Source organism: Capricornis sumatraensis, chromosome 1 (genome assembly GCF_032405125.1).
Source record: "Capricornis sumatraensis isolate serow.1 chromosome 1, serow.2, whole genome shotgun sequence".
Taxonomy (NCBI): Eukaryota; Metazoa; Chordata; class Mammalia; order Artiodactyla; family Bovidae; genus Capricornis; species Capricornis sumatraensis.
Genome location: NC_091069.1, coordinates 107,312,007 through 107,600,364, shown reverse-complemented (window position 1 = coordinate 107,600,364; position 288,358 = coordinate 107,312,007). Strand labels below are relative to the sequence as shown.

The 288,358-nt window shown below is 46.4% G+C and overlaps 7 protein-coding genes across 10 annotated transcripts; 4 read left to right on the top strand and 3 right to left on the bottom strand.

The window, feature by feature from the left end:
• Nucleotides 1-33,218: 33,218 nt before the first annotated feature.
• KCNE2 (potassium voltage-gated channel subfamily E regulatory subunit 2) lies at nucleotides 33,219-33,590 on the top strand. The gene has a single exon (XM_068988925.1). It carries the CDS (start codon nucleotides 33,219-33,221, stop codon nucleotides 33,588-33,590), a length of 372 nt encoding a protein of 123 aa, XP_068845026.1.
• Nucleotides 33,591-39,682: 6,092 nt separating this feature from the next.
• SMIM11 (small integral membrane protein 11) lies at nucleotides 39,683-54,115 on the top strand. The gene is made up of 4 exons (XM_068986956.1): nucleotides 39,683-39,750; nucleotides 45,471-45,569; nucleotides 51,372-51,549; nucleotides 53,987-54,115. Exons 2-3 carry the CDS (start codon nucleotides 45,558-45,560, stop codon nucleotides 51,534-51,536), a joined length of 177 nt encoding a protein of 58 aa, XP_068843057.1. The 5' UTR covers nucleotides 39,683-39,750; nucleotides 45,471-45,557; the 3' UTR covers nucleotides 51,537-51,549; nucleotides 53,987-54,115.
• Nucleotides 54,116-56,882: 2,767 nt separating this feature from the next.
• C1H21orf140 (chromosome 1 C21orf140 homolog) lies at nucleotides 56,883-57,638 on the top strand. The gene has a single exon (XM_068973524.1). The coding sequence runs from the start codon at nucleotides 56,883-56,885 to the stop codon at nucleotides 57,636-57,638; it is 756 nt and encodes a 251-aa protein (XP_068829625.1).
• A 21,939-nt stretch (nucleotides 57,639-79,577) lies between these two features.
• SMIM34 (small integral membrane protein 34) lies at nucleotides 79,578-95,525 on the bottom strand. The gene is made up of 2 exons (XM_068967561.1): nucleotides 95,465-95,525; nucleotides 79,578-79,978 (listed from the first exon to the last, which is right to left on the bottom strand). Exons 1-2 carry the CDS (start codon nucleotides 95,523-95,525, stop codon nucleotides 79,578-79,580), a joined length of 462 nt encoding a protein of 153 aa, XP_068823662.1.
• An 11,169-nt stretch (nucleotides 95,526-106,694) lies between these two features.
• On the bottom strand, nucleotides 106,695-111,877 carry KCNE1 (potassium voltage-gated channel subfamily E regulatory subunit 1). The gene is made up of 2 exons (XM_068982888.1): nucleotides 111,837-111,877; nucleotides 106,695-107,135 (listed from the first exon to the last, which is right to left on the bottom strand). The coding sequence occupies exon 2, from the start codon at nucleotides 107,082-107,084 to the stop codon at nucleotides 106,695-106,697; it is 390 nt and encodes a 129-aa protein (XP_068838989.1). The 5' UTR covers nucleotides 107,085-107,135; nucleotides 111,837-111,877.
• A 40,128-nt stretch (nucleotides 111,878-152,005) lies between these two features.
• Nucleotides 152,006-273,849, bottom strand: RCAN1 (regulator of calcineurin 1). 3 transcript variants are annotated; one of them, XM_068971466.1, is made up of 5 exons: nucleotides 162,979-163,117; nucleotides 159,585-159,764; nucleotides 158,041-158,060; nucleotides 156,849-156,991; nucleotides 152,006-153,770 (listed from the first exon to the last, which is right to left on the bottom strand). In XM_068971466.1, exons 1-5 carry the CDS (start codon nucleotides 163,063-163,065, stop codon nucleotides 153,598-153,600), a joined length of 603 nt encoding a protein of 200 aa, XP_068827567.1. In that variant the 5' UTR covers nucleotides 163,066-163,117; the 3' UTR covers nucleotides 152,006-153,597. The 3 variants fall into 3 exon arrangements, with proteins under 3 accessions (XP_068827567.1, XP_068827487.1, XP_068827530.1); XM_068971386.1 differs by lacking the exons at nucleotides 158,041-158,060; nucleotides 162,979-163,117 and adding an exon at nucleotides 273,595-273,849 and having other exon boundaries at nucleotides 156,849-157,008; nucleotides 159,591-159,764; XM_068971429.1 differs by lacking the exon at nucleotides 158,041-158,060 and having other exon boundaries at nucleotides 156,849-157,008; nucleotides 159,591-159,764.
• Nucleotides 251,626-252,174, top strand: LOC138078753 (chromobox protein homolog 3-like). Of its 2 annotated transcripts, XM_068971601.1 has the most exons (2): nucleotides 251,626-251,791; nucleotides 251,862-251,965. In XM_068971601.1, the coding sequence occupies exons 1-2, from the start codon at nucleotides 251,626-251,628 to the stop codon at nucleotides 251,963-251,965; spliced, it is 270 nt and encodes an 89-aa protein (XP_068827702.1). The 2 variants fall into 2 exon arrangements, with proteins under 2 accessions (XP_068827702.1, XP_068827631.1); XM_068971530.1 differs by having other exon boundaries at nucleotides 251,626-252,174.
• Nucleotides 273,850-288,358: the final 14,509 nt, after the last annotated feature.

Sequence of the window (288,358 nt, the reverse complement as noted above, 5' to 3'; positions counted from 1 at the left end):
TTCTAGAGAGGAGGAACAGAAAGGGACCACTTCATGGGTACGGGGATGATGAAAAGTTCTGGTGATGGTTGCACAACACTGTGTAGATACTTAACGCCACTGAATCACACACTTCAAAATAGGACATTTTATTTTATGTGTTGTTTGTTGTTTCAGTTGCTAAGTCATATCCAACTCTTTTGCGACCCCATGGACTGTAGCCTGCCAGGCTCCTCTGTTCACAGGATTTCCCAGGCAAGAATGCTAGAGTGGGTTGCCGTTTCCTTCTCCAGGGGATTGTCTTAACCCAGGGATCGAATCAGTGTCTCCTGCATTGGTAGGCAGATGCTTTACATCTGAACCACCAGGGAAGCCCTTATGCTATGTATATTTTACCATAATTTAAAAGAATTCATAGGAGTGATGCTATGGCTGAAATATCTACCCCCTGCTGATAACAGCCTGTATCCATGGGGTGCTTACTGCATGCTGGGCTACATAGATCATCTCATTTTGTACTCAGAGCAATCCTAGAAGGTGGTGTCATTATTCCCATTTTGCAGGTGAGAAAGCAGATTTAGAGAGCTGAAGTAGTCACCCAAGACCCCGAGCAGTTAGCCCTCTCACCATGCAGCGAGGTGAGAGAGTGAGGAGCTGCCAGGATCTCCCCCAACCCCTGTTCTTAGAGTAGTAGGTAAGCGTTCAGGACATACCATCCAACCTGCGAGGGCAGAAGAGGGTCCTCCTCAGACTCTGGCTGAGAAAGGGAAGGCATCATTGCAACTGCTTCCAACTTTGCTCTCTCATGTAGTGAACCCCGGAGAGGGAAAGGGATTTAGGAGGCGCATCCCAAAGGCCATTGGAAGGAAACCCAAGGACCATCATCCAGGAAGGAATAGCTGATGTTACCTGGATCCTGAACTAAGGCCCTTCTCTTCTGGGAAGACTGTGGACCTGACACCAGGGGAAACCAACTTCTAAAGCATTTCCCAGCCCGGATAGCCAGAGTGACCCCACACCAATGCTACATACTAGTTTCTTATGAAAAAGCGGGCAAGCGGGGCTGCTGAGAAAGAGTGAGGGAGAAACCCACAGCCAGAATCACTGTGGACAGGGGGCAGTGTGAGAGCCTTTTGGGGTGGTGGCCGCTCTGTCCCTGCTGTAGCAGACTGGACGCAAAATCTGCAGTTGAGGAAGTCTCTGGTGGTCCAGTGGTGGAGAATCCACCTGCCGACACAAGGGGCGCGGGTTTGATCCCTGGTCGGGGAAGATTCCACTTAGTTGCTGCGGGGCCCTGTACCCTACAGCCGGTGCTCCAAAACAAAGGGGGCCACCACAGTGGGAAGCCTGTGCCTCACCACTAAAGAGTAACTCTCGACTTGCAGCAGTTAGAGAAAGCCCACACGCAGCAACGAGCACCCTGCACAGTCAAAAATAAATGAGCAATTAAAACCTGAAAAGCTAAATTGAAATAATACATTTTTTTAATCCCCAGTTGAAGGACAAGCTTCATGTACAAACACAGTGAACAGAAAAGACATGCCCTTGGCATCGGCTGACCCAGCCCTGGGCCACTGCGCCCGGGTCTTCGGTGAAATCCCGTCCTGTGTCATCTTCTCTGACGAGGATCATCACCAGAGCCCACTCTCTGGAGAGCAGCGATAAGCATTCTCTGTTTGGTCGGTAATTGGCATGAAAGGCCACAGTCCTGAAGCAGGACATCACTGGATTCCTGTCGACGCAGAAACTTTGGTGAGATTGTAGCTCTGGCCTCTTCTGAGTTACCAAAATAGAAGTGGCAAATATTTGTCTGCTCTCCTGCCAATTCCTGTTCATTTCTAGTGACTTCCTGGGGTACATTGTCGAGAAAGATTCTGAGCCCATGTCTGAGGCTCAGTGGAAAAGATAACCACTGTTGATTAGTGAGGTCTACAGTGGACGAATAGCAGAAACACGGCAGTGGAGGCTGGTTCCTGTCCCATGGGCATTAGATGCTGTCAAAGGGTGGCTCAGGGGTCTTCCCTGGTGGTCCAGTGGCTAAGACTCTGAACTCCCAACACAAGAGGCCTGGGTTCAGTTGCTGGTCAGGGAACTAGATCCCACATGCCGCAAACTAAGTTCTCGTGCCACAGCTAGGACTTGGTGCAGCCAGATAAATGAATACATGATAAATGGTGGCTCAGCTGTGGGCTGGGATGACAACCCCCATTATTACAGATATTCTTATAAAGAGTGACCAGGGCATGCTCTCCAGTATTCTTGCCTGGGAAATCCTACGGACAGAGGAGCCTGGCGGGCTATGGTCCATGGGGTCATAAAGAGTCAAACACGACTGAGCACACAGCATACACACAGGGCATTCGTGCTGTGGGAAAATCTTTGGAGGTGATGATCTCTCCCTTCCATTTGAGGAAAAAAAGCTTCCAGAAAGACACCTTTCTTCTCCATTATCTGAGCTCCTGAGAAGGGCAGCAGGTCAAGGGCCATTTCCTCCTCTTTCCCCCGAGGAGTGAACTGATGGTTGCCAGCAAGGGCCTTTTTCTCCAAGGCTGTTCTGGAGCTCTTGTTTGCCCAGGGCAGCTGCAGTCACACAGTTTGTTTCTTGTCATGGAAAGCTGAAACTTCTCAGAGCCCAAACTAAATACTGGCTACGGCAGAACATCCAGTTTTTTTTTTTTCCATGAGCCCCTGCTGAATTGAAACCCAGAAGCCAGCGGCCCACCTGCCAATTATTACAGTTAATTCTGTGCAGGCTTGACTCAGGAACCGAGACAGAGAGTTCTGTTTGCTGCTGGGGGCACACAGGGCGGGCGGGAGGGGCCGTGAATGCCTGTGTGTATGTGTGTGCCCGGGCTGGTCCTGGCAGCCACAGCGCCCTCCCCTGCACCGGGAGTCTGGCATCCAAGTGTGACTTCAGTGGGGCCTCCTTCTCCTCGAGTCGGCCTCTGAGATCAGAGATGTTGACAGTCAAGAGCTTCTCTTCCTCCTGCTCCTCACCATGGCCACCCGCTTCCTCTTCAGAACTCGGTGAAGAACACTTGTGTTTATTATTATTTTTTTCCCAAAGCAAAAGAGAGAAAGACATTCAGGTTAAAACTCTGGGAGTTTTCTGTTGCCTTTTCTCCTCTGACCCCACTGCCTTGTAAGATCCCATTAACTCAGGCAGAGAACAGTCGCTCTTTGTTCCCCGGAAGCGAGGAGTGAGTTTTGTGGTGGACCACGGGGCAAGTTCCAGTTTGGTCTCGCCTGAAGGTGACCTCAGTCCTGGTTGCTCAGAGCGCTCTGTCCTAAGTTCCTTCAGGCCTCCTTCAGTTGATTCATGAGTTTATCCATTCATCCGTTCATACGTTCGTTTGCTCCTAGTGAGCCAGACAACTAGGTGGGACATCTGGTTGACTGTGAAGGGGAGGAGGATTTCCCGCCCTCTGGGAGTGAAGCGGGAAAGTGGAGAGAAAGCAAATAATTACAGGAACAACCAAGGATCGCATGGCCAGCGCTAGGTAGGGGATACTCAGGGGTAAGATCTAGCTCTGCCCTGCAACAGGGAAGTGAGTGCACAGAAGATGCCAGAGCAACCACTTGGGATGTGGTACAAACCTGTTAGGAGGAGACATAATCTAGAAAGTTCAGTTCATAGTCTAGAATGTTCAGAAAGGAAGTGGTCCCTAGCTTTCTTGTCATTTTAAATAGAGAGCTGAAGGGGGAGTTGGATGAAGCAGAGAATGGATCTGGGTGGTGGGACAGCAGGTCTCAGGAGAGGAAATACAAAGTACAAAGGCCCCCCAAGACGCACGGATCCTTCCAAGTGCTGAAGTCTACGGAGACCGGAGCCTCGAGGGTGGCAGTTGGGGGGAAGTCCAGAAGGAGGTGAGATGCAGCAGGCAGTAGGGCAGCCACGCCCAGCCTCATGAGTCTGGAGAGCCAGGGCCTCCTTCTTCAGGATGCAGGGAGCCATGGGGTGAACTGAAGCTCAGTTCATAGCATCGCTGTTCCTGCTTCCGTCCTGTGGTCCCTGGGTATTTGTAGGGGTGGTTTCATTGCTAAGTCGTGTCCAACTTTTGCGACCCCGTGGACTGTAGCCTGCTAGGCTCCTCTGTCCATGGGATTCTCCAGGCAAGAATACTGGATATTGTCTCCCCCTAACTCAGCAAGACAAGCCTTTGGCCAAAAGTGACTGCCCACGGTGGACACTGTGCCAGGGCCAAGGCTGGCATAAAGATGACAAGACCCAGGCCTGACTCCAAGGACCTCACCCATGAGGGGTTGGATGGACCTGGAGGTGGGTGCCCTCGTCACCCCGAGGAGGGAGCCATGACTTGTTCCAGGCAGGGAGGGGTGGGAGGATGTCTGGGGGAGGAAAGGAGACTTGAATGAGTCTCGTGGAGGAAGCCATTCGCGCCTGGAGGCTGGAGATTCAGAGGTAGGATGGCCATGGAGAGTTTGAGACCAGGGGTCGCAGGGTATGTTTAACTGGGCTGTCCGGCCCCTTAGCCTAGAACATTCGAGCCTCCTGACTGACCCAGAAAGTGGGTGGCTGATTGGAACCACATGTTGGCACCAGCCTTCTCCTGTTGATGCAGGAGGGGGGCTTCATGCCAAACACGGTGCTGAGAGAGGAGCGGCTGGTGGAGGGGGGCAGTGCTGGGCTGGTCCCTCTTCTATGAAGAGCGCTCCATCCTCCGTGATGGATGGCAGGCCAAGGATGTCAGTTTCTGACTCCTGCCCTGCATTTCAAGTGTGACAACCCTGGGAGATTTCTAGACCAGAAAACTCATCTTAAAAAAAAAGAAAAACCCACACCTGCCCAGGGTCCCAGGGGACACTGTGCCCTGTGCTCCCCTCTGGTCTCAGCTGCAGCAAATGTCTCCAGACCGTGGCCACCTAATCACACGGTATAAGCATCTATTTTAGTTACATAAACAGAGTTGTCTACATTTGGACTCCGGGGCTGGCTGCAGGAATTTGTAAACAGCGTGGCGTACGCGTCTCACAGAAAGTTGCCAGGACATGCTCCTTTCCCACTGCCTGTTGTCCAGTTTTCCCTTTTATAGGGAGTCTGGCTGGGAAAGGGAGACGGAACTTATTTGGGAACAGGAGACAATCTCTCAGGCAAATTCCTCTCTCCCGTTTCTGCAACCACCAGCTCTCCTTCTGAAATGTTGAGGTCTGGTATGGAATGAAGGCTGCTCCTGAGTTATGAGTCCCTCGTAAATACTAGCTTCTCACAAATATAAATATCAACCTCACGCAAAACAAATTTGGGGAGTTGTTATTCTCGGAAGGATAACAAGGGATTATGAAGCTTGAGACAGGTTCTAAAAGCTGTTGGACGCCGCTGTCTCTATCAGGGCCAAGACCCCATGTGACATCACAACGTCCCCTTTGCTACCCCCGCCTAAGAAGTTTCTTCAGCTTCAAGCAGGGGCTGGGAAGGTTCAAGAATGAAGATAGGCTTGGGGCCACGGAGAAGTGGTAGCCTCAAGGGGGAGAGGGGCGTTCTTCCTTTTCCTTCATTGAACAACCATTAAGGAAGCATCTATTCAGATGAGATGCTGCTTTCAGTACTGTGAGCCTTAGAAGACATCTAACACACACCGTCGGCATCAGAAAACATCAACGAAAGGTGGGAACATGAAGAGTCACGTAGATGGATTTGGACTGGTGAAGGGAGTTGAGTTTTACTTAACACGTACATATCTGCTGAATGAATAAGTGAAGAGATGAGTGAGCCACAGGTCTGTGACTGAGAATGAAGCCTGCTACAGTGGCTGGAATCGAATCCTAATCTTAATTTCATTGCAAGTTCACTTTTACTCAGACTTAAAGCTAGAGTCACAAGCTGTCCCTTTCAGCCTCAAACTCAGGGGGCAGGATGGAAAGCAATTCCCAGGCAAACCAGCACAAATTGCTCCTCCTGCTCAATACTTGGAAGGAAAGAGAAATAGGAAGAAGAAAAGCTCCCGTTGATGAAATACCTGAACTGGGGGGAAACAGGAGGAAAAATCAGAGGTCATTGAGACATACAGCGTATATACAGCAGTCCTGTCTCTCCTTTCGTGTTTTAGAAGAACAAAGAAGCAGAAAACAATTTACCCACGTAGAAAGGCACAGGGGAATTAGTAGGTTATGGGGAATTGGGCATTGACAAGCAAAACAAGAGGGCTTCAGTTCTTAAAATATTCCCAAACAAGCTCCACAGTAAACAAAGCTGCTGCTGCTACTGCTGAGTCGCTTCAGTCGTGTCCGACCCTGTGTGACCCCATAGACGGCAGCCCACCAGGCTCCCCCGTCCCTGGGATTCTCCAGGCAAGAACACTGGAGTGGGTTGCCATTGCCTTCTCCAATGCATGAAAGTGAAAAGTGAGAGTGAAGTTGCTCAGTCGTGTCCGACTCTTCTCGACTCCTTGGACTGTTATCTACCAGGCTCCTCCGTCCATGGGATTTTCCAGGCAAGAGTACTGGAGTGGGTTGCCATTGCCTTTTCCGAAACAAAGCTACAGGTAGCCTTTTATTTCATCTCCGCAGAGAATGGCAGAGAAATCAGGACTTTGAGTCACTGAAAATGTTGTATGTGTCTGGAACAGTTACCTATGTTTCAGGAGCATTTATACAAGGAAAAACTGAAGCTACAATAAGCAGGAATTTAAAGCAACTAATGTTTAGTGTAAAGGTTCTATCTTCTACCTAGACTTTTTATTTCTTTAGCTTTTTCTGTAAAGTGTAACCCTTTTAGAAAGGTGGGTGGGTGTTAATGTTTAGTGATTTGATTTTTAAGGAAGCAACGGTGTCTGCTCTTTTAATAAAAGAGTTTAATGTGTTAGAGATGCTGTCACTGAGCGGGAAGCAGCAGGATGTCAGAATCAGTGACTATGCAGGGAGACAAGTCCGGCTGGTCCACGGGATGAAAAAGCTCGGCTTTGGTGCCACCTGGTGGCACTTACCTAAATAAGAGCGAGGCATATTGCTCATTTAACCTCAGAAAGTGACAGAAAAGGTCCCTAAGGTCATCGAAAACATTATTTCATGAGTTTTTGCACTGTGAGCAGTTGTGAAAAAGAATGACATGGACCTGGTTCTTTCATTATAAAACTTGAGTCCGATGGAAAATAGTCTGAAGCCTTCATGCCTCAATTTTTTATCTTTTATATTGTTTTTTTTTTAAGTTTTTTAAAAAATGAAGTGCAGTTGATCTACAACATTGTGTTGGTTTCTGGTGTGCAACAAGGTGATTCAGTTACACATACATGTGAGTCCTGTTTCATATTCTCTTTCATTATGATTTATCACAGGACTTCCTAGGTGGCGCAGTGCTGAAGAACCCACCTGCCAATGCAGGAGACACAAGAGATGTGGGTGTGATATCTGGGCTGGGAAGATCCCTGGGTTAGGCAATGGCAACCCACTCCAGTGTTCTTGCCTGGAGAACCTCATGGACAGAGGAGCCTGGAGGGCTACAGTCCATGGGGTCACAGAGTCAGACACGACTGAACACACACACATGTGACTAATCACAGGATACTGAATATAGTTCCCTGCGCTCTACAGGAAGACCTCATCCTTCCTTTATGATGCAAGCGACTTGAGCGTGTGAATTCAATGCCTTGTGCCTGGGGTTTCTTATCTGTATAGTTGGGGTAACGCTGAAACCCATTTCATGGGATTATTGTGAACCTCAAATGAGCTAATATATGTGAAGAATTAAACTTTTTGAATATAGATTATGACTTCTGGTCATCATTTATTTCCTCATCTCTCAAGTCTCAGATGGGGCTTGCAGGTCGGGGTAAAGAACAGAAGTGCCTCAAACATTGCCTGGCATATAGCAGGTGCTCAATAACTAGGACCAGCTGAGCTAGTGGCAATGGCTTTGACATTACTGCTGGGCAGGGGTAGGGTGAACCTGGGAAAGCTGGCGGTGGGCTGAAACTTTCGACAGTATTTGAACTTTGATGTTAGTGATTTCTTGGGAGAAGGGGATGCAATGGCCCATTAGGTCTGTGCAGGGAACCACAAGAGCAGCCAGAGCCTAGTTTCTTCAATGACAGCCAAGTGTGAGGTTGAACTTCCTGAGCAAGACTTTGCCCCAAGGCTTGAACACCACTCTTAGGCCCTGGTGGCTCAGATGGTAAAGTGTCTGCCTGCAATACGGGAGACCCAGGTTTGATCCCTGAGTTGGGAAGATCTCCTGGAGAAGGAAATGGCAACTCACTCCAGTATTCCTGCCTGGAGAATCCCAGGGACGGAGGAGGCTGGTAGACTACAGTCCATGGGGTCGCAAAGAGTCGGACAAGGCTGAGCGACTTCACTTCACTTCAAACTTTGACAAGTTCACAGAACCATCAGAGAGGAGACAGCTCTGCCTGAGACTGTCGTCGGGGCAAACAGGGAAGACGGTGACAAGGGGAGAATTGGAGAAAGTGGAAATGATGGTTGGACCCTTCTCTGTGTCTTGGTTCCTCTCTGTGCTGGACTGGAAGACCTTTAAGACCCCATATGGTCCTAACATTCTACCCAGGGTTCATAACCATGGATACAAAACACAAAGCTGTGCTGGTGAGGATATGGAGAAACTGGAATTTTTCACTCCTTCCTGGCTGGAATGTAAACTGGTATCGCAACTCTGGAAACTAATTCAGCAGTTTCTTAGAAAATTAAATAAGCATCTGCCCCATGACCCAGCTTGGAAAGAAAGCTATGGCAAACCTAGACAGTGTATTAAAAAGCAAAGACATCACTTTGCCAACAAAGGTCTGTAGAGTCAAAGCTATGGGTTTTCTAGTAGTCAAGTACAGATGTGAGAGTTGGACCATTAAGAAAGCTGAGCCGGAAGAATTGATGCTTTTTGTATTGTGGTGTTGGAGAAGACTCTTGAGAGTCCCTTGTACAGCAAGGAGATCCAACCAGTCCATCTTAAAGGAGACCAGTCCTGAATATTCATTGGAAGGACTGATGCTGAAGGTGAAACTCCAATAGTTTGACCACCTGATGTGAACAGCTGACTCATGGAAAAGACTCTGATGCTTGGAAAGACTGAAGTTAAAAGGAGAAAGGGGCAGCAGAGGATGAGATGGTGAGATAGCATCAACTCAATGTACATGAATGTGAGCAAACTCTGGGAGATAGTGAAGGACAGGGAAGCCTGGCATTCTGCAGTCCCTGGGGGCCCATGGCTTAGGGACTGAATAGTAACTGTATGACCCAGCAGTTGAGCTCTTGAACATTAATATTGGAGAAATGAAGAACTTACGTTCACATCCAAACCTGTGCATGAATGTTCGTAGTAACTCTGTTTGCCATAGCAGAAAACTGAAAACAATTCAAATGTCCTTCAGCAAGTGAAAGGTGAGACATCGCTAGAGTGGAGTACTACTCAGAAACACAAAGAAACCAGCTATAGACATACACAGCAACTTGGATGGATCACAGGGACATTATGCCAAGTGGGAAAAATCCATTCTCAGAAGGTTGTTTACGTATGATCCTATTTACAAAACATTCTCAAAATGACACGTTTATAGAGGGTGGAAATAGAAGACAGAGGGTGGGAGAGAGGGGTGCAAGTGTAAAGGGGATTGTTAGGGGGTTTCTTGATCTTCCCAGATGGCACTAGTAGTAAAGACTCTGCCCGCCAATGCGGGAACCACAGGAAACACAGGTTCGATCCCTGGGTCAGGAAAGTCCCCTGGAGGTGGAAATGGCAACCCGCTCCAGTGTTCTTGCTTAGGAAATCCCATAGGCAGAGGAGCTTAGCGGGCTGCAGTCCAAACGGTCACAAAGAGTGGACTCGACTGAGCACACAGAGGCTTTCTTGGAGGTGAGATTGAGGGTGGAGCAGTTCTGTACCTTGGTGGTGGTAGTTTCATGAATCTACACATTAGAGGAAAATTGCACCAAACTACACATGCACATCGATTCGGTGGACATGAACTTGGGTGAATTCCAGGAGATGGTGAGGGATCAGGGAGGCCTGGTGTGCTGCAGTCCGTGGGATTGCAGAGAGTCAGACACGACTTGGTGACTGAACAACAGCGACAAGCGCACAGAGATGAATGTCAGTAAAAACAGTGAAATCTGAATAAGACCTGTGGTCTAGTTAGCAGCATTGTATTGGTATAGACTCCCTGGTTTCGATATTTCACATAGGTTTATAAGATGTCATTTACTGAGGAAAGCTGAGCAAAGGGTACATGGGACTCAACATGTTTGCAACGTCTTCTGACTCTACAGTGATTTCAAAATAAAAATGATAAAAAAAGCAATGTATACAACAGTTGTATCCATCACTGTCTAATATAAAAATTAATAAATAAATAAGCCCAGACCTTGTTCAGGGCTATTGGCTGTGAGATCCAGCAGGGAGGGAAGCCCAGCGCCCAGAGCACAGCGCATCTCTGATGCCCAGTGCTGACCACAGCTGGACCACGCGGCTCTGTGAGCCAGGCATGCCTGACAGTGCTGTGGGGACACAGTGTGGTCGTTATGAGCACCACAGCCTCTGGTTTAGATTTGCTTTCCCTAGCCTGAGCCGAGGAGAACCTATAATAAACACCGTGCCTAGTCAGGTCTGAAAGACCATCAGCAAGAAAGAGGTGGTCAGGAATTCTGCAGACAGCAGGAATCATCCCTCTGGGCCATCTCTCTTCTGGATACCCATAAAGCTGTTCTGCCTCCTTGAGGTGGCTAATCTGAAGCAAATTCTTTTGCTTTTAATTTAATTTAATTGTTGTAAGAACATTTAACAGATTTACCCTTAAAAAAAAATTTTAAGTGTACACTACCGTTGACTAGGTGCAATGTCGTACAGCAGATCTCTAGAGCTTATTCATCTTAGTTGACTGAAAGCTTATGCCTAGTGATTAGTAATTTCCCATTTACAAGCCCCCCCCCCAACCACAACCCCTGAAACCACCATTCCACTTTTTGATTCTATGAATTCGACTATTTCAGTGTCTCACATAAGTGGAAGCATGCAGTATTTGCCTTTCTGTGACTGGTGAGTTTCCATCAGCATGATGCCCCCAAGGTTCCTTTGTGTTTTGACATACCGCAGAATTTCCTTCTTTGTAAAGGCTGTATAGTATTCCATTATAGGTGCCTACCACATGGTCTTCATCCATTCATCCACTGAAGGGCACTTAGGTTGTTTCCATGTCCTGGCTCTTGTAAACAGTGCTGACATGAACATTGGGGGTGCAGATATCTCTTCAAGATCTTGATTTGGATGCGTCTGGATAAATACCCAGGGCTGGGGTCACTAGATCACATGGTAATTCTAGATTTAATATTTGAGGGGCCTCTGTACTATTGTCTATAGGGACATGGCCGTTCTGCATTTCCACCAACAGTGCGCAGGGCTTCCAATCTCTCCACATCCTCTCCAACATTTGTTGTCTTAAACAATAATAATAATAATAATAGCCATCCTGACATGTGGGAAGTGAAGCAGATGCTTTAAGCTACCACACTTTGGAATCTAGGGGAGTCCTAAAGACAGTTTTCTCCCAGACAAGGCAAGGACTTGTTCTAAATGTTCAAGGAGATGAAATTCTTACAAATCACTTAAGGGAGTGGGTACTTGAGTCTGGTGGATGTGCCTCGTTGAGATCCAATCTGAGTGCATCAGAAGGGCAGACGGGCTGGGTGTCCACAGTAATGGGGCCTAGGTAGGGTTGCTGGGACATCTGGGGGTCTCTTCCAGCCCTGGACACTCCCCATCCCAAGCTTCTGTCTTTGAATCAGACACAAAAGTTCCAAAGAAAACCCACTCAACAACCTGCCTAAATGAATCAGTCAGGACTACGGAGAGATGTTGTCATGGACACATCTGGGAAGCATTTCACTGGAGGCATTCACAGGAAGCTGGGTTCTAAGTAGAGACCAAAAGGCAGGTCTGATTCCTGGCAAAACTGGAAAGCAAGACAAAGTTTGCTCTTGAGAATCCTCTTCTCTGTTCCCCTTTGGGGTTGATCTACTTTTCCCTACAAGGGTCCAAGGCCTCCCACTACTTCTAGGGGAGACAAGGCCCCCATGGTTCTCCCTTCTCCACTTTCCATCCAGTTTCATTTGCCCCCACACCTGTGGCCCACATGTTGAGGATTCTTTTTCTTTTTTTGATTCTCTTCCTCTTTGAAAATCATCTTTGTAAAATAACCCTGGTATCACAGTAAGGCAATCGTTCATTCCAGATTAGCACAGGGGAGGAAATGATGCCAAAAGCTCAGTTTCTAGGTACACGGGTGCTGAATGGAATCTCAGAGACAGAGCTTTGGGTGAAGTGGGAAAGGAAAGCTTTATTACCTTGCAGGAACTGCAGGAGATGCAGCTTTGATCCCTGGGTCAGGAAGATCCCCTGGAGGAGGAAGTGGCAACCCACTCCAGTGTTCTTGCCTGGAGAATTCCCATGGACAGAGGAGCTTGGTGGACTACAGTCCATGGGATCACAACGAGTTGGGCATGACTGAGGGGCGTAGCACACCCGTGAATCTGGAAAGCACTGAGAGCTTTTGTTCAACCAGACTCAGAATGAGAAATTACAGACAAGATTCCTGCTGTTGTGGAACTCAAGTTCTAGTTAGAGACAGGGCATGGGGATCAATAAAACAGGGTCACTTCAAAATTCAGAGATGCCATCGTGCAAGGTGGTACAGTCTGTGCACAAATTCCTCTAACACTCTAAGTGAAGGGTGTCCCCCAGTTGTGCACTGACAATATATGGAACCGGATGGGGCAGCCCTAAACAATTCAGACAATTTAAAATTGTTTCAGAAAAAAATAAATTAATTAATTAAATAAAATAAAATAGAATTGTTCCGAGTGACTGATGACTGGGCTTGGCATCCATGTTACAGATCTGGTGAGCAAGGGAAAAACTTCTCTGAGAATATGTCATTTGAAGTGAACAAGAAGCAAACCGTACTAAGATCTGCAGGAATATTGTTCCAGGCAGAGAGAACAGCTGATGCAGAGATGCTGTGGCAGGCCAAATGATGGCCCCTCAAAGATGCTCAGCTCCTGATCCTTGGACCCTATGAATAAAGTTAACTTCCATGGCAGAAGGGATGTTGCAGCTGTGAGTAAGTGAAATGCCTTGAGGTGAGATTATTCTGGATTATTTGCACAGGCTAGGTGCAATCACAAAGGTCCTTATAAGAGACAGGCAAGAAGGTCAGGGTGAGTGGTAAGAAATGTGAGGATGAAGCAGAGGTCGGAGTCACATGAAGAAGGGGCCATGAGCCAAGGAATGTAGGCAATCTCTAGAAGCTGGAAGAAAACAAGGAAACAGGTCCAAACCCTCAGAATCTCCAGAAGGAATCAGCCCTACTGACACCTTGATTTTAATCCAGCGAGACCCATTTTGGACTCCTGACCTCCAGAACTTTGAGATAATAAATATGTGTTGCTTTAAGCCACTAAGTTTGTGACAGTTTATTGCAGCAACAATGAGAAACTAATACAGACGCTAAGGCACAAACCAGAAGAACAGGGAAGCACGATCAGGTTACAAGGGGCAGATGAGATCAGAGAGGGGACCAGGGGTCCTATACTGGCTTGCAGGCTGCACTAAGGAGTCTGAATTTTACTCCAAAGGTGATGGGAAACCAGTGGAGAGTTTTACACAGGGCAATAGCATGTTCTGATCTATGTTTCTAAAAGGTCATGCTGGTTGCTCTTAGGCCTGGAAGAATGAGGACAAAGAGCAGAAGAAGGCTGAAGGCAGAGAGCAAGCCATGACAAAACCACAAGGCGGTGGTTCAAAGTAGACGGAGTTGGGATGTGCTCTGAAGTGTCAGACTAAAACGTGAAACCACAAAAGCCGTAAAAACTAAAGCTGAAGCCATTGCTTGCCAGACAAAAAGACACGGTCAGAAGGTCTGCCTGCACAGAAATAGGAAGAACAAAGCTCAGGGTAACAATAGAAAAAGAATTACAGCAGAATAGGACAGGTTTCTGAGAACAGGTGTCCAGTTGGTGTATGAGATGGACTGCAACTCTTCTTTGCAGTTGGCCATCACACCAGTTACAACACAAAAGCCCAGACGCAGTTTCCAATGAAGTTGAGTTGGGTTGCCACAATTCCGGTGGGTTCAGTGTTGCCCAGAGGTCATACTTACACATCCAAGCTCAAGACTTGGAGAGATTCTTCTTGACGGGAGTGAATCTACAGTATCTGCTGATGGATTGGATATGGGAGGTGAGGAAAAGAAAGGAGTAAGAGAGAAAGAAACAGGAAAAGAAAGACTGAGAAAGCTTATTCTCGGGGTTTTGGCTTAAGGAACTGAGAGGATGGTGAGTGCACCTTTACTGTGGTGGTGGAGGAGCAGATCTGGTGGAGAATTAAGCGTGCTGTTTGGACCTTCAAGGCAAGATGTCATCAGACAAGCAAGCAGAAATGTCAAGAAAGCATCTGGACATTTGAGACTGAACGTCACAGGAGAGAATTGGGCTGGAGACATAAATTTATAAATATGGATTTTTAAGATAGCAACTTAATCGTGGTATAGTTTACGTCAAGTTACACATACCCATTTCAAGTGTACAGTTGTGTGACAAATGTGTACGCTCGGGTAACCACCACTGCAATCAAGATACAGAACAATTCAGTCACCCGCAAAAGTTCTCTCTTCATCCTTTGCATTCATGCTGCTCCTCACTTGGCCCCAGGAAACAACTGATCTGCTTTCTATCACTATAGATTACTTTTGCCCTTTCTGGAATTTCTAGAAATGGACTTACACAGTAACACCCCTCTTTTGTCTGACATGTTTTTCTCAGATAATGGTTTTGAGATTCATCCATGTGGTTGCATGTATCATCGGTTTGTTCCTTTTTATTTTTGAGCAATAGTCTATTGGATAGATGGACCACAATTTGTTTACTTGTTTGTCTGTGGAAGGATATGTGGGTTATTCCCAGTGTTTATATTTTGAATATAATTGTTATGAACATTCATATGTAAGTCTTTGTGTGGACATAATTTTTCATTTATCTTGGGTAAATGCATAGAAGTGGAAATTGTTGAGGCCCTTTTTAAAAATTAATTGATTTGGCTGTGCCAGTCTTAGTTGTGGCATGTCTGATCTTTTTTGATTGCAGTGTATGGCATCTAGTTCCTTGACCACAGATTGAACTTGGGCCCCCTGCACTGTGTGGAGTCTTAGCCACTGGACCACCAGGGAAGTTCCCACTGGGACGGTTTTGCTAAGTTATTCAGAAACTACCAAACTGTTTCCAAGTGGTTGTATCATTTTCCATTCCCACCAGCGAAGAGGAAAGTTCCACTCACTCCTCAGCCTCACCAACAATCGGTATTGTCAGTCTTATTTAAAGCTTAGCCACTCTAGTATATGAGTGGTGGCATCTCACTGTGCTCGTAAGTTCATTTCCCGGGTGACTAATGATGTTGAGCCACTGAAGGGTACAGGAAGGAGTTCAAGTGTAGCTAAAAAAGAAAAGAAAAGAAAAGAAATAATGATCAACTCCAAGGGAAGGGGGAAAAACTTGTACAGGAAAGATGTAATTACTGCTCACAATGTGAGTCATCAAGGGACAAGGTTTCTATTACCATAGAAATGCAAACTCTAAGATTGGATTTAACCCTAAATTGTGATGTAACTAACTTCCCAGGTGGCGCTAGTGGTAAAGAACCCACCTGCCAATGCAGGAGATGTAAGACACACGGGTTTGATCCCTAGCTTGGGAGGTCCCCTGGAAGAGAAAATGGCAACCCACTCCAGTATTCTTACCTGGAGAATCCCATGGACAGAGAAGCTTGGTGGGCTACAGTCCATAGGGTCGCAGAGAGTTGGACTCTACTGAAGTGACTTAGCACGCACGTGACGTAGCTGCATTTGGAGGGTGTGGAGGCAGGCAGGTGCGGGGGTACAGCCACCAGCCATCACAGGAAAACAACAGAGGCAGACTGCGCAGAGGATCTCTCCTCGAAGGACTGAGGCAGAGACTGACTGATCTGCAAAGACAATTAGCAGCCCTCTACCTTCTCCATCATCTGTCATCAGAACTATGTTCTTCTTAAGAAGTGGTGGTAGCCTCTTGGTTTGTATCCATAGTGGTGCCTGAAGAACACTGCAGGGAGCTTGAAAGGCAGACAATTATTCTTTAATTTTTTTAAAATTTTATCAATACATTTGGGGCTTCCCTAGTGGCTCAGTAGAAAAGAATATGCCTGTCAATGCAGAAGACAAATCAGAGTTCGATCAAATCAGGGTTTGGTCCCTGGTCTGAGAAGATACCACGTGCCATGGAGCAACGAAGCCCCACACACCGCCAAAAAGAGGGCTTCCCTGGTGGCTCAGCCGGTAGAGAATCTGCCTGCAGTGCAGGAGATCCAGGTTCAGTTCCCAGGTTGGAAAGATCCCCCTGGAGGAGGAAATGGCAACCCACTCCAGTATTCTTGCCTGGAAAATCCCATGGACAGAGGAGCCTGGCAGGCTACAGTTCAGGGGGTTATGAGAGTCGGACACAACTGAGTGACTGAACCACCACCACGTGCCCCAGAGCCTGTGTTCCACAACAAGAGAAGCCACCACAGTGAGAAGCCACTGCAACTCTTTTTCCGCAACCAGAAAAAAGCCTGAGCAGCAATAAAGACCCAGCACAGCCAAAAAATGAAATAAAAAAATAAAATTTTTTAAAAATTAGGCAATACATTTAATGCAAACTAATATATACAAAATATTATCATTTTTATAACACAATAATATAAAAATTATTAATAAGATGTTCTGTATTATTTGTCATAAGTCTTCAAAATCTGGTTTGTATGATACACTTACAGCACATTTTGATTCAGATCAGCCATAGTCTTAGTTCAGTAACTGTCTTATGGGACAACATATATTTAAATGCTGAGAAGGAAAACTGAGTCAGCTATCCAGTTCAAGCTGAACAAACAAGCCAACGTGCTTTTCTTTGCATAAGTTATTTAGATATTTCAAGATAAAATGGCTTTAAGCCTATGCGTTTACTCCAGGTATTAAATTTGTTTCATCTCATTGATATTTTGGATAAAAATCAAATCCAATAGACTTGAAAGAAAGGTCAGTGTTAAGTTCTTATAAGTATTTAAGCTAGCATAGTGCTATTTTATAGGGTTTCCCTGGTGGCTCAGTGGTAAAGAATTAACCTGCAATGCAGGAGACACGGCAAGAGCTGCGGGTTCAATCCCTGGGTTGGGAAGATCCTCTGGAAAAGGAAATGGCAACTCATTTCATTATTCTTGCCTGGGAAATCCGATGGACAGAGGAGCCTGGCAGGCTATAGTCCATGGGGTCACAAAGAGTCGGATACAATTTAGGAACTAAACACACACACACACTGCTATTTTGCATGTATGAAATTCACTAGATTTGATGTGCAAGTTTTCCAAATATTCCATAACTCTGTTTTAACCAATTTATTATCTGAGTTTGTATAGTTGAAAGGCAGACTCCGTTCTAAACAGTCTTCTATGCTCTTCTCTTTCAAAGGAATTTTGGGTTTTGTTAGTGCTGGATGCCAGACTGAATTTTAAATCCAAAAGCGGATTCAGCTCTCTAGATTTTAAAAAACATGCCCTGTGTAGGCAGAGGTAAGTAAAGCTGTATGTGAAAATGTGGACTGCAATGTAGTTTTGAAGGAGAATATTTACTTTCATGTCCCTTGCTTTCTGGGCAGGTAGCATTTTATTGTTGGGGACAAGGCAGAGTAAGTCTATGGAGAGCCTTCTGCAGAGGTCAAGAAGGCTGATCTCCATCAAGGGAAACAGGAGACAGCTCTGTCCCCCTTCCACTTTCTTCTCCAGCTTGTAACAGATACTTCAAAGAAAGTGAAAAGTGCGAGTCGCTCAGTCATGTCCAACTCTTTATGACCCCACGGACTGTAGCCTGCCGGGCTCTTCTGTCCATGGAATTTTCCAGGCTAGAATACCGGAGTGGGTTGTCATTTCCTTCTCCAGGGGATCTTCCGAAATCAGGGATCGAACCCGGGTTTCCTGCACTGGAGGCAGATTCTTTACCATCTGAGCCACTGGGGAAGACCCTTACTTACGAAACAGAATCACAGACATAGAGAATGAATTTAAGGTTGCCCAGGGGACGGATGGGAGGAAGGGACAGTTAGGGAGTTGGGGATAAGCATATACACACTACTATATTTAAAATGGATGACCAACAATGATGTACTGTACAGCACAGGGAAGTCTGCTCCACGTTGTGTGGCAGCCTGGAAGGGAAGGGAGCCTGGGGGAGAATGGATACATGCATATGGGCGGCAGAGTCCCTTTGCTGTCCACCTGAAACTATCGCAACATTGTTAATTGGCTATTCCTCAATTAACAAAAAAAGAGCTGCCCTTCTCATAATAAGGCTGGCCAAGTTGTGCTTCTCACTGCCACGTCCTCCTTTTATTTCTCTGAAAAATAATAGCAAAAGTTAACATGTGTAAGGCACTTACTGTCTTATTACGTGCCAGGTCTATACTAAGTGCTTTATGTTCTTCATCTCGTCTCATTTTTTGACAACCCAATGAGACAGAAACTCCTTTCCATCTTGCAGCTGAAGAATCCACAGATCAGGAACACGATGTAATTTGCTCTCCAGGTTTGTCAGCCTCCAAAGCCAAGCTCTCAGCCTCCAGGATATATCACCTTCCAGTCTTGCTCTAATTACCAAAGAGTAGTCTCACTCACTCTTTTGATTCTTCTTAGCTCTGCACCAGGAAAACTCAAGTTATAAGGTTAAACTGATGCTGAAGATGAAGCTCCAATCCTTTGGCCACCTGATGCGAAAAGCTGACTCATTTGAAAAGACCCTGATGCTGGGAAAGATTGAAGGCGGGAAGAGAAGGGATGACAGAGGATGAGATGGTTGGATGGCATCACTGACTCAATGGACACTAGTTTGAGTAAGCTCTGAGAGTTGGTGATGGACAAGAAGGCCTGGTGTGCTGCAGTCCATGGGGTCGCAAAGAGTTGAGGCTGAACTGAGCCAAGCTGAACGGAAGGTTAAACCACCAGGGCTGCCTGAGGAGGGAGATCAGCATCTGTTTCTTGCTTTACCAGCAGGGGGCATAGTCCTCTCAGTGGAATTTACCAGGGAGACATTTAAATATCCTGCTTCTGTTTCTATGAAGGAACTCTCAGTCCAAGGGGGCCATCAGATCCATCCTTTCCGGTGGAGTTTGTCTTGTCTTGTTCAGAGAAGGCAACTTTAGAGAACTAATGGAGTCATAAGAAGCTGGTGCAGAGTTTTAGAAATCCTTGTATTTCTTCAGCTCAGTTCAGTTCAGTCGCTTAGTCGTGTCCGACTCTTTGGAACCCATGGACTGCAGCACGCCAGGCCTCCCTGTCCATCACCAACTCCTGGAGCTCTCTCAAACTCATGTCCATTGAGTCGGTGATGCCATCCAACCATCTCACCCTCTGTCGTCCCCTTCTCCTCCTGCCCTCAATCTTTCTCAGCATCAGGGTCTTTTCCAATGAGTCAGCTCTTTGCATCAGGTATTGGAGTTTCAGCTTCAGCATCAGTCCTTCCAATGAACACCCAGGACTGATCTCCTTTAGGATGGACTGGTTGGATCTCCTTGCAGTCCAAAGGACTCTCAAGAGCCTTCTCCAACACCACAGTTCAAAAATACCAATTCTTCTGCCCCCAGGTTTCTTTATGGTCCAACTCTCACATCCAGGCATGACTACTGGGAAAAAAAAATAGCCTTGATAGATGGACCTTTGTTGGCAAAGTAATGTCTCTGCTTTTCAATATGCTGTCTAGGTTGGTCATAACTTCCCTTCCAAGGAGTAAGCGTCTTTTAATTTCATGGCTGCAAGCACCATCTGCAGTGATTTTGGAGCCCCCCAAAATAAAGTCTGTCACTGTTTCCACTGTTTCCCCATCTATTTCCCATGTAGTGATGGGACCGGATGGGCCATGATCTTAGTTTTCTGAATGTTGAGCTTTAAGCCAACTTTTTCACTCTCCTCTTTCACTTTCATCAAGAGGCTCTTTAGTTCTTCTTCACTTTCTGCCATAAGGGTGGTGTCATCTGCATATCTGAGGTTATTGATATTTCTCCTGGCAATCTTGATTCCAGCTTGTGCTCCCTCCAGCCCACCGTTTCTCATGATGTACTCTGCATATAAGTTAAATAAGCAGGGTGACAATATACAGCCTTGATGTACTCCTTTTCCTATTTGGAACCAGTCTGTTGTTCCATGCCCAGTTCTAACTTTTGCTTCCTGACCTGTATACAGATTTCTCAGAAGGCAGGTCAGGTGGTCTGGTATTCCCATCTCTTTCAGAATTTTCCACAGTTTGTTGTGATCCACACAGTCAAAGGCTTTGGTGTGTAGTCAATAAAGCAGAAATAGATGTTTTTCTGGAAATGTCTTGCTTTTTTGATGTTCCAACAGACGTTGGCAATTTGATCTCTGGTTCCTCTGCTTTTTCTAAAACCAGCTTGAACATCTGGAAGTTCAGGGTTCACATATTGCTGAAGCCTGGCTTGGAGAATTTTAAGCATTATTTTACTAGCAGGTGAGATGAGTGCAATTGTACAGTAGTTTGAGCATTCTTTGGCATTGCCTTTCTTTGGGTTTGGAATAAAAACTGTCCTTTTCCAGTCCTGTGGCCACTGCTGAGTTTTCCAAATTTGCTGACATATTGAGTGCAGCACTTTCACAGCATCATCTTCCAGGATTTGAAATAGCTCAACTGGAATTCCATCACCTCCACTAGCTTTGTTCACAGTGATGCTTTCTAAGGCCCACTTGACTTCACATTCCAGGATGTCTGGCTCTAGGTGAGTGATCACACCATCGTGATTATCTTGGTCATGAAGATCTTTTTTGTACAGTTCTTCTGTGTATTCTTGCCACCTCTTCTTAATATCTTCTGCTTCTGTGAGGTCCATACCATTTCTGTCCTTTATTGAGCCCATCTTTGCATGAAATGTTCCCTTGGTATCTCTAATTTTCTTGAAGAGATCTCTAGTCTTTCCCATTCTGTTGTTTTCCTCTATTTCTTCGCATTGATCGCTGAAGAAGGCTTTCTTATCTCTCCTTGCTATTCTTTGGAACTCTTCATTCAGATGGGTATATCTTTCATTTTCCCCTTGCTTTTCACTTCCCTTCTTTTCACAGCTATTTGTAAGGCCTCCACAGACAGCCATTTTGCTTTTTTGCATTTATTTTTCTTGAGGATGGTCTTGATTCCTGTCTCCTGTACAATATCATGAACCTCCTTCCATAGTTCATCAGGCACTCTGTCTATCAGACTTAGTCCCTTAAATCTATCTCTACTTCCACTGTATAATCATAAGGGATTTGATTTAGGTCATACCTGAATGGTCTAGTGCTTTTCTCCACTTTCTTCAACTTCAGTCTGGATTTGAATTTCTTCAGATCACATCTAATACATTGTATTTCTTCAGATCACATCTAATACATTGGCTACAGTACTGGGTTGTTGCTGTGGTTCAGTCTCCAACTCTTTGTGACCCCATGGACTGCAGCACGCCAGGTTGTTCTGTCCTCCACCATCTCCTGGAGTTTGCTCAAACTCATGTCTGTTGAGTCAATGATGCCATCCAACCATCTCATCCTCTGTGGTCCCCGTCTCCTCCTGCCTTCTATCTTTCCCAGCATCAGGGTATTTTCCAATGAGTCAGCTCTTCACATCAAGTGGCCATGGTACTTTGTAGGTCATTTTAAACCCCAGTCCTCTTCTGCTTGCCAACCAGAGTACTGCAAAACTTATTGTTCAGAGCACCGCTTAATGAGAAAATCCAAGATGAAACAAAGTTAACGTTCCTTTACACCGGAACATTACTGCATAATGACCAGTCCTGTTGACTCTCAAGTGACTTTGGTGGAGTGTAACTTCTGCAGCCGCCATTCAGGAACCAGACTCAAACCCTGACTCTACTTCTTTAAAAAACAAACAAACAAAAACTTACTTTTAAAATTTATTCATTTGGTTGTGTCGGGCCTCAGTTTGGGGATGAAGAATCTTCCTGTGTCTTGGGAGATATTTTTTTTTTGCCCCACAGAGTTTCCCAGGTGACTCAGTGGTAAAGAATCTGCCTGCCAATGCAGGAGACTCAGGAGATGTGAGTTTGATTTCTGAGTTGGAAATATCCCCTGGAGAAGGAAATAGTAACTCAATCCGGTATTCTTGCCTGGAAAATCCCATGGAGAGAGGAGCCTGGCGGGCTACAGTCCATGGGGTCACCAAAGAGTTGGACATGACCTAGCAACTAAACAACAACAACATGGACTCTCTAGTTGTGACTTGAGGGCTTAGTTGCTTTGTGGCACATGGAATCAATTTACACCATCGGGAATCGAGCTCATGTCCCCTCCATGACAAGGTGGATTCTTAACCCCTGGACCACCAGGGGGATGTCCCTGGCCCTACTTCTATTTCATTCCAACCTGTTGACTTTACTGTGCCTGGATTCCCTAGTCGTCAAGTTCACAGTACTTTTCACACTGGGTTGTGGAAACAATCACATGATACTGATACAATAAAAGCATTTGAGAAGAACCTGGCAGGTGGTAAGTACTCACGTGTGTCAGCTTCTGTTAAGTCCCACTCTGCTCAGTTCCAGTGTCTCCAACTACCATAGAAAGGATCATTCAGTAAGTAGAATTTGTTCAGTTTTTTGTATTCTTTGCAGACTTGCTTCCATTTCCTCCATATAACACCTTTTGTGACCAGTTTCTATTTTACCAGACAACAGTGTTGTTATAATTCATTTGGAAATTGTTCCCAGAGAGAGGTGAAAAGAAGTGAAGTGAGAGTCGCTCAGTTGTCTCCAACTCTTTGCAACCCCGTGGACAATATAGTCCATGGAATTTTGCAGGCCAGAATACTGGAGTGAGTAGCCTTTCCCTTCTCCAGGAGATCTTCCCAACCCAGGGATCGAACCCAGGTCTCCCTCATTGCAGGCAGGTTCTTTACCAGCTGAGCAACCAGGGAAGCCCACAGTATTTAAACAAAATTTGGCTTATGAGGAGGTGGCCAGAATAGGAAGTCCTGCCTTGAAATATACTGACCGTCTTCTCAGTTCAGTTCAGTTCAGTTGCTCAGTTGTGTCCGACTCTTTGTGACCCCATGGACTGCAGCATACCAGGCCTCCCTGTCCATCACCAACTCATGGAGCTTGTTCAAACTCATGTCCATCAAGTTGGTGATGCCATCCAACTGTCTCATCCTCTGTCGTTCCCTTCTCCTCCCCCCTTCAATCTTTCCCAGCACCAGGGTCTTTTCCAAGGAGTCAGATCTTTGCACTAGGTGGCCAGAGTAGTGGGGTTTCAGCTTCAGCATCAGTCCTTCTGTTGAATATTCAGGACTCAACCCACACCAACCACCCACGGCCATATTCATGTCAGCTCTCTGGGACACATTCCCTCCTCATGAGGTCTGCAGGGAAGGGTGCTGTCCACTGACATTTGCCCTGGAGAGGGAGACTCCCGGTACCCCGACTGGAGCTGGCATCACAGGGCTGGAAGGGGGGAACTTGTGCCCAAGGCCAGACTCCACCCAGGCACACCCACTCCAGACACCAAGGTGAATTCCCAACTGCTGGTCAGTATTTGACTTTCCACATAAGATTAGATTAAATATTTGGGTTCATAAACATCTAGGACTGCAGACGGCGGTCAGCGAGGGCTTGGCTGGCTACAGGCTGAAGCTGCACACAGGCCAGATTTATGCAGCACCCTGGAAGCTCCCCAAGCCAGCAAGAAGGTGCAGCGAAGGATTCCCTGCCGCTCACACACCACACAGGTAAGTTTCCATCAAAAATTCTTTATTGTTTGAGGAATTAAGTAACAAAGCTATTTTTTTTTTCACCAGAAAATGATAAAAGGAATGATTTTCCTGGTACAAGACCTGGCCTTTCCTTCCTTTCTGCTTTCCTTCCTTGCTTTCTTCCTCTCTTCCTTTTCTGCACGCTTTTGCTCTCTCTCTCTTCTGTCTCTCTTCCTCCCCTCCCTCCTCTATTTTCTTCTTCTCCTTTCCCTCTTTTTCCTCCTTCTTTTTGTAGGGCTTTCTGTACTTGCTTTTTCTGTAGTTGCCTTTGCCCGGGCACTTTGAATGTGTATTTCTTTATTGTTTTAAATATTTTATTTAACTAATTGCACCAGGTCTTAGTTGCCGTATGTAGGATCTAGTTCCCTGATCAGGAAATGAATGTGGGCCCTCTGCACTAAGAGGGTGGAGTCTTAGCCACTGGACCACCAGGGAAGTCCCTGAATATTTAATTTTCTAAATGGAAGTTTCATGGTAAATGCAGATACTCGTCTTTTTCTATTCCTGTTACAAAAGGGAAAGACTGCTGCCTTTTGTAGCTCCGGATGATACTAGTGAGCCACAGTCTTTGTAGGAAAGAGAGCTTTGGGTTTGAGAATCAAGGGCATGTTGCTTTCCTCATAGTGTCCCTTTGTCCTTGTCATGAGTTATGCACATTTATGACAGGGGCTCCCCTGGTGACTCAGACAGTACAGAATCTGCCTGACGTATGAGACCCGGGCTCAATCCCTGGGTCGGGAAGATCCCCTGGAGAAGGGAATGGCAACCCACTCCAGTATTCTTGCCTGGAAAATCCCATGGACAGAGGAGCCTAGTGGGCTACAGCCTATGGGGTCACAAAGAGTCATACACCACTAAGCCATTGACACTTTCATTGTGTGACAGTTTTAGGAGTTATTATGTATCCTGAAGATAGGGCTCAACCCACTGATGTGTGTGGAGTCAAGCTTGGATCTTGGTCTCATTTCTTTTTGCCCAGTGAGCTGACCGGTTGCAGGCGATGGAAACAGAGAGTTTCTGGACTTCGTGACCTCTGCTAGGGCAAAGTAGGGGCTGGGTGCCAGCCTGGGTGAGTTGGGTTTTGAGACTCAGCACTGTGACCTTGGATGGGGGATTCAAGCCTGTCTCAGGCTATAGTTACTCTACTCCCCAAAGCAGCAGGCAAGCCCCAATAATCTCTAGGGACCCATCCTTTTATTTGACTGAGAACCATCTATTAAGAATGCCTGAGAGTGTAGACCCATTTGTATTAAATTATATGACCTTGCCAATATTTGACCATTTTTAACCTCTATAAACGGCAACTTCAAATGGTTCAACAGGACGTAAATAATAGTGGCCTCTCCATTCCTTCCTAAGGTGAATGCCTATTATGGTATTCTACTTAGAGGAGGAAAAACTGTTCATACTAAATGTGGTCAGTGTCTATCAGTTAAATAGTTATTCTGGGTATCAGAGATGTTAATCTGTTTGTTTCAGCAGAATGTCCATCAGTGAAACAGCTTTCACACACCATGATTTGGTTTTTGCCTGTGGGTATGGGAAAGATGATGAGCTGCCCAGCCATGTCTTATGCAACAGCTTCTGAATAGTGAATACTCCTTGGCCTTAAATTTGTCAGTCTGGCCAGGGGTCAGCACTGAGGCATTTTTTTCCCAGAGGCCCTTTTCAGCTCTGTGCTTAAAAAGCACTTCCTGATCTGCTTGTCAATGGCCTCTGTCCATATAAAAGAGCTGAACAAATAATCAGTAGTATTAGCTCTAAGAGGCAGTCAATGCAGCTTCATCCACACCCAGAAACAAAGCCAACTCCAGGGGATTTCTGAACTCCTTCATTTCAAAGATACTTTGTGGCAGAGATTATTTGTTGGGTTTTGGGGGCCCAGGAGTCCCCCAAAAGTGAATGTAGAGCTTCGTATCTGCATACATATACTTTTCTGGGGGAAAATAGTCATATTTTTCAATTGTTTTTCAAGGAATCTGGGGACCTTCCCTATCCCTCCCTTCCCACAAATAAGTTAAGAATAACTGTTGTAGTTTCCAGTTGAAATCTGCAGAACACAGGGTAGGAATGTTCATTCATTCAACAAACCAGTAATAAAAGTCAGCTCCCCACCAAACCCGGGCTTCCCTGGGGGCTCACATGATAAAGAATCTTCCTGCAATGCAGGAAACCTGCATTCATCCCTGGTTGGGAAGATTCCTTGGAGAAGGGCATAGCAACCCACTGCAGTATTCTTGTCTGGAGAATGCCACGGGCAGTGGAGCCTGGCGGGCTACAGTCCACGGAGTCGCCAAGAGTTGGACATGATTGACTTTCACTTCACCCAACAACCCCTGTGTAGGTCCCGGGATTCAGAGATGCATATAACGATCCCTGCCCTCCAGCAGCTCTGCTCTCCTGTCTTTTGGAATCAAAGGATTCATTCTCTAAACATCAGTTTCCTCATTTGTAAAACAGGTTCAATTCAGTTCAGTTGCTTAGCCATGTCTGACTCTTTGCAGCCCCATGGACTGCAGCACGCCAGGCGTCCCTGTCCATCACCAACTCCCGGAGTTTACCCAAACTCATCTCCATCGAGGTGGTGATGCCATCCAACCAGCTCATCCTCTGTCATTCCCTTCTCCTCCTGCCCTCAATCTTTCCCAGCATCAGGGTCTTTTCCAATGAGTCAGCCCTTCGCATCAGGTGGCTAAAGTATTGGAGTTTCAGCTTCAACATCAGTCCTTCCAATGAATATTCAGGACTGATTTCCTTTAGGATGGACTGGTTGGATCTCTTTGCAGTCCAAGAGACTCTCAAGATGTCTTCTCCAACACCACAGTTCAAAAGTATCAATTCTTTGGCACTCAGCTTTCTTTATAGTTCAACTCTTACATCCATACATGACCACAGGAAAAACCATAGCCTTGACTAGACAGACCTTTGTTGGCCAAGTAATGTGTCTGCTTTATAATATGCTGTCTAGGTTGGTCATAGCTTTTCTTCCAAGGAGCATCTTTTAATTTCATGGCTGCAGTCACCATCTGCAGTGATTTTGGAGCCCCCCAAAATAAAGTCTGTCACTGTTTCCACTGTTTCCCCATCTATTTCCCATGAAGTGATGGGACTGGATGACATGATCTTAGTTTTCTGAATGTTGAGCTTTAAGCCAACTTTTTCACTCTCTTCTTTCACTTTCATCAAGATGCTCTTTAGTTCTACTTCACTTTCTGCCATAAGGGTGGTGTCATATGTGTATCTGAGGTTATTGATATTTTTCCTGGCAATCTTGATTCCAGCTTGTGCTTCATCCAGTCCAGCATTTCTCCTGATGTACTCTTCATATAAGTTAAATAAGCAAGGTGACAATATACAGCCTTGACGTACTCCTTTCCTGATTTGGAACCAGTCTGTTGTTCCATGTCCAGTTCTAACTGTTGCTTCTTGACCTGTATACAGATTTATCAGGAGGCAGGTCAGGTGGTCTAGTATTCCCACTCTTTCAGAATTTTCCACAGTTTATTGTGATCCACACCGTCAAAGGCTTTGGCATAGTCAATAAAGCAGAAATAGATGTTTTTCTGGAACTCTCTTGCTTTTTCGATGTTCCAACAAATGCTGGCAATTTGATCTCTGGTTCTTCTGCCTTTTCTAAATACAGCTTAAACATCTGGAAGTTCTCAGTTCATGTACTGTGAAAGCCTGGCTTGGAGAATTCTGAGGATTACTTTGCTAATGTGTGAGATGAGTGCAATTGTGCAGTAGTTTGAGCATTCTTTGGCATTGCCTTTCTTTGGGATTGGAATGAAAACTGACTTTTCCAGTCCTGTGGCCACTGATGAGTTTTCCAAATTTGCAGACATATTGAGTGCAGCACTTTCACAGCAGCATCTTTCAGCATTTGAAATAGCTCCACTGGAATTCCATCACCTCCACTAGCTTTGTTCGTAGTGATGCATCCTAAGGCCCACTTTTGACTTTGAATTTCAGGATGTCTGGCTCTAGGTGAGTGATTGCACCATCATGATTATCTGGGTCGTGAAGATCTTTTTTGTACAGTTCTTCTGTGTCTTCTTGCCACCTCTTCTTAATATCTTCTGCTTCTGTTAGGTCCATACCATTTCTGTCCTTTATTGAGCCCATCTTTGCATGCAATGTTCCCTTGATATCTCTAATTCTCTTGATGAGATCTCTAGTCTTACCCATTGTATTGTTTTCCTCTGTTTCTTTGCATTGATCACTGAAGAAGGCTTTCTTATCTCTCCTTGCTGTTCTTTGGAACTCTGCATTTAAATGTGTATATCTTTCCTTTGCTCCTTTGCCTTTCACTTCTCTTCTTTTCACAGCTATTTGTAAGGCCTCCTCAGACAACCATTTTGCCTTTTTGCATTTCTTTTATTGGGGATGGTCTTGATCACTGCCCGCTGGAGAAGGAGGTAACTGTCTACATTTTAGAGAGGTTTTGATCATCCTGTGAATAGCACACAATAAACAGGAAATTGAAACTAAGCAAGCAAGTAAACATGACCAGGAGCTTAGGGAAACGCTTGTGTTGGGGTGACCCACTGACCTAGGTTCCTGAAACGACAAGAACAAACCACCTTTCACCATGTGTGAATCTTGGCCTTTCCTGGTGGTCCAGTGGTTAAGAATCCATCTTGCAATGCAAGGGACACCGGTTTGATCCCTGGTCCAAGAAGATCCCACATGCTGTGGAGCAACTAAAGCCCATCGGCCACAACTTACTGAGCCAGCGCTCTAGAGCCCACAAGGTGAAACCACTGAGCCCACACGCTGCAACGACTGCAGCGCATTCGCCTTGAGCCCATGCTCTGCAACAAGAGAAGCCCCTGCAGTAGCAGCCTGAGCATCGCACCGAAGGGCAGCCCCCACTCATCGCAGCTAGGGAAAGTCATGTGCAGCTGCAAAGACCCACCACAGCCCCAGACTAAATACGTCTTAGAAAAACAAAACAAAATAAAATGTGTGAATCTGGAGACACTCAGCTCCCTCCTCTGTGGCTGCTGCTGCTGCTAAGTCGCATCAGTCATGTCCGAATCTGTGTGACCCCATAGACGGCAGCCCACCAGGCTCCCCCGTCCCTGGGACTCTCCAGGCAAGAACACTGGAGTGGGTTGCCATTTCCTTCTCCAATGCATGAAAGTGAAAAGTGAAGTCCCTCAGTCGTGTCCGACTCAGCGACCCCATGGACTGTAGCCTATGAGGCTCCTCCGTCCATGGGATTTTCCAGGCAAGAGTACTGGAGTGGGGTGCCATTGCCTTCTCTGGCTCCCTCCTCTAGTGGAGCTGTATTTCTTCCTTCCTCTGCAGTGACCCTCCCCTCAAGATTCAAAGCGCCCTATTCTCATTCCAACATGAACAACTGGGGCTTCCCTTGAGGCACCCCATCCTGGATGGCCTTGCTAAACATCAAAACACGCCTCTCCTGTGACCACTATGTTCCCTCGGAGCCCTGAAGGAACAGGGGGCTAATGACTGAACTCTTCTTATGAGTCAGGCTCTGGCCCGGAGTGTTCATAGGTAGGGAAGAGCTTAGGAGTTGCTTTGATGAAAACATTCACAGAACAGTGTTGGCAGTGACCATGACCAACTCCACCATCCCTTCCATGTGACACTGGGACTCTACTGCCTCCACCTGGAGGAGACAGGAATTACAGGCACAGAGACAGCCCACAAAGGAGACTCATGGAAGGTGGGTAGGCCAAAGAGCTCAGTGCACGGAGGAGCTTGTAATGTGACCACCTCTCTGGGGGAACCCAGATCCTACGTGGGCCTCCAAGGTGGGCCTCAGGTGGCCCAGGGCATGCTGGAGCCACATCACAGAACAGCACTTCAGTGAGTAGAAACAACTAGAATAGTTCATCTCGACAGAAAACACACACACACACAGAAAAACAACCAAACATGAAGGGGATCCAGTTCTCTGTCTAGAAGAGGTCCCATCTTCCCCTTCACAGTTGTGTCCTACTCCACAGTTGCTCAGGGTCTTCTCCCAGACTAAACATCTCTCATCATCCACCAACCAGCCTTTTTATTTCGTAAACTTAGCTCTTCTGGGATTTTTGTTTGTTTTGCTGATTTTTCCCCCCCAGTGTCTCTATGTTCCAACCATTTTTCTATTTGACTTAACTGAAGGAAACTGAATTCTCTCTAGAGGGTGTGGCAGGGGATGTATACACTGGGAAATCAGTTTTCTTTATTGGCTGAAGCTGTGGGAAAGGGTTGGAAGGACCAGAGGGTGAGAACACCGGTGGGTGGAGCAGTTGGGCTCCATCACGTTTGTGAGGTGAGCCCTGGAGAACACGGGAAGGGCTGGTGGTCTGTTGATGCATGAGACACACGTGAGGTCCCCCAGATGAGCAGACCTGGGCTCTTCAAGGCTGATGATGTCTTGAGTCTGGTTAAAGTCAATCCAGCTATGCTCTTAAACAGTGAACTGCTATTTTAAGGGGGACAAGCATGCCTCTGTCACATTGCTTGGAAAATGTGCTTGGCGAGTTGCTGTTCAGTCGCTCAGCCAAGTCCAACTCTTTGGGACCCCACAGACTGTGCATGATGAGTACCTCAGGGCCGTCTTGTGTCTTTGTTAAATTTCTCTTTGACCCGCTCTGTTCACACCTGTTACAACGCTTTGCACCTTGCATGCTCCTTTGTTTCCATCTCTCCCACAACATTCAGGATCCACAGGTAGAATTCTCATATTTGCTCTTGCTGCATTTCCAGTGCCGGCACATACCTGGCACATTCATTTATTCATCAAATATCCACTGTGCGCCCAGTGTGTGCCAGGCTCTGTGCCAATGTTCGCTAAACCAGGATAAACAGAGGCGATGTGAGCCCTGCCCTCAGAGGCATGGTGACTGATGAGACCACAAGCCAATAATCACACACATACACAGAGTGACATATACACATAATTACCACATACTGGAGAGAGCGCTTTGAAGAAAAGTACAAAGACACTGGCTTACCTGGTGGCTCAGTGGTAAAGAACTTGTCTGCTAATGCAGGAGATGCGGGTTCGATACCTGGGTTGGGAAGATCCCCTGGAGAAGGAAGTGGTAACCCACTCCAGTATTCTTCCCTGGAGAATTCAAAGGACAGAGGAGCCGGGCAGGCTCCATGGAGTCACAAAAGAGTTGGACCTGACTTAGCAACTAAAACAACAACAACAAAAGACACCATTGGAGAGAACTGGGGGAGGGGAGAATGGCTGAGAGCGGGACCAGGGATATTTTCTCAGAAGCAGCAGCTAAGCTGGGCCCCAGAGGTTGAGGAGGTAGCAGAGGGAAGAGATGGGGAAAAGTATTCCAGGCTGAGGGAAGAGAATGTGCAAGTGTCCTGATGCAGAACAAGGTATACTGACCTGGAAGAAGCAGGCCAGGCCAGTCAGACCAGTTGCCATAAGGGAGGAATAATTGGGGATGTGGTTAGGGGCTGGCCTGGCCAGGCCAGGAAGGAGGATTTTACTTTGAGAACAACAGCAAGGTATTGCATGTTTTCAAAACAAGGGAACAATATGCTCCCATTTTCCTCTTAAAAAGAGCACATTGACTGGGCAGAGATAGGCAGATGTGACCCCGGGGAGGCGGTTTTAGGGAGGGTTGTATCGCATTGCACTGTGTCCGCCAGGTGAGAGACGCTGGTGGCCGGGCAGTGGGGACAAGGATGGAGTTGCGAAATATGAGTGATCTCTCAAGTTGTTCCTTTGTATCACTTAACAAAAGTGCTTCTTTCAAATATGGAAGGACATACTCATACCTTAGGGATACCTGGACTAAATCACAGCCTGCACATAGGAAGCGGAGGGCATCACAAAGTCTGTCCATGGCCCTTGCAAACTTCTGCCCCATAATTCTCTAAGAACACAGAACATACATCAGTCATTGCTTCCTTCAGCTAATGTCTGTGGAATATCTATTATGAATAAGGCATTGTGCTAGCTATTGTGAGGTGACCCAACTATTTAGAAACAAAGTAATGGATCAAAGGCAATCGATGAAAAATTTGAAGATAATAAAAATATAAGGAAGAAAAAAAAATCTGAGTATACCATCCATGTTAACACTTTAACCTTATTTATTTCCAGGCTTTTTTCATTTTCTTCTACATATATTATTTACATATGCAAATGTAAATAATATGCAAACATAATACATATAGTTTTATGTGCTCTGTAACTATTATGTGCTTATGATACTTTTATTGTAAGATCAGTCAGTTCAGTTCAGTTCAGTCCAGTTCAGTCGCTCAGTCGTGTCCGACTCTTTGGGACCCCATGAATCGCAGCATGCCAGGCCTCCCTGTCCATCACCAACTCCCAGAGTTCACTCAGACTCACGTCCATTGAGTCAGTAATGCCATCCAGCCATCTCATGCTCTGTCGTCCCCTTCTCCTCTTGCCCCCAATCCCTCCCAGCATCAGAGTCTTTTCCAATGAGTCAACTCTTCATATGAGGTGGCCAAAGTACTGGAGTTTCAGCTTTAGCATCATTCCCTCCAAAGAAATCCCAGGGCTGATCTCCTTGCAGTCCAAGGGACTCTCAAGAGTCTTCTCCAACACCACAGTTCAAAAGCATCATTTCTTCGGTGCTCAGCTTTCTTCACAGTCCAACTCTCACATCCATACATGACCACTGGAAAAACCATAGCCTTGACTAGACTATGCTGGCAAAGTAATGTCTCTGCTTTTGAATATGCTAACTAGGTTGCTCATAACTTTTCTTCCAAGCAGTAAGCGTTTTTTTATTTCATGGCTGCAATCACCATCTGCAGGGATTTTGGAGCCCCCAAAAATAAAATCTGACACTGTTTCCACTGTTTCCCCATCTATTTCCCATGAAGTGATGGGACCAGATGCCGTGATCTTCATTTTCTGAATGTTGAGCTTTAAGCCAACTTTTTCACTCTCCTCTTTCACTTTCATCAAGAGGCTTTTTAGTTCCTCTTCACTTTCTGCCATAAGGGTGGTGTCATCTGCATATCTGAGGTTATTGATATTTCTCCCGGCAATCTTGATTCCAGCTTGTGTTTCTTCCAGTCCAGCGTTTCTCCTGGTGTACTCTGCATAGAAGTTAAATAAGCAGGGTGACAATCTACAGCCTTGACGTACTCCTTTTCCTATATGGAACCAGTCTGTTGTTCCATGTCCAGTTTTAACTGTTGCTTCCTGACCTGCATACAGATTTCTCAAGAGGCAGGTCAGGTAGTCTGATACTGTACATGAAAAACTGCTGCATAAAACATGCAAAATTTAAAGAATAATAAAATATGCACTTAATCACCAGCCATGTAAAGAAGAAATAATATTACTACCCCCCCCAACCTTGTCTGCCCCTCCCTCCATTCCTTAAGGCAGCCAAATAGAGAAAGAATTCATTTTCTTAAACTTGTTCACCTATTTTATTTAAATTGCAGCAGGACGGAAATATGCCAACTCTATCCAATCTGACACAGACACTGGAATATGTCTTCAAAAGGGTTTTTATCACTTACATGGAAAACTGGCGCAGGAACACAACGGTTGAGCAAGAGGCCCTGCAAGCCAAGGTTGATGCTGAGAACTTCTACTATGTCATCTTGTACCTTATGGTGATGATTGGAATGTTCTCTTTCATCATTGTAGCCATCCTGGTGAGCACAGTGAAATCCAAGAGACGAGAGCACTCCAATGACCCATACCATCAGTACATCGTGGAGGACTGGCAAGGGAAGTACAGAAGTCAAATTGTGAACCTAGAAGAATCAAGGGCCACCATCCATGAGAACACAGGTGCAGCGGCGCTCACGATGTCTCCTTGATCAGAGGTGGAGGCATGGAGTCAACGTCTGATACGCAAATAGGAAGAGATGCTGGTTCTATGGAGTCAACCCAAGTTGTCATGCTTCGAAGACACTAAGTTCCTCACTCTCTGTTGATAATTTTCATTGAGATCCCGTAGTTGATCAGCTAAGAGGACATTTCAAGCTCATGCTTCACATTTGCTCTGTGGAACAATAATTTATGTCAAAGACCTCTTTTGCTTTCTGTGCAATGTCAGTGTCATTTTAATCAATGTCAATAGTGAAAATAAAACCAAATTTGAAGTAATGTGCCTGGGCAGTGGCAGTGGGGATAGAAAGGAGAAATTAACAAATCATTGAATTGTCTCCCTTGTGAAATATTATTCTGTATGTTTGACTGATTCAATTTATAAGTAGCCAAGGTGTATTATTCAGAAATGGAGGTTCAAAAATCTATCACTTGCTCACTAGATTGAAGTAGGAGCATTTATTTATTAATGCATGAATATAGAGTCTGAAGTGACAAATGAACAGAACCACAGGTTTCCTTTATGTGTATTGCTTCCTTGGCATTGAGCTTATTTGGAAGTCGGAAGACAGAACCAACATTTCATAAGGCAGAGTCCACACCAGATAAATAGAATCTTTAGGAACTACCTAGTATAACAAAAAGTTATTTTTAATTAACATTTTAAATTTTACAGAAGACTAACCTAAAAGTTCTTGTTATTATAGAAAAAAATAATATGTGAAAATGCTGCCTAATAAACCACTCATTCTTTTCACTCAATTTATTTTTTTGGTTACAGTTACTTATTTTATGTTTCAAGAAATCTATTTTCATGAATGTATGGAAAGTGACTGAATTGCTGAGGTCTATTGAAGAGCTAGACGGTAACTACTTAATATTTTGACCATGGGGGTCATGATATTATAGAATGTCAGGGCCAAAGTGCACCTTGGAGATCACAGAATCCTTGTCAGACCATATCATTTATGGATAGGCAACTCCAGTTCACAGATTAGGTGACTTCATTCCTTAATTCAATCAAGTACCATTTATTATCTGTCTACTTGGGTCAATGGCTTCCCTTGCGGCTCAGCTGGTAAAGAATCTGCCTGCCATGCAGGAGAACTGCGTTCAATCCCTGGGTTGGAAAGATCCCCTGGAGAAGGGAAAGGCTACCCACTCCAGTATTCTTGCCTGGAGAATTCCATGGGTTGTATAGTACATGCGGTCACAAAGAGTCGGATATGACTGAGCGACTTTCACTTTCACTTTCTGGGTCAATGGCCCAGACCAGGAGTATACAGATGAATGTGATTCCCTGAGCTGGAGGAACTCACTCAGCAGAGAGGGAGGCAGACACAGAGAGGCAGTCAGAACATCCTGATGATATAACGTGACAGGGTTATAATGGAGACCAACACAAAGTGGGAGGAGCCAGGACAGAGGGCCTGCCTAACTCAGGTTAAGGTCCAGAGAGCAGCTGAGAGGGGAAAGTCAACAGCAAGACAGATACATGGGGTGTAGCCTCATGAAGCTCATGCCCCCTTGCTTATACTCTGCTCCTTCCCCAGCTCCCCGTCTACTCAGCAGAGACAGGGCATTGTGAACAAAGCCTCAAGTCTCAGAGCACTGAGACAAAATTGAAAAGAGGAGTCCTTCTTCAGCATCTTATATGGATTACAAGATTTGTCTCTTTAGAGTGAAGCACAGTATGTCTGTTTCCTAATAACAAGCATGCGATTGTGCTAACAGAAGCATTAAATACACTGTTGAGGAAAGCCACCCATATTCCAAGAGCATTTATGGCAAGAGTAGTTTCTCTCCTTAGATGAGAAACCCAGAAATGCTGAACCACACAGAAATTTTTTTAATTAATTAATTTGCTTATTTATTTTGGTTGCATTCAGTCTTAGTTGTGGCATGCAAGCTTAGTTGCCCTGCGGCATGTGGGATCTTAGTTCCCTGACCAGTTCCCCGATCAAATCCATGTCCCCTCATTGGAAGGGAGATTCTTTTTCTTTTTTAGTTTTATTATGAAAAATTGTTAAACATTTACAAAAGAAGAGAGTAGTTTGGAAGGCATATTCTTAACCACTGGACTGTCAGGGAAGTTTCCAGAACATTTTAATCAACATGCCCAGAGCAGCAGATGGATAGCATCACTGATTCAATGGACATGAGTTTGAGCAAACTCCAGGAAGTAGTGAAGGACAGGGAAGCCTGGCGTGCTGCAGTCCATGGGGTCACAGAGAGATGGACATGCCTGAGCAACTGAACAACCAGAGCAGCAACTCGGGCAACAAAATCTCAGCTTTGGATCTGAATCCAGACAGGAATCCAAGGTTTCTACTGACTGACCAAATTTACCTCCTTGACCAAATCCTGGTCAGGCTCCTTTGAACCCTCTTCTTGAAATGACCTCAATCTTGGCCTAAAAACCTTGCAGATTCTTGGCACAAAAGATACAATCTACCTCCTCACACTAAGAGACTTGAGCAAACACTACCTGCATCCCTAAGGAGATCCTGGCCCACTTTAAGGTGCCTGCCTAGGAAAACTTAAGGAGGAGCCAGGAGAATGTACTGTTTGTTCAGGCCAAAACCTGGTGGTAGACACATCAGCCCTGAATCCCTGCTAGAGCATTTACTTTAGAAACCTTTCGATTATAAATCCTTTTTCTCCTGCTTTGAGGTATAAATCATTTACCACCCAGAACTGCCTTGTCTCTTTGATGCGCTAGCATTCAAGGAGGTGACAGCTTTAACTTGCACCACTGGCTCCAGTCATTAAGGCTGAACTTTGTTTCTCCTCCAGGTAAGTGTCTATTGACAGACTCAGACGTGGTTGACCCAGTCCCCTTCACTTTTTATCAATTTCCACCAGACTCTGCTCAAGTAGCTGCTGTCCAACCCCTTCTTATCTTTTTTTTTTTTTTTTTTTTTAATTTTGGCTGCGCTGGGTCTTTGTTGAGGCACACAGACTCCGCTTTCTGCAGCACGTGGGCTCAGTTCCCCGAAGGCAAGTGAGATCCTAGTTTCTGGTCTATCAGATCAGGGAAGTCCCCCTCCTTCTCCTTTTAAAATGTTCAGTTACCTCTGTACAAACCGAGCTTGGTTTATGCTGGGTTCTCTTCCCTATTGTGATAGTTACTGAATAAAGTCCATCCTTTACACTTCAACTGATGTCAAGCTTTGTTTATCTTTGACACAGAAAAACAAATTAAGGGAGAAAATATCTAGGTTCCCCTAATTAAGTACATTTTATTATCATCACCTAAAGTATGGAGCCAACACAGATGGTTAGCAGCCAACTTCACTTTGGGGGAATAGGAGGAATGCCCAATATTTACCAGCATTTCAGGTCTACAGCCGCTGGTACCTGCTCCACTTTGTCACTCCAGCATCAATTCCCACTGAACCCAGCCTTGCCACATTCAACCTGGCAACTAAAAAAAATGCCAGTTTCAACAAGTTACTGGTTTTCTTTCCCATCTGTCTGCTTTTAGAGTTCTTTCCGGTTGATCCATATAAACTGAGTCCCATTCACTTTTTACAGCAGAGCTCAGAAGCCGTTTGAAAAGGAACCCATGGCAGTGGCTGCCCTGATAGTCGAGGTTCAGATTACCCAGATTCAGGTCCCAGCTCTGGCACTTGCTGGCTTTAAAACCCTGAACAGTTTAATCAGTTTGTGTCTCCGTTTCTCCATCTGTGAAATGGTTATAGTCACATCATGTCTTTTATAGGCTTGTAAGACTTTTATTAGACAATAGCTGCAAAGTGCTTAGAGCAAAGCTATTTTTGTTACTCTCTCCAGGAAAACTTGGCAGAACTTGTTGACAGAACTAACCCCCTACTCCCCAGTCCCTCAGTTTGTCCTTTCCTCTGCACTCCCAACAGGATTCCATGAGACTGCCTGGGTTCAAATATCAATTTTGCCACTCCAATTCACACATTTCCTTGAATCAACCACTTAATCTCTCCCTGCCTCAGTTTCCTCAACCAAAAAAGGGTGAACTTCCCTGTTGTTACCCTGGAATTTTGGGTGTCCACTTTGCACCCTCGCTTGGGAGTGGGTTCAAATTCCACTCCGGTTTACTAAGCACTTGTTGAATGAAGGAATCTGGGAACCTAGTAACGGTCACCCTACCACTATCCCAAAGGAAAAGGAATGCATTTTTGGCAGAGAATATAAAGGCTAAATTTGGAAACTTCTGAGGACCCACATCAGACTGGTTCCAACAACAGACTGGTTCCAAATCAGGAAAGTATGTCAAGGCTGTACATTGTCACCCTGCTTATTTAACTTACATGCAGAGTATATCATGAGAAATACTGGACTGGATGAAGCAAAAGCTGTAGTCAAGATTGCTAGGAAAAATATCAATAACCTCAGATATGTAGATGACACCACACTTAAAGCAGAAAGTGAAGAAGAACTAAAGAGCCTCTTATAAAAGTGAAAGAGGAGAGTGAAAAAGTTAGCTTAAAGCTCAACATTCCCTGGTGGCTCAGATGGTAAAATGTCTGCCTACAATGAGGGAGACCTGCGTTCAATCCCTGGGTTGGAAAGATCTCCTGGAGAAGGAAATGGCAACCCACTCCAGTATTCTTGGCTGGGAAATCCCATGGACAGAGGATACTGGCAGGCTACAGTCCACAGGGTTGCAAAGAGTTGGACACAACTGAGCGACTTCACTTTCACTTTCAGAAAACTAAGATCATGGCATCCAGTCCCATCACTTCATGGCAAATAGATGGGGAAGCAGTGGAAACAGTAACAGACTTTATTTTGGGGGGCTCCACAATCACTGCAGATAGGGACTGCAGCCATGAAATTTAAAGATGTTTGCTCCTTGGAAGAAAAGCTATGACAAACCTAGACAGCATACATACTTGGCCAACAAAGGTCTGTCTAGTCAAGGCTATGGTTTTTCCAGTAGTCATGTACCGATGTGAGAGTTGGACTATAAAGAAAACTGAGGGCTAAAGAATTGATGCTTTTGAACTGGTGTTGGAGAAGACACCTTGAGAGTCACTTGGACTGCAAGGAGATCCAACCAGTCCATCCTAGAGGAAATCAGTGCTGAATATTCATTGGAAGGACTGATGGTGAAGCTGAAACTCCAATACTTTGGCCACCTGATGCAAACAGCTGACTCATTGGAAAAGACCCTGATGCTGGGAAAGATTGAGGGCAGGAGGAGAAAGGGACGACAGAGGATGAGATGGTTGGATGGCATCACCGACTCAATGGACATGAGTTTGAGTGAACTCCGGGAGTTGGTGATGGACAGGGAAGCCTGGCATGCTGCAGTCCATGTGGTCACTAAGAGTCGGACACGACTGAGCGACTGAACTGGGGACCCTCTTGCCCTCGGCCGCACACAGCGAGGAACACACAGGGATGAGAGACAGCTGAGGGGGATGGGCCCCGCGACGCCCCGCTCTCCCGCCGCCATCCTCCTCCTCGAGCTCCGGTCAGTGGAGAACAAGAATGTGGCCCCGCCCTCCCCCGGCGTGGACGAAAACACCTGGCCCACGCCCCGGAAGTTCGCCCCTGGCCCAGCCAAGTCTGTCCAGTGACCCATGTTGCGGCCGCACGAAGGCCGCCCGGGCCCATAGCGCGGATTCCAGAAGCAGGAAACTGTCTCCGCGGCCCGGGCCCACTGCGCCGCGGAGCCGCTTATCCGCCATAGCGGCGCAGGCTCCCTGCACCGGCGCGCGGAGCGGTGCATTTCGGGACGTGTAGTTTCCCCGTGAACTTCCCTGGTGGCTCAGATGGTATAGCGTCTGCCTACAGTGTGGGAGACCTGGGTTCGATCCTTGGGTCAGGAAGACCCACTCCAGTACTCTTGCCTGGAAAATCTCATGGACGGAGGAGCGTAGTATGCTACAGTTCATAGGGTCGCCAAGGGTCGGACACGACTCAGCGACTTCACTTCAGTTTCCCCGCGGCATGGTGGGAATCGTGGCTTGTGTGCGCCCCCCCCCCCGCCTACCCACCATGGCGCGGAGCCGCCTACCAACTATGGCGGCGCAGGCTCCCTGCGCAGGCTCATTGCGCCGGCGCGCGGAGCGGTGCATTTCGGGACGTGTAGTTTCCCCGCGGCATTGTGGGAGTGGTGGTTTGCGCGCGGTCCGGGAGCTGGATCCTCCGCGGCCTTGAGCTGTAAGTGGGCGGCGTCGGTGTCCGCAGGTTCCGGACCCGAAATCCGGCTGCTCTTTTGGGGGCGCCCAGGCATCGCGTTCGCGCTTTCTCTCCTTGACGCTCTCCAGCGGGACCGCGGGGGTGCCAGCCACCACGGCCCACCCCCGCGGAGCGTCCGGCCTGGCTGGCTTGTCCAGGCACCCCAAAATGCACGGATCCAGTGGCAGGGGGTAGGAGGGGGGAGGCATGTGGAGGCTGGCACGCAGGCCGAAGAGGGGGACCCAGATGTGGTTCCTAGCGAGAGAGGTTTGGGGGCGAGCGAAAGTCCCAGACGCCCTGTTGTGTAGGTGGGGTAGCGGTGGTCGCTCTTGGCCCTCATCCTCGGGTCTGAGCGGGGCAAGTTTTGCCCCCAACCCCAGTGCGGAGGCTGGAGAGGACCTTTACCTGGCCCTCCAAGTCACGGAGGGGCAGAGGCCCAGTTCCTCGCCCTGGGAACCCCAGCAGACCCCGGCGTGGGGCTCAGAAGTCAGCCCAACTGATAAAACCAACTTCATCTGGAAGTACACCGGCCCGCCGCCCCTCCACGCACTCATCGCTACTTCAAATGATGGGGTGATGGGTTGGGATAGAAAGAGGCTGGGAATGAGAGCAATTTCGGGAAATTCAGATTAAGGACACAGCGTAATGAATGGCTGGAGTGAAACACCAAGAGACGGACCGACCCTTGGGTCTGTTAGGTGGAGCAAGAATGAAATTGTGGACTATACCTTGTTCATATTGCTGTAATTAGCCTAATCAAGATAAGCCAGTAGCTTTTCTGTTTTCTTTAGGAGAAATCTAGCAAAGGAAAAATCAGGATATTTTTGCAGTAATGGAAATAGAGCCATCTCTTTCTAAGCCATTGTTATCTTTGAGTTTAAAGCTAAGACTGGATAGTTCCAGGGGAAGTTTAAAACTTCCTGCACTTCGTAGATTTTATGTCTTTCAAAACGGTCCCCATTGGTTGGCTTTTGTAGTTCAGCCCTCAGACACCAGCTGCCTCCTGGTTCTAAGATTGCATCGGGTGTACATACGGCAGCAGAGCACTAGCCTGCTGATATTTTTAGCTTTCTCAGTTGTTCTCACTTGCTGGAGTCCTGCAGGGAGCTGCAAAAATGGCTGAGTTGCAACCTGTAATTTAGCTAGTGGAGGTGATGGAATTCCAGTTGAGCTATTTCAAATCCTTAAAGATAATGCTGTGAAAGTGCTGCACTCAATATGCCAGCAAATTTGGAAAACTCAGCAGTGGCCACAGGACTGGAAAAGGTCAGTTTTCATTCCAATCCCAAAGAAAGGCAATGCCAAAGAATGCTGAAACTACTGCACTATTGCACTCATCTCACATGCTAGCAGAGTAATGCTCAAAATTCTCCAAGCCAGGCTTCAGCAATACGTGAACCGTGAACTTCCTGATGTTCAAACTGGTTTTAGAAAAGGCAGAGGAACCAGAGATCAAATTGCCAACATCTGCTGGATCATGGGAAAAGCAAGAGAGTTCCAGAAAAACATCTATTTCTGCTTTATTGACTATGCCAAAGCCTTTGACTGTGTGGATCACAAGAAACTGTGGAAAATTCTGAAAGAGATGGGAATACCAGACCACCTGACCTGCCTCTTGAGAAACCTATATGCAGGTCAGGAAGCAACAGTTAGAACTGGACATGGAACAACAGACTAGTTCCAAATAGGAAAAGGAGTACACCAAGGCTGTAGATTGTCACCCTGCTTATTTAACTTCTATGCAGAGTACATCATGAGAAACGCTGGGCTGGATGAAGCACAAGCTGAAATCAAGATTGCCGGGAGAAATATCAATAACCTCAGATATGCAGATGACACCACCCTTATGGCAGAAAGTGAAGAGGAACTAAAAAGCCTCTTGATGAAAGTGAAGTGGAGAGTGAAAAAGTTGGCTTAAAGCTCAACATTCAGAAAACGAAGATCATGGCATCTGGTCCCATCACTTCATGGCAAATCAATGGGGAAACAGTGTCAGATTTTATTTTTGGGGCTCCAAAATCCCTACAGATGGTGATTGCAGCCATGAAATTAAAAGACGCTTACTCCTTGGAAGGAAAGTTATGACCAACCTAGATAGCATATTCAAAAGCAGAGACATTATCAAGAAAGGTCCATCTAGTCAAGGCTGTGGTTTTTCCAGTGGTCATGTATGGATGTGAGAGTTGGACTGTGAAGAAAGCTGAGTGCCGAAGAATTGATGCTTTTGAACTGTGGTATTGGAGAAGACTCTTGAGAGTCCCTTGGACTGCAAGGATATCCAACCAGTCTATTCTAAAGGAGATCAGTCCTGGATGTTCTTTGGAAGGACTGATGCTGAAGCTGAAACTCCAATACTTTGGCCACCTCATGCGGAGAGTTTACTTATTGGAAAAGACTCTGATGCTGGGAGGGATTGGGGTCAGGAGGAGAAGGGGACGACAGAGGATGAGATGGCTGGATGGCATCACCAACTTGATGGACGCGAGTCTGAGTGAACTCCGGGAGTTGGTGATGGACAAGGAGGCCTGGCGTGCTGCGATTCATGGGGTTGCAAAGAGTCGGACACGACTGAGCGACTGAACTGAACTAACTGGGGAAGAGTTTATCATTTGGAGGTAGTGGGTGGGAACGAGTTTGATTAATTTGCCCTCTCCTCCACCCTCAACACACTCCTTCCACTGCTTTGCAGATGGACTTTTAAACGTTTTTCTTTCCTGAAGAGATGGAATTTTGTCACTCTAGATACGACGATGAGGCAGCTGCCAGTAATTTTTTACAGTTAGATGTTGTTATGTCAGAGAGAATGTGACTTAGGAATTTCACAGTTGCAGCGCTGTTCTTTGGATTTTTAAAATGGTAACACTTTGGCTTGGAGAGGCTAATGGACTGCCCCCAGGTCAGATTCCTTGTCATTGGTGCCACCAAGCGTAGAGTACAGAGCTCCAGTTCTGGTCATCTGGTGAGGTTCTTTATCCCATGCCCTGCTGTCTCATTTGCCCTGGCCACCACTTGCTTATGTTCTTCAGCTTACCATGTCCGTTACTGGAAAGACATTTATCAGAACAGTCATGGTTGGTATTTGTTTAGTGTTTTTCATATGCTGAGCCTGGTGCTTAATGTTTTTATAATCTAGTCTTTGAAGGAGAATTTACAGAGTAGGGAGCTGAGGTTTAGAGAGGCCCAGTGACTCACCCAAGATCATACTACTAGTAAACTTAGCACATGATTGCCAGCGAGCCAGACCACCAGGCATTCTTTTTACTTCCTCCTATAAGTTTTTTTTGCACCTTTTTGTGGTCCTTGACCTTGCTAATTAATATCTAACTGACTTCACTAAGTGAGTCATTTGGTCTCAGAAAATGTGTGGGAAACAGCCAAACCTGTCTACTTATATATGTAGACAACTCAATAAAAATAGAGGTGAGAAAAATAAAGTTGATACAACCTTCAGTTCAGTCGCTCATTCATGTCCGACTCCTTGCGACCCCATGGACTGCAGCACGCAGGCCTCCCTGTCCATCACCAACTCCTGGAGTTTACTCAAACTCATGTCCATTGAGTCGGTGATGCCATCCAGCCATCTCATCCTCTGTCGTCCCCTTCTCCTCCCGCCTTCAATCTTTTCCAGCATAGACATTTTAATTTACAACATGGATCATTCCTGAGATTATCAGAGATTGTTCAAAGTGAAAATTCCAGCAACAGGTTGTAACCTGTTGGGAACATATTTTTCCAGGGTGGGTCAGAATCTACTGCTCCTTATAGACAAATCTTTTATACACGAAGGTAATGAGCACCTTCAGGCTTCCCTGGTGGCTTAGATGGTAAAGAATCCACCTGCAATGTGGGAGACCTGGGTTTGAACCTTGGGTTGGGAAAATCTCCTGGAGGAGGGCATGACAACCCACTATAGTGTTCTTGCCTGGAGAATCCCATGGACAGAGGAGACTGGTGGGCTACAGTCCATGGGGTCGCAAAGAGTCGGACACTGAGTGCCTTAGCACATGAGTGCCTTCAATCATGGTCATCTCATTTAAACAGATATATGGTGTAAATTCCTGTCGTGAGCTTATCTGACTTTGAAAAAGTCCTGGGGAAATCTTGGCTATCTTGTGCCAGCTGCTTGCTTGTATTCGAGATACTATGACCTTGGATGTGAAGTTTAGATGCTTTTGTAAGTGAAAGTTTTCAAAAAAACATGTCTGAAGTTTATCTCATTTTCCCCATTCTAAAGGCCTGTGAATTTTTCTTAATCCTAATTGTAAGTCCATTTAAAGAAAGGTATCCCCGTGATTTTTTAATGCAGAGCTCCCTGTCTCCATTAAGATCAGACTCTGGGGCCAGACTGGATGAGTTACAATCCCAGTCCCTACTGTGAGTGTGGATGTGCTGCTGCCATGTGAACTGGCACTAGTGAGAACCCGCCTGCCAGTTCAGGAGACCTAAGAGGTGCAGGTTCAGTCCCTGGGTCGGGAAGGGCCCCTGGAGGAGGATGTGGCGACCCACTCCAGTGTTCTTGCCTGGAGAGTCCTGTGGACAGAGGAGTCCGTGGGGCTGCACAGAGTTGGACACGACAGTGCACATGCGCACGCACACACACGTACTCCAAAGTATAGACGATAAACTACACCTCTTGGGGCAGGTGTGAAGACGAGCTGAGTTATTGGCACGCAGTGCATTTTAGCGTGGCCGGGTACAGTAAAGTGAAGCTGTGATTCCTAACGCTGAAAGTCTCTGAATGGTAGAAGTACAGGCCCGCAGAGCCCATGTAGTTGACACTCCCTGTCTACATTTACAGATGGGATGGAGGCCCCAGAGGGCAGTCACTTCCCAGAGTGTAGGCCCTCCATCTAGATCTCAAGTCTTCTGACTTGTGGGATATGTGTCCTGGTCTAAAACAGTGACGTGGGAGGCCTCAGAGCAAATCCTGTGTCCTGGCCATATCCCTGCCTTGTCTCTTCTGTTTCACCTTCCCCTCCAGCTCCCTGACGTTTTAGAGGGAATTTTAAGATCGGAATGGCTTTCTTAATACCATTTTCCCCCATCCTTGATTCTCTTCCCACCAGATATTTTTGAAAACCAATTTTAGCTTGAGGCTTTCCTGGTGTTCCAGCAGTTAAGAATTCATCTTTCAATGCAGGGTTCAGTCCCCGTCAGGGAACTGAGATTGCACACGCTATGTGGCAGCTAAGCCCACATACCTCTACTGCTGAGCCTGAGAGCCACAATAAAAGATCCCATATGCCACATCTAAAACCTGATGCAGCCAAATTTATAAATAAATCAATAAATAACACTAAAGCAAAACAGTATTCCTTTAATTAATACTCACAGGACCCGAGACATAAAATGATACCCACATCCACAGACCAGCTCTTGTTCAGGGCAGGAGGTGGGGAGAGGGTCAGATGAGGGCCTGAGCACCTTTGTCCACAGATGAATGGAGTGGGAGCATGCTTTCCCTTAGGAGCGGGCCAACACCTTTGCTTGGCTGTGCTCCCTTCCTGGGTCAAGAGCAGCCAAGGAGATTGTTCTGCTCAGCAAGAGCCAAGGCTGTCTCGCTCGTTGGGGAGGACTAACCCTCCTCTTTGCAGAGCTTGCTGTCTTGGCTCGTGGGCCCTCTCTCCCCATCAGAGAAAAGTCTTCCTAAGGCAGTCTGTCTAGAAAACTCAAATTGACATGTTTCTTCTCTTCCCCATCAGAACAGTGGGACCTGCCCCAACCGGGTTCCCTCTCCTCCTTGTCTGCGTGGCCCACACGACCAGGAGTGGAGCCCCAGTTGGTCCAGCATGAACTGGAAGGTAAGAATATCATCAAACATTTATGGCTTGTGGGTTTTCTTTCTCCTGATTGTAAAAATTCAGAATAGTTCTGTAGAGATAAGTGGACTAAGAAAAAAAAGAAGAAAATGCAGGAATCATGATATATAATACTTTAAGTGAACACATAAATGTACATTTTTTTTCACCAGACTTTCGGAGGAAGGCCTTTTCTTTGGGGGGCTTCCCTGGTGGCTCAGAGGTTAAAGCGTCTGCCCTCAATACAGGAGACCTGGGTTCAATCCCTTGGTCAGGAAGATCCCCTGGAGAAGGAAATGGCAACCCACTCCAGTATTCTTGCCTGGAGAATCCCATGGATGGAGGAGCCTGGTGGGCTACAATCCATGGGGTCGCAAAGAGTCAGACACAACTGAGCGACTTCACTTTCACTTTTCTTTGGGAGGACGTTGACTGCCCTCAGATGTGTCTCACCTTGCTCGCAAAAACCATCCTTTCGAAGTTTCACCTATAGTCTCACATTTTGGTTTCTTCAAAGTGGATGAAAAAGATTTTAAGAAGCAGTCAACATACAAAATCCTTCCTGATTTTTACACTATTCCTTAATCTTTCCCATTTGTGTTGCCAACAGTATTTTTTTTTTCCAATTCAAATTGAGTCTTTCAAAACAGACACCTTTGTTTTCATGGAAATAGCCTTTCTTTTCTGTGGTCATATTTCATGAGCGCCATGTTTAAATAGATTATCCATTATGACATCAAGTGCTACTTAAATATACTGACTGGCATAAACACAGCTGACCCCTGTAAAACCTTCAGTACAGCTGGTGGAAGCAGAAGTTCAAGGGCAACCAAAGAGTGTCCTGTGAGCTGCAAGCCTGCAGAAGCCTGTGGGCCACAGTCAGCGGGTCTTATAGGGGCAGGGGGGTGTCACGTTATGTCCTTTAAGGAAGTGGTGTGGGGTAGGTGCAGGGTGGCTACTAGGGCAGTCATGAAAGTAGATGGTTTGAAAAGAATCAGATCAAGTCAAAATCATATGTCTTTTCACTATCCAGAGATGGCTACTATTAATATTAACAATTTTGGTGTATTTTCTCCCCACGTTTTTCATATATATGTGTGTAATGTGTATATCTCCAAACTTAGGATCTCATCATATGTATTTTTTCAGTTATCATAAGCATTTTATGATTCAGAACAGCCACTGGCTTTCATCACAGGAAATGGAAAGATCTGGAAGCAGGATCAGGGAGTCAGGAGACTACAGTTCAGTTCAGTCACTCAGTCGTGTCCGACTCTTTGTGAGCCCATGAACTGCAGCACGCCAGGCCTCCCTGTCCATCACCAACTCCCAGAGTTACTCAAACTCATGTCCATTGAGTCAGTGATGCCATCCAACGTCTCACCCTCTGTCATCCCCTTCTCCTCTCTTCAATCTTTCCCAGCATCAGGGTCTTTTCCAATGAGTCAGTTCTTCACATCAGGTAGCCAAAGTATTGGAGTTTCAGCTTCAGCACCAGTCCTTCCAATGAATATTCAGGACTGATTTCCTTTAGGATGGACTGGTTGGATCTCCTTGCAGTCCAAGGGACTCTCAAGAGTCTTCTCCAACACCACAGTTCAAAAGCATCAATTCTTCGGTGCTCAGCTTCGGACCCCCTTCTTCCCCAGCCCCATGGGGCCTAGAGGCCGCACAGTGGGGCTCTGGGGACTCTTCTCTAGGAGGACCCTGGCCAAGGCTCAGGAGGTGGAGTGAAGACACTCTGAGGGCTTAGAGATGTAGGAACGCGCGTGTCACACGTGTGGGGTGTTCCAGAGCTGCCCATAGAAAGGCCAGGAAGGAAAGACAGGGGGATGAGAGTACGTGGGGTGATGGGGGCGAGGCGCGGCATGGGCTGAGACGTAGTGAAGGGTTTGTAGCATGGGCAGAGGCTGAAGCAAGCAGTTGGTGATGGGGCGGCAGCTGGTACAGAGGCTGCATCAGCAAGGGCCAGCATGTGTGCTTGGTGCTCCGAGGCCAGAGCGTGTCTCACAACCACCTCAACGAGTTAAAAAAATATGAATTGCAGTCCCACCCACTGGAGTTTGATCATGTTGGCCTGGGGGTGAACGAGTTCCTGGGTGGCGCTGATGTATCCCGGTGAGCCATTGCACAGAGAAGGCTTTCTTTTTAGTTGTTCAGGGACAGCAACCCACTTGACTACCCAGGCCAACCTGACTTGTCACCGAAGGAGTCCTTTCCTGTGTCAGGAACACAGTTTTGTACAGAAAACTGTAAGAAAACCGCCTGTACCTTCGTGACTTTCAGGCAGACACACAGCTCCAGGGCTACCAGGGAGCCCTTCCAGGTAGTGTCTGAAAGGAATGGCCTTCTGCCCAAACTGCAGTGACCCCCCCTACCCCCTGCAGGAGATTAAAGGACTGTGGGACCCCCAAGACATCCTGTGCTTCCCTGTCTACCTCCATCAGCCTGTGGCCGTGAGCAGCGGTCAGCAACAGCAAGCACCCAGTGCCTTAGTACCTCAGCATCTGGGGGTATTGAAAATGGCAGTCATCGCGGGACTTCCCTGGCGGTCTGGTGGTTAAGACTCTGAGCTCCCAACACAGGGGCAGGGGTTTGATTGCTGGTCAGGGACCTAAGATTCCATATGCCGCAGGGCGTGGCCAAGAATAAATTTTAAAAGGCAGTCATTCTCATTACACGAGTATCGGCGTTTATTTAAAAAACTGATACAGAGCTAGACCACCCAACTATGTTTTCTTGATTCACTTCCCTGAAGGTTTGGGAGTTAATCTGAGGGTTTTGTTAGAAGGGAAATCAAAGGAAGAGATTTCATACGACTAAAAACTAAGACCATGGCATCCGGTCCCATCACTTTATGGCAAACAGATGGGGAAACAGTGGCTGACTTTATTTTTCTGGGCTCCAAAATCACGGCAGATGGTGCTTGCAGCTATGAAATTAAAAGACGCTTACTCCTTGGAAGGAAAGTTATGACCAACCTAGACAACATATTAAAAAGGTTTGTCAACAAAGGTCCATCTAGTCAAGGCTATGGTTTTTCCAGTGGTCATGTATGGATGTGAGAGTTGAACTATAAAGAAAGCTGAGAGCTGAAGAATTGATGCTTTTGAATTGTGATGTTGGAGAAGACTCTTGAGAGTCCCTTGGACTGCAAGCAGAAGGGAATCAGTCAATCCTAAAGGGAATCAGTCCTGAATATTCATTGGAAGGACTGATGCTGAAGCTGAAACTCCAATACAATACTCTGGCCACCTGATGTGAAGAGTTGACTCATTGGAAAAGACCCTGATGCTGGGAAAGATTGAGGGCAGGGGGAGAAGGGGATGACAAAGGATTAGATGGTTGGATGGCATCACTGACTTGATGGACATGAGTGGGTGAACTCCGGGAGTTGATGATGGACAGGGAGGCCTGGTGTGCTGCAGTTCATGGGGTTGCAAAGAATCAGACATGGCTGAGCAACTGAACTGAACTGAACTGAACTGAACTGAGAGATCTTGCACACCTGCCTGAAAGAGTCGCAGGAACAGTGGCCCTGAAAGTTTTCGCTTTAGCCCGTGTGGTGTCCTTGACTCCCACTGCACCGCCCGCTCTCAGTCCCAAACTTCTCCTCCTCCCCACAGCCTTTAAAAAGAAAGTAAATACCAAAACCACTTCCCTGGGTTTGTTTGTTGACATGCTTCTATTTCAGTGGGTTTCTAGCTTCTGATTTCCATGTACATCCTGTCGCTGCTAGAGCTTAGTTTTGGGTGTAGATCTTGGAGAACAGTGAGCTGGGCTTTCCCGGGTGGCGCTAGTGGTCAAGAACCTGCCTGCCAGTGCAGGAGACCCAAGAGATGCAGGTTCGATGCATGGCAGCCCACTCCAGGATTCTTGCCTAGAGAATCCCATGACCAGAGGAGCCTGGCAGGCTACAGTCCATGGGGTCGCAAAGAGTTAGACACGACTGAAGCGACTCAGCACTCAGGCATGAACTGTGGGCTGTGATAGGGGTCTGATTATGACAGGACTCCAGGGGCTCATCCATAGGGATGGAGAGAATTGGGAGGGAGTGACTTGCCAGCGTCTAGGGCTAACTAGGGCTCAGCCTGGAACAGTCCCAGCGAACATAAAATGAAGTTTATATCTCCAAACTGGTGATTTTTGTCTCCAAGGAGGTAAAAGTTAGCATCTTTTCTTTCTTAGCTGGCTTATGAATGTAGAGCCAAGCCTCACCTCTAAGATGTGACCCTTCAAGAAAGTAGATGAATTAGATGAGTTGGAGGATTGTTGGGGGAAGTCAGGGAGATTAGCCATAGGTCTGAGGCAGGAAGGGCCTGGACACCAAGTCAGTGTTCTAAACAGGTTGCATTCGTCAGGGTAAAAGGTTTTTCCTTTTGTAACCTTTTTAGTCTTTCATACTGTTCGCCAGAGTGAGCTTTCTGAAGCGTATAGATTATGCTTATTCTTTACTGATTAACCCAATTCTGTGGTTGAAAACTATTATCTAGTTACTCAGAGTGTTCTTGGGGCATAATTTATTGATGTCAGTTAATTCCACTTCATTGAAATCAAGAGTCAGTGGGAAGACGGCTGGCATAGGTGTCAGAGTGTTTGGTTCCAACTCTCGCTCCTCCTGAATTAGCCATGTGATGCGGGGGCTTGCCACCGGCCCTGAGCTTTACTCTCCTCCTTTGTAGAACGAGGTGTAGACCCAGTCCTTGTTCAGATCCTTTCGCAGCCCTCCACATCTGGAGCGGACTGTTCTCAGCTGAAGTTTTCTTTAACCCGTTTCAGATCAGCTTTAGTTAAACCATCAGAGGGAGGGACACATGCAGTCTCCCTGGAAGGGTCTCCTTGTCCCAGTGCAGCATAGAGTTAAGTGATGCCTGGCATTTCACTTAAGGGTTCACTGAGCTAAATCCTACTTGGTCCTCCGGAATAATGATCTCTCAATGAAGGCATAGCTTTTCACTTTATCTGGGAAGGAATTTTCAATCACACACAAAAAACTCATAATTATTACTCAGGCCCTACTAATCGTGTTTCCCAAACTAGTATACTTTTTGCCTTGAGATACTTGTGATATATAGAATTTCATAATAAACCCTGCTCATGCACAAAGTGAGTAATTCCAATCCCCTAGTTATTCCCCAGTTCTCATTTTAGCCAGTGGGTTAAAACTTCCCTCCAACAAAAGAATTACAGGAACAGTGAATTAAGTAGCTAAGCTTTAACATCTTAAGTTTCACTTTATTTTGCAGTCAAGTTTTACTGTATTTTACTTGTATATTTATTTTACCTTCAAATACCAGTGCTAACGCATAGCTGGAACCAAGAGCCAATCATAGCATCCCATAAGGGTGGAGATTCGGAAGGAAGATTTGGTCCAGCCTCCCTTTGCAGGTGAAGCGGAAGAAGCTGGGGAAAGTCAAGTGACCAGTGCGGGTCGCACGTGCTGTGCGTGGGTCAGTGAGTGGCCCGAGCGGGGCTGTGCCCAGTCCCCTGGCTCCAGCTGCTCACTGCAGACCGTGCCGCTGCCTCAGGCCAGGGGCTGAGGGGTCAAGTGCATGGTCAGGTTGTGAGAGAGCACAGCCATGGCATCTGTGAAGCCCGCAGCCAGGGGGTGGTGGAGGGCACCTGAAACCAGGCTGCCTGCAACCTGGAACTGGGCCCTCATCTCTCCTGCGTCCTGGAGGCCCCCCACCCAGCCTAGTGCCCAGTGCTTAACAAGGTGCACAGGAGATGTGTGCTGAGTGAAGGGACGTGAAAGAAAATTCCTTATCCATGATCGAATGTCTCCACGAGTTTTTTATCTTCAAGGTGCTTGAACACTTCCCCCTGCTGCTGTATATCTTGGCGGCGAAAACACTCATCCTCTGCCTGGCGTTTGCCGGAGTCAAAGTCTACCAGAGAAAACGACTGGAAGCAAAGCAGCCAAAGGTGGAAGCTGAGAAGAGGAAGCAGGCGGAGAAGAAGGAGAGCTAAAGGGGAGTGAAAGGTATGGGTCTGCAGACTACACAGTGGGTTAGGGCGGGCCTGCCCCTGGATGTGACTCTGGGAGGGCGCAGGGCCCCACCTGCCCCGGGAGGTTGAGCAGCCCTGTGTCAGGCCCAAGTGCAGGTCCTGACCTTTGAGCCCCATCTGCTCGGGAGCCCCGGGGGATGGACAGGTCCTCGTCTCTGCTCCGAGCCTGCAACAGTTCTCCCTTCACAGGGGCAGGGATGTTTGACAGGATTTGGGTCACAGAACTCTTGATACTTTCAGGAAAGTTGTGGACCTCCCTGGAGAAGCTCACGTACTAGAAACACCTAAATTGGACCTAACATTGCAGACAGGGATGGGGAGGACGTGGGATCGCAGGTCACGTAAAACCCCTACCTGTACCTAAGATTAAGAAACCCTGCTGACCTCAAAATGAAGTCCCACTCCTAGATTCGGCATGAAGTCCTTCTCCACGCGTCCTCACCCAGGTCACATGTCCCCCGCTGCTGCCCCTCCCCACGCTCCTGCAGCCTTGACCACGGTAGATTCTCTTGGCCTTTGCTGGTTAGTCCCCTGGCCCAGAACGCCTTCCTTATGACCACTCCACCAGCACAAAATCTTCCTCGTTGCTATAGTCTGGTGCCTGTCTCAGAGCTCATCTGTGTATGTGTGTGCACGTGCGCACTCAGTGTCCAACTCTGTGACCCCCACCATGCTTCTCTGTCTCTGGGATTCTTTAGACAAGAATCCTGGAGTGGGTTGCTATTTCCAGACCCAAGGATGAAACCCAGGTCTCCTGCATTGGCAGGCAGATTCTTTACCACTGAGCCATCTGGGAGCTGTCCCGTAGCACAGGGGCTGCCCAGAACGTGTTTGTTTTTAAGGCACCAGGAGGAAGTTATTCACCCCTCCAGCTTACACGTTGGACTAATGACGGTCAACAGGTTCCTTCATTCTCCTGTGCTCACCCAGTTTCATCGCTTCTCAAGTTGAGGTCTGTGCTTTTCTCTAAGAAATGAGAGGACTCACATGTGGCAGCAGGGAATCCTAGATCAGTGGTTTCCAAAGTTGATTAATGATCAGGACTTGCCTGGGTTCTTTGTTACAAGGCAGATTCCCAGGGTCCGGCCTCAGAGCCACTCCGTTACATCTGTGGCTGGATCTGGGCACCCGTTCTTTAGAAAACCTCTCAGGTGATTCTTCCACTGTCTTCTCAGCAGCTGGGTTTGGTGACCTCCAGAAGCCCTGTTAACGCTGAGATGGGCTTCTGTAGAGATGATTTCTTTTACAGGACTCACAGCTTTTTCGTTAATAATAATTGCAGTATGTCTCGAATGATTGTTCTGTGCTGAGCATTTTCCTGAGCATTTCACAGCCAGCCATGTTACTGACCGCTCCTGGCAGCCCTGTGTGGTCCGTTCAGACTGAACACGGTCAAGGACAGATAAGCAGAATTGAACCCAGGTCAGACATCCAACTGCAGGGCCTCACCCCTGGCTGCACTGTGTGCTAATCTCAGGATGGAGCCGTGGGAAACACTGGGCTCCTGGTCCTCCCCCCAGGATAGGGGACAGTCCTCTCATCGCCCGCTGCCCCCTGGGCCTTGGCGAGCTGTACACGCTACAGGCAAAGGAAGTTACTGTTATTAAACCTTGCCTTCTGGAAAAAAAAAAAACATTTTTATTGACTGAAATTTAGGAGCAGGCACTAGAGTGGGGGTGGGGGCTGGGGTGGGGCGGCGGGGTGCTTCCCAGGTGGTGCAAGTGATAAAGAACCCACCTGCCAGTGCAGGAGACATCAGAATCATGGGTTCGATCCCTGGGTCAGGAAGATCCCGTGGAGGAGAGCATGGCAACTCACTCCAGTGTTCTTGCCTGGAGAATCCCCCTGAACAGAGGAGCTTGGTGGGCTACAGTCCATGGGGTCGCAAAGAGTCGAGCACCACTGAAGCAACCTAGCACGCACTGGAGCAGGGAAACGGGGAGTACTTGGAAATTAAAAAAGGTGAGGGAAGGCAGTTTCCATTGAAGTGTTGCCTGGATTTCTAATCCAGACAGAGTCATCATTTTGTGCGTTAACTGCAGAGAGGAAGCAGAGATTAGATGTGAGATCACAGATACTTCTTCCCTTCCCCAAATGTCCATGGCAGTCCAGTGTGAAGGAGAGATGCCTGGCTTGCCCACCCAGCCCTGAACTGACCAGGGGGTTACCCTCCGGTTACCCTCCCAGGCTGGGGGCTTATCGATGCTTAGCCCAGAGCCTTGTTTTCCACCAAAGGGATTTTTAGATGAAAAGAAATTGTGATGCTAAAAATACAGTCATCGATAGACAAGCTTCTGCGGTTTCTGTTTCAGTTTAAGTAGCTGAGCATAAACGTAGATGCTGAGCAAGTAAAACATTCACAGTTATTCTGCCAGACAGTTCATCGTCATCCCTTTGGTCTTCCTTTCTAGATTTTGCGGTGTAAATGTCAGCTCGAGTGGACTCCAGCTGAGAAGAAAGTCTTAATCATTGAACGATATGTTAGGAGACAAACGCGCAGCCTCTAGCCTAACTGAAAATGATGTGAATTTTTATATGCTTTTAGAAGAACCAGTATTTTGTTTGCTAAAATAAAATAACCTTTGTAGAATAAGCCAGAGTACATGTGTGCCTGTCTCTCTCCCTCCCCCAGCTCTCCTCTGTGTAGTCAGAAGAGGAGGGAGTTTTGCGTTTCCAGCATTTCCTCGCCGTGGGGCCAGATCAGAGGTGCCCCTCTGTAGAGGCCTGGGCTGCAGGCGGCCCTGTCCCCCAGGCCCCCGTCCTTCTCGTCTGCTCCCTGGCGCGTCCGCTCCTGTCTCTTCTTTGGCTCCTCCTGCCAGCACTGGCCCTTTCTCGTGTTTGCATCCTTGGGGTGGAGGGAGGCCGTTCACCCCTCCAGCAGCATTGGCACCTCTGCTGAGCCTATGAGGTCCTTGCAGGGAGGAGCTGGGGTGAGACCCGCCTGCCAGGGTGGGTACCAAGTCTAGGAAGAAGTCAGGCTGCCAAATCCCTTTGCGAAGAAGAAAGGGGGGCCCAGGTGTGCTTTGTCCTTTTCCCACCAGTTTGCTTGTTGGGATTTGGTGGCATGAGATGAAGGACAGGATGCCAAGAAGACTTTCAGATTTGAGATAGCGGGGCCCATAAGTATTTTTCTCTGCATCTAACAGATTGAGGTCTCTACTAAAAAGTTCCTGTTTCTTCACTTCTCTCAAGATAACGGAGAGGATGGGGAATGAGGAAACAGTAAACAAAGCCACAGATACGGTGGAATATTTGATCTCATTGCTGGCAGCCACGTGGGCAATTTGCAAGAGTGCCTATTAGTAGACACTCACCCCGACCCCCATGCCACCCTGGCCCAGATTGGTGGAACTTGGACTTTTAAGCATGAGGGATAAAAGGAATTACATTTTTCTTACATTTTGCTGTGAGTGCTGGATGCTCCTTATCACAACTTAGAAACAAAATTTATAGAGAATCAAAGTTTTAAATGGCTTCCCAGGTGGCTCAGTGGTAAAGAATTCACCTGCCTATGCAAGAGACACGAGTTTGATCCCTGGGTTTGGAGAAGGAAATGACAACCCACTCCAGTATTCTTGCCATGGACAGCGGAGCCCGGCAGGCAACATTCCATGGGGTCACAAAGAGTCAGACATGGCTGAGCGACTGAACACACAACACAAGGTTTTAAATATGGGAGATTTTTGACTCTATAAGCTACAAATGCCAAAATAATCAGAGCGGGGCTTTCCCCCGACATTTCATGGGGAATCTATGCCTACCTAGTTCAGGTTTATTTTAAACACAGATGATTGCCTAGACTTTGGGATTTAAACCTCAGTTTTGGAAATTGTGGAACATCTTGCCATCTTGAAAAATTGGGTAGCAGATGACCTAAGAATGGGAATAAACCACTGACCATGCCCATGGGTTTTCTGTAAACCGTTGGGGGTTTAACTTCTGTCTGATACTCTCTTCTGCCACTGCTGCTGCTAAGTCACTTCAGTCGTGTCCGTCTCTGTGTGACCCCATAGATGGCAGCTCACCAGGAGAAGATAATTAATCACTGTTCTGTCGCTAAGTCGTGTCTGACTCTGCAGCCCCATGGATTGCAGCCCTCCAAGCCTCCCTGTCCTTCACTGTTTCCTGGAGATTGCTCACATTCATGTCCATTGAGTCAGTGATGCCATCTAACCATCTCATCCTCTATTGTCTCCTCCTGTCCTCAATCTTTCACAGCATCAGGGTCTTTTCCAATGAGTTGACTCTTTGCATCAGGGGCCAGAGTATTGGAGTTTCAGCTTTAGCATCAGTCCTTCCAATGAATATTCAGGGTTGATTTCCTTTAGGATTGACTGGTTTGATCTCCTTGCAATCCAAGGGACTCTCAAGAGTCTTCTCCAACACCACAGTTCAAAAGCATCAATGCTTCGGCGCTCAGCTTTCTTTTTGGTTCGACTCTCACATCCATGCGTGACTACTGGAAAAGCCATAGCTTTGACTATAGGGACCTTTGTGGGCAAAGTAATGTCTCTGCTGTTTACATGGACAGAAACCATATGCGTGTTCAGGCCTTACTAGACGTGTAATGACTGTGCCACTGGGAGCTGGCACAGTGCCTGCTACATAGTAGGTGCTCAGAATGGATGAACGAATAAATAAAAATATGACCCTCATGACCCACGTGGAAATGAGTCAGGAACTTGGCTCATCACTGTTAACAGGTTGCTGTCAGGGACTGAACTGTGTCTCCCCCAAATCTCTTGTTGAAGCCCTGACTCCCAGCACCTCAGAATGTGACTATATTTGGAGATAGGGTCTTTAAAGAGGTGATTAAGGTAAAATGATGTTCAAGGGATGGACCCTAATCCCAAAGAACTGGTGACCTTATAAGGAGAGGAGATTAGGACAGAGACAGGTGGAAAGTCCAAATAAGAACACAACAAGAAGGTGGCCATGTGCAAGCCAAGGAGAAAGGTCTCAGGTGAAACCAGACCTGCTGATACCTTGATCTTGAACTTCCAGCCTTCAGAACTGCAAAAAATTAATTTCAGCTATTTTGTTATGCAACCTCAGCAAACTAACACAACCGTGAGTCTCTCTCCAGACCTACTGTAGATGTGATGTAGCATCGTGGATGGCTAGCAGTTCCCATTCCCGTATCACAGAAGCCAGACAGGAATTATTCTCATTGTGTTCCATGATGCTTTAAAATCCCAAGTGTATCCATGGGACCAGCTCAGCTGTAAGAAAGCCCTTTATGAGGTCATCATCCTACTCTGGCCAGAAGGAGACAGGCAAGTTTTGAAAAACACTTGAAGACCTCCCATGCCTCACTTTGCAAAACCTCTTTTGAGAAACATCATTACCAGAAATCTATTCAATAGCATCAAGAAGAAGCAATGTCTCCAGTATTTGCAAACACTGAGAACACTGCAATACGATGGGTTTACAACAGTATATTTTGGGGAAACTGATATCCCTGAGAGTCTTGTAACTGCGGAAGATTTTAGTGATGGTTATTACATGGCAACTCCAACCTGGTGTGTTGTGCACGCTGGTGGTAGTCAAGGATGGGTGCCGTGGAAATATCGAATGTTCCTAAGGGATGAGTTATGCATCAAACAGGAAGACAACCTCTTCTTTGAGTTCTGTGATGTGGTGAAGAAAGCCTATGGCAAGTGCGCTGTTGTGGTCAACGAGAGAAGGCGGCAGGACGAGACGAGGCCGAAGGAGGGCAAAGAGACTGAGGCCCAGGCCCATGTCCCCTCGGTGGTTAACTTAACAAGTGTCACATGTTGTCCTGAGGTAGCCAAGTCCTATGGCCATAAACTACTCACTCTGCCTTCTCCTTACAATTACCTGAACCCTTTAGACTCAGCCTGGTCTTCTCTGAAATGGTTCATCATCAATAACAGGAAGGAGTTTTGTCTGCAGTCTGTGGATGGTGCCTATTCTTACCAGTATCTACTCTTCAGTGATTTAATCAGCAAAGGAGTTGAAAGGATAAACCTTAGCAAATGGAGGACAATAACTAACAAAGTACGGAGATGGGAAAATTACTATCTTGGTAAATTTTCTTAAGGGTGGTGATCCCTCCAACCCGTGGTAGGACGGTGCTGTGGGCATGACCTTTACCGCTTCTGTTGGCCTTGATTCTGGGCCACTGTGGCCAAAGACACTCTAATAATGACCTCACAGGGATCCTGTGAGACCTGAGGTTCCTACGGGCTTTGGTAAAGTGCTTATGGGTTGCTGAGGGGTTTCATTAAACCCTGTTGGTAAATTAGTAATCTTGACTCTCATTCTTGTCAAGGCCGCTTTGAGGGCTATTATGTCCATGGGGGGATTCAGGGTAACCCAGTCCAAAGGAGCCTGGTGGTGAGTTGAGGTGAACAGAGCTAAAGGTTGTATGGTCAAAATTTAGGTCTGGGAGAAAAAGAGAACTGAGTGTGTGGTCACAGAAAGTTGAAATTAACTAGTGTGCCTACCGGTTTCAGTGCACCAGAGTAATCCATGGAGAGGCAGGTTGCCATCGACAGCTGTGGTCTGGGTGGGGCTGAACTGGTTTTTTCCTTCCATTGCTTGAAAGCAAGGAGGCAGAGGGCTGAGCAAGAGACACCCAAGGAAGTGAAATCCCATGCAGATCCTCCAAGGCAGCTTGGTGGTCCCCATAAGACACCTGGGAAGCTGTGGCAGTAGTTGGTTCAAGTAGGACTTGGTGGGCAACCAGGTGACATAAACAAGAGTGTCTACGGCACCTACTTATCCGATTCATCTCATATTCCAACTGCAAGAGTCCCAACAGTTCAGTTCAGTTCAGTCGCTCAGCCATGTCCAACTCTTCGCCACCCCACGGACTGCATGAATTTACTCAAACTCATGTCCATTGAGTTGGTGATGCCATCCAACCATCTCATCCTCTGTCATCCCCTTGTCTTCCCACCTTCAATCTTTCCCAGCATCAGGGTCTTTTCCAGTGAGTCAGTTCTTTGCATCAGGTGGCCAAAGGATTGGAGTTTCAACTTCAGATCAGTCCTTCCAATGAATATTCAGCACTGATTTCCTCTAGGATGGACTGGTTGGATCTCCTTGCAGTCCAAGGGTCTCTCGAGTCTTCTCCAACACCACAGTGCAAAAGCATCAATTCTTTGGCGCTAAGCTTTCCTTATAGTCTTAACTCTCACATCCATACATGACTACTAGAAAAACCATAGCCTTGACTAGATGGACATTTGTTGGCAAAGTAATGTCTCTGCTTTTTGATATGCTGTCTAAGTTGGTCATAACTTTCCTTCCAAGGAGTAGTTCAGTCACTCAGTTGTGTCTGACTCTTTGCGACCCCATGAATCGCAGCACGCCAGGCCACCCTGTCCATCACCATCTCCCGGAGTTCACTCAGACTCACGTTCATCGAGTCCGTGATGCCATCCAGCCATCTCATCCTCGGTTGTCCCCTTCTCCTCCTGCTCCCAATCTCTCCCAGCATCAGAGTCTTTTCCAATGAGTCAACTCTTCGCATGAGGTGGCCAAAGTACTGGAGCTTCAGCTTTAGCATCATTCCTTCCAAAGAAATCCCAGGGCTGATCTCCTTTAGGATGGACTGGTTGGATCTCCTCGTAGTCCAAGGGACTCTCAAGAGTCTTCTCCAACACCACAGTTCAAAAGCATCAATTCTTTGGTGCTCAGCCTTCTTCACAGTCCAACTCTCACATCCATACATGACCACAGGAAAGCGTCTTTTAATTTCATGGCTGCAGTCACCATCTGCAGAATCCCAAAAGGAGGTCATTAGAGCATCATACATTTGCATCTTCAGACCCTGGTTGCTGAGCCACCTGTGGTTGATACAACAGCATCCTATTCAAGTTTGGAGCTGCTGTTGATGGTAGTTGTATTAGTAGTGGCATTTTTCATTTTTATAGAAAAACACCTGCCTCCTATTAAATATATCACAAAACTCACTCTTGTTTATGTATGTTCAAGCATTAATTTTACAATTGAAGTGATTATGCTAGGGTATGTTGAAAATAACATCTGAAAATTGCTACCCAACTCCCAACAGAGTTGCCTATATGTCAGATGGTAAGACTAGCTTTCTGCTAGCCAATATAAAAGTGAAAAATGTCACCACTAATCCTTACAACTACCATCAACAGCAGCCCCAAACTTGAATATTTGCTTGTTGCCCTGCCCTACTCACTTCCTAAAAGTCTTTGGATTATGCAGAAACATTCTGTCAGAAAAGAGATGTTCAGTGATTTTCAGCAACTAAGTGGTGGACACCCACAGCATTTTGTTTTCATGCAGTTTATCTGGGGATGAATTTCACCCAGCACTGCCAGTCACTTGGAACCAGACAGTCTCAGCTGCACCTCCAACTTTACAGCCTACTGTGCTGTATGAGTTTCTTGTGACAGCTGTAACAAATGACTACACACTTGTTAGATTAAACAAACAAAAACTTATTCTCTCCCCGTTCTAGAGGCCTGCTGTCTGAAATCAGTCCCACTGAGTCAACATCGAGTTGTCAGCAAGGCCACCACCCCTCCACAGGCTCTAGGGGAGAATACATTTCTTGCCTTTTTCAGCTGCTGATGGCTGCCAGCGTTCCTTGACTTGTGGCCACATCACTCCAAACTCGGCTTTGGTGGTCACATGACTTTCTCCTCTTCTGTGTCAAATCTTCCTTTGTTTCCCTCTTTTTTTTTTTTTTTCTTGAGGACAAGTAGTAGGACTCAGACTTGCTTGGTGACTTCAGTGTCAGGGGCCTGAGTGTGGGGATGTTGAATGCCCCCACATCACATTTTCACACACCTGTCCAGAGTTCTGTATTGACAAGCACTAAGAGCTACACAGACTTACCTCCTTTCATCCTCACAACAGCTGGTGATGTAGGAATTGCCATTGTCTCCATTTCTCAGAAGGGTAAACCGAAGCACAGAAATATACATAACTCGTTCCAGTGTGGAGGAGCTGAGTTTCAAATCCAGAGTTCCCGGCTAAGAGTCGTTATTCACACAGCCCCTCCACCAATGAGCATTCATTCATTCTCATAACAATCCCTCCCTTTTACAGATGGGGAAACAGACCTTGAGCAGACACTTGGATCAGTCAGATTCTAAAGCCTATGTGTCCAGCTGCATGCTTGGCTTGGTTAATGAAGCCTACCTTTTCTTTCTCACTGCACAATTCACAAGGCATAAGGCTCACCTCTGACATCAGACAGGCATCAACCAACAAAAGAACTGCCTCCAACTGGACACCACAGTGAAATGTATTTCAGCACACAATTGAGCCAGAGGAGATGCCTTTTCAAGACACATGATTTTGCAGTGAGAAAAAAAAAGAGGAGGTTTTGAGTTATCAAATGAACGAGATAGACCAACAGGAGTTATTTTTCTTTGAAAGCCAAAATGATCGAATAAAGTCAGATTAGGACTGTATTCCTTTGAGGATTTGTTCAGTCATTAGGAAAACAAGAAGGGGAAAGAGAACGTTGGTGTAACTGGAGATCAAAGGGCCACTGTCAATGTGCTGTTGGGGTATGTAACATCATACTCGTCAGTAAGAAATGCTGCTTTATGCCCAGCGTGGGAACTCCAAGCAGAAGAGAACGGGAAGCACACTGGGCTTCAGGAATCAGATGGACCTCGGTAGAAGCTCAAGTTTCCAGCTTGTCCAGATTTTGGACAAGCTACTTTACTTCCCTGAGGCTCAGTTAACTCATTTGTAAACTAGAGTTAAGGGCTTTAAATGCTTAGCACAAGCCATGCCACTACCTCAAGAATCCCCATTATTACAGTAGAGGCTGGGGTTCCAGAAACACATCCACAGTTAGACCTACTGTCACTGACCTCATTTGCTTTTCACTCTTTTAGGAAAACTCTTGCTGCTTTTTATCATTTGGTTGTAATAAGGGTAGACACAGCCATCTTAAGATACTTTGATCAAAGGAAATGATGCTCACTGGCATTTCTTTTCAGACCGTCTGTGATAGGTTAGGGAAATAAGGATGATAAAGTTTCTCCTGGTGGGGTGGACCAGAAGGGATGGTGAGGATAGCCTGGAATCTTTTGTGGCGGGGCAGTGCTTGTATGAAATAAACAGTGGGTGTGAAGACACAGCGGCTCTGGGTGCGTGGACACGTTCCCTGGAGGAGACTGTGATGTTGGTGGCACTGATTCCTTCCGAGAGCTTGGCTGATGGACCCTCTTGTCCTGTTTGCTCCTCACCAGCACTAACAACCACGTCACCACTCCCTTTCCACAGGCCACAGTGCTTACCCCCACAGGCCCCCCACTCTAGGAGGTGAGATGTTGGGAAATGGCCCTGCCCTGGGATGAGCCAGAAGTAAATAGGAACACAGAGCCAGACGCCTCCTGGCTCTGGCTTTGACCACTCAAGGAAGGTCCAGGCTCAGCTGGGTTGATGGAGCCCACACCTGGCCAATCAAGGGACCAAGCTGCACCCCCACCCCAGGCAGTACAAACTCCTTCCATCTGTGACTGTTTAACAGAACATTTTTACATACTTGACCTCTTTCAGTTTAGACAGCCACCCTGTATATAGGCAGGGCAGTGATCTTGAAGCTCATTTTACAAATGAAGATGAGGCCAGGTGGTAACTGACTCACCTAGGGGCATGCACACACCCCTGTAGGGACAGGAGGGTCAAAGCTAGAATCCACGTCTTCCTGTTAGGAAGCCCTCACATCCCTCTCTAGCCGGCTGTATGGGTCAGCCAGGATCAGGCCAGGCTACGAGTAGTGGAGCCCTAACCACAGAGGTTTAAACAAAGTGGGAGATAACCCCCTAACCCCGCAACCAACACAAGAAGTCCTAAGGTGCTAAGGTGGCAGTTCACGGTTAATAGGATGGATCCATCATCATAAAGAGCTCAGCGTCCTATCTTTTTCTTCCACTGTCCTAGACTTGGTTGCATCCTTGAACTCCTAGTCCAAAACGGCTGCTGACCAAGTCATTGCATTAGCATTCCTAGTAGAAGGAGCAAAAGTGGAAAGAAGGACCCATCCTTTTTCTTTTAAGGGACTTTCCAGGAAGTTTCACCAACCAGACTTGGGCTCAAGGGAAGCTGGGAAAGGTAGTCTTTACTTTGGGTGGTGAGGCGGCCAGCTGAGCATCCCTGCTTTCCTTCCTTTGGGTGTGACCACTCGTCCACTCAGCAAAAATGCGAGCAACTTCTATGTGCCTATAGTCTGTGCCCTGGACAAGGGTCCAAAGAGAGCAGGCTCGGGCCCTGGAGGCAGTCAGGCTGGTGGTAAGGAGCACCTCTTGGTCAGTGAAACACTGGAGGTGAGGGAAGTGAGGGGTCAGAGTCCAGGGCTGGTCTGGGCAGAGTGTCAGGAAGAAATGAAGCTGGAGCCGAGCCCAGACGAAGAGGTGCGGCTTATCACGGAGAGAGGGAAGGACCACCCACCCAGGCAGAAAGTCAAGTGTGCCCAGGCTACCAGCTTCCTTAGTCGTGGGTTCTGTGAGCATGAAGCTGTGTGTGTGTGTGTGTGTGTGTGTGTAAGGGGGCATATGAAGAGTGGGGAGCAGTGTGAGTGGAATGAAAGGAAGAATGCAAGTGTGGAAAGGACAGGGTGGAAACAGGAAACAACGCATTGCGTGAGAAGGAGTCTGGGCTCTTCTACAAGGAAAGGGAAGACACCGCAGGGTGCGGAGCAGGGCGGGGTCTACGGTTTCCAGGTTAGGGTGGGGAAGCATAACTTTGCCCAGTGAGGAGTCCAGCTACTGGTTAAACACCCTTGTGTGGCTTTCCAGGCCCAACGGCGGCAGTTACAGAGGCGTCAGCCAGCAGGGCTCGTGGGGACACAGGCTGCCCTCCCCCAGCAGAACTGGAGACCAGCCGTGCCCTGCAGTCTCTGCAGGGAGCTGTAGTCGAGGACTCAGGGCCCCCTGGCCTGCAGAGAGAGGGGACGGCAGACCTCAGGCCCCCAGCCTCTGCCCACTGGGGCCGTGGGCACCCCTCCTATGCTTGGAGCCAAAGGTGTTGCCTCAAGCAAAGCGGAAACTGAGGCTGTCAGCACAGCTCCCCTGGACACCCCCTTGGCCCACATTTAGCAAGGCCTTGAGTGTCCAGGCACTTGGATGCCACCCACCCCCACCCAGCCAGCTTCCCTCCCCCTATTCCTTTTGCGTCTCCCTCACCCTGTGACCCAACGCAAGCTTACTCCTTCTGGAAAATCCTGTCCCTGCCCCCTGCCTTCCCCGCCGGCTCCCATTGGCTCTGTCCCCTCCCATGAGGTGTGCAGCAGGCAGCAAAGCTGGGAGAACTTCTTTACAATTTTCAAATAACCAGCTTGCTGTGTTTTCAGGTGAAGTCCCTCCAAATTTAATTCAGTGGGGCTAATTGCGAATCTGAAAAGAAAAAAGTACAGTACCAAAAAAATCAATATATTAGTGTTCAACACATCTGGAAAGGATTGGGCCAAGGAAAGTGAAAAGTGAAAGAGAAAGTCGCTCTGTTGTGTCCGACTCTTTGGGATTCTCCAGGCCAGAATACTGGAGTGGGGTAGCCTTTCCTTTCTCCAGGGGATCTTCCCAGCCCAGGGATTGAACCCAGGTCTCCTACACTGCAAACAGATTCTTAACCAACTGAGCTAGCAGGGCCAAGGAAAACATTGGACCAATATTTGAAAACTAGCTAGTTATTTGTAATGAACATTGCTCAGTGGACAGAGGAGCCTGGCTGGCTACAATCCATGGAGTCACTGAAGAGTTGGACACGACTTAGCCACCAAACGACAACGAACCTATTGCTCAGGCATAATTGGTTTCCGGACTTTGCAGACCACACACACACACACACACCCCTTCACACACACACACACACCCCTTCACACACACACACACACCTTCACATATACACACACACCTTCGCACACACACACACCTTCACATACACACACACACACCCCTTCACACACACACATACCCCTTCACACACACACACACACCTTCACATATATACACACACCTTCACACACACACACACACACCTTCACACACACACACACACCTTCACATACACACACACACCTTCACATATACACACACCCCTTCACATACACACACACCCCTTCACACACACACACCCCTTCACACACACACACACCCCCTTCACATACACACACACCCCTTCACACACACCCCTTCACACACACACACACCCCTTCACACACACCCCTTCACACACACACACACCCCTTCACATACACACACACACACCCCTTCACATACACACACACACACACCCCTTCACATACACACACCCCTTCACACACACACACACACACCCCTTCACATACACACACCCCTTCACACACACACACACACACCCCTTCACATACACACACACACCCCTTCACACACACACCCCTTCACACACACACACTCCTTCACACACACACACACACCCCTACACACACACACACACCCCTTCACATACACACACCCCTTCACACACACACACACACACCCCTTCACATACACACACCCCTTCACACACACACACACACACCCCTTCACATACACACACACACCCCTTCACACACACACCCCTTCACACACACACACTCCTTCACACACACACACACACCCCTACACACACACACACACACACCCCTTCACATACACACACACCCCTTCACACACACACACCCCTTCACACACACACACTCCTTCACACACACACACACCCCTTCACACCCACACACACACACCCCTTCACATACACACACACACCCCTTCACACACACACACTCCTTCACACACACACACCCCCCTTCACACACACACACCCTTTCACATACACACACACCCCTTCACACACACACCCCTTCACACACACACACACACCCCTTCACATATACACACCCCTTCACACACACACACACCCCTTCACATATACCTACACACTTTCACACACACACACCACTTTACACACACACACCCCTTCACATACACACACACCCCTTCACACACACACACACCACACACACACACCCCTTCACATACACACACACACACCCCTTCATATACACACACACACCCCTTCACACACACACACACACACACCCCTTCACATACACACACACACCCCTTCACACACACACACACCCCTTCACATACACACACACACCCCTTCACATACACACACACACCCCTTCACACACACACACACACCTTCACATATACACACACACCTTCACACACACACACACCCCTTCACACACACACACACCTTCACATACATACACACACACTCCTTCACATATATACGCACCTCTTCACACACACACACACACACACCTTCACATACACACACCCCTTCACACACACACACACCCCTTCACACACACACACACCACACACACACACCCCTTCACATACAAACACACACACCTTCACACACACACACACACACACCCCTTCACATATACACACACACCTTCACATACACACACACACTGCCCTTCACATACACACACACACACACACACACACGATATAAGAATGCAAATGGCACTGTTTCTTTTTTTTTAATTGTTCATTTTATTTTTGTCTGTGTTGGGATCTTGTCTTCTGCCCTAGGCTTAGTTGTCCCACAGCATGTGGGATCTAAGCTCCCTGCTTGGAGAAGGGACCCACGTCCCCTGCCTTGGAAGGTGGGTTCTTAACTGCTGGACCACCAGGGAAGCCCCCAAATGGGCGGTTTCTGTTTCCTCGCGCCCTCCCCGCTCCTCACAGCCTGGCCTCTGTTCTCAGCGTGTCCTCTTAGAGACCCGATGGCCCACGACTTCCAAGACCAAGAACTGCCTGCCCGGTCCTTGCTCGGGGGTGGCAAGGGCAGCCCCAGAGCTGATCTAGAGGTCCGCATCCTCTCTGCCTTTGACAGAGAGGTCAGCCTTTCTGTGCCTTTGCTTCCTTATTTGTGAGACGGGGAAGATGACAACTGTTGGGGGTCATCGATGTCAAGCGGGTGTTCGAGTGAAGGGCTGAACGAGGATTCGCGGCTCCCGTCTCTCACCCCCTCCTCATTCTACCTCTCCAGATGATCTTTCCCAGCCTGGCTTCTGCTTCACCTCCCATTCCCCATATTTAAACTCCCAGAGGAAGTTCAAGAACCATCTCCTCGGAATCCCCTGAGGGGGGCGTTTCAAATTTGTACCAGATTACCAGTCTCCCCCAAAAGGGTTCTGACACGTTGGATATGGAGCCCAATCCAGGAACCTGCGTTTTAAACAGCCTCTTGTGTGCAAGAACTCAGCCTCAATCCTCTTTTCCCTGCAGATGCCCCGTCACCCCTGACTTCCCTCCGGGGCAGAGGAGACCCGCAGAATCTCAGCACATCCCGGGCCCCTGCAGGTGGTTGGGAAGACGTCCTCAGGCAGGTGCGCTTCCCTGAGATGAGAATTTCGGAGATAGACTGGTGAGAGGTGACCTTTTAATAAGCACCCCAGACCTTTTGTTTGAAATATTTAGCTGCTGAAATACATTATGGATGTCTCTGCCTTGTTAAGCAAACTTTCACCTTTTCTTAACCACTAGATTCATCCCGAGCAGGTTAACAACAAGGGGTGTTCACGATGTGGGCTCAGTGATCGTACAGACAAGGTCTCAAGCCTGGTGTGCTGCTCACAGACTGTCTCTCTTGCTCTGAGGTACGTCTGCTGCTAACAGCCTTTCTTCATTTCTGCTTCTAGTAAGACCTAAGCTTGAAACCCAACCCCCCCTTCCAAATGTGTTAGGAACTCGTCTAATAAGATTACATAGGATCCTACGCTCTCCTGTGTGTGGAGGACCCAGATTTCAGTTCACGCTCTTTGAAACATCTTCCAGTTGCCCAGGGATGGTGTTCTTCTTACAGATTCATTCTCCATTATGGTCCAGAGAAGGGCTGGATAGATGCAGTCAGATGGGATCCTGAGTGTGAGCTTCACCAGTCACTCCATCCACTGACATCTCTGTGCATTCACGTCCAACTAATTATTTAAAGTCAAACTAAAAATCTACTGACTTCATGTATACGGATTGGAATAGTATCAATAACGCCAACAAGTGATTAATTGTATAAACTACGATACAATTGCACTCATTTCGCATGCTTATAAGGTTATGCTCAAAATCCTTCAAGCTGGACTTCAGCAGTACATGAACTGAAAGTTTCCAGATATACACGGTGGGTTTAGAAAAGGCAGAGGAACCAGAGATCAAATTGCCAATATTTGTTGGATCATAGAGAAAGCAAGGGAATTTCAGAAAAACATCTACTTCTGCTTCATTGACTACACTAAAGCCTTCGACTGTGTGGGCCATGACAAACTGGAAAATTCTTCAAGAGATGGGAATACCAGACCACCTTACCTGTCTCCTGAAAAACCTGTATGTGTGTCAATAAGCAACAGTTAGGACCTTGCATGGAACAACTAAGGAGTACAAAAAGGCTATATATTGTCACCCAGCTTATTTAATTTCTATGCAAAGTACATCTTGAAAAATGCTGGGCTGGATGAACCACAAGCTGGAATCAAGATTGCCAGGAGAAATATGAACCACCTCAGATATGCAAATGATACTACTCTAATGGCAGAAAGTGAAGAGGAACTAAAGAGCTTCTTGATAAGGGTGAAAGAGGAGAGTGAAAAAGCTGGCTGAAAACTCAACATTCAAAAAATGAAGGTCATGGCATCTGATCCCATCATTTCATGGCAAATAGGGGAAAAAATGGAAGCAGTGACAGATTTTATTTTCTTGGGCTCCAAAATCACTATCGACAGTGACTGCAGCCATGAAATTAAAAGACACTTGCTCCTTGGAAGGAAAGCTATGACAAACCTAGACAGCATATTAAAAAGCAAAGATATCACTTTGCTGACAGAGGTCTGTATAGTCAAATCTATGGTTTTTCCAGTAGTCATATATGGGTATGAAATGAAGATCATGAAGAAGGCTGAGCACTGAAGAATTTATGCTTTTGAATTGTGGCATTGGAGAAGACTCTTTAAAGTCTTTGGACTGCAAGGAGATCAAATCAGTCAATCCTAAAGGAAATCAGTCCTGAATATTCATTGGAAGAACCGAGGAGAAGAACTGACTCATTGGAAAAGACCCTGATTCTGGGAAATATTCCCTGGTGCATCAGACGGTAAAGCGTCTGCCTACAATGCGGGAGACCTGGGTTCAATCCCTGGGTCGGGAAGATCTCCTGGAGAAGGAAATGGCAACCCACTCCAGTATTCTTGCCTGGAAAATTCCTTGAACATAGAAGCCTGGTAGTCTACAGTCCATGGGGTCGCAAAGAGTCAGACATGACTGAGCAACTTCACTTTCACTGGGAAAGTTGAAGGTGGGAGGAGAAGGGGACGACAGAGGATGAGATGGTTGGATGTCATCACTGATTCAATGGACATGATGTTTGAGCGAGCTCTGGGAGTTGGTGATGGGCAGGGAGGCCTGGCGTGCTGCAGTCCATGGGGTCGCAAATAGTCAGACACGACTGAGCGACTGAACTGAACTGAACATATGGACTTTGTGCCCACTGCCTGCCCACTTTAACAACCAAGAGTATTTTTTCCACGTGGCAGAAAGGGTATGGTGAATAGCAAAAGAAATTCAGCCTGTGTGCCTGTCTTTCGCTGGGGCTGCAGTTCTTGAGCTAATTCAATGCCCTGCCTGCACAGACTTGAATTTTGTACACTCGAGGTAAAATGACAGTTCACTTCAAACTCCAGCCGCCTCTTGCATTTCCTTTGTATTTTCTTATCTCCTTAGAGCTAAAGATGTTTCATAAATGTGCACAATGGACTCCGTCAAATGAAAATATGGACAAAATGATTTAGCAGGTCCTTCCCTGGTGGCTCAGAGGTTAAAGCTTCTGCCTGGAATGTGGGAGACCCAGATTCGATCCCTGGGTTGGGAAGATCCCCTGGAGTAGCAAATGGCAACCCACTCCAGTACTCTTGCCTGGAGAATCCCATGGAGGGAGGAGCCTGGTAGGCTACAGTCCATGGGGTGGCAAAGAGTCAGACATGACTGAGCGACTTTACTTAACTTTTACTTTACTTGACTGTTGAATGGATGGGGATTTTCTTCCCAAGAAGGTTTTCTTGGGACTCAAGTTTAGGCAACACCAGACAATAAGATTGAATCCTGTGCTCTCCAAGCACCTTTCTCAGAGGACAGAATCAGTGGATTTGGGTTGACAATTGTGGCCATTTTCTCCTCGAATTTTTCTTTTAGTAACAGGAACCATTTTCAGATCAAAATTGATATGGTTGCTTAATATGGAGAAGAGAAGTCTGTTTGCTTGGGTGAAGCGGTCATGGTAATCCTAGAGCCTCTCCCCTGTTCAACCACCCCTTTCTCCCCACTATCCAACAGGGCCCTGTAGCCTGGAGGAATATGAAAACATTGTTTAATACAATGAAGTGAATTCTAAGACAGTAATTATTTTCTTCTCTCTCATCCAATCTTCAGTTATGTATGGATATGAGAAACATGCTCAGAAATATAGAAGAGACTGTATAATGTGACCTTTGTGTAAATACATGTGTGTAAATGAAAAATAATATGCATATTTGCTTGCATCTTCAAATATAAACAACAGAAGAATAAACCTAACACTAAATAAAAATGCTTACCTATAGGGGAAGGGATATAACAGGAGGGAGGAAAAAAGTAAGAAATCTTTTCTGAATATACCTTGTTTTACAGCTTTGACCAGAAAATGTAAACATTTTACATTAAAAAAAAAGAAAACTAAAACACAGTGATCTCTACAATATGCTAGAAAAATGAAACTAATGAACCTAATTGTTTCTCCTGTCAGTAAACAAAAGAAACAAATCCAGTAGCAATGTATACTCCTACCCTCCAGATTACAGTCTGCTGCTGCTCCTGCTAAGTCACTTCAGTCGTGTCCGACTCTGTGCGACCCCATAGATGGCAGCCCACCAGGCTCCCCCGTCCCTGGGATTCTCCAGGCAAGAAGACTGGAGTGGGTTGCCATTTCCTTCTCCAATGTGTGAAAGTGAAACGTGAAAGTGAAGACGCTCAGTCTATTTATAGTATTTCCTGGGCTTCCCTCTGGCTCAGCTGGTAAAGAATCCGCCTGCAATACGGGAGACCTGGGTTCGATCCCTGGGTTGGGAAGATCCCCTGGAGAAGGGAATGGCTACCCACTCCAGTATTCTGGCCTGGAGAATCCCATGGACTGTATAATCCGTAGGGTCGCAAAGAGTCAGACATGCCTGAGTGACTTTCACATTGTATTTCCTACTGGAAGATTCAGGGACCCTTTGATTCTAGGTCTGGGGAAGGAAATGTACAAGATGAGCTTGGGACATCTTGTTCAGCCTGACAACAAGGAAGCCAACAAAGACCACCAGTATCCACCCTCACTGGCCCAGGGAGGGGCCAAGCCTGCATCCAGGCAGGACCAAGAAGTAGCCTGCCAGGCAGCAATGTGGGGCTTCAGTTCAGTTCAGTTCACTAGCTCAGTCATGTCTGACTCTTTGCAACCCCATGGACTGCAGCACACCAGGCTTCCCTGTCCATCACCAACTCCTGGAGTTTACTCAAACTCATGTTCATAGAGTCGATGATGCCATCCAACCATCTCATCCTCTGTCGTCCCCTTCTCCTCCTGCCGTCAATAATTCCCAGCATTAGGGTCTTCTCAAATGAGTCAGTTCTTCACATCAGATGGCCAAAGTATTGTGGCTTCAGCTTCAGCATCAGTCCTTCCAATGAATATTCAGGACTGATTTCCTTTAGGTTGGACTGGTTGGATCTCCTTGCAGTCCAAGCTTGGACTGAAGCAAAATATTGCATCATGGATGGCTAGAGAAACTCACAGAACTCTTCCCTTCACTCCTTCTCCTGATGGGAGCCTTATGGATGTCCTCTTTTTTACTTCAAGTTCCACTGGGGGATACTAAGGGCTTGGGAGAAAGAACAAAGGCTTTGCTAGAGTTAGTGATCCTTTGAAGATTTTTGCAGGGTGGCAGAAGGACCACCAGGGGGCAGTATGTGTATGTCTCCATGATGACTTACTAGGCCACACCCTGTCAGTATCTCCCAGAACTGAAGATAGAACCTTGCTTTCTCAGGAGCCTCTCAGTCCTACCCAATCTCAGCCTGCTCCCTGGGCCCTAAGAGTTACCACTATCTGCTTTTCTAGAAAATACTTCTGTACTTTTATTTTTGGCTGTCCCGTTAAACTCACTGAAACTAATTTTGTATAATTGGGAGATCAAGCTTGTCAGTTCAAAGATGGATAGTAGCAGAAACCTGAATTCAGTTCGTAAGTATTAGTGTGGTTCAGACCTGCCACAAATTGTGCTTGTCATCAAAAAAAGGGGAAACCTTTGGTAACTGGTTTTACCAACCACAACACTCCCCCTCCAGAAAGAGCCCCCAAACTAAAACAGTCACCACATATATATATAAATAGATGTGTGCTTACATGCACTATCTTGAGTCTTATTCCACAAAGTTGGTTGTGCAGGAAACATTAAACTTATTGCTTTAAATCAATCACACTGGACTCCGCCATTGTTTGGGGCTCCTTACCCCACCTCCAAGGCCAGAGTGTTGGTGAGACGCTGAGGCCACCACTCTCCTATGCTAACTGTGTGGACCTATGGGTGTGCCCACATCTGACCCTGTGGCCCCAGCTCTTGGGCACTGGAGTCCTGCTGGGGCTAGCAACCTCAAGGCCAGGATCCAGCCCACAGAGGTCTGTGCCCCAAGGCCACTACCCCAGGAGGCCCCAGCCACCTCAAGGGGTCCAAGAGTGAATTGGCCAAGGACCCTCTGTTCCCCCAACAAAAGAGGGCCTTTCTGGGCCCAGGCATGGGAACACCTCTGCCCACACACTCTCCTCTAGTAGGCCCTGTCCTCTGCCTCCCTCTGCAGGAAAGTAGCTCAGCCTGGGCTTCACAGGAACAGGGCCTGCCCTCAGGTTTATGGTTTGGCATCTTTATTCTCCTCCAGGGCAATGAGTCAAGCACCCCCTACAAATGGCAGGAAGGAAATGCTGTTAGGAAGAAACCTAACTTCACTGCCCAGCAGCTGATCCACCACTCTGTGTGTGTGTGTGTGTGTGTGTGTGTGTGTGTGCCCGCACATGCATGCACACACATGCATGTGTCTCACTTTTCACCCTCCTCCAGCCTGCTGTTGGGGGGTCACCCCCAATGAGACACATCTCTCATATGAGGTCATGAAGCCCCTGGTCTGTTGGCCACTGGGGATGATGGTAATGTTTCTGAGCACTCAGCACCAGGAACTATTGTTCAGTTGCTAAGCCATGTTCGACTCTGCGACCTTGTGGACTGCAGCACGCCAGGCCTCCCTGTCCATCACCATCTCCCAGAGTTTACTCAAACTCATATCCATTGAGTTGGTGATGCTATCCATCTCATCCTCTGTCGTCCCCTTCTCCTCCTGCCTTTAATCTTTTCATGCCCTCTGACCATTTTACCATGGACCAGCTGTATGGGCTAAAGATTAATGATCAGTTCAGTTCAGTTCAGTTGGTCGGTCATGTCCTACTCTTTGTGACCCCACGGACTGCAGCATGCCAGCCTTCCCTGTCCATCACCAACTCCCGGAGGGCACTTGCCCTCCCCCTTGCGGTTGGGAGGACCAAGGGCTTCTTTAGCTTGTGAGTGGTGGGCTCATGTGATGTGTGTCTCTCCTGGGCTGGAGCATTTAGTCATCAAGAGAGACAGTGACTGCTTCAGAAACCCACGTCTCAGAACGAGGCCAGGCAGGATGCAGAGCAGAGCCCCAGCCAACCCGCTGTGTGCACAGGACCCGAGAGAGAAATGAACCTAGCCTGAAGCAGTAGTCTTCCCGTTCCTCACCTTGGATGAAAATTAAGGCATGTTTTGGACAAATAATTTGGGAAAACATTGCATGAACTTAGCTTTGAGTCTCTTGCCTGCTGTTTGACAATATACAAGGTTTCTTAGCCTCTTTGCGCCTCAGCTCCCTAATAGCACCCACCTCATGCTGTTTGTGAAAGGACCACCTGGGCTAGTGTGCATCAAAGTGCCCAGTGTTTGGTAGTGATCATTAAATGGTTCATTTTCTTCTCTTTAATGGACTCGTGGTCACCTCCCACTTTCCATCTTTCCAAACCCCCTCCACTGAGTGCCCTGAGTTCAGTTGAAGTGTTCACCTGTCTCCCATGAAGTGCAGGCTCTTTCGGAAGAGGCTGTGTCAACTCCTGCTCCAGATGGAAGCCAGTCAGCACATCGCACGCCCCCGGCCACCGTGTGGTTCAGGGAGTGCTTGTGATGTTAGTGGTGGTGGGGGGCGGGTGGTGGTGGTGGTGGTTTAGTACCTAAGTTGTGTCCAACTCTTGTGACCCCATGGACTAAAGCCCGCCAGGCTCCTCTATCCATGGAATTCTCCAGGCGAGAATACTGGAGTGGGTTGCCATTTTATTCTCCAGGTGTGATGTTAGTAGCCCCCAGTAAATCTCAGGGTTCTTGCTAGGGCTTCTGGGCCCTCAGGACCCAAGAGAGTCCTACACTTACTTCCCTGCATCTCTCTTTCCCCAGGAGGAGATCTGTTCTCTGTCCTTTGCGCAAAGATCCTCGCCAACACTTGCTCAGACACATCCAACCCAGCAGGGGACACAGCCTGGGATCTAGCTGGGACCCCCCCCCCCGACACACACACACTTACTTGTTTTCTGCTAATTAAAATTTTTAATACAACTCGTGCTAAGTGGGTTTGCAAGGCAGGGGGTGTGTGATAAAGGACTCTGCCTGGCCTAGAGGGGCTCCCCTCTGCACTTCCTGCTAATGAAGACACGCATGCATGAAAGTGCTTGTCTGGGCTCTGGGTTAGCTTGAGCGCAGAAGGCACAAGGCAGTCAGGGTTTCAAAAACCCAGGAGGAACATGACTTGGGGGCAGATAGCTCAGCACCTCCCTGGCAAATAATAATTACAATACTCTCTGAAGAACTTCAGGATTTGTGCACACACGAGAGCAGAAAATCCATGTCATGGAAATGATGTGGCTTAATTTGACATTTGTGACTTTTATTGGAGGCTCATCAATATCAGCCTGCTGGTTGGTTTCATTTCATTAAATTTGCCAGTGTGTTGAATTATACTGCTAATGCTGATGGTGAATGACATAAATTCCCTTTTCTGCTCTGACCTGAGGTTCATTTAGCCGCTTTTCAGTTCTGTTGCAGCACATTGTCCCAAATCACTGGCACTTTATACATGCCTCCCTTACAAAGAGTGCATAGCCTCTGTCTCTCTTCCTCTGAGGACAAAATCCCATGGTAGCGGGTCCCTCCCTCACGACCTCATCTAAACCTTGTGTGTGTGCATGCTCAGTCGTGTCCAAATCTTTGCTATCCCAAGGACTGTAGCCTTCCAGGATCCTTTGTCCTTGGGATTACCCAGGCAAGAACATTAGACTGGGTTGCCACTTCCTTCCTCAGGGGCTCTTCCCAACCCAGGGATTGAACCAGTATCTCCTGCATTGACCGGTGGGGCCCTTCAGCTGGGGCCACTGAGTGAGGGCTTTGGGCGGACTGACCTCTCTTCTTCCTGGGGAAGCTGCTGCCCTCTGGATTCTGTGAGCTCGCTCAGCTGCCTTCTCACAGATCCACGCCCCCCTGCCCCCTCACCTTTTTTTTCATGAGTGAGCTAAAATTGGTTTCAATTTCACCAAGAGAAGAACTCTAACTTTAATTGAAGGGCGAGTTGACATTTCTGCTCTGGTTGAGGTCTAGACACTCAGAATCATTTCTGAGAATCAGAGCCACCTGCCATTATATGAAGAGTCAGGTGACTATTAACAAACGTTTCCCCTCTACATTATTTTTTTTAGTACTTAAATCTTGTGATAATTCTGTCACATCAGGCGAGTCATAATGCAGCAGAGCTGATTAGACCTTTCTTTAGAATAGATGTGTTCTGGACTTCCCTGCTGGTCCAGCGTTAAGATTCTGCACTTCCAACGTGGGGGCACAGGTTCAACCCCTGACTGGGGAGCTAGCTCCCACATCCCACAAGACACAGTGGGGAAAAAAATGAATCAATGTGTTTCAATCAACCAGGGAAGCTCTGGCAACCTCGATTTTTGATTTGGTACAAATCAGGGCTTCCGTGGCTCAGACTATAAAGAATCTGTGTGCAATGCTGGAGGCCCAGGTTCAATCTCTGGTTTGGGAAGATCCCCTGGAGGAGGGCATGGCTACCCACCCCAGTATTCTTGGCTGGAGAATTCCATGGACAAAGGAGCCTCGAGGGCTACAGTCCATGGGGTCACAAAGAGTCAGACAGGACTCTTTCACTTCACTAGGACCATAAGCCACAAATCTAAGAGGAAGCCATTCCTGGAGACAGTGAACCAGATTCATTCTACATCAGTTTTAAATAATTTCCATTTCAGAGGAAGACATTCATCTGACCTGATTTGCTAATCTTGGGGGAAATTTACCATAGGACAATGAAAGCAAAAGTATCTAGAATGTTGTGACTCAGTTTGCTGTTCTCCCATCTCCACCAAGGTTGGTGAAACATGCATATCTCTTCCCCGCTCGCTGACTTGAACATAGGCTATGGTGCTGGTCCCTTCCCTCCTGGTTCAGCTACATAGGCTTTGCACAGAAAGTGATTAACTGCTATAAGCCTGAACAGTTTAGATTTAAGGGACTGGGCACAAAATATCTTTAATACCTGAGGTTCTTTCCCACTAGACTAGCTTAAAATGGAGCCTACACAATTCCCATCCAAGAACACGTCTCCCTGGCAAACACTCAGACCAGCTCCCCAGAGAGTGATGAAGTTGGATCAGGCAGGAGTTAGTTAAGTGGCCAGGGAAGATGTCCTTGGAGCCCATGTGCCTGTGTCTGGGTGTCAACAGGAAGACAGCAGTTTTGGTCCTTAGGAAATACCCTTGGAGCCAGTCCTGACCTCACGTCTAACATGATAGGCCCTCTTAGGAGCTTCCATGACAAGAGTCAGGGATGGGGATTAAATGGAATGAAATCTCACTGAATGCCCTTTGAGAGGTTAAGTTATAAGAACTTACAAGTAACTAATGAGCTGACATAAGCACAGTGTGTTTTCCCCTTAAACACAAAATCATATACATATAAAAAATTTTGGTGAAAGAGGTGATCCCACTTTACCACATCACATTGCTTTTATCTAATCCCACTCCAAGGTCCACTTCCTTCAGGAGATTATCTCTCCAGTGGTATCATTACGGACATTTTTGGTTGAGGGGGACAGGAAGCTTATCTCTAAAGGACTTAATAAGGGAAATTTATTGGCTCATTAACTAAAACAATCCGGGGGAAATGAAGGCTTTGGGCACAGTCTGATTAGAAGTCTAGCCTCTGTAATTTTCTCATGTCTCCACTTTATGTTGACCTTTGCCCTCACATTGGCTTTGCCCATGGTGACAGAATGGCTCCAGCGATTTCAAACTCAGCTCTGGATTTAACACCATTCAGCACAAGAGAGGGCGTCTGTGTTCCATAATTCCCTATGAAAGTCCTTCCCATCATTCTAATGGGGTGGGCTTACTTGGGTCATGGGTCCAGCTTGGTCCCTATTAGCGAAGCTGGAGATGAGATGCACTAATGAATCAGGTCCTGAACTGGGAGTAGTTTCATCTTTCCTAGAGCCATATGCATTCCCAAATGCAAATTAAGGAGATGTTGGATTGAGGAAGAGGAAGATCCATTAGAAGGAAGCAACCGACAAGACAGAGTATGTATTTTACCTTCAAATTCACTTCAGTTCTGACCTTGTGCCCCCGTTTTAGTGCATTCTGCATTCCTGTTCGAGCTTCCCGGGCAGCTCAGTGCTAAAGAGTCTACCTGTGATGCAGAAGACACAGGAGATGCCACGGATCCGACCCCTGGGTTGGGAAGATCCCCTGGAGGAGGACAGGGCAACCCACTCCAGTATTCTTGACTTGGAGAATCCCATGGACAGAGGGGCCCGGCAGGCTACAGGCCATGGGTTCACACAGAGTCAGACACGATGGAAACGACTGAGCACGCGTGCATTTCTGTTCACTGTGGGTGACATTTTTGTCTGTCTTTGTGCCTACTGTTTTATCCTGCCCCGTAAGCGTCTCAAACGTGGATGATGCCCAGCCCTAACTATATAAACAAACCAACAAACACTTTTGCTGGAGAGCCTGTAAGATGATCATGTGGAAAATATGAAAAAAAGAAAAATAGTTGGAAGTCTATCTCATCCTTTCAACAAAAAGCATGGCATTTAATTTAACCTTTATGAAATCATGCAGTTGGTTATAGACCACTGTGCATAGACAGGGGAAAAATTTTTTTTATTTATTGTTCAGGGGACCCCTCCAAAAGCCAAACCAGATAAACTTCAGAGAGGTTGGTACAAAACATACTTTTACTCTGTGCCTACTGAAAGCCACTTGTAGAAATTCAGCTAATCACAATCTCTCTAAATGAATCAATCATGTAGACAAGATCTTATTTCTTTTTGAAGCAGAGACAAGAATATAAGTAACAGATGTTTGTGAAACATTTGAATGAATAATATGATATCTACAGTAATGAAAACTAAAAGTGACTATTTTGTCTACGTGTACAACTGAATCTCATGGACTTGACTCAGAGCACACATCATCAACTTTGATGCAGATAGGTTCTCTTCTAGAATCAAGTAATGCAGCCATTACTTATAGCTATTACCAGTAAGCTCGTCATTTCCTGGACTACAGTAGCATCACCACTACCACCAGCACCATCAACAACAGCACCAACCCTCACCAACAACATCAACAACCACCACCACCACCACCATCATTAACATCAACCACCAAGACCACCATCAACACTGACTATCAACCACCAACAACACCAACTACCAACACCAACACCATCAACAACCCCCACGACCACCATCATCAACATCAACAACCAAGACCACCATCAACACTGACCATCAACCACCACCAACACCATCAATAACAACACCAATCACCACCACCATCACCATCATCAACCCAGCTATCAACCACCAAGACCACAATCAACACTGACCATCAACCACCACCAACCCCACTATCATTAACACCAACCATCAACTACCCCCATTCACCACCACTACTACCATCACCATAATTTAACATCAGCCACCATCATCACCACCACCACAATGAGGTTTATATTTGCATATTTATTTTACTTTTAAAAATACGTTCATATACATGATTTCATTAGCTCTCATCTGCTTTGCAAGATTGGCAGAAAACTGGCATCATTATCCTCATTATCTGTAAGGAAACTAAGGTTGGGAGAGGTGAGTGGTGTGTGCAAGGACATCAAAGTGGTCAAAAGTCTAACTCAGAGTAGAGTCTGATTCTTCTGACTCTAAAACTAATACATTTTTTTGAATGGACCCTGCACTGTCAATGAAAATGAAGAACTTCTGAAAATTAGGATGTTGATATTGACTATTCTGGTTCAATATTTTAGACAGAGTCTTAGAATAAATGGCCCTCTGAGACCATATATCCCAATCCTCACATGTTCCACGTGAGCCACCAGCCAGTCAAGGTTCATGTGACCATCTAGAAGTTGAATTTCATCCAAGGCATTTGACTCCAAATTCAGCCTTCTTTCCATGACAAGAGGCTACCTTCACACATGGCCCAGGAGCCTACCAGATTCCTTTGAGAACAGTGGATGTCCCATGTCCTTGCCTGGAGCATAAAATTTTCCAGTGAAGGGTGAGTAGGGCTGAAAGCCGCTGCTCCTGCTCATCTCAGAGCATCGGGAAGCCCGAGAAGGAAACAGGAGGCTGGCTTTTGGGCGCACCCACATGCACCTGTGGCTCAGTGACGCTCTTTCAGCCCCGCTCAAGGGTTCGACTCGCCTCTCAAGGTTCCAGTTAAGCCCAAAGCTGCTCCCTCAAGCAAGAAGTTTGAACCTCAGCTGTGGAGGCCTCCTTGCCTCGACTTTCAAGGGATCTCTTGGATTTCAGTGTGGGGGCTGCTGTTCCTACCCTTTGTCTCTGGGCTGGCCTGCTTGGGCTGCAGGACCGCTCTGTTGCTAATGGTCAGTGAAGAGCATCTGGCTGCCTTGCTCTGGAGCCTTTTCTTTTCAAATTCAAATGTCAGATTGGAGTAATAAATGTCTTCCAAGGACTTTTCATTCTTTCTGAGGATGTTGCTGGCCAATCGGAAGAGGAAAATCACTCCGTAGATGCCAAAGATGGTGAGGATATACCAGGCGGCACTGGTCCCATCCAGAAGCTTCAGGGCCCTGGTGGAGTTGCTGCTGTTTCTTCCCTCCACGTGGTCCCCCAGCAGGTCCCCCAGGACAGGACCGGCTTGGGTCTGGTTGGGAACTCCCCAATCCCCTAAGAAACAGAGATGTCCATGTGAGACCCACATTCTGGGCTGAAGGCTGCCTGGCCAACCCAGTGGCAGTGTGCTCATGTCAGTGGAGAAATGGGACTGCTGGAAGAGACTTTTTATGCTCCATAGGTAGAAGCCTCACAACATACATGTCAATATTAAAAAAAATTTACATGCCAATAAAAAAAATTTTAATTGGAGTATTATTGCTTTACAATGTTGTGTTCATTTCTGCTGTACAATGAAGTGAATCAGCTGTATGCATAGCTACATCCCCTTCCTCTTGAGCCTCCCTCCCATCCTTGCCATCCATCTCTCTAGGTCATCACAGAGGCTGAGCTAAGCTCCCTGTGATATAAGTGTCTTCTCACTCAGTTCAGTTCAGTTCAGTTGCCCAGTCGTGTCTGACTCTGCGACCCCATGGACCGCAGCACTATTTTACTATATTTATTTTTATTTTATTTTATTTTACTTATTTTATATTTATACTTACTATTTCACACATAGTAGTGTGTATATATGTCAATCCAAATCTCCCCGTTCTCCCCACCTTCTCCTTCGTCCACTGTGTCTGCATGTCTCTTCTCTATGTCTGCGTCTCTGTTCCTGCCCTGCAAATAGGCTGATCTGTATCATTGTTTAGAGTTCAGAACATCAAGTTCTTGAAGAGGAGATGCAACATCATAATGATATCCATTTTCCCTAAGATAATCTATACAAATTAACATGATTGCAATAAAAACATCAATAGGATTTCTTTGTGAAATAAACAAGCTATGCATACTGAAAAAGCAACTGTCAAGACTAATTAGGAGACCTCTGAAAGGAAGAGTTGAAATGAATGGAAATTAGTCTAGCAAGAAATTTAAAACTAGCCAGACAGAAACATAAGTTTACTGTTTTTTTGAATGAACGAGTGCTTTATTTGCCCACAGTCCAGCTGGGGTTTACTGGGCTTTGCAAATGGCATGAGGGGCTCTTCCAAACCAGGTGCAACTTTTCCCTGAAAAGTCTTCCCTGTAAAACTACAATAACTAAAACATTGCGACGAGATACATAGAGTGGCAGACCAAACAGGGGAAAACATCAATAGAGTAGGAATTGGAATTTGGTAGATAAAGGGGCATTTGTGATCAGGAGAGAAAAGATGGAACTTTCAATAAGCAGCATTAAAACAAGATAATAATAAATCTACATCTCTCACCTCATCTCTCTCACCCAAAACAGCCCAGATAAATGAAAGATTTTAATATTTTAAAATTTTAACATTAAAAATAGTTTAAAAGTTTTAATATTAAAAACAATTTAAATACTAGAAAATAACATGGTAGATTTTCCCCCCTTATCATCTCTTAGGGGCTTCCTGTGTAGCTCAGTTGGTAAAGCAACTGCCCACAGTGTGGGAGATCTGGGTTCAATTGCTAGGTAGGGAAGTCCCCCTGGAGAGGGATATGGCAGCCCAGTCCAGTACTCTCGCGTGCAGAATCCCATGGACAGAGGAGCCTGGTGGGCTACAGCTCATGGGGTCACAAGAGTTGGACACGACTGAGCACTAAGCTTACCATCTCAGAGTGGGGCATCCCTTTCTAAGCATAACACAAAAATTCAGAGGTGGAAAAAAAGGAGAAAGAAAATGTTAAATCCAATTACACAAAAAAATTTTAAGTGATGGCATACAATAGACAAATGACAAACTAGAAAAAATAGATATTTATGCCAGTGAACTCCTTAAGAAGCTTCAGTTCTATAAGAAAAAGTGCAAAACCTCAGTACAAAACTATGCAAAGGGTATGGACAATTAGTTCAGGAGAAGAAATGGACCTTAAACATAAGAAAAGCTTCTCAGTAACACTCATAATAGGAGAAATGCAAAGTGAAACTACAGCAAGGTAATATTTTGTTATTTATCAGGTTGGCAAATTCATGATGTCTCAGAAGACATGTCCACGGGGCTGTCAGGCTTTTGCTTAATGACTGGTGAGGGTGTAAATTTACACAGCCAATATGGAGGGCACATTGACAAGATCTATTGACATTAGTAACACGTTTACCTTTGACCCGGTGATTCTACCTGTAGAAATTTATCCTAAAAATATGCCAGAAGAATTCCAAAACCATCTGTATTTATGATTAGTCCTTGTAGCACTCTTGTGATGACTAATGTTTAAGAACAGCCTGAATAGAGTCAACTGGGAGATGGTTTAGTCCATTTTGGAAATTCCATGCAGTGGGATACAATGCAGCAAAACAAAAAAAAAGCAACAAAGAGCTTTCTTGGTGCTAAATCCTAAAAAATGAAAAAGATCCTACATATAAAGTGGGGTGTGCTATTTGCTTGAAACTTGAGCATATTTAAAATACCTCTGGGAGAATACAGAAGGAATTGGTGTCTAGGGTTGCCCATGGGGAGGAGAACTGGGGGAAGGAGGTGGACATTTCACTGATGCCCGTTTGTACATTTTGTACCATGTGTATTTATTTTCAAAAAGAAATAAATTTAAAAAATGGAAGCGTGCAAGTGGGTGCTTTTCTGGTCTCCTTGGTGAAGTGCCCCTGGGTGAGGACACTGTGTGCCCTTCTAAGGCCAGAAGATTAAGATCTTTATTGCTGTTTACCTCAAAACTGTTTTCTCTACTGGGAGAGCTGGTGAAAATGCAATGACAAAAAGTCAGAGAAGTAGTGTCTAATCCTGTGAGACATTTTCCAGCTGAGTTTTATAGGCTCACATTCTCATTTCTTGCTCTATGTGCATATAGATGTGTTCAGACATGTCACAGGATAAATCCCATCACCTGCGGAGGAGCCCAAAGGCACTGCACTAAGTGTTTTCTATTTCATATCTGCTTGTTAATTCATTTTGCTAATGCAAAGCTCAGGGAGACCAGTATTCTTTTTTTTATTATAATTAACTGTTGAATGAATGAATGATCTTATTACTTTGAGATTAAGGGAGAAACCATTTAAAAATAACTGTGCAAACCACATGTGACAAAGTCCACATTAACAGATTTCATTATATAAAATTGGTCAGTCATAAGAAACAGTACAGTGATCAGGAATTTTCCTGCCGCTGTTGATAACATGGTTTGAGAACTTAAATAAGGAAGAGAAAAATGTTCCCATCATTATTAAAAACAAATTAACTCAACAAGAACATCATAAACTTTAATCAGAGTAAGAGAACTTGCTTAAACTTGGAATACATGGATAAACTCATAGACCTTTCTGTGAATTGTTGCAGAATGATGTGCTATGTTCAAATATATATAAAACAAAGCCAAGAACAATAGAGCATAAAAGTATTTGAAAACCAGTCCATTTGTCACATGGAAGATTGTCACTATTTTAATTAAGGCAGTACATTGTTCTTTACCTTTTTTAAAAAACAGAGAAGAATAAATTAGATGGTACCTTCTATATCCTGTAGAAGAGACCAAGCTTTTCATCTGTGTGGCTTTGAACACCTAAATCAATAATGTGAAATATGTAAGAAATTCTAGAACTGCTCATCCTTGTGTCGGAGCAGAATACTCACATTCCATGAGGTGGTGTTTTTCTTGACCCTTAGGGAGGCATGTTTAAACATCTGCCATGGAAAGAGGGCAACTTCTTTTTGCAAGTGATCACGGTCTTTCTGAAGTCAACACTGAGGTTTCAAGAGCAGAGAGTAACTTGATTTCCGAAGACTCTTAGGGCAGCACCTAATAGAAGTTTAGCAGAGAGAAACTGGACTCATTTTGTCTCATTCGATGAATCAGAGAATCAAAAGTAGATCTGTCTTCTATTGGCACGGAATAAAAAGCACCTCCTGCTGTTGGCTTGTTGAGAAGATCTGTTTAAACACACGCTAGTACCAAGGACACGGCGGCTTCTGCAGGTCCCATCTGGGTGGCAGGGGCAGGAAGCTCTCTGAGGCTGGCTTATAGCCTGGATGGTTCCTGAAATTCCCTGTTCTGCACCTGTAGCAGGTGTGCTCATGGTCAGGGGTGGCAGAGACCTGTTGTCAAGGGCCAGAGGAAGTCACCAGCTTCCTCTTGGACTGTCCTGGATGCAGAAACCCAGACAGGAAGGAGTCTGTGCAAGAGGACACAGCTGAGGGCCCGGGGCCCCCGCAGGATCAGTGGGTGATGGACTCATGAGCCAGGCCATGAGGAATGGGGCTGCTCTTTCCCACACCCCTGAGTCATGGACCACATTGAAATTAAAGTTAACTTAACTGGAAAAGAGAAGTGTCTAGGAGAAATGGCAACACCAGGAGGAAAGGTCAGAAGACTTGGGCAGGTTCTCTGATGCAGCCACTGTTCCTGAATCCTCACTAACGTGGCCCTGACCTGCCTAACTCATGAGGCTCACTGGCTTTTAAGATGTAACTTGACTATATTTTTATCAGTAGGGGATTAAATAAGTCAGTTTTAAAATAAGCCATAGAACCCAGCAATTCCACTTACAGGTGTATATTCAGGATAAAAATACACCTACATCCAGACAAAAAAACCTTGCATATGGATGTACACAGCAACATGAGTCAAAATAGCTAAAAAGTGGAAACTGTCCAAATGCCCAACTGGTGAACAGGAAAATAAAAGTGATCTATCTGTACCGTGGAGTATTATTTGGCGATAAAAAGGAGAGAAGTACTGACACGTGCTACAGCGCCAGCGGACAGTGAGAGCACTATGCCGAGTGAAGGACAACAGCTGCAAGGGAAAGGCCACACCGTTCTGCGCATCCGAAATGTCAAGAACAGGCAGATCCTTAAAGGAGGAAAGTAGGTTAGCGGCTGCGTGGGTTGATGTAGGGAACTGGGGCATGATAATTACGGGATAGCTTCTTTAGGGGTGATGAAAGTGTTTTATAATTGATTGTAGTGATACTGGTGAAAATCTGTAGACATACTAAAATCCACTGAACCATGGACTTTCAGTGGGTGAACTTTGTGGGACGTGAGTTGCATTTTGATAATCTAATAGAGGTAAACAATGGAACACCATGCATCTGTGAAACAAGGTGAGGACGCTCTTTGTGCTGTTGTTCAGTCACTAAGCCATATCTGACTCTTTGCGATCCCCGTGAACTGTAGCCCGCCAGGCTCCTCTGTCCATGGGACTCTCCAGGCAAAAATACTGGAGTGGGTTGCCATTTCCTTCTCCCGGGATCTTCCTGGCCCAGGAATCAAACCTGCATCTCCTGCATTTGCAGGCAGATTTTTTTTTTAACCACTGAGTCACCTGGGAAGCTGAAGCACTTCAAGATGTTTTGCTGAATGAAAACAGCCAAGAAGAGAGTATGTTACCATCTATGTAAAAAAGTAGGAGGAAAACTCATGCAGATTTTTTTTTGTTCCTATGGCTATTGAAGAGCCCCTTTAAGGATGCCTGAGAAAGTAAGAGCAGGAGGAACTTGCGGAGCTGAGAACTGGCTAGAGGGAGGGCAGGTTGCGAAGAATTCTTACTATATAGTCCTTATGAATATAAAGAAGTTCAGGGGGCACAAGTGGTAAATAATCCTGCCAATGCAGGAGACTTGGGGTCAATCCCTGGGCCAGGAAGAGCCCCTGGCAACCTACTTCAGTGTTTCTTGCCTGGAGAATTCCATGGACAGAGGAGCCTGGCAGGCTTACAGTCCATGGGGTCACAAAGAGTCAGGCATGACTGAATGACTAAGCAAATACTTTCCTACTGTGTTAAACACACCCATTCATGTAAATCTGAGGCTTCCCTCATAACTCAGTTGGTAAAAGAATCCACCTGCAACGAGGGAAACTCCGGTTCAATTCCTGGGCCAGGAAGATCCGCTGGAGAAGGGATAGGCTACCCACTCCAGTATTCTTGGGCTTCCCTGGTGGCTCAGCTGGTAAAGAATCCACCTGCGATGCAGGAGACCCTGGGTTTGATCCCTGGGTTGGGAAGATCCCCTGGAGAAGGGAAAGGCTACCCACTCCAGGATTCTGGTCTGGAGAATCCCATGGATAGTCCATGGGGTCACAAAGAGTCAGACATGACTGAGAAACTTTCACTTCACTTCATGTAAATCTTAGTCAAAGTTCTGCTCTTGCTGTCCTGGCTGTGGGATGCCTGGACCCTGGCACTTCCAACTTTGCCCCAGAGTTAGGGGTTTTCAACACCGACCGTGAGAGGTGAGAAGGGGCTGGAGAGCCTTCATGATCAAGGGCTAATGGCAGTGACGAGGGATGTAAGTCAGCGCTCTGGTCCCCGATGCACCCTTGTGTAACCCTGGGCAAGTCCCCACCCACCCTGTAGATTCCTCACCTGCAAGGTGGAGAGTCAGCAGGATCGATACCCTCTGATCCCAAGGAGACAGGGAAGAAGCCCGGGGTGTAGGGAAGAGCTACTCCTCCTGAAGGTGTCTGAACAGGAAGGCTGCTAGCACTGGCTGCCCCAGGACAGGGAGGACACATCCAGGCCGCTGGAGCCCAAGAGGTGGAGGCTTGGGAGCGTGCGTCAGCTGGGAAATCAGAAGTTTTGGCAGGATGTCGGCATGGGATGTGGGGAGAAATGAGCTCTGGAAAAATAGGGGAGGTGCAAGGAAAGGGGGGCTTTGGTCTCATCCACGCCATCAAGGGGCACTGACATTAGGAAAGAGCTCTGTGCCAGGTGACTCACTGGAAAATACCCTGATGCTGGGAAAGATTGAAGGCAAGAGGAGAAGGGGACGACAGAGGCTGAGATGGTTGGATGGCATCACCGACTCGATGGACATGAGTTTGAACAAACTCTGAGAGATAGTGAAGGACAGGGAGGCCTGGCGTGCTGCAGTGCATGGGGTTGCAAAGAACTGGACAGGACTGAGCGACTGAACAACAAGGCACTTTCCTCCTGAGTCCCCCTCTTAGAACCCATGAGAGGCAGGAGTACCATCCTCATTTAAAGAGGCTCAGAGAAGAGACTTGCCTGATGTTACACAGTTCCTGGGTGCCAGAGGTGGGTAGTCTGGCACCAAAGGAGTCTCCTTCCACACCCTGAATCTCACCTTCAAGCTGGACCTAGAGTCCCAAGAATTCTCCTGCTTGCTTGCTATATAGGTTGAATTGTAGATGGTCCCTTCTGAGATATAACCATGACCTTGAAGCCCTCCCATAGTTAGCTGAAATTAAACTATGATGTTAAAAGTCAAGGTAATGTATATCCTTCAGGAAAGGTGACTAGAGGGGGCAAAACGGGAGCTCTACAGTGCTGGCCATGTCCTGGTTTCAGGGTTTATTCGATTTGGGACACTTCCTAGGCTTGGGTTCACTTTTCAGTATGTATGTTATGTTGTTCAATCACTCAGTCGTGTCCACCTCTTTGCAACCCCATGGACTGCAGCACGCCAGGCTCCCCTGTCCGTCATCATCTCCCAGAGTTTGCTCAAATTCATGTCCATGTTTGTCATATATACTTCATTGCAAACCTCACCTTGCTGTTTAACACAGAAGCCCTGAGAGGCAATGGGGAAATAAAGTTGAAAGTTTCGAAGGTTTACCTAGAAAAATGCAAACGCTGTTTTTAAAAAAGGGGTCTATATTCTATCATGGCTGTGGGCACATGATACCATTTAAGGAAAAGTGCCCTGTGCCTGGGGGCAGGGGCGGGGTGGTCAAGATCAGGTCACAGGGTCTGGGCAGTGTTTGTCATTCCCAAATGCTTACATAATAGCAAAACACACCCCAGCGTGGGCCAAGAGTTTCCTTCCCTCTGGCCTTCTGGTTCAGTCTAGCCGAATACCGACCTCAAGGCAATCAAGTGAAACCACTCACCCAGTAAATGTTTGTCTGAGCTACAGACCTGGGTAGAAGGACCCCAGTACCCTCTAGCTCCTTTGACATTAGAAGCTGAACTCTCCCAGGGGGCCATGACTTTTTACTTTTGTCACTCACAGAGCCTGTCAGATCAGAGGATGGCTAAATTGGGAGCCAAGGTGGCAGTGATGTGTATTTGACTCTCCAAAACAAAAGAAAAAGAACACAAACCAATGGTTTTGCATTTCAGGGGACTAGAAGGAGAATTTAAAAGTGTCATTAAATAAATGCCCATATCCACACTTGACCTTGCATTTTCTGAGGGAGGAAGGAAGAGCCCACCAACCAGTTCTGACTTCCAGCACCGCCAGAGGACATTAAAACTGATGCCGGAGTTCAATGCCCAAAAACACAGATTCCAGACGTGTCTGCCTTTGCAGGGGGTATAGCCTCTCTGAGAACTTTAAAAAGATGTTTTGCATGTTTCTAAAAAATCTTGAATGTACAGGTCACTCCTGCATTTCCTTTCACCTTCACTGGTGTCTTCTAGCATGGAGGTCATTGCTGTGTCCAGGGAGACGCAGAGACGAGCTCAGAGCCTTCGGAACTGGAGGACTCAGGTTCTAGCTGGGGCTTTGTAACTTACTAACTGAGGGACTCTGGGCCAGTTACTTCATTGCCCTGAACCTCGGTGGTAAACAAACGATGATACATTGTGATGCCATGAGGGACTCCAAGGGGCCAATACAGTCCCATCTCATCTTCTCCCAGTTAATTCCTTCAGTCCTCCACTGCTTGGTTCACAGCAAGTCCCATATTACTTTCCCTCTTAAGGCCTCCCAGGTTGACCAGGAGTCCCAGGAAGTTTGCCCAGAGTAGGGAGAGGGCAGCCTGACTTCCTCTGCCAAGCCCAGAAGTGAAGTGAAGTGAAGTCGCTCAGTCGGGTCCGACTCTTTGCAACCCCACAGACTGTAGCCTATCAGGCTCCTCCGTCCATGGAATTTTCCAGGCAAGAGTGCTGGAGTGGATAGCCATTTCCTTCTCCAGGGGATCTTCCTGACCCAGAGGACCTGGAAACATCCTCTGCTGCTGTTGCCTCCAGTAACATGGTGCTGCTGTTGAACATAGTCCTGGCATAGTCATAGAAGACAATGAGCAAATCTTCACGACTTAAAAAAAATGAAGCTAAGGGATTTCCTGGTGGTCCAATGGCTGAGACCTTGGGCTCTCAATGCAAGGGGGCCTGGGTTTGATCCCTGGTTAGGGAAACTGTGATATAATCTACATGCCCCAACTCAGTTCAGTTCAGTTAGTTGCTCAGTCATGTCTGACTCTTTGCGACCCCATGAATCTCAGCACGCCAGGCCTCCCTGTTCATCACCATCTCCCGGAGTTCACTCGGACTCACATCCATTGAGTCCGTGATGCCATCCAGCCATCTCATCCTGGGTCATGCCCCTCTTCTCCTGCCCCCAATCTCTCCCAGCATCAGAGTCTTTTCCAATGAGTCAACTCTTCACATGAGGTGGCCAAAGTATTGGAGCTTCAGCTTTAGCATTATTCCTTCCAAAGAAATCCCAGGGTTGATCTCCTTCAGAATGGACTGGTAGGATCTCCTTGCAGTCCAAGGGACTCTCAAGAGTCTTCTCCAACACCACAGTTCAAAAGCATCAATTCTTCGGTGCTCAGCCATCTTCACAGTTCAACTCTCACATCCATACATGACCACAGGAAAAACCATAGCCTTGACTAGACGGACCTTAGTTGGCAAAGTAATGTCTCTGCTTTTGAATATACTATCTAGGTTGGTCATAACTTTTCTTCCAAGGAGTAAGCATCTTTTAATTTCATGGCTGCAATCACCATCTGCAGTGATTTTGGAGCCCCCCAAAATAAAGTCTGACACTGTTTCTACTGTTTCCCCATCTATTTCCCATGAAGTGATGGGACCAGATGCCATGATCTTAGTTTTCTGAATGTTGAGCTTTAAGCCAACTTTTTCACTCTCCTCTTTCACTTTCATCAAAGGGCCTTTCAGCTCCTCTTCACTTTCTGCCATAAGGGTGGTGTCATCTGCATATCTGAGGTTATTGACATTTCTCCCGGAAATCTGGATTCCAGCTTGTGCTCCCTCCAGCCCACCGTTTCTCATGATGTACTCTGCATGGAAGTTAAATAAGCAGGGTGACAATATACAGCCTTGATGTACTCCTTTTCCTATTTGGAAGCACTGTGTTGTTCCATGTCCAGTTCTAACTGTTGCTTCCTGACCTGCATATAGGTTTCTCAAGAGGCAAGTCAGGTGGTATGGTATTCCCATCTCTTTCAGAATTTTCCACAGTTTATTGTGATCCACACAAAGGCTTTGGCATAGTCAATAAAGCAGAAATAGATGTTTTTCTGGAACTCTCTTGCTTTTTCCATGATCCAGCAGATGTTGGCAATTTGATCTCTGGTTCCTCTGCCTTTTCTAAAACCAGCTTGAACATCAGGGAGTTCACGGTTCACGTATTGCTGAAGCCTGGCTTGGAGAATATTGAGCATTACTTTACTTTATGTGAGATGAGTGCAATTGTGCGGTAATTTGAGCATTCTTTGGCATTGCCTTTCTTTGGAATTGGAATGAAAACTGACCTTTTCCAGTCCTGTGGCCACTGCTGAGTTTTCCAAATTTGCTGGCATATTGAGTGCAGCACTTTCACAGCATCATCTTTCAGGATTTGAAACAGCTCAACTGGAATTCCATCACCTCCACTAGCTTTGTTCATAGTGATGCTTTCTAAGGCCCACTTGACTTCACATTCCAAGATGTCTGGCTCTAGATTAGTGATCACATCATCATGATTATCTGGGTCGTGAAGATCTTTTTTGTACAGTTCTTCTGTGTCTTCTTGCCACCTCTTCTTAATATCTTCTGCTTCTGTTAGGTCCATACCATTTCTGTCCTTTATCGAGCCCATGTTTGCATGAAATGTTCCCTTGGTATCTCTGATTTTCTTGAAGAGATCTCTAGTCTTTCCCATTCTGTTGTTTTCCTCTATTTCTTTGCACTGATCGCTGAGGAAGGCTTTCTTATCTCTTCTTGCTATTCTTTGGAACTCTGCATTCAGATGCCTATATCTTTCCTTTTCTCCTTTGCTTTTTGCCTCTCTTCTTTTCACAGCTATTTGTAAGGCCTCCTCAGACAGCCATTTTGCTTTTTTGCATTTCTTTTCCATGGGGATGGTCTTGATCCCTGTCTCCTGTACAATGTCACGAACCTCAGTCCATAGTTCATCAAGCACTCTATCTATCAGATCTAGACCCTTAAATCTATTTCTCACTTCCACTGTATAATCATAAGGGATTTTATTTAGCTCATACCTGAATGGTCTAGTGGTTTTCCCTACTTTCTTCAGTCTGAATTTGGTAATAAGGAGTTCATGATTTTTGTTGACTGTATCGAGCTTCTCCATCTTTGGCTGCAAAGAATATAATCAATCTGATTTCGGTGTTGACCATCTGGTGATGTCCATGTATAGACTCTTCTCTTGTGTTGTTGGAAGTAGGTGTTTGCTATGACCAGTGCATTTTCTTGGCAAAACTCTATTAGTCTTTGCCCTGCTTCTTTCCGCATTCCAAGGCCAAATTTGCCTGTTACTCCAGGTGTTTCTTGACTTCCTACTTTTGCATTCCAGTCCCCTATAATGAAAAGGACATCTTTTTTTGGTGTTAGTTCTAAAAGAAATTCTAAAATTTAGTTAGTTCTAAAATAAATTCTAAAAAAATCAATATCTAAGAGTTTATGTTAACAGCAGTAACTTTGTAAATATAACTGAAGAAAAAATTCTACTTACAATTGGAATCAAAAAAGAGAAAACACCCATGAATAGAATGAACGTGGAAGATTCACACAAAATCTTTGAAAAGAAGGGCAAAAAGGAAGATTTGACTAAATGCAAATATTGCTTATCCTTAGAAAGACTGACTTGTATAAAGATGAAATTCTCTTCTAATTCATCTGTTGTTGTTGTTGTTGTTCAGTTGCTAAGTGGTGTCTGACTCTTTGCGACCCCATGAACTGCAGCACGTCAGAATTCGCTGTCCTTCACCATCTCCTGGAGTTTGCTCAAACTCATGTCCATCGAGTCGGTGATGCCATCCAACCATCCCATCCTCTGTCATCCCCTTCTCTTCATGCCTTCAATCTTTCCCAGCATCAGGGTCTTTTCTAATGAGTCGACTCTTCTGTAAACTTAGTATAATCCCAACAAAATATCAATGGACATTTTTGGATTTTTGTTGTTTTTGTTTTGTTTTCCAGAACTACACTGAATGCCAAGTTTTTGGAGCCCTTACTCCATTTGTTGATGATCTTTTTCTTCTCTTTTCTTTCCATGTTTTCAGTCTCATCATTTTTTCAGCATCAATGAATGGAATTTCAGCTTTGGAGCCTGAAAAAATCACAGAAAAATCTCAGCAAAGTCTAAAGGAGCAAAAATGGTCCTTCTTTCCCTGCAGCTGGAGAGAACAGCAGAGAGCATCCTTCACCCTCAACACACATCCTTGCAGTGATCATTGAAACGAAGGAACAGGTGAATCACCTGGATTCCCAAAGTTGCCTCTGTGCCTTGAGAAAAGTAAACTCGATTTCTCAAAGGTTATCATTCAAGCTGGTCATTTTACTTAGCTTATGTCAACATTGGCAAAGATAAAAGTGGATAACTGTTTCCTCAAAAGCATCACTATAAGCATTGCTATCTTTCTTTGTTTGGATTTCCTCTTCTTCTACCTGAAGCATAAGGTAAATAAATCGACTACATTTCTTATGTAAACAAAGACGTTGAGAGCCTTGCTGCATTCAAATCCACACAGATAAGTTAAGGCTAAATTTTATACAGAAAATTGAGCATGCAAGCATAGCCAAGAATTTTCTAGTGGAAAAAAAGTAATGAAACATCCCTGCAATATGTTAAATCATACTGTGGGCATGCATGCTAAGTCGCTTCAGTCGTGTCCAACTCTTTGCGACCCCATGGACTATAGCCCGCCAGGCTCCTCTGTCCATGGGATTCTTCAGGCAAGAATACTGGAGTGGGTTGCCAGGCCCTTCTGCAGAGAATCTTCCCGACCCAGGGATCAAACCCACACTTCATTAGGTCTCCTGCATTGCAGGCATGTTCTTTACCATGTCTGCCACCTGGGAAACCAAAACAAATTGTAAAACCAGAGAAATTAAAAGTGCTTGATTCTAGCACATAAACAAGCAGACAGAAGAGTGGAATAGAAGAAATTCCAGAAACAGACTCAAAAACTTTCAGGAAAAGAGTATAAAATAAAGAGGAAGTTTCAGACCGGTGGAGAAAAGATCGGTTATCTCATAAATGCATGGGACAACTGGGTAAACATCTGGGAAAGAGTAAAATTGGATCTCTACTTTAGTATATCAAAATAAATTCCAGATGGAGTTAGATTATGATTTTTAAAAATAAAGGTTTAAAAGAGCTGGAACAAACATGGGAGATTTTTTTTTGTAATCCCAGATTGTGGCAATCTTTCCAGTCATGACACAAAAGTCAAATTCACAAAAGAAAAGACTGATAAATTCAACTACATAAGAACTGAACATTTCTTTGTGGCAAAAAAAAAAAAAAATACTATCAATTGAGTCAAGACAAAAAAATTAATGATAAACTTGGGGGAAGCATTAGCAACATACAAGGTAATATGTCAAACTTCTTAACATTTAAAAGGTTTCTAACATTAAAAACAGAGGTCAACAGTTCAACAGAAAGATGGCCAAAGGACACAGACAGCTATGTCACAGAAAAAGAAAAAAAAAGATTTAAAAACATATAAAGAAAGAAAAACAAATGTGAATGACTTAGTAGAAAAAATATACTCATTCTTACTTATAATAATATCAATGCAAATTCAAATTATAAAGCAATCTCATTTACCTCTGTAGAAGAGGAAAGGGCTTCCCAGGGGTTGCTGGTGGTAAAGAACCTGCCTGCCAATCCCAGGAGATGTAAGAAATGCGGATTCAGCCTCTGGGTCAGGAAGATCCCTTGGAGGAGAGCATGGTAACCCACTCCAGGATTCTTGCCTTGAAAATCCCATGGCCAGGGGAGCCTGGCAGCTCATAGTGTTGCAAAGACTTGGACATGACTGAAGCAACTTAGCACACAGGAGACTAAAGACCGCTTGTAATTAGGTCTATCCACAGTGTGTTCATTACAGTGTACAGAACCATCTGAATGGTGTCTGACTCCCAGTGACAGATCCATAGAAGACCTCATAGAAGTCAGTTATTATTACTACCATTATTGAGGATAAAGGGCACTATTCACATTCTATGACATAAATTTCATAAAATATAAAAAATACAAGTATAAAAGTTTATAACCTTCTGACCACTCAGCTATCTTCCAGGAAGCTCAGGGGACTTAGGGGTGATCTGAGAGTATATTCAGGATATACATGCAGGTCTGGTCATTGGAAGCAAGAGACTGCAATCCATCTAAATGTCCATCAAGACAGGAGGGGTAAAAATGGCATGGCTTGCGTTGCTGTACAGCAGAAACCAATGCAATACTGTAAAGCAATTTCCCCCCAATTAAAAATAAATTTAAAAAAAAGATGGTATGGAAATGCACACAATGGGGGATCCTAGTCAAGGAATGAGGCAGATGCTTGTGTATGAAAGAGGGACAGCCTTTCAGCATCTTGATATGTAGGAAGAATATAAGCAGGAGGCTGATTAGCATGCTGTTCACCATTTGTATATAAAAGCTGGATATTCTTGTATATGCAAAGAATATTTCTGAAAAGACCTAAGAATCCTCTAGGCAGTTTGTTGTCTAGGCAGTTGTCCTCTAGGCAGTTTCCTTTTAAATTACTTTTTTTTTTTTTTACTATGTTTCTATTACCGATTAAAAAGGCAAATCCATTTTTCAAGAGTGGAGAATTTGCAGTGAACATATTAACTCGTTACAGGGAAGCAGCCATTTCTGTGCTAAAGATGTCTGAAATTCTAGCTTTCAGACATTTTGAAATCTAATGCCCTAGACGTCCATCTATGCCCTTGATTTCCATCTTCTTGTAGAAACATCCCACTGTGTAAGAGAAACAGCCTGCCTCACGGGAGGGAGACTCAGAAGAGGGATGAAAACTATGTGTGCGCAGGTTGCCCTGACTTTATTGCGAAGGCCCTTTGAAATGCGGTCATTCATTCTCCCTCTGACTTGGCACCATCAGTAACTGCTGATTCAGGAGCTCAGTGTCAGCACTCCTGACCTGACCACCGCTAGCTCTCTCCAAGGGCAATCCAGGAGGCTCCTGAGCACTCTGGACTCAGTGATTCTTGCGGGCCAGGGCTCCGTGGTACCCGTGGATGCTCTGCCACCTTGTGCTGAGAGGCTGCTATAGCAACCAGACCATCCCTGCAGGGCGGCCCCGAAAAATGATTCCCTGGGTGGCCAGCCTGAGGGTTTTCAATAGAGGGCACTGATGAGACAGCCCTGTTTACCGTGGGGCCTGCTCCATGCTTTCTAGAACAATGGTTAGATATGTGAATTTTACACGTGACGCGTACAAAAGCACTCAAAAAAATTGTGAAGTGCATAATTCAACACTCATTGAGTTTTTTTAAAAATGCAGATTCTGTTATTCCATGCTTAACAGGCAAAACTTCTTCAAAGAACTGTGAAGGACGTTTAGGCCACGCCTGCCTCCATTTGACTCCAGAGAGAGCCCACCAGCCTCTCACCTGCGGCTCCTGTATTTGCCTGTTGCGGGATGTGCCTCCTCGGGGTCACATGGAGCCACATTACCGGGTATTGCCAAGCCACCAGAAACCACAGGGTGGCCCCAGAACAGGAGCCGGCAGCTTTGTTTCTTTTCTGTAAAGGGCCAGATAGTCAATAGTTTTGGATTTGTGATTCAGTGTGATCTTTGTCCCAAAGACAATTCTGTATCTGTAGCAGGCATGCCGTCTTAAGCAGTATGTAAATAAATGTGCGATTTCGTCACAATAAAACTTTATTTGTAAAAACAGGGACCCCCTGGCGGTCCAGTGATTAGGCGGTGGTGGTCGTTTAGTTGATGAGATGTGTTGGACTTTGGGACCCCACGGATCATAGCCATCTAAGCTCCTCTGCCCATGGGATTCTCCAGGCAAGAACACTGGAGTGGGTTGCCATTTCCTTCTCCAAGGGATCTTCCCAACCCAGGGACTGAACCCATGTCTCCCACATCTCTTGCATCTCCTGCATTAAAGGCAGATTCTTCACCACTGCACCACCAGGGAAGCCTCACGTGGTTAGGACTCAGTGCTTCCACAGCTGTGGCCTGGGTTCAGTCCCTGGTCAGGGAAATAAGATCTTATAAGCCAAGCAGCACAGGCAAAAAGCAAACAAACAACAAACGAAAAACTTCAAAACAGGTGGCAGGTCAGATTTGGCCTATGGGCCATACTTGGCCAAACCCTGGTCTAGAATATTCCTCCCCATCTTTACAGCCTGATGATGCTGTGCCTCATCAGGGGTGTGAATTTATGGTATGCCCTCCCACGGAGTTAAGCGCAGTCCAGCATCAGGACACGTACAGGGCCAGTGGCTGCGATTTGCCGTTAGTGAGTCCGCTCTGAGTCTGTCCCAAGGTCAGGACGTCCTGACATCTTGTAACCTTTATGAGCTGTGGGGGAGTGATGCCCTGAAGGCCTCAGTGCTTTTTTAAGTCCCCAAAGTCTTTGATCCCAGAAATCAACTTGAAAAATGCAGTCCTCAAATGTCCTCATCCTCCTCTGGTTTCATCAAAAGACACAATTTCCCACCTGCTCCAATTTCTCCCAAAGATCCTGTGAACACTCCTGCTACCTTGTTTCCTCCAGGCACCACATGGGCCCCCCTCCTTCCCTTTGATTTGACTGCAAGGTAATGTTTTGTTTTGTTTGAAGATTTTCTGATGTGAAAGTGAAAGTATTAGTTGCCCAGTCGTGTCTGACTCATTTGCGACCCCATGGACTGTAGCCCGCCAAGCTCCTCTGTCCATGAGATTCTCCAAGCAAGAATATTGGAGTGGGTTGCCATTCCCTTCTCCAGGGGATCTTCCTGACCCAGGGATCAAACTCAGGTCCCCTGCATTGCAAGCAGATTCTTTACTGTCTGAGCCACAAGCCACCACCGTTTTCAAAGCCTTTACTGAATTTGTTACAATATAGATTCTGTTTTTTATGTTTTGGTTTTTTGGCCCTGAGGCACGTGGGATCTCAGCTTCCCAACCAGGGACCGAACTTGTATCCCTTGCACTGGAAGGTGAAGTATTAACCATTGGACCACCAGGGAAGTCCCAACCTTCGGATGTTTTTCTTCCTCCCTGTCTTTTCCTCCTTTGGTGGAGCATCAGCCTGGGGGGTGGTGTGTGTGTGTGTGTCCTTAGCTGCTCCTTGAATTCACACGGGAGGGGGTCAGTCGTGCCAGCTCTCAAGGGGTTGCTTAACAGCTGAAACTTTGGTGTTTTTCTTTTCTTTTTTTTTCCTTTAGCCACAAATATCAGAAAGTCCACCATTTACTTTAGTAAAGCAGGCAAGAAGTTTCACCTAGTATATATCCAGCATGGAGCCTCTGACATCCTAGGAGTAGTCCCCATGTGGAGAAGGCAATGGCACCCCACTCCAGTACTCTTGCCTGGAAAATCCCATGGATGGAGGAGCCTGCTGGGCTGCAGTCCACGGGGTCGTGAAGAGTCAGACACGACTGAGCAACTTCACTTCCACTTTTCACTTTCATGCATTGGAGAAGGAAATGGCAACCCTCTCCAGTGTTCTTGCCTGGAGAATCCCAGGGACAGGGGGGCCTGGTGGGCTGCCGTCTATGGGGTCGCACAGAGTCAGATATGACTGAGGCAACTTAGCAGCAGCAGCAGCAGTCCCCATGGGTCAGTTTACATTTTAGCCCCAAATAATCAATCTTCCCTTCAATTCCCTGTGTCAGGCAGCCTGTGTGAGGTTTGACAGGGCAATCACCTTCCAAGAAGAGACAGGGAACTCTTTCTGATTGCTGGCTGCTGTGTGTTGTTAATACCTCCTTGTTTTCTCAGTCTCTTTTCCCATTTTCACCTTTTTCAGTTCTTCAACATCTGCTTAACCACTTCTTCCCGTTAATTTCTCTGCCAAAACACACAGTGGGGTTTCTCTTTTCCTGTTGGACCCTGACTGATCAGACACAAATAAGTGATAAGGCCCGTGGTGGGGGAAGGAAAATAGGCAGTGATAACATCACTGGAGAAAAATCACACCTGGATTTATAGTAGCACCTTCAGCTGGTGAAAGTAGGTGATACTGACATATGCTGAGAGTTTCTTATGTGCTAGGGCTGCCGTCTATGGGGTCGCACAGAGTCGGACACGACTGGAGCGACCTAGCAGCAGCAGCAGCAGCAGGCACTGTCTACACCCAGGGCCTAGAATCACCGTGAAAGTACAAAGTGAAAGTGTTAGTCTCTCAGTCGTGTCTGACTGTTTGTGACCCCATGGACTGTAGCTCACCAGGCTCTTCAGTCCATGGGATTCTCCAGGCAAGAATGGGTAACCATTCCCTTCTCCAGGGGATCTTCCCAACCTAGAGGTCAAACCTGAGTCTCCTGCATTGCCCAGAAACACTACAGTGGCTTGAGTAAAATCCATGTCTCCCCAGAATCTCAAAATATGCCCTTATGTTAAAATCGGGTCATTACGGGTGTAATTAAGGTACGGAACTAAATGAGATCATCTTGGAAGAGGGTGGTGTCCTTACAGGAAGAGGAGGGGACACACAGAGCAGAAGGTCAGTGAGACAGAGACAGAGGCTGGAGAGATGTGACCACGAGCCGAGGAGGCACCAGAGCTGCAGGAGGCAGAAGTGGTCCTCCCCAAGAGCCCCAGAGGGAGCAGGGCCCTGCCAACGCCAGATTTTGGATTCTGGACCCTAGAACCATGAGGGGATACATTTATGTTGTTTCAAGACGCAGTTCCATGGCCACTGTTCATGGCAGCCACAGGAAGTTAACACGACGGTTCACTGAATTCTCCCAGAAAAGCTATCTTTAAAAAAGTAGTGAGGGGGACTTCCCTGGCTGTCCAGTGGCTAAGACTCTGTGCTTCTACTGCAGGGGCTGTGGGTTCAGTCCCTGGTCAGGGCACTAAGGTCCTGCATGCCTCGCAGTGCAGACAAAACCATAAAAAAATAATTAATTTGCAAAGAACTGTCTCATTGGAAAAGGCCCTGATGCGGGGAAGGTTTGAGGGCAGGAGGAGAAGGGGACGACAGAGGATGAGAAGGTTGGGTGGCATCATCGACACAAGTTTGACCGTTTGGACATGAGTTTGACTAAACTCCAGGAGATAGTGAAGGACAGGGAAGCCTGGCGTGCTGCAGTCCATGGGGCCGCAAAGAGTTGGACACGACGGAGCAACAACAAAGTTTTAAAAAGCAGTCAGGAGACCTGGGTTCCTTTCTATGGATCTCCTGGGTTGTCCCCAAAGAAGCCACATTCTCCATTCTTCGTGCTTCCTTAAGGTCTTTCATCGCCAGGTTACCCCAGAGCCCTTCTCATCCTGGGGGAGCCCCCTGCCCTGTCCCCTCGGTGAGCCCAGCCCCCAGACCCCGCCTCCTCCCACTCCCTCCCAGTTTGTACTCTGAGAGGAGCTGCTTCTGGGGACTGTCGGGGTGAGAGGACAATGCCCAGTGAGGGCGGGGGGTGGGTGGGCGGGGGGTGTGGGGTCCTAGACAAGCAGCCACTTTCCCCGTCCCCCTCCCCGCACCATGAGAGTGTCTGAACCGGGTCACCTGGGTGACTGGTACCCAAATTTCCTCTGCATCTTTGTCAAAGACTGGCAGTCAACAGGCCTGGACCGTTAAAGGGCCTTAGGACTGGACGAGAGGTGGTTCCAAAGGGCTCGAAAAGACGTGAAGTGACTGTGGGAGAGGAGGAGGGGGTGAGGTTCTAGCACCAAGGAAGGGAGAAGTGGGTCTTAGCGGCTTCTCAGGATTCTGGGCCCCCAGACCCCTGCTCGGAAGGCCCTTTCAGAGGCTGGCTTCTGTCTCTCTCCCTCTTGTTTCATAATAATGACCACGCTGGACCGTCCGGCTGGACTTGACCAGTAAGTAGACATCTAGCTTCCTGCAGATGTCTAAAAGCCCACCTGGAGGACCTCAGCGGGCCCCAAGCCGGCACCCAGCCTGGCTCCCGGTGCTCAGGAATCTCGGCGCACTGAGAAATTCTCAAGGCGTCCACCAGGGGGCAGCCGCACCCAGAGCACCTTCCTCCACCACCCGCAGACAAAACCCAGCATTTCTGGAAATAAATGGGATACCTGTGGCCTTAAGTAGACACAACCAAGGAAACCGAGGGCCCAGTGATTCTAACTCCCTGACTCCTTTTTGTATTTGCATTTAGATTTGTATATCCAAGGAATCAGTTAAAGAATTTACCAGTCTACCTGTTATTAATCCGTCCTTCACTTGCTGTAGGTTTCTTCTGTTCTCAAATCCTCATAACCTTTGGTTACCTCCCTTAATCTGACTTAATATTTACGTCTCATTTTTTTTTCAGCATTTGTGTGTCCAGAGCGAACCCATCTACTGATGTGGATTTAAGACCTGGCTTCCCTCTGGAGAGAGTCATGGCCATTAACCTGCTCTCCACACAGCCTTGCCTGGAGATTCAAAGACTGGAATCCATAACAATTTTCTCTGCCTGTCAGCTTACTTCTAATTCTTGTGATGGCCGCTATCGGATTATTATAATATCCTCAGGGGAGGCTGAATTTCAAAGCCAGTGCAAAGATAATATTTCAAGTCATATTATCAGAATTAGCAATTGCCTTTTTTGGGGGCTCAGTCTGATTTTTCTTTTTAATGTCCCAACCCGCATGCTGGACTATCTTCTGTCTTGTCTAAGCAGACCTATAGGTATACTGTACAGATGGTGTTGGGGTTGTTTTTGAAAGTAAATGGTCTCATATTACTAAGTGATATCTCATAAAAAATGATCGAGTAGAGTTAGTGCGTATGAAAGAATAAAGTCAGAGGCCCCTCGTTCCTTCCCCACCTCACAGGCTCCTAGGAGCCCTTGACTGGTCAGCAAGGGCAGAAGTTAAGGAAGCACACCTCCCGCTGGCCTTGATGTGTCCTTGAACGTCGCTGAGGCTCGGTTTCCCCAGCGTGGAAGTGAGAGCTGTGGTCCAGTTAACCCTCAGGGAGCTTGTTCTCCGAGGCCAGCTGTCCAGTGAACCGCACGTGATACCTAATGTGGAGCCATTCACCCAGCCAGACTGGGTGCCCCCTGCAGAGGTGAGGTGCCCTGCCATTCTTTGAATTGACTAGTGTAGCCCAGCTCATGGTGAGTCTTCAGTCCTGTAGGAGGCTCACAAGCCTGAATTGTCTGCTCATAGAGTGGGTCCACTTCTTCAGGGCGAAGTCCACAACTGGTTCCGAGTCTATAGAGCAAAGCTGGAGTTCATGCCCTCTTCTGTACCAAAGAGTGGAGAAGGAAATGGCCACCCACTCCAGTATGCTTGCCTGGAGACTCCCACGGACAGGGGAGCCTGGCAGGTTATAGTCCGTGGGGTCACAAGAGTCGGACACGACTTAGTGGCTAAACCACCACCATATACCAAACAGAGTGAGGGGCCTGGCATCTGAATGGGCAGTGTCAGTGAAGACAGCTTGATGCACTGTCCCTCATCATGGGGACTGGGCTCTGAGGGTCCGTGGCCAGGATCACACCTCGTCGACTACCGCCAGTGATCCTGCCTGCTTCTGCCACCCTGGCGGGCAGCCCCGCAGAGGCAGGATTGTCTCCTTGACTCAGCTTTCTATCAAGCATGGGGCGGGGCTGGCCTGGGGCTATTCTTCCTCCTCAAAGCAGAGGTTGTACGTCAGTGGGTCTTTGAGCAGAATTCAGTTCAAGGGCACATTTTGTTTGGCCTACACATTTTTTAAAAAATTGAATTAGTCACCAACCTTTAAAAATCAAGAGATTTCAAATGATACCCAGATTTCCAACTTCTCTTCAAAACCAGCAAGTCCACCCAGACTCTGCCCAAAAATCATACACAAAGCTATAATTCAAAAAGACCCATTCGCCCCTGTGTGTTCATAACAGCTCTATTCACAAGAGCTAAGACATGGAAACAAGCTAAATGTCTACCAACAAATGAACAGATAAAGATTTGGTACATGTATACAATGGAATACTACTCAATCACTAAAAAGAAATTAAGCGGCGTTCTTTCATTCCATGTAGCAACACGGAGGTACCCAAAGATTGTCATACTAAATGAAGTCAGGAAGAGAAAGGCAAATACTCTGTGATATCACTTATTATATGAAGTCTAAAAATGACGCAAATCAAGTTTTTTACGAAACAGAAGCAGACTCACAGATGTAGACATCAGACTTGTGGTTTTCAAGGGGGAAAGAGGGTGGGAGAGGGGTGGCCTGGGAGTTTGGAGTTAGCAGAGGCAAACTGTTATATATAGGATTGATAAGCGACAAGGTCCTACCGCATAGTGCAGGGAACTATATTCAATACCCTGTGATAAACCATAATGGAAAACAATATGTGAATGAACGTCTGTGCTGTGCTGGGTTTAGTCGCTCAGTTGTGTCCAATTCTTTGCAACCCCATGGACTATAGCCCACCAGGCTTCCCTGTCCATAGGGATTCTCTAGGCCAGAAACTGGAGTGGGTTGCCATGCCCTTCTCCAGGGGATCTTCCCAACCCAGGGATTGAACCCAGGTCTCCTTCATTGCAGGCAGATTCTTTACCAGCTGAGCTACCAGGGAAGCCCAAATGAATGTCTCTATGTATGTATGTATGTGTATATATATATAACACTGAGTCACTCTGCTGTAAAACAAAATTAACACAACATTATAAATCAACTACAATTTTAAAAAAAAGAGAGAGAGACTCTGCCTGAATTTCTGGCTGGCTGAGAGTACCTGGGACCCAGTGACAGCCTCAGCCCTCCCTTCAAAGGAATCTTCCACCTGGGACCTTGCTCCTTTACTTTCTCGCTGTAGGATCAGGGGTGTCTATGGGAATTTATCCATAGGCAGTCACACTTCCTTATTCCAGAGCCCCTGAGCTGCCTGGGCAGAGACCCCCAAGAACCCACATTGACTTTTTCAAAAGTATCAGAATGCTATTAACAGAACACACACCACAGATCATGCTAAAAGACTCTAATTTTTTAAAAAGATGTTGTTATCACCACAAAACTCCTGTTGTCCTATCCAATGGACACATCAACTTTTGCATATGAAACACTGAGATTCTGGTTTTAAAGAGCTCAGAACAGTGCCTGGCTCATAGTTAGCACTCCATGCATGTTAAAGCAAAATTTTAAATTTGGTAACAAGCATTTGAACACGGTGTGGCTTATAAGAGGTTTGATAGACATGGGGACGTGAGTTGAACGCCTGGTCCTTCAAGGACGGGGAGGACTATAGCTCATGGGGCAGGAATCCTGCCTTAAAAGGGGCAGGAATCTCAGTGGGGGAAAGTGAACCGGTGATAAAGAACTATTCTGTGTGCCTGGAATCCCCGAGTCCGCCTGCCGCTGAGGGTCACATTGTGGACCACGTGCGCTCTGGGTCCCTCTCCAAACCTGTGCGCTCAGCCTGCTTTCCTGCACTAGGGGCCATCTGTGTCTATCATAGCAGGGCGGTCACACAGGGCCGGAGATACCAGCCATCACAGATGGGCTTCCAGCAGCCCAAGAACCCCAAGACAGTGGGTAAAAATCTGTGTGCAACTTGGTGGGGGGGTGGAGAGGGGGGTGATCATGGTTTTCACTAGATTTTCAAAGTACTCTGATGAGAATAACTACTCCTCTTGGAGACTAGTAACCTTGCCAGGCTTCTGCCTCAGAGATGCTCCGTCAGGAACCCCACCTTTAAGCTCACGAAGGAATCACTGTCTATTACACGAAGCAAGGACTGGGTTGCTAAGTCACTTCAGTCGTGTCTGACTCTGTGCGACCCCATAGATGGCAGCCCACCAGGCTCCCCCATCCCTGGGATTCTCTAGGCAAGAACACTGGAGTGGTTTGTCATTTCCTTCTCCAATGCATGAAAGTGAAAAGTGAAAGTGAAGTTGCTCAGTCATGTCTGACCCTTAGCAACCCCATGGACTGCAGCCTACCAGGCTCCTCCATCCATGGGATTTTCCAGGCAAGAGTACTGGAGTGGGGTGCCATTGCCTTCTCCAAGGACTGGGTACCAATGGTCTATCTGAAGATGACCTGCAATCCTTGCGTATTGCTTCACATTTATACTATGTGCATTTGTTTTTATTACAACATATTTATATATTATTTTTATTATTTTATATGCAGGTTTCTAACAAGTATGTTTTATGTAAGGATTCCATCCTCTTTAGGAATGCCCAGGCAGGCAAGTATTCAGGACGGGGCAGGTGACCAGGGCCTCTGGGGAAGAAGGCTTAGACCAAGGGAGTATGTCCTGTGAATTTCTCAGCTAGGCTCATGAGTATCTTTCTGCTGCTGTGAGCAAGTCCCTGGTACCATCTGCCTCCACCCCAAATCCCTTCCCTATCCCCCAGTTGGGAGGGAAATGTCCAAGGGAATCTCTGTCTTGTGAAGAGAAGATCCAAGAGGAACACACTGTCTCCAGCGGGGGTGGCTGCTGGAACAAATCTCCACCTGAGGGGCTTCAGTCAGTACAAACCCCTTGTTTCTGCAGCTCTGGAGGCCTGAAGTGTGAAAGCACAGTGTCTTGGGGCCATGTTTACCCTAAAGGCTGTCTGGGAGAGTCCTTCCTTGCCTCTCCCAGGCTCTGGTCATGGCCCTCAGCCCTTGGCAGTCCTTCCTTCCCGAGGAAGTCCCCTGGGTACTGCATCGCCCAGCCTCTGCCTGAATTTCCCTCTTCTCATAAGGACATCAGAGACCTCCCTGGTGGCTCAGAGGGGAAAGCGTCTGCCTACGATGCAGGAGACCCAGGTTTAATCCCTGGGTCGGGAAGATCTCCTGGAGAAGGAAATGGCAACCCACTCCAGTTCTCTTGCCTGGAAAATCCCACAGATGGAGCTGGTAGGCTACAGTCCGTGGGGTTGCAAAGAGTCAGACATGACTGAGCGACTTCATTTCACTTCACTTTATAAGGATATCAGACGTATTGAATTAGGGCCCACCTGGTAACTCAACAGTAAAGAATCCGCCTGCCAATGCAGAGAGGAGGGTGCCATCCCTCAGTTGGGGAAGATTCTCTGAAGAAAACAGCAACCCACTCGAGTATTCTTGCCTGGAAAAGCTAATGGTCAGAGGAGCCTGGAAGGCTATAGTCCGTGGGGGTCGCAAAGCCATACATGACTTAGTGATGAAACAACAATGACCATACCTTCCTTGATGACATCTGTAAAGGCCTTATTTCTAGGTGAGGTCTCATTCACAGGTGCAGGGGTTATGAGTTGAAGGTGTCTTTGGAGGGGGAGGGGAACACAATTCAACCATGGTGGGCACATCCCCTCAAAAGGCCCTGCCACCCCAGTCCCCTGGGTTGCCCCCTGCCCACACCCACACCATCCCCTGGGTCTTTTTATTTTTATTTTTGGCTGCTCTGGGTCTTAGCTGTGGCATGTGGGATCTAGTTGCCTGACCAGGGAGTGAACCTCGGCCCCCACCTTGGTAACGCAGAGTCTTAGCCACTGGCCAAACAAGGAAGTCCCTCCCGGGGATCTTAAGGTGGTGGGTGCCCACCATCCCTGCTACCATGATACTGAGAACCTTCCCCCCTGGTACACATTTTGAAGTGGGATAATTTTTTTTTTCCTGCATCTAAATCCTGTATCACTGAGATTGAGCTACATGAGTAGGAAATGTGTGTGTGTGTCCTTACCTGTTTCTGTGTGCATGTGTGCACCTGTGGGTGTGAGCCTGTGTCTATGTGTGTTTTGGGAGGTGTGTGTGAGTGTGTGTAGGATGGTCATTGGGAGGCAGGAAAGCAGAGGATGGAGCCTCTGTAGTGAGGGTACAAGTAAAAAGGGCAAAGGATGTCCTGTAACAAGGGGGGAAAGCGTGCTTGTGACAAATATGGAAATGTTATGCCTTTGGTCTCAGTCCCATAAGAAAGGTGTGTTCATCAGGATGTTGATTCTATTACTTTGTGTGTGCACGCTAAGTTGCTTCAGTCATATCCCACTCTTTGCAACCCCATGGACTGCAGCCCACCAGATTACTCTGTCCATGGAATTCTCCAGGCAAGAATACTGGAGTGGGTTTCCATGGTCCTCCAGGGGATCTTCCCACCCAGGGACTGAACCTGCATCTCCTGAGGCTCCTGCACTGCAGGCAGATTCCTTACCACTGAACCTCTAGGGAAGCTCATTCTGTTACTTTAACAGAAACCAAAATGACAGCAGCTTAAGGAAGATCAGAGGCGGTTTCCCATTCTTGTGAAGTTTGAGCTGGTGATTGACCAGACCCTGGCCCATGCCATTGCCCAGGGACCCAGACTGCTGTTGCTCTGCCATCTGCAAAAACACAGTCCTTTTCCAGACTCAAAGCTGGCTCACCACCTCATCCATGTCCCAGTCAGTGGGAAAGGAGAAAGGGGGCTGGGGGACATATGCTTTCCTTTTCAAGGCTCACTGGGAAACTGCACTCATCACTCCCCCTTCTGCTGGCCAGAATTTCATACACATGACCTTGCTAGCTGCAAGGGAGTCAGGGAAATATGGCTCTTATTTTCAGAGGCCATGATTGCGGAGATTTTGCTGCAATTAACAAGGCAGTCACGGATACTGGGAAATGACTGACAATCTATTATAGAAGGAATGTGATTTTAGAAATATAGTGATATTAAATCCCCCTTTCACCCCTTATGATAGACAAAAACCCCAATTATACTCATACAATAAAGAAAATAAGGAACATGTGATTAGAAAAATCAGCTCATCAGGGAGGCTCTGTCCAGTTTTGACTGGTCCTGGGGTCAGGACGACCGCTTCATCTCAGGAAGGTATGCACTGGGTCGCTCTACAGCCAGTTGGTTCTCAATGACGTAACACGCCCTGCAGCTCTCCAGAATCCGGGCCTGGAAGTACGCCTTGTCCTGCTCCTGCCAAGTGTCAGACTCAATGTACACGTTGTATGGGTCATGGGAGTGCTCCAGTTTCTTGGAGCGGATGTAACTCAGCATGATGCCCAGGGTGAAGAAGCCGAAAAAGCCGAGGACCATGAGGATGTAGAGCGCTGCCAGCTTGCCGTCCTCGTGGCCTGGGAACCTGCGGGCCAGCCCAGACGTGTTGCCACCCTGTTGAACTGTCCCCTGCCATAACTTGGTCAGCACAGGTGTCACGGCCGTGGCGTTAGACAGGATCATCCTGAGAGTCAAGGTTTCACTCCTGGAGGGTGAACTTCCCAGGAAAACTGTCTTAAAGAAAAGTGCAACCTGAAATCACAAAATATGGACTGGCTCCAAACCCACCCCCTGCCACCACCACCACACGCACACTGCACAGAGTTTTTAAAAATCCCAGTGACGGGGTACCCTAACCACACTTGTCTGTTATGGGTTGTGCCACCTGGGATCTGCACAGTGCCCTCTCTTGATTGGTCAAACGATTAATTGATTTACGTTTATTTCTATTCACCATTTCCAGCCCCTGCCACCGCAGCAGAAAGAGTTCCTTGAATACACATATCACAGGGCGTGAGAGGTGTATCTTTTAGTTTACGTGCTGTGGACCAAACTGTGTCCCCCTCAATTCATATGTTCAAGCTGCAACCCCTAATGTGGCTGGAGGTGGGGTCTTTGGGAGCTAATTAAGGTTGTGTGTGTATGCTCAGTGGCTCAGTTGTGTCTGACTCTTTGCAACCCCAGGGACTACAGCTGGCCAGGCACCTCTGTCCATGGAATTTTCCAGGCAAGAATACCGGAGCGGGTTGCCATTTCCCACTCCAGAGGATTGTCCCAACCCAGGGGTCAAATTTGCGTCTCCTGGGTTTCTTGCATTGGCAGGTGGAATCTTCACCACTGAGCCACCTAGGTATGGTCCTGAAGGTAAGGCCCTAATCTGACAAGGCAGTGGCCTTATAAAGAAGAGAAAGAGAGACTATTGGCCTGGGTTCCTGTCTGGCACTGTGACTTTTCCAAACTTCCAGGTGATCCTACTTAGTAGCCCTGACTGAGAACCCTAACCCTTAGGAAACTGACCAATCAATGTATTGTGCTCCCTGAATACCTGGAAGAACTTTATAAGAAGAGAAACAGCAATTTCATAGCATAATTTTCTGATCCTGTTTGTTTTTCGGATTTTCTTTTTCAGTCTTGTGCATCCATCATATAACCTGAACAGGAGTTTTGGAGAAAAATTCCTAAGTCATCACCGTGACCTCAGTTGCCCCCGTCTGAACTCACGCTGGCATCTCTGCTAAGCCTGTCAGAACTTGATGGCAAACCAGAAAAGCCGAAAGAACTAACTGCCTTTCAAATAACAATGCTGTTATTTTTAACAAAAAGTCTCTTCTGACTTTACACTTTTATCCTATTGCTTTTGCTAAATGCCTTCTGTGCCCCCAAGGCTTGCCTGCTGAGTCACATGGTGTGTTTGCATAATGAGTCACAAGATGAGTTTGGCAACATCCTCTAATAATCAGCACAGTACAAATGACACAGAACCTAATCTGCACGACAGCTGGGGGCTTATGGCCCATTCCCTAAGTTCACATCCATTATAATGCCAAAGCACTGCCTGGTGGCCACAGTTAAGACTGTCGGACTCCAGTGGATCTGGAGACCAGCTGATTCAACGACCTTAACTTTATTGAAAACTGGGCTGAATAGACGTGAGCTGACTTGCTCGAGGTCATATCTCCTATCAAAAATGCATCTGTAAACTTTTAATCTTTTAGCCATGTACTCACATTTTATTAGCACAGAAAAGGGAGTTCTCCGGATCTTGCAGAGAGAAGGTGGATCTGTTTTTAGGCTCAAAGAAACTGAGAAGCCAGTCACTTGTATCAGATAAAACTGGGTCTACCCAAGTGGGGAGTGGCTTCTGATCTAAATAGGCAACAGAAGAACCCTCTCCTGGACCAGGGAGAACCACAGCTTTTTGTATCTCGCTCAGGGAATATGGGGCTGGAGGAGGCAGAAGCAGCAGGAATCAGGAAGGCCCAACTCCAAACACAACCAGCTCGATACTCAGCTTGTGCTGAACATTTTCAAACTGGCCTTACTGGGCCCAGAAAGAGGGGAGGGTTGGTTCCAGAAGTTTCTGCTTCTGCCTGGGTTTGAGACCTATCATAGGGTCTCACTGCCCCTAATCAAGGTTTGTTTTTCAGTTGCTAAGTCATGTCTAACTCTTTGAGACCCCATGGACTGCAGCATGTCAGCCTTCCCTGCCCATCACCATCTCCTGAAGTTTGCTCAAAGTCATGTCCATCGTGTCAGTGATGCCATCCAACATCTCATCCTCTGTCACCCCCTTCTCCTCCTGCCTTCAATCTTTCCCAGCCTCAGGGTCTTTCCCAATGAGTCGGCTCTTCTCAGCAGGTGGCCAAAGTATTGGAGCTTCAGTTTCAGCATCAGTCCTTCCAGTGAATATTTAGGGTTGATTTCCTTTAGGATGAACTGGTTGGATCTCCTTGCTGTCCAGTCAAGGTTAGTGCAATTTTTTTTTTCCCCAAAGCTTAGTCCCAGGGCTTCTGGTCCACTGAGACTCACTCAGGATTCGTGACTGTGGGCTGCTGGGATGAGCTGAACAGTTGCAAATGGAAACCAAGCAGGCCTCCAGCACTGCCCCCCGTACCCGAGGGAAGTGGGGGCAGCAAGTGATGTCACTGTATTCCCGGCACAAGCCTCACCTTCTGCATTTTTCCCTGGAGTTCCGGCTCTGTCACGTATCAGCACTGATAACAGGCCTTTAGAGCAGTTTTCCCAGCACTGCACCTCTCACTCTTTCCTATGAGTTTACTGAAAGGGCTTTTGTGGCTGACTCCAAGCTCTCTGCTGAAAGGGCCAGATTCTGGGGTGGAGTCCAAGAAGGAGGAAGGTCAGGGATACAAATTCCAGCCCTGGCTCAGTTCTAGTGAAACCAGGAGGCTCCTGGGGACCTTAGTGGACTTATCTAGGTGGGATGGGGGTGACATTCCTGTCACGCTTGACAGCATTACCTAAGCCTTTCCTCGAAAGAGCAACCAGTTTTGAAATCAACATTCTTTGCTTCAGGAAGCAGAACTAGGGACAAACAATTATGGATAAGCTTCATTTGGGTGAACAGGATCTTACTGAGTCAAGAATTTGGTGAGGAAATTTCCAATTTTCCTTGGAAGTAACTGTCAACTGTTTTCATCTTTATCACAACACTATGTCCAAAGAGATCAAACCAGTCCATCCTAAAGGAAATCAACTCTGCATATTCATTGGAAGGACTGATGCTGAAGCTGAGGCTCTAATACTCTCGCCACCTGATGCGAAGAGCTGACTCATTGGAAAAGACCCTGATGCTGGGAAAGATTGAGGCCATGAGGAGAAGAGAGTGGCAAAGGATTAGATGGTTAGATGGTATCACCAACTCAATGGACATGAATTTGAGCAAATTCCAGGAGATAGTGAAGGACAGAGAAACCTGGCATGCTGGAGTCTATAGGGGTCGCAAAGAGTCAGACATGACCGGGTGACTGAATACCGAATGTCCAAATTGCCTCTTGGCAGCAAAGAAGCCAACAGGGGCTCAGACCCTTCCAGGCAGTCAGCTGGCTTTGTTTTGGGCTTTTTACCTCCTTCCCTTTCACAGTCTCAAAATATCAGGATGAAACCTGTACAGAGGCACGACATCCGACTGCCCTCAAAGATTGGAAAAGGACTCCCTGCTGGCTCTTGAGTCTGGTCATAGGACCAAGAGCTTCTCAGACCTCGGAACTCTGAGGTGTGAAGGGTGGAGATGGGAACCAGGGAGCTGATGAGAGGGACCGGGTCAAACTCTGCATGTGTAAAGGACGAGCCTTTTGGCATGGAGAATGGAAGGGCATTCTCTGGGAGGGCACCTGAAGTCGCAGAGAAGGAAGAATCTCACCTGCAGCAAATTAAATGAACTCAGGGAGCCCCAGTTTCCTCATCTGAAAAGTGAGGTTAATGGGATTCCCCCTGACTGTACTACCGGGTTTAAGGGAGGCATGGAACGAGCCCACAGGTTACCTGTCTTTTACTTTTGCTGGTGTCTCTGCAAAAGAGGCGAGACCCCCGTGTTTGATTGTCAAAATTCCATGGGTCCACCATAGCACATGTCTATGCCAACCAGTGAGGTCCCTTTAAGAAGTCCCCTCCCCTATTTTGGGCCGTTATAGTACCCTGTCTCTACTGCCCAGATTCTAAGTTGTGTTGCAATCCTTTGTAGACATTTCTGTGCGTTTCCAGGGGGCTCAGTAAGGTCAGAGACTGTCTTGTCCACCTTGACCTCACTCACACCTCCAGAATGATTCAGTAAGGGTTTGCTGAATTAAATAGGAAAGTGCAATCAACTGCGACATGAATGTGAGGAGCAAATAACCAATAAAGTAGAATTCACACTGGAAAGAGCTTAATGGGCAACCAAATGAAAACCTCTTTCAATGTAGTCTGTTTTAATGTAATAAAATTTAAATTATTTTTATGTATAGTTAATTAGTATTATTTATGTATTAAACTTTATGTTAATATAGTTGTATATATATAGCATGAATTATATATAATATTAATATAGTTATATATATATATATATGCAACTCTTCTTTTCCTAAAAAGGTTTAAGACCATCAGTAATTGTCAATAATACAGCAAAATTTCCACTCCGCCCTTCCATTTCCCGTAACTCTTCTCTTGCTCTGCCTTTTTCCATAGTACTTCTCAACTGCACCCAGTATAGTTTTCTTGATTCTTGTGTTCATTGTTTGGCCTCCCTATCTTTGGAGGGCTTTGGAGGGCCAGGATCTTTGCCTGTCTTGTTCCCATGTACCCCAAAGACTAGAATGATGTCTGGCATACGGCAGGAACAGAGTAAATATTCACAGATGCAGGCATGCATGCATGAATACTTGGGTAAGTGTCACATTCAACTCCCAGAAAGCCCAAAACACACAGAAACTGTCTCACCAGCTCTGCCTTCAGAGACTTGAGACGACAAGAGCGAGCTCCTTGGAGGTCTTCACGGTGTACTTTATTTTCAAAACAATCCGCTTCCTCAGAACCTATCAAAAGCCAGAGATAACCTGAATACTCTGGAAACCAAGGTTGACTTCCTCAGACCCCAACCTCAGCTCATCTCTGCTGGGCAGCAGGAAACAGACCAGAGCAAGCCAAAGGGTTTTGCGCCCTGGTTAGAAGCCCGTAGATCAGAGTCCGCTGCATCTGCTGGCCACTTATTGATCACGCGCTTTAAAGCAGTGGCCAGCCACAGCGAAGTTCCCCATCACCCTGACCATAAGTGACAGCTGTAGTTATTGACGAGCCCTTCCTTTATGGAGCTGGAAGCTCTGTCTCAACCTGAAAGGGGACTCAAACGGTCAGTTCAGGTACAGCAGTCTAAAAAAACCAGGGGTGGAGCTGGGGAGTGATGGGGATCCGGTGGGTGGGTTAGCACCTGATAGCCTGCGCACATAACAGGTGATTGGTACCAGGTCAACTTTCTTCTAAAAGTTCCAGACTTCCCCCACTTAAAATCAAGATCAGATATCAGTAATGTTTTCCGTGTCCCATGCCTTTTCCCTGGGGACATGCCAAAGCCCAAGAACTTTTCTGGTCCCCCAAAAGGAAAAAGTCCCCTTTGAGGCCGGTGTGTATGCATCTTGCCTGATCTGGAGGTCCCTGAACCCAAGCGAGGGCTAAGATTGTGGGCGGTTTTAGTTTTCTTTGGGTGCCTTTAAGTATTTCCCCAACCTTCTACAGGAACGACTATCATTCAATAATAACGGGGCCCTGAGATGATTTTTCTCTGCATGAGTTCTAGAAGTGAAGAGGACAGAGAGGAAGAAGGCGTGAGCCCGGGGGTCGCGGTGCCCCCTGCCTGAGGTCACCAGCAGCGGCCCAGAGGGGCTGAGACCCTGTGCCTGGACTCTCCCCTCAGGGTCGCCCGATTTAGGGCATCGCGCTCCGCGAGGCGAGAAGCCGGGAAGCTGGAGCCCTTGACTTACCGGGTCTGAGGCGCCGAGCGAGCCGGGTGCCTGCCCAGCCGGGTCCGCGCAGGCCGAGCGCAGGGCACCGAAAACCGCGCGGCAGGCAGCGCGCTCGCCCGGGGAGCGCGCGGCGGGGCGGGCGGGGCCTTCGGAGCCACAGGGCGCCCCGCCCCATCCCCGCGCGTCCCGGCCGAAACCGCGGCCCCCGGGCCACTTCGGTCCAGCCCCGGGGTCAGCCCGATCCTCCGCACCCTGTGTTTAGCCCCAGCAAATGCTCTGGCACTCGGAGTAGGCGCAGAGCCCGCCGAGAGTTTGCATTAGAACTGCCAGCCAGCAGAACTGCCCGACAGCTATACCTTCCTGGGAGTGGGGAGTGGGGGGTGGAGTTGGCAAACAAGAAGCCGAAATGGCCAAGAGAAGTCAGTCCCGGAGACCCCCCCACTCTCGGCCAGACACTCACTAAACTCCTTTGCAAACAGCTCCAAACAATCACTTCAAGGACGCTTTTCAAAACTCCAGCTGACCCTTGTTAACTGTGCCCAGTCAGTCAGTTCAGTCACTCCGTCGTGTCTGACTCTTTGCGACCCCATGGACTCCAGCACGCTAAGCCTCCGTGTCCATCACAAACTCCCCGGAGCCTACTCAAACTCATGTCCATCGAGTCGGTGATGCCATCCAACCATCTCATCCACTGTCGTCCCCTTTTCCTTCTGCCTTTAATCTTTCCCAGCATCAGGGTCTTTTCCAAGGAGTCAGCTCTTCGCATCAGGTGGTCAAAGGATTGGAGTTTCACCTTCAGCATCAGTCCTTCCAGTGAATATTCAGGACTGATTTCCTTTGGGATGGACTGGCTGGATCTCCTTGCAGTCCAAGGGACTCTCAAGAGTCTTCTCCAACACTACAGTTCCAAAGCATCGGTTGAAACCCACTAGTGGCCATGTACCTATTCGGCAAGCTTTTATTGAGCACCTACTGACCAGGTGTCTTGTCCTGAGTTCAGGGTGCAGCTGTGGACCAAACAGACAGGAGAGGGACAGTGTAGGAGGGTGCACAGGTGTGACTGGAGCCACTCATGCCTTGACAGCCCAAACCCAGCCCGCCCCTGTTCCTGGGGTGGTGGGGAACAGACTTTGGGGCCATCAGGGGCAAAAACTAAGCCATGGCCCCAGTAACCTCCAGGCAAATCTCCCAGCAGCTGCCCACTAGCCTGGAGGTGGTGGGGGAGACCAGCTTGAGAGGGGCAGTTCCTAAATGACAGTCCCTTGAAAGCACTAGGGAACAAGGTCCAGGCTTGCAGTCTGCAAGCAGGAAGCAGAGAAATTAGATTCTTGACCTAGAGATACAAGACATTTTCTCCTGCGCCTAAAGCCTTCAAGGATGCCAGTCACTTCTTGAGTCTCCACCTGGGAATTCTCTTGGGGAGGACCCCGCTGAAGGCTCTGGTAAGCGGTCCAATGGGTGTGGCACCTTAGGACACAGCCCAGTGGGTACAAGTGAAGCTGGCACTACCCTGCACCATGGTTTCTAGTCTAAACCCATACAGCCACTCTGGAAAGTCCTCAAGGGTCCATGGCCTTGATGTGCACTTATACTGTGTGAAATCTATTCCATGGTGGGAATCTGAATTGTAGAATAGCTTTATGCTTAGAAAAGTTCTTTGCAGTTTTACTTTAAATAACTAGAATCTAAGTGTCTCAAAATAGAAAAGTGGTTGCATTATGGTAGGTATTTTAGAATGTTATCCTATACACTGGAATATTGCATGTGGTCATTAGTATAATGCTTACAAATAGCTGGTAACAACGTGGGGGACAATGTTTACAAATAGTTTGTACTGTTAAGTGAAAAATGCAAACCCTAAATGGTACATTGAGCCCATCTTTGCATGAAATGTTCTTTTGGTATCTCCAGTTTTCTTAAAGAAATCTCTAGTCTTTCCCATTCTATTGTTTTCCTTTATTTCTTTGCATTGTTCATTTAAGAAGATTTTCTTATTTCTCCTTGATATTTCAGTTGGGTATATCTCTCCCTTTTTTCTTTGCCTTTCACTTCTCTTCCTAGCTGTTTGTAAGGTCTCATCAAAAATCCATTTTGCCTTCTTGCATTTCTTTTTCTTTGAATGCTTTTGGTCACCACCTCCTGTACAATGTTACAAACCTCCGTCCATAGTTCTTCAGGCACTCTGTCTACCAGATATAGTCCCTTGAATCTATTCATCACCTCCATGGTATAACCATAAGGGATTTGATTTAGGTCGTACCTGAATGGTCTAGCGGTTTTCCCTACTTTCTTTGCATTATTTCAAAAAAGACTGTAAGAAAGCATACCACAATCTTAATATTATCTGCTACTGATGGCTTCCATTGAATTCATTTTCATATTTATACCATTCTGTTTTCCTTTCCTTTTTTTGCATCAACTATATTCTTTAATATTTAGGAAAAATACATAAACTATATCTGAAAATTCCCTAGATTCTACTCCCTCAAGGTCATGCTGTATGTATGTAGTATTTTTTTTTTTTTGCTTACCTTTTCACAAAGAACTCCACACCAAGAAGGAAAAAAATAGATCATTAAAGCAAAACTCTTTGTCCTCTTGAACTTACATGCTCCCCTTTTCAGTAATAACCTGTGGACCAGGTGAGCATGCATGGATGGAGCACCCCAGAACATCTGCAGAGACCCCTCCCTGTCAAGGGTTGGGGCAATGCCTCAACGTTTGACAGTATTATCAGCAAAAAAGTAATTCCTCACACATGGGATGGAATCAGAGAGAGAGATAAGAACATCCCCACTGATTAGGACCCTGTGCTTGCTTCCACTGCAGGGGGCCCAGGTTCAATCCCAGGGGGAGGATCTAAGATCCTGCATGCTGAGAGGCATGGGAAAAATAATATTGCCATTCACAGAATACCTTTTTGAAGACACTTCCAACCATACAAATATGGAGTCTGCACAGTAGCTGGGTGACGGGTGAGTCCTCTCTGCTGCACAGTAGGCTCCGCTGTGTGTGAAGGCAAGCACAGAGTTCTAATGAACGCTGACATCCTTATTTCTCACTCCGGTTCTCTCCATCCCACCTGTGATGAATCATTTTATTGCTGGTGATACTGTTGCTATCATTTCCTGTTTGTAATGATAAAACATGATTACGGATGAGAAAGAGTGTCTGTTGTTGCCTTTGGCGAACTTGAAGTGGCTTCTTTTCTTTCCTTCTTCTTTTACTCTTTCATGTTTGCCTCTTCCCATTTAACAGGTATGATTGGCCTTAAATAATCTTAACAACAGAGCTGCAGAGTCCGTGAGTCATTTCCTTATTTTTTCTCTTCTCTGGCTCTTCCACCTTTTCCCTTCTCCTTGGTCTCAGGAAGAAGGTCTACAGACTTGAGCCTTGCTCCTTTCGGTGGATTTATCCCTCTTCTTCCTGCATTCCACCTCAATGTGGAGGACATCCGAGGCCAGAGCTCCGGCCACTTCTCATTCTTTCTGAGAGAGATCACAAAGCTCACAGCTTGGAGAGCATGGTCATGCTCCCAACCCTTTCCACACGCTGCCACCCTCACCAGAGAAGGACCGTCTTCGTTGGAACCCACCCTGGACGCACACATGGAGCCTGGCGTCATGCAGACAGCTCTGCTCCCCCTGGCTGCAGTCCTATGGGTGTCCAGATGCCCCGGCATTAACCTGGGGACATTCCCTCCCCTGAGGTCCCCTTCCTTCTCGCTTTTTGACCCGTTCCCCAGGGCTGCTACTATCCCCAGGTGCAGCTCTCACTTCTCAATAAGAATGCCTGGAAAGCCAGCAACGTTTCTAGAGCAGCTGCAGGGCATAACCTAGGTGCTGCATTGTGCTGAAATTGTAATACTTCCTCCCCCCAAGAAGGACAAGGAGGAGGAGGAGGACACTGAAGTCCCCGTCCTGCCTCTGGTGACAGGTGGGAAGATGCAGGATGGTGGAAGAGAGCCTGGAGATGCCATCTGGGGCCTGACACTGCCCCCGCCAGTGCTGCCCCCGCCATGTCAGCATCCCTCACAGATGAACTGAACCTGTTCATGTCTTCTCTGCTGGCCACTAGGTGCCCACATCTTATCTGTCCCTCTTCCTTTAGCCAACATCTCCCATCTGATTCATCTGGTCACAGGAGGCCAGCTTCAGTTTCCCCCTGGGGTTCCTCTGTGGGAGTCCTTCCCATCAGATGCATCTTTCCCAATGGCAGCATTTTCCTAACACCCTCTCAAAGGCTGCTCCAGGTCCAAAAAGAAACCATCCCCAGCCTGCTCGGGGCCGGCTATAGGCCATTGCAGCTCCCCGACTTCATTTCCAACCTCTCTGCTCCTCTGAGCTCCCGGAGCAGCAGACGCAGCCCCTCTGTGCAGAGCCCATCTTTTCCCCTGCCCCACACCCTTCCTCAGGTTTGGCCCACTGCTTCCAGCTTCCCAAACTACAGGTCGATGATCATCCTCCAACTGGGCTTCAGGACTTGGTCAAATCCCAGATCTTCTGCAAAGGTCTTAGAAGAGGGAACGCAGGCCAGTTCAAGCCTCCAGGCAGAGGGTCTGTTTGTTTGCTTTAATTCTGAATTGGTTTTTTAGATTAAAAAAATTGAGAGCTCATATGCTAAATATCTAGACGTTTGGCTTCTCTCATCAAACCCAATGGATCTAGAAACTTCCTGCCCGTATTTATCAGAACCGCAAGTGACAGGAGTTAATGGCACAGCCCCTTTCCAGAAAAATGCAAACTCTGTGTTCTCCCTGAGGCTTCCTTGGTGGCTCAGACAGTGAAGAATCCACCTGCAATGCAGGAGACCCGGGTTCGATCCCTGAGTCGGGAAGATCCACTGGAGAGGAGAATGGCTACCCACTCCAGTATTCTTGCCTGGAGAATTCCATGGGGTCTCAAGGAGTCAGACATGGACTGACCAACACTTTCACTAACAAGGACACTTAGCAGGCCTGCCTGCTTCCAGGACATTATGGAATGTCCTGCCTGGTTTTGTGGGTATTCAGTTTGTCTCTTTCGTTCTAGGTCCCTTCCAGAACAAAGTTTCTGCAAAAGCCTTTTCTCTGGCTGTTCCTTGGAAAAGACCCTGATGCTGGGAAAGACTGAAGGTGGGAGGAGAAGGGGATGACAGAGGATGAGCTGGTTGGATGGCCTCATCAATGCGATGGACATGAGTTTGAGTAAACTCCGGGAGTTGGTGATGGACCGGGAGGCCTGGCGTGCTGCAGTCCAGAGGGTCGCAGAGTCGGACACAACTGAGTAACTGAACTGAACTGAACTGATGTATATGTTCTGTTCATCCTTTCAGAGCAATGGTTCTTGAATTTTCAGGATTCTTTTGGGAATCTGAGAAAAGCTATGACTCTCCCCACCCCTCACCCCAAAGGCACACGTGGGCAGCATTTCACCTGGACCCCTGATATGCTGGGTGATTCATGACTGTTATATTAGGATTTAGAGCAGGGACTGCCTCTCCCATAAAACAAATTCAATTCTATAGCATTAATGCTATGGGGTGCTACTGTGACTGGTTCCACTGAATGTTGCCTGATGGGTGGATGGCAAGATCGTCCATTAAAATACTCACTAAGCTGCAGCTGTCCAGGTCCCGGGGGCACTTGCACTAATTTTTGTCACCCTTGAGTCATCCAAATAAGATGACATGTCTGGCTACAGACCCATGAATCCAGACATCACAGCTGCCCTTGCATTTGACAAATAACAACCTTCACTTTATTATGACAAGAACACAAGTCCAATTAAGAAAGCTTTTCCAAAAGAAATAACAGTGTTGGTTTACCCCCCACCCCCACCCCACTTTTCTCCACCCCTGTATGCCCTGGAATAATGCTGGGCCGATAGGAACATGGATAAATTAATTACAGCCTGGAATGTTATTTATGGCTAAGAAAGAGCACTAAATCTACACATAAAGTGTTTGACATTTGAATACAAACATTTCCCTTGTGTTTTTTTTTTTTAAGACTCCGTCCATCCAGTTTACACTGACATATGTCTAATCCTTTTAAATGCTGTGGATTTAAAATCACAAAGGTAGCAATGTGCTGGCTGCTTTACTCAGCCAAAGAACAAGGAGATGCAGGAGAGAGATTAGCATCTCTTCAGTTCTTTGCCTGTCAGACATTATTTTGGTGTACCTCCAATTCCTGATAACACAGAAGCACTCTCGTGGCCAAAGTGCCTGAAATGGAAGGGCATTGGCAAGCCTGAATTTAAAATCAGCATAGGCAGCCTTTCTGGGAATGTGTGTGAAGGTCACTGTTTTAGAAGTGATCTGTCCTTTCAAACACAGCCATTGTCATGGTTTCTGTGTTACTTCAACCGGGACCTCAGCCTGGAAGTCGAGATTCCCGTGGGTTTCTGTGGGTCCTCCATGGGCATTGAAGGAATAAATGAAGAAATCACAGGTGGTATCTTGCATGACTCAAAGGGGAATGAGAGGGAAAATATTCAAAGGAAATCTTTAGAAAGGCAAATTCCAAAATATCTTTAAGTGCAAGCTTTGTAAACAGTGAAAACATTTGGATACCAATCTTTTGTTTATTAACTTTTAAACTTTTTGTTCATTTTATTTAAAATATTTTTTATTGAAGTAAAGTCAATTTATATTACGCTAGTTTCAAGCATACAGCACAGTGACTCAGTTGTATTTATCTATTATTTTTCAGATTCTTTTCTCTTTATAGGTTATTATAAAATATTGAGTATGTCTCCCTGTGGGGTACAGTAGGTCCTTGTTGGTTGATAACAATCTTGATCTTGAAACTGAATCATTATTCTAAGTTATGTCCTAGTCTGAACTCAGACTCCTTTCCTTACAATTTTTATCAATAACCAAATCTTCTCCTTGGATGACTAGTCAGTTCAATTCAGTATTTACTGAGTTCCTCTATGGGTAGGTTGAAGGGCATTCAGTCAACGGTATATTCAGATCCACTCACCTTGCAGATATCCTTTCTCTTGCTAACCTTCCCCACATCCCCCCCAAACACACAGAAAGACTTCCCAGCAGAAAGTCTTCTCTCCTTGCTGAGGAAGGCTTTGAAGGTTCCAACAGCAACAGGGCATCACCTCTGACCATGGTCCTCCACCCTCTAGGTGATCTCGGGACTGTTTTTTTCTCCTTTCATTTCTAAAGCCCCTACCAAAGGCCAGCCTGTATCAGCTTTTACCAGGAATCCCACAAGAGTTTCTGGGCTGATCTCCTGGTTGAATCTGACCCCTCTTCCTTTGTCCTTGCAAGGTCCACTTTGCCACTTGTCATTTTCTGCCTCACTCATCAGTAATCAATGACCTTACCAGTTCTCTTCCAGCAACAAGCTCTAGAAGGATGGGCTCTCCCAACGGACTTGCCTTTCTGTTCTCTACTGCAACCAGCAAGGAACTTGGCATGTGGAAGAGGGATGCCTAGATAATTCTTGAATGGATAACTGGTTGCTCATCTATTCGTGGACTCAATATTCATCTATTCACGGACTCAATGGTCACGAATTTGAGCAAATTCTGGGAGATGGTGAAGGACAGGGAAGCCCGGCCTGCTGCAGTCCACGGGGCCACAGAGTCAGACACCACTTAGTGACTGAACATCAACAACTATTCATGATTTGGGGGACGTCTCTTTCTGGGCCAGTCACAGACCAGACCATATCACTTGGTAGTATTTGAGCATGACAGAGCTTCAGTGAACACTTGCTGAATTGAATGGAATAGAGGAGAATTTTGGAGCACGGAAATGCGGACAAGACATAAATGGGTGGAAGAAGTGGAAACGACAGTATCTAAGTTAAAACCCAGCGCTGTGACAGCAGCCGGGACGTTTTCCCCTCTGATACTATTTTTGAAATCACAAAATGCTCAAGGTCTCAACACTTTGAGAAATTGGCCAGGGGAGCTGTCTTTAATGAATGCCATGATTGTTTAGTGTTCTCCTGGTAGCAAGAGTGATAGAAAGTATTGATAAAATGCGACGCACAGGCTCACAGGTAACCGTCCATTCACTCAGCCTGAAGTGAAGCACTTGAACTCTGTTTCTTGCTTTGCTCACTTGTCATTCAAGGTGATAAGAATACCTGCTCTATTTGGCTCATTGCATTGGTGTCATGAAATAAAATAGCTTCTTTAAATTCCTATGCCACAAGGCAGTAAATTGAAAGTAAGAAAGATAGGGAAGAGTGTTTTGAACAAGACAGCTCAATGAGCTCTTGCTTTGATCCATCCTTTTGCTCTGAACACAGAGCCATGACAGATAAGGCATAAAAATAGAAAGCTAAAAAGAGATGTCTGGCTCAAAAGAGGCCTCTGGCTCACTGGGCTCTTTGTCTAAAATCAGCGAGACAAACTGATGGGGCAAACCCTGTGGGACAAACCCAAGACAAAAACACCCAAGATGGCGGACAGGAACCAGGTACATGGCTTAAGTCAGGAACTGTGGGGAGCCCTGAAAAAAAGAAATCATGGTTTACACTGTCTGGAGCCCAAGAGTTTAGAAGAATGAGGGTCTGGGGCAATGAAGCTGAAGACTCGACCCCTAGCTAAAAACTAAGCATAGTCATATACTGGTCTCATGATGGTGCAAATGTCCACAATTTCTTGGGTCAGAAACCCCAAACTGCCTTGATAAAATCCAGGATAAAGTCCCAGAGTCCAGGGAAAAGCTGTCACAAATGATCATCAGGGAGAGCCTCACTGGATGGGGTGGAGGCAAGTGGGCAGAAAAATGAAAAGAATAAAAAAAAACCTAAAAAATCAAAACTCTGAAACATGTAAAGAAATCTCAAATGAAGAACAGTCAAAAATCCTCAACTCAACTCATTTTATGAACCTCGAATATTCTAATGCCAAACCACATGGAAAAAGGCACAAAAGGAAAAAAGAAAATCACAACCAATATTACTTCTGAAAATAGATGTAGAAATGCTAGATGAAATTTTAGCAAATGGAATCCAGCAATTCTAAAATAAGCACTGTATCATAATAGAGGCAGGTTTATTCCAGGAATGCCAGGTTGGTTTAACACAGTATAATATAAGAAAATCAGCGGGTATAATTAACATATTAGTATATATTAACATTACGATGTGGTGGTTAATTTTTTGTCTCTTAAATGCATATTGCTAAGTAAAGGAAGTCTGTGTAAAAAGGGTGCCTAGAGTATGCTTCCAGTTATATGACATTCTGGAAAAGGGAAAACTGTAGCCACAGTAAAGTGATCAGTGGGTACCAGGGTTCAGGAGGAAGAGGGGAAGGGTGAATACCATGGGGGGCGGTTTAGGGCAATAAAATTGTTGTAACGCAAGTTTTTAGGGCAATAAAATGACTGTAATGGTGGATTCAGATAGCATGCATTTGTCAAAAGCTATAGAACAAAGAGTGAAATTTTATGACTGCAAGTTTAAAAAAAAATCATTTTAGAAGTTTGGGGAAATCTAAAAGGAATGCAGACTGTGACAAGAGAAATTAACTGTATTCAAAACGTACGAAACAACCTCACTGAAAGGGATGGAGGGATAGGTGAGGCAGGGGGAGACGTAACCCTGAGTCTTTGGAAATGGGTGAGGCCTCTAAGACTACAGGAGGAAGGGACTCTGTACCCCGGTTGATAAAGTTTCCTTTGGGGCATTGGTTAACAATTCTGATACTGTTATATATATACCCTGGATGGGAACAATCACACCAATGGATGGCAGGTGTCTCACTATTGGAGTGGGAGTTTATAACAAGGGTAGGATCTGTGTAGTAGTGGATTTGAGATATTAATATGAACTCATGTGTGGCTTAAAATAAATACAGACGGTTTACACTGCTTAGTACAAACACACGTATTTTTTGCTCTGTCATCTGATAAGTATTATAAAAAATAACACCCCAGTATCAACAAGCTTGGTCTAGTACCCAGATTTTTGTTTGTAACACCATTTTCTATTAAGACAAATGAATCAAGGCTCCTTGGGAAAATGGATGATTCTAAGACTGGGGCAGGAAATGTACAAGATGAGCCTGGATAAGCTCGTAGTCCCTGAAAGTAAGGCAGAGCTCAGAACAAAGCATTTATGGGTATGTCAAAGGACAAAGGACCACCAGAGACAATCGAAAGAGTTCCCAGGGGTCAAAACTGGAACTTCTGGGCAACAAAATGAAACAGTATTGGACTGTAACCCAGAATATGTACAGTGAACGTCTACAAGTCCTTATTGGTGTGGAGAAGTGATTGAATAAATTAATAAATGAGGAAGGAGACAACTCTTCCATACAGAAGAATTCCAATTAATTTATGTAGATATTCTGTCTCCAAGGAGAGGGAATGAAGTCCTCACTCTGTAGGTGAGGGCTGTGCAGAATGACCTTCTTCCAAATGGAACAACACACAGGGAGAGAAAAGGAGTCCCTTTACAAGGGAGAAAACCTGCCAAACACGACTTCAGGTAGGTGACTAAAGCCACCTTCAACAGTCATCAATCATATTGGCAGTACGTGTGCTGGCTATGGTGTCCTGAAAATAGCACTTCACCTCCTAGTCTGCCTCCCAGCAACCTAGACCCCAGTCTTATCAGGAGAAAAACACAAGACAAATCCCAACAGTGAGGCACTCCGCAAAATATCTGAGCAGTTCTCACAGACACGCTCAAGAGCATCAAAAAAGGAAATGTCTGAGAAGCTGCCACGGCCCCCTGGAGCCTAAAGAGACCTGACAACTGAATGTCACGCAGGACCCTGGAGCAGAACAAAAGGACATTAGGCAAGGACTGAAAACATCTAAATAAAGCACAAACTTTTAAAATAAGGCATCAATGCAACGGCACCCACTCCAGCACTCCTGCCTGGCGAATCCCACGGGCGGAGGAGCCTGGGGGACTGCAGTCCGTGGGGTCCTTAGGAGTTGGGCACGACTGAGCGATGTCACTTTCACTTTGCACTTTCATGCACTGGAGAAGGAAATGGCAACTCACTCCACTGTTCTTGCCTAGAGAGTCCCAGGGACGGGGGAGCCTGGTGGGCTGCCGTCTATGGGGTCGCACAGAGTCGGACACAACTGAAGCGATTTAGCAGCAGCAGCAGCATGGGTTCATTAAATGTACATACTAACCTCAGAGGTTAGTAACAGGGGAAACTGAACAAGGTATATGGGAACTTTCTATGCTATCTCTCCAATTTTTCTGACAATCTAACATGGTTCTAAAAATAAACTCTATTAAAGGGAAAATTTTAAATGGACAAGCTACCACTATGCAAAAACATAGATGAATTTTTCAAATACGAAGTTGAGCCAAAGAAGTCAGACACAAGGCTATAGACTCTGATTCCTTCCGCATAAAGTTCTTTGCAAAAATTATTGCATTTGGCTGCACTGGGCCTTAGTTGCATCACTTGGGATCTTTTAGTTGCAGCAATGCAGGATCTTGTTCCATAACCAGGGATCAAACCCAGGTCCTCTATACTGGGAGCGAGGAGTCACAGCCACTGGACCACCAGGGAAGTCCCCACATAGAGTCTTTTAACCGGCAACTATGGCATGAGAACTTTAAAAAATGTTTTCGTTGGGGAAGTTCAGCAGATGATGGCTACGTGATGTCATGTATGGGCTTCTGGGGTGCAATTAACATTTTATTTTATTTTTTTTTTATTTTTTGCAATTAACATTTTATTTCTTCATCCAGTTTGTGGTTACATGGATATGTTCCCTTTATGTAAATTGCCTGAGTTGGTGTTCATTATTTATCTACTTCTCTGTACAATTCAATACACCTCAGTGATGGGAAGAAAACAGGGATGCATAAAGAATGACTCAGAATATATTTCCACATGGGTAAACAGAAGAAACAATTTGAATTTGAACACTAATCTGCCAAATAATACCTAAAATATACCAATTTTTAGAAATATACCAACAGTAAAACAAATTATATCTTACTTCAGTTCAGTTCAGTTCAGTCCCTCAGTCATGTCCGACTCTTTGCGACCCCATGAATCGCAGCACGCCAGGCCTCCCTGTCCATCACCATCTCCAGGAGTTCACTCAGACTCATGTCCATCGAGTCTGTGATGCCATCCAGCCATCTCATCCTCTGTCATCCCCTTTTCCTCCTGCCCCCAATCCCTCCCAGCATTAGAGTCTTTTCCAATGAGTCAACTCTTCACATGAGGTGGCCAAAGTACTGGAGTTTCAGCTTCAGCATCATTCCCTCCAAAGAAATCCCAGGGTTGATCTCCTTCAGAATGGACTGGTTGGATCTCCTTGCAGTCCAAGGGACTCTCAAGAGTCTTCTCCAACACCACACTTCAAAAGCTTCAATTCTTCGGCGCTCAGCCTTCTTCACAGTCCAACTCTCACATCCATACATGACCACAGGAAAAACCATAGCCTTGACTAGACGGACCTTAGTCGGCAAAGTAATGTCCCTGCTTTTGAATATGCTATCTAGGTTGGTCATAACTTTCCTTCCAAGGAGTAAGCATCTTTTAATTTCATGGCTGCAGTCACCATCTGCGGTGATTTTGGAGCCCAAAAAAATAAAGTCTGACACTGTTTCCACTGTTTCCCCGTCTATTTCCCATGAAGTGATGGAACCAGATGCCATGATCTTCGTTTTCTGAATGTTGAGCTTTAAGCCAACTTTTTCACTCTCCTCTTTCACTTTCATCAAGAGGCTTTTTAGCTCCTCTTCACTTTCTGCCATAAGGGTGGTGTCATCTGCATATCTGAGGTTATTGACATTTCTCCCGGCAAACTTGATTCCAGCTTGTGTTTCTTCCAGTCCAGCGTTTCTCATGATGTACTCTGCATAGAAGTTAAATAACCAGGGTGACAATATACAGCCTTGACATACACCTTTTCCTATTTGGAACCAGGTTGTTGTTCCATGTCCAGTTCTAACTGTTGCTTCCTGACCTGCATACAGATTTCTCAAGAGGCAGGTTAGGTGGTCTGGTATCCCCTTCTCTTTCAGAATTTTCCACAGTTTATTGTGATCCACACAGTCAAAGGCTTTGGCATAGTCAATAAAGCAGAAATAGATGTGTTTCTGGAACTCTCTTGCTTTTTCCATGTTCCAGCAGATGTTGGCAATTTGATCTCTGGTTCCTCTGCCTTTTCTAAAACCAGCTTGAACATCAGGGAGTTCACAGTTCACGTATTGCTGAAGCCTGGCTTGGAGAATTTTGAGCATTACTTTACTAGCATGTGAGATGAGTGCAATTGTGGTAGTTTGAGCAATCTTTGGCATTGCCTTTCTTTGGGAATTGGAATGAAAACGGACCTTTTCCAGTCCTGTGGCCACTGCTGAGTTTTCCAAATTTGTTGGCATATTGAGTGCAGTACTTTCACAGCCTCTTACTTACAGACATAAAATGTAATCTGAGTATACAAACACACATGAAATTATAAGTAGCAAACTCATGATAGCAGGTGCCTCTACAGAGGGGGGCAAGGAAATAGAATCAAGTTGGGGGTGTAGAGGGTTTTTATAATATTTTATAAATATGAAACATCTGGAATACATGTTGCAAGATGTAAAGTTGTCATATAGTTGGGTTCAGCTGCGTGGTTAATCGTAACTTTATTCTTTTTCCTAGTAACACACACATATATGTACATATGTATACAGAGAGAGAGAAATTTCTATAAGAACACGCAACCCATACCATATAGAACAATAACAACCTAGGAGAATTAATAAGTGTTTTATGATCAATCTTTGGCCTCGGTGTTTCTAAGGAGGAATGGATGCTTAGATACTTTGCAATATGGAAATTTTTGGCTTCTTTTTTATCGAGAGTTCCAACTCAAAGATTAGTTACCTTGACATTTCACCAGCCCCTTATTAATATCACATCTTTCATGAAATGTAATCACAGATTCTCCTGGAAGATAATTACATCTGCTGACAAGGTTCTTTAGAATCCCTGGGGACAGTCCGATATTGGAGGTCAGTGAGAGACTTGTTCCTGCACTCAGCACCATGGGCCACGTGAGATACGGTGAGGTCTGAACTAGGCTGGTAGCAGAGGAGACAGAGAAGGGTGGGGACACCGAATAAATGGAAACATTCTGAGGCTGAGCTGACAGAAGTCACTGAACAGTTCTAAATAAAGTGGCGGAGCCCAAGAGTCCAAGAAGTGAGAAAAGGAACTTAAGATAGTTGGGATAGCAGCAAAGGCTGAGTGGCTGTGAGTCATTAACTGAGATGAGGACGATGGGAGAATTTGTGTTTTGAACATGAGAGTTAGGGATGCCTTTCAAAGTCCAAGTCTAGCACCGGGCACTTGTGTATTGAGTGTGGATCTCAGAGATATACACTCTGGAATGTCATTAGTATTCCAACAATGCTTCATGTCCGGGGACTTGCTGAGATCCCCCCTAGAGAAAGGGTAGCTAGAGAAGAGAGGTCTGCTGTTCAAGTCTGGAGACACTCCAGGGATTAGAGTTTCACAGTGTGTTAGTCACTCAGGTGTATCTGACTCGTTGGGACCCCCATGGACTATAGCCCGCCAGGCTCCTTTGTCCGTGGAGTTCTTCAGACAAGAATACTGGAATGGGTTGTCGTTTCCTACTCCAGGGGCTCTTCCCAACCCAGGGGTTGAACCTGGGTATCCTGCATTGTAGGCAGATTCTTAACCATCTGAGCTACTCAGAGGAGTGTAGAAATGAATGAGGACCAACCAGATGAGAAAAACAAAGGTTATTTTCTCAGAGCTTTCTGCAGCAAGAGAGTTGGCCACCATCACTTGCACTTTGGCAGAGATTCAAAGGCAGGCCAAAGACTGCAAAAACCTCAGCATGGTAAAAATGAAGCCTTCAGTGTGCCCTAATATGAGGCTGTGGGCTTCGGAAAGCTATTGGGGCATGTATGGGAGGGTAATTATTATTTTTAAAATATTTTATTCAGTTATTTGACTGTGCTGGGTCTTAGCTGGGGTACCTGTGATCTTTTAGTTACAGCATGTGAGAACTAATTCCCTGACCAGGGATTGAACCTGGGACCCCTGCATTGGGAGCATGGAGTCTTAGCCACTGGACCCCCAAGGAAGTACCTGGTTATCACTGTTGTTTAGTCACTAAGTTGTGTCCGACTCTTTTGTGGCCCCATGGAATGTAGCCTGCCAGGCTCTGTCCACGGGATTTTCCAGGCAGGAATACTGGAGCAGATTGCCGTTTCCTTCTCCTGGGGATCTTCCCAGCCCAGGGATCTATGAAACCCAAGTCTCCTCCGTTGGCAAGTGGATTGTTTACATCTGAGCCACTAAGGACTCGATGGACAGGAGTTTGAGTGGACTCCAGGAGTTGGTGAGGGACAGGGAGGCCTGGCGTGCTGCAGTCCACGGGGTCGCAAAGAGTCGGACGAAACTGAGCGACTGAACTAAACTGAGCCACTAAGAAAGCCAGAAGCACCTGGCCGGGGGGTGGTGGTAACTACACAGGGCCTCCTGTGTGAATGCTTAGGGTGTATACTTGGCTTTCGTTGGTGGACCTTAAGTTGGAAGTGGGGACAAAAATTGGAAAGCTGTCAGTTATTCAGTCCTGGCTATTTGGGGCCCACTGATGCTGAAGTTATCAATGAGCGTACTGTATCATTAGTGGAGATGGGGGTCTGACTGCCTACACGTCTGACTGACAGTGGGCTGGCTTCCTGGGCTGGTTACTGTAGACTGGGGGTTGGCTTTCTGGACAGGCTGCTCAGGCTGTGAATCAGGGTTCTCTTTTTATATGTGATCTGACTATTGTTCATTGTATATTCAGTCTCTCTGGAGAGGAAAGCGAGAGAGGAGACTGAGAGGGAACCGCAAGAGGGAGGAGGAAGAGCGAGAAAGAGTATCACCCTGGGAGTCCTGAAAATAGAACATCTCAAGACGGAGCAGGTGGTTAACTGGTAAGTGTTGCTGAAATGTCCGACAAGACGAAGATGCAAGAGTAAATCAAGGTTTTCCAGGTAAAAAAGAAATGCAACCACCATTCTTGCTGAATTCTCACACATGAGAAACATTTTTTGTGGCAGTGTTTGGAAACAGGAAGTAGGAGGATGAATCAGAAAGAGAAGATACTGCCCATCCCTGCAGGGGGCCATCTTACATCCTAGTGGATGGAAGGATGGAAGGAGGATTGAGCGGCAAACACTGCCCTCTACTGGCCAGAAAAAAAACTGTGGTGCTGGAGAAGACTTGCGAGTCCCTTGGACTGCAAGGAGATCCAACCAGTCCATCCTAAAGGAAATCAGTCCTGAGTGTTCATTGAAAGGACTGATGATGAAGCTGAAACTTCAATCCTTTGGCCACCTGATGCGAAAAACTGACTGATTTGAAAAGACCCTGATGCTTGGAAAGATTGAAGGCGGGAGGAGAAGGGGATGACAGAGGATGAGATGGTTGGATGGCATCACCAACTCAATGGACATGAGTTTGAATAAGCTCCAGGAGTTGGTGATGGACCAGGAGGTCTGGTGTGCTGCCATCCATGGGGTCACAAAGAGTTGGACACGACAGAGTGACTGAACGAACTGAACTAGCCAGAAATTGTGATTGATTAGATTACACTTGAGATTTCCATGAACCTCAACAGGCACCCAAGACTTAAACACCACACTAAATGACAACTCACTCCAGGATTCTTGCCTGGAGAATTCCACGGACAGAAGAGCCTGGTGGACTGCAGCCTCAGGGGTCACAAAGAGTCAGCCACGACTGAGGGACTGAGCACAAAGCCTCTGTTTATTTCATTTTAGAAAATTTCACTATCAAGTAGGTTGGGAAACTGGTCCTTTTCCTTCACAGACTGTTGGAAACAAGGTGAAGAAAACTGAAGACAGCAATCCTGGATTTGATTCCAAGCATCCCATCCCAAGAACTTCAAACCTGCCACAGTAGTGTTAACCACGAGCAGAAATTGTTTAATGATGCTCTTTACTGTGATAAATCTGGCTTTCCTTTAGCTATATGATGTAACCATGTTACAAAAATGGGTACAGACAAAATTATCCAGAATCTCTCACCCCTACCGTTGTGCTGTTAGAATCACTTTGCACTCGAATTTATGGATGACCTAAGCAGATATTTCTGCCCTTTCATGAGGGGACATTTGCCTCACCTCTTGATGTGCATGCTGACTCCTATTCTTCTGGAAACTGACTTAGAGGCTGCAGAAATCTGAGAGTAGAAAGACAGGGAAAGGACGACCTTGAGCAAGGTCAAAGCCCTCTTCAATCCTTCTCTGACTCTTCCTCCTGGTCCTGCTGCTCCAACTCCATCCCAGGCTCAGACGACTCTCACCAGGATCACCCACCAGTCTCCTACCTGGTCCCCCACCTGTTCCTCTGCTGGGTACCCTCCCCAGGATGCCCAGAGAGACAGATACTGCCGGGCGTCTTTTCAAGTCTCCAATCTACTATCCTTCTCCCTTCTCAAAAGCTCCAGTATGCACTCCCTACTAATACACAAACATCCTTCCACGTTCTTCCTCTCTCAGTGGTTTTCAACTGACACTTTGGCTACACTTTAGAATCCTGGAGAGCTTTAAAAACCACCCAGTGATTGGTTTAATCAGCCTAGGCAGGGTCCCAGGTATCTGGATTTTGGTTCATTTCCCCAGGACCTGGTGACACTTTCTGGAACTACTTGCAGATGCCAGTGGCTCAAAACTAAGAAAGACTTTTGTGTTTCCAAGGTCACTGCATGCGGTCTACGGTCTGTTTCAGATGAAGAGGGTGGCGATGAGGAAAGGAAAATGTAGGAACGTGGATCGGTGAGGTGGCTTGTGAGACAAGAGGTCCTAGGACTGGCTAGTGGCCTGAGAATGAAGGCAGCCAGCCAACAGGAAAAGGAGGGCCAGCCCATTGGTGCCCACGGTCTAAGGGGCACTTCCAGCTGGGGGACCATCCTCCCAGGCAGCTGCACCCCCCTCAGTGGATCCTCTCTGCTCCTGACATCCCTGGACAGCGTAATCGTGACTACAAACGAAAGGAAAAGATTTTCCCTGATGCCAGAAGGGCAAGAGAACTCTCTCCCTCCCTCCCTTTCTTAGGGTATTTCCTTTAGAATCCTTTCTCTGGGGACTTCCCAAGTGGTCCAGTGGCTAAGACTCTGGGCTCCCGACATAGGAGGCCCAGGTTGGATCCCTGGTCAGGGAACAAGATTGTGCATGCTGCACCAAAGACCCAGTGCAGACAAATAAAATACATAGATATAGAATAAAATAAAAAATACAACGTGAATTTTATTTTATAAAATAAAATTAAATTAAAAATAAAATACAAATAAAAAAACACATAGATATAGAATAAAATAAAAAATACAATGCGATACAAATTTCATTTTATAAAATATAATTAAATTTAAAAATAAAATACAAATAAAATAAAATATATAGATTTAAAAAATAATAACCTTTTATCTGTCTCCTTGACATGTATGTAATCTTTTCAAAAAAAAACTAAATAAGCTCTTTACCAATTTGGCATCCTGCAAGCATCTTTCTTGGGAACCTGGAAATGTGAACAGCGTAGTAGATGGTACCCTGACTCTGGGTCTCTTTTGGAAGTGAGCCTGGGTGCCTGACTCCCAAGTTGTAACTTCCTGCTTTCACTAAGATATGAGAATTGTAAGTTTCCTTAAAATGAGGTGTCACCTGCCAAATTGCACTTTGGAGCAGATGAGGAAGGTAAGACGCTATGGGACATCGCTCCAGGGTCAGCCGACCATGGCCTAAAGCTACAGGACTTGCCTTGGTTGGTCACTGCTGAGTTTTGGAGACACGGACTGTAGACAAGGAGGAATACGCGTGTGTGAATGCCAGATAAGGAGCTGCACCACCATGGAAAGTGGCTGGCCCAGGAAGCACACAGGAGCTGACTGATGGAGGCCACCCCAAATACAGAAGGGGGACCGGGAACTCACATACATATCACAGCAGAGGGTGGGACTTGGCCATCAAGGTTACCTGATATCATGAGTTCCTGCCCAAGGAATAAGTGATGGAAAAAGGGTCCCCACATCCTGAAACACAGAAGTTGCCTGCTCCAGACAGAAGATATGAGCGACTACCATCAAGGTAGACCTTGATGACTGCTCATGGCTCTCCTGGGAATGGAGACAGGGTGCCTAGGATGGAAGTGGGGACAGGCATTCGCTGGTCTGGAAGGACGTGCCCAGGACTCCACTCTTGTTATGTCCTGGAGGTAGATACTTCACCGTCTGAGAGAGAAGATGAGGTCATGAGATCTTGCAGGTTTCAGGCCCTACAGAATAGGTTTCAGGACCCAGAGGGCTGGGTGGAGGTGAATGAGAAGGGTTACAGTCTTTGGGTCCAAGAGGTGTGGTCAGTGAGAACACGGGAGTATTAAAAGAGTCATTAGAGCCTGGGGTGTAAAGGTGAGTACACAGAAGAAAGCTGTGGGTTCATAGGCCCCATGCCAGTGCCGCAGGAACAAGCCCAGATGGGAGGACCCACCCCTGAATGATGAGCTCATTCTCGGCAGTTGGAGTGTCCGTGATTTGTACAAGCTAATGACGGCCAGCACCTGCTACTCTCTGGTCAAGGTACACTTCAGCTGCACTCTGAACTCCAAAGACAGTGAGCTCAACAGTAACCCGGAAGCTCTGTAAGCCTTGGGGTGCACTAGATCCCAAGGTGGGCTTTGACTTGGAGTTATCACCAATCACGGGTGTAGACCTGGAAGTCCCATACCTCAGTAAGGATGTCAATGTTGATGTCCTGGGAACTGGAAACAGACAGGATTAAACACTCCACTGCTATGAGTTTGCTGTTGTGCCAACCCTCTAAAACACCTTTCCTTTTTTTGATACATATGGCAGAGTCCTTCTTGTGTGCCAAGTGTCACCATTAGCATCAAGCCGCTGCAGGAATCTTTCCTGGGTCCTCTCAGGTCGAATGGCCCAATCCTTCCTGTTGCATTCGATCCTTGTTGATGAACCTAAGTTTGTGTGTCTGATGGACAGGGAGGCCAAACAAACCAAAATGTCAGAGTTTGAGGCAGAGAAAGGCTTATTGCTAGGTTGAGCAAGGAGAACAGACAGATCATGCTTGAAAAGCCCAAAGTCCCCAACAATTTTGGAGGAAAAGATTTTTTTTTTTTTTCCTTTTTCTTGGCCAGGCCACGCAGCGTGTGGATCCTTGTCCTCTGATCAGGAATGGAATCCATGCCCCCTACATTGGAAGCATGGAGTCTTGACCACTGGACTGCTGGGGAAGTCCTGGGGGAAAAGTTTTAATAGGCAAAATTTGGGTGGGGGCGGTGAGCTGCAGGGTAGGTGACATTCCTCTGATGGGTGGGTGGTGAAGTAATAGGGGATGTTCAGCCTTCTGATCCCAACCAGTTTGGAGTCCTCCTCCTAGGTGGGGGCCTTGGTTCCTGTAGAACTCAGAGATATGTCATTAAATATATCTTTCAGGAGGAACTAGGGCTGATGCTGAAAACTCAGCTTCTCTGTACACCGGTGCCAAAGTGAATCTCAAAGACAGATTTTGGGTGAAGTGGAAAAGGAGCCCTGCTCAGCATCAGGGCCTTGCCCTGTTGTTTCTTGATTGCCTCTTTTGTTTCTGCCTTGCCTCATTCCTCTAATCAGCAACTGTTTCAGTCTGGCCTTTGGGACTCAGGGAAGGTCTAGGAAGCTGAAACCATTTTTCTACAGAGAAGAAATGGGGGACACAGAAAAGCTTTTGCACTCATTAGGGCCCCACAGGGTCCTGCTTGGTTTCCTCCTGGCTAGACAGTAAGGATTTAGACTCATTGCTCTAGCTCCATCATTTTGCCCCATATCAGGCACCAAGCAGGTGTCAATAACTTCAGAGATGAATGACTGAATGAATTCAACAGGTGAAGAGACTGGCCTAAGGGTGGTTTGCCCATTTGACCAAGTCACCCAGCTTGTTAGTTTCTCATCTCTTAGCACCAACCAGGAATAAACACCAAAACTCAGACTGGCTTTTTCATTTCAGGGTGAAATTTCATTTCATTTCATTATTCCATTTCATTTCATGCCCTATCCTTCACACTGGTATAAACATACCATGGAGTTTTTGTTGGTGGTCACTCCTATTGTTAAATAGGAGTTTATTATTAAATAAACCCAAGTGCCTCCTGGATGGAGCTCATATTATTCGAAGAGAAGGAAAGCCCATGACCCACCCCACCCCACCCCCTGCACTCAGTCCCCTGACCCCACCCGACAACTCTGTCTCTCCTTCAATCAACAAGAGCACATAGAGGACACGCTGCCAACTGTTCGCTACCAAGACAGGTGAGATGCCGAGAGTGGTTCAGGGCACAGGTCCGAGGCTGGGATGGAGCTCGTCAGATGACTGCGTGATCAGAGGCCACAACACTCCTTATTAAGCCATGGCTGTTTCCCTTCAGAGGCGCGGCTCTAGAATTTCTGAGCTTTCCATACACATCTCACCATGGCCACCATCAGGCAGGGGTGAGTTCTCGTCTTCCAAAATCTCCTTCTTTAGAAAAGCCACCTGCTTTACTCTAAGGGAAGTATATCCTTAGGAAAAGCAAGTTCTTTGAGGGTCTAGCATTTCAACATATGCCACCAAACTCTCTTCTTCCTTCTGACATTTTGGAGTAGCTCCTCTCCTTGTGAACTAGTCACATTCCAACTTCATACATGCACACATTTGAGCCCATGTCAATACTAAGAGTTATCTCCTAGCAATCTCCCTCCCATAGTCCAGTTACACAGATACAGGAAGATGGAGGGATGTTCATCTAAGCCACGGATGTCAGGAGTCCTCCCTATGCCAGGAGAGCCCGCTGTGGCAGGCTCTGAGTCCTGGCCCTCATGTTGACTGGCAAGGGGCTTTCGGAGGAAGAGGATGTCACTCCATGCAGTCTGGACCTAGGTGAGCATTTAGGGTGAGTGGGATTCAGGAGGATACAGAGTGAGGAAGGGGGCAGGGAGAGTGAGGTGGAAGATGAGACCCCCCTGCCCCACACCTCCTCTCGAGTCAAAATGAATGGCCAGGCAAGTAGAGGAGAAGATGCTCAGCACCACTGGCCATCAGGGGCGTGCAAACACACCACGAGGAGACGCCCCTTCGTGCCTGCCAGGGTGAGCAGAAGGAAGAGTTAGGTGACAATAAACGCATTTTGGCAAGGACCTGCAGACACTGGAACGTTCACACGCACCTGGTGGGTGTGTGGAATGGTTCAGCTGCTCTGGAACACAAAGGCAGCTCCTCAGTGATTAAACGTGGAGTGACCGTATGACCCGGCCATTCTACACCTGGTATCTTTCCAAGAAAAACAGAAACTTTGTCCACATAAAACTGAACGTTTTACTGCATGTTTTCACTTTGTCCACATAAAACTGCTACGATGTTCGCAGCAATGAAACAGAGCAGGACCATATGGTCCTTACCCCTCTCCCCCAACCATGTCCTTTGCCTGCCTTTTGCCTGTGGAAAACCTTAGTCAGGGAATAAGTTTAATCAGAGAAGTGATAAACACAAAAACGAAACAGTCAAAGGAAACTAAATGATAATAGTGTAGTCATTAAGCGCAGTCAGGACCTTCAGTTCCTTCTCGAGGGCTGTAGATAACACTCTGCGCCACATCCTGGGAGCTGTCTTAGAGATACCCAAACACCACGTGGAGGAGCTCACTGCATGACGACCAGATGGTGCCCAGGAGACGAGCTGCCGAAATTCCGAGAACTGATCACATCTTAAAGAAACGGGGACAAGTGCGCCCTGGAACTGAAGATTAACTGCCCCTGAAACGAGCTGATGCTGGTGAGACCACCGATGACCAATGAAAGATGACTGCCAGAGACGACTGCGCTGTTTCTGCGCGTAGCCCCCTGCCCCCTCTGTCTATAAGAGCTCCCGCTTCCTGCTTGTCAGGATGGGGGAGTGGGCCTTTGGACAGATGTCCACCACTGTCCCCTGACCCCAGTTGCTGGCATTGGAAATAAAGCAAACTTTTCTTTCCACCAACCTGGCCTGTTTATGGGCTTCTGAGTAGCAAGCAGTACGACCCCACACATAGACTCTTTCAGTAACAGCAACACTATTCATAAGAGCAGAAAAATAGCCCAAATGTCTGTTAACTATTGAACGGATGCACAGAATGCTATATATGCGCACAATAAAATAGTCGTCGGCCATAAAAAGGAACAGAGTGCTGATACGTGTTACAACGTGGGAGACTCTCATAAATATTACACTAAGCGAAAGAAGCCGGTCAGAGAGGACTACATATATGATTCTGTCCCTGTGAAGCTCCTGCATAGGGAAATCTGTACAAACAGAAAGTAGATCTCTGGTTGCTTGGGCTGGGCTGGGGGCAGGGCAGGGGAAGGATGAGATAAGGGAGATGATATTAAAGAGTTTGGGATTTAAAGTGATGAAAATGCTCTAAAGTTGACTGTGGTGAAATGCCAAGAACCACCGAACCGTACACATTAAATGGGTGAATTTTACATCAGCATATCTCCTAGAAGGGCTTCCCTGTGTCTCAGGTGGTAGAAAAATGCCTCAGGTGGTAAAGAATCCGCCTGCCAATGCAGGAGATGTGGGTTCGATTCCTGAGCCAGGAAGATCTGGAGGAGGAAATGGCAACCCACTCCAGGATTCTTGCCTGGGAAATCCCATGGACAGAGGAGCTTGGCGGGCGACTGTCCATGGAGTCACAAAAGTCAGACACGACTGAGTGACTGATAGCAAACACATTTAAAACAAACAAGCAAAACAAAATCAAAGACCTTCTTCCTGCCCCTTTGGTTTCTTTTGGCAGCTGATGACCGAGGCACACTTTGTGACCTAGGAGATGTGGATCCAAAGAGAGGCTGAGGTGGATGGGGAGAGAGTAAGACTGGAAGCCGCAGGCACCATGTAAGGCTCAGGGTTTCCTAAGTTATGGAGCTGGGGGTTGACCTCTCCAGGGTCTTAGAGACTCAGGCAGGACCAGTGGACATGCGAGGATGCAAACCTGTCCTCTAATCTACACCACAACTCCTAGGAGCTGGGAATTGGCTGGTTTCCTTTGTGCTCATTTTGCTGATGTGTCCTGAGTACTGCTCAGCATCACCATACAGATTCTCCATCTCCCTCTGTCTGATAAAAAGTCCAGTGCATGCAAACACTCACACTGGTTACTCCAGCTTAAAAGAGGCCAGGCTGTACCCCTGCAAAGGCCCCTGGCTTATGGTGTCTCCTAGTCATTTCCACACCTGGTTTCCACCTCCAAGTTGGTAGAAATTCCCAAGTTTCTTGAGCTTCATGAGCTTCAATACGAAAGTTTCTAGGGGAAAGAACAAAAGTTTTTAATGGGAGCAATTTTTTAATGGAACGTTGTTTCAACATACACTCTTTGTCAGTTGAATTGTACAGTGTAAGATGCCTTATGCTCGGAGATTATTTTGTTTTCAGGTGCTACTGGGAATTTCTCAGGAATGAATCACTATTTTAGGTTCAGAATTATACGGTTGCAACGGTTCACCAACTCAATGGACATGAATTTGGGCAAACTCTTGGAGACGGTGAAGGACAGGGGAGCCTGGCATGCTGCAGTCCATAGGGTCACAGAGTTGGACGTAACCAATCAATTGAACAACAGTGGTTCCATATTGCAGGTCAGGATCAAAGATGCAGGGACATCCCTTCCGTCCTAACTCTTCATGGTTGGCTCTATAGATCCCAAGGGGACAACCTTTCAGAAAACTGCTGAGCTAATGACTAATCATGTTTTCTCATCACTCAGTGATTTCTTGCTTTAGCTTAACTCTGCTGGCTGGATCGATCGGGCAGATAATAATATGAACACAGCCACGTGGTGAGGAGATGGGAACCAGACTCTCTTGGATATAGCTGGGGAAAGCCAGGCCTGTGTTTCCATGTTAGCACACAGGCTCCACTGAGAAAACACCTGTGTGAAAGGTTCATATTCATTAGGTTCTACCTGTCCCCACCCCCCAACATGGCCTTTTCAGTTGTGTTTGAGAGACTTGCCTCCATTTAGAGTCAAAGAAAAAGGAATGCAGGACCACAAAGCCTTTGATCTGCTGCACTGAATTCTTTTCCTTTCCCTGTTAACAGCTGAGATGCTGTGACAGTGCAGAAGTGCACCAACTGAAGCTCCAGCCTCCACTTCCTGGACCATGGCATCGCCTTGAGTTGCTGCATGAACAAGTGAAAAGTAAAAGTGCTAGTTGCTCAGTCGTATCTGACTCTTTGTGAACCCAAGGACTGTAGCTTGCCAGGCTCCTCTATCCATGAGATTCTTCAGGCAAGAATACTGGAGTGGGTTGCCATTTCCTTCTCCAGGGGATCTTCCTGACCCAGAGCTCGAACCCGGTTCTTCTACATTGCAGGCAGATTCTTTACTGTCTGAGCCACCAGGGGAGCTCTATGAACTGCTGTGTGAACAAAACTGATTATAATCCCCAGCATCTATACAACCTCACCATGGCTGCCACTAACGTGAACCAGACGATTGTTATGATTGAGCGACCAGTTTCCTGCAGACCAACATGGGAATCATCGCTGGAGTGACTTTTGGAACCGCATTCCTTCAGCGGATCGGCATGCTGCTGGCCTGCTGTCTGTTCCGGTTCATCACGGCCAACCCGTATGAAACGGTGTAAGGAGTCTTTCAAGACTGATGGAATAAGGGGCTTCCCTGGTGGTCCAGTGGCTAAGACTCTGCACTCCCAGTGCAGGGGACCCAAGTTCAATCCCTCATCAGGAAATTAGATACCACATGCCACAATGAAGACGGAAGATCTCGCATGCTGCAACTAAGACCCGGCATGGCCAAATAAATAAATAACTTTTTAGGGTAAAAATCAAAAAGAAAAAAAACAAGAATTATGGAATGAGAGACTTGTTTTCGAAAGGAGCTGCAGTGATCTTTCAAAGACTTCCAAGAATGTTAGAGCACAGTACATAACACGCCCATGCTAACCTCCCGCCTGCCCACAGCTGGCACTCCTGCCCTGCCTCTGCACTGCCGTCAGCCTGCATCGCATGTAGCGCCCCACCGTGTGAAGCCCCGTTGTGCCAGAGTGTAGCCAGGTTGCTTGCATCTAGTCCTAGGGGTCCCCCCTGCCCCGAGGCTCTGTGTCTGCCAGCTCCTCTTTCGGTACTTGTGGTCTCTTACCTAACAGCTAGCTGCCAAGAGGGCAGAAACAGAGCCGGCCAGGCCCTCTGAGGGTCAGAACGGGCAGAGGGTCACTACCCCCATGTTCTGTTGGTTAAACCAAGTCTTGGGGGCCAGTGCAGACTCAGTGTGGGAGCGGACGTCACCAGGGCACGGATGCTGGCAGCTGTGGCTCCTTGGGGGCCGGCTTTGCGCACCGGCTGCTGTGGCTCACTGTGGAGGAGGGAAGTACAGTGAGATGTTTAGAACTGCAGCTCTGGAGGCAGGTTAGTATGGGTTGAAATCTTGACTTGACCTCTTCTTGCCGAGAGTACCAGATGTGACCATGTGGTGTAAGACATAAAATGAGACTCGTGATTACATGATCCTGACATCTGATGAAACTAGAAGTCCTCTTATGACCCAAATGCAAGTTCCCCTCCCCACTCTGCTCCTGTGGCTAAAGTCTCCCAATTAAACACCACTCCCTCAGCAAACAGACAGGGCTCAGTTTCTGCTTACCCACTGAGTAGTGGGCTTCATTGCCCTGCTGGCTGGTAGAATTACCAAACAAGACCATTACATCTTCCCATGGGAACCAGGGCCCACTGCACTCTCATGTTACTACAGAGCCTGCATCCCACAGCCCAGCCTTTTCACCCTGTTCTGTGTGATCGCCACGTGCTCTTGCCTAGTATGCAGTGATCCCCTCTCCTGGGCCGTGAGTATAGTGTGTGTCAGTCACTCAGTCATGTCCAACTCTTTTCAACTCTATGGACTATAGCCCACCAGCTCTTCTGTCCTAGGGATTCTCCAGGCAAGAATACTGGAGTGGGTTGCCATGCCCTCCACCCGGAGATCTTCCCAAACCAGGGATCAAACCTGGGTCTCCTGCACTGCAGGCAGATTCTTTACCATCTGAGCCACCAGGGAAGCCTGGGCTGTGAATTTTTGTGATTGATAAACCTCTTTTCATCTCATCTGTCCTATGTTGGGTGTGGTGTGTTTATACATCCCCATAACCCTGGGGCAGGAATCTCTCATTCGTGAATGGTGTGACGGGGAAGTGGTTAAAACAGATGATAAAAGCAAAGGGCTAGAGTAACACATAGTATTGTCACTGTATACTGTCACCCTGCTTATTTAACTTCTATGCAGAGTACATTATGGGAAACACCGTGCCGGATAAGCACAAGCTGGAATCAAGATTGCCGGGAGAAATATCAATAACCTCAGATACGTAGATGACACCACCCTTATGGCAGAAAGCGAAGAACTAAAGAGCCTCTTGATGAAAGTGAAAGAGGAGAGTGAAAAAGTTGGCTTAAAACTCAACATTCAGAAAACAAAGATCATGGCATCTGGTTTCATCACTTCATGGCAAATAGAAAGGGAAACAATGGAAACAGTGACAGATTTATTTTCTTGGGCTCCAAAATCACTGCAGATAGTGACTACAGCCATGAAATTAAAAGATGTTTGCTCCTTGGAAGAAAAGTTATGACCAAGCTAGACAACATGTTAAAAAGCAGAGACATTACTTTGCTGACAAAGGTCTATCTAGTTAAAGCTATAGTTTTTCCAGGAGTCATGTATGGATGTGAGAGTTCAACCATAAAGAAAGCTGAGTGCTGAAGAATTGATGCTTTTGAACTGTGGTGTTGGCAAAGACTCTTGAGAGTCCGTTGTTTGCAAGGAGATCCAACCAGTCTATCATAAAGGAAATCAGTCCTTTACATTCTTTGGAAGGACTGATGCTGAAGCTAACTTTGGCCAACTGATGTGAAGAACCGACTCATCTGAAAAGACCCTGATGCTGGAAAAGATTGAAGGCGGGAAGAGAAGGGGATGACAGAGGATGAGATGGTTGGATGGCACCACCAGCTCGATGGACATGAGTTTGAGTAAGCTCTGGGAATTGGTGATGGACAGAGAGGCCTGGCGTGCTGCGGTCCATGGGGTCGCAAGGAGTTGGACACGACTGAGCGACTGAACTGAACTGAGAGTGACACAAAGAAGGGGTCATGAGCCAATGAATGCTGGTGGCCTCTGGAAGCTGAAGAAGGCAAGGATTCTCCCCTTGAACTTCCAGAAACAATGTAGTCCTAGAACACCTTGAGTTTAGAAATCTGATCTCTAGAACTGTAAGATAATAAGTTGGTGTGGTTTCAAGGCACTACATGCTCAGTTACTCAGTCATGTCCTACTCTTTGCAATCCTTTGGACTACACACCTCCAGGCTCCTCTGTCCACGGGATTTTTCAGGCAAGAATACTGGAGTGGGTTGTCATTTCCTTCTCCAGGAGATCTTCCCAAACCAGGGATCAAGCCTGCATCTCCTGCATTGCAGGTGGATTCTTTACCAATGAGCCACCAGATTGCATTCATGGTAATTTGTTACCAGCAGCCACAGAGAACAAATATATCATGTTTATCTTCCTGGCATCTCTCCCATCTGAAGTTATTTAGTTAATTTATTTATACATTTATTGTCTAGTTCCTCTTACCAAGTTCTGTGACAGTGGGCGGTGTGTTTGGTCTCTGTCGCCTCATCTCCAGCGCCTGGAATATCTGGGTGCTGGATGAATACCTGCTGAATGAGCCTTGAGTGAAACATGGCAATAGTGCAATGGCCTGTGTGTGGCCTTCCCTGGGCTTTTACCCTTCCACTGGTTCTGATAATCATGGGAAGCTTGATTCTTAAAATCATAGTAGCATTATTTGGCACAATTTATAGCAATGCTTTGTACTGAGAATATTGTATTCTTGGGGAAAATGGTTTTTTTTTTTGCAAAATTGCTTAGAAAAGTGCTCAATGTAACTATTACAATATATTCACAAATTCGTCTTTATAAAGGAGTCAAGAAGTCAGTGTTGAAGTCAACACGGGCTGCTGCATTCAGTGAGGGGGTGGTCTGGGGAGAGTTCAGGTCCATAGGGACCGCCAGCTCACAGGTCTGCCCCAGAGATGCCAGCCTTGAACATGCCGTGCGGTGCTGTGCGTCTAGCCAAATGGAGACATCACACCTCCTCTCTGAGGTTACACCCTACACCTCTGTATTAGCCTTCTATCACTGCACAATGCATTGCTACCAGCGTGGACGTTCCAGACAACACATTCATCACTTTACAGTTTTGGTGCATCAGGATCCAGGCCTGTGACTGCTGGGACCTCTGCTCAGGGCCTCTCCCCAGGTGAGACCCCCTTGGTGTGAAGGTGTTATCCAGGGCTGCCATCTCACCCGAGGCTCAAGAGTCCTCTTCCAAACTCATGCAGTTGTTGGCAGAAGTCATCTCCTCACAGCTGTAGAACTGACATCCCCTTTCCAGCTGGCTGTTGTTTGTCAGGGACTGCTCTCAGCTTCTAGAAGCTGTCCCCGGTTGCCTGGCACACGGCCCTCCTTTCACACCTTGCCTCTTCCTGGCCAGTAGAAGAGCCCAGCTGAGGCTCTTGACGCCTTTCAGGACTCGCCCGATTAGGCCAGGCCCACCTGGGAGGAGAATCTTCCTTTGGAATAACTCAAAGTCAGCTGAGTTGGGTACTGATTTCTAGCTGTGAAATCCCTTTTGCCATAACAAGTGATTATTATGATGGGGGTGAGGGCCATCACAGTAAATATTTTGGGCCCTGTAAATGAATAGGCAAAAATAAGAACATTGTGGAGGCAGTAATATAACAAAAGGAAAAAAACAAATTTACACACTTTTTACAAAATTCAAAAACTATTGAGTATATTTTTTGTAATAGAGGTCTGCCAATGGAATTCTCTCCTTTTGAAGGAGGGATAAAATTTCACTTAAGTGGAGTTCACAGTTAATATACCCTACAATAAAAATCAGTTGCAAATGTTCACCTGTTAATGCTGATTTGTACTGAGATTTTACCAATTCTATCTTTAAAAATGCCCTTTCACATAGATAGATAGTGTCAAGTACTGATACCAATTCATGGGCACATAATTTTAATTGTGGATATTCATCAATTGGAAGACATTTATAATGTCACAGGTCTTGCCCAGACTCATGGGGAGGGCACTGTTCCCCTGGGGCAGGGGTAGGGGATGGGCTTGGAAACTTGCGGGCCGGTTTGGCCAGTCTGCCAACCACAACCCCTCCACCCAAATTCATAGCTGCATTCTCACCGATTCCATCCTTTCTAAACCCAGGAGGCGCAGTCTCCGCCGGACTTCTGCTAAGCTCCGGGAACTCTCTTCATGACTGGGACAATGTAGCTGTCTCATCAGACCAGGGGTGGCCTCTCGCTGGGCCGCCTGCCTGCCTGGGTTCTTTCTCTGCCTCCCCTCCTCTCCTCCTTGTCAGTTCAGTTCAGTTCAGTTGCTCAGTCGTGTCCGACTCTTTGTGACCCCATGGACTGCAGCACGCCAGGCTTCCCTGTCCATCACCAACTCCCAGAGTTCACCCAAACCCATGTCCATTGAGTCGGTGATGCCATCCAACCATCTCATCCTCTGTTGTCCCCTTCTCCTCCCACCTTCAATATTTCCCAGCATTAGGGTGTTTTCCAATGAGTCAGTTCTTCGAATCAAGTGGCCAAAGTATTGGCGTTTTCACCTTCAGCATCAGTCCTTCCAATAAATATTCAGGATTGATTCCCTTTAGGATGGACTGGTTGGATCTTGGACTGGATCTTAATTTCCACACAGGACCCTTAGACCTGTCCCTCCTTCCGTGTTCCTTATCTCCCTGGCCCAGAGCACAGCCTGCCTCTCTGCCCAGAGAGCCGGGAGGTGGCACGGGGAACTCAGCAAGATGCGGTGGGCTTGGGAGGCTGACACTCCCGACTCCTGGAGCTGCCCTCCAGCCAAGGCCAGCAGCGCCCCCTGCTGCCCCTGTTGAGCTGTACACACTTCCGGGAGTAGGGAGCAGAGAGACCACAGCCAGTGGGGACAGGAAATGATGAGGTCCCCTGCAGTCCAAGGAACTCTCAAGATGTCTTCTCCAACACCATAGTTCAAAAGCATCAATTCTTTGGCACTCAGCTTTCTTTATAGTCCAACTCTCACATCCATACATGACTGCTAGAAAAACCATAACTTTGACTAGATAGATGGACCTTTGTTGGCAAAGTAATATCTCTGCTTTTTAATATGCTGTCTAGGTTGGTCATAACTTTTCTTCCAAGGAGCAAGTGTCTTTTAATTTCATGGCTGAAATCACCATCTGCAGTGATTTTGGAGCCCCCCAAAATAGTCTGACACTGTTTCCACTGTTTCCCCATCTATTTGCCATGAAGTGATGGGACCGGATGCCATGATCTTAGTTTTCTGAATGCTGAGATTTAAGCCAACTTCTGCTAAGCTCTAGGAACTCTCTTCATGACTGGGGACAATGCAGCAGATGTCTCATCAGAGCAGGGGTGGCCTCTCGCTGGGCCCCCTGCCTGCCCGGTTCTTTTTCTGCCTTCCCTCGTATCCTCCTTGTCAGACCTCATCATTTCCTGTCCCCACTGGCTGTGGTCTCTCTGCTCCCTACTCCCGGAGTGGGTACAGCTCAACACGGGCAGCAGGGGGCGCTGCTGGCCTTGGCTGGAGGGCAGCTCCAGGAGTCGGGAGTGTCAGCCTCCCAAGCCCACCGCATCTTGCTGAGTTCCCCGTGCCACCTCCCGGCTCTCTGGGCAGAAAGGCGGGCTGTGCCCTGGGCCGGGGAGATAAGGAACACGGAAGGAGGGACAGGTCTAAGGGTCCTGTGTGGAAATTAAGAAGAAAAAAAAAAAAGTGAAACTCTGGACTGGGGCACATTTTAATGGCATCACCAAATCAATGCACACGAGTCTGAGTAAACTCTGGGAGTTGGTGATGGACAGGGAAACCTGGCTTGCTGCAGTCCACGGGGTCGCAAAGAGTCAGACATGACCGAACGACTGAAATGAATGGATAAAATCCCAGACACCCCAAGAACAGGGTAAAAGGAAACTCACTCAGGACGTTGCCTTCAGAGGTTGGCTGGCACGTCAGTGGAGGTCAGTGCTGGGGGCTCTTTGGGTGAACGCAGGAAACCTGGGGCTCTGCCTACCACCTACCGCACCCCTACCCTTGCCCGCTGTGCCATGGGAGGGTCTAGTCCTTTCTCTGCAGGGGCTATCCCTGCCCTTGCTCCATACCCCAGGACCCCAGGAGATCCTGTTGACATCATCTGGGGGTTCATGGAGCCCAGGGTTAGGAGCACATTATCCTGGTTCAACACTTTGGAAGGGGAAATTCTTCCCATAGTTTTCCTAATAAGCATACAGGGGTTTTAAAAAAAAAAAAAAAAAACAAGGAAAAAACACCCATGTAAAGGATAACTTCTCAATAGGTTATGATACTAGACTCAGTGAGAGATATTGCATAACTTCGGGGAACATATGACATCTAGTTTGGTGAGGCCACAAACAGTATGAGGGTTAAATCCACCAAGAATCTGGAATCAGGTCTCAACAAAACTGAAAGGCAAATCATTTATGAAATTCAGCAGAGAGAACTTGAAGTTGACTTGAAGCTGAAGCCACTCAGGGTCTAGAAGCCACTCAGGGTCTAACCCTGGTTAGGGTTAGGGAAACAGTAGATGGGCAGTCAGCTGCCAAATGAATATACGCCACATCTTGGGGTGGCTTCTAAGACCCCTTTCCTGTCTGTCCCTGGTGGCTCAGCTGGTAAAGAATCCACCTGCAGTGCAGAAGATCCCAGTTCGATTCCTGGGTTGGGAAGATCCTCTGGAGAAGGGATGGGCTACCCACTCCAGTATTCTTGGATTTCCCTGGTGGCTCAGCTGGTAAAGAATCTGCCTGAAGTGCCAGGTACCTGGGTTCGATTCCTGGGTTGGGAAGATCCCTTGGAGAAGGGAATGGCTACCCACTCCAGTATTTTGGCCTGGAGAATTCCATGGACTGTACAGTCTGTGGAGTCGCAAAGAGTGGGACATGATTGAGAGATTTCTGCTTCCTCTCTATCTCCTGGATTTGGCAGGACTGTATGTATTCTGCTGGGTTTCCCAAATGGCCCCAGTGCTAAAGAACCTGCCTGCCAATGCAGGAGACATAAGAGACACTGGTTAGATCTCTGGGTTAGGAAGATCCCCTGAAGGAGGAATGGCAACCCACTCCAGTATTCTTGCCTGGAGAATCCCCATGGACAGAGGAGCCTGGTGGGCTACAGTCCATGGGGTGACAAAGAGTTGAACACAACTGAAGCGACTTAGCCGCACGTACGCATGTGGGCTTTCTGCTACAGACTGCAAGTATGCACCTACTTGTTAGTACCTCTGCCACCAAAGAGCTGCCAGAAAGACAAAAAACTGAAGCTGGGACTAATTTTGCCTCATTAGTTGAAGCACACCTTCAAGTTAACACAGTTAAGAGGTTATTTGGCAACTTATCCTATAATAAAACTGCATAAAATGTTAGATTTTTGTAAGGCACAAACATTCAGATATGACAAAAGCCATTACTTATAATGGTTGTTGAGGATCTTCTATAGCTTTTAAAAGTTATTTCTCTAATACTCACAATGCTTAAAATTTTCTTAGTGACAAATGGGCTTCTCAAGTTCACCAAGTATTTTTTTTTCTTTGTTTTGTAGTATTTATTTTTATTTGTTTATTTGACTGCATGCAAACTCTTAGTTGCAGCTTGTGGGGTCTAATACCCTGACCAGGGATTGAACCCAGGCATAGAGAGTGCAGAGTCTTAGCCACTGGACCACCAAGGAAGTCTTGTGCTGCTTAAATGTTTTTATAAGAAGAAGAATGATGCACATTTTGTATAATTTGCAGGAAAAATGTTTCAGAAGACCTTGCAGAAACGTACTGGGTTTTGTTTTTGTTGTTGATACTTTGTTTCTTTTTCTAATAGCTCATTATTTTCAGATGCATCATTGTGGAAGTATTATCCTGGTCCAGTATGTCACTCCTGCCTGAGGCCTGATGAGAGTGTGGATTGACATTCAGTTCAGTTCAGTCGCTCAGTCATGTCCGACTTTTTGCGACCCCATGAATCGCAGCACACCAGGCCTCCCTGTCCATCACCAACTCCCGGAGTTCACTCAAACTCATGTCCATCGAGTTGGTGATGCCATCCAGCCATCTCATCCTCTGTCGTCCCCTTCTCCTCCTGCCCTCAATCCCTCCCAGCATCAGGGTCTTATCCAGTGAGTCAACTCTTCGCATGAAGTGGCCAAAGTATTGGAGTTTCAGCTTTAGCATCATTCCTTCCAAAGAACAACCAGGGCTAATCTCCTTCAGAATGGACTGGTTGGATCTCCTTGCAGTCCAGGGGACTCTCAAGAGTCTTCTCCAACACCACAGTTCAAAAGCATCAATTCTTCGGCGCTCACTTTTCTTCACAGTCCAACTCTCACATCCATACATGAATTAGAAACCTGCTAAAATGAATTTTGTATACCACTGGTTACTTGCAGATGCTTATATTCTTGAAGAAGCAATTGGTTGGTTCTGAACAGGTGAAAAATTAGTCATGTATTAAACTTTAGGAAATACAACTCAAGCTGATTTTTAAAGTTAACAGATTGTCATGGACATTTCAAGTTCCTCTAGGAAAGCTTAATCAGAATGCACATACTCTAATTTGGGAAGCTGCTTTGCCTTGCTGTAAAGTTCTGTGTTTAAGAATGTTGCTGTTGTTGTTTAGTTGCTAAGTTGTGTCACTTTGTGATCCCATGGAGTGTAATCCTCCAGTGTCCTCTATCCTTGGGATTTCCTAGGCAAGAATACTGGAGAGGGTTGCCATTTCCTTCTCCAGGGGATCTTCCTTACCCAGGGATCAAGCCCACGTCTCCTGCACTGGCAGGCAGATTCTTTACCACTGAGCCACCAGGGAAGCTCTTGAGTATGATACCAAAGCATTACACACTTGAAAAATGACAAGGATATGGTGAGCATTAAGGCCTTCCCCTAACTTTTGTCCTTTGTCTTCAGATTCAAAATTTTTTTCATTTATCCTGATTTTAAAAAGTAAGTCAACTTTATTGAGACATGCTTTACATAAAACAAAACACAGCCGTTATAAGTCTGCAGTTCTTGATGAGTTTTGGACAAATGCATGCACTTGCTTTACAACTACTGGGCTGTTGTTACTGCCCTGTTGCTGCGATGCTCCATCCAGTTAGAGAACATTTCCGTTGTCCTGAAAAGTTCTTTCCTGATTCAGTCACTCACCCTATTTTGAAAAGAAATTTTAAAACCATTTTTTTTTCTTTTCTCACCTAGTGATCTACCCCAATACACTGGTGTCTCCTTTTCTTTCCTTTTGATTATTGCTGCTCTAGCAGTCTGTCAGTTTGTTGGATTCAAAACAGGGAGCTGCTTATTGGCTCTACTGAGTAGGCAGAGAGGAATATACCTTATTATTTTTCTATTTTTTTCTCAGTAACCTCTCACACATCCTCTGACATCTCCATCCATCCATCCATCCCACCCCCCACCACCCACCTATCCGTTGATCCCTCCCCTACACACCCAGCTATCCATCCGTCCAACTTTTGGAAAGTCTACGGAATGAGCCATGGGTCACCAGGAATCCCACCTCCACTTAATTTCTGTTCTAACATGGAAGCCAGACAATTTAACAACTACGCTGAGAAGGCCATACATTTACGATGGGGAAGTATGGGGCACCATGGGTGACACAGCAGGAGTGGCTGGGAATGATTCTCAGAGAGAGGGAGACATTAATAATGGAGACAGAGGGCAAGGATGGTTGACTTGGTTAATTATTTCAGGCCTATTTATTGAGCCCTGCAAGCTGGGCACGGTGGTAGCTGCAAGAGATTCAGACACAGGTGAGTAGGGAAGACATGGGACCGGTCTCATGGGATACACATCTCTATGGGGTTGGCCCAGGTGGGGCTGGGCAGTCGGGTGATGTTTTAGGAGACACAGTCAGTGGAGCAGAGGGAAGAGAGGAAGGACAGAGCAAGTTAGAAATACCGCAAATTCCACATGACCAGGCATGAAAGTCAATCAGGAGGTACAACTCTGAGCAGGGCGTATAGCAATCACTGGGCACTCAGTAGCTGTGTAGAATGGTATCTAATCCCTAATCAGAATCTTTAAACAGAGACGAGGACTGTAGGAGCCTCATCTCAATCACTTGCAAATAATCTTCTCTGTCTTTCACAAGCATAGTCATGATTAAAATGACCTTTCACGAACAGTGGGGAGGGAGTGCTGAAGAAAATGAGGAGTGCTGAAGAAAATGAGGTATGTGAGAAAAAAATCCATCTACCTGATTGCCATGTAACGTTTGGTGAGTCACGAGAGTGAGAATTTCAGATGTGAATTAAAGATTGCCAAAAGCAGTGGCATATTTGAAATTCCCTGTGTCCTACTTTAGAATCAGAAGACAGGAGAACTGGGAAAGAAAAAAAAAAAATGTATTTCTTATCTGTATTCTAACTGCTTAAATAATTTCAATGTAAATTATTCATGTAGTTTCCATCTGAATTGTTGACCTTAGATGAACTTTATTTGATAGGCACTTGGAGCAAATATTCCACAGGATTCTTTAAATGCTATAAAATAGGACATTCCCCAGCTGCTGATTCAATTTTGTTCATAACATGGCCATGGAGTGTATCTGATCCTTTGCAACATTTGAGAAGATGTATTTAGTTAGTGATGAAGTCTGTACAATTTCACTTAAAATTAAAGCTCTCCAAAAATGCAAACCTCCTCTGGGCACTAAATCTCACAATATTCTGGAAATAACAAATCCTAAAATGCTCTCTGACTGCAAATCAATGTTTTTAGCTTGAGTATTAATAGCTGCAGAAAATGTTATACTTCTCTAATCATTTACTACCCTTTGTTTGGATTTAGCACACATTTTGAGTATCCTGATTTTCTTTTCTGGGATGGATGGCTCTAAGCTACTTACCATCAGATGAGAAATATATTCTATCAAAATCTATTTAAGGAACACATCCAATCAATGGCAAAGGATGTGCTCTGCATGACTCTGCCTGTTTGGTGTCTGTCCTTTTGCCTTTTACTGAGCCCACTCACTAGGGGGGCTACAGAGATGCTTGAGTCCTGGGCACGTTCATGATTTAGGGGCCTTTGCTGAAGAACTGATGTTTTCGAACTGTGGTGCTGGAGAAGACTCTTGAGAGTCCCTTGGACTGCATGGAAATCAAACCAGTCCATCCTAAAGGAAATCAGTCCTGAATATTCATTGGAAGGACTGATGCTGCAGCTGAAGCTCCAATACTTTGGCCACCTGATGCAAAGAGTCCATTCATTGGAAAACATCGTGATGCTGGGAAAGATTGAGGGCAGGAGGAAAAGGGGGAGGCCCAGGATGAGGTGGTTGGATGGCATCACCAACTCAATGGACATGAGTGTGAGCAAACTCCGGGAGATAGTGGAGGACAGAGGAGCCTGGCGTGCTGCAGATCATGGGGTCACAAAGAGTTGGACACAACTTAGCGACTGAACAACAACAACGTAGCCATCTGCCTGGAGACCAGACTGTGAGCACTCTTAGCTTTGGAATTTGAGCTGAGGCCGCCACAGGTACCTTAACTCAGAACCATTCATCAGGCATTGTCCATCAGGAGTAAGGCTGTTTGTTGACATGTGGATTTCTAATCTAGGATCTGAAGGCTTCCCGGGCAATGGGACCAGCCACCCATATTTCTCCAGTTATGTGTAACGGGACCTGCTGGAAATCTGAGGTAACTAACAACACAATTCGACTTTATTCCAGGGTTATATATGAGATAGGACCCTGGACCAGCACACTTCCCAATCCAGTTCTGCTCTGCAGAGGCTCCTAGTTACTCAACATGATGACAAAAAGCAGCCTCACCCTCCTTCCCTGGTGGTTAATTAGTGAATCTTCTCAACAGTCAGATTCAACCAACTTGATGCAAATGAGGATTTTCCTACACGCTTAGACCACAAACATACGTGAATTTAAAATATGCAGGTGCTCCTGAGGAATGACAGAATGAGGCTGCTCTTCAGTGGAAAATGGGAGCACGTGAACTTCCATGGAAAAATGCCTGATGTTCATCTTCAAAGAGATGCAGACATCATTCGCAAATAAGAGTGTGAAAGCGGAAGTCCCTCAGTCATGTCCGACTCTTCGCGACCCCATGGACTGTAGCCCGCCAGGCTCCTCTGTCCATGGAATTCTCCAGGGCAGAATACTGGAGTGGGTAGCCATTTCCTTCTCCATGGGGTCTTCCCAACCCAGGGATCAAACCCAGGTCTCCCGCATTGCTGATGGATTCTTTTACCGTCTGAGCCCAAAAGATACATATATGTATGAGTACACATATATATATCATTTGCAAATAAACACGGCATTATTCAGGCCTTTGAGGGCTGGCCAGGAGCGCACCACCATTTTTGATCAGACTTCCAGGTGAAATTCAAATAGGAGGCTTACAGACAGACTTTCTGAACATAACTGGCCTTTGCAACTTAGTATGTTCCACAGGCATCTTTTCTACAGGAAAGAAAATTCCTCAAATTAACCATCAGAAACATTGTTTACAGGGGTGTGTGTATGTGTGTTTGGGCATGTACTGGTCATGTCCAACTCTTTGCCACCATGTGGAATATAGACCGCCAGACTCCTCTGGCCATGGAATCTTCCAGGTAAGAATACTGGAATGAGTTGCTGTTTCCTACTCCAGGGGAATCTTCCTGACCCAGGGATGGAACCCGCCCATGTCTCCCGTGCCTCCTGCATTGGCAGGTGGGTTCCCACTGCCCCACCTGGGAAGCCCAATGTTTAGCGGAGCTGATGGCAAAAGGGATGTTAATCTCAGCATCCTCTCCCTGGACAAAGGAAACACTCCAGACTTCTGATTTCAGTTTTATCCATTTTCCTCTTTGCTACGTGATGCCCCATTAGTGTGGCCGACAGCCTGTGAATGACGGCAAGGAACCGGGAGTTCTCAAACCCAGACTGATAAAGGAGTGCATCCTTCTGAGACTGCAGAAGTCAAAGGGCTCACAGGCTGACCCTTAGAAATAAAACAACGGAAAGCTTTTCCATAAAGAGCATGTTGTGTCGATTTATTAGAGAATGCAGTTAAAAAAAATATCTCGTGGTTAGCCTCTCCAGTTTAAAAGCACTGAACTACGAACACTTGAACGACTATGCAAGCATCTCTTGCTCATTTGTCCCCCACACCCCACCAGGTCCTGTAAACAGGGTTTGGAGACCATTCAGTCAGTTTCTTGATAGGAACAGCCAAAAGCCTTTACTTCTTAAAGAAAGCCCTCTTCCCCTTTTCTAAAACATGCACTGTTACTTGGCATTAGGTATTTCAAAAGGACAAACATTGTTACAATATTGTAAGGCCAAAAGGGAGTACCCATCGACCAGACATACACATACACAGGACACTAGAAAAAAATTACAAACGTTAACCTAGTGTGACAACTCCACCAGGAATTAATGCGAAAGGCACTGCACCCTTCTTATATCCACTATCCACTTCACGTGCTTTGAATTCAAGTCCCATCAAACATCTGAAAGGCATTTTCTACAACATACGATTCACGGGGAGGTCAACACATCTGACCCTAGTCTTCCCTGGCCATATATGTCTCACCCAAGTGCACAACAGGTGTGAATATATACTACCGGCTTTATTTACAAGTTTATCTTGATGTATTAGTGGGGGTAAAAAAATTAATGATCTCAACTGACTATTCCCCCCGAAAAGGGTTTTGGCTATGGTTCAGGTTATATAAACCACCACGTCAAAGAAAGAAATGAAACCTACGTATTGCCTGATCTAAAACATCTAAACTAAAACTTCTCACCCACTAGAAGTTGGCAGTGAAAGTGCTATTTTCTGAATTTTATAAGCGAAACGCTACACAGGAATTCCAGATCGACTTCTTTTGCAAAAACACAAGTTATCGGTCGCATCGGACAGGAGGCGGAATGGTGTGTGTATTCCAGGTAGCATCCCCTCCACCCCGCCGTGGGTGCCCTTGCAAAGACAGTCACGAATCTGCAAAGGTGACAGACTTCACAGATGCCTTCTTATCTCCCCAGAAGATGTAAAACAGCAGTAGCGCAACTCTACATACAAACAAAGGTTAGCTCTGAGAAATCAGTAATACACATGCACAAACATCAGAACACGAAGGGGGAAATGAAACGGTGCCGTTTCCACGTTGCACAGTTGCTTTCACAACCTTTCTGCACCAGACGCCTCGTGGCTTCGCGTGGCGCCTTTTCCCACCAGGAGAGAGAGTGCGTCTACCTTGTAGACTGATTAAACACAAAAGACTCTCCCCGGGGCCGGCGGATCAATCTGCCCCTGGCCAAGACAGAACCTACCAGAAGAGAACAAGTACAAAACACTATCATTATTGGTTTTCCCGCGATGCTCCCAGATGTCCTTGTGCGATCACCCCAAGCTCAGTGATTGGCTCGGGGCCTGGCCAGGAGCCTCGAACACTGACTGAGGCGCAGTGTTAGAACCAGGGGACGAAGCCTCGATTCTCTTCTGAGCAACGTGAACTGGAATTTCCGCCACAGCGGTCACGGCTGCCGCCTCCAAAGCTGTGACCGGCTGCTTCCACAGTAAAAGATGCCTTCTTGCGAGCATGGTTTGGAGCACGTCTTCGTCCGGGCGCCGGTTCAGCTTAAGTGGATGGGCGTGTACTCTGGCCTCCTGGTCTGGATAATTTTGGGCTTCGGTCTCTTCATTCTTTCCATCTCGTCTTCTTCCTCGTTCTCCTGATCGCTCTCACAGACGTGGACCACCACGCTGGGGGTGGTGTCGGTGGCTGCATGCAGTTCATACTTCTCCCCTGGGGAAAGAAGATAATTGCAGGGTAACTCAGGCAAGGGGGTAAGGGCCAAAAAAGGCAAGGGGAAAGGAATGTGCAGGCAGGAGTCAGCTCGGCCGAGCTTCCGTGGGCATCCACTGGGGACCTCAGGACACAGCGAGGCACACTCTGGATTGGTGTTTCTTTGGTGGCTCCTTGGCTCAGCGGTAAAGCATCTGCCTGCAGTGCAGGAGAGCTGGGTTCGATCCCTGGGTCAGGAAGATCCGCTGGAGAAGGAAATGGCAAACCACTCCAGTACTCTTGCCTGGAAAATTCCATGGACTGAGGAGCCTGGTAGGCTACAGTCCATGGGGTCGCAAAGAGTCCGACACGCCTGAGCGACTTCACTTTCACTTTCTTTATACATCTCAACACTGCAAATGACTCTGTTTTCAAACACTCTGAGTCCAGGCATGTGAAAGGTATGGAAGGAATGTATATTTAATTACTCTTTGCATGTATGGGCTTCCCTGGTGGCTAAGAGGGTCGAGAATCTCCCTGCAGTGCTGGAAACCCAGGTTCGATCCCTGGGTTGGGAAGATCCTCTAGAGAAGGAATGGCAACCCACTCCAGTATTCTTGCCTGGAGAACTCCATGGATAGAGGAGCCTGGCAGGCTACAGTCCATGGGGTTGCAAAGAGCTGGACACAACCCAGCAATTAACACTTTCAGTTTTTTAGCATGTACACTAGGCTCTCTCTAAACTACCCAGGAGACTTCCCTGGTATGGTGAAAGCGGCACCTGTTCAGGAAAAGATGTATGAATAAAGGCATCAAGTAAGGCCCTCTTGGGCATCTCTCCCCACTGAAGGCTTTCACTGAAGCTCACAGCCCAGGCTAGAGATGGGAAGCATGGGGAAGCCTCTTTGCCCAAAAGAAACAGATGTGAGTTCTGAACCAGATGCTCCAAAAGCATTTTTGACCACAGCATCCTTTTTCACACAATTATCAAACCCCTCAAACCAGGAGTGTCCTGCTATTGTACAGCAGCCTGAAATTTATCAGGCTCAGTCAAGGGGCTTTTACTCATAAACAAAGTGTTGCCTCTTCTCAAGCCCACACATGAGACTGCAATGTTATTGTAACTGCCTCTGAAAGGGCTTCTCTTGTGGCTCAGCTGGTAAAGAATTCCCCTGCAAGGCAGGAGACCTGGGTTCAATCCCTGGGTCAGGAAGATCCCCTGGAGAAGGGCATGGCTACCCACTCCAGTATTCTGGCCTGGGAAATTCCATGGACTGTATTAGTCCATGGAGTCACAAAGAGTCAGATACGACTGAGCAACTTTCATTTCACTGAATGGGTGAGGGCTTCCCAGATGGCCCAGTGGTAAAGAATCTGCCTGCCAATGCAGGAGACATAAGAGAGGGCTTCGATTCCTGGGTTGGGAAGACCCCCTGGAGGAGGAAATGGCAACCTGCTCCAGTATTCTTGCCTGGAGAATCCCATGGACAGAGGAGGCTGGTGGGCTCCATACAGTCCATGGGGTTGCAAAGAGTTAAACGTGACTGAGTGACTGAAACAGCGAACGAGCTTCAATATTCTCAAGGGGCAGAAAGTTAAGGTAGAGGGTCAGATATATCACTCAAAATCTCGGTCATGATCCTCTTTACAAATCTTTATCTCCTGCCAAGGAGGCATAATCCGGAAAGCAAGGAGACGGGATCACATTTGCAAAATCTTTGCAATCTTGTTGGCTGAAAAACACACTGAAATATGAATTACTATTCAAGCTCATTGTTGAGTAAACTGAAAGCAAACTGATGTCTATTCTCTAAAAGGGCTTCTCAAACAAGACATCTGTTAAAAAAAAAAAAAAAAAGCGATAGGTTCTAGACTGTAAAGAATGTTCATTAACAGCTCTTCCTGCCCCTGGGACAGTTTGACTCCTTTCTTTAGGTGGACGTCTCCCTTTCCCCCTCTCTAACATTCCAGAAGTTTCCAACCCTGGGCTCTGCTAATGCACCTTAGCCTGGAGCTGCTCGGAGGAACACTGGCACTTCTAACTTGAACTTCATGCCACGGTGAGCAGCGGGTGATGCGATCTTTGCTTTCTACCATAGAGGGAATTTTCTGCCTGAGAGGTGTTAACAGCAATGTCACCTTTTTCATATGAAACTGCTGATGGTCCAGGAAAACAAAACTCTCCACTCAAAGGAACATCAATCAGATTACTGGTCAAGGAGAAAGCTGATGGCCTCAGTGTTTACTGCATTTGCCCCATGGATAGGGCAGAAATGGGGCTCAATCCTGGTCACCCCAAGACCCCTGCCTGCACCTTCCAGCTCACCCAAACCCTATCGATAGGATGGGAACCACCAACATTTTACCGTTTCCAGAAAACAGGTACTGAGCTCTGCTGATGAGCCAGGCATTGTACGAAGTGCAACACCCATTTTCTGGATGAGAAGCCTGAGGCCAGAGTACCTTTCTTCCCAAATGCTCACACCTTTGTCCCTTCAGAGGCACAGAATCTCTTCCTTCCCTGGCAAGCTCAGTGGGTGAGCACCCCTGCCTGTGGGCCTGTGTGTCTGGGGCTCCTTCTCCTCTTGTGACCTATGGGTCTCTGACTGCTCACACCTTCAAATGGGCAGGTGAGGACCGTGTCGATAGACAAAATTCCCTTGACTAAAACTGAAACTTAACGGAAGTGGGGAAAGGCCCATTTTCTCCTTTCCAAAGTCATCCCCGCTTGGAGCGACAGCACGTCTGAGGGGGGTCTTGGGTCCCCTACCCACCTCCCCCCGGACCATGGGCTGTGCTCAGTGGGTGAGGGGAGGCAGTCACGTGATGAGATGCAGAGAGATCACGGTGATGGGTCCCCAGGGCCAGCTTGCCGCTCTTCCTAAGGGAATAGGTCAGAGGCGGGCAGGTGTGCAGGCTCCCCAGTAATGGGTGACCCCAATGCAGAGGCAGAAAGCCAAACAGAGGCAATTCACAGCATGCACTGGCATCCATCCGGTGACGGGGTGAGAGGGGTGCTCTGATGGACGCCCTGGGCAAACCTCTCCACGTGTTCTCACCGCCCCCCACCCCCAGTCCTTACCCGAGGGCACGGCTTACCTGGCCCTAGCTTGGAGATAGCGTATAAAAGGTCATAATTTATGACGGGAGTAGCGTCTTCCACTTGTTTCCAGCCGACCGGCGGTGAGGCAGGAGGAGAGATGAGGAACTGTTTGTCTGGATTCGGAGGGGCCAGGTGCGAACTGCCTATGTGTAAAGTCTGGAGGAGAGAGGGAGGAGATGTTTCTTGAAGGGGGAAGGACAGAGGCAGCGTGAGGGCGCCTCACGACCGCCTGCGGAAGACAGTGGTCGGGGACCAACCGCGTCCACAGGCTCACCCCGGGGTGAACCGCCATACAGCTCACAAGCGCGGGGAGAGGGGACTTAGGTCATTGTGCAAACGTGATTAGAGCGCCCTCCCGGGGTAGGGACTCATAGGCACCGTGGACCACGAGAAAGGATGCTTGACCTAGACTCACCGGGAAAGACCCTGATGCTGGGAAAGACTGAAGGCGGGAGAAGAAGGGAAGAACAGAGATGAGATGGTTGGATGGCATCACCGACTCAATGGACATGAGTTTGAGTAAACTCTGGGAGTGGGTGATGGACAAGGAGGCCGGGCGTGCTTCAGTCCATGGGGTTGAAAGAGTCAGACACACGACTGAGTGACTGAACTGAACTGAGACGGATAGAAAATACACAGAGGTAATTTTAGAACAGACGGAAAAAAAGTAAAGCGAAGAGGTCAGGAGGGATCTCAGAACCAATTGCCTGCAGCTCCTCGTGTTACGGAGGCATTACAACATATCACAGATGCTCCAAAGGCTAAGCGACACCTCTAGGACTGACACCAGTTTTCAGGAGGGCAAAGCAGGGATGGGGACTTGCCACGCTCTCAGGCTTCCCTCCCCCTTTGGGGCTCTGAATCAGATGCCAAAAGGGAGGGAGGAAAACATAAATGCACCTTCTAGGATGCGTGCACGCGTGCTAAGGTGCTTCAGTCGTGTGACTCTTTGCAACCCCATGGACTATAGCCAGCCTGACTCCCCTGTCCATGGGGATTCTCCAGGCAAGAATACTGGAGTGGGGTGCCATGTCCACCTCCTGGGGAATCTTCCCGACCCAGGGATCAAATCATATCTCTTCTGTCTCCTTCATTGGGAGGCAGTTTCTTTATCACTAGCACCACCTGGGAAGCTCAGCTTCTAGGATACATATTTTAAGAAAAAAAATAATGATAAGGGACAATAACCGAGATCCTGGTTCTGGGGTCTTAAAAGTTATGCCAGTGAATGGAGGGCTGTTTGGAGTCATCTTACATTCAAATCTGGCCACTTTTTATTTTCTTTGTTCTTTAGTATAATCCTGCCCCTCCTCCACTCCCCCCCCCTAAAAATTTCACAATGAACATGTCTTTACTTCAATAAACCAGGAAAGGTCATGGGAGGGTCTAAGCAATCGCTTATATGGAACCGCACCAAATGCAGAAGGGCATTTGTTCCCAAGGATCCGAGGTCTAAGGCTTGGATCCACCAGGGGGCAGGGCATCCGCTCCAATTTACCCAGGCAGGGCTGGCAAGTTCGCCTTCCCTGCAGGGTCTGGAAGCCCCTCAACAGGGTCTGCCCCGAGAACTCAGGGCCCCCAAGGGGGTCTCTTTCACCAGGGAGTAGGAGCTAAAGGGCTTTGGCTCTCTTGCCAAGCTGTTAAGACGTCTATAACATCGTCAAGTGGAAGTTTATGCGCTGCCTGGAAGGTGGGTGGTCTACCATGATGGAGGGGCGGGGGCAGGAAGGAGGTGATGGGCAGGAGGAAAAGCAAACCTGCCCTGGAGATCCCTGCCCCACCTGGGACTGCCCTGGAGCCTGGAGCCCCGCTTCCCAGAAGGATTTCTTACCATTTTGCTACCTGCCTGATGAACCCATTTCCCCCCCAACCCCGGCCTTTCAGACCGGACCTGGCAGACCGGACCCGTGTTGATGTGCAGGGCGGGTTTGCAGATACAGGCTCTCGGAAGTGAGCAGGCTACTGAGCCCTGCTCAGAACCTGCATAAAGCCAGAACCTCTCTAGTCTGGGGTTCTAGCAAAGTCACGCCCACCACCCTGTGGTCCTCCACCTTCCAGAGTCAGGAAAAGACTCTTTTTCCCATCATCACTCGACTCAAGGTCATCTATGAGGTCAGGGATCAACTGCACCCTGCTATCTTAAAACAGGGGACGTGATACATTTCTAGTATGAATTTTGCCCCTCTGAAGACAATTTCTTGGAGTTTCAATCAACATATAGGTAATGGGTGTCTAGGAACTTCCCAGGTGGCTCAGTGGTTAAAGAATCCACCTGCAATGCAGCAGACCCAAGTTTGATCCCTGGGTCGGGAAGATCCCCTGGAAAAAGAAACGGCACCCCACTCCAGGATTCTTGCCTGGGAAATCCCATGGATGGAGGAGCCTGGCAGGCTATAGTCCATGGGGTTGCAAAAGAGGTGGACATAACTTAGTGATGGTAACAACAACAATGGATATATACGCTGTTTTATGGGAAAGCTGGTGGCTCAGACAGTAAAGCGTCTGCCTGCAATGCGGGAGAGCTGGGTTCGATCCCTGGGTCAGGAAGATCTCCTGGAGAAGGAAATGGCAACCCACTCCAGTATTCTTGCCTGGAAAATCCCATGGACAGAGGAACCTGGTAGGCTACAGTCCATGGGGTCGCAAAGAGTTGGATACGACTGAGCGACTTTGCTTTCTTTCACTTTAAGGGTGAGAGGGAGAAGGCGGAAGTGTGGGTATCAGTGAAATACACTCACCTGAGCAAAATATAATTTCATTTCCTTTCCAAGAAATTCAGTCTTATGTAGCTGGAGCCTGGCATCTGCTGCAGATAAGGGGTTGCTGAAGTTTATTCTGACCCGTTTGAAGCTTTTAAAATACTGAAAGGTGATATCTTTGTCATAAGTCCTAAAGAGGGATTCAAATTTGGCCTGAAAAATGAAAAATGAAAGGAATTGGAATCTACTTGCACATTGACCTTTGACTGGATGGCTTCATTACAGTTCTTACGGAGAAACTGAATCATTCATTGTTTCAAGAACTTCCAACTTCAGATCCTATTGTTCCATGATCCTCCCAATCCAGGGAACTTCAGTCTCACCACTCTGCTTAGGACAATGCCCTGTCCATCAAATATTACTTAGGGCTTTCAAACACGAGCTAGTTTGAAAAAAAATTTTTTTTAATTCAATTAGGAAACAATAAAGTTAATTTAAAAACGCTTGCATTTCTTTCTTTTTTTTTTTTTTTAATGCCCTATAGGTGGTAAAGGTACATTTTCCCTATGGTTGTTTGCCTTTTTTTCTGTTTTTTCTTTTTTTTTAGTTAGAGGATAACTACTTAACAATATGCGATGTTTTTTGCCATACATCAACAAGAATCGGCCGTAAATATGTTCCTTCCTTCTTGAAGCCGCTCCCACCTTCCTCCCCACCTACCCCTCTAGGTTGTCACAGAGCTCTGACTGTGGGCTCCCTGTGTCTTACATCACACTCCCACTGGCTATCTAGTTTACATACGGTAATGCGTATGTTTCAATGCTGTTCCCTCAAATCATCACATCCTCTCCTTCCCCCACTGTGTCCACAAGTCTGTTCTTGACATCTGTGTCTCCTTTGCTGCCCTGCAAATCAGATCATCAGTACTGGTTTTCTAGATATCATACATATGCGTTAATATATGATATTTGTCTTTCTCTTTCTGACTTACTTCACTCTGTATAAAAAGGCCTTGCATTTCTTAACATAAAGGAAGCAGTTAAAAAAAAAGTTCCCAGTGGTATTTTCCCATTCAGTCTGTCATGTTTTAACTCTCTAAAATAGTACTGGTTTTTAAAAATGAATGTACTGTCAAAGAGCCTGTTTCTATACACCGGCTTTAACACACGTATACATTTAGCTCTAGCGTTTAAGAACTAGTGAACATTGTGAAACAGCATGAGATCGTAGAACTGAAATGCCTGAGTCCAATGATTAAAAGCCTAGATTCAGGAGAATGTTTCATCAGAGCCTGGGACAAGTTCTGCAGGAGCACCACCCCCGACCACCACCAGGTTGGGTCCTGAATGGGGTGTTGTTTTGGGGAACTGGAAGACCACTGCCATCTTTTCCAACCAGAGGGGAAGGTGTTATGGACAGTCTTGAAACTTGTAGGAAGATTGTGCAGGGGCTGTCAGTTACCAGATTTCTGAATCTTTTTTGCAGACTAAACTCTGGGGATGGTGAGAGGCCAATGGCGGTGGCTGAGAGCGGGGCTGGGGCAGGCAGCGTGTCCTCTACCCAGGTGACTGGTGAGACGAGGAGGCCTGGAAGGACTCTGGAAATCTATAGAGAGCATGCTGTTTCTGCAAAGCAGAGAGAGGATTCCAGCAGAAGTGGAGAACGTCCCTGAGACTTTTTGGTACTAGGAAGTGGAGGAGGGGATGGGCCTCCGGATGGATGGGTGGTTGGTCAGTTTCTGCTCCATCGGGCAGGGCTCCACGGGGCAGGGCCTGCCTTTCCTCCTGGCTGGCGTCTCCACCAGGAGACGTGGGAAGAGCTCACAGAGTTTCTCTCTTCCAGTTCCTTGGGTTTTGTTAGTTGATGGAAAAGTCTGTGACTTTCCCAGGAGAGGTGACGCGGAGAAACAGGAGGAGAGCAAAGGCGCAGCAGATGCTCAAGCTTCGAGTTCATCTGGCCGCGCGGTGACTCGGTTGGTCTCCGCCCCTCTGTGGAGCACGGGTGAGTCCGGGGCGTGAGGGTGTCTGTGCGGATTTGGAATTTCACACGACCTCATCCGTAGGCACTGTGACCAACTGTTTGGAGTTATGATTCATAACTTAAGACAGATGAGTTTGATGGATATTTTTAGACGGCAAGTCAGGGCTGAGGACCAGAGTGCAAGAGAACCCACACTACCTTGTTAATTTCGTATTGCTCTCCTACCGTTCTTTTATAAAATAATCTCATTTGTTATTACAGTTGTTGGGTGGTTTCTCTACTGAAATGAGTAAACAGTGATTTTACTCACATAAGGCTAATATTAAGTACATAGACTTTGTAGTAAGTTTACACATAGATTGGGCTTCCCAGGTGCCGCTAGTGATAAAGAACCCTCCTGCCAATGCAGGAGACTTAAGAGACCTGGGTTCGATCCCTGGGTCGGGAAGCTCCCCTGGAGGAGGGCATGGCAACTCACTCCAGTATTGTTGCCTGGAGAATCCCATGGACAGAGGAGCCTGGTAGGCTACATACAGTCCATGGGGTTGCAAAGAGTTGGACAAGACTGAAGTGAATTAACAAGCATGCACGTACACAAAGACCATGCTCTAATATCTAGTTAAAAAACCACGATTCTGGCTTGTAAGCAGACTACATGATTAGGGAGTTAAATTTGATTTAAGAAAAAAAGACAGAAAACGTCCCAAGTCTCAGTATGGCTTTAGGTATAAGGATATAACATGATCACTGCCCCCTAAAGAGAACACACAGAATTCATTCCTATACAGTCTTGTTTTAGAGATCAGTAAGATAGCTTCAGAGCTACTGACGGAAATCTTGGCATTTTAATCAAATGAAGAAGTAAAGCATAGTAGTTAAAATCCCTAGTTATATTAATAACCATTGATGACAGCTGCTTTCCAGGAGGTACGATGTTTAACTTATCTATCTATTTATTATTTGCTATGGGTGCACTTTCTGCACCTGGAAAAACCTAGAAAGTTGAAGACAGGCCCTTATAATTACTTCAAACATTCAAATATCTCTACAATAGTGATTTCCTAAGATAAAATCAAAGTATCCTGAACTCGAGATGTCAAAGTGAAACATTCTGTGCACTGTCAGAAAGTCCTCCCTCCAAAAGTTTACTTACAATCTACAAAGAATGAAACAAACACCATGCTGAACCCTGCTTACTAACTGGCCAAGGGACAGAGACATTTTTAAATACTGAGCTTTAAAAAATTCCGTCAGAGCTAATTCCTCAGGCAACACCTGTTGATTCTGAAGGCTCAAAGCATTCTGGATGCATTTCAAAAACCCCAAAACCCACAACGAGAACCACACATCCCCACCAACTATCTCAGCTAATAGTACCAATTAACATCATGCTTTGAAATCGCTCTCTCAAATTAAAAAAAAAATTACATTATATCAGAAGCCTTACCCTGGTTTCACTTTCGCTGAAGATCTCACTGTTTGCCACACAGGCAATCAGGGAGCTAAAACTGTAGTTAAAATTTCTAAAGTGCATCTTGCTTTCTTACAGTGAGAGCTACAGCGACTCCCGCGGTCAAGCCCCAAGTGGATGGAGTTCTTTTACCAGAAGCTGTTAGGTTCTTTCTCGAGCCGGCGCTTATAAAGCAACGAGGTCCGGCTTCCCGCCCCCACCCCGCCCCAACTCCGGGGGAAAAAAAAAGCACTGCTTCCAGGGCATCCTGTTTGGACACCAAATTCCTGAGTCAAGCCCTGCTTGACTCGCAAGCGGACAGGGACAGAGTGTAAGTTTCTACTGGAAAGAGGTGACGTCAACACCTTAGTCATTTTCCCTATGCTAATTAACTTCGCTTGGGGAGGATGGAAAAAACGGCCGAGGTTTGCTTTGCAGCTGTTTTATCTCTCCCTCTTGCAGCATAGTTTCCACTGGTAGTAATTCCATTCAGCCACTCAGTCACCAGGCTGCGCCGCTGAATGGGACGACCCTTCTTAGGATGGAAAATGTTACAGACAGAAGCAGGAAGGGTTACAGCAGTAAACAGTAATTAGCCTGCGGGGAACTTTCAAGGCTTGGAGAAACCTGGAAACTGAAGTCTTGGGGAATGGTTTGATCCCTGTAATTTCCTGAACACTTAAATCAAAGTTTCATACACTGGGATATTAGAAAAAACATTTGGAAATCTGTCTTGGTCAATGACCTCTGTTTTTCAAAGAAAAAAAGTAGAATTCGTTTCGAAATGTGCCCTGTTCCTCCCACCTTTTTTTTTTCCTGATGAAACTTTTTTGGATGAATGTCCTAATTCCCACTTGTATTTCATAGTGAGAATGTGGGAAGTGATCCTAGGATTTTCGTTGAAAACTTTGTAATTGGACAACTAGGAATAGGCAGCTCTTTCATCATTTTCTAACGCCTACTGAATTCGGAAAAAAAGATTCGAAAACATTTTAGAGTAATCTGAACCTCTGAAGCTGAGAAAGAAAACATTAAGAGGCTGTCTGCTTGGAGACTCAGAGACTGAGTGTTTTCGGTTTTGTTTTAAATAGGAAAGGATGATGAAATAGAAAGAATGGATAGTATAATTGAAGAGCTAGTTCAGTTGGCCTTTTTGCGGGTAAGAGGTCTGGACTAGAAGAAGCATACTGGAATAGCAGGATACCGGTTCTTTGAAAAGGCTACAACTCCTTTTTTCCCCAAAATTTTCATTTTACTATTTTTTTTAAATTGAAGTACAGTTGATTTACACTGTTGTGTAAGTTTCAGGTGTATAGCAAAGTGATTCAGTTATACGTGTATGTGTATCTATTCTTCAGATTTTTCTCATATCAGTTATTACAGGATATTGACTATAGTTCCCTGTGCTATACAGCAGGTCCTTGTTGCTTATCTCTCTTAAATGTTATTGTTGTTTAGTTACTAAGTTGTGTCCAATTCTTTGCAACCTCATGAACTGTAGCCCACCAGGCTCTTCTGTCCATGGGATTTCCCAGGGAAGAATACTGGAGTGGGGTGCCATTTGTTTCTCCAGGGGAATCTTCCCGACCCAGGGACCAAACCCGAGTCTCGTACATTGACAGGCCAATTCTTTACCGCTGAGCCACCAGGGAACCCCTTAATCCCGTTAAAATGCTGCAGCTCTTTGAACTTCCAAGTGCTGTGTCCATTTTGGTCCCTATGGCGGTCTGAGTGCTAGGTTCTTCCCACCCTCTCCAATTTCATTATCACCTAAACGCAGTCACGTTATTTATGAAAAACATCCTCTAGTCTAGAGGCACACACGGACACTCTTAAGCTTCCAAAAGTTAAGTGGAACCCTGCTGTTCACATGTAAAAATTAACTTCAAAGATTCATTAAAGTCAGCCAATAATGAAAAGGATATATGCAACGGGAAAGAGCAAACTGGAGTATTTATCCCTCCATAAAAGGAAATGCAAAGTCTTCCTGGATGAGTGAGGGTTGCTTTATCTCCGTGTGTGGTTCCCTGCTGCCAGTTGTAGGGTTATGTAAGAGACCAGTTATGGTGTTTGCTTTGCCAAATTACCTGTAACTCCCAACCGAGGAGATTTAAATGCAAAAGATCTAGAAAAGTTTTGAATGCTGTAAAATTGTGTACGTGTGTGTGTGTGTATGTATGTATGTGTGTCTGCTCAGTTGTGTCCAACTCTTTGCCACCCCATGGACTGTAGCCCACCAGGCTCCTCTGTCCATGCGATTTTCCAGACAAGAAGACTGGAGTGGGTTGCCATCTCTTCCTCCAATCTTCCTAACCCAGGGATCAAATCTGTGTCTCCCATGTCTCCTGCATTAGCAGGCAGGTTCTTTATGGGATGCATCAAACACCAAGGGGACAGGGCCACGCTGGCTGGCGCTTGGTTCCAGGGGCTGTGCACTTGACCTGGCTGCATTTTCAGCGCAGAGGCCGCAGGGGGCCCTGGGGGCACGTGCGGGCTTTGGTGGCAGCGTTGGTAGGGGAGGCGTTGGTGGAGGGAGGCAACGGGGAAAGGGACCAGGAGGTAGAAGCCACAGAGGTGCACTCTACCCGCCCAGCGCGCCTGTCCCTCCTCGCCTCTCTCTCCTGGAGTCTGCCTCAGGGAACAAGAGCTAAGGGGGGATCAGAGGAGGCAGAAGAGGCTCATTTCTCCATCTCCTCCTCGCTCGCCTCCCCCTCCTATTAAAAGTCATGACATGAAGCTCCAGCTCAATTGTGCGGGCAAACCTGGAACGCTTCTGTTCATCTGAGACAACAGCACTGAACTCACTCAAATTTGTAACTGTGGTTTCACGGCATGTGTGCTCAGGGGTGTCTGACTCTTTGCAATCTTTTGAACTGTAGCCCCGCCAGGCTCCTTTGTCAATGGGATTTTTCAGGCAAGAATACTGGAGCGGGTTGCCGTGCCCTCCTCCAAGGGATCTGCCCCACCCTGGGATTGAACCCACATCTCCAGTGTCTCCTTCATTGCAGGGAAAAATTCCTTACCCTCTGAGCTGTGGGGGCGGGCAGTGGGGGAAGTCCATGGTTTCATTATATGGATGGGAAAAAAAAGTTGTCGTGAGGTATGGGAAGATGGTTCAGCTGTCTTTGCTCAAAGAAATCAGTGCTAAGTGATAGATTTTTCATTAGGCCGTCCCTAAAGCCTCCCAACACACGCCATTCTGTTCCTGCCTTTGAATTGATGGTGAGCTCCATGTGAATTTCAGACAGTAAAGAAAGAATCTGCCTGCAATGCACGAGACCCAGGTTTGAACCCTGGGTGGGGAAGATCCCCTGGAGAAAAGAATGGCTACCCACTCCAGGATTCTTGCCTGGAGAATCCCATGGACAGAGGAGCCTGGCGGGCTGCATATAGTCCATGAGGCCACAAAGAGTTGGACATGACTGAACGACTAACACGTTCACTTCCTTCTGAATCATATTTAGGGAACCTGAGTGCTTCCATTTCTAGATCAGGGAAAGGGGCTCAAAGTGGCGCTGATTGTAGGGAGGCTAGACTGGATGCTGGCAAAAATCACTGGGTCACAAAGTGTCCCTGAGCCCTGGCCCAGGAGAGAAGCCACCTAGGGTCCAATAGCACAAGTGTCCCATGGTATGAGAGGTACAGAGCATGGACCCTTCATGGTGTTCCAAAGCCCCAGCTGGCACTTCATTTGCTCACCTGAAAGTTCTTGTTAGGAATGTCCATCTTGGACTGTATGTCTGTTACACACAAACTTGCATTTCTAAACGTCCTATGGTATTTGTATGAGCTCCCTGTTGGTTCAGATGATAAAGAATCTGCCTACAACACAGGAGACCTGGGTTTGATCCTTGGGTTGGGAAGATCCCCTGGAGAAGGGAATGGCAACCCACTCCAGTATTCTTGCCCGGACAGTTCCATGGACAGAGAATATAGTCTATGGGGTTGCAAAGCGTGGGACATGAGCGACTAATACACATGGTATTCGTATATTTCTTGTGGTTGGAAACTCAACTACCTTCTTAATTCTTGTTTTCAAGTCGGATGTAAGTGATTTGAAGACAACAGTGCCCACTGAAACGTCTCATTAAAACTCTCGAAAAGCACGCTAAAAATTGCACTTAAAATAGTAAAACTGCAACCAGAAGTTAGAAAAGCACAATGAAATGCTTTTGTCCACTGAATGCTTTAGATGGTTTGCATTTCTTCCATTCATACCGTTCAAAATTTGAAATGAAGCTCTTCAACCTGCATTTCTGGCTCCAAGCAGTCAGAACATATTTTCATTAAGAAGTTTCTATTTTCAGTGAGGAAAAAATGAGGTTTATGTTGAAATTCGTCATTCCCATTACAGCACGCCTAAAGCTGAGAAAATGACCTCATCACACCTGTTACACACCCCAAGGGGTTCACAACCATGCCAAGAATGTGCCACTTGTGAAGGCTTCCATGGGATGAGCAGAGAGAGAAACTGAGTTCTGACTGTGTTTCGCAAAGCAGAGCACAGCAGAGGATGAAGACATTTGCAAAGATCTCCTGGGAGGGAAAATGACACACTCAACTGAGATCAAAGATATCAGAGTGTTTATCTTGAATGGCAAGGAAACTCACATTTTAGTGGCGCCTTCAGCTTCTGAGATAAGGGACTAGCTTCACTGTTGTTTAATATTCACAGTCCTTCCGACTATGATGTGAAGCATGGTTCCCCCAACCTAAGTTATTGCACGAAAGAAAAAACAGTGGCCGCTGACTCGTCTTGATCACTCCCCAGTTTAAGAGGTGTTCTTCACCGAAGGGACGTTCTTGTGCGCACCTTGTCAACCAGGTTCATGTCAGACTCCGAGTGGCTGTGAACACTGAACCACGTGACTGACATAGGCAGAGAGCCCAGGACGGTGCCCGAAACACTATTAGTGGTTGATGCGCTGAGCTTCTGGCTCCTGTCTCATCCATAACGATCCTGAGGTTCAGATGGGCTCACTGTGCTGGGGAGATCAGGACTCGCCCTGATCCTCTGACCTCGGAGTCCCTGCTTGTGCCCTGGAACCACTGCCGCACTGCAGCCTTGTCCCTTGGTATTTCCCCATCTACGTTCTCTAAGTCTCTCTGGCATCTTGCACGGCTTCCTCTCCTAGGTGGCCTGCTGGTCAGTGGAGATATCTCTAGGTTTCCTGGACCACCCCCCTCATTTGGCCCTCCTGCACCCCGCTTCAGGCAGCCCTCTGCAACCACGGTAACTTTCTAACTGGCCTCGCTGTGGCCAGTTTCTTATTGCTCCCAGATAGTGTGTAATTCCCAGAACCAAAAACTTCCCGAAGCCGAACTTGTTCACATTCCTCTCCTACTAAGACTATAGAGATTTCAGGGACTTCCTGTTGCTCTGTAGGTTAAAGATAAGATTTTCGCTTGGTATTCATCCGTTCATCCACCCATCTACCCAATTTTTTATCCAAGCACAGTTCCAGGTACTGAGGGTTCAAAGGTGACAAAACTTTCTGTCCTCATGAAGCTAATATTCTAGATGAAAAAAAAGAGAAAGAAATGAGATAAAGGGGTAAAATACATAGTGTGTTTCAATAGTGGTCAGTGGTAAGAGGAATAATTAAAGTTGAGAAAAGGAGAAAGAAAGTGAGAAAGAGTGTGAAAGAAGTGGGGAGGAGGGAAGGAAGAAAGGAAGAGGAAACAGACTTCCCAGGAAAGGCATTCCTGAGAAGATGACAGGTGGGTACACTGAGCCTTAAAGGAAGTAGTGGGGTGAAGTGGTGGGATGCTTGGAACAGCATTCCAGGCTGTGGGAACAGAAGGCACCAAGTCCCCTGGCGCATTCCAGACCCAGCAGGAGCCTCAGGGTGCGCCACAGAGGAGGAATGTGGACAAAGTGGTTGGGAGTGAGGCCACGTGAGACTTTCAGCCACTGGAAGGTCTTTGGCTTGCATGCTGATGTCAGAAGGATTTGAGTAGAGGAGGGGCATGAAGGGATTTCCATGCTGCAAAACTACTCCAGTGTCTGGGTTCAGAAAATGTAGGCTGGGGGGCAAAGGTGCCCCTAAAGCATGAGGCCTTCTCTGATTGCAGAGCTCATGTCTCCTCTAGGCAGTCCTCAGCTTTGCCTGCTTTCCTTGGGTCCCTCAGTGAGCTCCTTCCTCGTCTCTTCTCTGCCTACCAACTCCTATTTATCCTTCAAAGCCCGTCATTGAACACCCCTTCTCTAGGAGGCACCCCTCCAGGCCTCATGTTCTCTCCTACCTTTAACCCTGGTGATGTCCCTGCCCCACAACAGGCACCCCATGCAGTCTGCCTGATACCCTAGTTATATTCTTACCTGGCAGCACTACAGGACTTCACCAGGGATGGTCCATCTGAGACAAGCAAAGAGCCAGCATCCACCAGCCATCAAAAAGCCATGGCCATCTGTGTTCCTAACTAGAGGGTGTCCCGTGTCTTTGGTTTAAACAAAGACCACGCCATTCCTTTTCACTGCAGGAGGTGGTAAAGGCACACGTTTGCTCAGCGGGTGCTGATCACATTCCGGGATGCACTTCCTCCCTCCTTGCAGCTTAGTGGCTCGTGGGTGTCTGGGCTAGGGGCGGAACCACCAGCTCACCACCAGCTCTAGACTGAGGCCCCCCCATAGACACTCCCAGAGGCATGTGACTCTCCTTAGGGGTCTACAGCCAGGGTCTCACCAACCCTTTGTCATTTGGGCAGAACATGAACAATTTAATAGATGTTCACTTGTCTTTTTTAAAATGCCGGTTTTTAGGGTATGTTTTGTTAAGGTGTACAGTGTAGAGTAGAATTTGTCTAGAATTTACAAATTAAGTGCTTTTACTGGCAGTTGCACTCAAAAATTTTTATCAAAAAAAATCTTTTATCTATGAGGTTCATGATCAAAAATGTTTGGAGACCTATTATCTCTACGGTAGTGTGGTTAAATTCCCAACCTGCTTTTTTCGTGATGATCAGGTATGAAAAAGAGAACAAAAACTATTCTTCTTTCTATCTTTGTTATCCCTGAGGGGTAATGGGGGGGGATGGGCAGGGGAGGGGGGCGGAGCCAGATGCGGGTCAGAAATTTACTGCTCATGGCATTGCTTTGTGACCAGTAAGATCTGCTCCGCCACAGCGAGGGGCCTTTGCATGAAAGAAAATGTAAGACAGAGCTGATACTGATAGCCTTTTTTGTGATGGACTTGGAAGGTTCTAACCAGAACCCCTTAGGCAAGAGAACTTACTCTATGGCTCACTGGGTAAGGAATCTACCTGCAATGCGGGAGACATGGGACCATGGGTTTGATCCTTGAGTCAAGAAGATCCCCTGGAGAAGGAAATGGCGCCCCGCTCCAGTGGTCTTGCTGGGGAAATCCCATGGACAGAGGAGCCCCGAGGGCTACAGTCCATGGGGTCACAAAGAGTCAGACACGACTGAGTGACTGAGGGCACACACACACAACCAGAAATCCTTAGGCCAGAGGGTGTGCTCGCCTCCCCCTACAGAGGATGATGCCTGTGAATTCTAAATCTGGGCCAAGAAAACCCTCTTTAATGAAAATCATCTTCATGTTTCATAACCATTAATCTTCTGAATCTGTATGACAACACGGAAGAAACAAAAACACATTATTGACTGGAGGTGTGTTCACATCACAGGTGTTAGTTTCTGCCAAAATCCCCCAGTCAGTAATGTGTTAAAACGAAATTTCAGCCTTGGTCATTTTTGATACTTTGGGAAAAAACTGGAAAAGCCTCAAATATCATTTGATGCTCTTCATAGATTAGTATAAGATAGTGTACAAATAAATCGTATTTCTGTGATATCATAGAACTTCCTATTCTTTTTAGCCAAAAGTGACGGCTGCAGTGGTGAAAATGCTCAGTTCAGTTCAGTTGCTCAGTCGTGTCCGACTCTGCGACCCCATGAACTGCAGCACACTAGGCCTCCCTGTCCATCACCATCTCCCGGAGTTCACTCAGACTCACGTCCATCGAGTCCGTGATGCCATCCGGCCATCTCATCCTCGGTCGTCCCCTTTTCCTCCTGCCCCCAATCCCTCCCAGCATCAGAGTCTTTTCCAATGAGTCAACTCTTCCCATGAGGTGGCCAAAGTACTGGAGTTTCAGCTTTAGCATCATTCCTTCCAAAGAACACCCAGCACTGGTCTCCTTTAGAATGAACTGGTTGGATTTCCTTGCAGTCCAAGGGACTCTCAAGAGTCTTCTCCAGCACCACAGTTCAAAAGCATCAATTCTTCGGCACTTAGCTTTCTTCACAGTCCAACTCTCACATCCATACATGACTACTGGAAAAACCGTAGCCTTGACCAGATGGACCTTTGTTGGCAAAGTAATGTCTGCTTTTGAATATGCTATCTAGGTTGGTCATAACTTTCCTTCCAAGGAGTAAGCGTCTTTTAATTTCATGGCTGCAATCACCATCTGCAGTGATTTTGGAGCCCCCCAAAATAAAGTCTGACACTGTTTCCCCATCTATTTGCTATGAAGTGATGGGACCGGATGCCGTGATCTTCGTTTTCTGAATGTTGAGCTTTAAGCTAACTTTTTCACTCTCCTCTTTCACTTTTATCAAGAGGCTTTTTAGTTCCTCTTCACTTTCTGCCATAAGGATGGTGTCATCTGCATCAGTTTAGTTCAGTTCAGTCGCTCAGTCGTGTTCAACTCTTTGCGACCCCATGAATCGCAGCATATCTGAGGTTATTGATATTTCTCCCGGCAATCTTGATTCCAGCTTGTGCTTCTTCCAGCCCAGTGTTTTTCATGATGTACTCTGCATATAAGTTAAATAAGCAGGGTGACAATGTACAGCCTTGATGTACTCCTTTTCCTATTTGGAACCAGTCTGTTGTTCCATGTCCGGTTCTAACTGTTGCTTCCTGACCTGCATATAGGTTTCTCAAGAGGCAGAAAATGCTAGAGGTGTGTTTTAGCTGAACAGCAATCATGCTCTGTTAAAGTTTATGTGGAAATAAAGAAAAGCATGCAGTCACCCCTTCCCCCCACCCCCCCACCAAAAAGGAAAGAAAAGACATAAAGTAAAATAACCGATGGGGAAAAGTAGAGAGGAGAAGCATGTTCAAACCGATACCTTAAAAGACAGGTCACAGTTCATCCAAGATTTCATTTTGCTTGTTAAATTCCATGTGCACTTGAAATCCCATTAAGTTTTTTCCTTATTACCTCAATCTTTCCTTAGCATTAAGACATGAAGGTTAACCACCCCTCTCTCACTTCTTGGAAATTCACTGCTTGCAATTCTTGAGATGGAGAAATAGCCATAGGCAAATTTAAACTACACTTGATGACTTGGATTAAGGAGGTAACATTTATTTGGAGATGACTGGGGCACAAGCCACACTAACTAATCATTCCTTATTTGCTCTCTTTAGTCTGTTCCTTTCCAGACACACCTTGCTTTAATGATTGATTTTCACTTCTGCTCTGAGGCTGTTCTCAAGCCAGGGCACAAGCCTGTGGTGACAGCAACCTGGACAGAACAGTTGTGCGGGGTGGGCTGGTGGCAGGCTGCTCCTGTGCCCCTCAGTCACCATGCGTGTGCGCTCCGTCGCTGAGTTGTGTCCGGCTCTTTTGCGACCCCCTGGAATGCAGACTGCCAGGCTCCTCTGTCCAGGGGTTTTCCCAGCAAGAATACTGGAGTGGGTGGCTATTTCCTCCTCCAGGGGATGGATCTCACTGACCCAGGGATCGAACCTGCCTCTCCTGCATTGGCTGGTGGATTCTCTACCACTGAGCCACCTGGGAAGCCTTCATTAGTCCCCAGGACCTGTTTTTTTTATTTTTTCCATTCCAGCCCCAAACAGCTTTTCCAACCCTAGACTACTTCATTCCCACCCAGTAAATCCCTTTACATTCAAACGATGAGTGTGACACTGTCGTGTGAATGCTGGTGGAAAAGCCTTGTTTGTCTCATTCTATGTTCCACACTCATCTTGGAAGAACTGACAGAGCTCAAACTCTGGCTGGTAAGTATGCTGCCTCAAGGCCAGCCCGGATCCGGTTCTGGTTCTGGTAAGTTCTCCCAGGGAACCTGGCACAGTGCTGCAGGCCCACAGACACCCCATCAGTACTGGGTCAGTGACTGGCTGAATCAGAGTCAAAGGTCAAGAGAGATGAAGGGGGAAGTAATGAGGTCAGACCAAAATCTGTCCATCTTTAACAGCAGAGAGAAAACTCAGTTTTCAATAACTTGGCTTTGCAGAGCTTGTATCTGCACCTGGTTTTAAATCTCAGGTTCTCAGCTCAGAAATCGTGTTTTGCCAAGTGCGGGAGAAGAGAAAAGCATTATGTGTTCTTACCTACTCTTTCCATTACCACCCACAGGCCCCATTTCCACGACTTTGTTGGGATGTTACCCAGGGGACCATAGGGCATGCTGTCTTTTCACACTTCACATTTTCATCATCGAGGATTATTTTAAAATCTGATGATAAGTCGCCGGCAGAAGTCTATCCTGTCACCTCCGTGTGGGTATCAAAACAGACTTCACAACAATAAACACAGGACAAACAAGACATCACATCTTGGTTATTGACAGTCACCATGAAAAAATAAGGACAGTCACGCCAACCTTGTTTGTTACAAGACCAGGGTGCTTCTGTCAAGTGACTTGAAATTTGCACACCCCTCTTTACACCAGAGCGTCTGAAAATTAAGAGCTGCTTTTTCTCCTTCAGGTTAGTTTGCTGGTTGTGAACTGGCAGCACCCTTCCCCCAAATAAAACTATTAGTTGCCAATATTAAAAAATTGGGAGTTTTCACAGAGAAATAGAATTTCTTTTTAGGAGGGGGGGAATTAAAAAAAAAAAAAAAGAAAGATGGATACATGTATATGTATGTCTGATTCCCTTCACTGTTCACCTGAAATGATCACAACATTGCCAATTGGCTATACCCCAGTACAAAATGTTTTTGGTATTAAAAAAATAAAAAATAAAATGTTTGTTTTTTAAAAAAGGAAGATGTGGCAATTCAGAGCCCAGATGCTCATGTGGCAATGGCCGAACCTATGGCTAAGCCCCTGCTCTTCAAATACCAACCGCTCCATGCTCCAGACCCCAGAGTCATGAGTTTTTGGCCTCTGGCTTAATTTAGTAAGTCATCAAAATAGATTAGTCACCTGCTTTGAGCCAGACACTGAGAGGTAGGGACACACACAAGGCAGCTTACCCATCCACATCCCTAGGTTCAAAATGTTCTGTGTCAAATAATTACTCCAAATAATACACAGAGAGAGCACGTCCCTTCCTCCTTACACAGCAATTCTTTATTTTTTTCTGACACATCGCATTTCTGTGGGTGACTCCCTGGGCATTTGCAGTATGTTCTCTTCACTCCTGAAATTATACTCTTATGCAAGTGAATGGTGGGGACGCTAGTATGGAGATGACCTAGATTCTGCGCAAACGTTTACAAACCACAGTTGGTTTCTTTAGCAATTGTTAGGGAAGATAGGATTAGGACATACCAGGGAGGTGCATGGCACGGCTGAGAATCAGCACTGATGGATTTCTACAGAACTGGCTTACTGATGAATGGAGACGGGAGGTTTTGGTTACCACTGATACTCGGCAACACGAGTTAGAAAGACAATCTCAAGGTAGACTGAGGCCCGGGTATCCTCAGGGGGAGGCTTTTCAAGATACTTTTCAAAAGATCCTTTGGAGAAGACAGTGTTTTAAAGTGGTCTTGTAAGATTCTCGGATACAGTTTGATCCATCTTCTTATGTGAAAAGAACTCCCAGGAAGAGGGAGCCTGACTTCATCCTTGAGTGTGAGCTGCCCCAGAGGCTGCGGTGTTGCTAGCACTGCCCTTGCGGGGGTGAAATTCCATGGCACACTCAGCGATCTGTGGCCAGGGGTGGCTGAGCCCCTTCTTTTGCTCCTGTAACCAACCCCCCCCCCACCACAACCAACCAAAAACCCAACAGTCACTGGCTGCTCCTGGACTCTGAGACACAGGTTATTGTGCAGGAGGTTTGTTAGGGAGTATGATAGCTCAGCTGGTAAAGAATCCAGAGACGCTGGTTCGATTCCTGGGTTGAGAAGGTCCCCTGGAGAAGGGAAAAGCTACCCACTCCAGTGTTTTGGCCTGGAGAATTCCGTGGACTGTATAGTCCACAGGGTCGCAAAGAGTCGGACATGACTGAGTGACTTTCACACTTCACATAAGTTAATTACCTGAAACTTCTCATAAATATGACTGACTTAAACTGGACACCATGAAAATACTACTGAGGCCACTCCAAATAATTAGCTCATCTCTGCAGGTAAAGAACTTCTAAAGGAATATGGTAGTGAACTGTACTTACTAAGTCGCTTCAGTCATCCAATGCTTTGCAACTCTACAGACTGTAGCCTGCCGGGCTCCCCTGTCTATGGGATATTTCAGGCAAGAATATTGGAGTGGGCTGCCCTGCTCTCCTCTAGGGCATCTTCTGGACCTGGGGATCGAACCCTCATCTCTTAAGTCTGCTGCATTAGCAGGCAGGTTCTTTACCCCTAGTGCCACTTGGGAAGCCCCAAGTGAACTGCAGTAAACCCAACAGTTTAAACTTTGAGTATAAACCAGGTCAACCAAAACCCCGAATCCCTCCTGGGAGTTTGTCCTAAGGAAATCCTCAGGGCTGTGAGAAAAGATTTTGATGCAAATACATTCTCTGCACTGTTCTTTATGCAAATAACACAGTTCAGTGTCCGACTCTTTGCGACCCCATGTATCGCAGCACACCAGGCCTCCCTGTCCATCACCAACTCCTGGAGTTCACTCAGACTCACGACCATAGAGTCTGTGATGCCATCCAGCCATCTCATCCTCTGTCGTCCCCTTCTCCTCCTGCCCCCAATCCCTCCCAGCATGAGAGTCTTTTCCAATGAGTCAACTCTTCGTATGGGGTGGCCAAAGTACTGCAGTTTCAGCTTTAGCATCATTCCTGCTGCTAAGTCGCTAATCCCACCTGCCAATGCAGGAGATCCCTGGGTTGGAAAGATCCCCTGGAGGAGGATATGGCAACCTATTTCCTGGAAAATTCCATGGACAGAAGATCCTGGAGGGCTACAGTGCACAGCGTCACAAAAAGCTGGACACGACTGAGTGACTGAGCATGCACACACTGGTGTTATGACCTTTAATTCATTATTCCCCAGCCTTGTGTTTTTAACTCATTAATATTCGGAAGTTTCAACTGTGGGGAGAATCCCATTTCTAATCTAAATTTCTTTAACAAACAGATTTCACCAGAAAATGTTCATTTTGTTTACCTTTGATAAGGTCTCCCGCCAGCCCACTTTGGCTGGTGAAATGTCCAAAGTGTGTGGACTGAGCCTGTCTCCCTGGAATCAAGGTCATGCACTGGCCAGCACAGGGTCCTGTGATTCTATCTGGCTCCATAGTGTGAGTCGCTGGGCTGAGCAGACCTCACACGTTCCGTAGGCTCCATAGTATGGTCAGCACAGAATATCTGATTTTGGGGCAAAGATCTCCCATCCAGGTTGTTCAAATGTCCCCCAGGGCAGTGCCTTCTCAGAGCAAAACTACAGAGCTCTTTTCTGTCCCTGCCAAGTCTCCACACCTATTGCTTCCTCAGCTGCGTTTTTTTTTTTCCTCTGTCCTTTTGTTCTAGAATCACATCCAATCTTTTCCTTTCTTCTTGAGACAATCCTGCCTTCTGCATCTCCCTTCTAATAAGACTCAGTTCAGTTCAGTTCCTCAGTCGTGTCCAGCTCTTTGCGACCCCATGGACTGCAGCACACCAGGCCTCCCTGTCCATCACCAACTCCTGGAGCTTACTCAGACTCATGCCCATTGAGTTGGCGATGCCATCCAACCATCTCATCCTCTGTCATCCCCTTTTCCTCCCACCTTCAATCTTTCCCAGCATCAGGGTATTTTCCAATGAGTCAGTTCTTCACATCAGGTGGCCAAAGTATTGCAGTTTCAGCTTCAACATCAGTCCTTCCAATGAATATTCAGGACTGATCTCCTTTAGGATGGACCGGTTGAATCTCCTTGCAGTCTAAGGGACCCTCAAGAGTCTTCTCCAGCACCACAGTTCAAAAGCATCAATTCTTCAGTGCTCAGCTTTCTTTATAGTTCAACTCTCACATCCATACATGACTACTGGAAAAACCATAGCTTTGACTGGAATTCCCTAATAAACCTTTCCCCGTGACTGTGTTCACAATGACAGCAGTTTAATGTATAAGACCTGCCCAAGAATTTGCATTTAATCATCAACTTCTGAAGATCAAAGTCTCAGTCACAAGTGAATGCATTACTAAGAGGGAAATTCCAGGCAGCTAGTCAGTTACAGCGTAAAATTCCTTGGACAGGTGGGTTCTCCCAGGGCTAGGTGTTTCCCTACCTGCAGATAAGACATTAGTTTTCAAGCATCTACACTGAGCAGCATCTTGTGTGGGCTGTCTGGAGTTAAGAACAGATTTCCATGCCTGAAGAAAACTCATTTGTTGATCGTTCTACCGCCATTTATTAAGGATCTGCTCTGAGCCTTCTCAGATTACACGGCTGGGTTAAATTACACCTACTACATAGTCTCATAACACTGGGAACCTCCAGTGTTTAGTATTTATCACATACTCTTGACTGCACCTCACAGCTTCTGGTATTTTATTTCCCTCACCAGGGATCAAACCCCAGGCCCTCGCAGTGAGAGCTCGGAGTCCTAACAGCTGTATTGCCAGGGAATTCCCTTTATCACATTTAATTGGCTTCCTCCACTAAACTATGGAGAAAGCAATAGCAACCCACTCCAGTACTCTTGCCTGGAAAATTCCATGGACAGAGAAGCCTGGTATGCAGTCCATGGGGTCGCTAAGAGTTGGACACAACTTAGCGAGTTCACTTTCACATTTCACTTTCATGCATTGGCGAAGGAAATGGCAACCACTCCAATATTCTTGCCTGGAGAATTCCATAGACAGAGGAGCCTAGTGGGCTACAGTCCACGGGGTCTCAAAGAGTTGGACAAGACTAAGTGATCAGCACACAGGCACAGACACACAGTACACTGTGAGGGGGTTCAGATGCCTAAGACACAGTTCCTGCCATTACAGGGGCTTAACGTCATAGCCTGTGAGATGAGACTGCAACTCTAGTGATGAGATAATATACATGAGCCATCTGTGTTGCAGAGAGTGAAAGCTCAGGATATCGGAGGTGGAGGGTAGGGTCAGTGATGATCCTGTCTCAACACCCAATTAGTCAAGCTATGGAAAGTCCTGTGGGTTAAGGCCTTAAAAACAGGGTTAGATTTTTAAATGAGAAGGAAAAGGATATAGCCCTGTATTTTCTCATTGCTACCTGAATATAAGGTACTGTTGTTGGTCAGTGGCTCGGTAGTGTCCAAATCTCTGCGACCCCATGGACTATAGCACACCAGGCTTCCCTGTCCTTCACTGTCTCCCAGAATTTGCTCAGACTCATGTCCATTGAGTCGGTGATGCCATCCAACCATCTCATCCTCTGCCGTCCCCTTTTCCTCCAGCCCTCAGTCTTTCCCAGCCTCAGGGTCTTTTCCAGTGAGTCAGCTCTTTGCATCAGGTGGCCAAAGAATTTGAGCTTCAGCTTCAGCACCAGTCCCTCCTGTGAACACTCAGGGTTGATTTCCCTGACGATTGATTGGTTTGCTCTCCTTGCTGTCCAAGGGACTCTCAAGTCTTCTCCAGCACCGCAGTTTGAAAGCATCAAAGGTATTAGGAAAGTTAACATTTTCTTCATCCACAATCATGCCAACTCAAAAAAGGAGTTGCTTTTTATTAAAGACATACACAGTGTGATTTTGAAGAAACTTGAGTGCCTGTATTTTGGCATGGCATTGGTTAGTGAAGTGAAGTTGCTCAGTCGTGTCCGACTCTTTGTGACCCCATGGACTGCAGCCCACCAGGCTCCTCCCTCCATGGGATTCTCTAGGCAAGAGTACTGGAGTGGGTTGCCATTTCCTTCTCCAGGGGCATTGGTTAAGTGTTGGTATTTATTAATCTGATGTCCTGGATTTCTCGGGAAATCCTACTTTTGTTAGTTTGATTTATTTCTAAAATACAAAACAACCATGCAGTACATGTGGCTACATTTTTAATGTTTTGGTAAAAATATCAAAATAAATGAACTTATTAGACAAGATCTTCTGTTAGTTCACAGACCCAATCTGGGGTTTTTGAATACAGTATTCATCAGTGTGGGGAGGATGCAGAGAACTGCTATCAAGACAGTTTTGGCAGATGGAATTTTCTGAAGAGAGCTGTCACAAACCTTCCCTCTCACATGCTCTTGTAGAACCTTGTCATTCCCCCACCAAGAGGACAGTTACGTCTCTTCTGGCCTTGAACATGGGTGAGCCTTTGTGAGAGTCTCAACAGATACTAGGGGCTTCCCTAGTGGCTCAGATGGTAAAGAATCTGCCTGCAAAGAAGGAGATCTGGGTTTGATCCCTGGGTCAAGAAGATCCCCTGGAGAAGGGAATGGAAATCTGCTCCAGTATTCCCGCCTTGGAGAATAGCATGGACAGAGGAGCCTGGCGGGCTGCAGTCTGCTAAGAGCTGGACACGACGTAGTGAATGAACACCAACTACAGACACTACAGGGTGAAAGTGGCATCATGTGACTTCTGAGGCTAGAGCGTAAAAGGCCATACACTCGTGCCTTGTTCTCTTGGAAACCAGTCACCATGCTGTCAGGAAGCCCAGGCAGCCCGTGGAGAGGAACTGAGGCCCCTGACCCAAAGCCCTGGCTGAGCTACCAAACAAGAGCTGGCACAACTCGCCAACCGCGTGAGTGTGGCGTCTGGAGTGGCTTCCCCCGCATCCAGCCAGGCAAACCCAGCAGACGCCACGTGGAGGCGAGAAGAGTCACCTCGGCGGGACTGCAGATTCCTGAGCAAAATAAACGACTGCTGCTGTTGTAAGCCGCTGGGTGCCGGGGCGGGGGGGGGGGGGGGGTGCCGGGGGGGGGGCGGTTTGTTTCCCAGAAATAGGAACTGGAAGAATGTTTCAGAGATGGGTAGAAGTGGCCAGGTCTCTGTAACTGATTAGACTTGGATGGCAGGGAAGGAAAGACCAAACCGACGGACTGCTTTCCCACTAAGGGTAGGGTCCTTCACAGGCAGACGGAAAGGCAGAGGATGGATGGTTAGGTTAGGGGTTGAGGTTGGGAAGGTGACTCTGGTTTTTTGTCATTTATATAAAGTGGCTGCTTTTTACCTGGCCACGGATGGGAAGGATGTAACAGAGTGGGAAAGAGCATGGACTCGAGCCCGGCTGTCTGGGTTGGAGCTCTGGCATTGACATTTCTCAGCTGTGTGACCTCGGACAAGGTTCTTCACTCCCATGTGCTTCTGTTTCTTTGCCTGTAAAAGGAGGATCATAACAACAGAACCTGCCTCTACAGTGGTTGTGACTGTCGTGACCTAATGTCTAAAAAGGGCTTGGCACAGAGGAAGTTCTAGGAAAGTGTCTGCTGTTGTGATCCACGTAACTATGGGCCTTGCATAGTGAGGTGGGCTGAAGACTGGCCTCTCAAAGACATCCATGTCCTAATCCCTGGGACTCTGAACACACGACCTTACAGAGCAGAGGAGACCTTGCAGGTGTGATTAAACTGAGGACCTTGACATGAGAGATGACCTTGAGATTGTCCGGGGACAGTAAGAAGGAGGCAGGAAGGTCAGAGTTGGTCCCTGATATGATGATGGAAACAGGTTGACATGATGTGAGCCTGTGAACCAATGTTTTCACCTCTAGAACTTGAAAAAAGGCAAGGAAACCAACTCCTGATTTTAGCCCACTGAGTGATTTTGGCGCTTTGACCTCCAGCACTGTAAGATAATAAACCTGTGTGGTTGCAGGCACTAAAACTGCGGTAGTCTGTTACAGCAGAAATAGGAAACGAATCCAGATTTTAACCTTGAGGGAGCTTATAGAACATGGAGTAGACAGAATGAAAAGAAGATGAATCAACTGAAGATGAATCAATTTTGGAATCAGTAAGACATCTCTTTATTCCTCTTTTCCTGTCTTAGCATTGTTGGGACATTTCCTCTTTGATCTTAGCTTGTGGAGCAGCCAAAGTCCCAGCTCTGGTATAAATACAGACTCCAGCCCTCGTTTGCTGGGATTCTTCCATCAATGGGTGCCACCCAGGAAGACCACAGTGGTTATACACCGACAGCATCTGCCCTGACTGGTGGATATCTCTTCTGACTGGTCAGTGCCCACAAGGTCCTAGTTGCTATACATTTTCAATATTACCTCGAGACGTAAAACTGAGTTTTCTCTTCTGTAACTTAGGCACAATCTAAGTCAAAGGTGACTGCTTCCATAAAATTAAAAGACACCTGCTCTTTGGAAGGAAAGCTATGACAAACCTAGACAGCATATTCAAAAGCAGAGACATCACTCTGCCAACAAAGGTCCGTATAGTCAAAGCGATGGTTTTTCCAGTGGTCACGTATGGATGTGAGAGTTGGACTATAAAGAAAGCTGAGTGCTGAAGAATTGATGCTTTTGAATTGTGGTGTTGGAGAATACTCTTGAGAGTCCCTTGGACTGCAAGGAGATCCAACCAGTCCATCCTAAAGGAAATCAGTCCTGGATGTTCATTGGAAGGACCGATGCTGAAGCTGAAGCTCCACTACTTTGGCCACCTGATGCAAAGAACCCACACGCTGGGAAAGACACTGATGCTGGGAAAGACTGAAGGCCAAAGGAGAAGGGAGGTGGCAGAGGATGAGATGGTTGGATGGTATCACCGACTCAATGGACACGAGTTTGAGCAAACTCTGGGAGACAGTGAAGGACAGGGGAGCCTGGTGTGCTGCAGCCCATGGGGTCACAGAGTCAGACACGACTTAGCAACTGAACAACAACAATAAAAGTCAAAGGTGGTACAGTTAGCCTAAGTAAGTAGCTCTCACACGTACTTTCAAAGCAGCAGCATCTCTTTGCCTGGGAATGTGTTAGAAGTGCACAGTTTTCCCCACCTCTGTACCAGACAGAATTCTAAAATGGCCCACTGTCCTCCTTCCCCGGTGGACACGCCAGGCATAACACTGTCTCTAGGACCATGGCCACGATGGGCTCTACCCATGATTGGCTTATGACTCTTTGCGACCCCATGGACTGCAGCCCACTGGGCCCCTCCGTCCATGGGATTCTCCAGGCAAGAACACCCGAGCAGGTTGCCATTTCCCTCTCCAGTGCCACACCACACAGTTTGCGAAAGGGCGATTAGCCAGGCTGAGTCCTTAGAAGAGACCAGGCTCTTTCTGAAGTCCGAGATTTGACATGTGAGAGAGATCCCTTATCACTGGTTTGACGGAGGAAGGATGTTAAGTTGCCTCAAGGGGAGAGGGTGGCCTTGGAAGGAAATGGGGATCTGAGCGTCTGCAAAAGTAGATTCTCTCCCAGACCTCCAAAAAGGAAGGCAGCTCCACCGGTGACTTGATGCTAGCCTTGCATGACCTGGAGCATAGAAGCTGGCCACACCACACCCCAACTCTTGACTACACACCCTGACTTCTGACTCCAGACTTCCCAGCTAATAAGTGGGTGTTGAGTTAAGCCATTCCACTTGTGGTATTTCATTACACAGCGGAGAATATATTTACTCAGTCAGAAGCTCTGGGTTTTAACAAGCCCTCCAGGTGACTGGAATGCACGCACAAGTTTGAGCACCTCTGGTCCACAAGAGGCCCACCCAGCAGAGATTAGGCAACTTCAGATGTGGTAAGCATCAGCTGCAGCTGTCCTAGCATATATTCCAAGGGTCTTTCTGCTCCTCTGCTGCATTTGAAAAAGTTTTAAAAACCACACACACACACACATAAGCACACACACACACACATAAACACACACAATGTTCTAGACTTGCCCTTTTCGGGTGGTATATCAGACAGATCATTAGACATTCTGCAAATACCAGACAAAGGGGGCTGTGCAAACTTCCCTTTCCTCCTTCAGTCTAACGGTTCAGGGCAGTTGGAGCTATTACCCATAAAACAGCGGCAGAAGGAAAGTCCTAAGGGAAGTGGGGCCAGGGGAGGCAGGACCACACACCATCTTCCGAGAGGCTGTGAGCAGGGCCAGGTTGACCTGAGTTTCCAAAACTATAAAAGCAGGGCCTACCTCCTAGGGTAGCTGTGAAGCTGTTAAAGCCACACCCCGGGGCTCAGGAAAGGGCCTGGCACAAGGACATGGAGGTGGGGGCACCTTGTCCTGCCTCTGTCCCCGGTTCCATCTTCCCCCAGTTCATCCTTCTGCACCCTTCTCACTTCTCCCAGCTTTTCTGATTTGTCTTTTTTTGATTAGTGTTCACATGGTTTATCTTTCTCTAACCTATTTATTTCATTTTGGCCATGCTGTAGATCAAACCAGTCCATCTGAAAGGAAACTGACTCTGAATATTCACTGGAAGAAGGACTGATGCTGAAGCTGAAGCTCCAATACTTTGGCCAACTCATTGGAAAAGATCCTGATGCTGGGAAGGATGGAAGGCAAAAAGAGGAGGAAGAGGAGGAGGTGGCAGAGGATGGGATCGTTAGATAGCATCACTATTCAATGGATGTGAATTTAAAAAATTTCAGGAGATAGCGAAGGGCGGTGGAGCCAGGCACGCTGCGGTCCATTGGGGTCGCAAAGAGTCAGACGCAACCGAGTGACTGAACAGTAAAAAGGGCAGCCTGCTTATCTGAAGGGACGGCTGGAAGCTCCGCCCAGGTCACTGCAGGATGCTCTGCATATGGGACCTGGAGCCCAGGGAGGAGGAAGCATGGGGGGGAACCATGGGGGGAAGGTGAGCCTCAGAGAACGCACCACAGCTCTCTTCTTTGAGATGTTCCCAAGCCAGGCGTTAAGAACCCACCAGTCCTCTCCTTGTAAGCCCTCCTATGGCCTCCACAGGAGGCCTCCATCACCCTCAGGAGAAAAACCCAGCCTCGTGACAAGTGGTTCCTGCCATCCCTTGGTGCAAGTCCCACCCGCAACGCAGGCCAGTTCCGGCTGCTGTCCTGGTTCATGGATGCTGCCCGGCCGGGTCTTCACGTCTCAGGACCTTTATCCAGGCAGCTTTCTGCTGGGCCGCCTCCCGTGTCTGCTCCAAGTCTGAGTCCCACATGAAAAACAACAGAAACACCACTCCTCAGAGATGCTGCCCCTTGGACACGGCTGAGTCCTCTGTGAAGCACTCCTTTTCCTTCCATGTTGACAGCGGTAACTGGTCTGGAGTTTAGGACTGGAAAGTGACCTTCCTGCTGCCTGCCACATCCAGCCCAGGTCCCGGACCCCGGGAGACTACTCAGATTCTCTGTGGACTGAGTGACTGAATGAATTCATGATCGTGTTCTCTGTAAACTCCAAAATATTGAACTGAAAAGAGGAATTTAGAAAAAAAAGAAAAAGATACCTGGCACTTTTAAAAACTTGTAAATGAGTGGAGGAAAATCTGATTTGGGGTTCCTTTCCTCGGTCATTCATCAAGCTTTTTTCCTGAGCATCTTCTGAGGAGGAGCCATGCTGGTCCCTGAGAGAGAGCAAGTGAAGGAGACCCTGCTCTCTGGAATCATCCACTTTCCATCAGAGCTTCCCTGGTGGCTCAGATAGTAAAGAGTCTGCCTGCAATGGTGGGAGACCTGAGTTCAATCCCTGAGTTGGGAAGATCCCCTGGAGAAGGGAAGGGCAATCCACTCCAGTATTCTTGCTTGGAGAATCTCATGGACAGAGGAGTCTGGTGAGTTATAGGCCATGGGGTAACAGAGAGTTAGACATGACTGAGTGACTAACACTTTGACTTTCACTTAGAACTGGGGGGCTTCCCAGGTGACTCTAGTGGTACAGAACCTGCCTGCCAATGCAGGAGACATAAGGGACGCCAGTTAGATCCTTGGGCCAGGAAGATCCCCTGGAGGAGGGCACGGCAACCCACTCCAGTATTCTTGCCTGGAGAATCCCATGGACAGAGGAGCCTGGAGGGCTACAGTCCATGGGGTCACAAAGGGTCGGACATGACTGAGGAGACTTAGCACTCACTCCCTGAGAACTATCCTTTATGTCTTAGCCAACAGCAGCACCAGTGATATGTGCAGAAGGGGAGCCCAGGGTACCACTGGGTGGGGAGGGAAGCCTCATAAGGCTGTGCCATGTAAACACCACAGCGCATCCCTGAAGGCCGGGGGGCAGTGAGATAAGATGGAGGCATCTGATATGCGGACAAAGCTTCCCCTCCGGCCCTCTGTCAATGATGTGAGAGGCGCTGGGACCACCTTTCCCCTGCCCTGCACCTGCAACCGGGGGTGCCTGCAATCTGGTTCAGCAGTACCCCCTGACTTCTCAGTGGAGCGCAAACTAAACCAGGAGGCAGGAGCTAAGTGAAGTCACAAGACCAGCAACCCTCCCCTACACCCTGGCTTTGTTTCGCTGTCTGCTCAAGTTTGCTTCCTGCTCTGGGGCGGGGAGACCACAGCACTGCACGGTGGGCAGTAGGCCTGGTCAGCACGTGTCACCCACCTTTCTGAAGCCTGGCCGGAGGACGATCTGAACTGCGGCTTCATATTTTCCAACAAAAGCCTGGGCTGACATATGTGAGTGTGGGTCCCCACTGAGAACTGATCTGAGTCCTGACTAAGAAGGTCATTTTGCAAATGAGGAAGTATATCTTGGGCTCCTTGTGGTTTCTGACGAAAGCTGCTGCAATGTGGGACACGGGTGAAAGAACACTGAGAAAAGAGATGAGGTCACTCAGTCTGCCCCCCTGTGAAGGATGGGGGGGGGGGGTGCAGGTGTTGAGTGGGAAGATCCTTTATGTCCTAAGAGTCAAGTGAGCCTATGGCTTGTCTCAGGATTTCTCAGGACTTTTACACTCAGGATTTTTTTTTTTTTTTTCAGTACAAAGCTATGGTTTTTCCAGTAGTCATGTATGGATGTGAGAGTTGGCCCATGAAGAAAGCTGAGGTTCTGAAGAACGGATGCCAAAGAATTGTACGGTGCTGGAGAAGACTCTTGAGAGTCCCTTGGACAGCAAGATCAAACCAGTCCATCCTAAAGGAAATCAATCCTGAATATTCACTGGAAGGACTGATGCTGAAGCTGAAGCTCCAATACTTCAGCCACCTGATGCGAAGAGCCACCTCTTGGAAAAGACCTTGATGCTGGGAAAGACTGAGGGCAGGAGGAGAAGAGGGTAACAGAGGATGAGAGGGTTGGATGGCATCGCTCGCTCAATGGACAGGAATTTGAGCAACCTCGGGAGATAGTGAAGAACAGGGAAGCTTGGCATGCTGCAGTCTGTGGGGCGGCAGAGTCAGACCCGACTGAACAACAGCAATAAACAACTTTATTGACATACAATAAACTTCCCATCTTTGAAATGTACAATCTGACAAGTTTGACTAATGTATATGTCCATGAAACAGGGTGTTTTGGATGAAATGAATTTTCCCATGTGGTCCTGCTCTTTACATTCTAGACTGTTTCAGGGACTCCTCCTTGAAGGCCAGCAGCTCTCCCCGCCCCCGCCTCATTCCCCGTCACCACTGCAACCCTGATGTCGCCCATGATTTACAAACGTTCCTGGAAGGATAATAACTCTGGGATCTAAACTCAAGCAGGTTTGTTCTAACGTTCTAAGAACAGCCCCAGCAGGCCAAACACATTCATTTAATGTCTTGTCCAACAGGAAACAATGACCTCATTTAATAGAGTCCTTTGGAACATGTCATTTCAAATGGGTCCAAAGGAGATATTGTCCAAGTCTCAACTGCTCAGTTGAACGGACAACTTGGGAGATTTCATTGCATCTTGAATAAGATGACATCCCTCGGAGACACAGCACGCTCTTTGATCATCGGAAGAATGGTAAAAGAAAGTGACTTATAGGAATAAAACGGATAACAACATTTCGGTGACTCAGAAAATGCCTAGAAATCACACCAGGCAAAAGTTTACTTTTTTCCATTCAAAAATCTCCCAAAACTCTACCTAATAACAACCTCCGGCTCCAAACATTTGCCAGCAGGTGGAGAACTTACTAAATTTTGGCTCTAAGAGGAAATGACATAAAAATCCTGACTCAGTCACTGTTTCTTCCTTTCCATTAGGTTTGATTTTGCTTTAAACATAAAAACCATTTTATTTGCTTCAAACTAAGTACACTTTCACTTACAAAGCACTTACTGCAAAAATTGAGCATTAAAAGATTTGAAAAGAATCCCAATAATGCCAATATATTGCCTAGAGTTCAGTTCAGTTCAGTTCAGTTCAGTCGCCCAGTCATGTCTGACTCTTTGTGACCCCATAGACTGCAGCACGCCAGGCTTCCCTGTCCATCACCAACTCCCGGAGCCTGCTCAAACTCATGTCCATTGGGTCTGTGATGCCATCCAACTATCTCATCCTCTGTTGTCCTTTCTCCTCCTGCCTTCAATCTTTCCCAGCATCAGGGTCTTTTCCAATGAGTCAGTGTTTCACAAATTGTCTACAGGTGGCCCACACATGAACATGAAAGAAAAACCTCCTGTAGCTTAAAACTGTCTTTGTAGTTTGAAGATAAACACAGGGTCCTCAAACACTAATAAGCAACTAAGTTATTGTAACCCTCCAGTTCAGTAAGTGGAAGTCAGGGGACATAAGCAACATCCACTGTACCAGGAACGGAAGAATAGGAGGAAGCAGGTTCAAAATAGCAATGGGTTTTCCCTTGAGATGTATGTGTTACAATAAGTGTTTGATTCCATTTTAGATATGGAAAGAGTGTCTTTTTTCCCACTGAGAGGGGAAACAGGAAGCGTATATATCGTTTGCCCCAGTACAATGTCCTACCTGGAAAATTGAAAAAGTGGAGAAATGATGAGTCACAAGTGTGTGACTTAGTAAAAATGGCCTTCTGGATTACAGGGACACGTCTGCATGAATGAACGCCTCCCACAGCCTTCTCTATTGGGATCCTTGCTTCGAAACATCTACACAGTGAGCAGCATAGTGGGTTTGGGTGGTGTGTTTTCTTTGGAACTGAAAGGGTCACAGAAAGGCTGCCACCAGGCTGCAGGCAGGCCACTCCCAGAACCAAGGGGCCACGGTGTCAGGGAAGGACTAGGGTCCTTAGCAGCTGGCATCTCAGGACCTGAGCCAGGCACGAGGGACCCTGAGAGATCTGGACGTTTCCAGTGGAGCCAAAAGAAAAGCTTTCCTGGATGATCTATCATCTCCACGCTTAGACCCTTACCTGCCATGTAGGCAAACACCCCCAGCAGATACAGAAAATCTGGGAAAAGTCCCAGCAGAAAAAGTAAAAAATTGTCATGAAAGGGCCAGGAGAACGAGATAAAACTAAGTATCTCTCCCTCTGCTACGGCCTGAATTGTATCTCGCCCGCCCCCCACCCCAATTCCATATGTTGAAGACTTCAGCCTTCTTTATGGTCCAACCCTCACATCCATACATGACAACTGGAAAAACCATGGCTTTTACTAGATGTAGCTCTGTTGGTAAAGTGATGTCTCTGCTCTTTAATACTCTGTCCAGGCTGGCCATAACTTTTCTTCCAAGGAGCAAGCATCTTTTAATTTTGTGGCTGCAGTCACCATCCACAGTGATTGTAGAGCCCAAGAAAATAAAATCTGCCACTGTTTCCACTTTTCCCCCATCTATTTGCCATGAAGTGATGGGACTGGAAGCCACGATCTTAGTTTTTTGAATGTTGAGCTTTAAGCCAGCTTTTTCCCTTTCCTCTTCCACCTTCATCAAGAGGCCCTTTAGTTCCTCTTCACTTTCTGCCATAAGGGTGGTGTCATCTGCATATCTGAGGTTATTGATATTTCTCCCAGCAGTCTTGATTCCAGCTTGGGATTTATCAGTCTTGTATTTTACATGATGTACTCTGCATATAAGTTAAATAAGCAGGGGGACAATATATGTGGTACAGCCAAAAAAAAAAAAAAAAAAAGCTATCAAGAGGAAGAAAGACCAGAGTTTGGTGTCTCTTTGCTACATGAGGACACAGCAAGAAGATAATCACCTTCAAACCTCACCAGCGGGGTTTCTGGAGTTCTCACCAGAGCCTGCAACATGTGTGCACCTGACCCCAGACTCCCCAGAATTCAGAACTGTGAGAAATACATGTCTGTTATTTAAGCCATCCAGGCTGTGGAATTTCATTACAGCAGTCCGATCTGCCAGTGCAGGAGACACAAAAGACACAGGTTCAATCCCTGGGTCAGGATGATCCCCTGGAGGAGGGCATGGCAGCCTACTCCAGTATTCATTCTTGTCTGGAGAGCCCATGGATAGGGAGCCTGGAGGGCCACAGTCCATAGGGTTGTAAAGAGTTGAGCACGACTGAAGCAAATTAGTACGTACAGTTCACTACCATATTCCTGTAGAAGTTATTTGCTTGGGGAGATGAGCTAATTATTTGGAGCGGACTCGGTAGCATTTTCATGGTGTCTAGTTTAAGTCAGTCATATTTGTGAGAAATTTCAGGTGATTAATTTATGTGAAGTGTGAAAGTCTCTCAGTCGTGTCTGTCTCTTTGCAACCTCATGGACCATACAGTCCAAGGAATTCTCAAGGCGAGAATACTGGAGTGGGTAGCCTTTTCCTTCTCCAGGGGATCTTCCCAATCCAGGGATCAAACCAAGGTCTCCTGTATTGCAGGCAGATTCTTAATCAACTGAGCTAAGAAGACTCCCTATCTGTCAGCTTTGGAACCAGGATTGTGAACCGAAGTCTATGGGTTCTAAGCTCACATTCCTAAGAACTACACTTTACCACTTTGTGAGAAACACTGGATTAAGACGTTCAACGTGTTTTAATTACAGGGTACTGTTTGCTTTCAAAACTACATAGGAAACTTGTTTTGCAAGGTTAGATGTGAGCTGGATGAATCAGATTTCTGAAAAAACATATAATAATTAGGTCAGTTCTCTTAAGAAAATGACCTCTCTCTGATTCCTGCAAAAGCTCTGGAATGACCTTTTAAGACTGGGAAAGCTGATATTTCAAATGCAAACTTTGGAAAGTGCAGACTTCAAAAGGATAAAAGTGGTCAAACAGGTTAAGGCAGTACGTGCTCAGGATTTACATTTTCTGCACTATTGAAACGTTTGAAATAGGAGCATAGTATTTTTTAAAAAACTGAAGTATAGTTGCTGTATAATATTATGTGTTACAGGTGTATAACATAGTGATTCACAATTCTAAACTTATATCCCATTTATAGCTGTTATAAGATATTGGCTGTATTTCCTGTGTTATACAATATATCCTTGTAGCTTACTTTATACCTAATAGTTTGTACCTCTTTCTCCCCTACCTTTATATTGCCTGCTCCCCTTCCCTCTCCCCACTGGTTACCACTAGCTCACTCTCTGCATCAGCAAGTCAAGCACAGTACATTTAAACACAACATTCATGTATTTATAATTTAATTACTATTATGGCATCAAAATCTTTGTCTTTAACTAGAGTGTGATACAATTGATATTTTGCTAAACATGATGAGAAATAAGTTTTCACTGAAAAATATTACTCATAATAATTTAAAAAGCTGTTATGAATGTCTGCATCTTTTAGTAAATCTACTAATGTCATGGGCTGGCAGAAGAAAGTTAAATTCTGTCTTGTGTGTGCGCTAAGTCGCTTCAGTCCTATCCGACTCTTTGCAACCCTATAGACTGTAGCCAGACAGGCTCTTCTGTCCATGGGATTTCCAGACAAGAATATTGGAGTGGGTTGCCATGCCCTCCTCCAGGGGATCTTCCTGACCAAGGGATCGAACACCCATCTCTTAGGTCTCCTGCATTAGCGGGCGGGTTCTTTACTAGCGCCACCTGGGAAGCCCCAAATTCTCTCTAGGTGTCATCTAAAGAAAACTTTCTTCCAAGCTTTATATTGTAAATTCAAGCAAAGGACTATTACAGGATAAAGCAATTACAAAGAAATGCATGCTTTTTCCTTCCTGTGTTTATTCTGTGAGCTTGTTTCTTATTTTGTCTAGGTTCGGTGATTTTGTTGACTGGCACTGCCAAACGAACTGCCCTGTTGTCAACAGCCGGGAGGGGGACTGTGAGATTTCGTTCGCCGGATGCGGTGATATGACCCACTAGGCGCGTGTGACGCGCCCCTTCTGTTGCGCATGCGCGTTACGGTCTCCATCCTATGTGACGAAAGGAAGCCGTGTTGGCCGGTGACTAAGGCGCCGTGTTCATGCCTGCCCTGTTTGGGTCCTGGCGTCTTCTGACTCAGGCTGTCAGTGGCTCTTGAGGGTTCTGGGCAAAAGGCTAGAGTCAGGCGCCCAGCAGTCATGGTTTTGGTAGCCTGTGTTCAAAACGGCAAAATCTGCCCCTACGGCACTTTCTCGGACAGCCTATAACTAACTCAGTGTAATTATTATCTTCATTTCTTCAAAACAATGTTCATTTTGGCACCTGGTGGTTTAGGTGGTTTAAAGATGTAACTGTTACAGGACGGGCTGTGGTTGCTCAAAAGCAGTGTTAGTGGTGGGCAGCTAGAGCCCCAGAGGACCAACTGTGGAGGTGGATTCGGAAAATGAATACTCTCTCCCCTAGCCCAGGCTGAAACAGGACTGCCCCATACCGCCTTGCTCCCAGCTTGCCCAAAGCAAAGGGTGATGGTTAACTCCAAGAGAGGGATCCTCTGCCGCTAGACAGACCAGGTGGCGTGGACAAGGAGGTCCGTAGCCCCCATGGCTGCCACGCTTCTCAAATTCTCCCACTCGGGGAATATCTGCCACAGGCCGGGCACTGCCGGGGGCCCAGATATGACTCTACTGTGATTCTTGGAGGAGCTGGCAGGGCCCCCAGGGTAGACCTGGCCCCCCGCACTGACCCCGAGAGCTCCTGGGCACAGAAGCCAGGGGGTCGTCTGAGGGCCGACCCCCAGAAGTCCTGCAGCCTCCGTGGCAAGGGGGGCCAGGGAGCAGGGAGGAAGCACAGCTGGGACTCGGAAGTGGCAGAGGTCCACACTGTTACCCACGGAGCATTCAGGATGGCTATCCTAATCCATCTCTCCTAGAGTAAAACCCTCCTCAGGGACCAGAAATATCACTTGGAGAACAAGGTTACTGTTGCAATTCTTACTTCCACCGTAAAATTCCAGATCTGCCATCCCCTTGCTGAGATGCTGACAGGACCATTCTTGAAAAGGAGTGGATGGAATACAAAAGAATCCAAGTTTAAGAAATAATTTTGCACTTTCAAAGACCTATGGGGCCTTCAGGGAGCTAGGGGTGTGTGTGTGTGTGTGTGTGTGTGTGTGTGTGTGTGTGTGTCTGTATGTGGAGATGGGGCCTTCAGGGAGCTAGGGGTGTGTGTGTGTGTGTGTGTGTGTGTGTGTGTGTGTGTGTGTGTTTGTATGCTCAGTCATGTCCGACTGCGACCCCATGGACTGTAGGCCTCCAGATTCCTCTCTCCATGAGATTTCCTAGGCAAGAATACTGGAGTGGGTAGCCATTCCCTTCTCTGGGGGATCTTCCTGACCCAGGGATTGAACCCTGGTCTCCCACATTGCAGGCAGATTCTTTACTGTCTGAGCCACCCAGGCCAGTGGTAAAACATCTGCCCAGGAGACTCAGGAAACGTGGTTCGATCCCTGGGACAGGATGATCCCCTGGAGGAGGAAATGGCAACCCACTTCAGTATTCTTGCCTGGGAAGTTCCAAGGACAGAGGAGCTGGGTGGTCTCCAGTTCCAGGGGGTTGCAAAGAGTTGTACATGACTGAGCATGCACACATACCCATATAACCACTCTTACCAAAAATCCTCATATAAAGTCTCTTTAGAAGCACAAATTCCTATCTACAGTTTGCCTGAATGTTTTCAAGGAAAAGGCACTGGAAGAAAACCATTTGGACTGGAATGTACAGCCAGCTCTCTTCTGACACACTCAGTGGTGTGTGCACAGCTCTGTTGCGTATCTGATGGAACTCACATCGTGCCGTCATCCAAGACCAAGACCTAAGTCAAGACATTCATACATGCAATACCATAGAACTCTGTGATGTTGATAAAGTAAGACAGGCAACTCGATGACAGTGATTACACTTGCCTTTTCAAATGCCACATTTTTGGCAATCATTTGGAATGGGGCTTTTTTTTTTTTTCCCTAAACAAAGATCCAAGGAAAACAGAGGCAAGGCTTTCAAAGGCACCCATTACACCAAGGGAAGCCATCCATGAGGGTGCGAGCAAGCCAAGAGTAACTATTTTTACTCCTACATTCTGAACACTGTTTCTTTTCAAAGGGGCTGTGTGAAAGGTTGCTGGCTGGCTTCTAACTGGAAAAGTCACAGAACTTTACCCTTGCAGAAAATATCTATAACAGTTTCTTCCTTGGAAAAAAGTGACAAACCCTGAATCATATTTTCTAGGATCTTAAAACAATGATGTCGATTTGCTGGTTTATTTGAAAATTCCATGGTCATAAAATAACCAATGAAAGATTCAATCTATTTCCATGGGAGCAATCAAGGGAGAAAGAGGCAGCTGAAAGCAGCTCTGATACTTTGATTTAACGATTCATCAGCAAGTCCAAAACACAAAACCCAAGTTCTGACAATGGGTGGCTCTGAAATACAGCAAGCGCTGCAGGGCCTAGGGTGGGGGCCTCCCTGGAGACCATTCTTTCTTCTTTCTTTCTTTAAATCAGCCTTAAGGAATTCTTAAACCTCTCAAATCGTCACTGGTAGAATGTCCAGCGTTTCTCCCTTGGCCACTAAAGTTGAAATGCTTTCTCATCCTTCTGAACTTTCTGAGCCCTGCACACTGGTGGATGAAGACAAGGGGGTGTAATAAAAAAAAAAAAAAATCTTAGAATGAAGATTAAGAGTAGAGCTTGTGTTATACAGAGAGAAGTAAGTCAGAAAGAGAAAAATACTGTATATTAACGCACATATATGGAATCTAGAAAAACGGTACTGATGAACCTATTTTGCAGGGCAGCAAAGGAGACACAGACATAGGGAGCAGACTCGTGGATACAGTGGGGGGAGGAGAGGGTGAGACGAATTGAAAGAGGAGCGCTGAAATATATATATTACCATGTGTAAAACAGCCAGTGGGAATTCGCTGTGTGATGCAAGGAGCTCCACCTGGCGCTCTGTGACAACCTAGAGGTGTGGGACAGGGTGGGTGGGAGGCAGGTTCAAGATGGAGGGGACATATGTATACCATATACATGTATATATATGGCTCATTCATGCTGATGTGTGCCAGAAACCAACACAACACTGTAAAGCATCCTCCAATTAAAAATAGATTAAAAAAAAAAAAAAGAGTAGGGCTCATGGGTCCCATGAGAAGACTTAGATGACCAACTGTTCTAGAAATCTTCTTCATACTAAGAAACAGTATGGTCAGCGGAGAGAGGGAAGGAATTATCAGGCCTTTACAGGCAGAGTCCAGGGCAAACAACCCTGCGTGTAGCTCAGAGGATGGCGTGCAGTACGTGATGCTGGCTGAAGGGCCAGCAGGAGACTCCTGCCACGTGCCTGTGAAGTTCCTCCATCCTGGGGTGTTTCCCAGTCCTGCAGGGGTAGGTATGAATGTCATGTCAAGAGACTTGAGGCCATGGACACACAGGGCTCTGCAAGTATTAGGATCAGGGGGCGACACCCTTCGGGGCTGGGCTTCTTGCTAACTCTGCAGACAGAGTTCATTTATGCAGCACTGCCCTGGATGGCCTGGATACTCACGGGGTGGCCCCGAGCGGGCAGCACCAGCCTCACCTGTGACCCGTGAGACACGCAGAACACCAGGCCCCACCTGAGACCCAGCGAAGCAGAGTCTGCCTGTTCACAACGTCTCCGGGTGACGCCCACACCTGCTGACTTAGTCTGTTCCATTGCTAAAACAGAATACCATAGACTGGATGGCTTGGAAACTGCAGAAATTTATTTTCTGACAGCTCTGGAGACTGGGAAGTCCAAGATCGAGGTGCTGGCAGGTTTGGTGTCTGGTAGGAGCCCAATTCTTGGTTCATAAAGGGCTGTCTTGTCAGTGTGTCCTTGTGGTAGATGGGGCAGGGAGCTCTTCTGGGGTCTATCTTATAAGGGCACTAATCCCATTTGTGCTGCCCTGGTGGCTCAGGGTGGTAAAGAATCTGCTTGCCTATGCCTGCCAATGGAGGGAGATGTGAGCTTGATCCTTGGGGTCGGGAAGATCCCCTGGAGAAGGAAAAGGCAACCCACTCCAGCATTCTTGCCTGGAGAACCCCATGGACAGAGGAGCCTGAGGGGTGACAGTCCATGGGGTCCTAAGAGTCATCAACAATACTTAATCCCATTCATGGGGGCTCTGCCTTCTGACCTGACTACCTCCTCAAGGGCCCCCCTTCCTAATCCTGTCATATGGGAGTGGGGTCTAGGATTTTAAAGTGTGAATTTCAGGGGAGATTGTTCAGCATCCATCTGAGGCACACAGCAAGGTCCAGGCTGGAAGGGGAGGGAGAGGGTTTGATTGTTACCAGCGATACCACGTGACAGGGACATGACGCCGTCCTGGGGTTAACGTGGGGACAGGTGATTCTCCACAGGAATCTTGCCAGGTGGCCACACATGGCAAACAAGGCAAACCTGGTTGACAGGGTTCTTCCAGAGGAATGTTTATCATTCAGGTTGCCAAGGGCGACAGAGTCAACTGGACTCTCAATGATGTTCAATGGGAGTTGAGGAGTCAGGCGTAGGCTCTATTCTTAGTGAATTGTTCCACTAGATCAGCTGGTTAAAAAAAAAAAAAATATATATATATATATATATATATTTATATACATATATCTGGAGAAGGAAATGGCAGCCCACTGCAGTATTCTTGCCTGGAGAACCCACGGACAGAGGAGCCTGGCGGGCTACAGTCCACGGGGTTGCAAGAGTCGAATATGACCGAGCAACTAATGGAGGATACAGATATCTCTATTTCTCTCCGACTCTCTATCTCTGTATATATCTGTCTCCCAAGCTGTAATTACTGAATGTTATTTGTACCTACTAAGCCTAACAGAGAGGACAGAGGTGACTTGATTACTCTCGACTGTCTTTAACTGACTTCTATTGCCAATAAAACCACAAACTGACTTCTCTCCGTGTTTAGTTCTACCGATTGACTCCGTTTTCAACAGTTTCCTCTAGTGAGGTAGTTTTATGAAACTTACAAGATCCAAACTTTTAATCCACTCCATTTCCTCAAGGTTCCCTTTGCCCTTAAATAGGATGACCGAAGGCCAGACCACACCGCCTGGTTCTGAACTTCAGAGCACCCTTCCAAAACACAGCACAACACCGGAAGAGCAACTCTCCTGCTGACTGTGAATGACATTGCTTAGTAACCAGCGACACTAAGTATGAAAAAAAGTATCAGAGACAAAAGGACAGAGGTTACCCCTCAGTAGCAGTGACTCTGTCAAGACTGACTGCTTTTCTGACTTGACCCAAAAGGGCTTCACCCAAAGGGCTTCCAGGTGAATGTCTGTATCCTCCACGGAGTGGGACTGGGGTGGAAACCCATTCGAGCTGTCAGTAGGGAGGCCCAACTAGTGAAGGGGCTGTGCTTTTTTCACTCCAGGGTACTTTTCAATTTTATCTCAAAACTTATGGCTTAAAAAAAAAAAGAAAGAAAGAAAGAAAGATTCCAGGTGTCTGGAGCATTACGCCACGTGATTTGCAGACCATAAAATCACGGAAAGTCACACCACTTCCTGATAGCACACAGCTCATGTTGGCCACCGAAACCCTTCTTCTGACTAATTCATTCCATGCTGTAGTTTTCCAAGGTTGACTCATAACCATATCCTACTTTTCTCATTTCCTGAAATGATTCTGATGAAGGTTATTCCACATAACAAGTGGAATAAGATATAAAATCCAGAGACCTAGGTACAACTTAAAAATCTTAAGTCTACGACCCAGATGAACTTCTGGTCATAAATTCATCAGATGGATCCATGTTTCTGGGCTTCACAAGGACATCACACACTCCAGGAGATGAGGCTGTAACACAGTCCTGGGCTCGTGATCAAAAGTTCCTGAATTCAATTCAGAATCGGATCTACTTTCTATGAAAAAAGTAAGCTATACAGCAGAAATATTTTCACACCAAAAAGAGGTCTGAAATCAATTTGAAGATGTAAAAGAATGAGAAGGAGTATAGTGTTAGTTGCTCAGTCGTGTCCGGCTCTGTGCAACCTTATGGACTGCAGCCCACTAGGCCCCTCTGTCCATGGAATTCTCCAGGCAAGAATACTGGAGTGGGTAGCCATTCCCTTCTCCAGGGCATTGTCCTGACCCAAGGATCGAAGCCGGGTCTCCTGCACTGCAAGTAGATTCTTTACCATCTGAGCCACCTGGGGAGCCCATGTTTTTCAGTCACTAAGTTGTGTCCGACTCTTTGCCATCCCATGGACTGCAGCACGCCAGGCTTCCCTGTCCTTCAATATCTCCCAGAGTTTGCTCAAACTCCCATCCATTGAGTCAGTGGTGCCATCCAACCATCTGTCGCCCCTTCTCCTGCCTTCAGTCCCTCCCAGTAACAGGGTCCTTTCCAATGAGTCAGCTCTTAGAAGGAGTAGAGACCCTTCTGTTTCGTAAAATGGGATCACCATTATGCTTTGTTTAAAGAAAACTTCACTATTTAATCATTGATTTTTTTTTTTTACATTATTAACAAAAGAAACATGGGGTACTTTATTTTTTTTTATTCCTTTAGTGTGGAGAACTTTATTTTTTATTTATTTTTTTGGCACTTAGAACTTTTTTAAGGATAATTACAATATTGTGTTGGTGTTTGCCATACATCAACACGAATGTGGAGTACTTTAAATTGATTTCCCTGTGTTTTAAGGAAGATAAATGCTTTAAAATCACTTGTGTTCTCTAAGAAAAAAACAAAAACCCTCAGAAACAATGGACATTTCAACTCTTTAATTGGAGTTTATGGTTTGTACTACACAAGCCAAGTCTTTACTAATTACTTCTCAGGCCACACGCTGTGCTCAGTCGCTTCAGTCACATCTGATTCTTTGCGATCCCTGTAGCTCATCAGGCTCCTCTGTCCATGGGGTTTTCCCAGCAAGAATACTCGAGTGAGTTACCATTTCCTTCTCCAGGGGATCTTCCCGACCCGGGGATTGAACCCAAGTCTCTTGCGTTTCCTGCATATGCAGGCGGGAATCTTCACCACTGAGCTACTGGGGAAGCCCATACTCATCTCCTATCTTTGACTTAGAATTATTTTTATTTTTCTAGTTAACAACCCGAAAAATATGTGTTTCTATATAAAGATGTGAAAACAGTTTGAATCAGGCAATCACTTTTTAAAAAAAAATCATGTTGACAATCATTCAACGCGTTTAATACCCACTGAGGGACACATTTGGAAAAATCTTCCAAAGTAAGTTATGCACTGGGTGCTGAAGCGCTAATGAAATGATGACTCAGGAGGCCAGGGTCAAGAATGGCAGCTAAACCCAGGAGGTGAAAAGCTGACGGGGAATTTTAGAAGCTGGATCAGACTGACCAACAGCGATTCAGGGATGAACTGATTTGACACGCACAAGGGGAGACAACAAGGCAGTGTGCACCTCTTGATGGGCAGCAGTAACAGGATATCTCACGTAAATGAAAACAGAACTAACAAAACACTCTAACTCGACCACTTTTCAGATCTATGAGTTCACAATAAATAGGTGTATAAAGGGATGTGCTAACAGTGTGCTATTGCCAAGAAGTGTCTGAAAAGGGACTTTCTACCAGACAGACAACCCAGATAGTAACAGATGTTAAGAAATATCAACCAAGTGGAATGGGTCTGTCTTATCTGAATTGTGATCCAAACACGCTGAGTACAAAAACAGATTCTTGAGGCAGTTTGGGAAATTCGAATACAGAATCGATATGATATTAAGAAAGAACTTTTATGACTCCTTATCTCTTAGAGATGCATATCCTTGAAATGATACGATGCTAGGGGGTGTGTTTAAAACTACCCGGAGGTGTAGGATGGGAAGGGGGGATTCCATGTGTTGATCACTGCTGAAACCGGGTGATGAGCTGAGTCTGAGGTTCATTAGACTATTTATTCTGTTTTTGCATGTGTTTGAAAATCTTCATGAATACAAAGTTATTTTTAAAAAGTAGCAAAGAATTGATAAGAGATTTATGATAAGGGCAGCATCACCTGGGGCTTCCCTGGTGGCTCAGATGGTAAAGAACCTGCCAGTCAATGCAGATTCGATCCCTGGGTTGGGAAGATCCCCTGGAGGAGGGCATGACAACTCACTCCAGTATTCTTGTCTGGAGAATCCCAAGGACAGAGGAGCCTGGTGGGCTACAGGCCAGGGTGTTGCAAAGGGTCGGACAGGACTGAGCAATTAAGCACACACACGCTCATTATAAACTGACGTGGTATAAGATGGCTTTCATAATAAAATGTATAATTCATACAAATTGAAAATACATAATTTTACATTTTTAGCAATTTTTCAAGATAGTGAGGTCGCCATTGAAAATTTTCAGACTCTGACACAAAGTATACAACAGAACTCTCTTGGACACAACTTGACCTAGCAGCCCCAAACAGACAATAGGGTAAGGATTTAGAGCAATTTTCAAAAGGCTGGAAAATAGGCACCAGGGAATATCTCAGCCCATTTTTTGAAGGAGGACATAACAGAATCAAAGTTGTTGTTTCTTACTGTGTAGGAACTGGGTTCGATCAGAACTGGGTCAGGTCAGTCACATGACCCAAAAGGCCTCAGGTCAATGCTGAGAAGGATGCTATTACTGCACAGTTGATCAAACACTGGATGCTTTATGGTACTTCAAAGTGGTGAGGACCAAACCAGAGCCACGGGTAAGGGCGACGCCCATTTGACCATCAAGCCACGTGGACACCTCATACCTGCATGGCTCATTCCAGCCACCCACTTCAGAGACATTAACTCATAACTTCCACAACAATCCAATGAGGTATGGCGGGGGCAACCTGCTTTTGTATCACCTATGGAAAGACTGATGCAGATCATCCGATTGCCCAAGTCAGAGAGAGACTCAAGAAGAGACCTGGAAATAAAACCCAACCCAGGGACTTCCCTGGTGGTTCACTGGCTAAGACTCTGAACCCCAAATGCAGGGGCCCTGGGTTCGATCCCCGGTCAGGGAACTAGATCCCACTCACCACATGCTACAACAAAGTTTGAAGATCCCAAGTGCCACAACTAAGACTGGCACACCCAAAGAGATAAACAAATAACTATTTTAAAAAAACAAACAAACCCCAACCCAACACTTGGAAAGCCCGGCACACAGCTTTAAAAATCACAATATACTTTGTTCCAAGCTTGGGGAAGATACTGAATTGAGTGACATATTAAGATGCGTATTAGCATGGATCAAGTGGTGAGTTTTTTAATTTCCAGAATAATTTTTTAAAAGAAAAAACACTAAAACAACTTTCACGTGGGATGTATTGGCAAGCTGGATTCCCTGGGGGCTCAGACAGTAAAGAATCTACCTGTAATTCAGGAGACCTGGGTTCAATCCCTGGGTTGGGACCATCCCCCGGAGCAGGGAACGGCAGGCAACCCACGCGAGTATTTTTGCTTGGAGAATCCCAGGGACAGAGGTGCCTGTTGGGCTACAGTCCATGGGGTCGAAGAGAGTGGGACATGACTGAGCGACTGACACTTGGATGTACTTAAAAGATGAGAAAGGCGGTATCTGGTTTTCACAGGAAAATACGACGCTGATCACCTTGGCACCCATCAGCGACTGTGGTGATGATGAAGAGGCAGGAAAACAGCAGCTCCTGTAAGCTGCAGCTTCCTACCGACCAGGTTTGGGGGGCAGGTACTTGGCCCCTGCTCTCTTTCATCCTCAGACTTCTCCGGGACAGAAAGCGAGATTGCTTTCTCACAGATGAGGAACCGAGGCTACAACGTCAGGCGTAATTCTCTTGGATGTTTGACTTGGAATCAGGATCTGAAGCAAAGCGACAATGAAATAGTACCCGGCCTGACACGAATTCTTAAAATAGTGGAGACTGATCCATTATACCCGGCGGCAAACCATGTTGACAAGATCAAGCCATCAAGGAGATGCCTGTGGCCCCACTAACTACTGATGGAAAAAGCCTGATTCTCTTAATGCCGCTGACGGTTCACCTGGCCACTCCAGGGCAGATGTTATCCCATGCTGGCTCCCTGCCCTGACAGATTAACAAAGGAACATGCTCAAAAAAAAAAAAAAAAAAAAAAAAAATCATCAAAAGGTTTGCAAGGCCAGTGACTTTCTATAAGAAAGCAGGCCTCAGGCTTGCTGTTTTTTATCTTTATAAACCACATCACCTCCACCTACAGCAACACACAGTAAGTAAAGCTCAGACTGATTGATGAGCTGGAATCAGCTAGGAAAGGCATTATCAAGAATTGTCAAGAAAAGGGGCTTCCCTGATGGCTCAGTGGCAAAGAACTCGCCTCCAAATACAGGAGACATGAGTTCCATCCCTGGTCTGGGAAGATCCCACATGCCGCGGAGCAACTAAGCCCATGTGCCACAGACTAAGCCTGCACTCTAGAGCCTAGGAACCGCAGTGCTATAGCCTGCACACCCTAGAGCTCAAGCTCCACAGCAAGAGAAGCCACAGGGAAAGTCTGCACGCTGCAGCTAGGGAGTAGCCTCCACTCTGCGCAACTCAAGAAAGCCTGCACGGTAGCAACAAAGACCAGCTCAGCCAAAAAACAAATATATATTTTTTAGAAAAGAAGAATTACCAAGAAAGGAAATTCTCAAAAAAAAATTTTCATCTCTATTTAAGATTAAGGCAGGACGGACTGTGACACATTAGACACTAATCTTCAAACGGCTGTCGCCTGGTCACTCAGTCGTACCCAACTCTCTGCAACACCATAGACTGCACCGAGCCAGGCTTCCTATCCTTCACCATGGATAGGTGAACTTGAAGCAAACATTGAAGCAAACTTCACCTGGACTTTGCTCAAACTCATAGCCATTGATGCCATCAATCGTTCAGGGTTGCTTTCCTTTAGGATCTCCAAATAGTTAAACATCAAACTTCTAACAGTCAGAATGTTATATCCTTTTTCTATAGAAAACATGGCTGTTGTAAGGATTTTGAAGAGCCGAGGTCTTACTCTGGTTTTCCAAGGAGCTATGAAGACTCTTGAGAATCACTTGGACAACAAGGAGATCAAACCAGTCCATTCTAAAGGAAAACAGCCCTGAATATTCGTTGGAAGGACTGATGTTGAAGCTGAAACTGCAATACTTTGGCCACCTGATGCAAAGAACTGACTCATTTGAAAAGACCCTGATGCTGGGAAAGATTGAGGGCAGGAGGAGAAGGGGATGACAGAGGATGAGATGGTTGGATGGTATCACTGACTCTACAGACATGAGTTTGAGTGAGCTCCAGGAGTTGGTGATAGACAGGGAGGCCTGGCGTGCTGCAGTCCATGGGGTCACGAAGAGTTGGACACTGAACTGAACTGATGGCATCTTAGGACACTGGTCCAAGAGTCACTCTCAGTCTCTGGCCCCAGCTTTGGCAAAAACAAGCTATGCCATGCTGGGGAGCACATTTCACCTCCTTGGATCTGGCCCACCTGTTGCAAAATCAATGGTAAAGGAGCTCCAGGGGGATGACAGCAGGGACAGGAAAGATCATACATCACCTGGAACATAATTCAGCTTACAGAACAGGACAAACTGTGGGGAAGCGAAGCAGAGACATTAACACTCAAGTGTATTAATAGCTATGCTAATGGAGCACTGTAAAACCATTTCACCTGAATGCTAAAAATAGGCTTCCGAGTAATCATCATCGTTTTTTTAAAAAAAGAACATAAGTTACTGTCAGCCTAGCTGCATGAAATTTCTATTAAGAGTCACTGGAAATTGTGAGGATGCAAAGATGGATGAATGTAGCCTTCTTATTCCAGGAACCGCTGGAAAATTCATCCAAGGTCAGGATAACGGGGTGGGGGAAAAAGAAAGAAAACTTGCCCGAAAAATTAAGTAGTGTCAGGAAGTTTAACGTGATCTGTGTTTGATTCACAGCACAGGATTCTTTCGTAAGAACTCTTTATCTGACCCTGTTTGCTCTAGATAGGGGCGGGCAGGCTTGTGAACATGAGTTCAGACAAGTTCAAGCTAATAAGCTCCACACTGAATCCTATTATGTACGCAGTTCTATAACTTTTGTAGGCAAGGGTGAAGATAAAGAACTTGTTTGTTAAGGTGCACAAAGGTCCTGCTGGTAATGCTCTAGTTAGCTTAATGCTTCAGATGCCACTCTGTCAAATATCCCCTTGTTCCACGGATTAAGTCAGTCAAAACATCCAGAACCAGGTCCCATAGAAGGTCCTGACCACCTTCTGAGAACACAGCTCCCTCCTTCCAGTTTATTATGCCAGCTCTGAATAGTAACAATTTTAAGTTACGTTTGGAGAAAGCGACGGCACCCCACTCCAGTACTCTTGCCTGGAAAATCCCATGGACGGAGGAGCCTGGTGGGCTGCAGTCCATGGGGTCGCAAAGAGTCAGACACGACTGAGCGACTTCCCTTTCTCTCTTCACTTTCATGCATTGTAGAAGGAAATGGGAACCCACTCCAGTGTTCTTGCCTGGAGAATCTCAGGGACAGGGGAGCCTGGTGGGCTGCCGTCTATGGGGTCACACAGAGTCGGACACGACTGAAGTGACTTAGCAGCAATAGCAGCAGCAAGTTACATTCAACCCACGCTTGGCAGTTCACAAGTCTCGCCACAGGTACCAACTCATCTGAGTTGCCTGAAATCCTCCAATGATATAGAGGAGGATTTTATTATTCTTGCTTTTGCAGAAAGGAGGCTCAGTGAGCTCAGATCGGTTGCCTAAGGTCACAAAGCTCCTACTGGCAACATGTAACATGCACATTCATGCCCTCTGACTGTTATTATCCAGGATGGCTGTAACCAAAGACACATTCTTGTAAATCCTTAAGACAGTACCAAAAAAGGCCTAGTTGAGGTATATACACATGTCCTCAGATTTCTGTGGTGAGTCAGTAAACATGTCTTAAAGGTGACGTTGGTTGGTGAGCTCATTCATGTCAGGTTCTGAACTGAGGTAAGAGTTCAGATCATTAAAACATTTTCCTCAAATTTATTTTTGAATCCAAGATGTCAGGTTCTAGGCATTCTTGAGCACTGTAGCACAAACCCGAAATCAGCCTATACTGTTAACAGAGGTGCATGATTTGTGATCCTGACAAGCATGCTTTAGTCTGAAGGTGGTGGCTCATCAAAGGCACATGTCAGCACAGATGCAAGCTACCCACGAACGGGCTACTGAGGAAGCTCCCACACTGGAAGGGGCTGGAAGTTTCTGTGAGGAAGGTTGGTTTTAAAACTCCTCTGTGGACATGTGTGTCTCTGATTCATGTCAATGTATGGCAAAACCCGCCACAATATTGTAAAGTAATTAGCCTCCAATTAAAATTAATTAATTAAAAACAAAACAACTCCTCTATGGAGAAATGCAAATCAAAACTACAACATGGTATCACCTCATACCAGACAGTGAGATCTCACAGCATCATCAGAAAGGCTACAGACGATAAATGCTGGAGAGGGTGTGCAGAAAAGGGAACCCTCCCTGCACTGTTGGTCGGAATGTAACTTGGTGCAGCCACTGTGACGGACAGTGAGGGTTCCTCAAAAACTGAAAATAGTGACACCATGTGATCCAGTGATCCCACTTCTGGGCATAAATCCCGAGAAAACTCTAATTTGAAAAGATGCACGGAACCGCAATGTTCTTAGCAGCACTGTTTACAATAGCCAAGACACACGAGCCACCTAAGCGTCCACTGGCAGATGTATGGATAAGGGTGCGGTGTACATGCACAAAGGCATGGTCCCTGGCCACAAAAAAGAACGAAATAATGCCATTCGGAGCACACGGGTGGACCTAGAGGTGGTCATGCTAAGTGAATTAGGTCAGAGAAAGAGAAAGGCAAATACATGGTATCACTTATCTATGGAATCTAAAAAAATTATGTAAATGAACTTATTTACAAAACAGAGGTAGACTCAGAGACATAGAAAACAAATTTACAATTACCAAAGAGGATACATTAGGAGTTTGTGATTAAAATATACATACTACTACATAGAAAATAGATAACCAACTACTGTATAGTATAGGAAATGATACTCAACATCTCGTAATAACCTACAATGGAAAAGAATTGAAAAAGGAATATATATATATATCTGAATCACTTTGCTACACACCTGAAACTAATACAACATTGTAAATCAAATATATTTCAATAAAAATTTAAAAAACCTCCTCTGTGAACTACTCGATATAAGGATTACAACCTAGACTTATGTAGGAATTTAAAAAGTCCTTACCATTTCTCCATCTTTCGTACTTAGAAGAGACAGCTAACAGTGAATAAGAATAAAAACTGATGAGCAAGAACAGCTGCAGGCAGACAAGGTCCATATTGATATTCGTCTCAAGGCTGTTGATTTTCACAGGACATCCACTCACTGAAAAACATCTTTCCTTAAGGAAAATTGTCGAATAGTTTTAAATAATGAAAACAAGCTTTTATAATGGAAACTATTTTGCAATTCTTTAATAATTGTAACACTTAGTTTAATAATTTGAAATGTACCAGAAGAAAATCTGGTTGAAGTGACAACAAGAATAAGATGTCGAAAAATCGAAAATCATAAAAACTCCCAAAGACATCGGAAGGATACGTCTCTTTAGGGAGCATAGGGAGAGCCTGGGGGAAGTTACGTGGAGAATAATGAATGGTGAGATGATGGAACAAAAGAGTGAGACCCAGCAAAGCCTCTCTCTGGGGGAAGTTACATGGAGAGTAATGGATGGTGAAATGATGGAACAAAGAGTGAGACCCAGCAAAGCCTCTCTGAGGATACTTACAAACGAACGCTGTGCTGAAACCATGATCGGTGTAAATACGGGATAAAACGTATGCCATTTTCTCCAGCACCAAGAAACTGTTCTTGGTAACTGGTTACTTTAAAACTTATTTTTAGTACAAAAAAAAAAAATCCCCAAAGTGTATTTGTAAGTCGTGGCTGGACTATTTTTGATGTCGACAATAATGATCTTGGGACTACCCTGGCACGCTGGTTAAGGCTTTGCATTTCCAATGCAGCGGGCATGGGTTTGATCCTTCATCAGGGAACAAGATCCCGCATGCCACTCGGTAGGAAAAAAACTAAAAAAGTTACAAAAAGAAGAAAGAAAGAAAATAGTGATCTGCCTGTGTATCCTGTTTAAGTACCATTCTGATGCTCTGTATGTAAACAAAACTGCACTGGACTGGTTTTCCTTTCCTCCAGGAGTATAATACAATCCTGTTGCTAGAGCTACGTGGCTAGTTTGAATATTTGACAGCAGAACTTCAAGAATGAGCTCTCTCTGGAAAATTGTTACCTCTTCCTGGATTAGGTTACATAAAAGCTAGTTACTTGAGTCATCTATTTACGAAAAGAAGCTAAACAGGAATTCATACAGTGTTGACACCAATAAAAGCTGAATGTTAACTCGGAACTACTCTGTCAACATTGGCCCCATGTCAGTGGTGGGTGGGGAGGGGTACAATGGTCTTACTGTTCAAACCAGCTGGGGCACACCGGACTAGCTCCCGGCCCACTGAATTTTCCACAGGCTCAGGGTTTGGCTCCTTCACAGGCTCAAGATCCTATCTTTTTCAATTCAAGGATCTACCCAGAAAATTCCACACCGTGTGTCATTCCAGTACACTAGTGTTACACTCCATTACATCCCCTTAAATGTGACTGCATTAACCAAAGCGGGCCACTCCCAGATCGGCCTCATTTTCTGTGATGCCAGTCAGAACCAGCGCTTCAAGAAAATCTTGAGCGCTCTGTGAATTCCATCATCAAGTCACGTAAAACAACCGTCTTGCTCTGTTTCCCACTGGGGTAACCTGTGAAGGTCACATGTTAGCTGTAAATCAATAAAGACTTCCTGGAGCCCTGATCACGTCCGCAGTGACAGCAGTCTGGGAACACGCTCATGCTTCTGAACAATCCAATGGCTCTATATGCCAAAATTACCCCCGAGCGTTCTGAATATTTGGCCATCACTGGACGAATCCCTACTATGGGCCAGGCATTCCTAGGAAAGCATACTTTCTAGGGGAGGCTAGACAACAGGGTGGCACAGGAAGAAAGGCCCAGGGCAGGCCCTGGGGAGGCCCGCGGAGCTCAGAGGGAGAGCATCTTTGGGAGAGCAGGCTGGGGGGACGGCAGTGCCAGCGCAGCCCGCACCCTCCCGCAGGGTTCTTACACCCGAAATGTCTAGGACAGCAGCGTCTCTGCACGGCGACGTCAGTATACTTAACACTGCTGAGCTGTACCTAAAAGAAAAAAACCCCAAAACAGAGATATGAGACCTGAAATCTAATCATGGGGAAACATCACGCTGACGGCCATTCAACGAAATGACAGATCAAAAGTGTCCAGGTCCTGAGAGTCCAGGAAAGATGGGAGAGCCGTTCTAAACCGAAGTGGACTCAAGATCTCAGACAGCCAACTGCGCACGTGTGAGCTCCACCAGGATCCAAAGGATGCCACGGGGGACCAGTGCAGAACTCTGAGCAGAGCCTCAGGATTACACGGCAGCAACATGGCAGTGTTTATGTCCTGATCCCTGCAGTTTCATTGTGAGAATTCGGCAGCATGTCCTTGTTTTAGGGGATATTCTACTGTAGGCAGGGGTGGTGGACATGGTTGGCAACTATTTTCAAATGGCTCAGAGAAAAAAGCTCTGTATTGAATTTGTGACTTTTCTATAAGAATAACAGCAACAACAATAATAAACACAAAAAAGAATGACAAGGCAGACATATGGAGAGTTCAACACAGCATTGTCTCAGGTTAGTGTTGGGGCCACCCAGGATTGAACCCCAGCTTCACTCTGGGGACTGTGTACCTTCCACCTGGGGCAAGCAGGTTTACCTCTATGGGCTTGAGTTTCTCATTGATAAGAAGGTATGCTAGCTCACACAGTTGTTGTGGGGATTCAACAGGAGACGTGTAAGTGCTCACAGTGCTGGTACTACTATCATGAGCACACACATTAATCTGATATTCTTAACCCAAATAATCAAAGATGCTGCCTATATGGCGCCTCCTTGTCAACCTTCTGCCACCAGCATGCCTGGCTACCTTTGTTACTTTCCAGCCTCACCTCTGCTGGACACATAGGGAAGGGCATCTTTCTTCAACAAAGCCTTTATCTTAACTTCTACTCACTTCAGCCTCAGACTCGGTCATCACCACTGCCATCGTGTATTGACTGGGTGTCCACCGTTTTCAGGGGAAAAGAAAGCTGGAGAACAGGCTCCTGCCTTTTCAGAACTAATATCCAAAGCAGAAAGGCACTTCATTTGACACAAGCTACTAGAAACCTAAGACTTCCCTGTGGCTCAAATCGTAAAGAATCTGCCTGCAACACAGGAGACCCGAGCTAATCCCTGGGTCGGGAAGATCCCCTGGAGAAGGGAGTGACAACCCACTCCAGTGTTCTTGCCTGGAGAATCCCGTGGACAGAGAAGCCTGGCTGACTGTAGTCCATGGGGTCACAGAGAGTCAGACACGACTCAGTGACAAACACACACACAGTCAGACACAACTGAGTGACTAACACTTCACACTTCACTAGATACCTAAGAACACACTATACGCTCTGGTGTAAAACTTAATTTGGTGCCAATATCAGCCCCACCTTTTTGAGTTGAAATTCAGGATGCATGGTGTTTTCGTTGAAAAGGGGCTCAGCCTTTCTGGACAACAAGTTGGCAATATGTAACCAACTATGTTTATAAGGTCCGTGATCTTGGACTCTATGGTTTCACTTGGGGGAAATAATTAGTATATTGGGCTTCCCTGGTAGCTCGGATGGTTAAGATTTTGCCTTTAATGAGGGAGACCTGGGTTAAGTCCCTGGGTTGGGAAGATCCCCTGGGGAAGAGAATGGCAACCTACTCTGGTATTGTTGCCTGGAGAATCCCATGGACAGATGAGACTGGTGGGCTACAGCCCATGGGCTTGCAAAGCATCAGACACAACTAAGCATAATTAGTGTATTAAAAAAAAAAAAGACAAATGGTATGAAGATGTTTAGGTCAGAGCTGTTCATGATAGAGAAATGTCTAAGGAAATGAGGCTGGAGAGGCAAGCGGGGGCCAGATCAGGCCTTGAAGGGACGTAGACACCATCCTGTAAGAACTGGGAGCCCACTGGAAGGAACGAGATGAGGCCTGAAACTCGGGAAGACCACTCCAGGCACCTTGTAGAGCTTGACCTGGACAGGGAACAGGGGTCAGTGGGGAGAGCCGCGTGGAGGTTAGGGCAGCCACCAGGTGGGAGGCGAGGAGGATCAGGACCCAAGCAGCAGTGCCGGGCACACACATGTGAGAAAATGGCCAGTGAATCAAAGCAGAACAAAAACCCAGTTAAGGATCACAACTATGTAAAACGCTGCCTTTGTTCATTGGAAAAGATTTTCAAAGAAATTTATAGAGTAATGCAAATTGAATATGATACTCATTGATTTTCTTTTTTCTGGGAAGCTTATGAAACCCTCGTAATGATAAATACACGTTTACAATTTTGAGTCCAAGCTTTGATCCCTGCTTGCCATTTCGGATAGTGCGACCCAAGTGTGGTCAGCACTCGTCTGCCATGAGGTCAGAATAGAAACTGAGAGTGTTTAGAAACTTTTAAAGCAACTTATCAGAAAAACTGCCCATCTGTTGCATCTACCAATAAGACATTACAGCTTGTGTTTTGTCTATCTTCCCATGCATACTTCTAGTAATTCATTTTTATTATATTCCATTTATTAGTTGGCAAGAGGTTGAAACAAAGCAGTCATACTCAGAGACAATTTGAGAAATGCTGATTGAAAAACACTGCACAGCTGGGGTCTCCCAGAGGCGGCTAGCAGTGCCTCTTAGCCTAGAACCCACCCCAGATCTGGACGGATGTGCCATTTACATGGTGACTGGGATGCTGGGGCTGAGCAGCTGGGAAACAGCCATATTATCCAGTTAGACAGTCATAGTTGGGGAAAGACACGCTGATAGTGATCACTTGCATGAGTGTGTGTGTGTGTGTGTGTCACACATTACAACAGATCAGAAAACACTGCCTAAGACTTCCTTAGTCCTTAAGATTCCACATGTCTCAGGGCAACAAAACCTACCAATTGCAACTAGGACCTGATGCAGCCAAATAAATTAATTAATTTACAAAAAAAGAAAACACTGCCTACATGAGAAAGGACACCATCACAGAGCACTAGGACCTCTTCCTGGCTGGCACCTTAGTTTTTGCTGTTTGAAGAAAGGGCACCACTAGATGAATCCGATGGTCTTTCCTCTGAGTGCTCTCTGAAAATTTTGCCACTTACGTTTAGTAAATCTTAGCCACAGAGAGATGACAGGGCTTTCTACTCCGAGGGTTTCACTGTGTCTCCCTCCACAGTGCCTGTGTACCTGCCTGTGACTGATGCCCCGTAAGGGCGGGCTCATGTCTGGATTTCTGCTCACTGTTGGACATGCAGGCATGTATGCACAGCACTGATCAGGACCACAGACTGACTGACATGACCTCATGTTCACTGGCACATGTGGTCTGTGGACAGCGCCCGTCTGCAATGAGGTCACAACAGAAATTGAGGGCGTTCACAAACTTTTAAAGCAATTTATCAGAAAACTCACATGCTGCATCTAACAACAAAACGTTAAAGCTTATGCTTTGTATGTCTTCCTCTTCCACTTCATTCTCCTAGCAATTTATTTTTAAGGCTTTCCAAGCTTATTGTCTCAGGGGAGCTGCAACCTGTCTCCTGGACAGTGAAGGCTAATTACTGCATTCACTGGGGAGCTTTCCATTTCTTGCCTAACCTTCCACCTTTCTGGAATGCTCTAGATAATTCCACAGTGTAAATGGGGAGAGCTGCCTTCAAAGATGGGGAAACTTTCAGAGCTGTGTAAAGATGACACGAGAAGTCTGGGGACAGAGGAAGCTGCCCTTTCCCAGGTGCAGAGGCTGGGCAGCCACGTGGCATAGACATGGGGCGGGCCTGGGCACAGCAAGGTGGCCTGCACAGCAGGCTTCTGGACACAGAAAGTCCTTCCCAGACCCTAGGCCTCCAAATCCTGTGTGAAGAATTCCAGAGCAGCTCAAGATTAACAGCACAGGGGTTCAAAGCAGGCTGCCTCCATGAATAAATGCTGGCCCACATACCATGTACCTACATGGCCAGAAATTATACATCAATAATAAATTTTAAATACTTTCTATCTTCTTACTGAGAGAGTTAATTCTTAGGTAGGTTGGTGAGAAATCTGGTGCCCCTGAGGAGGAGGAGAAAGGGGTCTGGAGCTCTCAAAGAGAGAAAGGGACAAACTATTTTTTTTCTACATTTCCACATCTTAGTCATATGCAACATCATTTTCTTTAGGCAGAGCTAATGATTACACAACAAAACAACTCATCTTGCTCCAGGATATGATTTTCCTTAAACTCTGAACCAATGATTATATAACAATGTATCCTGCTCAAGGACATGAACATTAAGAACCTTCAGACTAATCCTGTCATCTTAAAGTGTATTTTGTAGGAGTGGGTCTGGTAAGATCTTTCTATTGTTAGTTCTAATCCTGTTATCTTAAAATGTAGGATGTGGGAGTGGGTCTGGTAGTTCAGTTCACTTCAGTTGCTCAGTCGACTCTTTGCAACCCCATGAATCGCAGCACAGCAGGCCTCCCTGTCCATCACCAACTCGCAGAGTTCACTCAAACTGATGTCCATCGAGCTGGTGATGCCATCCAGCCATCTTATCCTCTGTCGTCCCATTCTCCTCTTACCCCAATCCCTCCCAGCATCAGAGCCTTTTCCAATGAGTCAACCCTTCTCATGAGGTGGCCAAAGTACTGGAGTTTCAGCCTCAGCATCAGTCCTTCCAATGAACATCCAGCACTGGTCTCCTATAGGATGGACTGGGTGGATCTCCTTGCAGTCCAAGGGACTCTCAAGAGTCTTCTCCAGCACCACAGTTCAAAAGCATCAATTCTTCAGCGCTCAGCTTTCTTCACAGTCCAACTCTCACATCCATACATGACCACTGGAAAAACCATAGCCTTGTTGGCAAAGTACTAGGTTGCTCATAACTTTCCTTCCAAGGAGTAAGCGTCTTTTAATTTCATGGCTGCAATCACCATCTGCAGTGATTTTGGAGTTCCCAAAAAATAAAATCTGACACTGTTTCCACTGTTTCCTCATCTATTTGCCATGAACTGATGGGACCGGATGCCATGATCTTCGTTTTCTGAATGTTGAGCCTTAAGCCAACTTTTTCACTCTCCTCTTTCACTTTCATCAAGAGGCTTTTTAGTTCCTCTTCACTTTCTGCCATAAGGGTGGTGTCATCTGCATATCTGAGGTTATTGATATTTCTCCCAGCAATCTGGATTCCAGCTTGTGCTTCTTCCAGTCCAGCGTTTCTCATAATGTACTCTGCATATAAGTTAAATTAGCAGGGTGACAATAAACAGCCTTGACGTATTCCTTTTCCTATTTGGAACCAGTCTGTTGTTCCATGTCCAGTTCTAACTGTTGCTTCCTGATCTGCATATAGGTTTCTCAAGAGGCAGGTCAGGTGGTCTGGTATTCCCATCTCTTTCAGAATTTTCCACAGTTTATTGTGATCCACACAGTCAAAGGCTTTGGCATCGTCAAGAAAGCAGAAATAGATGTTTGTATGGAACTCTCTTGCTTTTTCCATGATCCAGTGGATGTTGGCAATTTGATCTCTGGTTCCTCTGGCTTTTCTAAAACCAGCTTGAACATCTGGAAGTTCACGGTTGATGTATTGCTGAAGCCTGGCTTGGAGAATTTTGAGCATTACTTTACTAGCATGTGAGAGAAGTGCAATTGTGCAGTAGTTTGAGCATTCTTTGGGGTTGCCTTTCTTTGGGATTGGAATGAAAACTGACCTTTTCCAGTCCTGTGGCCACTGCTGAGTTTTCCAAATTTGCTGGCATATTGAGTGCAGGACTTTCACAGCACCATCTTTCAGGAGTTGAAATAGCTCAACTGGAATTCCATCACCTCCACTAGCTTTGTTTGTAGTGATGCTTTCTAAGGGCCCACTTGACTTTTCATTCCAGGATGGCTGGCTCTAGGTGAGTGATCACACCATCGTGATTATCTGGGTCATGAAGATCTTTTTTGTACAGTCTTCTGTGTATTCTTGTCACTGTTAATATCTTCTGCTTCTGTGAGGTCCATACCATTTCTGTCCTTTATTGAGCCCATCTTTGCATGAAATGTTCCCTTGATATCTCTAATTTTCTTGAAGAGATTTCTAGTCTTTCCCATTCTGTTGTTTCCCTCCATTTCTTTGCATTGATCACTGAGGAACGCTTTCTGATCTCTCCTTGCTATTCTTTGGAACTCTGCATTCATATGCTTATATCTTTCTTCTTCTGCTTTGCTTTTTGCCTCTCTTCTTTTCTCAGCTATTTGTAAGGTCTCCTCAGACAGCCATTTTGCTTTTTTGCATTTCTTTTCCATGGGGATGGTCTTGATCCGTGTCTCCTGTACAATGTCACGAACCTCATTCCATAGTTCATCAGGCACTCAATCAGATCTAGGCCCTTAAATCTATTTCTCCCTTCCACTGTATAATCATGAGGGATTTGATTTAGGTCATACCTGAATGGTCTAGTGGTTTTCCCTAAGTCTCAATTTGGCAATAAGGAGTTCATGATCTGAGCCACAGTCAGTTCCTGGTCTTGTTTTTGCTGACTGTATAGAGCTTCTCCATCTTTGGCTGCAAAGAATATAATCAATCTGATTTTGGTGTTGACCACCTGGTGATGTCCATGTGTAGTCCTCTCTTGTGTTGTTGGAAGAGGGTGTTTGCTATGACCAGTGCCTTCTCTTGGCAAAAGTTTACTAGCCTTTGCCCTGCTTCATTCCATACTCCAAGGCCAAATTTGCCTGTTACTCCAGGTGTTTCTTGACTTCCTACTTTTGGATTCCAGTCCCCGATAGTGAAAAAGACATCTTTTGGGGGCGTTAGTTCTAAAAGGTCTTGTAGGTCTTCAGCTTCTTCAGTGTTACTGGTTGGGGCACAGACTTGGATTACTGTATGGTTTGCATTGGAAATGAACAGAGATCATTCAGTTGTTTTTGAGATTGCATCCAAGTACTGCATTTCAGACTCTTTTGTTGACCATGATGGTTACTCCATTTCTTCTGAGGGACTCCTGTCCACAGTAGTAGATATAATGGTCATCTGAGTTAAATTCACCCATTCCAGTCCATTTTAGTTCGCTGATTCCCAGAATGTCAACGTTCACTCTTGCATCTCCTGTTTGACCACTTCCAATTTGCCTTGATTCATGGAATTAACATTTCAGATTCCTATGCAATACTGCTCTTTATAGCATCAGACCTTGCTTATATCACCAGTCACATCCACAACTGGGCATTGTTTTTGCTTTGGCTCCATCCCTTCATTCTTTCTGTTTCTCCACTGATCTCCAGTAGCATATTGGGCACTTACCGACCCAGGGAGTTCCTCTTTCAGTATCCTATCATTTTGCCTTTTCTTACTGTTCATGGGGTTCTCAAGGCAAGAATACTGAAGTGGTTTGCCATTCCCTTCTCCAGTGAACCACATTCTGTCAGACCTCTCCACCATGACCCGCCCATCTTGGGTTGCCCCGCGGGCATGGCTTAGTTTCACTGAGCTAAGGTTTCATTTACAACCTTGAGTCATTCTTCTGATTTACTGTAATAACCGACTGAGAAGGACCCAACCCTGGAGAAGGAAATGGCAACCCACTCCAGAACTGTTGCCTGGAAAATCCCATGGACAGAGGAGCCTGGTGGGCTACAGTCCATGGGGTCACAAAGAGTCAGACACGACTGAGCAACTTCACTTTCACTTAATAACCAACTGCATATAGCTCCCTTGCTAAGACCAGTGAGGGGGCAGTCTCCATCCCCCTTCTGATGTCTGTGTCAGAAGCTTGCTCTGTCCCTTTTTATACTTTAGTGAAACTCTGCTACACAAACGCTCTTGAGTGATCGAACCTGGTCCCTGGTCCTGAAGCTAAATCTTCTTTGGAGATCAGGAATCTGACATCATTCACCATAAGCTATCACTGCCTTAAAAAAAAAAATTGCAATGCACAAAATGTTCCCCCTGAAATCCAGACGTGGAAGCCCTAATCCCACTGTGGTGGCATTTGGAGGTGGGGCCTTAAGGAGGTGATTAGGTCAAGAGGGTGGAACCCTCATCATAGGGTTAGTGCACTCATGAGAAGAGGTCAGAGGTCACTCAGTCTTTCTACCACATAAGGATAACAGCCACAAGAGGGCCCTCACCAGAATCTAACTTTTCTAGCATTCTGATCTCATACTTCCATCCTCTAGGGTTGTGAGAAATACCTTTCTGATGCTTATAAGCTACCCAGCCTATGGGGTTGTGTTATTGCAACATGAGTTGACAGAGAGAGTCACAGAGTCCAGGAGTACTTGGCTCAAATTTAAGATCTCAAACTCCTTGGTGTCCATCACTGGAATGTGACAGAATATTGACCTCTCCTACCATTGCCTGTTCCCCACACCCTGGGGTCACACCTCAAGGGGACTTCCCCACGCCAGGTGGGCATCCAAGATGACATGGTGAAGCTCTGTCCACAGCCCTGGAGACTGTGTCTCCCAGCCAACCTCCGGCCCAGCAGGGCATCACCTGTGGGTCACTCCATGGTCTGGGGAAGGAGGCTCACACACAGCTTGGAAGTGGATTTGGGTCACTTGAGGAGGGAACTGCAGGGTCCTGAGTTCCCTTTTGAACTGTGGTGTTGGAGAAGACTCTTGAGAGTCCCTTGGACTGCAAGGAGATCCAATCAGTCCATCTTAAAGGAGATCAGTCCTGAATATTCACTGGAGGACTGATGCTGAAGCTGAAACTCCAATACTTTGGCCACCTGATGTGAAGAGCGGACTCATTGGAAAAGATCCTGATGCTGGGAAAGATTGAAGGTGGGAGGAGAAGGGAATGACAGAGGATGAGATGGTTAGATGGCATCACCAACTCAGTGGACATTAGTTTGAGTAAACTCTGAGAGCTGGTGATGGATAGGGAAGCCTGGCATGCTGCAGTCCATGGGGTTGCAAAGAGTTGGACACGACTGAGCGACTGAACTGAACTGAGTACTGAGAATGAGGCATTAATGGAAGGGTGGAGGGTCTGGGTGACATGTCCCCTTGGGGGGGGGCGTATGGATGTGAATGAAGGAGAGCTACTGTGGGGAAGCGCTGGGCCCAGGGCCAGTGCCCATTGCCATGGTCTGCGGAGGTCCTGGTTACGAGACAAGCAGTGCCAGGTTGCCTCCGCACCCCACTCCCAAACCAACACAGTTCCTTTGTCCTCTAGCTTCTCAGTTACAAGGAACCAAACCTTCCCTGCCTCTGCTTCCCTGTTCCTTTTCCTTTTTCGCTTCCCAGTGTGCACACATGTGCACAAGGCACACACAAACACCTTGCACACGTGCACATCCCAGGCGCTCATGTGCATGAGGGCACGCACACAGATCTGGGCCAAGAAGTAAGAGTGCATCAGGCCCTGAGGAGACACACAGGACCATCGAGCCTCGTCCTCACCTGGAAAGGGAGCTGAGGGGAGGTCAGAGTCACACCAGGCACCCTCACATCATTGTTCTTTGACCTAAAGGCTTTAAACTAAAAATCTGATAAATGGTACAGCTTTGCCATCTTCCCACTCCTGTGCAACCCTGAAGCCCCACTATGGTTCTGCCTGTTTCTGCAATTTGAGGCTGTGTGGGCACAAACCAAGGGCTTTAAAGCAAAAGGAAATCCTGAATACTTGAAAGATGGAGAACACAAGCTCTAGGAGGTATCCCTCTCTTCGATAAAGGTAACCAGCCGTTCGGATTAATTTTAAATCAACTCTGAAATGGAAAACTTCAGCCCAGTTACTGACAGAGAAAATGCTTAGGGAAATCATTGCAGGATATAAACTTAACAACCAGAGACATGTCTAGCAAGTATGGGCTCCACTGGAATTTCCTACTTCTTGCTGCTATTGCTGGTGTAATGGAATAGTAAGGTAACAGGAAAAGGGAGAGGGGAGGGAAAGCAGCTCTCTCTTTTGTCTATATTCCAGACTTCCATCTGCTACCGGGCAGGAGATAACCAGAGTGAACTAGATACTGGCCTGTCTCGCATGCATTCGGTTGGTCTCACGGTCAGGACCAAATTTCTCATGATGGATAAAAGGGGCTTGGCTCTGAAAACAGGAGAGGGGTTGGCCGATTTGTGTGGCCATGCGCTTATGCAGCGCCCACGCGGACGTGAGCCTTCCACTCAGGACCGGAGCCCCAGCTTTGCAAGCAAACCGAGGTCCTATTTTTGGAAGTCTGAGATGCACACTGAAAGCTGACTCCTGCTTCAGCACATCTGCTGGCTGCTGACGCCTTATCTAATGCCTCATTGTCCCCCTACCCCCACCCCCAAACTCAGAATTCTGTCGTAAAACCTAGACACTTTTCTGTGCTCCTATTAGGCAGGAGAAAGGCACTCTAGACTGGAGGCACTTCCTCCCCACCACCAAATCCATGGAAAGACCTTGGCAACATAATCCGATTGGCTGTTAAGAGCTTGACCCTTAATGTTAATTTTGAGAATTCTGTTTTCCATCTTTACAATGATGTGAAGTTGTAATTGAGTCTAAAATGTGCATCTGATGGTGGGAAATGGCAGGGATGCCAGGGAGCAAAGGTGTGTTGGTGCCACCTTAGTTCCTTGACGTTTATGGTACACGGAGCTCCTTAGATGGATCACTTACCTTAATGGGGTGGGGGGTGGGAGGTGGGCTTCCCTCACAGCTCAGTTGGTAAAGAATATGCCCGCAATGCAGGAGACCCTGATTTGATTCGTGGGTTGGGAAGATCCTTTGGAGAAAGGATAGGCTACCCCCTCCAGTATTCTTAGGCTTCCCTGGTGGCTCAGCTGGTAAAGAATCCGCCTGCAATGTGGGAGACCTGGGTTCACTCCCTGGGTTGGGAAGATGCCCTGGAGAAGGGAACGGCTGGCTACCCACTCCAGTATTCTGGCCTGGAGAATTCCATGGACTGCATAGTCCATGGAGTCATTAAGAGTAGGACATGACTGAGCGACTTTCACTTTTCACCTTAATGGGAGGAATCCCGTACTGATGGCCTGTTAAGGATGAGGGGCTCTAGGCAGAAGGGAGCTTTGCTTCTCTAAGTTACTATGCTCATGGACAGCTGGGACAGAACCCACAGAATAGAACATGTTTGCACCTGCCTTTTCAGGGGCACATGGGAAAATGCCTTCCAAATCCCAAATGGGACTCATAATCTTCTGGAATAAAACTGATTTTTGAAGCTGGGAGAATTGCTGTGTAAGAATTTCCCTTAATCCTGAAAGACTGAGACTCAAGAAAAAACAGCCCATTTCCCTGAAGTCATTTTTTTAAATGTTGTAGTTGTTCAGTCACTAAGTCATGTGTCTTTGTGACCCCAAGGACGGCAGTACATCAGACTTGCCTGTCCTTCACCATCTCCCAGAGTTTACTCAAACTCACATCCACTGAGTCGGTAAAAAAACAACTGCTGCCTTTATTTTGTGGTGACTCTGTGCACGCTAATATATCTTGGATTAGAAACCCAATTTGACCATGATCTGGGGAGGGGAGAACTTCCTGAGCTGCAGACAGAAGGCAGGGACCACCCTCGCTCCCCACCCCAGAGCGCCTCCTGCTGTGTGCCCTCTGGGCACGGCTTGGGGCAGGGGCGTCTCAAGGCAGAACCTCCTGGATGGAACACGGGAGGGCATGGGAGTGGAAGGGTTAGCTGGAGGGAAAAGGAAAGAAAAGGCAGGGAAAGCAATCAACAATGTAAGCACATCCTATGTGCCGGCAACAGTGTGTCAGTGCTCGTACATATCATCTTTTAAAACTTCTCATCTGGGTACACGTTAATTCCATTTACATGGGAAGAAACAATCTCAGAGAGGGGACAGCCTTGTCTGGGTTCATCAGTTAGTTCCTTTCTGGAACCGAAGGTCACTGGGCTCAGGGCACGCTCTCTAAGGGAGTGTGAGGGCGTGGAGGAGACGGGAGGCAGGTCCCTGCTGCTTCTCCGGAAGCCCGCGGCACGGTCCAACCACAGACCGAGCCTGGGGGAGAGGACACAGGGCAGGGAGGGCCTGTGTCCTCCAGGCCCCCCCAGGAGAACCACGGGCCATCCGAGCGGAGTTTCAGAAAGTGTGCTGCCTGTTGCTGCTGCTGTTCCGCCGCTGAGTCGTGTCTGACTCTGCGACCCCATGGAGCGCAGCAGGCCAGGCTCCTGTGTCCTCCACTATCTCCCGGAGTTTGCTCAAACTCATGTCCATGGCGTCGGTGATGCCATCCAACCATCTCATCCCCTGTCATCCCCTTCTCCTTTTGCCTTTTTCCCAGCATCAGGGTCTTTTCCAAGGAGTCAGCTCTTGGCCTCAGGTGGCCAAGGAGATTTTAAAGAAAATCTATCAAGCTAGAGGATCCCACACCATGAAAAAGACCTCTACCTTTCTAAACATGAAGAGTTAAAAAAAAGAAAAAGCAAAAGGTGGTATAGGTAAATTATGCTCTGGAGAAGATAAAAGACAATAAATCAAGTAAAGAAATAATAATTTAAAGAAGGAAAAAGAAGGAAGAAATAAAGAACAAAGAAAGGAAGAAGGAAAGAAAGGAAGAGGTGCGGGAGAGAGGAAGCTGGGGGAGGGAGGGAGGGAAATCCAGCCGGCTCTTCTCAGGCTCAAGAATTCTCTAAAAGACTAGGTGATTTGCTTCTTCCATTAACTACATTCCATTCCACACATAATTTCCATTAATTTAAGTACCAGTGGTATAAGAGCCCTTGTGAAAATAGAGAAAAATATCCTAAGAACGGGATGCAAATGACCACTTCTTAAACAATAAGTTTAGACTGCAGAGCAGCCTGGCTGGCTTGGATCTTGAATCAACACTCTGCCACTGAAATATGTAAAGCACGTTGTCCACGTACTTCGTGCCTTATGGCTCAAAACCCTTTTGGAAATCACTTTCCATATTGCTTGTATCATCCGTAACACATCTTCTGCATCATCTGTAACACATCTTTCTGATGACGCATCTCTACCCTTTGAGGGTAGTGGATTTGGTTTCTTTTCTTTCTGTTTTTGAACACTTGAAACCAAAATTTGGTATGGTGAAGTACATGATCAACCTAACAACACTATTATAACCCCAAAATACAACGTGATTGCGGGTGTGTATGTTACTTGCTCAGTCCTGTCCAACCCTTTGCAACCCCATGGACTGTAGCCCACCAGGCTTCTCGGCCCATGGGATTCTCCAGGCAAGAATACAGGAGTGGGTGGCCATTTCCTTCTCCAGGGGATCTTTCCTACCCAGAGATCGATCCCAGATCTCTTGCATTGCAAGCAGATTCTTTACTGTCTGAGTGACCAGGGACACCCTTAGAATGTGATCACAATCCTCTCTAATTTTATTATGTACTCAGTGAACTTGCTCCAAACACAATTTGAAAAGAAGACCTACAAATTACTTTTAGCAAAGCACTAGAAAATGCCTGTTTTATAGAGATTTACATGGGTTTATATAAAACTACATATATTTTCAAAAATCCCCATCACAGACTGAAGCAAGTTGCAAACTTTAACAGAGACCCACAAAAATTAACCATGATTTTGAAGTGTTCTCAGAGGGAAGTTGTTTTATAAATGACAGAAACATGTTGAAATATGCCAAAACATAGTTTGATTTTCTGACAAAATTCTCAAAACATAAAAATAAATCACCACTTGAAAAGTGATTAGATGTATTCTATAAAAATTAAGCATACATCTACTTCTTAACAATAAGTATTATGCCAAACTTGAAAGCACTTTTAATTTATGAAATCAAATGTTGCCAACCAATTCATTTTAAGTTAAAACTACACAAAGCATCACCAACTCAATGGACATGAGTTTCAGCAGACTCTGGGAGATAGTGAAGGACAGGGAAGGCTGGCGTGCTGCAGTCCATGGGGCTGCAAAGAGTGGACACAGCTGAGCGACTGAACAATGAGAGCGACGGAGAATACAGATACAATTTTTAACATTTATCATTTTAGCTTATTTATTTGACTGTACTGGTTCTTAGCTGTGGCACACAGGATCTTCAGTTGAGGGATGTGGGGTCTAGTTCCCTGACCACAGATGGAAACTGGGTCCTCCACGTTGGGGGTGTGGAGTCTGAGTTGGAGTCTGGCCCACTGGACCACCAGGGATACAGTTTTTAAATGACTTTATGGTTAATCATTAAGACACTTTATTTAGTTTGGTAAATTACAACAAACTGCTTTTACTGGCAGGCCTATCAAAGACCTAATTTAATGATCATTAACACAATTGGTGACCAAGGAAAGGCAGAGAACCATCATTCTATTGCAAGAAGAGCTCTCATCATCACAAGGGAAACATGGCACCCCGTGTTGCTGTGGATGAGAGCCTGGAAAGTCTTCAGGGTGAGCTTGCCCTTTATCTGAAGGGCATATAGGCATCTGTGGGACCAGAACATGAGCAGTTAATACCCTTCTAACTGAGGGATTTCATAAGAGGCTGCGGTAAAAGAACCTCGGATTAAAAGTCTCCTGAGATATCTATCTCCTTTCATCCCTGTGAGGCTAGAATGTCAAAGATCTGGATCTGTCCACGGCCCTTTCAGGTCCAGAACCTGCTGCTTCTCGGTGGCAGGAAGACAGCCCAGAGAAGAGAACACAGGGGGCCCGCGGGCAAGCTCTGACCTTGCCTGCCCTTTCATCAATTATAAAATAAGGGGAAATCCAGCGGGTCTGTGGCCACAGTGCCCCAGGAGGGGGGTAGCTGCACTTTGCTCTAGGTGCTAGGTTCAGTGGAAGAGTCCATCTTAAGAAAATATTTTATTAAAAACAACACCATCCCCACAAAAATGAGACAAGTTCAAAACCACTGAGCTTGATCTCTTGAACCTGCCTGCAAGGCAGGAGACCCCGGTTCGATTCCTGGGCGGGGAAGATCCCCTGGTGAAGGGATAGACTACCCACACCAGTATTCTTGGGCTTCCCTGATAGCTCAGTTGGTAAAGAATCTGCCTGCAATGAGGGTTTATCCCAGTTCAATTCCTGGGTTGGGAGGATCTGCTAGAGAAGGGACAAAGCTGCCCACTCCACTATTCCGGCCTGGAGAGCGCCCTGGACTGTATGGTCTATGGAGTCGCAAAGAGTCGTTCTTTTTCTTGGAGGAGGAAATGGCAACCTGCTACAGGATTCTTGCCTGGAGAATTCCATGGACAGAGGAGCCTGGTGGGCTATAGTCCCTGGGGTCGCAAGGAGTCAGACATGACTGAGTGACTAACACACTTGATCTCTAAGGTTTCTCCCTGCTTCAACATTCTAAAGGCCATGAAAGGGCTTTCTTGGTGGCTCAGTGGTGAAGAATCCGCCTGCCAATGCAGGAGAAAGGCGTTTTCGCTCTCTGACCCGGGAGGATCCCACATGCTGGGAGCAACTAAGTCCGTGCAGCACAACTACTGAGCCTGTGCTCTAGATCCCAGGGGCCGCAACTGCTGATGCCCTAACATCCAGAGCCTGCGCTCCCTAACAAGAGAAGACACTGCAATGAGAAGCTTGTGCACGGCGACCAGAGAGCAGCTCCCTCTTGCTGCAAGAGGAAAGTCCACGTGTCAAATGAAGACCCAGCACGGCCAAAAACATAATAAAAAAAATTTTTTTTTAAATAAATAAAGTACATGAAAGTGGGTGCATTTGGCTTATCTGGACTCCACCCCTATATCCAAGCTGAAAAGTCTGTGGGCGAGCAGAAATGGCTGGTCTTATGATGGGGATCCAAGGATAATGTTTGAACATGCACTTGATATAAATGGAAAGATGGTAGCAGAGACCCTCAGATTTGGGGACTGAAAGTTCCCAGCTTCTTCTTGGTCTCTGTTCTTCCTGGGATGAACTTCGGCATGGTGATGGGGATGGGAATGGGGGGAGGGACACAGAGAGCACTGGGACTCGGATAAAGTCAGGATTACTGAGCTCATCTCTTGATTAACAGCACTGATGAAAACATTTTGCCTCAATCAAGTCCTGTTACCATGCTTGCCACCAAACATCAGTCTCCCTCCTGCTCACAGCCCTGGGTGTTACAAAACCCTGGCCAGCCAGTCCCACCACACACACATCCTGTGTGCCTCAGACGGGTCTTCAATGCTTCTAGGTCAAACTTCACTGGATGTTGCCTCAGCTGAGGTTTCATCCCTTTTCGTACTCTTGAGTGTTGCGTCTAAGTAGATACCCTCCACTTCCGCTTTATATGCTTATCAAGCCCAAGACACTTGGATCAACTTCTCCCCTCTGTCCTGTAACATTTTTCTGTGTCTTGACTTGGCTCCTTTGCTATCATGTCAATAAGAAACATACTTCCTTCTTCCCAAACAGAAAGCCTTCATTCATTCCCTCAATTTTGTCCCCTCCTGTCTCCTCTGAGGCCCGAGTACATCTTATAACCACTGCTGCTTGTAATTTTCTTTGTTCCTGTTATGACAGACATTGTATATGTATAATTCTTCAACTAATAGAAAATTGCCAAAATTACCCATGTCATAAAAACATATAAAGATATCATCCATAAACAGAATGAAAATTTGCCATCTGCCACAACATGAATGGACTTGGTGTGTGCTAAGACAAACACAAACACACACACACACACAGATACACAGATAAACATTATGAGATACAGCTATGGTCTTTCCAATAGTCAGGTATGGATATGAGAGTTGGACCATAAAGAAGACTAAACACCAAAGAATTGATGCTTTCAGAATGTGGTGCTGGAGAAGACTCTAGAGAGTCCCTTGGACTGCAAAGAGATCAAACCAGTCAATCCTAAATGAAATCAGTCCTGAATATTCTTTGGAAGGACTGACGCTAAAGCTGAAGCTCCAATACTTTGGCCACCTGATGCAAAGAGTCAACTCATTGGAGAAGACCCTGATGATGGGAAAGATTGAGGGCAGGAGAAAGGGAAAACAGAGGATGAGATGGTTGGATGCATCACTGACTCGATGGACAGGAGTTTGAGCAGTCTCCAGGAGATAATGAAGGACAGGGAAGCCTGGTGTGCTGCAGTCCATGGGGCTGCAGAGAGTCAGACACAACTGAGGGACAGAACAACAGCAAAGCGTAACTCCACGAGCCCAGGACATGCCCCCAAATCACCAACTGAGACCCAGAAGAGATGAGGCAGCAGGCACTATGTCACCCTCAATGAGCCAGCTCACTGTCATCCTCAGGAGAGCTCTCTGAGGTCTGCTTTACTGGTGAAGAAACAAGCTCAAAGGACTTGAATTGCCCTACAAAGCTTGCATAGCACCAGAGCTGGGGTTTTCTCTACCGCACTGTTGGCGATGGTGAAGTCTTGGTTACTCTGCGTGAGTGAGTGAGCCAAGGCCCTCTGGACATTTCCACGATCCTGCATCCAAGACAGGATGACTAGAGGAGAAAAAACAGAATGTGTGGGAGAGCTTGAGGAAGACTTTGATTCATGTCCATGAACTCAGCAGCATAGACATCCACAGGGAAAGTGAAAGTCGCTCAGTCGTGTCCAACTCTTTGCAACCCCATGGACTATACAGTACATGGAATTCTCCAGGCCAGAATACTGGAGTGGGTAGCCTTTCCCTTCACCAGGGGATCTTCCCAGCCCAGGGATCGAACCCAAGTGTCCTGCATTGAAGGAGGATTCTTTACCAGCTGAGCCACAGGGAAGCCCAGACATTCCTAGGAATCACCCAAAGATAAAAAACACGATTCCAAGTACGTGGCCCCAGGTTCTTCCTTCAGTTGCTCAGTGTTCCTCCTTCTGCACCATTTTTGTTGGAGAAGGATGATGCCCAAGACCCTAAGCTCCGCAGGCTCACATGTGCACCCCCAGCCTCAGCCGTGCCCTCTCCCTGACCCATTCTTTCCAGCAACAGGGCCTCTCCAAGGGCAGGGCTCTGGCCGCCTTCCAGACGAGCCCATGACAAGGAGAAAAAGAGCCCCTGGGCCACCATCCAGTTCCAAATCAGAGAGTGGCGGCGGGTGGGCGGCTATTAGGGGTTCAGCCTTCTTACTTTAACTCTGTCTCCATTGCCTTTTGTGCCCTTACACTCAGCCTTCCTTTTAAAGGAAGAATGATACATTTTATTACAACAAAATCCCAACCAGCCAGCAAGTGTCATCTTTAGAAGAAAGACATTAGGGCAGCTTGAGAATAATGCAGAAACACTAAAGAAATCTGCACGTTTTGGTAAATGCACATGAATGTTTTAAAATTTAAACTGGGCCTTTTTCCACGAAGTCTAATTGCTGCTCTGCAGGAAATCCACTGCCGTTGGATGATTTTTTATCATACTCAAGAGCATCGTGGGAGAAGACAATGCAGAAATACTTAATGAACTGTGCTTTCCCTTTTGGGTCACTTCTTGGACTCAGTTTTTAAGTGACTTGTTAACACTCATTCGTTTGTCAAACACGTATTAATAATACACAACCTGGCAAGAAACTAGGCACTGGCAATGCTAGGCAGTTTCTTTAAGAAGATCAGAGGTTGCTTGGGAGGAGAAAGCCTATTTGGGAGGAACAAGCAGAGCACAGAGGATTTTTAGGGTGTGAAACTACTCTGTATGATACCATCATGGTGGATACATGTCATTATCCATTGGTCCAAATTCATAGAATGACTGTAGCCATGAAACTAAAAGACGTTTGCTCTGTGGAAGGAAAGCTATTGAGAGGGTAACAGGCAGGAAGGCCAGGGGTCTCCAAAGGGAGGAAACAGCCTGCAAGTGTCAGACATTTTTATCTCTCTTAAGCGGCAGGAGGAAACAAAGTAGCGATATTTTTTCCTTCTCTATACAGATTTAAAAGGAGGTTTCTCTTAAAATTCTGTGTTGCCATGACACCTGGTTTCACCTGAAGTTAACAAATGCCTTTTTCTTATGGAAATATTTATCTTAGGCTATGCTAATGTACTATGCATTTACCCCAAACTCTGTCTTCAAATCAGTTCCACCTCTTGGCTCAGAACCTACTTGATAAACCAGTATGTTATACTCCGATATTGTTCCTCTAATCTATGTAATTTGGCCTTGGAATGTGGAATGAAGCAGGGCAAAAACTAATAGAGTTTTGCCAAGAAAATGCACTGGTCATAGCAAACACCCTCTTCCAGCAACACAAGAGAAGACTCTACACATGGACATCACCAGATGGTCAACACAGAAATCAGATTGATTATATTCTTTGCAGCCAAAGATGGAGAAGCTCTATACAGTCAACAAAAACAAGACCAGGAGCTGACTGTGGCTCAGTTCATGAACTCCTTATTGCCAAATTCAGATGTAAATTGAAGAAAGTAGGGAAAACCGCTAGACCATTCAGGTATGACCTAAATCAAATCCCTTATGATTATACAGTGTAAGTGAGAAATAGATTTAAGGGTCTAGATCTGATAGATAGAGTGCCTGATGAACTATGGATGGAGGTTCACAACATTGTACAGGAGACAGGGATCAAGACCATCCCCATGGAAAAGAAATGCAAAAAAGCAAAATGGCTGTCTGGGGAGGCCTTACAAATAGCTGTGAAAAGAAGAGAGGTGAAAAGCAAAGGAGAAAAGGAAAGATATAAGCATCTGAATGCAGAGTTCCAAAGAATAGCAAGAAGAGATAAGAAAGGCTTCTTCAGCAATCAATGCAAAGAAATCGAGGAAAACAACAGAATGGGAAAGACTAGAGATCTTTTTAAGAAAATTAGAGATACCAAGGGAACATTTCATGCAAAGATGGGCTTGATAAAGGTCAGAAATGGTCTGGACCTAACAGAAGCAGAAGATATTAAGAAGAGGTGGCAAGAATACACGGAAGAAATGTACAAAAAAGATCTTCACAACCCAGATAGTCATGATGATGTGATCACTAATCTAGAGCCAGACATCTTGGAATGTGAAGTCAAGTGGGCCTTAGAAAGCATCACTATGAACAAAGCTAGTGGAGGTGACGGAATTCCAGTTGAGCTGTTTCAAATCCTAAAAGATGATGCTGTGAAAGTGCTGCACTCAATATGTCAGCAAGTTTGGAAAACTCAGCAGTGGCCACACGACTGGAAAAGGTCAGTTTTCATTCCAATTCCAAAGAAAGGCAATGCAAAAGAATGCTCAAACTACTGCACAATGCACTCATCTCACATGCTAGTAAAGTAATGTTCAAAATTCTCCCAGCCAGACTTCAGCAATATGTGAATTGTGAACTCCCTGATGTTCAAGCTGGTTTTAGAAAAGGCAGAGGAACCAGAGATCAAATTGCCAACATCTGCTGGATCATGGATAAAGCAAGAGAGTTCCAGAAACACATCTATTTCTGCTTTATTGTCTATGCCAAAGCCTTTGACTGTGTGGATCACAATAAACTGTGAAAAATTCTGAAAGAGATGGGAATACCAGACCACCTAACCTGCCTCTTGAGAAATCTGTATGCAGGTCAGGAAGCAATAGTTAGAACTGGACATGCAACAACAGACTGGTTCCAATTAGGAAAAGGAGTATGTCAAGGCTGTATATTGTCACCCTGCTTATTTAACTTATATGCAGAGTACATCATGAGAAACGCTGGACTGTAAGAAACACAAGCTGGAATCAAGATTGCCGGGAGAAATATCAATAACCTCAGATATGAAGGTGACACCACCCTTATGGCAGAGTGAAGAGGAGCTAAAATGCCTCTTGATGAAAGTGAAAGAGGAGAGTGAAAAAGTTGGCTTAAAGCTCAACATTCAGAAAATGAAGATCATGGCATCCGGTCCCATCACTTCATGGGAAATAGATGGGGAAACAGTGGAAACAGTGTCAGACTTTATTTTTGGGGGCTCCAAAATCACTGCCGATGGTGATTGCAGCCATGAAATTAAAAGACACTTACTCCTTGGAAGAAAAGTTATGACCAACCTAGATAGCATATTCAAAAGCAGGGACATTACTTTGCCGACTAAGGTCTATCTAGTCAAGGCTATGGTTTTTCCTGTGCTCATGTATGGATGTGAGAGTTGGACTGTGAAGAAGGCTGAGCACTGAAGAATTGATGCGTTTGAATTGTGGTGTTGGAGAAGACTCTTGAGAGTCCCTTGGACTGCAAGGAGATCCAACCAGTCCATTCTAAAGGAGAGCAGTGCTGGGTGTTCTTTGGAAGGAGTAATGCTAAAGCTGAAACTCCAATACTTTGGCCACCTCATGTGAAGAGTTGACTCATTGGAAAAGACTCTGATGCTGGGAGGGATTGGGGGCAGGAGGAGAAGGGGACGACCCAGGATGAGATGGCTGGATGGCATCACGGACTCAATGGACGTGAGTCTGAGTGAACTCTGGCAATTGGTGATGGACAGGGAGGCCTGGCGTGCTGTGATTCATGGGGTCTCAAAGAGTCGGACATGACTGCGTGACTGAACTGAACTGAACTGAACTGAACTGAACTGAACTGAATCTATGTAAATAACACTATTTGTATGGTGCTCTGCCCTTCTTCAAGATTCAAGTTAATCCTTTTATGGCCAAAGATGAACCATTTGAAGCCAAGATTATCCCAAACTACATCTTATGGGTGAGGGGCCTGGTGCCATTCTGAGTTTTGAGACATTCCTTTCTTTCATTAACAGACTGCTGGTGACTATATAACATCCAGCTAAAGACTAGCAGGGGGGTACTCTTTCTGCCCCTTCTGATGCCTATGTGAGAAGCTTTCTCTATCTCCTTTATACTTTAATAAAACTTTATTACACAAAAGCTCTGAGTGATCAAGCCTTGTCTTTGGCCCTGGATTGAATTCTTCTCCTCTGGGGGCCAAGAATCCCGGCGTCGTAATTCAAGAACTTTTCACTATGGCGAACCTAGACAGCATATTAAAAGCACAGACATCACTTTGCTGACAAAAGTCCGCATAGTAAAGCTATGGTTTTTTTGAGTAGTTTCGTACTGATCTGAGAGTTGGACCGTAAAGAACACTGAACGAGGAAGAAGCGATGCTTTCAAATTGTGGTGCTGGAGAAGACTCTTGAAAGTCCCTTGGATTGCAAGGAGATCCAACCAGGCAATCATAAAGGAAATCAACACTGAATATCCACTGGAAGGACTGATGCTGAAGCTGAATCTCCAATACTTTGGCCACCTGATGCAAAGAGTCAACTCATTGGAAAAGACCCTGATAATGGGAAAGATTGAGGGCAGGAGGAGAAGGGGACTACAGAGAATGAGATTGTTAGACAGCATCACTGACCCAATGGACATGAATTTGAGCAAACTCCAGGAGATGGTGAAGGACCGAGGATCCTGGCGTGCTGCAGCCCCATGGGGTCGCAAACAGCTGGACATGTCTTAGCAACCGAACAACAACAGAGTGTACAACACCAAGAGTGAACCCTTCAGTCAGACAAAGACAAATATCACGTGATATCACCTTTATGTGTAATCTTAAAAAAGGATGCAGATGATCTTATTTACAAAAGAGAAACAACTCAGATTTAGAAAACAAACCTATGGTTACCAAACGGGAAAGGCGGCGGAGGGTGGGGGAAGGAAGGATAAAACAGGAGGTTGAGATTAACATGAACTACTATATAGAAATTAGATAATCTACTGTATAGCACAGGAAATGCTACTCACAGATCTGCAATATCGTATATGGGAAAAGGATCTGAAAAACTATATATATATAAACAATATAGATATCCATGGGGTCCCAAAGAGTCAGACATGACTGAGCAACTGACCGACAACAAACTGTGCTGTACTGTGCTTAGTTGCTCAGTCGTGTCTGACTCTTTGCGATCTCCATGGACTGCAGCCACCAGCCTCCTCTGTCCATGGGGATTCTCCAGGCAAGAATACTGGAGTGAGCTGCCATTTTCCTTCTCCAGGGGATCTTCCCGACCCCAGGGATCGAACCCAGGTCTCCTGCATTGCAGGCAGATTCTTTACCGTTTGAGCTACCAGGGAAGCCCAATAAGTGTACAAGAGTTGGTAAAAGCAGAGGAAACAAAAAAAGAGAGATGATGGAATGGGTCTTAGAACGAGCCCTCAGGAAACAGACTAGAGGTGGACTGGAGGTTGCTGGAGCAGAACAGCAAGGCTAGATAGGAGGTTACGTGTGCATGCTAAGTCGCTCCGTCATACCCAACTGTGTGTGAGCCCATGGACTGTTGTCTGCCAAGCTCCTCTGTCCATGGGATTCTCCAGGCAAGAATGCTGGAGTGCGCAGCCATTCCCTTCTCCAGGAAATCTTCCTGACCAAGGGATCAAACCCACATCTCTTATGTCTCCTGCACTGGCAGGTGGGTTCTTTACCACTAGCGCCACCTGGTAGCGCCAAGCCAGGTAGGAGGCTGATGCAGTAACTAAGGCAAGGGGTGTTCTGAGAACTAAGACAGTTTGCAGGTAGGATGGGAAAGTGGAAACAGATGGAAAGCATGTTGAGATGTGAAATCTACAAACCTTTTGGCTGAATAAACGAGGATGAAAGAAAATGCGGCAGCATTTTTCCTGTTGCTGGCTCAAACAACTGAGTGGTTGGGAGGGAACCAAGGAGAGGTGGTAAGTTCAGGAGTAAAGACCGTGAACAAGGTTTGGACCCATAGAGCGTGAAATGTCTGTGAGTGTCGGAGCGGAAGGTCCCCTAGGAAGGTGGCAAGCCTGGTCTGCAGCCCTCCAGGCAGGTCCAGACATACCAGTGAGCAGACTGCCAGGAGTGGCGAGTAGGGTAAGGAAGCTGAGCCAGCTAAGGGTCGGAGTGCTGAGGACAGCCAACACGGAGCTGGAGATTCAGAGGCAGAAGGGTAAGATGTATGCTGTGGAGATTTAAATATCGGGAAACTGAAGAGCAAAGTCTGGATTTCTGACTTCTCTTGGATGGCAAGGCGACGTGCACTTCGAAAGGGCGCCTTGCACTCGTGTGTGGTGGCAGGAGACTGGAGCTAAGCTGCTGTCTATAGACAGGGCGTGTGCTCCTTGCTCCCTAAAACACTTGCTCAAGGTTGGCTTCACCTGTTTATATGCAAGCTTGTCACCTGTAGACATTCGAGTTTGCAATTTCCAATTGACAATTGTAAACACCTATCTCTGGATTTGATTTCATTGTCTTCTTACTGGAATGGGCAATTTTCTTTTTATAATTGGATGGGAGTTGAAAGTGTGAGCGGTTTCCTTTTTGTAGTGTTGTCTGCATCATTAGAGAGATGCAACTATCAAATGCTGGAGTAGGAGGAAATCTTAGCAGTTGCTTCATCAGCCATTCATGCCGCATATGGAGCATTTAAGATCCAGAGAAGGACAGGGCAAAGGCTAACTGAGAGTTGGGAGTAAGCTCACACAATGGTAAGGATAGAGTTCAGGTCACATGGTTCTTACACCTTGGACTCTTTTGTTATTAACATATACTGACATGTTTGCTCTCAATTAAACAGAAAAATTGCATTTATATCTGGATGGGGATAAGGAGACACCAAAAAAAAAAAAAAAGATGCCTGCGGTGGAAATAGACTATTTTACATTGACCTTGACCCTGTATCTCTCTGTCTACTTACCTCATGATCCTCCCTCCTCAATATATATATAATTTAGGTAAGCTCAATAAGGACATCATACTGGAATCCATGTTACATAAGTACCATCTGGGAAATAAATTTCCCCCAATAGGGAAAGGAGTATGTCAAGGCTGTATATTCTCACCCTGCTTATTTAACTTATATGCCGAGTACATCATGAGAAACACTGGGCTGGATGAAGCACAAGCTGGGATCAAGATTTCTGGGAGAAATATCAATAACCTCAGATATGCAGATGACACCACCCTTATGGCAGAAACTGAAGAAGAACTAAAGAGCCTCTTGATGAAAGTGAAAGAGGAGAGTGAAAAAGTTGCCTTAAAACTCAACATTCAGAAAACGAAGATCATGGCATGTGGTCCCATCACTTCATGGAAAATAGATGGGGAAACAGTGGAAACAGTGACAGACTTTATATTTTGGGGCTCCAAAATCACTGCAGATGGTGATTGCAGCCATGAAATTAAAAGACGCTTGCTCCTTGGAAGAAAAGTTATGACCAACCTAGACAGAATATTAAAAAGCAGAGACATTACTTTACCAACAAAGGTCCGTCTAGTCAAGGCTATGGTTTTTCCAGTGGTCATGTATGAATGTGAGAGTTGGTCTATAAAGAAAGCTGAGCACTGAAGAATTGATGCTTTTGAACTATGGTGTTGGAGAAGACTCTTGAGAGTCCCTCGGACTGTAAGGAGATCCAACCAGTCAATCCTAAAGGAAATCAGTCCTGAATACTTATTGGAAGGACTGATGCTGAAGCTGAAGCTCCAATACTTTGGCCACCTGATGTGAAGAACTGACTCATTGGAAAAGACCCTGATGCTGGGAAAGACTGAAGGAGGGAGAAGGGGATGACAGGATGAGATGGCTGGATGGCATCACCGACTCAATGGACGTGAGTTCGAGTTAACTTCAGGAGTTGGACACTCAAAGAATTGGGCACAACTGAGCGACTGAATGGAACTGCACTGATTTGATCTGGAAATAAGTTAGAATATTAGACTGAGAAACTCCAGGAAGGAAGAGGGATGGAAGAAAGACATCAGAATTCTCTTGCAGGAGGAAATTAAGAAATGTATTATATCATAGGTTAGGAGGTCTCCTGCTGTGAGTAACAATTAGCCAAACTCCCTAGAAATCTGAGAAGACCACACTATGTATTCTTATTACCTCTCCATTGAGCCAAAAAAGCAATTAGATAGCCAGGGCCCTATCTGAAGTCTCTTGGACAATCATTTACACGTGGGCCGTTTCAAGTACGATGCAAGGCACAACATGATTAATATAATCCATACTGTCTCCTGTTATATACGAAAAGTAAATCCTAAGAGTTCTCATCACAAGGGGGAAAAAATGTTTTTTTTTTTCTTTTTCTTTTATTTTGTATCTGTATGAGATGATGGATGGTCACTAAACATTCTGGAGATCACGTCATGATGTGTCAAGTCAAATCATGATGCTGTACAGCTGAAACTTAAGACAGTGCTGTGTGCTGATTACATCTCAACAAAATAGAGAGGGAACTCAAACCGGGGCTCTGGAACAACCTAGAGGGGTGGGATGGTGAAGGAGGTGGAAGGGAGATTCAAGAGGGAGGGGGCATAGGTATATACCTGTGGCTGATTGATGTTGATGTTTGGCAGACACCAACACAATATTGTAAAGCAATTATCCTTCAGCTTAAAATAAATGCATTTAATTATTTTTTTAAAATGTGGGAAAGACAACCTATTGATGATTTTTAATAATCTCACCATCATAGATAGCTAGGTCTTAACTATATATGTAAGTGGGCTTTGGTAGAATTAAATACCATGAGAAAATAAAAATGTAGATCTATTGAAAAAAATGGGAAGAAAAAAGTTTTTAATAAAATAAAATGGCCCATATAATGGAACCCACCAACAAGTGACACTCATGGCCAAGGACTGTGTAACAGGAGGGTTCTCAGGCAGGCTGCTATCACAGGGCACCAAGTGAACTGGCGGGCCAGCTCTGTTTCCAGGCTAAGCCCTGGCACCTGCTCTGGTGTTACTGGTCCCGTCTGAGCCATAGGGAGGTGGCCTTGCCGGGAGGCAGAGAAGGCTTTCTGGACAGCCCCACAAGCAACGCTCCCAGAGGGATGGGGAGGAATCTCCCGAACCCACTGGGTCCTCTGAGAGGCCCATCTAGGCCAGAATGACTCTGCAGGAGCCTGGGCCCATGTCACCAGGCGAGGTCTGGGTGGCTCTGCAGACAGTGCCCTGGCTACCTGCCCTGGGCAAGCCATGCTGTTGGGCCTGGGGATGACACAGTGGGATTTCCAGTCCCAACTGACACTTGCCTAGTCGCGTGACCCCAGGCAAGGTTGCTTAGCTTTGGGGCCCTGGATTCCTTACCTGAAGGACAGCAAAACAGATGACCAGAAAAATAAACAGGCAAATGCGAAAAAGAAAGATCTGTACTCAGTGATACTTAAAGGTGGGTTCTTTAGTGACTTTCAGGCTGGCTGTTTAGGAACCACTTGGGGAGTTTGTTAGAAATGCAGGGCTGGGACTTCCCTGGGGGTCCAGGCGGGCTTGGGGTGGATCCCTGGTTGAGGAACTAAGATCCTGTATGCCTCAAGGTGCAGCAAAAAAGAAAAAGGAAAAGAAAAAAATAGAGAAGCAAAAGAAATTCAGTGCTAAAGACAGAGGGCAGGTTATTGACCCAGGCCCTGAGTAGTTCTGGGGTATCTCTATGTTTGATAAGCCCTCTAGATGATTCTAACAAGCAGCCTGATTTGGAAGCCAGTGGATTAGATGATTACCAAGTCCCTCCCAGCTCTTAAAACATATGACTCAATGCATGTATTTAACAAATGCTCATGACCGATTCAACAACCGTGACGCCAAACCTAACAGTGGTCTTGCATTACTCAGATGTCACTTAATGCTTGCCGATGAATAACTCTTTGCTTTACAGAAAACAAAATAAAATGAAATTTAATCAGGGGTCCTAAAATAGACCCGTCTCTCATTTCCCTTGAAGAAATTTTCTAAAACTGAAATAGAATGTCCACAATGAATGTCCCTGGGCTCGGAACAGGAAGGTGAGGGTTTGGCAAGTCCAGGGCTGTGAACTCTAATTCCACCTGGGCCTACTGGTTTGCAGTGATGACCCCGAGCAAGCAGGAGCATGTTCTTTTTCCTTTTTTCTTCTCCTTTTAAACTGCCTTTCTACTCTGTAAGATAGAAATAACAGCCACCGATCTGTCTCCCAGGGCTCTCGGGAAGAATCCATATGGAATTTGCTATCAAGCTCACTTTTACAACTAACACCACAGAACACGGTGTGAAATGTCACATTGCATTATTGTCAGACCCAAAGCGTCAACGGCTCAAAACGAAAGCTCCTGACGGAGAATTCCCAAGGAGCAAGGAGAAGGCCTTAATCATTTCCCAGGTAAGGCAAAGTCCAGCTTTAGAACAACCAGAGATAGCTTATCTCTCTTCAAGGGTGCTGGACACAGTGGGGGCCGGTCGGCCCGACCCGGGTCAGCAGTTGCAACTTCCTCTGGCTGAACGTGCTGGCATTCACCCTGAACAGCAGGCCGGGTCAGCGGGGATGGAAAGAATGACAGTGTGTCCTTCCGTCTTCTTGAGGCTCCGGCTGATATGGAAACCGGCTGGCGCAGGCGGCAGTGGAAAGTATGAATCCATTCTTGCCTGGGGTTGAATGACTGAGGAATAATCAGATCGGGGCTCGTGTTCAAATATCACTGCAGCTCACTTGACGGACTCCCATCCAGACACGTCCTCCTGGGCTGCAGGAATTATGGGCTGCGGCTCGAGGCAGCTGGAGGGACAGCGCTTGCAAAGGCAGGCAGCAGGGGGAGGGGGCAAGCTCCCGACAACTGAGGTCGGGGAGGTGAGGGGTGGGGGGCGGGGATGAGGGTGACCGCCGGTGCTCCTCATGGTCCCAAGCACCCAGCTAGGCTCTGGAGTCTTCTCTAAGGCCACTCACCGTTGTAAGAGCCTCACTGTGATCCTAAGAGATGTAACAGTATTTGCCCCACTCCCTGAATATTTACTGGAGAAGGAAAAGGCGACCCACTCCAGTATTCTGGCCTGGAGAATTCCATAGACTGTATAGTCCATGGGGTTGCAAAGAGTCAGATACCACTGAGCAACTTTCACTGAATAGTTATTGGAAGAACTGGTGCTGAAACTGAAGCTCCAACAGTTTGGCCACCTGATGGGAAGAGCCGACTCATTGGAAAAGACCCTGATGCTGGGAAGGATTGAAGGTGGGAGGAGAAGCAGATGACAGGATGAGATGGTTGGATGGCATCACCGACTCGATGGATATGAGTCTGAGCAAACTCTGGGAGATGGTGAAGGCCAGGGAAACCTGGCATGCTGCAAGTCCATGGAGTTGCAAAGAGGCGGACATGACTGAGCAACTAAACAAAAACAAAAAATGAGAGAATCCAACCGCACAGAGACTAAATGTCTTGACTGAGGTTGTACAGAGCAGAGACCCCCACGCCCTGGCCTTTTGGGTCTGAAGCCTGAGACCTGGGGGCTTCCCACCACCCTGCTAGTGTCACCTTTACACAGGTCTAAAACATCATTGTGAGCCGTGGAAGAGCAGAGAAAGGCCAGTGACACAGGGGACGTTTGTGAACAGGACAGGGAAGGAAGACGGAGGGGAGTGTTAGGTCAAAACTTCAAATACAGCTTTTAAGCCAGTACTAGGAAAAGGACAGAGAGAAAAAAACAAAAACAGTGAGCAGTGAGTCTGGAGTTCTCGAGCCTTCTGGAGAGGTCTTGTCCTAGAGCTGTCCCAGAGTTGTCTTGGTCTCTGTGGGAAACAGCAACCAGACACGCGCCCAGGCTGGAGAGTCTGAGGAACCAGGGTGTTTGTGCCTCCCGTGTCATTTTGCTGGGCTGCCCTGGTGGGTCAGATGGTAAAGAATCTCCTGCCTGCAGTGCAGGAGAACGCGAGTTCGATCCCTGGGCCCGGAAGATCCCCTGGAGGAGGAAATGGCAATCCACTCCAGCACTGTTGCCTGGAGAATTCCATGGACAGAGAAACCTGGCGGGCTACAGTCTACGGGGTCGCAAAGAGTCAGACACGACTGAGCAACTAACCCTTTCACTTTCATCATTTCGTCAGAGCGTCTTAGATCTGAAAGGTGCCGGTTCTAACGTCCCGCTCAAACCAGGGCGCTGTTTCTAGGATCCTGACTGCCTCTGCTCAGAGAGCTCGGGACTGGGGTGGAGCAAGGGAGGCAGGGAATAAAGACTTCTTAAAAACAGAACGAAATAAAAATGAATACCTCGGAAAGTCAAAAGATGCATTGGTATCACCCCTTAAAAGATCTTATCAATCTGAGAAAGGATTATTCATACCCTCTTCTTCCCTCTTACTTGAAAAGTTTCCTCAAACAGAAGAAGAAAAATAAGAGCAAGAAGCAGGAGGAGGAGGAAAGAGGAAATTCCCTCTCCTGCCAGTCCCTGCTTCTCCCCTGATTCTCGCCAGCTGCTAAATTCTGAGCCTAGAAGCCAAGAGCCCCAAAGAAAATGAGTGGTCGTTCCCAGATGGCAATCCCGTTACACGTGACAAAGATCACTGAAAATGAAGTCTGTTGACACGTCCATCACATCACAGAGTCACCCCCTCCCCTTTCATGCGTGTGACGAGAACACTTAAGGTCTACTTTCTTAACGCAGTGCAAAAAAACAGGAGTATCAACCACAGTCACCATCCTGGACGTTAGGTCCCCAGAGCTCACTCATCTCATAACGGAAAGTGTGCACATTTGACCAACATCTCCCCATTTCTTCCACAGCCTCCAACCACCATCCTACTCTCTATTTCAGCTGGAGAGTGAAGATTACAATAACAGGGTGTGAGGGTGCTTAGTTGCTCAGTCGTGTCCAAGTCTTTGCGACCCCATGGATAGTAGCCCACCAACCTCCTCTGTCCATGGAATTTTCCAGGCAAGAATGCTGGAGAGGGTGGCCATTTCTTCTCCAGAGGATCTTCCTGACCCAGGGAGCGAACCCCCATCTCTTGTGTCTCCTGAATTGCCGGCTGATTCTTACCACTTAGCCATCAGGGAAATACACACATACACACTAACAGTGTTATTGGCTCAACTGTGACTTACCTCCCAGATTCACATGTTGAAACCCTAACTCCCAGTACCTCTGAATGTAACTATATTTGGAGATAGGGCCTTTAAGGAGGTAATTACGGTAAAATGAGACCAATCTGACTGGTGTTCTTATCAGAAGAGGAAATCAGGACATAGACCATGCACAAGGCCAAGGCCACGTGAGGCACAGCCATCTACAAGCCAAGGGGAGCGGCCTCAGGAGAAGCCAAAGCTGCCAGCACCTTGAGCTTGGACTTCCAGCCTCCAGAGCTGTGAGACAGTAAGCGTCTATTGTTTAAGCTGCCTAGTCTGTGGCACTTGGATACGGCAGCCCAGGCAAATACCCAGAGCCTCTATGTTTGAATCTCTGTAGGTTGATAAACTTAATCACACTTTATAGAGAATCAGGGACCGGGTCAGCCACTGTGGAGACCTGAAGGCTGACCAGTAAAAAACCAAACTACAGGGACTTCCCGGGGACTTAACTAGGAATTAAGACTCTGCACTTCTGCAGGGGTCACGGGTTCGATCCCTGGTCGGGGAACTAAGATCTTGCATGCTGCTTGGTGCAAACAAACAAACAAAACAAGTACATATACACACACAAAGCTAAATAGATTAAGAAGTCTAACCGAGAGCTACCTGTTTATTCCCAATTACCCCACGACAACTTTCCTTTGAACTTCCTGCTGAGGGGGGCAGTGGCCCCGGCTCTTGTATAGATTCCCAAGGACAGGGCTGCTCAGAAACAGCTTGCAAGAATCCTCTGGAATGCCCAGCCTGCTGCCCACCCCCAGGCAACAGTTTATTGAGTTTCACCTTTGCCAAGTGAAAAAGCTGGCTTAAAACTCAACATTCAAAAAACGAAGATCATGGTATCCAATCCCATCACTTCATAGCAAATAGATGGGGAAAACAGGGAAACAGTTCAGTTCAGTTCAGTTCAGTTGCTCAGTCGTGTCCGACTCTTTACGACCCCATGAATCGCAGCACGCCAGGCCTCCCTGTCCATCACCATCTCCCGGAGTTCACTCAGACTCACATTCATCGAGTCAGTGATGCCATCCAGCCATCTCATCCTCTGTCGTCCCCTTCTCCTCCTGCCCCCAACCCCTCCCAGCATCAGAGTCTTTTCCAATGAGTCAACTCTTTGCATGAGGTGGCCAAAGTACTGGAGTTTCAGCTTCAGCATCATTCCCTCCAAAGAAATCCCAGGGCTGATTTCCTTCAGAATGGACTGGTTGGATCTCCTTGCAGTCCAAGGGACTCTCAAGAGTCTTCTCCAACACCACAGTTCAAAAGCATCAATTCTTCGGCACTCAGCCTTCTTCACAGTCCAACTCTCACATCCATACATGACCACAGGAAAAACCATAGCCTTGACTAGACGGACCTTAGTCGACAAAGTAATGTCTCTGCTTTTGAATATAGTATCTAGATTGGTCAACAAAAGAATCTGAAATGCAGTACTTGGATGCAGTCTCAAAAATGACAGAATGATCTCTGTTCGTCTCCCACGCAAACCATTCAATATCACAGTTATCCAAGTCTATGCCCCAACCAGTAACACTGAAGAAACTGAAGTTGAACGGTTTTATGCAGACCTACAAGATCTTTTAGAAGTAACACCCAAAAAAGATGTCCTTTTCATTATAGGGGACTGGAATGCAAAAGTAGGAAGTCAAGAAACACCTGGAGTAACAGGCAAATTTGGCCTTGGAATGCGGAATGAAGCCGGGCAAAGACTAGTAGAGTTTTGCCAAGAGAACGCACTGGTCATAGCAAACACCCTCTTCCAGCAACACAAGAGAGGACTACACATGGACATCACCAGATGGTCAACACTGAAATCAGATTCATTATATTCTTTGCAGCCAAAGATGGAGAAGCTCTATACAGTCAACAAAAACAAGACCAGGAGCTGACTGTGGCTCAGATCATGAACTCCTTATTGCCAAATTCAGACTTAAATTGAAGAAAGTAGGGAAAACCGCTAGACCATTCAGGTATGACCTAAATCAAATCCCTTATGATTATACAGTGGAAGGGAGAAATAGATTTAAGGGTCTAGATCTGATAGATAGAGTGCCTGATGAACTATGGAATGAGGTTCATGACATTGTACAGGAGACAGGGATCAAGACCATCCCCATGGAAAAGAAATGCAAAAAAGCAAAATGGCTGTCTGGGGAGGCCTTACAAATAGCTGTGAAAAGAAGAGAGGCAAAAAGCAAAGGAGAAAAGGAAAGATATAAGCATCTGAATGCAGAGTTCCAAAGAATAGCAAGAAGAGATAAGAAAGGCTTCTTCAGCAATCAATGCAAAGAAATAGATGAAAACAACAGAATGGGAAAGACTAGAGATCTCTTTAAGAAAATTAGAGATACCAAGGGAACATTTCATGCAAAGATGGGCTTGATAAAGGACAGAAATGGTCTGGACCTAACAGAAGCAGAAGATATTAAGAAGAGGTGGCAAGAATACACGGAAGAAATGTACAAAAAGATCTTCACGACCAAGATAATCATGGAAATAGTTACAGACTATATTTTCTTGGGCTCCAAAATCACTGCAGATGGTGACTGCAGCCATGAAAAAAGACACCTGGCTCCTTGGAAGAAAAACTATGACAAACCTAGACAGTATGTTAGAAAGCAGGCACATCACTTTGCCGACAAAGGTCCGTCAAGTCAAAGTTATGGTTTTTCCAGTAGTCACATATGGATGTGAGAGTTGGACTGTAAAGAAGGCTGAGCACCAAAGAATTGATGCTATTCTGTTGTGGTGTTGGAGAAGACCCTTGAGAGTCCCTTGGACTGCAAGGAGATTCAACAAGTCCATCCTAAAGGAAATCAGTCCTGAATATTCATTGGAAGGACTGATGCTGAAGCTGAAACTCTAACACTTGGGCCACCTGATGTGAAGAGCCAACTCATTGGAAAAGACCCTGATGCTGGGAAAGATTGAGGGCAGGAGGAGAAGGGGACGACAGAGGATGAGATGGTTGGATGGCATCACCGACTGAATGGACATGAGTTTGAGTAAACTCCGGGAGTTGGTGAAGGACAGGGAAGGCTGGCGTGCTGTAGTCCATGGGGTTGAAAAGAGTCAGATGTGACTTAGCAACTGAGCAACATCACTTTTGCCCAAATTCTAGATGTAGGAAAGTCACAACTTATTTCAAGAAATCTCAATTTATAACCCTGCTGGGCCCTCAGAGGACATTAATAACCTAAAGAGAAATCAGAAACTCAGTTTGCCTGAAATATCCCAAATGTCTCTCTTGTTCAGGATGAATGCACCAAAAAAAAAAACCCTCACAGCAAAATAATGATGAAAAACAAGCCTTTCAATATCAAAAGTATTTCTCTTTCCTGATGCTTCTACCAAATCTAAGAAAACAGACATTGTTTTTTAAAAAAAATTGTACTTGGTAAAAATAAAACTTCATAATTATAGTGTGTTCTTCTGAAAAACTCCTGAAATACATCGTTCTTGCAAAAGGTTTTCTTTTACTGACCTTCTCTTCTTTCATCGCTGACTGCAGTGGAAAATTACATTCCCCTACGAAATATAATCCCGTTGATATGAACACCCGTTAAGATGTTCATCAAATTGCTAGGTGAGCTGCTGTAATTAGGGACAGGCAGAGGGAAAATTACAAGGGATGCAGAGGACATCAGCCCAGAGGAGGTAAACACTGAAAAGATCCTAAGTTGTTTTTAGCTTTGGATCATGTGCTTAGAAATTTTTTAAAATGCTCACAGGCCAAGCTTCCTCAAACCACTGCAGAAGCAAGTACCTGCCTGCCTGGGGATACAGTCTTTTTTGAAAAGAAACCTCTATGATTTCTAAGCCTGACTTTCACCAGAGGCTTCATAAGAGCATCCAGAATGCCAATGACAAAAATTAAACACACACCAAGCATGAGTCCCCAGAGCCTCGTGTAGATATGTGACATTAGGTCTTATCTGAGGGTTATGCTTTGATATGCCTTTAGTGAATACCAGTGGTGTGAGAAATGGCACCCCACCCCAGTACTCTTGCCTGGAAAATCCCATGGACGGAGGAGCCTGGTGGGCTGCGATCCATAGGGTCGCTAAGAGTCAGACACGACTTCACTTTCACTTTTCACTTTCATGCATTGGAGAAGGAAATGGCAACCCACTCCAGTGTTCTTGCCTGGAGAATCCCAGGGACAGGGGAGCCTGGTGGGCTGCCATCTCTGGGGTCGCACAGAGTCGGACACGACTGAAGCGACTTAGCAGCAGTAGCAGCAGCAGCAGTGGTGTGACCTGAAAGGGCAATGGTTTAGATTCTTATCCAGTTGTTTGAAGACAACTGTGAGGACAGATGGGAAGGGGCAGGGGGACTGTGTGCTGCTTTACCTAGAGATTCAAGGAAGCTCTCTGTGGAGTTGACATCTGGGCATGGCTAACTATAACTATGAATATGCAAATTAGTTTGCTTCTATTCACATACAGACATAAACTACATACAGGAGCAGGGAGACCTCATTTTACTTTACGATGAAGCAACTACACTTTTTTTGTGGAGGGGTGGGCTTCTCTGGTGGCTCAGAGGTTAAAGAATCCGCCTGCAATGCAGGAGGACCTGGGTTCTCTCCCTGGGTCATGAAGATCCCCTGGAGGAGGGCATGGCAATTCACTCCAGTATGCTTGCCTGGAGTATCCCATGGACAGAGGAGCCTGGCGGGCTACAGTCCACGGGGTCACAAAGAACGGGACATGACTGAGCTCCTCAGCACAGCACAGCATTTTTCAGAAATGGCAGGTTTGTGGTAGCCCTGCCTCCAGCAAGCTACTGGAGCCATTTTTCCAACAGCATTTGCCCACTTTGTGTCTCTGTGTCACATTTTGGGAATTCTTGAAATATTGCCAACTCTTCATTATTATTATGTTTGTTATGGTATCTGTGATGGGTGACCTGCATTGTTACAACTATGATTCACCAAAGGCTCAGATGATGGTTACCATTTTTTAGCAAAAAATTATTTTTTAATAAGGGTATGACTTTTTTTAGATATAATGGTATTGCACAGTTATTACTATTATTACCACTACAAAGAAATGTGAACATTACTTTTACATGCTCCGGGAAACCAAAACATTCATGTGACTTGCTTTACTGCGATAATTCGCCTTACATCTAAGGGTCTGGAATGGGACCTACACTGTCTGAGGTCTTCCTATAGATACTGACCCCTCCTCTGAGTTCTGCTTCTCTGGAGAGCCCTAACTAATACAGAAGTGCAGCAAACACTTTTCAATACTCTGCTGTTCAGTGGATCAGTTGTGTCCAACTATTTGCGACCCCATGGATTGCAGCAAGCCAGGCTTCCCTGTCCATCACCAACTCCCAGAGCTTGCTTGCTGCTGCTGCTAAGTCGCTTCAGTCATGTCCGACTCTGTGTGACTCCATAGACGGCAGCCCACCAGGCTCCCTGGTCCCTGGGATTCTCCAGGCAAGAACACTGGAGTGGGTTGCCATTTCCTTCTCCAATGCATGAAAGTGAAAAGTGAAAGTGAAGTCGTGTCTGACTCTTAGCGACCCTATGGATCGCAGCCCACCAGGCTCCTCCGTCCATGGGATTTTCCAGGCAAGAGTACTGGAGTGGGGTGCCATTGCCTTCTCCACCCAGAGCTTGCTTAAACTCATGTAAATTGAGTCAGTGATCCACCCAACCATCTCATCCTCTGTTGTCCCCTTCTCCTCCCACCTTCAATCCTTCCCAGCATCAGGGCCTTTTCTAACGAGTCGGCTCTTCACATCAGGTGGCAAGGTATTGGAGATTCAGCTTCAGCATCAGTCCTTCCAATGAGTATTCAGGATTTCAATACTTAACCATTTTCCTTTGCTTACCACTTTCTGTTCACACCCGTTTCCTGTGTGAAGGTCCCCTGTTCTTTCTGCTGAAGCCTCTACACCAGCCACCCCCCTGCCTGGAACTATTTGCACCCTCAGACCTCAGTTTAGACGTCATCTCCTCAGAGAACCTTCTGGGCCCCCATTAAATCCTTCCTGTCCCTGCTCCTCACAGGTCCTCATTTGCTTTACTTGTAGCAGAAATCATAATCTATAACCAAGACATTTAAAAATGATCTGAGGACTTTCCTGGTGGTCCAATGGTTAAGCATCTGCCTTGCGATGCAGAGGACGCAGGTTCGACCCCTGGTCAGGGAACCAAGATCCTACATGCAGTGGAGTAACTAACCCCACGCACCACAACTACTGTGCCTGTGTGCTCTGAAGCCCTCCAGCCACAGCGAGAGAATCCACGCGCTGCAATGAACGATCCTGCATGATGCAACTAAGAACTGACGCAACCAAATAAATGACTTACAGAATATTTAATAAATAAAAAAGATGAGCTGTCTCTGCCATGTAAAGGTCCATCCCCTGATGGCCAAAGCATGGCTCGGTTTTCCCCTGGGTCTGAGGACATGGCTAGAAGAGTTGAGAAAATATTGGCTGGGCAAATGAATAAATGAATGTCTGATGAGCATGCCACACAGGACAGCAACCTCAGGACTCTGATCTAAAAGAGGCTGAGAACTCAAACCCAGGAAAAACGTTCTCAATTCCCTTTCTAAACTGTACCCTTCGACTGAGTCTTTTCTCCACATTATCCTGACACACGGGATAGAGGACCAGAGGCCTCATCTCCTACACTTGAGAAGCTAGGAATCTCATGCATAAGAAAAATTGAGTCCTCATGAGAACATAAAGCCTATCTAGCCAATTACAGCTGAGTAATAAAGTGATCAGGACCATTGGATCTGGATGGTCTAGAAATTTCCGGGCATAATAATATTCTCTGTTATGGTCTGGGTGGGAGGTGATGATAAAGATTTGCTTATTTAGTAAAAAACTCATCAAGCTGCACCCTTACAATGAGTGTCCAGGTGACACCTGTGCAGGCTCAGAAGAAGAAACCAGGACACACAGAAGCTATCTCCTTATGAAGAAGTGAAAGTGAAGTCGCTCAGTCGTGTTGACTCTTTGCGACCCCATGGACTGTAGCCCACCAGGCTGCTCTGTCCATGGGATTTTACCAGGCAAGAATGCCGTTGAATTCCAATTCAATTAATTAATCTACTTAAAGGGTTCGAGATCCCACAACTTGGATCTTAACGATGGTCAGGTCAGTTCAGTTCAGTTCAGTCGCTCAGTCGTGTCCAACTCTTCACGACCCCATGGACCACAGCACGCCAGGCCTCCCTGTCCATCACCAACTCCCAGAGTTACTCAAACTCATGTCCATTGACTTGGTGATGCCATCCAACCATCTTATCCTCTGTCGTCCCCTTCTCCTCCTGCCCTCAATCTTTCCCAGCATCAGGGTCTTTAATGAAAACCCAAATGGCCCTCAGTGGACACAAGTTGGTAGAAAAAGCCACCATCTCATCTAACCCACCTGCTCCCCTTCACCTCCACTACAACACAGGTGGTTTAGACAGCAAGCTGCAGCAGACCAGGAATCTAGCTGTAAAAATGCCACCGCGAGTGGGGAACACTCTCTCTGACCCCCTTGCTCCCTCTGCCAGGCTTTCAGAGCTCATCATCTTGACCTAATCTTCCTTTGTCGACAGATGAAAGAAAAACGATGGGGAGTCGGGGAACCCAAGAAAAACAACCCAGTTCACCCAAATATCTCAACTTTCATCCAGAAGAGAAGTGCTACTTATGGGGGCCAGGGAGTGGGGTGGGCACGGAGGGAGGCGGGAGGAAATGCCAGGCTGGCATCGCACCTGGGTGTCAGGAGGAGCCAGGACCCCACCCCTGCCGGCCCCACCTGCAGGTAGCTCTCTCCTGCTCAGCACGTGCTTCCCTCCCCAAACAGCCCCTGCTTCATTAGTGCAGGGTGATGGCTTAAAGCTCAACATTCAGAAAACTAAGATCATGGCATCCAGTCCCATCACATCATGGCAAACAGATGAGGAAACAGTGACAGACTTTATTTTTGGGGGCTCCCAAATCACTGCAGATGGTGACTGCAGCCATGAAATTAAAAGATGCTTACTCCTTGGCAGGAAAGTTATGATCAGCCTAGACAGCATATTAAAAAGCAGAGACATTGCTTTGCCAACAAAAGGTTCATCTAGTCAAGGCTATGATTTTTCCAGCAGTCATGTATGGATGTGAGAGTTGGACTATAAAGAAAGCTGAGCACTGAAAAATTGATGCTTTTGAACTGTGGTGCTGGAAAAGACTTTTGAGAGTCCCTTGGATGGCAAGGAGATCCAACCAGTCCATCCTAAAGGAGATCAGTTCTAAATATTCATTGGAAGGACTGATGCTGAAGCTGAAACTCCAATACTTTGGCCACCTGATGTGAAGAGCTGACTCATTTGAAAAGACCCTGATGCTGGGAAAGATTGAAGGTGGGAGGAGAAGGGGATGACAGAGGATGAGATGGTTGGATGACATCACCAACTCAAGAGACACGAGTTTGCGCAAGCTCTGGGAGTTGGTGATGGACAGGGAGGCCTGGTGTGCTGCAGTCCATGGGGTAGCAACTGAGCGACTGAACTGAACTGATAATACCCAAGCACATGGCCACACCCGGCTGGCACTGTCCCCCAGTTGAGGGGCTAAAAAAAGATTTGATAAAACCCAAGGATCAGTCTTTAGGCTGCTGTTCTTCTGCATACACCACCACATCAGAAGGTGACGAACATTTGGGGTGGGGTGGGGGAGGGGCAATTCCTATTTTCCCAGCTCCGGGATTAGTTGGCAGGTCAACACAATGCTGGGGGAGGCGGGGTGGCGCAGATGGTAAAAAATCTGCCTGCAGTGCAAGAGACCCAGGTCAGGAAGATCCCCTGGAGAAGGAAATGGCAACCTACTCCAGTACTCTTGCCTGGAGAATCCCACGGAATGCAGTCTGTGGGGTTGCAAAGAGTCAGACATGACTGAGCGTCTTCACTTTCAACACAGTGGGACAGTTTGTTCCTGCACCCATCCACCAGATCCCCAACCAGCTTTTTCTACCTGAGCCGTCTTTCTGGGGCCATCTGGAGCCTTAAAAAGCGAACAGAACCCAACCCAATTGTCTCTTCCTTTTGTTTCCTGATCCCAAGAAGGAACGTTCTCTGGGCTGAGGCCATCTCATCCCTGACCAGTTTTTCCTATGTGACTTCTATGCACTTAGTGATCACTAGGCGACGTCAATCTTCAATCACAGGAAAACCTCACTGGCCTGACTTGACTGGGAGCCAGGAGGACCTGGGAAGGGGCTGTGGTGCTGCTCCTTTTAAGGGCATCTGGGAGCATGAAAAGTGGCTTCCCTGGTGGCCCGAGTGGTTAAAGAACCCGCCTGCCAATGCAGGCGATGCAGGTTCGATCCCTGGGCCAGGAAGATCCCCTGGAGAAGGAAACAACAACCCACTCCAGTATTCTTGCCTGGAGAATGCCGTGGACAGAGGAGCCTGGTGGGCTACCATCCATGGGGCTGGAGAGAGTCAGACAGACTGGAGGACTGAGCACACACTCACAGGGGCATGAAGACAGGATCGAGCCCCAGGTTCTAAGCAGAGGGGCCTTCGGCACACAGGGGGGTCCACAAGCAGTCACGTGACAGGGCTGGATGGGCTGGCCTTCTCTTCAAAATAAGCTAAATTTTCCCTCACTTAGATTTCAATAAAATGTAACTCAAGTTTACATGGACTGGGTCTTCATATGAGGACCTCGATCCTGCTCCAGTTGCAGAGAAGGTCACTGAGACAGTTTCATATGAGAAACCTGATCCTAGAGGGAGGTATGAGAGTGAAGCATCAACAATTTTAGATTAAAAACAAATGCTCAGATACTGGCAATTTTGTGTGTTTCGACACAAAGCGAATGAACTCTCCCACCCATCAACTGTGTGCTTGCAGAATGCTGGACAAGGCACAACCTGTGTTTACCACATGCAAAGCTCACCATCGCTGGACAGATCCCCAGATGCATCATCACAGATTATAAAACACTTATTACGAATAATATTTGGCTGGTGACATGGGCTGAGGTGCGACCTCAAATCACAAGCTTCCTTTTAGGGAAGTTATGAAGGGATGCTAAGCAGGCTGGTGTTACTGCTGTCTTGTAAGGATGGGAAGGTCCTCGTGCGTGAACCCACTCGGCTTCTCTCTTAGACAAGGGATGGGGGGAGAGGCGGCCTGAACTGGAATAACTGTGTGGGTTTTGTAGGCGTGGACACAGAGCCTCCCAGAGGCTGGGGAACTGGGCCTCAGTGAGATGTACCCAGAGAACAGGTGTGCATGGTTTTCAGAACAGGAGATAGGGTTCAGTGAATACAGAAATGGGGAAACATCTGGGAAACTGAGAAGAAAACTGCTGTGGGTGTTCTCCTTCGTGGAAGTTCTGGGCCAGTTTCTGCTTTCCTGGGTCTTCCCATCTAATACATGGGAGCTGCCCAGTTGTCCCCTTGATGGATGCCTGTGGAAGGTTCCTGCATGCCAGACCCAGACAGGAGGAACCAGGTGCAGCCTCGCCCTCCATGCAAGGAAAACACTGCCACTCTACACTTGGTCTTTTATGTTGTTGCCTTTTTTTTTTTTTTTTTGGCTGCACCACGCGGCATACAGAATCTTAGCTCCCTGACCAGCGACTGAACCCGCACTCCCTGCAGTAGAAGCATGGAGTCTTAACCACTGCACCACCAGGGAAGTTCCTACCCTTGGTTTCTGATTGAGGCTGGAAGGCTTGGGGATGGACACCGTCTACCCTCTCATCCCCTTACTCAGTGCCAAGGACACATGATTGTTTTCAGTCACTGCAGGCCAGAAGAGGGGCAGAGATGTTATGTACCGACTGATGGACTCAGGTGAATTTCGGTCCTGACCCTTGAGTCGGACAGTGGACCTGCCTAAAACAAACAGTCCAGCAGCTGAACAGGCAAACGATAAGAACTGTCCAGAGGAAGTAAGCCAGAGGAAACAAGGCCAGTCAACATGCGTGTGGGAAGACAGAACAATTTTGTAGTCAGAGATGCAGCTAAAGAGAAAAAGAAAGAATATGAGAATGTTCTGTGGGAGAGAGGAGCAGAGAGGCACTCCCTTTAGGGGAGCCTGGAGCCCCTTAAAGTCACTCAACTTGATGGGGGATGTGAGGGGGGAGGAGGGCAGGGTCCAGGGGCTGGGACTGGCAAAGCCTCTAGGTGCCAGGGAGGAGCGGGGTTTGCAGTCAGGGCCTTGGGTGTGGCGTCCACACCCCAGGCAGGCTCCTGGCCTGTACACTGACTCTCCAGGCCTCAGCATCTTCACACAGCAAGTGAGTACTTCCCAGAGATGCTGGCTTCAGGCAAAGTGAGGAACCAGAGCGGAGAGGCGGTCGGGGTAAGGGGAGAGTGGTTAAGGACCCAGACTCTGGGTTCAAGTCCTGCCCCCACCCCAACTTAGCTATGCAGTGATGAGCAGGCTCCTTGGCCTCAGTGACTGCATCCATCAAATGGGAACAAGAACAGCATCTCCGGTCTGGGTCTGCGTGAGGATGAACTCCATCCATGTTGCTAAGCATGTACGACAGTGCCTGGCATGGAATACACACCACATAAGCATTTGCTTCAGCGCCCCCCAGTGCGACCCTTGCTCTGGGCATTGGCACAGAGTAGGTGCTGTGTAGACAGTGGGTCAAGTCACCGGGGCTCCATTTCCCTTCTCTGGATGGTGCTGAGAGGCAGGGGAAAAGATCATCCCAGGGAGAGGAAAAGTTACCCAGTTTTTAAGAGTTCTCCAAGATTTTTCCCTGATCATGGGGGGGGAAAAAATGGAGCAACATCCACAGAAGGACTAGAATCCTAGATGTGCTGTGTTCTGATCAAGCTGAGTTTGACCTTTTAGCAGATTACTGACTCTGCGATGAGTGTACACAAGCCATGTATTCATCGCAAATTCCAGCTCATGGGGGCCAGGCTCTGCGGGCGGGTGCCATCATCGGAGCCACATGGAAGCCTGGGCCAAGAAAGAGAAACATGGTGGGGGGTGTGATCAGGCTTCCGGGAGGCAGGCCCTCCTCCCGCCTGAGGAGCTGACACCCCAACAACTCCAACGGGGGTCATAGGGGCAGGACAAACCGCCCCAAGGGGCCTGGGACCCACAGTCAGATACACCAGCCACCCCTCTGTCAAGCCGGGTTGTATGTGTGATGCAACTGGAAAAGGAGACTCTCTGGGGCCAGGGGGTTCAGCCATCCATGTACATCCAGGCAGTGCTCCCCAAATCTGTCAGCATCTAGAGCTCCCCTGGAGGGGCAGAGGGGACCGGGCCTAGGGGTGTGTCACCTGCCCTCAGGATGGGGACAGCCGTCTTTCTGTGGAGGGTGTCCTGGCAAGGGAGGCCCTCTGAGTTCGCTCCATCTAGGGACTCACACGCTTCTCACTGGGAGCCCTGGGAGGGGCCCTGAGGGTGACCACTCCCATTTTCCAGGCAGGCAAGTCGAGGCACAGACCAGGTGGAGTGTGGCCCGGCCTCGTGGAAGGAGGGGCAGAGCTGGTCTGGACCCGAGGCAGTCCTGCACTCTTAACAGCTAAGCTGACCATGACCAGAGAAAAGGGAGAATTCCTTCCCCAAGACTATAAAGTCCATGGAACTCTCCAGGCCAGAATATTGGAGAGGGTGGCCTTTCCATTCTCCGGGGGATCTTCCCAACCCAGGGATCGAACCCAGGTCTCCCGCATTTGCAGGAGGATTCTTTACCAGCTGAGCCACCAGGGAAGCCTTTCTAAGATGATAATATATATACATGTGAAGTGCAAGTCGCTCAGTTGTGTCCGACTCTTTGTGACCCCATGGACTACACACAGTCCATGAAATTCTCCAGGTCAGAATACTGGAGTGGGTAGCCTTTCCCTTCTCCAGGGGATCTTCCCAACCCAGAGATCGAACCCAGGTCTCCCACATTGCAGGTGATTCTTTACTGTCTGAGCCACCAGGGGGAAGCCCAGTAAAGGGGCAGGGAGGAATAAATTGGAATATTTGGGATCAACACGTACACACTACCACAAATAAAGGAGGTACCTAATAAGGACCTGCTGTAGGGCACAGGGAACGCTACTCAACGCTCTAACGGCCTATATGAGACAAGAATCTAAGAAAAAAAGAGAGTAGATATATGAGTATGTATGGGCTTCCCTGGGGGCTCAGCGGTAAAGAATCCGCCTGTAGCCCCTCGGGTGTGATTGGAGCTTGAGGCGCCAGGGCCGGAGACACCGCAGACCCAGGACCCGGAGCAGCTCAGAGGCGGTGAATAATAGCTCTTCAAGTCTGCAATGAAAAATGGCCTCCAACAGCAAAAGAGACACAGATGTGTAGAGCGGACTTTTGGACTCTGAGGGAGAGGGAGAGGGTGGGATGATTTGGGAGAACGGCACTGAAACATGTATACTATCATGTAAGAAACAAATCGCCAGTCTATGTTCGATACAGGATACAGGATGCTTGGGGCTGGTGCATGGGGATGATCCAGAGAGATGATATGGGGTGGGAGGTGGGAAGGGGGTTCAGGATTGGGAACTCATGTACGCCCGTGGTGGATTCATGTCAATGTATGGCAAAACCAATACAGTATTATAAAGTAAAATAAAGTAAAAATAAAAATTTTTTTAAAATGGCCTCCAATAAAACTACATTGCAAAACATGGGAAAGAAGCAAAATGGAACGAGTAAAAAAGTTGAAGAGGCAGAACCTGAAGAATTTGTAGTAGAAAAAGTACTGGACTGCCATGTAGTGAATGGGAAGGCGGAGTATTTCCTGAAGTGGAAGGGGTTTACAGATGCAGACAGTACTTGGGAACCTGAAGAAAATTTAGATTGTCCAGAGTTAACTGAAGCATCTAATTCTCAAAAAGCTGGTAAAGAAAAAGATGGAACAAAAAGAAAATCTTTGTCCGACAGTGAATCTGATGATAGCAAACCAAAGAAGAAAAGAGATGCTGCTGATAAACTGAGAGGTTTTGCCAGAGGTCTTGATCCAGAACGAATAATTGGTGCCACAGAAAGCAGTGGAGAATTAATGCTCCTCATGAAATGGAAAGATTCCGAGGAGGCGGAGTTGGCACTGGCAAAAGAGGCAAATATGAAGCATCCTCAAACTGTAATTGCTTTTTATGAAGAGAGACTAACTCGGCATTCTTGTCCAGAAGATGAGGCTCAATAATTATTTGCATTGCCTTTTATATATATTTATATATATATATATATATATAAAATGTGGGTCTTGGTTTTTTATTTATTAGTGTGAAGAAATAACAACATTCTAATGAAAATCAGGTTTGATATGTTTGTTTTGAAGTAATATTGGGGAAGTTACATTGGGTTTTTTTTTTTTTTCCCATCTGTAGCACTGGTTACTTTGAACAAATAAAAGCTTTCTGTAGTTGCCTCCTTCAATAGGAAAGAATTTGATACCATGGTATATTATTTCCTCAGCATTACAGAACAGTTTTTCTAAATGTTGGAGGAAATCTCCATAGTCATTACTCAATCAGAATTTAGAATTTGCATTTAACTCATATATGCCTGAGGACCATTCTAAGTTTTTTATATGTGTATACATAAAAGACATATGTAAATGGTTTGGGAGTTAATTTTTTGTTGTGGTTTTTGTTTTGGTAAATACATGGATAAGTCCATGATCTGGAATTACATCATTTTAAACAATATAAGAAATAACTTCAACTTAGATTGAAAATTTAAGTCTTAACCTTTCAAGTTAAGCAATCTTGTAGTTAATTAGACAAATTAAGGAGTTTAAATTGGGTAATTTTTTAAAGTATCCCTATCAGAATCTGCATCCATATCTCCATATAAATGCAGTTTTATATGCAGAAACCCTGGAAGGGAAATTTTTATCACTATCAACAAACTTCCCAACTGAATGCAAAAAGTAGAAAAATTCTGGTATGTTTTAATATAGCAAAGCAAAATTTAGTTAAATGGACACTTGATGGTTCCTTTTGGTGAACCATTGTTTTACAAGAAATTGAAGTCTCTGTGCTATATTTAGGAAAGTTTGTGATACATGGGATGTCTCAGATTTGTTCTTGGAAACCTAATCAGATAGTTTTAAAATACTGGCATTTTACAATCTACAAGAATAAATGAGTGAACCAACTTTCCTAAAAAAAAAAAAGAATCTGCCTGTAATATAGGAGACATGGGGTTTGATCTCTGGGTCAGGAAGATCCCCTGGAGGAGGAAATGGTAACCCACTCCAAGATTCTTGCCAGGGAAATCCCATGGACAGAGGAGCCTGGTAGGCTACAGTCTAAGGGGTTGCAAGAGTCAGACGTGATTTAATGACTAAACTGCCACCTCCATGTATGTATATAATATATAGAGCTGATTCGCTTTGCTATACACCTGAAACTAACACATCACTGTAAATCAACTGTATGTCAACAATTTTTTTTTTTAAGAGTTCCTTCCTGGGTGGGTCCCTCCTGCCTCCATTGAATGAGTGGCTACAGGAGCCAGCTAAGGAGGACCCCAGCAGTGACCCTGAGTGACTGACCAGGAACTCCCAGGGAAAAGAAAGGGCTGGCAGAGGCGGGAAGAATTACAAGTGCCCCAACAGCAAGGCCGTGGGGCCCTTCAAGACTCAGAGGTCCTCCCTCTGCCCTGGAGTCCCCGGTTGAGGGCCTTCTCGAAGGCTCTGCTTTCTTTATCCCCCTCCCTGACTTGCAGGACCTGAGTTCTCTTAGGGTTTAGATTAGCCAAGGGGCAAGAAGCAACGCCCTGCTGTCATGCTGGCAGCACCGATGTTTACAGTCTTTTAAGGACGGGACCAGAAGACAACGCGAACTGAAAGGGCGCAGAACGGGTGTTCCTGAGGATGCCGGAGCATCTTAGACATCCTCAGGTGTTTAAGGATGTTCTGATCCCACCGGCAGAGAGGCCAGACACAGCGCCTGGGCCCACTGCACCTGCCCTTCTCACGAGAGAGCCTTGGCCCTGCAGGGCAAGACCACAGAGCTGAAAATTCTACATCTGCACCAGCCCGGAAGCCAGACTCCTCCAGACTTAGTGGAGAAGTCAGTGGGTTAAGACGTGTTTATCAAAGGAGTGTAAGTCGGTACACACCTGGACTTCGGCTGTCATAGGAAGAAGGGACGTGGGAAGTGAGGAGTTAAGGGGAGGGTCAAGCACAGTGAGAAAAGCCAGAGACAAGAACGGGGAGCCTGGCTTCTTCTGTTTAATCATGAACTTGCCGTGCGAGGATCTGAGGCCGGCCCCCACCTCTCGGGGCACAGCGGGAGCCGCCAGGTCCTTTCTGCGCTCACGTCCTAGGCTTTCATGCTATTTAGGGCTGAAGAGCCAGTGCTGCCCAGTGCTGGACCTAATAGCCACATGTGGCTATTTCAGCTAAACTAAGGGACTTCCCGGTGGTCCTGTCATTAAGACTCTGTGCTTCCACTGCAAGGAGCACAGGTTCAATCTCTGTTTGAGGAACTAGGAACCCATGTGCCACACAGCATAACATAACATAAAAAAATAAAAAAATAAACTTATACAAAATTAAGAACTCAGTTCCTTAGCAGCACTAGCCGCATTTTAAGTGCTCAGTAGTTGATCATGATTTAAATTAATTTTAATTAAATTAATTTAAATGAAATAAAATTTAGCTTCACAGGCACAGCCACGTCTCAGATGCTCAGCGGCGATCACGTGGGACAGAGCAGACACAGAAGATTTCCATCAACACAGGGCACTCCATCAGCAGCATCCAGACTGTGCAGACAGAGACACAAGGTCCAGAAAGTGTTCTTGAAAGATGCGGTGCGTGTGTATACCATGGAATACTACTCAGCCATAAAAAGGAAGGACATTTTTGCCATCTGCAACCACACAGATGAACTTGCAGGGTAAGTCACTTAACACTAAGTGAATTAAGTCAGACAGAAATACTGTGTATCACTTACACGTGGAATCTGAAAGTTAAACTAGTGAATATAACAGAACGGAAACCAATCCCAGATACAGAGAACAAACTAGCGGTTGCCAGTGGGGAGAGGGACAGAGGCAGAAGCAATAAAGGTATAGGGGATTAAAAGGCACAAACTATCATGTATAAAAGTAATAAGCTACGAGGATATATTTTATAACATGAGCAATATAGCCAATACTTTATAATAAGTACAATTGGAGTATAATCATCAAAAATTGTGAATCACTACATTGTACACTTATATAATATTGTACATCAACAATACTACAATAAAAATGCTTTTAATGTTCTTGAGGTCACTTCTTTTTCTTTGTTTTTTATAGTCCAGAGAACTTATATTTTTTCACATCTATTATGTAATGAATTCATAGCGAATGGGTTCCAGCAGCTCAAGCTCCTTTTTTGCAGGTTTCTATAAAGTGTGTTTCTCTGGGTGGAACCAGCTGGAGCTTCAGTTAAACCCAAGTATCTTCCCCTTTGGCTTTCTTCTTTTCCCAATCATTTCCCTTCCCATGTTTCAGGAAGCTATCTAGACTCTTAGAAAGCCTAATATGCTCAGTGTGGACATTAATTGTCCTGGTAGGAATCATACCCTTAAATTGCTTGTTTGCCACAATCCCAACAGTATGCCAGGTCACACGGTGGGCTCTTCCAGTCTTGCCGTGGGAACATTTGGGGGCATCCCATTGTCAACAGTGCCCACAAGTATCAAGTTCCCTGACGTCTACAATATTACCTTTTCTGTAGATTCGCACATGTGTGGCCAAAGGAATGGATCCGTGTTTTCCAAGAGACCTAGAGAACACAAAGCCGGTGCCTTTCCTCTTTTCCTTTGCGTTGTTGGTCAGTCTGGTGAACTACTGGAAAATGATGACTTTGGCCAAAAGGCTGAAGTCACTTCCTTAGAAGGAGAACTGAGTGCTACGCAAGAGAAAAGCAATGAGACAGCTGGGTGTATCTGTTGCGGGTAACCGGGTCTAGGACAGGCAAGTATTTGTCAGAGATACCAGAGGTGAGTTAAAACACCACAATGCCTGGCCAAGGTTAAGGTCAATGGTGGAACACCAGCACATTGCCCTCAAGGCAGGCCACAACAAAGATGACACCTGCTGCTCCTGTAATCTAATGTCCAAGTGCCGTGTGGATAAGAGAAGAAAACAGAAGTATTACAAAGAGGATGGCAAGACTGTCACTATTTGCAGATGATGTGATTTAACACCTGCAAAATGCAGAAGAAACCATAAGAGGCTTTAGTATGGCAGAGGGTTACAAAATCAATATGCAGGAAACAACAGTCCCTTTACATGAAAGGAGAAGGACATATAATGGAAAAGGAGATCTCATATTTTAATATATTTCTTAAGCTTACATGGAAATATTTTCACTGAAAAATCTAAAACAGAAAAACAAACTAAAGAAATATATAGGCGTTCTATGTGAAGAATACATATATGCATATGGAAGATGCCAGACCTGCACATGCGGCATAGAAGATGGCTTAAGTAAGTAGAACAGGACTGTGTGTTAGCCACTCTGTCAGCCCCATGGACTGTAGCCTGCCAGAAAAGAGCAACCCACCCCAGTATTCTCCTCATTCTCATCAGAATCTCATGGAATGAGGAGCCTGGCGAGCTACAGTCCAAAGGGTTGCAAAGAGTTGGACACAACTGAGCGACTAAGTATGCACGCATGCAGAGTGTTTACACTGCGAAGGTCATGTGCAAATATGATGTCATTTACCATAAAAGACTCGAACTTCTGTAGATTTTGGTAACCATCCGTCCTGGAACGGGTCCCCCATGGACACTCAGGGAGGTGTGTGTAAGGATGCTCCTCATAATAAGAAAACACAAAACCAAAACACCCAACCTAGAAACAAAATAAATGCCCACCAGTAGGAACTGCTGGGACTTCCTTAGGGGTCTAGCGGCCAAGACTCTGAACTCTCACTGCAGAGGGCATGGGTTTGATCCCTGGTCAGGCCACATGGCATGGCCGAACATCTAACAAAAACAGAAAAAAGAATTGCTGGTTAAATTACATTGCATTCTTATTAAGAAATGCAAGGCAGTTATCAAAAGAAATGCATTGAGTCTATTGAAAGATGTCCAGTATTTTAAGAAAGCAAGTAGCAAAAGAGTGTATATCATATGATATTTATAAATACATACACATGGTGTATATAGACTATATATGAAAGAGTACAATAAAACCTAGAGGTTATTTCTAAGAAACAGAATGAGAGAAAAGGATGAGATATTTTCAATCAATGCTTTTATTTTAATGACCAAATGTAAATTTTATAAAGAATTAATCTTCAAAGCACAAAGAACTGATACAAAGAACTGACTCATTGGAAAAGACCCTGATGCTGGGAAAGATTGAAGGCGGGAAGAGAAGGGGACGACAGAGGATGAGATGGTTGGATGGCACCACTGACTCGATGGACATGAGTCTGAGCGAGCTCCAGGAGATGGTGAAGGACAGGGAAGCCTGGCGTTCTGCAGTCCATGGGGGCAGGGGGCGGGGGCAAAGAGTGAGACACGCCTTAGCGACTGAACAGCAACACCCGGGCACAGTGTAGACGTAAATACAACGGTGAGTAACTTCTTGCTAAAGTCTGACTGGAAGGCTGGATGAAGGCTGAGTTATCCTGGACTGAAAGCACAAAGAAGGCGCTCCAAACCCATCTCTGTTAGCAGTCAGCAGAAGCTGAAATTCCGTACTCTTAACTTCAACGCGGAGGGTGAGCCTGAACTCCTGATGTTGGCCAACTGGCGTCCGGCTCAGCCGCTGAAAAACAGACAAGTCAGACTTTTCCCCAAATAAGGCGGCCCCAGGGCGGCGTCCAGGGGAGAGCCTTTGGGCCTCCCTTTAGCTTAGCACAAGCCCACCTTGGTGAACTGGGCCCTCGCTGCTTTGCATCTGGCTTTCTAGACCCTTCATCTCTCACCTGACGTGCTTACTACTAAAATGTGAAAACCTAGACCAACTGTCATGATTGACAGATTTGCTGTGACTGGTGCTTTGCTTATGATAGTAGCCTTTATGTGACAGAGAATATAAGAACCTTGATGTTGCTCACAGAATGTGGGGTAATGAGCACTCACGATGGTTCAGTAAAATGTTATTTTTAAAATATAAGAAGGTAGGATGATTGAGTGCAAATCTATATATGAGGATAAATTGAACTGTGGAATATAAATCAGGCAAAATAGTCTTGATCTATGTAATGTAAATCAGATAAATGTTTGTGATTCTAAGATGGTATAATAAAGAAAAACTTTAAATTTGTATATATTTGTAGCAATGGTATCTTAATTACACTATGATTTAGTGACTTTCGAACTATAGAGATGTAAATGAATTATCTATAAAAATTGTTATAGTTGTGATACAGAGTATATTTCCATTCAAATAATATAACTTAATAAATACTGTATTTTAGATACATTCTCTAATAAAATTGGAATTCTAAAAAAAAAAAAAGAAAGCGCTTCAAGAACTACGAGCCCAGACCACACTATGCTAAAGCCCTTCGATCCAATCTTCAGCCCCCACGGGTGCCACTCTCTGATGTAACCATCTGGAATGGCTGACCTGGGGACAGACTGTGAGTGCCATGCTGCTCCAGGGATAAGACTCAAGTTTTTAAAGACTGGTTCATGTAATTAAAAGCACAGCAGGCTACTGAGTACTAAGCAGACAGCATACATTTCATTAAGGAAGGTCATCTTTCCTGGCACAATCTGATGGAAAGCAGGGCAGCAGTGTTCAGAGATAAGAAGCTCACAAGTTGACTTTGCCCCCTTCGGACGAGATTTGGCAAAGAATGACCTGCTCCCTTCTATCAAGGAGGCCAGAGGCTAGCTAGCACGTGGGACTCAGCAGATGACAATGAATTTCTGAAAAGATCTATGTGTTCTCAAAAAGGCATTCTAAGGAAAAGGAGAGGGAAGGGAGGGGAGGGAAGCGGAGAGAGAGAGAAAGAAGAAGGGAGGGATGGAGGGAGGGGGGAAAACCTCACCAGCAAAGATGACAATATATTTTTCAAATACAGGATTGTATGTGTGTGTGTGGAGAAGCCTAGGATTTCTTTTCATCATCAATAATGATTTTGTTTCAGACAAAATTGATGGTTTTTATGTCCATTATCTTACTGACTTATTTTTTTAAGTGTTTATAGTTTTCTTTGTTTTCAACATTGTGGCAACACTCAATCACGTTAAAACATGGTTTTCTAAGCATTACAAGTGATAACAAGCCAGGGTAGTCTTCTGGTATAATACGTTTCACAACAGTAGCCTAAATGTTGAGGAAAATCTAAGCCTGTCAATTTCATACAGGCGTGGGTGTATGCGCACACACACATGCACACGCATATGTGTGCGTGCAACAATTTTAAAGCTGCAGAGCCTCTGTGTGCTCAGTCATGTCTGACTGTGACCCTGTGGACAGTAGCCCGCCAGGCTCCTCTATCCATGGAATTTTCTGGGCAAGAATACTGGAGTGGGTTGCCATTTCCTACTCCAGGGGATCTTCCTGACCCAGGGAGCAAACTCGAGTCTCCTGCATGGAAGGCAGATTCTTTACCACTGAGCCACCTGGGAGTCCAGCAGAGCCTACTGGGCTAAGATAATGTAGGCAGCATCTGGAGGTGCCTAAAATTACTCCTGGGAAAATAAGGCTTAACATTTAATGAACTTAAGAGAGTAATGCTTTCCTTATAATGTTAATGCTTTATTTTCACTGCTGCAGAAATATTTATTGGGGCTTCCCTGGTGGCTCAGAGGGTAAAGCGTCTGCCTGCAATGCAGGAGACCTGGTGGCAGACACTGTCCTGGGCACAGGATTACGCCGATACAATAGTCTTTGCATTTTAGTAACCACTGAAATAAAACTGCTCACAGTTGGAAGGTATTATTCTTAGCCCTGTATTTATTTAGCCCTTTTCATCTTGTACTTTTATTACCCCATTTTACAAAGGGACTGAAGCACAGGGAAGATAACATCCTTGACCAAGGTCTCACAGTGCAGACCAACTTGACTCTGGAGTCCACCCTCGTAACTACTGCATATTACTGCTCCTGTAACATGTCTGTGCTGTGCTCAATCGCTCAACTGTCTGACTCTGTGCTTTCTTTTTAACACACACAACACCAAGGTAGGTTGTTGTTATGCCCAACTCTTTTGCGACCCCATGGACTACAGCCCAGCAGGCTCCTCTGTCCATGGGACTTCCCGGGCAAGAATATTGGAGTGGGTTGCCATTTCTTTCTCCAGGGGATCTTCCCGACCCAGGGACTGAACCTGTGTCTCCTGCATTGGCAGGAGGATTCTTCACCCGAGAAGCCCTAAAGGAACGTAGGCATTTGTCCATAAAGAAGGTGGGCGTTCTTGGGGTAATGCGTGCATTCTCTTTGGCACGCTTTCAGTCTCGGCTAAGCCATTAAAATAAAGTGAACAACAGGCAAGAAAAAGCCCGCAAGTAAGTAATCCTGCCAGTGTGGTCCCTGTGCTATCTAGGAGAGAAAACAGAGGAGGAAAAGAAAGGAAAATGAAATAAAAATGAAATGGCTATTCAATACACTGGCATCACCGACTCCATGGACATGAGTTTGAGTAAGCTCCGAGAATTGGTGATGGACAGGGAAGCCTGGCGTGCTGCAGTCCATGGGGTGGCAAAGAGTCGGACATGACTGAGCAACTGAAATGAACTGAACTGAACTGAACTGATTCAATACAAAACCTCTGATCATAAAGTAAGTAATAAAGTCCTTGATAAAGACTAAGCAGATCATTTCAGGGTATGTTCTGCCTTCAGGTATTATCACAAACATGGCCTTGCTGTATTTCATTCTCGCCGTATCCTAGTAGGGTAAAGGACCACCCAGCCCTTGTTTTACGATATAAGATAAAGAATGTGCTCATGATCTCAGCCACAGGCTGGCTGTTACTGCTTCATTCCAAGCCACGGATATAGCACATTGGACTCTATTTGGGCCTCTGCACAGCTACCCTCCAATAAATGCAGGAAGTCACCCCCCAAACATATAACCTCTCTACGCCCACCCAACTCATCTATGCCACCGTCTCAGGCATGTTCACAGTAGTGAGAACTAGGTCATTACCTTAAATGTGTTCCAAGTAACAGGAATACTCTGAATGTGGAGGTTATAGACTATGTGACCATTCGGTGATGGTATTTCCCAAGATATATCAAGGAAATAACAGGTAACAGAACACACTGGAGTCCAAGTGTGCCCTGAAAATTGTAAGTCACTGGGAAGAAATACACAAATTCAGAGTTGATGTGAAAAATGAGAACAGCTCTGGAAATGCTGTGTCAGGGTCAAGCACGTGGTTGAGTCTGAAGGATACACCTACAGTGGGGCTGCTCCAGAGAGGGAGAGGTGTTGCCAGATGTCTGCAAGGGCTTCCTGGCCAGTTCATGAACTGTAACCCAGCGAGTTTTGCTGGTGAGTGGTCTGTTTTTAGGAGTTTATAGTCAGCTGGAACATAAAGAAGGCTGAGCGCTGAAGAATTGATGCTTTCGAACTGTGGTGCTGGAGACGATTCTTGAGAGTCCCTTGGACAGCAAGGAGATCAAACCAGTCAACCCAAAGGGAAATCAACCCTGAATACTCACTGGAAGGATTGATGCTGAAACTGAAACTCCAATACTCTGGCCACCTGCTGGGAAGAGCCGACTCACTGGAAAAGACCCTGATGCTGGGAAAGATTGAGGGCATGAGAACCGGATAATAGAGGATGAGGTGGTTGGATGGCATCACAGACTCAATGGACGTGAGTCTGAGCAAACTCTGAGAGATGGTGAAAGACAGGGAAGCATGGCGTGCCACAGTCCATGGGGTCACAAAGAGTTGGACATGACTGAGCGCCTGAGCTACAACAATCAGCTGACTCCGACCTGAGGATTCTCCATCACCGTCTGAGATCTGCACCTTAGGATGGAAAGGTAGCTGTGTGAGCAGAGCTGAGACCTACCCGAACTGTCCCAAATCCTGACTTCAGCCCAGAACAATGCTGTTACCCTGTAGCCTGGGCAGCAGATAATTCCTCGGAGAACAGGGGTCACCACAGGGGTCTGGCAACCTATGCAGCAGCAAGAGCTTTGCCTTTGAAAACTAATCTCTGTAGCAACCTAATGGCAGAAGCCAGCTCAGAAAATTGCCCTTATCTCTGCAGTGAAGTGCCTGCTTCCTGTGAGTGAGCTCTCTTTGTATTTCTTTATGCTGATAGTTTTAGTCACCTGATAGTTTGAGTCACCGTCTGAACAAGTAACCACAGATCAGAGCAGGGGGTGGAGGATGTCACAGCCTTCACTAGGGGCAGCTGGAAGAGGAGGGTCACTCCTTGAGGCACAGCATCCTTGTTCCCTGTTGGAACTAAAGTGGGTCCCATTGCCCAGCAGCAGCGAGGGTCCCCTCCCTTGGCCAGCTTTCTGGGAGGGGAGGGGGTGTCTCTCCTCTTACGAGTTTCAATTACACACCAATGACTATGATAGCTTCTTCTGCAGCACAAGGAGGGAGTTCCCCCTCTGAAAATGTACTTTCTGTCTTTAATGCGAGAAATAAAGTCTAAGGCAACCACCAGTCTCTATGGCAGAACTTATGTGAAGTGACCTCCCCCTGGTGGCAGGCGCTGGTGTTCAAACAGCCCCGGGACTAGCTCTCAGGACACCATCTCCTCTGCCCCTCCACCAGGACTGGCCACAGATACCTTGCTCTTTGGGGGCCCCTAACGGTAGCGTGGTGACAGTTCTTCTTGTTCCTGCCGATGAGACTCTGGATGTCCACCTCACTATCCACATGCCCTGGGTGCCCCCTGGAGCAGGAGATGGCAACCTATTCCCGTATTTGTGCCTGGAAAATCCCATGGAACAGAGGAGCCTGGCGGGCTACAGTCCAGGGGGTCACAAAAGATTCTGACACGACTCAGCCGACTAAACAACAGCTCTGCGTGCTCAGCGAGGGCTGGGGGATGGGGCAGGGGAGGACAGCATTGCACAGGAAATCAGACAAGCAGTGTAACTGGCGGGCTGGGAGAAAATTCTAGTTCTGCTAGTATGTAGTGAGTTCCCCCTCAGGAAACCTCAGCACCGCTCTGAGCCTTGATTCCTCCCTGCAGAAATGAGGAAGGCTTGAGCCCAAGGTCCTGTCTGCCATCGTTCTGTAGCTGCGCCCAGAATCTGATGCCCAGTTGCCACGGGATTCTATGTGCTGATTAGCTTTGCAAAGGCAGCAGAAAGACGTTGTCATCTGTAAAATGGGCAAATACAGTATCTATCACAGAAGGTTGTTAAGAAGGATGAGTAGGCTTCCCTGGTGGCTCAGACAGTAAAGAATTCGCCTGCAATGTTGGGTTGGGAAGATTCCCCTGGAGAAGGGGATGGCTACCCAGTCCAGCATTCTTGCCTGGAGAATCCCACGAACAGAGAAGCCTGGAAGGCTACAGGGCATAGCGCTGCAAAGAGTCAGACACAGCTGAGCAACTAAGCACAAGAAGGATGAAATCTAACAATGTACATAAAATATTTGGCCAACGGTAAGCACTAATAGGGTGTTTATCATGAACTATATAAATACTAAGTACGTATATAAGTGATCACTCAAACTTCAGATGAAAGAGGGGACTACTACCTTCGTGGGACGAGATGGGCAAACTGGAGCATAGAGTCACCCTGTCAACAATAAATGACTATCAGGAGATCTGTAAAAGCCCCTAGTAATGGACAAACTTTAAAAAAAGAGAAAAGATGCACTCAAATGTTCTGGCTTTGTAAGGATAAACCTCTGGCAAACTCTCAAATGGCAACTGGACAGAATTGGCTGTGGGGTCAAGTAGAGTGTCTCTGACACATGTTCCTCTTGGAGCAATGAAACTTCCAAGACCAATTACAGACACAAGCGTTAAGTGACCGAAATTGACCTTCTCTCTTCCATAAACCGGCAGACAGGCTTCCCAGGGACCACTGCAGGGTAAGGCAGGAGTGTGGGGATGGGGAAGCCAGAATGTCACCCCCCGAGTATGCCTCTTCAACATAAAAGTTATTTGGAGCTGAAGGCAGTTACAAAGCACATATGCAGGAAACCTCCATCCTCCCTCTCTTTCTTGCCTGAAGGTAGGATATACATGACCCTCTTAATGGAGACGTTCCAGAATCTCATGGAGGAGTGTGCCAACGTGCCCATCGGCTTCCTCCCATGAACTGACTTCCCTGCAGCGAGCTGGAAGCCTGAAATGGCTTCCCTCCCTCCTACCGTTTCTCTTATCAATTTATTCTTCGTTGAAGAGGCTGTACAAGCCAAGTTCTAAGTCTCCACGTTGTCGTGCTGAGGGTTCTCCCCCCTGATGCATGCTGCATGCGTTAATAACTGTTTTTCTCTTGTGATCCATCTTTTTCTTAAAGAGTCACAGCTGAAAACCTAGGACAGGCAGAGGCAGGGTTCTGTCTCCCCTACAGGTGCGAGGCTGGAAAGCCGGGTGGAAGAGAACTAGAGTCACGGTCACACTAGGGAACATTCTGTTGCTGAGCCAGTTCCTGCTGGGGAAATCCTTTGGGGTAGCAAGGGGCAAAGGGGCTGCACTCTACCAATGGAAGAGCCAGAAGCAACCCCACTGAGCTGATCCAGCTCAACCTGCTCACTTCATAGATGAAGCAGCAGAGGTCTGGGTGGACATCTCGCCCAAGGACAGGTGGTTTGTTATGGATCTGTTAAGCCCTTGCATGTGTGTGTGTGTATATGTGCTCAGTTGTGTCCAGCTCTTTGCGAGTACATGGGCTGTAGCCCGCCATGCTCCTCTCTCCATGGGATTCTCCAGGCAAGGATACTGGAGTGGGTTGCCATTTCCTTCTCCAGGGCATCTTCCTGACCCAGGGATCAAACCCGTATCTCCTGCACTGGAAGGCAAGTTCTTTACTACTGAGTCATCTGTGAAACCCATGAAGCCCTTAGGCTGTATTTACATAGCATACACAATTAAAAAACAAATCACGTGTCTTCCCTGCTGGCCTGTGAGCACCAGGAGGAAGGCTGCTGTCTGTCATTCACCGAGGGCTGTGACCTCTCACAATGACCTCACCGAGACTGTGGGGGTGGGATTACTGTCCTCCTTCTGCAACTGGGCAGACTGGGGGCCTGGGGAGGTTGACTGACTCATCTGGGGTCCTACAGAGGGCCTTGCCACCAGCACAGTACTCAGAACACAGCAGGCCCTGAGAAACACGTGTTAAAATGAATATGCCCTTTGACTAGACGAATTCTCTGCCACCCATCTGAAGTGACTCATGGAAAAGTCATGTGTAACAGGAAAAATTAGGAAACAAACCAAATATCTACCAATAGGGGCTGGTTAAACAAAGTATAGTATGTGTGCAATGGAATACTATACAGCAGGAAAAAATGATACCTTTCTGTGTACCATTATAGAAACATCTCCAAGCTATACTGTTATGTGGGGAAAACATCAAGATACAGAACAGTGAACAAATATGCAACTTTAGTGTGTCAAGGGCAAAGAGATGAAAGTCTAGTGAAATACCCATGTTATATTCAAATATGCATATAGAAACTCCGGAAGCAGAAAGTTTACCAAAAATCATACTTTTGAGAGGACTGACTATCAAGGATTGGAGAAAGACTTTTCACTATGTACCTTTTAATATTTTCTGGGTTTTGAACAATGTGAATGTGTTACTATATTTTAAAAAAATAAATTTAAAAATGTATCAAAATGCATAAATTCAATGACAATAATAAAAATAAAATTCAAACATTATCTTAAAAAACACTTGTTGAACGAGTGAATGAATGAATGACTGAAGGAAGGAGTGACTGAGTTGAATGAATGAATAAATGAGTGAAGTGATGGAGCCAGGATTTAAGTCCAGGTCTGTCTGGCTCCAGCACCCAGGTACTGCCTTCTGCTTGAACCCAAGAATGTCATCAGGGCTGCAACCGATGTCCCAAAAGCACTCAAATATATCTGTTAAATATAAATAAATGGCTGAGAGAATAACAGAGTTGTAATTCATCTGAACCTCAGTTTCCTGTGGATAAAAGAACTTTATTCATAGAGCTATCCTAGGGCTGAAATAAGATGTGAAAGATATGAAAAATTCACATGCATTACTGCATAGTGTAAATGATTCCAGAACAGGCTTTGGAGTTGGCTAAAACCAGTTTTGTGCAATGTAGGAGAGTGGGGTTTGATCCCTGGGCCAGGAAGATCCCCTGGAAAAGGAAATGGCTATCCATTCCAGTATTCTTGCCTGGAGAATTTCATGGACAGGAGTTTGGTGAGCTACAGTCCATGGGGTCGCAAAGAGTCAGAAATGATCGAGAAATTAACACGAAAGCAGGTTTGCATCATAGGGCCAGCACTTACTATGTGACCTGGGACAGGTTACTTGGCCTCTCCTGGCCTCAGTTTTCACATCTGTAGAATGGGAATAATAGTACCAATTTCATAGAGTTCTTGTAAAATGATGAAATGGTATATATTACACAGAAAGCGACTCATGTAAATGAACAGAAACTATTTTATTATCAGTAAGGTAAAGCAGAAAATTTAACGAAAATGATAAAGCTGACAAAGTAAAACAAGCTATTGTTGAATGAAAAAAAAACCTCCAATATTAGCTTTCTGAATTCAATAACATTTTTGTCTTTCAATTCTGAATTCAGGCCAACCTCAACACCTTTTTCTCTGGTGTTAATTATGGTTACACATGGGAACTACATATTGCACATGCTGAAATTAGTAATGAAAGGAAAAGTACTGAGCCTTCCCAATGTTAAAAAAAAAAAAAAAGCTTTTGTTTCCTGAACTTTCAGTTCAGAAGTATATAGACTGACAGCTTTTGCTGTAAACCTATCAACCAGGTATTTTACTTACATTAAGTAGTGGAGTCTAAAATCACATTCTTTTATAGTGTTATAGGTTCGATCCCTGGATCAGGAAGATTCCCCTGAAGAAGGGAATGGTAACCCACTCTGGTATGGCCATGGTATAGCCCATCACTGCTCAGAGCGATTTCCCTTTCACTTTTCACTTTCATGCATTGAAGAAGGAAATGGCAACCCACTCCAGCGTTTTTGCCTGGAGAATCCCAGGGACGGGGGAGCCTGGTGGGCTGCCGTCTATGGGGTCACAGAGGTGGACGCAACTGAAGTTGCAGCAGCTCAGAGAACAGAGCAGAGTCACTTATAGTTTCATTAAGTGCCAGCATCTCCATGCGCTGATTAGTATTTACAAAGGAAAAAATTCTCTGTCGCAACTGAATTGTATTTGAACGACTAGCACTCCTCAGCCCTTGAAACGGGTCCAAACAATTGTGTGCAGAAAACATACACCGAGGAGGCGACTCCCCAGCCCACCCCCAACACACACTGACGTGCACAGCACCATCACCGTGACAGGAGTGGGGCCGGCACAGAACAGGGTGGCCTGTAGGCAAAAAGAACGGACCGTGTCACCTGCTGGCCATTTTAGAAAGAAGTAGGGCTTGAAATATAAACACTGCAATGAAACAGCCTCTGCTTTAGCTGTTCTATCACAAAGCCTTTTTTTTTTTTTTTTCCGGTTCCTTTACGTAATTGTCTTGGGGCTTGAAATGTCTGTAGTTGCTGACAAGAGGCCTGAAAACGACTGCACCGAAGAAGACGTGCTTTGGGCAATGAATGAAGGGTGCTGATGGGTTGAGCTGGAAAGGGGATCGAATGCTTGTGAGGGAGAGGAACAGGGAGGAGAGATCAAAAGAACCTCATGGACGTTAATATAGTCTCTGTTTGTTTATATATGAGCCAGAAATTCTGAAATTAGGGAAACGGCGGATAACTGTAAACTTTGCACGTATGTAATAGGTGGGCTTTTCTTTAAACTTAGAACATTCTGAACTTTCCCAAATAAACTAAAGCATACCATATTGGCTTAAGATCTCTCCACACTTGAGGTTTACGGGGAAAGGTGAGGCTGGTTCAAGTCTGAGAGAGCCAGCGACACTAGGCTGAGAAGTGCCAATGGTCCGGGCAGGCGGGGGTGCCACGCTGCAGCGGAGCCTAACTGTCAACTCTGCTGCCGGAGTGTCACCTTTGACAGCATGCTGCCACAGGCTGACTCGGGACAGGCACAGACAGCCACATGGCCAAGCACATAACAGCCACGCAAGCGGAAACCACGCACTTCAGCTGTGCCACGTGGGATCTCCCCAACGTTTCAATCATCAGATCACTACTGAGTGATAACTTGTTTACTACCAAACTACAGGCTTTGGGAGGACAAGTCTGGGATCTGACGTCTGGTGGAGAGAATCCTGTGGACAGAGAAGGCTGGTGGGCTGCCCTCTACCGGGTCGCACGGAGTCGGACACAACTGAAGCGACTTAGCAGCAGCAGGAGAGCACGCAGCGGCACAAGGGGATGAGCATGGAGGGCAGGCGAGGCAAGCCCACGCTCGAGGAGGTGTTCTTGCTCTTGTCCCAAAGGCTAGGCTCTCAGCATGACGGCCAGTCACCCTGCTTTACAGCCACGAGGTCAAATGGCGCTTAGGAGAAGGGAGGCCTCAGAGCATGGCCCTGACTCTCATCTTGGACTGGAGGAGACCAGGGCACAGATCTGGCTGAGAGTGGAACCAGTGATCGATGACTCAAGGATATGTTCATGATATGACAACGATTCTGGTCAGGCTAGACCCCTTTTGGCTAGATGGTGGTCATCAATCCTGTCTCCCAATTAGAATCACATTGGGGAGTCTCCCAGGCCAAGACTCCCAGGACGAGACTGGAGTTGGTCTGGAGGGGCCTGGGCACAGGCATTTTGCGAACTGCTCAGGGGCCTTCACTGATAAAAAGAATTTAAGGATACCGCTCCAACTCCTTTCACAACCATCAGGATATTTCATGTTTTTAAAGGAAAGTTATGGCAGTATCCGGAGAAGGCAATGACAACCCAGTCCAGTACTCTTTCCTGGAAGATCCCATGGACGGAGGAGCCTGGTGGGCTGCAGTCCATGGGGTCGCTGGGTGTCAGACACGACTGAGCGACTTCACTTTGACTTTTCACTTTCATGGATTGGAGAAGGAAATGGCAACCCCCTGCAGTGTTCTTGCCTGGAGAATTCCAGGGACGGGGGAGCCTGGCGGGCTGCCGTCTATGGGGTCGCACAGAGTCGGACACGACTGAGGCAACTTAGCAGTGGCAGCAGCATGGCAGTATCACAAATCTTACATGGGCGTTTGTTTTAAGAAAGGTGAGTTTATTCACTAGGAGAGTGAATTTTTCTATGATTAGCATTTTCCAAATTAGCCTGTCGATCAAATATACATTCATGGCTCAGACAACAGAAACATGGTGTTCGTTTCCATTACTCTATGGAACCATCTCTACTGCCTGGAAACTAACAATATTATGTGAGAACTCTAAACTTCTGGTTAGCTTGGTGACAACTAACTGAACTCTTACTCCAGAGAACCAGCCAACCGCTGCCAACAATCCAAAGCACAGGTAATTACTGGTGCAAAGCACAGCTCTACTTTCTCAGTAAAAAGCAAAAAGGTTCACAAAAAGAATACGGCAGTGGAATATGCTAAGCAAACATATGTACAACAGAAAAATAATCTTATTTTAATAAAAGTTTTCATTTATTTGTAATGGTGTGAATCTCTTAATTATTTGAAATTAATGATGATATGGCTTCATTTTTTAGATAAACAATTAATGAACATGTTGATTATAAATAATTTACAATACTGGATGATGATCCAGCTAACAAAAATACATTTTACATACCAGATCCAACTGTGATAGTTAGAAAATGAGCTTCCAGTATTAACTCCCTAATGAAATGATGTCAGTTGCTCAGTCCTGTCTGACTCTTTGCGACCCCATGGACTGTCGCGTGCAGTCTCCTCAGTCCAGTGAATTTTCCAGGCAAGAATACTGGGGTGGGTTGCCATTCCCTTCTTCAGGGGACCTTCCCAACCCAGGGATTGAACTCTGGATCTTCTGCATTGCAGGCGGTTTCTTTACTGTCTGTGCCACCAGGAAATGAACCGATAGTTCGGGTCAATTTCTTTCTTTCCTTTAAGATGAAGGTCAGAGAATGACATGAACACATGGGAAGAACACTGACACAGCCTTTTTCCTTCACATCACCTGCCACCCTCTGGATGCCTGTTTCCCCCAAATTCATAGACTGATGTGCTCCCCCTCGAAGATGATGGTATCAGCTATTCAGAGGTTATTAAGGATCATGAGGGTGGGGCCCTCATAATGGGATTAGTGCCCTTGTAAGAGACCCCCACAGAGCTCTCTCATCCGTTCCACTGCATGAGGGCACAGAGGAGCCTATAACCCACAAGAGGGCCCTCACCCAGCCATGCTGGCCTCCACAACTGCGTGAAATAAGTTCCTGTTGTTTAGAAGCCATCAGTCTGTGGTATTTTGTTACAGTAGCTTTAACGGGTTAAGACACTGTCACTCATCCAGGTGACCCTCCAACAGACTAGATAAAGATACCCACATGGCCAGACTACCAGCACAAAGGGGACCTCTGTGGGCAACACAGTTAACAGTCTGCCTACTCAAGGGTCAGACACTGCTGACCTCAAGTAGAATCACATTTTCACTACAGCACCCCAAGGCGACACTCCAGCTTTAGGAAAAATGGCCTCCAAAACGATAAAGTTGTCCAACTGAAATCTCAGAAGCCGCATCTTCCCACCTGGAGGGGTGGTGTTGGCTAAATGAGAGACTAGCTTTCTCCTGGAAGGCTTTCCAGTGGTCTGAAGGACCCTGTAGATGGGCGACCAAGACACAGAGCTCCCCCAGCCCACATTCGGAGGCTCCTGAGCCCTGCATGGAGAAGAGAGCATGGTTTCCAACCCCACAAGCCTAGTGCAAACACCTGGCCAGCTCCCCTGACAACCCAAGCTAAGATCCTCACAAGGGGTCTCCTTGCTGCCTCTCCTGTCCACTCAACCTCCTTCCCCAAAGCCATTCTCCAGCTAGCTTTTAATTAGTACAGGACCCGAATCCTTCCCAGGGCCTCCCAGGCTCCCAAGGAACCGTTCCCTGGCTGCATCCAACCTTGGCCACCACCACCTCCCTCACTGGGCCCTGGAAAGGCCTTCGCTCATCCTTGCCCTGGAACTTCCACATCTGCTATGCCCTCTGCCTGGAGGCCCACCACACAACAATCTACATGGGGAGCTTCTTCCTGCCAGCCACACCCAAGCAGTGCGGAGTGGCCTTCTGGGGCCACTTGGTGTAAAACGGCCTGCAGGCTGACTCTCTCTGCAGGTCCTCTTTACCGGCACTGATCCCAGAGCTGTGTTCGCCCCCTCCACCTTCTCTGAGCCCTGACCCCACCTACCAGCTGCATTGCTTGGAGTCCCCAGCTTCCTGGCTGCCAGCTTGGTTCCACCAATGATGAGATCAGAAAGCTGGGGCAAGCTGGGATACTTCTTAACTTGCAGCTCGCTGCTTCAGCACCTCAGTTCCATCCCTCCATGTCTGTAGCTCCTGCCAGAAGATTCCTCCCCTAGGGTCCCAGCAACAGGACTTCCCTCCATCCAACACTCTCTGTTGATTGCCTCAGTCCTGCCCCCACCAACCGGTTCTTCATTACCCCTCCGGAACCACTGCAGTATCCCTGCTAGGTCCTGGCTGGCACAGCCTACTCTCTGTCCTCTCCTCGGCCACTCCCTATCACACCAGCCTGATTCCCACCTGTGCATTCCTTTTTAAAAACTGTCTCCCCCTTTCTCAGCCTCTGCTAGAACATAAGCAGAAAGCTCATCGTGTTCACCACTCTGTCCACTGGGCCTAAAACAGCACCTGAAGCACAGGAAGCATTCGCTAAACAGTAAAAGAATAAATGAACGGTGTCTCTGCTTAAAACAGTACCCTGTGAGTAAGCCTTTCCCCGATCGTCTTCTGGTAAAACAGCAGTCACCCTCCCCTCCCCATCTCCTAAGGCCAATTTCTTTCCTATAGTACCATCACCTCCTGACCTATTTCATATATATTTGTTTATTGTCTTGTTTTCCCCAACAAAAATGCCAGTCCTGAAGGCAGAAAGGCTCTTTTCTTCACTGCTGTGCCCTCAGAGCCTAGAACAGTGAGTGCCTGGCTCAAAGCAGAATCTCTACCCATTTGTTAAAGTGAAGAGCTTGCAAGGTGGGAAACATTTCAGATGCAGCAATTTCAGGATGGTCTCTGACACAGGGAAGACTGCAAAACTATGAGACTGCTAGGCACACAAGCGACATCTTGTATGATCTGATCTTGCTCCTTTGGCATGACTGCCTAGGACCAGTAAGAAAGAAACTCCATATACTGACAGACCTCAGCCTCAAGAAGAGAAAAGGTTTTAGAGTGAAAGGAGTTAGACCCTGTATTTGTGCCAACTGTAGCTTTAGAAAGCATGCACGGACCCTTATCTAAGCACATAGCACTGGACATCCTTTCTGAGAGTAGATGGGCCTGTACCTGATAAACACATGGGTCTTAAGGGCACCAATCTCTGTTCCAATGTTGTCCCTCTTGGCAGCCGCCTTCAACTCCAGTTCACTGACACTTAACCGCGGACTCAGAGCCAAGCATCCGAAAGCAGCACTTTCTTTGATAGCTGCTCCCCTAATGGGGCATCTCTCTCCAAGGCAGGCTTTATCCTGCAACGCCAGCGGAGGTACACATTTTACTCTGCACACTGATTGCAGATCAAAAATAAATCCCTCCTCCCCACCACCATCTGTTACTCATACCTGCCCCCTCACCCTCCAACGTGTCTAAAATGTGGGGATCTGGAGGGGAAAATAAAAGCAGAAAACAAAATCCAACTCCCCCTTTACTGAGTGTCCCCTGCCCCACCCCCTCTTCAGGGAGCGGGATTCCCGACTAACTATGCTCAAAGGCCTAGCAAATGGCCCCTTCCCCCCAACACCATTCGACCAAAACTGGCCAAGCGCTGGATAAAGAGCAACCGCAGCTTCTCACCCAAACATTGGCTTTCCTTCCCAGGCGTGCAGATTGAGAATGCGGAGACACCGTCCTATTTATGTACAGTGAGTCAACGTCGCGCAGACAAATGTCTGTTTCCTCCTCCCTATGAATGAAGTGACCCCTCCTCAAAGGAGTTAAGTAAAGTGCCCGGCACGACCCAAGACTCAAGGTGAGGGTACGCGCATCCCCGGCCATTTGGGCAGCTAATTCATGCTCCGATCGTCTCCTGCGATGTGGCCCTTCTAACGCACCCGAGTTCACACCCGGGGCCGGGGGGGCGGGAGGGGGGGCAGGGGCATCTCTGGGAGGTGGTTACCAGCCAGCCCAGGTGAAAGGCAAGTCCCTCTGAAGATCCCCACCATGGGCGGGCAGCGCGCGGCCCGGCAGGTGCTAGGGAACCCGGGATCTCGGGGAGGGCGCTCCCACCCCAGCCGGGACAGAGGGGAACCGAGGCAGGGTGGCCGGGGACATCGCTGCGTTCCTCCGCCGGCGGCCCGGCTTGAAGAGGCTGCCCCGAGCCGGCCCCGGACCTCGGCGCCACCTCGTCCCGGCAACAAGTGTCCGCCCTCCGCCCGACGGGCCGCCGCGCCCGGGCCCTCACCCGGCACAGGCCATCCACGAACACGCGCGGGTCCAGGTGGCAGGCGATGGTGGCGCTGGGCAGGTCCTGCAGGTCCACCTCCTCCATCATCTCGCAGTCGATGAAGCTCCAGTCGCCGCCGCCCTCGTCGGGCCCGGCCGCCCCCGAGAACGGCGCGAAGGGCCGCAGCGTGTACCCGGGCTGCGCTCGCGCCTCGGCCGCTTCGGCCGCTTCGGCCGCCGCCCCGAGCCGGGGCCCGGCGGAGCTGTCCTCCATGACCTCGCGCCCGCGCGGCCCCACGCGGGATCCTCGCGCCCCTCTCCGGTCCGCCGCCTCGGGGCTCGCGTTGCAGCCGGCGGCGGTCACCGCGGCTCCGGGAGAGCGCCGGGCCCCGCCCGCCGCCTTTCCTTTCGGGGGCCCCAGCCGGCCACAGAGGGCAGAGCTACGGCTGAGATATCCGCGGGCCCTTTAAGGCCGGCCCACGTGGGTTATTGCTCCCGTGGCCGTCCAGCAGAAGAAGCCAATAGAAGAGTGCAGCTTCCCTCACGTGATCCGTAGGCTGCCGCCCTCAGTCTGAAGCCTCCGAGAGGCCATGTTGGTTACGGGCAAAGAGCTCCTTCCCGGGTTCCGCTTTTCTGACAGCGGACGCCAGCCCAAGAAGCCGGGCAGTGTCTTACGCGCAGGGATGATAGCTAGAGCGGCAACCCTTCTGTGGGTCCCATGTGGTGACGTTTTTGAGGCACAGAGGCCAACTTTGGGGGGTTTAAGCGAGATATAGCCCTGGCTGCCACCGTTGGCAAATGGTTAAATGCTTACCGTATATTGTCAGATACAGGCACAATAGGGATTGAACCAGACCCCGATAAACAATACCCTCCTTTTAGATTTTTAGCTTATTAGTCATTATATCATGGTTCACAGAAGTAGTCTTTGAATTACTGCTATCAACTGAGTTCCTGCGTGCGTGCTAAGTCGCTTCAGTGGTGTCTGACTGCAACCCTATGGACTGCCAGCCTCCTCTGTCCAAGGGATTGGCCAGGCAAGAATACCGGAGTAAGTTGCCTGCCCTCCTCCAGGGGACTTTCCCCACCCAGGGATGAAACCCACATCTCTTTGCATCTCCAGAATTGGCAGGCAGGTTCTTTACTGCTAGCGCCACCTGGGAAGCCAGGTGTACAGTTCAGTTCAGTTCAGTTCAGTCACTCAGTCGTGTCCAACTCTTGGCGACCCCATGAACCACAGCACGCCAGGCCTCCCTGTCCATCACCATCTCCTGGAGTTCACTCAGACTCACGTCCATCGAGTCAGTGATGCCATCCAGCCATCTCATCCTCTGTCGTCCCCTTCTCCGCATGCCCCCAATCCCTCCCAGCATCAGGGTCTTATCCAGTGAGTCAACTCTTCACATGAGGTGGCCAAAGTATTGGAGTTTCAGCTTTAGCATCATTCCTTCCAAAGAAATCCCAGGGCTGATCTCCTTCAGAATGGACTGGTTGGATCTCCTTGCAGTCCAAGGGACTCTCAAGAGTCTTCTCCAACACCACAGTTCAAAAGCATCAATTCTTCAGTGCTCAGCCTTCTTCACAATCCAACTCCCACATCCATACATGACCACAGGAAAAACCATAGCCTTGACTAGACGGACCTTAGTCAGCAAAGTAATGTCTCTGCTTTTGAATATACTATCTAGGTTGGTCATAACTTTTCTTCCAAGGAGCAAGCGTCTTTTAATTTCATGGCTGAAGTCACCATCTGCAGTGATTTTGGAGCCCCAAAAAATAAAGTCTGACATTTGTTGCCACTATTTCCCCATCTATTTCCCATGAAGTGATGGGACCAGATGCCATGATCTTCGTTTTCTGAATGTTGAGCTTTAAGCCAACTTTTTCACTCTCCTCTTTCACTTTCATCAAGAGGCTTTTTAATTCCTCTTCACTTTCTGCCATAAGGGTGGTGTCATCTGCATATCTGAGGTTATTGATATTTCTCATGGCAATCTTGATTCCAGCTTGTGCTTCTTCCAGCCCAGCGTTTCTCATGATGTACTCTGCATATAAGTTGAATAAGCAGGGTGACAATATACAGCCTTGACATACTCCTTTTCCTATTTGGAACCAGTCTGTTGTTCCATGTCCAATTCTAACAGTTGCTTCCTGACCTGCATACAGATTTCTCAAGAGGCAGGTCAGGTGGTCTGGTATTCCCATCTCTTTCAGAATTTTCCACAGTTTGTTGTGATCCACACAGTCAAAGGCTTTGGCATAGACAATAAAGCAGAAATAGATGTGTTTCTGGAACTCTCTTGCTTTTCCCATAATCCAGTGGATGTTGGCAATTTGATCTCAGCTTCCTCTGCCTTTTCTAAAACCAGCTTGAACATCAGGGAGTTCACAGTTCACGTATTGCTAAAGCCTGGCTTGGAGAATTTTGAGCATTACTTTACTAGCATGTGAGATGAGTGCAATTCTGTGGTAGTTTGAGCATTCTTTGGGGTTGCCTTTGTTTGGGATTGGAATGAAAACTGACCTGTTTCAGTCCTGTGGCCACTGCTGAGTTTTCCAAATTTGCGGGCATATTGAGTGCAGCAGTTTCACAGCATCATCTTTCAGGATTTGAAATAGCTCCACTGGAATTCCATCACCTCCAATAGTTTTGTTCGTAGTGATGCTTTCTAAGGCCCACTTGACTTCACATTCCAGGATGTCTGGTTCTAGATGAGTGATCACACCATCGTGATTATCTGGGTTGTGAAGATCTTTTTGTACAGTTCTTCCGTGTATTCTTGCCACCTCTTCTTAATATCTTCTGCTTCTGTTAGGTGTACAGTAGGAGATAATAAAAGGAACAAAATCTTGGTCCTTGCCTTTGGGGAGTTTATGGATGCAGGGAAAAAAGGTCTTTAAATAAGTCTCTTTTCCCTCTTCCCCCGCCCCTTCCCCCTTTATTACAAAATAGGCAGAATTTCTTCACCGTAAAGGGCAATGTGGTTCAGTGAAAATTTGGGTCTAAAGTGTAGCTTTGCCGTTAATTACTTGGAAGAGTAGCCTGGATTTCAGTTTCCTCATCTGAAAAATAAGATCATATGTGGTAAGTAGCCTGTAAGGGCACAATAAGTGGGGTTTCTGTGTAGGCGTCTTTGGAAGCTGTGACATTAGACCTGTACTTTCTCCTAAAGCAAGCCTGCCCTCTAGTTTGAAACTGTAAGTGATTATTAAAAAAAAAAAAAGAACGGTCATCCAACTGACAGGTGAGATTTGTTCAGAATCTGGCCTGTGCTGTGATTGCTATTTTTCCAGCCTCAGTGCAGTTCATGCCCTCTAGGAGTTTAAATCCAAGAGGAACAGGGATATGCATGCAGAGATAGCTCATACAATAGAATGTCATTTGAAGGTCTTGAGAAGCTGGACTGATCACATATTGCTGGTGAGAATGTAAAATGATGTAGCCATTTTAGAAAAAATTTGGCAGTTACTCGAAAACTTAAACACACAGTTGTCACCAGACCAAGCAGTTGCTCTCCTGTGTATAGACCCATGAGAAATGAGAGTATGTGTCCACACAAAAGTTTACACAGGAAGGTTCATAGCCCTATTAGTCACAATAGCCAAAAAAGTAGAAATAACCCGAATATTCATCAAATGATGAATTGGGTAAACCAGATGTAGATCCATGCAATGGAATAATATTCAACCATAAAAAGAGATATATTGATTCATGTACATGAACATTGAAAACATGATAATGAAAGAAGCCAGTCACAAAAGTCCAGCTACTGTATCTTTCCCTTAATATGAAATGTCCGTGCGTGCGTACTAAGTCACTTCAGTGGTGTCCAACTCTGCGACCCTGTGGACTGTGACTCACCAGGCTGCTCTGTCCATGGGATTCTCCAGGCAAGAATGCTGGAATGGGTTGCCATTTCCTTCTCCAGGGGATTTTCCCAACCCAGGGATTGAACTCATGTTTCCTGCATTGGCAGGCAGATTCTTTACCACGAGCACCACCAGGGAAGCCCATAAAATGTCCAGAATAGCCTAATTGACAGAGACAGAAAGTAGGTAGCAGTTGCTAGGGAATGGGGGAATAAAGAAGGGGAAGTGATAAATGGAATATTACCTGCCAGATTAGTAAACAAAGAATGTCACAGCCATCAGGAATGTAACCACCACCTGACAGTGAATTGGTGAATCCTGTGTGAAATAGAGGAAAAGAATAGAATGGGAAAACTAGAGATCTCTTCAAGAAAATTAGAGAGACCAAGGGAAATTTTCATGCAAAGATGGGCTCGATAAAGGACAGACATGGTATGAACCTAACAGAAGCAGAAGATATTAACAACAGTGGCAAGAATACACAGAAGATCTTCATCATCAGAATACAAAAAAGATCTTCATGACCCGGATAATCACGATGGTGTGATCACTCACCTAGAGCCAGAAATCCTGGAATGCAAAGTCAAGTGGACCTTAGGAAGCGTCACTATGAACAAAGCTAGTGGAGGTGATGGAATTCCAGTTGAGCTGTTTCAAATCCTAAAAGATGATGGTGTGAAAGTGCTGGACTCAATATGCCAGCAAATTTGGAAAACTCAGCAGTGACCACAGGACTGGAAAAGGTCATTTTTCATTTCAATCCCAAAGAAAGGCAATGCCAAAGAATGCTCAAACTACCACAGAATTGCACCCATCTCCACGCTAACAAAGCAATGCTCAAAATTCTCCAAACCAGGCTTCAGGAATACGTGAACTGTGAACTTCCAGATGTTCAAGCTGGATTTAGAAAAGGCAGAAGAACCAGAGATCAAATTGCCAACATCCGTTGGATCGTCAAAAAGCAAGAGAGTTCCAGAAAAGCATCTACTTCTGCTTTATTGACTATGCCAAAGCCTTTGACTGTGTGGATCACAACAAACTGTGAAAAACTCTGAAAGAGATGGGAATACCAGACCACATGACCTGCCACCAATCTGCAGGCAGGTCAAGAAGCAACAGTTAGAACTGGACAAGGAACAACACACTGGTTCCAAATTGAGAAAGAAGTACGTCAAGGCTGTATATTGTCACCCTGCTTATTTAACTTCCATGCAGAGTACATCATGAGAAATGCTGGACTGGATGAAGCACAATCTGGAATCCAGATTGCTGGGAGAAATATCAATAACCTCAGATATGCAGATGACACCATCCTTATGGCAGAAAGAGAAGAACTAAAGAGCCTCTTGATGAAAGTGAAAGAGGAGAGTGAAAAAATTGGCTTAAAATTCAAAACTCAGAAAACTAAGATCATGGCATCTGGTCCCATCACTTCATGGCAAATAGATGGAGAAACAGTGGAAACAGTAACAGACTTTATTTTCTTGGGTTCCAAAATCACTGCAGATAGTGACTATAGCCATGAAATTAAAAGATGCTTCTCCTTGGAAGAAAAGTTACGACCAATCTAGAAAACATATTAAAAAGCAGAGACATTACTTTGCCAACAAAAGGTCCATCCAGTCAAAGCTATGGTTTTTTCCAGTAGTCATGTATGGATGTGAGAGTTGGACTATAAAGAAAGCTGAGCACCAAAGAATTGGTGCTTTTGAACTGTGGTGTTGGAGAAGACTCTTGAGAGTCCCTTGGACAGCAAGGAGATCCAACCAGTCCATCCTAAAGGAAATCAGTCCTGAATATTCATTGGAAGGACTGATGCTGAAGCTGAAATTCCAGTATTTTGGCCACCTGATGGGAAGAACTGACTCACTGGAAAAGACCCTGATGCAGGGAAAGATTGAAGGTGGGAGGAGAAGGGGAGGACAGAGGATGAGACGGTTGGATGGTATCACTGACTCAATGGACATGAGTTTGAGTAAGCTCCAGGAGTTGGTGATGGACAGGGAGGCCTGGTGTGCTGCAGTCCATGGGGTCGCCAAGAGTCGGACATGACTGAGCGACTGAACTGAACTGAGGGGACTCAGAAAAGAAAGAATACCTGCCGTCTAACAGCCTCCAGACTGCAGCCACTCCCTACACTGAGCCCTGAGAAACTCAGGGTGTGGAAACACAAGGGGCTGGCCTCAGAGAATTGAAGTGCATGTCAAAGGAATGATTTCAGTGAGCCCAGACTCTTGTGTCTTCTCATATATTAAAAAATGCTAAATTCCTTAACTTGATATATCTGGTTTTCTTTAATTAGCAGTAATGTTTTGATGTTTAGACTACCTACCCTTTGTTGTAAAACCCATATATATCCTGGCTTCCCGACTTCACCTCCTTGGATGAGTCCTCCCAGAATTACATGAGATGCTGCCTCCCAGGCTCGAAGTTGTAAAAATTCCTTCTGTATAAAACAGATTCTCAACTTTTAGGCTGTGGATAACTTTCAGTTGTGAACATTTTTGAAGTCTACAGAAGTCTACTAAAGGGCACACGTTTTCTTTGTGGAGTGAAGAAAATGCTCCAGAGTTGGATTGTGGTGATGTGTGCACAACTTCATGAATATACCACCCATCATTGAATTATACTTGAAAGGGAGAATTTTATGGTACATGAATTATATTTCAATAAAGCTGATATTTACAAAATGAGACTGTGATATAGGCCATGAGGGAAGAGATGGAGTGTTGCAGAGTGGGTGACATCACAGTGAAAAACCCACTGAAAGCTCAGCCAGATATTAGGAAAAAGGTAACAGCGTGGCTGAGTCACCAGTTTTGAAAAGTTACACCCAGCTAAGTCGTGATTAGGTCTGTGTGGTCATTTCCCTTAAGACAGCAAGCTCTTTCAATCCTGCCTTACCTGGACCACTGACAGCAAGCAAACTAGACCTGTTGAACAACACGTGCAAAGGAAAGAAGCCAAAAGAGGAAACATCACTGAATTCAAGCTATGACTGCTTACCACACAATAATTGGGAGATGAGATATTGAGGCAAGGAATAGCCACTTTATTTAGAAAGCCAGGTGTCTGAGAAGATGGCACTCTAGAGTGCCATCTTATTGGGGTCTGGATACCAGTTTCTTTTATAGAACAGAGAGCAGGAGGAGGTGAGGAAGTAAAGCAAAAAGACCATTAGTCTTGCAAAATATCTCCTGGCTTGGCCAGCACTGAGATGAGGATCTGTTAATTCCCTCTTTTCTGTAGCCATTCACAGGTGGGCAGGTTCCCTCCCACCCAGACAGGCCATTGTGAGTGTTTGCAGCTATAGACAGCATCCTTCCATTGATTATAATAAACGCAATGAAAAGCAAAGTTTAAAGTAAGAGAAATAGAACCAACCTGGAGTCAGACTTCGCTCTTCCCTGTTACAAAAAGAGCAAGTTCTGCCTTAGGCAAGTGGTGAAGACAAAGTTACCTGTAGTTGACTATGGAATGCGGTGAATCATCACTAAGACACGATGTCACCCAATCCTTCAGTGATTTCAGATTCCTGTCTTTCTCTCTCTCCTCTCCCTTGTAAAGAGGGTATCACTGTGGAGTTGTTTGTATGACTCCAGTAATGACATCAGTTTTATTTGGGTGGATCTTAAATAGTTAATGAGGTGAACCTAAGCCAATCCACCAGGTTCTCACAAACAGTTTTTATTACTCCAGGTTTGTAGAACTGGGGCTCAAAGAAATGGAATGACCTTCCCACAAGCAAATACGCAGCAAATGGCAAATCAGGACACAAGCTTCTTTTCTCCCATCCCAGCACTGCCTCTGACTTTTGGGACTATCAGTTCAGTTCAGTTTAGTCGCTCAGTTGTGTCTGACTCTTTGCGACCCCATGGACTGCAGCACACCAGGCTTCCCTGTCCATCACCAACTCCCAGAGCTTGCTCAAACTCATGTCCTTTGAGTCAGTGATGCCATCCAACCATCTCATCCTCTGTCGTCCCCTTCTCCTCCCACCTTCAATCTTTCCCAGCATCAGGGTCTTTTCCAGTGAGTCAGTTCTTCCCATCCAGTGGCCAAAGTACTGGAGTTTCAGCTTCAGCATCAATCCTTCCAATGAATATTCAGGACTGATTTCCTTTAGGATGGACTGGTTGGATCTCCTTGCTGTCCAAGGGACTCTCAAGAGTCTTCTCCAACACCACAGTTCAAAAGCATCAATTCTTTGGTGCTCAGCTTTCTTTATAGTCCAACTCTCACATCCATACATGACCACTGGAAAAACCATAGCCTTGACTAGACGGACCTTAGTCAGCAAAGTAATGTCTCTGCTTTTGAATATACTATCTAGGTTGGTCATAACTTTTCTTCCAAGGAGTAAGCGTCTTTTAATTTCATGGCTGCAATCACCATCTGCAGTGATTTTGGAGCCCCAAAAAATAAAGTCTGACACTGTTTGCACTGTTTCCCAATCTATTTCCCATGAAGTGATGGGACCAGATGCCATGATCTTCGTTTTCTGAATGTTGAGCTTTAAGCCAACTTTTTCACTCTTCACTTTCACTTTCATCAAGAAGCTCATTAGTTCTTCTTCTCTTTCTGCCATAAGGATGGTGTCATCTGCATGTCTAAAGTTATTGATATTTCTCCCAGCAATCTTGATTCCAGCTTGTGCTGTAGGGACTACAGGAAACAGAAAAAGGAAAGGAACCAAAGAAACATGGTGGAGAAAAGTAGAAGACATGGAAAATAAAGAGAAGGACAGAGAAAAAGAAGGGGAAAGAGAGAGGAAAGGAGATTGAGAGTAGAAAGTAAGAGGTGCTGTTAGTTCAAAGTAATGATGCCAGAGAGAGCTGGCCAGGCAGGGCCCACTCTCACAGATGCATGGCCAGTGCTGGGAGAGCTGGTTGAGGCAAGAAGTTGTTCGTATTGTTTTTCAGTTGCTAAGTTATGTCTGACCTCTTTGTGATCCCACTGAGTGCAGCACACCAGGCTTCCCTGTCCTTCACTATCTCCTGGAGTTGGCTCAAACTCATGTCCATTGAGAGAGCTCTTAATATATCAGAGCAAAATAATGGAAGCTCTTGTTACTGGGGCGGGGTTGGGGGCAGGCAGGGAAGCACAGCCTAAAACTTGAGAATTATGTTTCATTTAGTGAACATACTAAGGACTTCAGCCAGGGAGACAGCCTCTCAGATTGCTCTGAGAGACTGCTTTAATGAGATAAGGGAGGAGCCAGAATATAAAGGAGTCTTTGAAAAAAAAAAAGATCAGAGAGACATGATCTCAAGTGGCCTCCACTTGCAATGACTTGAGCAGGGCTTGGGTTCTCAGCCAGAGACTGAGCTGGGTCACAGTGGGGAAAGCACAGATTCAGGTTCTGGCCTTCAACTTTTCAGAAAAAAATTTCCACAAAGACAGAAAGTAGTGAAGCAGGTAGAGTATTTATTAAGAGGAAAAGAGTACAGTACATGTGGCTAGACACATGGGCAGACTCAGAGGGCGAGTTCCTGAGTTGTTGAGCCTTGCCCTCGTGGCAGTTTGGATTACTCTTAAGGGGCATTTCTTCCAAGTTTTCCTTTGTCAATCATTATGATTAACCTGGTTCACAGTCCATATTTGATATGTCTTAGGATCCTTCCATGTGTGCACACACGTCTCTTAGCCAAGATGGATTTTGCCAAAAAGGCATCTGAGTAGAACACCCCTTGACATAACTTCCCTTTGACCTGCAAGGAGCCTTTTCTACCCATGTGTGGTCAGGGAGGTCTCCTGACTTCGAGAACAAGAAATAGGTGATCCGAGTAGGGCCCAGCCTTCTCGCCTTAACTGTCCTACTATTCTCATCTGGGAGGTTTGATCCACAGGGAAGGACTCTCCAATTGCTTTACCCTGGAGTGTTGGGGGGCTGGGTGGGGGCATCTACCTCTTTCCTCAGTTGAAACATCAAAAGATTACTGCTGTTGAAGAAAGAAAACCAGACCTCTTAAGTTAATGAGCTGAGCATTTTTTGTGTATGAGAAGATGCAAGTGACTCTGGGCTCCCTGAAATCATACTTTTGATAAGCACTTTAGCTAACTGGGGCCAGTGTACTATGCTTTCTCATCCTGAGTCTCCTCAGGGCTCACCTTTGGGGCAACTGTCAGCTGATGGCTTGGTGGTTGCAGCATCCTTTGTTTACTGATATGACAGGCAACTTTTTTTCATTGACACTCTCCACAAATAGGATTACTGTCATGCCTTCCACATCTGGATATCCAAGGTTCTTGCCCTACTGCAGGTGACATCTTTAGTAATAAAATGTCAATTTCTTCTTTCTGTCTAGAAAATAAAAATTTATAGTATGTTACATCTTTAAGAAATGTGGACACTGTGCCTGTCCCTTCACCACCAACTCTAAAAATTAACAGTGATCAATGGTGTCGCCCAAGGAGGGAAAAAAACAAAAAAAGTGAGCTGCCAACAGCAGAGGGAGAAACTAAGCAAAACAGGCTGCTTACGTATGAGTGTGGATGTTTATAAGGATGAAATCAAGTAAATTTGAGAGTGATCTTTTAAAAGCTATTTCACCATAAAGCCAGTATGAAATTCCTAACGCATCCTTTGGGAATTCAATGCTGTTCTTCTTTTTTGAGCAGTGGCAGTGGAATCTAGGATCTATCCTTGCTTCCTGCTTTGGATTGTAACTAGGCAGACTTCCCTCATTGGTTCAAAGTGTTAGGGCAAACACTGACTGAAACCGCCCACCCTGACCACGTACCATAGTAACCATTCCCATGAGTTGTTATACATCAGGAGGTCCTGATAATGAAAACAGAACTAATAAGCCACCATCAACTGGAATAGTTCAGAAGATGTCAAATGGAGACACCAAGTGTCCTACCACCTCCCAGAATCCTCCTCACTGACACCCATTTTGGCTGAACAATACACGCACCACCAGGAGGGACCCTGAGTCAGAATGATTGGCCAGAGGCAAGCCAGAAACTAATCCTGTCACCATGAAAGCCAAGACTGTGAGCCATGCAGCACAGCAGTCCTCCTGGATTCCCTGACCCTCCTGCTCTCCCTCCTGCCCTTTTCCAGTAATGTCTCTTGCTTTGTCAGCATGTGTGTCTCCTCCGGCAGTTCATTTCTGAGTGTTAATCAGGAGGCTCCTTTCAGGCCCCTTTCCTGCAACAGAAGGAGCAGATTTGATCCAAATCTTCAGTTACCCACAGAGGAAGGTGTTGACTAAAAAGTATTTTCACAACTGAAAAGTTGAGTTCTGTTTCATTTGGCAGGAATTTTTAGGACTTCAAGCCTGGGAGGCAGCATCTCAAATAACCCTGAGAGAACTGCTCCGAGGACGTGAGGAAAGGAGCCTGGTTATATAGAAGTTTTGCAACAAATGGCAGGTAGTCTGAGCATCAAAAAGATGATTGTGAATTAAAGAAAACCAGACATCCCAAGTTAAGGAATCGGGCAGTTTTCTATGTGCGGGCTCACTGAAATCTCCTTTGATAAGCACTTCAGCTCTCTAGGGCCAACATCCTGTGTTTTCACATCCTGACTTTCATCAGAGCTCACCATAAGGAGTGGCTGCAGTCTGATGGTCGCTAGATGGCAGGTATTCCTTCTTCCTGAGTTCCCTCAGGGCTCACCAGTTCGTCCAGGTGTGGCTGCAATCATTGCTAACTGTGACATCCTTTGGTTACTGATCTGGCAGGTAATATTCCATTTCTCAAGGAGAACACTATGAGTAAAGAGTTGTTTTTAGTGATTTTTGTCTTTTTGAAATGGTGCATGTTTCAATGAGTGTATCCTACCGCCTCTCACTCATGTTCCTCCCCTCACACTTCCTTCATGTTAGCCTTCACAATTACGAAACACAGAGAAGATGAAGAGGTGCTGAGAAATCCACTTTTGGTTATTTGTGTTCTTAGTACCTGTCTCTTACCTCTGATTGCAGACTGGTTACGCAAACATGCGTGTGTTTATAGGCAGATAGAGCAGCCTATTCATTTGCCATGTGGGAAAGTTTAGCTGTAGGACACTTGCTTGAGGTGGCTTCCTATATTGTTCTGGAAATTGAAGGGGGCTCTGTGCACGAGGCACCTGCTGAATGCTTATTAAATGAACCAAAGGCATTTCTGCACATTCTGGGAAATTACAGACAGATACTGAAAAAAGTAAAGGTGAAAGTTGCCCCATCATGTCTGACTCTTGGCGACCCATGGGCTATAGCCTGCCAGGCTCCTCTGTCCATGGAATTCTCTAGGCCAGAATACTGAAGTGGGTAGTTGTTCCCTTCTCCAGGGGATCTTCCCAACTCAGTGATTGAATTCAGGTCTCCCACATTGCAGGCAGATTCTATACCACCTGAGCCACCAGGACAGCCCTTCAAAACTTAAGATAGAAGGCAAATAGCTGACTTTCTGAGTGTTTGCTTTTACAAAGAATAAACTTTTCCAAAGACTGCTCAAACGAGTAAACACTTTAAATAACCCAACTGAAAGTGTCTGTTTTATTATTATGTCTTGTCAAATGAATGAAAATACATATGTTGTTGTTGTTTACTTTAGAGAAATGAATGTTTTTCCTACTCAAGGTTCATTCTTAAAATCCCCTCTTAAAAATCTGTTAAATTATTGGTTATGTGCACCTAGTTTGTACAGTATATCCTTGTAGCTTATTTTGTGCAGGATAGTTTGTACTTCTTAATCCCTTAAAAATCCCTATTATTTTTAATGGTCTTCTAAGTGCCTTTTAAATGGAATTTGGTTACTTTGCCTTTCCAAGCTGAGAAAAAAATTTCAGTGGCCTTTACATTACTCTAAGTTCTTTCAGAAGTATTGACACTCGTGTGACTTTTATGTGAATTAGGATTCTTCTGGTCGCAGGTAACCAAAACCCATGGAGCTGGTTTCAATTCAGGATGTTGGGCATCTCAGGGTAGCCAAAGGCAAGAATGCAGCCAGGCCCTGGGAAGGTCCTGGAAACCAGACCTCAGTGGTTATCCAGTAACCGGGCTACTACTGGGGGCCATCTTGAGGCCATCAGAGATGGGGGATGGACACTTAGGCAAATGTGTGTCCACTTTTGAAAGTTCACAGATTGTGTATTTTCAGTGAGTGCTCATGGTTCAAAATGTCTCCCTTTGTGTTGATGTAAAATGATCACTGCTGTAATAATACCACACAGTCTCCTCTATAGCTCCAGACACCAGGTAGATCTGGTCTAAATTGCAGTTCTGTCCTTTATTTATTATCTCCGTGGTGCTGGGGAAGTCACTTGACCTGTTGGAGTCTCTGAATTCTCTGGTTTAGATAAGTGATGGAAATTGCTTCCTTTCAGAAGTGTTGCATGGGTTAGAAATCTTGTGCAGCCTCTTCCTGACACATGGAAAGACTTACTCTTGGTCTCCCACTTGGAGACCCCCTTGTCTTCTGAGTTAAAATCTTTTAACAAAGGGCTAACTGGTAAATCACTCTTCCCCTCTGGCCAGCTTCTAGGGTATGAAATCAGGGCAGGGGCAGGGTCTAGGGACAAGTTACCTGTTACAATTGTTATCAGTCCTTCTTTAGACCGTGAACTGGGTGGAACTGGATGGTACATTAACGATTTGTTCCACTTCGTGCCCAGTCTATTGAGAGCCTGTCCTGGTGATCTTGGAGAGGCAGCAATGAGCCGTGGCTTGAAGTGAGGTCTTAATTCCCGGCTCAGAATTTGAACCTGGGTAGCCTGGATGAAAACCAGGAATCCTAGCCACTAGACCACCAGGGATTAGAGTGAGTGAGTGAATTCGCTCAGTTGTGTCCAACTCTTTGCGACCCCATGGACTGTAGTCGTCTACCAGGCTCCTCCATCCACGGGATTTTCCAAGCAAGAGTATTGGAGTGGGTTGCCATTTCCTTCTCCAGAAGATCTTCCCTACCTAGGAACTGAACCCAGGGATTGAACCCAGGTCTCCCGCACTGTAGGCAGACGCTTTACCGTCTGAGCCACCAAGGAAGTCCTGGGGTTAGAGGCTAGAAGCAGCCTGACCCTGACCCTTGTCCGCATTGAAAAATGCATTTCTTAAGGAGGCCAAAACTGTAAAAGCAGGGACAAAGTTTATTATTAGAGACACAGCACAACAAGTGGGAGAGCTCACAGAGAAACAGTTAAGACAAAAACAAGACAGAGATGCACACCCAGAGACAGAGGGTATGGGCCTCCCCACTAATGAGGAGAGCAGTAAAGAGGCGATTAGATCGTTTATAGAAACAATTAATCGTTTAAACAAGAGCCAGTTTTTCTGGCTCTTTGTTTACCTTTGGCCAATTCTGTGGTTTCTTTTCCCACACCTGCTCACCCTAGGACCCTCCCCAACATGCGTGTACAACTTTTTCCCGAGATGGATTCCAGCCCAGAGGCCTATGGGACGGCCTTAGCATCGCATATTATGGGATGGTGCCCCCTCCTTTTTGACCCTCAAGGAGCCTTTCCTGTACCTGTGCAGTGTCTCCCTTGCCCCAAGGAGGGGAAATATGTGACCACTTGATCTTCTACTCAAACAGGGTTTAGCCTCTCTGTCCCTGCTATGACTGTTATCGTCAAGTGTCCTCAGGAGACAAAGCCTGACTATTCACCCTGTTCTTGTTGTTATTTCTATTTTGAAGTGCAAAACAGGTAGCTGATTGTAAACATCCAGCCTCCAGCCCACCTGCCTCCTTCCTCAGGAAATGTAAACAGGAGGCTGATTGTAAATGCCTCGCCTGTAGCCCATCTGCCTCCTGCCTCACTGAGAAGCCACCTGTGTGCGCAAGCCTGTCCTGAGATCTAGCTGGTGTCATCATTATTTGCTTTAGTGGTGAGGGTAGGACATCACTGGTGCCTCTCCCCAAGTGCCCTTCCTCCAGGCTGGTCTCGTAAGGTAGTTAGAATAAGAAAAAGGAGTCCAGAATGG

What these genes read in the sequence shown, in the direction of transcription:
- KCNE2 (XM_068988925.1), top strand. Translation starts at nt 33,219, where the DNA reads ATGCCAACTCTATCCAATCTGACACAGACACTGGAATATGTCTTCAAA.
- C1H21orf140 (XM_068973524.1), top strand. Translation starts at nt 56,883, where the DNA reads ATGCCTCACTTTGCAAAACCTCTTTTGAGAAACATCATTACCAGAAAT.
- SMIM34 (XM_068967561.1), bottom strand. Translation starts at nt 95,525, where the DNA reads ATGTGGCTCCATGTGACCCCGAGGAGGCACATCCCGCAACAGGCAAAT. An exon ending in GGCAAATACAGGAGCCGCAG is followed by an intron (nt 79,979 to 95,464) that starts GTGAGAGGCTGG and finishes TCTGTTTCTTAG; the next exon opens with GGGATTGGGGAGTTCCCAAC.
- KCNE1 (XM_068982888.1), bottom strand. Translation starts at nt 107,084, where the DNA reads ATGATCCTGTCTAACGCCACGGCCGTGACACCTGTGCTGACCAAGTTA.
- LOC138078753 (XM_068971530.1), top strand. Translation starts at nt 251,626, where the DNA reads ATGGCCTCCAATAAAACTACATTGCAAAACATGGGAAAGAAGCAAAAT.
- RCAN1 (XM_068971386.1), bottom strand. Translation starts at nt 273,849, where the DNA reads ATGGAGGACAGCTCCGCCGGGCCCCGGCTCGGGGCGGCGGCCGAAGCG. An exon ending in TGAAATTATATTTTGCTCAG is followed by an intron (nt 157,009 to 159,590) that starts GTGAGTGTATTT and finishes TCTCTCCTCCAG; the next exon opens with ACTTTACACATAGGCAGTTC. An exon ending in TATCTCCAAGCTAGGGCCAG is followed by an intron (nt 153,771 to 156,848) that starts GTAAGCCGTGCC and finishes TTCTTTCCCCAG; the next exon opens with GGGAGAAGTATGAACTGCAT.